The 257,538-nt window shown below is 48.9% G+C and overlaps 3 protein-coding genes, 1 long non-coding RNA gene and 1 other non-coding gene across 24 annotated transcripts; 4 read left to right on the top strand and 1 right to left on the bottom strand.

The window, feature by feature from the left end:
* Positions 1–18,510: 18,510 nt before the first annotated feature.
* On the top strand, positions 18,511–27,131 carry PSMG4 (proteasome assembly chaperone 4). Its single transcript, XM_054721550.1, has 3 exons — positions 18,511–18,819; positions 23,747–23,822; positions 26,944–27,131. Exons 1-3 carry the CDS (start codon positions 18,646–18,648, stop codon positions 27,063–27,065), a joined length of 372 nt encoding a protein of 123 aa, XP_054577525.1. The 5' UTR covers positions 18,511–18,645; the 3' UTR covers positions 27,066–27,131.
* Positions 27,132–32,970: 5,839 nt separating this feature from the next.
* On the bottom strand, positions 32,971–223,683 carry SLC22A23 (solute carrier family 22 member 23). 20 transcript variants are annotated; one of them, XM_028136847.2, is made up of 11 exons: positions 222,471–223,675; positions 182,967–183,070; positions 178,401–178,555; positions 90,925–91,093; positions 60,339–60,466; positions 51,764–51,866; positions 49,403–49,635; positions 47,865–47,897; positions 47,716–47,739; positions 46,542–46,665; positions 32,971–33,578 (listed from the first exon to the last, which is right to left on the bottom strand). In XM_028136847.2, exons 1-11 carry the CDS (start codon positions 223,122–223,124, stop codon positions 33,197–33,199), a joined length of 2,109 nt encoding a protein of 702 aa, XP_027992648.2. In that variant the 5' UTR covers positions 223,125–223,675; the 3' UTR covers positions 32,971–33,196. The 20 variants fall into 20 exon arrangements, with proteins under 20 accessions (XP_027992648.2, XP_054577505.1, XP_054577506.1 ...); XM_054721530.1 differs by lacking the exon at positions 47,716–47,739 and having other exon boundaries at positions 222,471–223,674; XM_054721531.1 differs by lacking the exon at positions 32,971–33,578 and having other exon boundaries at positions 46,623–46,665; positions 47,720–47,739; positions 222,471–223,677.
* LOC114229106 (U6 spliceosomal RNA) lies at positions 146,400–146,503 on the top strand. The gene has a single exon (XR_003615189.2). It is a non-coding gene; the product is annotated as a U6 spliceosomal RNA (small nuclear RNA).
* Positions 157,071–158,409, top strand: LOC103302877 (adiponectin receptor protein 1-like). The gene has a single exon (XM_054721549.1). It carries the CDS (start codon positions 157,210–157,212, stop codon positions 158,338–158,340), a length of 1,131 nt encoding a protein of 376 aa, XP_054577524.1. The 5' UTR covers positions 157,071–157,209; the 3' UTR covers positions 158,341–158,409.
* On the top strand, positions 168,894–169,559 carry LOC129150379 (uncharacterized). Its single transcript, XR_008557126.1, has 3 exons — positions 168,894–168,985; positions 169,301–169,374; positions 169,500–169,559. It is a non-coding gene; the product is annotated as an uncharacterized LOC129150379 (long non-coding RNA).
* Positions 223,684–257,538: the final 33,855 nt, after the last annotated feature.

The raw sequence follows: 257,538 nt of genomic DNA, 5'->3' as shown, positions 1-257,538 counted from the left end.
GATCTCCAACCTCCAGGCCAGAAGCACAGTCCACTGGGCGAGCACTGTGGTAACCACCAGGGTGCAAGGGAGGGGCCTTTTCCATGAAAGCGTGCCTGGGGACGGAGCAGGCTTGGGGTGTGCGGGTGGGGTGCGGGGTGGGGGTGGGTGCTGGTGGATAGGAAGCTCTCTAGCCAGTGTGAGTGAGGGTTCTCATTTTTAGCTGTGAGGACATGGTCACTCTACCATCCAAGCAGGATTGTGGCTAGTTTAGCCTGGATTTTTAAAAAATATGCTTTTATTGATTTCAGAGAGAGGAAGGAAGAGGGAGAAAAAGGTAGAAACATCAATGATGAGAGAAAATAATTGATCGGCTGCCTCCTGCCTCCCTTTACTGGGCATTGGGTCCACAACACAGAGCATGTGCCCTCACCAGGAATGGAACTGTGACCTCATAGTTCATGGGCTGACACTCAACAATGAACCACACTGGCCGGGCTGGCTTGGATTTTTAACCACTATTAGAGTTGGAAGATTCCACCAGGATTTTAGGAAGGCCTGGACAGTGGGTCACCTTCTCTCCCTGAGCCCCGCCGCAGCCACGTGGTTTTAACGGTTAAAGGTATCTGCAAAGGAGCCGCCACTCCTCCCAACTCCAGAGGAGAATTTCCACGGCGCACAGTGGGTGGGGGGTGGCTGAGGGCAGGATCTGGGCAGCGGCTGGCTCATTCCTCAGCCTCCAACGGGCTTTGGTCCAGGAATAGGGCAGCCCCTGGAAAGGGGGGGCGCCCGTTTCCATCAGCGAGTCTGCAGGGTTCTGGGGCACATGTTCTGTGCAGAAGTGTTTCCTCGCTGTTGCTGTTGGACTGGGAACCAGGCCCTGTAGGAGCCCAGAGGGAAGGGGCTCGGAATATGAAGAAGCGGAAGGTTCAAGGAGCTTGTGACAGGCCGGTGTGCTGTCACGTCCTTTTAATCTGAAGGGAAGCCTTAAATATTCCTCCCAGGGGAGTCCAGGTTGCACAAATGAAGCAGAAGGGCGGGGTGGTTTGGAAGCAAATAACTGATTGAATGGCGAAACTAAGGGATATTAGTACCTCCCCATGTATGGTTACCGTGAGTACTGAAAGCCCACACAGCTGTTCCTAGCATGGGGTAGGTGCGCGTTGATAGGTGCCTATTCTCGCCGTTGTTACAATACAGGATGGGGTTGGAAAAAACAAGTCCAGGAGAGCAGGAGTCTGCATTACCTGCCGATGACAGGAAGAAAGTGTAAGGGAGCTTTGCGGTGTGAGCGGGAAGAGCTCAGACCTGCTTCTAATCTCAGCCCCGCCGCGGTGGGCCCGTGGGCAAGTGGCCTCCTCAGCGTGATGCTGAGATAATCACATCCCTCTCGGGGTGCTGGGGGCTAGAGAAGGCAGGTGGTGGGCACCCCTTTGGCAGGGGCTCTGCCTGCACTGGGAAGCGGGCGTGGTGGGCTTTTAGCAGCAGCTTCGAGGAGCTCTTGGAAAGGAAGTTGACTCAGAAGAGACAAGAACTGTAAAGTAGAATTGTTTTAGAGTCAACAAGTATTTGTGACTCATCCTGGGTTCTCAGAGCAGAGCCTGTTATGATTTGGGTAGCAAAATACCTGGAAGCCCTTTAGGAAGATGGGACTTGGTCAAACGCTTGCACTAGATGACGGTCCTTCCAAGCCAAGGTCACTTTCCTTTTTTTATTTTAAAATGTTTCATTGTGGTAAAACACATATAGCACAAAATTTCCCATTTTTCTATTCTTAAGTGTAACTTAGCGGGTACTAAGTATATTCACTTAGCGGGTACTTAGTATATTCACTTAGCGCTGTGCAACCCCATCATGTGTTCCCAGCACCATCTGTTGTCTCGATTTGGGAGAGGGAGCACCTTGACAGGATGATTTTCGTCATCTTGCAAAACTGATGCTCTGTACCCATGAAACACTAACCCTCCATTGCCCTCCCCTCTGTCCCTGGCAACCACCATTCTACTTCCTGTCTCTGTGAATCTGACTATGCTAAGTACAACGTAAGTGGAATCACACAGTATTTCTCCTTTTGTGACTGGCTCAGCTCACTGAGAATAATGTCCTCAATGTTCATCCATGTTGTGGCAGGTGTCCGAATTTCTTTCTTTCTTTCTTTTTTTTTTTTTTTAAGACAAGGTCGCCTTTTGAGCGGGAGCCCAGATATTCGGATGAGGGTTTTTCATGGGATCAGATCGCCAGGGACCATTTTGCTAAACTTAGTTCTGCCCTTCTCCTCCATATTGCCGCCCTTTCTCAGCTCAGTCTCTCCCGATTCGGGTAACGGCTTCTTGACCGGCTCTGTCCTGTGGTGTCCACGTTGTTCTCAGCACTGCCCGCCTTCTGACCCCTTTGCAGTTCCCCCACCTGGCCTCCCTCTGAGTGCCTGTTCCCTACCCAGGTCTCCCTCCTTGTCCATCTGGCTCCTCCCCCTCCTCCCATTCTGCTCTGCTCTTGCCTCTCCTAGGAAGCCCTCCCAGTGGCGCCAGCTGCCCCGGGTGAGCCTCCCAGTCACGCTGCTTATTTTTAGCCCAGCACTCGCATTGCATGTGTGTGTGTTTCCCCCATTTCTTTCACTAAAAGATCTTTGTCTTCTCCTTTTTTTAAATTTGGTATCACTTGTGCCTGACACACAGTAGTTGCTCAATAATTGTTTGTAGATAAACTTATGTATGAATAAGTGAAAAACTACTAGGGTGGCCTTGTGTACAAGCCAGGTGCCATCATGATGATCGATGGCCTTGATTGCTGTGTTTTGTGGACTGAGATCAGATCACCAGGGACCTTTTTGGTGGAGACATTAAAGTTTGGGCTGACTACTTCAGGGGCCAGATTTACTTAGATATGGTCCAGTGCAAAGATAATTCATAGACTAGCTGCCTTTGCAGGCCTCCTGCTCTCTGATTCATATATATGTACAAACATACATAAAATCTTCTTGAACTACTGGGCAGATGCAGAAAAGTGCTGGGACTGTAGGTGTGTGGCTTGAGGAACGTCCTGGTGAACACGCTAGCCTCCCCCAAGCCCCTGGTGCCCCCACGAGTAGCTGCTGTCCTGGCCCCTAGCACCTGGTGTTAGTCCTGCCAGGTTGGGACTCTATAACAAATGGGGTCAGCTGTTTGTACCCGTGTGCATCTTGCTCCTTTTGGAGAGATTCATTCATCTCGCTGCACACCCACCCCCTCCCCACCCCCATCCTCAGAGCCCTCCTCTGCCCCGTGCTGTGATGGGGACCTGCCCTTGGGAGTATGCGCCTGTGTGGAGCCGAGAGTGGGCAGCCCGGGAGGCGGCGCTCACCAGCTTCAAGGGCATCATTGTGTCTCCCCAACACTTAGTGCAGGGCCTGGGGCACAGATGGCTTCAGTAAATGTTTGCTGAGTGAGCCCAATGAATGGCATGTTGTCACTGGACCTTGTCATTTGTCCCTTGGCTTGTTCCCTGGTTCTCCTTGAAACACAGCTGCTTTCACGGCCGAGTCTTTATTAGGCAGTTGTGCTTGTTTTCAGTGCCAGGAAGAAACAGCCAGCGCAGAAACGAACCCTCCGGGCAGCCGTGTTCTCAGCAAAGGACCGCCTTTGTGCCAAGAATAGAACTGTCTACACCCTGGATGGGGGTTTGGGGCCCATCGGACTGGACTCAGAGGGGCCAAGCGACGGGGCTGGCAGAAAGGCCAAGCGTGACTCAGACAGTATCCGGGCACCGATTCAGGGGACAAGGGCTCTGACATTCTGGGAAAAATCCCCACACCTCCCAGCACAGCCAGCCCACCTGCCCCTCCCACCCAGAGACTCTGCGGAAGGATCTCTGCTTCTACATCACGTGGCCCTTCAGCAGGAGGGAGGGAAGGAGGGAGAGAGGGAAGAGAAAGGGAGGGAGGGAGAGAGTGAGAGAGAGAGAGAGAGAGAGAGAGAGAGAGGAAGAGGGTGTGGGAGACACACACACACACACACACACACACACACACACACACACACACACGGAGGGAGAAAGAGAGGCTTTTGTTCTGCCTGCCATCCTCCATGATTGCTTACCTCGGTTGAGGGTTTTAATAAAGGATCAGAAGGTCCACCCAGCAGATAGGATGGTGTTCCACGGCACTGATCTGAAGCCATCGCTATAAATCCATCGATATAAATCCGTGTGAGCGCTGTTCCTGTGTGAGCGCACTGTTTCGTTGCCTCCTGGGTGAGTCTGTGCCACACTGATCCTCTGCGCCTTCCATCCTTACAGGAACCTTCAGCACACTCACACCACCCTTGCCTCACTCACAGCCATGAAAAGATTTCCCACTCACTTATGTGTTTGCTTGTCTAAAAAGCATTGAGTCACAAAATAAAATCCCATGGAGAGGGACACAATTGAAATATTAAAATTGGGACTATGTAAGGAATTCTGTGGTATCAGATAAGAAACCCAGAGCCAAAATCAATAAATGTGATACATCACATAAATTGAGAAACAAAAATCACATAGTCATATCAATCGATGCAGAAAAAGCATTTGAGAAAATCCATCACCCTTTCTTGATAAAAACTCTCAGCAAAGTGGGAATAGAGGGATCATACTTCAACATAATAAAAGCCTTACATGACAAACCTACAGCCAACATCATACTCAATGGGAAAAAACTAAACTCATTTCCCCTAAGAACAGGAATAAGACAGGGATGCCCACTTTCACCACTCCTGTAGCGCTATATTACTGGAAGTGCTAGCTATAGCGATCACACAAGAAGAAGAAATAAAAGGCATCCAAATTAGAAAAGAAGAAGTAAAACTGTCCTTATTCACAGACGACATGACACTATACATAGAAAACCCCAAAGACTCCATTAGAAAACTACTAGACCTAATAAATGAATTCCGCAGTGTAGCAGGATACAAAATTAACACCCAGAAGTCTATGGCCTTTAATGAACTCACAGAAAGAGAAACTAAAAAAAAAAAAAAAAAATACCTAGGAATAAATTCAAGGAGGTAAAAGACCTGTACTCAGAAAACTACAGGACATTGAAAAAAGAGATAGAGAAATACATAAACAAATGGAAGAACATACCATGTTCGTGGATTGGTAGAATCAACATCATTTAAATGTCCATATTACCCAAAGCAATTTATAGATTCAATGCAATCCCCATTAAAATACCAATGGCAAATTTCAAAGATCTAGAACAAACTCCCCCAAAATTCATCTGGAATAAAAAAAGACCCCGAATAGCACAGCAATCCTGAGAAAGAAGAACAAAGTTGCAGGGATCACAATACCAGATATCAAGCTATATTACCAAGCCACTCAAAACTGCCTGGTACTGGCACAAGAACAGACATATAGACCAATGTAACAGAACAGAGAACCCAGAAATACACCCAAGACATTATGCTCAATTAATATTTGACAAAGGAAGCAAAAGCATACAATGGAGTCAAGACAGTCTCTTCAATATATGGTGCTTGGAAATTTGGTCAGCTACATGCAAAAAAAATGAAACTAGATCACCAACTTACACCATACACAAAAACAAACTAAAAATGGCTAAAGGACTTAAATGTAAGACAGGAAACCATAAAAATCCTACAAGACTCCATAGGCAGCAAAATAGCAGACATATGTCGTAGCAATATCTTTACTGACACAGCTCCTAGGGAAATGGAGACTAAGGAGAAAATAAACAAATGGGACTACATCAAAATAAAAAACTTCTGCACAGCAAAAGAAACCATCAACAAAACAACAAGAAAGCCCACTGCATGGGAGAACATATTTGCCAATGCTATTTCAGATAAAGGTTTCATCTCCAATATTTACAGGGAACTCACGCAACTTAACAAAAGGAAGATAAATGATCCAATAAAAAAATGGACAAAGGACCTAAATAGATATGTTTCAAAAGAGGACATACAGAAGGCATGAAAACATGCTCAAAGTCACTAGTCATCTGAGAGATGCAAATCAAAACAACAATGAGATACCATCTCACACCTGTCAGAATGGCTATCATCAAATCAACAAATGACAAGTGCTGGCGAGGATGTGGAGGAAATTCATGCTCTGCTGGTAGGAATGCAGACTGGTGCAGCCACTGTGGAGAACAGTATGGAGTTTCCTCAAAAAAATTAAAAATGGAACTCCCATTTGACCCAGTAATCCCACTTCTGGGACTATATCCTAAGAAACCAGAAACACCACTCAGAAAGGATATATGCACCCCTATGTTCATAGCAGCACAATTTACAATAGCTAAGATTTGGAAACAACCTAAGTGCCCATCAGCAGATGAGTGGATTAAAAAATTGTGGTACATCTACTATGCTGCTATAAAATAGAAGGAACTTTTACCATTTGCAACAGCATGGATGGAACTGGAGAACATTATGCTAAGCAAAATAAGCCAGTTGGAGAAAGATAAATATCACATGATCTCACTCATATGTGGGATATAATGATCAATATATTTTGATGATCAAGAATAGATCCAGAGACAAATGGCAGGGGAGAGGGGGGTTAGAGAGCAACCAAAAGACTTGTATGCATGCATATTAGCAAAACCAATGGACACAGACACTGGGGTGGTGGGGGCTTGCCCAGGATGGGAATGGCTAGGGGTGGGGGTCAATCGGGGGAAAAAGGAGACATATATAAAACTTTAGACAATAAATAATAATAATAATACAAAGAAACCCAGAGCCAGCGGGCAGGACACAAGCACCACTGGCTTTGGTGGCTGCCCGGGGGCCTCTGTCCACCTTCGTTCAGGGCCACTGTGGGGAACAGACCTGGGACGCTGACAAGGGGGTGGGGTGGTGCACGGGCCATCTCGCGCCTGTGGGCATGCCTTCTCCTTGTCTGGGAACCTGAATGTTCCCCTCCATTCAGGCTTCTTGCCTGGCATTGCACGCCCCACCTCCCTCCCTGGTTTCCTAGACCCAGCTGGGGAGGAGGTTCTGGGTGGGTGCAGGATCCAGGTCCAGGCCCACCCACAGTGGCCCAGTGCCTCCTGGCCCTGTGTCTTTTCTCTGGCTGTTCATCTCCTTGTCTGAAGAGTTGAGTCATGATACCCCTGGGCTTTGCTCACATCTGCCACCCCTGGCCCCAGCACACCCTCTTCTCTTCTTTCAGCCAAACTGATTGTTAACCCCTCACCCCCTTCAAGGCCTGGCTCCCTGTCTAGCCTAACTCAGCTTCTCCCAGACTCTGGATCTGTACAGCACTTGGTGCCCCAAACCCTCACTGGCCCCCTCTGTGTGCTGCCCTCCCGGTCCACGCCTGGAAATCAAGGTTAAAGACTCTACTGCTCAGAGCTCAGTGTACTGTAAAAGCTGCTGGAAGAATTATTCATCAGTAAGGTGAGGATAAACTGCCACCTTCTGTGGCTGCCATCTGCTCTCTTGTTGGAACCCCTTTCCTGCTTTGCTCTCTTGAATCCTGGCTCTTTGTCCATGCCCTTCCCTAAAATGAGAGAGTTGCTCCCCGGCCTTCATATTCACCACTCAAGGTTCATCCTGAGCCCGACCTGCACTGAAGGAGGTGGAATTTGAGCTCCTGCAGAGTGCAGGGTGGAGAAGGGGGGTGGCCCTTGGTCTAATGGCAGAGGCTGAGCTGACTGGAGAGCTGTCCCTTAGGTGAGGCAGAGCTGAATGGAAGCTTAGTTGATTAAAAAAAAAACTGCATTGACATTTCTTAAATACAGTAGCTAGGGGAAAGTTCCATGGCTGAGTCTGCCCGTGAGTCATAGTGATGCATGGTTCAACTTGTTTCCACCCACTTTAGCTTTTTTCTTCCTCGGGAGCAATGACATCAGAATTTGGGCGAGGGGTCTTCTTTTGTGTTCTAAGAAAAGTGATGGGACAGCTGCTGCCACAAAAATATTTTGTCTGCACTTGTGAGGAGTAAGTGGGAGAAGCCGGGTGAGGAGGCAGAGGGCAGGGGCAGGGAAGCAGTAGCTAACATTGGGAATACTTGCCTTTGAGGGGACTTGAGGACCAATAGGGGACATTTTAAAAAGTATATGAATAATCTTATAGCACCAAGAAAGCCCAACACTCTAGAAGTCTCCCCTGGAAACAGAGTGCTCGTATTACGCCATTTCTGAAGGGGAACCCAATCCTCCTATTTCAAAAACTAGAGGCCCGGTGAATGAAATTCGTGCATGGGGGTGTGTGTGTCCCTCAGCCCAGCCTGCACCCTCTCCAATCTGGGACATCCCTCTCACAATCCAGGACTGCTGGCTCCCAACCGCTCATCTGCCTGCCAGCCTGATCACCCCCTAACCACTCCCCTGCCAGCCTGATCGATGCCTAACTGCTCCCCTGTTGGCCCAATTTCCCCTAACTGCCCTCCCCTGCCAGCCCGATCACCCCTAACTGCCCTCCCCTGCCAGCCCGATTGCCCCTAACTGCCCTCCCCTGCCGGCCTGGTCACCCCTAACTGTCCTTCCCTGCAGGCCTGGTCACCCCCAACTGCCCTCCCCTGCAGGCCTGATTGCCCCCAACTGCCCTCCCCTGCTGACCATCTTGTGGTGGCCATCTGTGTCCACATGGGGGTGGCCATCTTTGACCACATGGGGGCAGCCATCTTGTGTGTTGGAGTGATGGTCAATTTGCATATTACCTCTTTATTATATAGGATAAGGTAAGAGGAAAAGCTGCTTTAAATGAATCGCCCTGATTGTTATGTTGAGAATAGATGGCAAGGAGATGATTTGCAAGGTTAGCACACAAGTCCAGACAGAAGACCAGGTGGAGGTGATGGAATTGGTCAGAGTTTGGGTTGAACTAGCAGGGTTTGCTGAGGAAGGGGATGTGAGGTGTGAGAGGAAGAGCCGAGGAGGGCACCAAGGGCTTTGAACTGCCCGTCTGGAAGAAGACAGGTGACTCTTCTGAGATGGGAAGACTGTGGGGAGGGCAGGCTTCATGGGAGAACTTGTTAAGTTAGAACAGCAACTTCCAACCGGTGTGCCACAGGAACTTTTAAAACATGCGGTACCTGACTATTTACTTAGTGGAACTGACCTCTTTTCTCTTAGATTGTCAAATAGAAAAATGGCAACAGCCAACACAATAATAGCCGTCCAGTGTGAATGAATCAAAATTATATCTATTTTTTGTCAGATTGGCAAAAAATATATTATTTTAGTAATTAGTTTATGTGCCATGAGATGAAAAAGGTGAAAATCGCGGAGTTAGAGGTTTCCAGCATACATTCAGATGGAGATGCTGGCTGAGCAGCTGCCTCTATGGGGTTGGAGCTCAGGAAAGAAGTTGGCTCCAGAGACACAAGTTTGGGAGTCATGGTTGGCATGTAGAAGGTGCGTGAGCCAAGGGTGCTGGCGATCAGCTCACAGGGAGGGCAGGGACAGCACCATGGACACTGGGCCTCCACAGGGGAGCCTGGGAGGAGAGAGCAGCTTAGTGGAGGGAAGGGCAGCCAGACTGCAGGGGATTCTAGAGAAAGGGAGAAGGGGAGAAGGAGAATGGTACGCAGCCACAGAAAGCTTCCCAGGAGTTTTGCTGTAGAGGGAAGCCAAGATATGGGGTGGTAGCCAGAGTGACTGTGGAGACAAAGAAAATATTTTTTATGATCATATCTGTATGGCGACAGAAATAGTCTAGTAGAGAGGAGAAAATTGATGATGCAGGAGAGAGAGATAAAAGCGCTGTGTGCTGTGCTCACAGGTGAGGAGGGGGTGAGGAGGGGCCTCGGGTGTAGTGGAGGCTTACCTTCAGGTGTCAGAGGGCAGTTCCTCTGCAGAAATGAGCAGGAGTGTTGTGGCAGAATGCATGATCAGCCAGCACTCTGAGGGAGGACATTTTAACCTTTATTTCTCAGATCTGCTAGTCCAGGGGAATTCCGGATCCAAGGCCTGAACTGAACTTGCAGGGAGGCTCTGACCTACATATCTCCTCCTGTGGTGGGCCCCTGAGGGTCCCCGCAGCTCCGCCCAAGTCAGTCAGAGTGGGGAAGTAAGATTACAGTTTTAACTACAGTTGAACTAGGTCGCAAGCCCCCCATTTTCCTTTTCAGGAGTGGACCCAGCAGGTTCCGTTGCAGATCATTTGTTGGGTTTCGTGGGAAGGACAGATTTGGAGCAGGATGTGAATGATCTTCAGATTAGAAAAAGACTGAAAGTAGCTTAACCACTTGGGTTAGTGAGCACAGATTTGGGCATCTTGACCACAGGCCATTGGGGTTTCTCGGGGAAAATCTTGGACCAATGTTGGTTGGCAGATCTAGTAACTGTCAGTAAATCATGATAGTTTTGTCACTGTAGCAGGGACAATGGTGCTCATCAAACCTAACTGCACATCGATGGATGAGTGGGTAAGGACATTAAGATAGATATATATCATTCAGCCACACAAAAGAAGGAACTCTTGTCATTTGAAACAACATGGATGAACCTAGAGGGTATTATGCTAAGTGAAATAAGTCAGACAGAGAAAGACAAATACCATATAATGTCTCTTATATGTAGAATCTAAAACAAACAAACAAACCAACCAAAAAAACTCAACCAAACTCATAGCTACAGAAAATACATTGATGGTTGCCAACTGGGGGGAGGAATGGATAAAGGTCAGAAGGCTGCTGGTGGTCACCAAAAAAATCCCATCTGCTCCTCACATTTTGCACCCAACCCCTGTCCCCTCCACGACCCTTCCCCCCTCATCACCCTCTGTCCCCCGGGCAGGTGGGCAGTGATAGGTGACTTTTGGCTAATGGGCCAGAAATGTGATGTGTCATTTCTAGGTTGGAGCACCGAGCGGCCAGACACAGCATTGCAGCTCCCTCCTCTGCTGCCGCACACAAGGTGTCACTGGGCCCTGAAGAACTCTGTGGAGCAGCGCCGGCTTCGCCTCCTACCCCTTCACCCCCATCCCAGCCAGCTAAAGATGGACTGTATTGCATCAAGTCATTTGCATTTCAGGGTTAAAATGCTACCATAGTGTAACGTAGCTATTACTAACCCAAGCACACATTACCAACCGTGGCGTTTAACAGAGTTCGGGCTGGTTTCAAATGAAAGGCCCAGCGATCTCAAGAGAGATTCCTGTGATGCTGTAGACTCTTGGACGTTCTCATGACTTGTCACTTGCACCATGAAACAGGCCAGGGGCAGCTCAGTCTTCAGACAGTGCGCATTGTACACCCAGGACTTACTTTCTTCACCGGGAAGAGAGGTGACAGCTGTCCTCCACACAGAGCAGTTTTCTTATCCATCACCTACAAAATTCTTAAATTCTTGTTTTTTAATGAAACAAACACAGGCTGACAACCCAAACTGGTGGCAGAAAGAGGAGAGGGATGACTCTAAATACCCAAGACCCCTGGCCCTCTCTCCAAGCAGACAGCTGGCAGGCTGGCCTCTTTTGCAATCTGCCGCTGGTGCTTTTGCATTTTGTGGGCTGTGGGCTTCCTAGGGGACAGGCCCCGCTGTTTCACTGGAGTATTCTAAAATTTCCGGCTAGAGAAAAGACTGCTCCCAGTGGAGTTCTCTGGTTAAGCCTAGAAACCCGGGAACTCCCTCCTGCTTTCTGAAAGCGAAAGCGGCGCTGGCTCTAATCAGCCTCCCTCCCACCTGCCACCTAGTGGCTCCCTGGAGAACACCATCCTCCTGCTTAGCACTGGCCCAAGAAGGCTGGAGTTTTCATTGAGTTCTTATCTGATCTTCATAGGTATTAGCTCTGAAAGGCCCTTAGAGATCATCTAAGCCAATCTTCACAATTTATAGCCAAGGTAACACTAGAACAGAGGCATACATCTAATAGTGGTGGAGCCAGGCCTAGAGCCTAAGGCCTAGGAGTCCTTATTTATTCTTCTAGTATGTACTCTCTGAGCACTCCGCCACTTAGTCAATGTTTGTTCTAGGACTATGACATGCGGGGCCCTGCTGTGCACTGCACCGGACAGAAGACCCCTAGTTGCCCTGAAGTAGCTTGCTGAGAAGGAAGATGGGCACGCACGAAGGCCATTGCTATTAACAAAATCACTGATCTGAGGGAGACAAAATCCAATGGCCAGGAGACATTGCAGCCACCTGCCTAGGCAGGGAAGGCTTTCCTTAGGGATAGTGTAGGGTCTGACTTCAGGACCAGGGAGTTCTCCAGGAGGAGGTCGGGGCAGGCCCAGGCAGGGGGCACTGTGGGCAAGATGTACAGGGCACAGGAGGTGGAAATCCCCGCTGCCTTCTGGAGTGCAGTATGGCCAGAGCACTAAGCCGTGGGTGGGGGAGGACTGGCCCTGAAGCAGCCCTGAAGCTGGGGAGGGCCTTGAGTGCCTGAGAGCTGCCTGAGTGCCAGCAGAGCTGGGTAGGCCAGCCATCACTGAAGGACTTTTTGTTACGGGCAGTAACATGAACAAATTCATTTGTTCAGTAGACCTCTCTGGAGGTAGTGAGACAGACAAGTTGGAAGCCAGTGAAACAATGCCCAGGCAAGAGGAAGGTGAGGTCTGCACCAGTATGGCCGTGCAGGTGTGGACACAGGAGGGGGTGTGCAGTAGACACCAGCAGGCAGCATTGTTTGCACTAATAGAGCAGATCCTTGAGTTACAGTTTGGAAAACTGAGTGGTGATACATTCTCCAATGTAAGGAAAGGAAAGGGCTTAGGAGCAGAAAGGAGGGGGTGAAAGAGATAATGAGATCGGGCACAGACACGCTGAGTGGCCAGGTGCTAGGGGAACAATTAGGAAATGACCGTCAGTTGGGTATGCATATGGCTCTGTGAAGAGCAGGCGGCAGTAGATTCATACTTTAGAGATTAAGTGATGAGCAAACCCCATCCATGGCCATGGGTGAAATTGCCCAGGGAATGCATAAAGTGGGATAAGATCAGACCACAGAAGGAGACTGTCCCAGGCTGGGTTCTCAGAGAGTTGAGTCTGAGTATCTGTTAGAGAGTACCACTGGAATGGACCAGGAGGAGAGGAAGTGGGATTGGGTGGAGGGAGAAGGAAAGCTGTGCTGGCCCTTGGGGAGCTCTGGAGTGAAAGAGCTTTCGGAGTTGACTGTGTTGAGCTGCAGCGGCTGCATCTTCATTTCCTTGCCTCTATCAAGGGCCACCTCAGGAAAGACTTTTGGGCAAAGTAGCGCTTGGTAGCTGAAGTAATCCTAAAGGGGTTAGCATCTGAAGGCCCCATTCTGCCAGTGGCTGGGCAATACTTTTTCCTGGAAAGAGGATCTGTTCTTGGGCCAGAGTTGCAGTTTGGTCTATTTACTGTCACAATTGGGCAAGGAAGTACCAAATGGCACCCAAGCACATCACTGGGGTGTCAGACCTTCACTGCCCTGTCCCCACTGGCGACAACAGCCCTATCTCCTCCTGGTGCTCAGGATGGTGACTCCTTTCAGCTGTGGGGCTCTGGACACCGGAGCCCTATGTGCCCAGCAACAGCCACCCATAGCTTAGTGGGACTCCTGCCGTGTACCCTGGTGGAAGTGTTCTCCAGGAGGGAAACCGGACCTCTAATCCTGGGGTCTGTAAGTACAGGTTCGGGAAGCACAATCCCCTACATGAGTTGTTGGGAGTGATGAGAAGTGGGGTGGCTCCTACTTCCACCCCTTGGATCACTGACTCACGAAGTTATCCTACTAGGGACACAGAACCGTATAAACTTGGGTTCAGACTTTATACAGGGCCCTGCAGGATGGCTTTCCATCCTCAGAAATGATCATCTCTGCGCATCTCCTTCAGTGGGCAGCTGCAGGTGTGTGGCACAGAGTGTGTGATGTGCCCGTGGCTACCATGGGTCTGGGCCCACTCTCCCGCTTCTCTTGTGAAATGCCATGAGAAAGGACCACACCTTCTCTAAGCACTTGGAGAATGGCACCGTCTGCAGCCCTATGGACGGAAAGGGCAAACCTGTACCTGGAACGTGGTTCTATTTCTGTCAGAACAAATTGTTGGCCCCTCTGGGTGGAAGGGGCATGACAACACCAACTTGCTGCCATGTGGCCAGCTGTTCTCCCTGAGGATGGTGCCCTAACAGAGCCTGAGTTCAGGTCTCTGTTGGTAGGTAGGGTGTTGGGTGGCAGCAGCAGTAAGCTCAACTTTGGGAGTGGAATTCCATGCTGTTGGCCCTTGTGTGACCTCCGCCTCTGCTACCCTCGTTATTCTGTTCATGGCACATTGTACCATCCCTGTGGTGGTGGCAGGTGGGGGCTCCTAGCATCAACTGACTGAGTCATTCTGTCTATTTTGTTGCTTAATTCGTCTCCTGGGTGATAACACTGATACCATGATGTTCACAGCCTGGGGACACTCCATCCACATGCCTCTTCCCCACCCTCCTTGTCCTCCATCTTCCAATCTTTCTCCTTGCAGGTCCCTGACCAGGCTAGCCATGTCATTCCCCACTGCCCATTGGTCTGTAAGTACTGTAACCTTGGTCTACTGCCCTGTCTACACAAAATAGACAAGCAACTGCACTGCCAGAGTGAGGCTGCAGTGCAGCTGCCATCCACCTGTAGCTTGCACCTCTATTTAGCTCTTACCCGGTTGGGGCCAAAGACATGATGTAGGGATTGTGCCAAGTTTCAAGTATGTCTATCCCAATGGTATATCCAGAGACCTGGAAAATGACCCCAGATGACCTATCAAAAAAACGAGCTGAGGCTTTTACCTCATTCTTCAACTATTTCTATGGGATCTCCAATCAGCCATAGGTGTGAACTGTAGACAAGGCATTGGTGAAACCAAGGTGACGATGATGTAATGCATCAATGTGACATTCTGTAGGATGTCTAGATAGTCAAGATCTCTCAAGACTACATTCTGACAGAGTGTGAAAAGTTAACACAGTCCTGGGCAAAACTATAAATGAATATTGTTGTTCATCCCACGTACTAGTAAATGCAAACTGTTTCTTCTCCTTTTTTCTGTTTGCAGTAGAAAAGAATTCATTTTCCAAATTCTTGCCCATGTACCTGAGGCCTTATTATATTGCTCTAGCAAAGATACCACATATGCTATGGCACTGCCATCAGGACTGCTTCTTGGTTGAGTTTATGGTAGTCCACTGCAATCTTCCAGGATTCAACTGGTGAAGTAGAGATATGATCACTACCACTGCATCCTTTGGATCCTCAAAGGTGGCACTAATTTTCACCATCCTTCTCTGTATGCAGTATTGCTTGGTTAGGGAAGGGAAAATGTCATAGTCTTCCACTTGGCTTTCTCCACTAGGATAGCTCTTACCCCATGGGCCAAGGACATGATGTAGGGATTGTGCCAAGTTTCAAGTATGTCTATCCCAATGGTATACCCAGAGACCTGGAAAATGACCCCAGATGGGTCTAGATGGGTCTGCTGACCCAGTGGGCCTTTGGCAGGACTTCATTTTTTGTCTGGTTCCTGTACGCTCCCACTGTACCAGGAGGGCCATGTTGACACTTCACGTCTCCAGAGCTCAGCTCCAACTCTGACTCTTGAAATATGTGTCTTCCTCTCTCCCTGGTATACTGCTACCTGAGTAAATGGCCATTGGGCCCTTTAGAGAAAGGCAGGGCGGTCACACCGTGTGTACTTGTCATGGTGTTGCAGAGGACCTGAGTTCCAGGTCTGGAAACTGATCAATGGACCATAAGATTTTAGTGGGATGACTGCACTCAGCCTCCTGATAGTCCATCTTGATTTCTTCTGATGGTGCAAAGTGAATACTACCCTTTAGTAGTCAGCTTCCACTAACCCCACGGGTGCTCTAGGGTGAAAATGGTCTGACAAACTTGTCCAGAATTGGGCCAAAATGGCCTGGCCTGTATTCTGCTGCCTTCATCAGTCATTGGATGTGGGCTGCCTGGGAAGTGTGTGTATACTCTAAAGCCGTGGTCGCTAACCTTTCGGACCTCACAGACCACCAGTGGTCCGTGGATCGCCAGTTGGTGACCGCTGCTCTAAAGGAGGTCAGAGAAGAAGGTTTTCTGGTAACAGCATTTCCAGCAGCTGAGAGAACAAGTCCCTTCTTGAAGGGGATCTAGGTGGCACATCTCAGAGTCCACCACAGTTGATGGAGCGAGGTTCCTGAGGACATGGAGAAGGATAGGGTCAGAGCAGAAGTGGATAGATTAAAATTTGATATCTTGCACGGTAATGAGGAGTAAAAGAAAGTAAGAATGGGCTAAGATGAAGATGAGGGTTTGAGTAGAGGTACAAGGAATTGTGGAAATCGAGCCTGATAATCTCTATTTTCTTTGTAGAATCAGAAGCAGGGTCATCTGCTGAACTTGGGCTTGGGTAGGGCTTGAAGAGAATAGTCCTCAAGGTAAATGAGAGAGGGCACAATCCAGGGACTTCAGGACAGTGTTTAAGGGGCAGGTGATATTGGGCGGCATGACTGGGTCATGTGGTTTTCCCAGCAGTGCTCAGAGCCCAGACCTAGGAGCATAGAGGAGCATGCCTCAACTGTGCTGGGTAAATGCGGGGGAGGAGAGTGAGGCAATAGGGTGTTAGCTATGTAGTTTCCCCAGACAGTTCTTTAAGGTTCTTCAGATATAAACTCTCCATTTTACAAATTGTGTTTGTTTTCTAGGGGAGAAAGCATTAAGGATATTAGAGTTGAGGTGTGGGTGAGATCACCGGCTGCATTAGTTCAATTTATAAATTTATTCTTTTATGGATCATGCTTTTGGTGTTTTATCTATGAAATATTTTTCTAAATAAAGGCCACAAAAGTTTTCTTCTAGAAGTTTTGTAGTCTTAGGTTTTATGTTTAGGTCTATAAGTCATTTGAATTTGCTTTTGTGTATGATGTGAAATGTGAACCGAGGTTCCTTAGAAACAGTTCTTGAAAAGTTACATGTATAACTACCATGTGATAAAACCATTTTACTTCTAGGTACTTTCCTACAAGAAATAAAGCTTATGTCATACAGAGACTTATTTGTATACATACATTTATAGCAGTTTCATTGTAATATCTCCAAATGGGAAACAGCCCAAGTGAACATCAACATGTGAATGGACAAATAAATAGTGGTATAGCCAGCCACACAATAGAATACTGCTAAGCCATAAAGGGGATTAACTATTTATACACCCAACAACCTAGATAAATATCAAAATAATTATGGTGAGTGAAAAAGCAGACAAAAATGGTAAATACTGTATTATTCCACTTATATAAAACTCTAGGCAGTGTAAACAAATTTGTAATGACAAAATACAGATCAGCGGTTGGGGGAGAGGCAGGAAGATTACTAAGGGGCTTAAGGAAACCTTTGGGGGTGGTGGACACATTCACTACTTTGATTATAGCCATGGTTTTATGGGTTATATATGTGTCAAAACTTCGATTTGTATACTTTAAATGTGTAGTTATTGTATGTCAATTATACCTTAACAAAACTGTTTAAAAAGTGACCTGAAAATCCTATATAATAAAAGGCTAATATGTAAATTGTCTCCTTGGGAGTTTGACCATTAGACTGGGAGGCAAGGAGGCCAGGAGGCAGGGAACCTGATCATCCCTGATTGCCAGCCAGGCCTAGGGACCCTACCCATGCATGAATTTCATACACCGGGCCTCTAGTTAATTATATTATTGAATCATTGATAATTAGCAAATAGAACAAACTTATAAAAATACTTACCCTTAAAATTTTTAATTTAATCAACTTAGACTTATTAGAGATTTTAAAAGCAGAACTTTTTAAAGAACTGTGATAGTTCTGGCTTAAAACCCAACACTCAGTTGTAACAGAATCTGACAAAATGGGCCCTGTTTGCTTTTCCCACAAATATTCTTTCTTTGTCTTTTCTCTCTTACTTTCTTTTTTCAAACATTTCTTCTTAACACACTGAAGGCTTCCTTATTTCAACTCTATATTGTCTCAAATTTACTAAAATTAAAGGGTCCCTCAGCTGGGATAATGATGGCCACCATCCACTGTACTTTCCATGTACTTGCTCATAACCCTTCCCACTTCTCTGAGAGGTAGCTCTTCTTACGTCCATGTTGTAGATGAGGAATCTGAGTCTCAGAGAGGTTCAAAGATTAGCCCAAGGCCCACGCTTCTACGCAATTACAGCTTAGGAGGGTCTGAGTCTGAAACTGTCTATCCATCCTCCCAACAACTTTTTATGGGCTTTCTCCCAACATCGGTGCCATTCTAAAGGGTAGATACATTCAAGGCTTCCCTGGAATTACAGGGCTCCTGGCAGGGGGTGGATGTTGGTAATCCAAACCCAGATGATGTGATGGCAGGTGGGTGCTCCCAGAGTGCTTAAGGAACTACCTAAGTAAAATAGGGCTGGCTTTGTTGGGCCTGTCACGACCTGGGACGACGCTGCGCCTGGCTCCAGCACGGGAGTGGCAAGTTCAGGCGGGCGCTCGGGGCCGGCCCTGCCCCTGTGAATGACGAGAGCGCGCTTTCCCCGCGTCCAGCGATGGACGGGAGCGCGGGTGAGGCCCGCTGGGCAGCGCAGCCACCGCTCTGTCCGCCAGGCCTGGGGCGCTGCCGGGCCCGCCCTCCCGGAACCCGCCCCTCCGACCCCGCCCCAGGCCCCGCCCACTTCCCGGCACCGAAAGCGAAGGCGCGCTCGGCCGCTCGGCGCTCGCCTGCTCGGGTCTGGCGGGACCGGCCCCAGCGGCCGGGAAGGGTCTCGGGCCGGCGGGCCGGGGCGGCTGGCGGCATGGAGGGTCCGCGGGCCGCCGCGGGCGGGGACGTCTCCCTGCACAACTTCAGCGCGCGGCTGTGGGAGCAGCTGGTGCACTTCCACGTCATGCGGCTGACGGACTCGCTCTTCCTGTGGGTGGGGGCCACGCCGCACCTGCGCAACCTGGCCGTGGCCATGTGCAGCCGCTACGTGAGTGCGGGAGGGCTGGGGCGACGGGGAAGCGGGAAGGGGGGTGCGCGGGAGACGGCGGGGGCGGGCCCTGGGCGGCGGGAGCGGGGCTGGGCCGGTGGGACGGCGAGGGGGCTGGCGCCCGGGGGGGCCTCGGGGCGCGCGCCCGGTTCCCGCCGAGGAGACCGCGGGTTCGGTTCCTCCGGGCCTGCGGGCGCGACCCTCTGGTCTCCCGAGCTCGTGGGGCCGTGGGCGCTCTCCAGAGCTCTCCCTGTGATGTCGGGGGACGGGGTCGGTCCGCACCAGCACCGCCCGGAGGGGTGCCGTGTGCGGCCAGGCCAGCACGTGGGACCTCCGCCGGGTCCCTCCTCGGCACTCCCGCCACCCTGCGGGCCCCCCCACCCCGCGGGCCCCTCCACCCCGCGGGCCCCCCCCACCCCGCGGGCCCCATCTCTCTTTCGCTTCAGTAGTTGGAGTGTCCGAGGGGCTCCATCGTGAGTCCTCTGCTCCCCGTCACATCGCGCCCTGGGGGGCGGCATCTTAGTTTTCATGCCCTCTTTGTACTGACCGCACCGACATTTATGTGTTCCTAGTACAGACCTCTTGCCTGAACTTCAGACTCCCGTGTCTTTACTTGGAAGTCTAATGCGTAGGCATAAGAGGCATATTCAGGACCAAGCTCTTGTCCTATCCCTGACCCTGCCCCCCTCTCAGCCAGGCACCCCTGTTGTGGTGACTCCACAGGACCCTGGGACTTATCCTTGAAACCTCGCCCGCACTCCACACCTATGGCAGTGAATCTGTGAGCACTGCTGTCAGTCCAAACATACACGAGTCAATGTTAAGTCAGAGAGAGAAAGACAAATACAGTAAGATTTCACTTATGTGGAATCTAAAAACAAACAAACAAATGAACAAACAGAGCAAAACAGAAAGAGACTTGCACATACAGAGAATAAACTGATGGTTCCAGAGGGAATGGAGCGGGGCCTGGGTGAAAAAAGGTGAAGGTGAAAAAGAGGTTATAAAACAAATAAATCATGCCCAGACAGTATGGCCCAGTGGTTGAGCATTGACCTGTGAACCAGGAGATCACAGTTCAATTCCCGGTCAGGGCACATGCCTGGGTTGCCGGCTCAATCCCCAGTGTGGGGCATGCAGGAGGCAGCCAATCAATGATTCCCTCTCATTAATGTTTCTGTCTCTCTCCCTGTCCCTTCCTCTCTGAAATAAAGAAAAATATTTTTAAAAATAAAATAACACAAGTCATGGGTATGTGATGAGGCTTATTGTGGTGATCATATGGTAAGGTATACAAATGTAAAATCACTATGTTGCACATCTGAAACCAAGATAATACTATGTGTCAACTACACCTAAAAAACCCCACAAAAAACATAAGGAATCCAATCACCTCTCATCTCCTTAACGTCTGCCTCTCCCCCGCCCTCTCCCCCCGACCAGGCTTGCAGCATCTGTCCTCTTTGGCTGATTTACCCTCCCCCCCCATTCTTTCTGTATTAGTTTCTTAGAGCTGCTGTAACAAATTAGGTGGCTTATACAACAGAGATTTGTTCTCTCACAGTTCTGGAGGCCAGAAGTCTGCATTCAAGGTGTTGTCAGGGCTGGTTCCTTGTGGAGGTTCCAAGGGAGGAACCATGCCACCTGGTGTGCTGGCAGCCCTTGGTGTTCCTCAGCTGTGGCTTCATCACTTCAGTCCCTGCTTCCAGTGTTTTGTGGCCTTCTCCGAGTGTCTCTGTCTGTGTCTTCTTTTCTTATAAGGGCATCAGTCATAATAAATTAAGGGTCTACCCTACTTCAGTGTGACCTCATCTTAACTTATATTTTAACTAGAGGCCCGGTGCACGAAATTCGTGCATGGGGGGGGAGGAGGGGGGTCCCCCCTCAGCCCAGCCTGCACCCTCTCCAATCTGGGACCCCTCAGACATCCCTCTCACAATCCGGGACCGCTGGCTCCTAACTGCTCACCTGCCTGCCTGATCGCCCCTAACTGGCCCCCCTGCCGGCCTGGTTGCCCCCAACTCCCTCCCCCCCCCACCCCAGCCTGGTCACCCCATGCAGCCTGCTGTTTAGTCGTTTGGTCATCCCTCACTAACCCCCCTGCAGGCCTTGTCGCCCCAAGCACCTGCTGTTTGGTCGTTACTGTGACGGTCGGCGTCCCGGACAATTTGCATATTCCTCTATTAGTACAGATTATTTCTGCAAAGACCTTATTTCCAAATTAAGTCCCATTCACAGGTACAAGGGGTTAGGACATGGACATAACTTTTTGGAGGACACAGTTCAACCCACAACAGTGCCTGCAGTTAGATATTGTCATTCCTTTCCTCTAGACCTTTCTAGAGAGAAACTCAGAGCACAGTCCAGAGACTTTACAGTGACCCGCCAGGCTCTGTTACCTGGGAGAGCTCCCCTGCTCGGCCTCCTCCCTGCCCACTCCCTGGCCCCTTGGCTGCTCTGGCACACTGGCATGCCCCCAGCTTTTGCTCCCTCTGCAGTATTGTGGGTATTGGGGTTTGTCTGTTTTATGACAAGCTGCTCTGTTAAATTCTAGTTGAATGAATGAGTGAGGAACCCGCAGGGAATTCCCCTTTCGCCAGGGGGTACTGACAGTAACCCCAGCCAGCCAGGCAATAAGAATGGGAATCTCTGAGGGGCCCCAGGGATGGTGGGAAATGAGAGGAGTGAGCCATCAGGCAGGAGCTGGGCAGAGCTTTGGGAAGGAGACAGCCTCTGGATGGGCCTCACACAGTATCCCTCTTCCCTCTGGCTGCCCTTCTCATAGGCCTTTTCCCTTCTCACTGTTCTTTTTCTGGGGTGTGTGTGTGTGTGTGTGTGTGTGTGTGTGTGTGTGTGTGTTTTTCATTTCCAGTGGGTACCAGCCAGTGGGCCTTTGGGCAGGTGGCAATTCCAGGTCTTCCTTCATTGGAGGAGAGGAAGAGAGCCTAGAGGGGCAGGGGGTTATCGGCTGTGCTGTGTGTTTGGAGGTCATGGTGCCCTGGAGCCACTTCACCTTCTTTCCTAACCCTAAGGCTGTGGGCCCATGGGTGAGACCAGACATTGATTCCTCGGATCAGTTTCTAGGCTCCTGCTGTGGGTGGCCATGATAGTCTCACCTCTTGCTAGTCATAGCTCTTAGTAGGGTGTATTTTCTCAACTGGAAAGTCACCTTACATCAGGATTGGGGAAAAGGAAAAGGAACCACTCCCACCGACTGGCCACAGTGTGCCTACGCATTGTCCTCCAGGGGCAGAGGACTGGGCCAGCTGGAGAGAAGAGGTGTAGGCCATAGCTCAGGGCAGGGAAACAAAGGTTCCAGTGGACCGGGCTCACACCCCGCAGCCTGCGGGCTGGCTCGCGTCTCCTTTTGTGATAGGGTTTTATTGGAACACAGCTAGGCCCATCCTTAATAGGGTCTGATAGCTTTTGCACTCTGATGGCAGAGCTGTCTATAAAAACTAAACCGTCTACCTACCATCTGGCCCTTCTTAGAAAACATTTACTGGCCTATGAGCAGGGGATGGCTCCAAAGGGTCTGTGAGGTCTCTCCCTCTTCCCTTTCCCCCAAATCCCCACATGTAAGACTAGACTATGTAGAACAAAACCATACAACTTTTGCTCATCCAGCTGGCCTGCCTTGCAGCGAGCAGGTCTGTGTGATGCCAAGAGAAGCTGCAGGGCCCCAGCGGCAGGAGGGAAGCGGCTTGGGACCAGGGAAGATGGGGGTGCGGGGGGGGGGGGGTACCCTTTGTGCTCAGAGAACTAGGATGCGCCTGGGGGAGTGGAAGGTGGTCCTCCGGCCACAGGAAAGCCGTGTAGGCACGTGTCTGCCTGGAAGACCAGCTTCACGCAGTGATTTCAGAAATAATGAAGTAGAGGAAAGGGTAACTGCGTTTTTAGTTTTGTTTTTGATCAGAAAAGGTCACCCTGTTAAGGTAGATTTTCTGTTTTCAGGAGGTTTAACTGCAAATACTATTAATAGTTAAAATGTTGAACTTGAAATCTGTAAACAGCAAATTCATTAAGATCACAGTTTTGTATCTTTCTCAAGGAAAAATCATGAAGTGAATGTTTTTATTCTTTTCATCTTTTGTAGACCTAAACAGATCTGTCTCGTATTGAAGTAACTTGAACCCTTAGGAGATACGGAGCAGTCTCTGGTCTGCGCTGCTCACAGTCAAAGGAATTTTGGCCATATTATAAGTTAGCGGGTTTTTTCGTTTTCAGCAAGGCCTTTTTAACGGGAAGGGGAATTACTTCCATTTTGTAATTGGAAGTAAGATTACCTCTAGATTTCAAAGGAGCCACACTTACTTATCTTTAGTTTTATTGCTTCTTATCTGAAATGAGAATTGACCAAGTATATCCAGAAGTTTTTATTTTCATTATTTGGACACTGATGGCTGGCGCCCTTCTGCAGAGTCACGCGGCCTTTGTGCACTGGAAGAGGCCAGACACCCTCTGGGGAGTGGAGCTGTGGCTCTCCGTCAGGTGAGGAGGTGGGTGTCCTCCCTCCGCTGCTGCGGGCTGCCGGGGTGAGGGGCCCGAGGCGCTTGGCACCCAGACTCCGGCAGCTTCCTGTTAGCTCTGGCCTTAGTGATCTCGTTTGCTTCCATCTTGGTTGTGATGTTGCCCGTCAGCATGCTCTGGAATTTCCAGCACTAAACCCTGCCCTTAGTGTGAAACAGCTCCTAGAACTAGTGACAGCACGTGATGCCGGCGTCCAGTGGCTGCTCCCATCTCTCCCGCCGTGTGAGCTCAGAGCGGAGAGGGCCAGCCCGCCTGGCTGCTGGCACCGATGCCAGGCCTTCTCTTGGCCGATGTGTCTGACCTCCCAGGCCCTCCACCGCTGCCCGTGTGAAGAGTCAGCAGCGGCACAAGTTCAGCTGACAGAGAAGCCGCATTGCACTCTCTGTTTTCCTTTCAGGACTCCATCCCTGTGTCCACCTCCCTCCTCGGAGACTCTTCAGACACGACCTCCACCGGCCTTGCCCAGCGCTTAGGTACGTACCCCTGGCGGCTGCAGGAGTGGCCAGATGGGGCCTCGCTGTGTGATGGAATCGTGAGGCGAGTCCCTTTAGAAGTGAATCTTTATGTCAGGAGATAAATCACCTCATCACGGCAGAGTAGGCCTAGACCTTGGTGTATTGTGTCTTCTCAGGAGGCAGTCCCTATCACGTGGTCCCACCACTGTCTCAAACCAGCCTGTGCCTAGGGGACTCCCCTGTCATGCCCTGGCTACTGCCCAAGCTTACGAGGGACGGTGCCTTGGGTCCTTCTGTGAGCACATTACTCTGGTGGGGCCGTGTGAGGGGCGCCCTGTGCCTGTGGGCAGTGCTGCAGGAGCCTCCCGGGCTCGGGATTCAGTGGAGCAGGAACAGCCTGTGCAGGAGGGACTGTCCTGCACTCCCGGATGCCGTCAGCGTTCAGAGGGAGACCGGCCTGGCCTGTGTGGTGAAGGGCGGGTGTGAAGCAAGAGCATGAGGTTGAAGGTTCCCCCTCTCCCACACCCCAGACACACTTCCTATAAACACCCAGGCAGTCCGGGCCAGGACAGCATGTGGCTGCCTCGGCCAGTGTGCGTGGTCACCTGGTCGTCACCGGTGCCAGGGCCTTGAACAGGAGGGCCGCCTCTATGGCCGCAGTCTTCATGGCCACAGTGTTCCCCGCCGGCTCAGATATAGCGCCCGTGTACTGTGCTGGGCGGGTGCAGCGACAGGGCCCAGCCCTGTGTTTTTGTGGTATTGACAGTTCTATCCACTTAATCCCTGAAAAGTGGAAACAAGTCAGTCTGGAAGGCACCCTCGTAAACAGAACACCCACACAGTTCAGGTGGCACAGGTGCCAGGGGCAGGCTGAGGAGAGGCCATTCTGGACTCGCCAACAGTTCTGGGCATGGACAGGGCAAGGCCACGAGGGCAGCTGCAGCAGCATTTTGGGAACATCACTACCTTTTCTTTAGCCTGAAATTAGAGAAACCTGACTAGTAAGTTGTTTGGTAACTTCGTATTAGGAAGTAATTTTAAATTTATAGAAAAGTTTCAAGAAAAGATACAGAGCATTCCTGCTTAGCTCCAGCATCCTCCTCAGCCCGCACACAGATTCCCACTTGTTACTGTTCCTAAGTTCACGTCATTGTTTTTTCTGAACCATGGGAAAGTAGGCTGAAGACATGATTGTTCCACGTGTTTCACTGTGTATTGCCAGCGTTTAAGAGGTAACATTCAGCCCTGACCGGTTTGGCTCAGTGGATAGAGCGTTGGCCTGCAGACTGAAGGGTCCCGGGTTCGAGTCCAGTCAAGGGCATGTACCTTGGTTGCGGGCACATCCCCAGTAGGAGGTGTGCAGGAGGCAGCTGATCGATGTTTCTCTCCCATCAATGTTTCTAGCTCTCTATCCCTCTCCCTTCCTCTCTGTAAAAAATCAATAAAATATATTAAAAAAAAAAAGAGGTAACATTCATGTCACACACCTCTGTGTGCCTGCCTGAGACAGTGGAGATGAAGGTGTTCATAGTTCTGGGCCAGAAAACCGGTGGGTCACCACCGTGTGAATGACAGACTGGTAGTGCAGGGGGGCGGGCGTGCATTTGGTGCGCCATACGTTTTTTGTGCCAAAAAGGAAGATGTGTCCTTGAGATGGAGGGCTAATAGGAGTTTGTATGCAAAAAACTAGGGTTCTTTTGATTTTTTTGTTTTATTAATCTTCATCTGAGGATTTTTTTTTTTTTTAGAGAGAGTGAAAGGGAGTGGGGAGAGAGGGGAAGATTTTGATGTGAGAGAGACACTTCGATTGGTTGCCTCTCACAGGTGCCCCCAACTGGGGCCGGGGATCGAACTTGCAACCCAGGTTTGTGCCATTGACTGGGAATTGAACCCGTGACCCTTAGGTGTCCTAGCTGACACTCTAATCGCTGAACAACACCGGCCAGGGCGGGTTCTTTTTTTTTTTTCTTTTTTAGTTTGTGCAAGTGTTGGGGGCTTTGTCTAGAAGGGGCAATGAGAAGAGAGCAGGGTCCCAAACAGTGTCTTCTGTGGAAGATGAGAAGAAGTCAGAAAAGAGATGATGGAGAGTTCAGGGCAACCCTGGGAGCATTGGAGGCTGCGGGATGGATGAGAACCCCCCTTACCTGTGTGGCTCTGGAGGCAGCGCTGGCTGGGTCTGCTGGGCAGACGGTGCGGCGTGCACAGTCTTACTCCCTGTAAGACCCTGTCTTAGCAAGTAGGGAGATTGGGATCAGAGCAGCCCTTCTGGTGGACAGGGAATTTCCTGCCCCCTGACTGAGGGCAGGCTGGGCCGGTATCCCAGTCTCACCTCTCCTGACCACCTTTTTGCCTTTGATGCTGGGTTGGCGTGGTCATCTGAAGCCCTTGGGATGGGAGGGTGGGTGCGTGCCTCTGTGGGGAGGAGGAGTTCGCACCTGCCCTGTGTGTGGTGTGAGGCTGAGGGAGGAGGCCCAGCCCTGGTGCAGTCACAGTATTTAGCTGATTTAGACTTGCTGCCCGACTGTCCTCAGGATGTTTGTCTCGTCTTTCATATTGATTTCTGCAGTTGGAGCTGCACACCTTAATTATTATTGGTTCTGCAGAAAGGGGCTAAAACATAGCCAACGTCAAATTGAAAATTAGATATTTGTGTGTATGTGTATTTGCACACACATATAAATATGCATGTGCGTGTGTATCTGCATGGGTACACACAGAAATGGAGAAATGTAGGATTATTGGTGTTTTTTGAAAAGTGAAGCAAACAGTGGTTCTTAAACGTTAGTATTCGGATCCCTAGAGGTCTCGTGGACATCAGTGTTGGCCGCAAGCCCAGCCTTTCTGATCCCGTTGGCCTGGGAGTGGGGCCTGAGCATGTGTGTCTCTGATGAGTTCCCAGGGGATGCTGCTGCTGTGGGGACCACACGTTAAGAACCACTGTTCTAGACACTTAGAACGGCCCCAAAGACTTCAGTCTGCATTTGCAGCTGCTGCCTCTGAGGTCACAAAAATCAGAACTTTCTTCTCTCCCTGAAAGCCCATTGTCTTTTCCCCTTATTTCTCAGCTGTAGGTCTCCCCGAGGCACAGAGTCTCTAGATATTTCAGTCATGGCTGTGTCAATGTGTTTTCTCTTTTTAGCCAGGAAGACCAACAAGCAGGTGTTTGTCAGCTATAACCTACAAAATACAGACAATAACTTCGCATTACTTGTAGAAAACAGGATCAAGGAAGAAATGGAGGCTTTTCCGGAAAAGTTCTAGCTGAGGCGGAAGTGAGGATTTCTAACTTATGTACAATATACATTTAAATAAATGAGTTGAATTCCACTGTTTGTCACCAGGTTAATGAGTTTACATTTTGTCTTTAAAGGGTTAATCTTATTAATTCTCCTTCTTCTCCCTCACCAGACTGTGGGCCAAAGTCTGTCATTGGTCAAGCTTGGGAAGAAGAAAAGCAAAATGGGCAATAGTTGCCTTGTGACTGCTCAGTGATGGAGAAAAGGGGTTCAGGTGGGATTTTGTTGGGACGGGGGCTAAAAAGACTGAAGGGTTAAATTAGTTGTGACTCTGTTGTGTCCGTTCCCAGTTAAAATGGGAGATGATAAGCTTCCCTGGCATGTCTCTCTGCCATGCTCACCCTCGGGCCTGGGTCGGAGCCCCACTCCTCACGGCTCACTAGACTTGTGGTCTTGGTGAAGGCTCTCACTTCTCTGGGCCCCGTTTCTTCACCTACAAAATGGGAATGATCTCCACTCCGCTGGGTTAGTGTCAGCATTAACTGCACAGAAATACTTTGCAAACTATAAGTGCAGTGGCAATGAAGATGTCAGTTGTGGCTTTATCTACATGTGGATCCAAATGCTTGCCCTCCTGTTACCATTGTCTTCTCTCTCTTTTTCCCCCAAGTCCCAAGTACCGGTTTTGGTCATCTTTAGTCCTTAGCTTTTTCTGCCTACCACTTGAAGTAGATTCTAATCTTTTTAGTACTGAAAGGAGTTTTTAGGGGTAAAATAGGCAAGTTTAGGGAGTTTAGGAATTAGGGGGTCCACGTGGGAGAAAGACATAGTTGGTTGTGGGCCTGGAGCTGCCAAAAGGCATACATTCACAGAAAATAAAGGTGCCACAGAAAAGGGGGAAGACATCCATTCACAGAAGACAGGGAAAGCCACAGGGTGTGGGGAGAAGGAGGAGACAAACTCTCACAGAGGACAGGGATGCTGACAAATGGGAGAGAGAACAGATTTTCACAGGAGTTAGAGAATCCTACCACTGAAGGGGGAGGAAGAGGGGGTGACACCACTGGGTTTTGAGCTTTGAAGCTGATACAGTGGCCAGTTGGAAGGCAGCAACGAGAAACGAACCGCAGCCTTTACCGTCCTTAGGAAGAAGGGGCTTAGTGGGCTACCCCTTTGGGACCCCTCCCTACGTGGGAGTCTGTACTTGTTTCCAATAAATTTCCACCTTTTCATCTACCCCCTTCTGTCCTGGCTTCATTCTTTGAATCCACCTGGACAAGAACCTGGGAAAGAAATCATCCTTGCCTCCTCCTGCTCAGGAAAGATCACCCAACTCAGTACCAAATGCTACACATTTTGCTTGTTCTTTCACTCCTTTTCCCAAAGGCCAGTATTTCCTGGGTCAGTGGCTCCTAACCTTGGCTTCACACTCAGATCTGTGGGGGATTTTCACAGGCTGCCTGCGCCTCCCCTGCCCGAGACGCGATGGCCTGGGGCCCGGGCGTCGGGTTGAAAAGCTCCCAGGTGCTTCTCAGCACAGGCAGCCAGAGGCCCACCGGCTCCTAATCTTTGGAGCCCACCTGGACCCGTTTTGTTATTGGAGGCTGATAGTCTAGGGCCATGGTCGGCAAACTGCGGCTCACGAGCCACATGCGGCTCTTTGGCCCCTTGAGTGTGGCTCTTCCACAAAATACCACGGCCTGGGCGAGTCTATTTTGAAGAAGTGGCGTTAGAAGCTAAGTTTAAGTTTAAAAAATTTGGCTCTCAAAAATTTCAATCGTACTGTTGATATTTGGCTCTGTTGACTAATGAGTTTGCCGACCACTGGTCTAGGGCCGTGGTCAGCAAACTGCGGCTCGCGAGCCACATGTGGCTCTTTGGCCCCTTGAGTGTGGCTCTTCCACAAAATACCACGTGCGGGTGCGCACATACAGTGCGATTGAAACTTCATGGCCCATGCGCAGAAGTCGGTTTTCGGCCTGGGCGAGTCTATTTTGAAGAAGTGGCGTTAGAACACTCAAGGGGCCAAAGAGCCGCATGTGGCTCATGAGCCTCGGTTTGCCGACCACTGGCCTAGGGCTCTGTAACACTTCACGCAGTGGTAAAAGCATTGAGCCCGTGGTAAGCAGCCAGGGGTGGTGACATTGTGGCTGGGACATAAAGGCATTTCAGAGCAGTAGGTGTGGGGTTTAAAATGTTCCCTCCTTAGCAGACTTCCTGTGCTGGCCTCCCAGGCTTCAGCCAGTGTCATGGAGCTGAGAGCTCAGAAGGCACCCTCTCTAGGAAGAGTAAGTAACACAAAATCAGGGCTATGGAGAGAAGAGTTTGGTATAAAACTTTATTAAAGAAACATTGTTTTCTTGTGAAAAAATACTACATTAGAGAAGACGGTTTTGGTTATCAGTCTTTCCTCATAGAATCACAGTGTCAGATAATCATTTCTCGACCTTTCTGGGAACTTGCAGGTCACAGGTTAGCAGGACATCAATACACAAGAGAAAAGAACTCTCAAATTTACTGATGGCCCCATTTCTCAGGTGGTTTAGACCGGCCCTGAATAAACAGTCTGTGTTTAGTAATCCTCTCTCTGCCTCTGCCTGCCTTTAAGACCAGGACTCTGCAAGCAGATGAGGGCCACCCACCCTTCCCAGGCTGAGTGAAGACTCGGTTCACAGAGGCGCTAAAACAGGGACTCGGCAAGGTCTGAATAAAGAGTTTTTATTACTTGTAGTCAATGGTCATGAAATGCCCTTCATTGGATACCATCAGATGAGGTAGGGAAGACATTCCAGAGGAAATTTGTTAATGGGGCAACATTTTTATTTCTGTACATTTACATACAAATTTTCCTCAAAGGTACAACAGATGTGACATCATGCAGACATTATCTTTGAACGACACAGTTCAGAACTCGATAGGCTTGTGCTATGAATGAGCACCTCCAGAGTGAGCCCGGTGGATGTGCAGTAACACGGTTCTGACTAGGAACCTCAGATGTCGGGGCGGCAGAAAGGACAGGGAATATCCCCACTGGACAGAACACACTGTGCTGCTTTCCCAAAACGCGCTACAGCCCAGCGAGGCATCCTCTGAAAGTGAAGCGTGGGCTTTCCCCAGCACGAGCGCGCGCGCGCCACCTAGGGGCTGGGAGGTGCGATGGTCACAATTCATTTAATGGCACTTCAGTCATTCCTTGTTTGGCTCTAGGAAGTGGTATTGTTTGAGTGCAGACTTCCTCTACGATGTTCATTTTTCCTTTCTGTTCTGTGGCCAAAACAACTTACCAGCCCCTTTCCTCTAGTCGCAAGTAATTATACTCTTAGAAAACAAAACATTTAGAACTTTTCCTTACTTGTCTTGAGTGCTAGTACTTAGGGTACTTGCTCTGAGTTATGATTGACTTCTAGAAAAGAACAGATGAAGAGCTGTCCAGCCCTGCCTCAGGCGTTCACATTTGTGCATAACTTATTGAAAGGGGTTACAGCTCACCAGTAGGATAGCAGGATGCAAGAGTGGCTGGTGGAGGAGAGTGGCTGCAGCACATACCTGGAGGTGACTCCCCGGGTGGGTAGGAGGTGATGGGAAAGTGGACTTGAAATGGCAGGTGGCTGTGAACTGTTTCCCTACTGACCACAAAGGAAACAGGACTGAGGAGTCCAAGCTTGACCAATAGGTGCTAGGGAGCTGGTGGCTGCAGCCCCTTCCCATGCAGAGCAAGGCGGGACTGGATGTGTATCAGGCTCAGTGGGCCCTGGCCGCCTTGCCCACTTGGCGTGGGATTTCACAGGGCTCAGCCCACAGGGAAGCTTTTCTGCTTTGGCTACATTTGATAAAGGTGTTCCTTAAGAGCTTCAGATATTCTTAAGCTAACCCAGCAACAGAAGAGGAGCTCGGCCTAACCCTGAAGAGGAACAGGGGTTTGTAAGTGCTGTGCCTTCCCTCCACCTTCCTAGAGATTACCGGCAGCACTCTGCAGCTCCATCACATTTTAAAAGGCCTCTGCGATCGGCGAGAGAATGCTACAGCACTTCCGTAGTACAGTAAGGGGACTGCAAGGTGCCCTGTGCTGGGGTGATGCCGACATCCACCTGGCCAGGTGCAGGCCCAGGACCTCACGGGCTCCTACCCACCTTCCTCAACTGCTCAGGTGCTTGGCGGCTGCATATGTCATGTCCTGGATTAATGGGTCTTGCTGCCAGGTGGCTGGTAGCAAGTACTCTAAAAAAGGCAGAAGGTATTCAACAAGTTTGGCACACGGAGGCTGCACATTGTAAGAAAGGCCTTTGTAAAGTAAGGTGAATGTGGACTCACATGGAAACATGGAACAAAAGTGACCTAAGAGATGAGGGAAGGCGAGGATGAGCGGGGCTTGACATAGGGAGACTGGCCAGGTGGCCTTCCTTCCTAGACAGCGGCCCTTGGACGAGGCTGGAGACCCCAGACCCTGTTGATTCGACAGAAAGTACGGTTTAGTCACTGGAATCACACACACTTGCAAGTTTCACCTCCTCACCATGTTTTTTTTTATCAAGTCACCAGTTCCTATTGAAGTCCACCAGATTCAGAGGGGAGTGGTGGGCGGAGACAATAAGAAACAGGCCAGGTAGAAAGCTAGAAGGGGAGAAAGGGAAGTTAAGTCAACCCCTTTTCAGGCCCTTTGAGTTCTAGCAACTGTCAGTTGGAGGTCACCTACGTCACAGGCCCGAGACTATGATTTCCTGGGAAAAACACAGCCCATGACAAAAGACACATGTCACAAAGTGGGGGGTGGGGTGGGTGGACAATTCTAGAAAGGACCCAGGCTGTCTGGAAAATCAGGTGCCTCTGTTGTTCAAGGGGGCGCCTGCCTGCGCCAATGAAGCTTGTTTCTTAGTGCCCCCCCCCCCCCCCCCCCCCGTGTGTCCTTGCGGAGGCCCTCCAAGCTTCCTCTGAAACACCCTCAGGTGGAGAAGCCTGACGTGGAAGGGAAGAGGAAGCCTGCATTGTCTGGGACAAGCAATGAACTCAATGGCAACCCTTGGCTATTGGGGATGGGAGTTGAACTTTGGGGAGTTATTGCTTCCTCTCAATTCGTCTTGATGCTTTAAGAGAGGCAGGAGGTCAGTTGGACTAACCTGTGAGCATCCCACTGCTTGTCCCCAGCCCCACCTCTGTGCTGAGGGAAGTGGGAGGAAGCAGGAAGCAGGCAAAGGCAGGCATGAGGGGGACTGGCTCCCACAGGTTTGCAGTCTCAGCGTGAAATCGGTGGGAGCGGACAGTCATCCAAGCTGGTGATGCTGTGGTGTGCTCCGGATGTGCATGCCACTGTCTTTGGGAGCGCACCCGCCCTCTGGGTTTGCCTTGGTCCTCTATTTCAGCTCTTGTCCCACTGGTTTCCCTTCAGAAAGCAGCCGTGTTTTCAGGTAGTGCTGGCAAAGCTGACGGTGGAGGGGGCTGGATCTCCGCGGAGCTGGATCTGAGGAAGCATTAATGCTAAACGCCCCACACCTCAGCGCATGTAGTCGGGACCTGAACCAGGCAAACTTGGGTCAGAAAACTGGAGACAACGCCGCGAATCATTTACGATTTGTGGTGAAATGTTGAAGCTTTTCCCCAAAGAGTTTCCAGCATCCAGTACAAAAGGGTGATCTTGAAGGAAAGATTAAGCTGGTTTTAATGACATTCGTGAGCTGCTTTCTCCCAAAACACGGGCCAGAAGCTCTGACGCTACAAACAAAAAGAACCTTTCAGACCATCAGCCTCCAGCGGACACCTCATCATTTACATTTCAGCTCAGGCAGTCTGCACTGCTCGCGGTGGTGTCTGCGCCCAGCCGCGGCCCTGGGGGCCTCTGGCCGCTGCCCGCGGGGAGACTGGGTCTCTCTTTCGAAGGGGGTGGTTCTATTTCAAGATCAGTGAGAGGAAAGGGAATAAAGTGCTTCTCGTAAAAATGACCAAAATAAATACAAACATTTAATGGCAGAAAAGAAAGTCATTTCCAAAGAGCCTGCTTCCTCACATGATCCTTAGAGTTTCGGGAAGACTCCCCCCACACCAGCCGAGGTCCTGTGCTCCCGCGGCGTCGGTGCCCTGTGTGCCCGGCAGAGCCGTGTGTGCTCGCAGCCACGTCTGGTCCCTCGGTGACCCCGCGCGCAGCCACCCCCACGGGCCCAGGGCTCAGGGCAGGCCGCGCGCAGCAGAGCCGCAGGACCGCAGGCCGTTGGCCGCGGCGCTGTCGGGCAGCACGTCCCCCGCGGCCGCGGCATCGTGGAGGCCCGAGTAGTCCTTGAGCTCGGCGTGGGTGAGCAGCAGCGGCTGCTCGGCCTTCTTGTGCGGTAGGAGCGGCTGGCGCGTGTAGTGCTCCCCGTTGGAGAGGCTCTCGGGCAGGCTCTGGTTCCGGCTCTCGGGCAGCAGGAGGATGCAGATGATGCAGATGAGCGTGCAGCAGGCGAAGATGATGTGGTGCAGGAAGTAGCCTTTCTGGTTGTGCAGCTCGATGATGGGCGCCGTCAGCTTGCCGAAGCCTGCGCTGGCCAGCACCAGCCCCAGCCCGCCGCACCTGCAGGACGGCCGAGCACCAAGGTTAGTGTCCACGGCCACCCCCGCGCATGGCACAGTGGATCCCAGAGTGCGGACGTGGCAAAGTCACGGCAGATCCCGAGGCCTGGCTGGGGCGTGGGCACCGGGCATGCCCCCCACCTGGGCACCCCCCATGTGGGGTATCCCAAACCACCTTCATCTGGGCCACCTGTCCACCACCTCTAGTTCACGCAATACTTTCCCTCATTTAATTTGAAAGACAACTTTATAATGTCACTGTAAGTGGACAACTATCCCTTGCCATAAATAATGTGCATGCAGTGAAAAAGAGAGTAGTATTAAATTCTGCTATTTCCCCTTGCTCTTCATTTAGAAAAGTAGGAGGGGGGCTGGTTGGATTACCAAGGGTTAAAGGTGTTAGAGACATACCAACACTAGCAGACTTTCTCTTTGCCACAGTCAGAGATTTGAAGACACTTGGTGAAAACAGTATTTTCTCACTGTGAGTTGATGTTATTTACTGTCGAGTCCCATGTATTTCCTAGAATCATTCTGTACCCCACCAATGGGAGTGTCCCGTCTCTGGGAAAGGCTCTTCCAGCAGCCGTGCCCTGACGGAGACATTCCCATCGCACTGAGCTCAAATAGCACCGAACAAGCCTGGAGCCTGAGCCACTTGCCACTCCTCTGCCACAGGAGGGGACCTACCAAACACTCCAAAGGCACTGCAGATACACAGCAGCGGGGAAACCCATCAAACCTCCAATTAATGGCGATTTGGGCATAAAGATGTAACTTTGGGGAGAAGGTGTTATGTGGACACCAAGAAAGCAGTGCAGTGCTAGGCTGCAGGAAAGAGGACCACGGTACTCAGGTGACAGGAGGTAATGGTCCTACTGTCCCACTGGGCCCTTACTTACAGGACAGACAACTGGCTGGTCTCAGAGCTCTGGGGCCACAGGGAAGGGGCCGGGCGAGGAGGTCTCATCTCAGGGGAAATGCAGACGTTTGCCTCACCTCAGAGAGCAGGTGCAGACCAGTAGGCAGAAGGTCCAGGGGTGCAGATTTCAGTTGGTTTAAATAACTTTCAAATGGACCTGGTCAAGAGTTGGGTACTGCCCTTTAGGAAATGACACTTACTCTTGGATGTGCTTATGAGGCAAAGGGGCTCAAGGGTAGGCCCCTGTAGCATGTGGGACACAGGAGCTCCCAAGGAGCCCGTGATTCCCTTGGTGACACTGTAGGTGCCTCTAACTCACAAAAATACTGACCTTCGAGGACACAAGTACAAGATCTACACTAATAAAAGAGAAACATGCAAATTGACCGTACCTCTGCTATACCCACAAGCCACGCCCACCAGCCAATCAGGAACGAGTATGCAAATTAGCCCAACCAAGATGGCTGTGGCCATGGAGTGAGCAGGAGGCTTGGGTTGCCCCCTGCAATGGAGGAAGCCAAGCTTCCTGGCCGGCCCTGGCCTCCACTCAAGGCTACAAAGTTTCAATTAAAAAGATAAATAAATAAATAAATCCCAGATACCAGGGCCTTCGCTTGGGTTGCCGGGGTGTGTGGCCGGCCTGCAAACCATCACAGGCCCCTCGCCCAGGCCGCCCCACGCCCCAAGGGAACCCCCATCCTGATCCGGGACACCCTTCCGGGCAAACCAGCCGGCCCCCACCCGTGCACCAGGCCTCTATCCTATCTAATAAAAGAGTAATATGCAAATTGACCATCACTCCAACACACAAGATGGCTGCCTCCACGTGGTCAAAGATGGCTGCCCCGATGTGGACACAAGATGGTCACCACAAGATGGCCAGCAGGGGAGGGCAGTTGGGAGGAACCAGGCCTGCAAGGGAGGGCAGTTGGGAGCAATCAGGCCAGCAGGAGAGAGCAGTTGGGAGGGACCAGGCCTGCAAGGGAGGGCAGTTGGGGGTGATCAAGCCTGCAGGGGAGGGAAGTTAGGGGTGACCAGGCTGGCAGAGGAGGAGAGTTGGGGGCGACCGGGCCTGTAGGGAAGGGCAGTTGTGGGGGACCCAGGCCTGCAGGGGAGGGCAGTTAGGGGCAATCAGGCTGGCAGGGGAGCAGTTAGGCATCAATCAGGCTGGCAGGGTCAATCAGGCTGGCAGGGGAGTGGTTAGGGGGTGATCAAGCTGGCAGGCAGAAGCAGTTAGGGGCAATCAGGAAGGCAGGCAGGCAAGCAGTTGGGAGCCAAAACAGTCCTGGATTGTGAGAGGGATGTCCGACTTCCCGTTTAGGATCGGGCCTAAACGGGCAGTTGGACATCCCTCGAGGGGTACCAGATTGGAGAAGGTACAGGCTGGGCTGAGGGACACACACCCCCTGCACGAATTTTGCGCACTGGGCCTCTAGTCTACATATAAAAGTCAACTGTGTGTCTACATGCTAGCAACCAACAAGTTGAAGATGGAATTAAGAGAATTCCTGTCACGATAACATCAAAAGAGTAAAATACTTAGAAATAAATAACAAAGGAAATGCAAGACTTGTGTGCTGGAAGCTATAAAGCGAATGCTGCTGAGAAAGTTTAAAAGATTGTAAAAAATGGAGAGACATTCCATGTTCATGGATTGGAAGACCAAATATTGTTAAGATAGCAATTTTTTTTTTCTGAATTGATCCAACACAATCCCTATCAAATTCCAAGATGACTTTTTGAAAAATAACAAAATCAAGGACTGACTTTTTCAATTTCAAAACTTACTATAAAGCTACAGTAACTAAGGCAGTGTGGTGCTGGTGTATTGACAGGTCAAGGGAACAGGATTGACAGTTCAGAAATAAACCCTTACATTCATGGTCAACTGATTCTGACAAAGGCAAATTCAGCAGGGAAGAGACAGTCTTTTCAACAAGTGGCATTGGGACAACCGGATATCCACGTGCAAATGAATAAAGTCGGACCTTTGCTGCCCAGTGTACACAGAAATGAACTATAAATGGGCCACAGCCCTAAATATAAGGGCTCAAACTATAACACTTCTAGAAGAAAAGGGAAAACATCTTTTTCTTTAGGAAAGAAAAAATTACTTACACATGACATCACAAGGAGGATACATAAGAGAAAAAAATGGCCATTTGGACTTTAAGAAACTTTAAAAGTTCTGTCCTCCAAAAGACACTCTTAAGAAAATGAAAAGAAAGACCATACACTGGGAGAAAATGTTTACAAAGCATATGTGATAAAGGACTTGTATCCAAACATATAAAGAGCTCTCAGTAAGAAGATAAGCCAATTTAAAAAACTGGCCAAAGATTTAAATAGACATTTCTCCAGGGAAACTATAAAACATCCAATAAGTACATTTAGAGACATGCAAATCACAACCACAGTGAGATATTATTTCACGCCCCTAGGATGGCTATAATCAGAAAGACAGACAATAACAAGTGTTGGTGAGGATGCAGAGAAACTAGAAGCCTCATATTGCTTTTAGGAAAGAAAAATGGTGTAGCCACTGTGGAAAAGCTTGGCAGTTTCTTAAAAAGTTAAGTATAAATTTTTATGATCCAGCAATTCCACTCCTATGCAACATGAAAACCTGTGTCCACACAAAAACGTACTAGCGAATGTTCATTGTAGCATTATTCATAACATCCAAAAATGGACAGAATTCTATTGTCCAACTGGTGACTAGAGAAACAAAATGTGGTCTGTCATATACAGTGGACTAGCATCCGTAATAAAAAAGGAACATGGATGAATTTCAGAACCATGCTAAGTGACTGTAGGAATCCATTTATAGGAAATGTCCAAAACAAGGCCAGTCTATAGAGACAGGAAGCAGACGAGTGGCTGCCTGGCTCTGGGAGTGGGAGGGAAACTGCAAGGGCCATGAGTAATTTTTGGTGAAAATGTTCTGTAATTGGGCTGTGGTGAGGATTGTACTGTCATTGCACTATATACTAAAAGTGCATAGATGCTATGGTATGTTAATTACCCTATATAATAAAAACCTAATATGCTAAGTGTCCAGTCATCCAGTCAACCAATCAAAGCATAATGTGCTAATGATATGCTAAGGCTGCTCAACCACTCACTATGACGAGCACTGACCACCAAGGGGCAGACACTCAATGTAGGAGCTGCCCCCTGGTGGTCAGTGTGCTCCCACAGGGGGAGAATCACTCAGCCAGAAGCCGGGCTTACGGCTGGTGAGCACAATGGCGGTGGCGGGAGCCTCTCCCGCCTCTGCAGCAATTCTAAGGATGTCCCACTGACAGCTTAGGCCCACGTGGGGAGCAGGCCTAAGCCATCAGTCGGACATCCCCCAAAAGATCCCGGACTGCGAGAGGGCACAGGCTGGGCTGAAGGACACTCTCCCCCACAGTTCACCAAGTTTGTGCACTGGGCCTCTAGTACCTCAATAAAGCTGTTAAGAAAACCCCAAAACTGTTCCACCTGGGGCCTCCTGTTGATACAAATAACCAGACTTCTAGTCTAGAAGAGCGCCCACGCACGCCTCACCTTTCTTCCTGAGAACTCAGAGATTGTCCAGGCTCCCCTCTCCCTTTCACCCTGCTGCCTGGGTGGGAGTTTCTTTTCTGCTTTGCTCTGCAGGTCTTCTCAGGGGCGTTATTGTCCCCAACAAGGGAAAGAGAGACCCTGCCTTTGCTACCTGCCGTCCTACTACAACACCCCCTCTGGCTGGCCAGTCCAGGATCGGGAGGGTGACAGGGTGCATCAATATTTCTGCTTCGTGGCACCAACAGAGAGGTGATGAGAGCTTAGACAAGCAGAGACTATCAGCAGCAAACCTGTAGGAATCAGGTAGAGATGGTGGCATGTTGGGGCTCTCCAGGTGGACAGCTGGACCTAAGGGCCACCTTAAATCAGACATACAGTTTTATGATAAAGATAGGACGGAGCAGAGTCTTGCAAATATTTTTTCTCAAAGAACAGAACTGAAGAATGGCAACTGTGTGTGAAGGGTGGGACAATGGGTGGTCTCCCCATTTTGTCATGTTTCATAACGAAAAAAAATAAATTTCTCTCTCCCCTTCTCTCTCTAAATTAGGAATGGCCTTTTGTGTTTGCAGGTAGCAGCCCACCCCCTGAGGGTGTGGCCTCAGGCACAGCAGGTGCTGGGTGATGCAGAGGTGAGGAGGGTGGCCAACACTTCTCCTGAGGTTGCTGCAGGCTAAGACCCAGGCGCACTGCCCTAGGGACAAAGCCAAGCCTGGGAGTCCCTGGCCCTTCCCTTTCTCAGCCCCCTTCCCGTCCAACCCCCGACCAGCTCAGGCCCAGGGGGGGTTACACTCCCCTCACTGGAGTCTCCCACAGGGACCCTCCCATCTCCTCAGACTTCATTTCCTCACTGCTGACAAAGTGCCCTGTCTAGAATACAGAGCTGATCATGCCAGTCACTTGCTCCAAATCCTCGCATGGCTCCCTCCTGCCTCCAGATAATGCACAGCTCCCAGGGCTCCCCCTCTCTGCTGCCCTCCTGCCCGTTGCCCCCTCCAAGCCCTCCATGGGGCTCTCTCACCCTGCTTCAGCTAAGCTCCGGTGCTTCGCGCCCAGCCCTGCCAGGTTCCTGGGTAGGTAACTGCCTCATGTGCTTAGTGAAGAAGGAGACATGACTTGTCACTAGTGTTCGTTCAAGCAGAGGAGCCTCAAGACGAGCAGTGGGCAGTCAGGGCCACCCCACCTCGGGCAGCCCACACATACAGGCAGGTCAGAGCGAGCTGCCTCACAGACGCTTGCTGCTACACAGGCAGGAGATGCCACAGCTAAGAGAACAGGTGGCCTGGGTCAGAGCTCTGGCTCCACCATCCACAGCGTCCCGTCCCCTCTGTGAGCCGCAGGGAGAATCTGTAAAGGGGTAGGGAGAGCAGCACAGCGAGCGACCCCAGGCGGAGCAGGTTTGCTGCTGATAGTCTCTGCTTGGCTAAGCTCTCATCACCTCTCTGTTGGCGCCACAAAGCAGAAATATTGATGCATTCCTAACTTCTTTCTTGCGGCATTAATATTAAAGTGACAAACAGCGGGAGGTGAAGGGAAGAGCGCTGAGATCAGTGGAGTGGGGTTGGGGTGTTTGGTGAGGGATGAGGAGGAACCTGACAGCAAGGTCTGAGCTGAGCAAGTTCAAGAACTGAGAGGCTAAAGAGAGGAGGAGCCAGGCCTGGCCGGGTGGCTCAGTTGGCTGGAGCGCTGTCCGTACACCAAAAAGTTGAGGGTTTGATTCCCAGTCAGGGTGCGGGTTTGACGTTTCTTTCTAACATCAAAGTGTCTCTCTCTGTCTCTCTCTCTCCCCTCCTCCCTCGATTCCTCTTTCTCTAAAAATCAAAAAAAACATATCCTCGGGTGAGGATGAGAGAGAGAGAGAGAGAGAGAGAGAGAGAGAGAGAGAGAGGAGCATAAAGCCTCCAGGATAAGGTAGAGACACACAGGCTGGCTGAGGTGCGAACAGTTTTGGTCCTTCCTTCTCCTCCCCAGTCCTCTCAACCAAGCCCTGCAGACAATGCCTCCTGAGGCTGCCTCCCTCCCACCACCCTCTCCCTTCCAGAGACTTCTGCTCTGGCTCAATCCCTCCCCCCACACTGCTCCCGTGCACTCACCTCCCTCCTCCCACACCACTGGCTGCTCCCTCTGCGCCCCGGAATCCAGTCCCGGCATCGCCCTGGTACAGACTGTGCAGGCTGCCAAGTGCTCTGCCCGCTGCCTCCCTCCCTCCCAGTGCCCCCACCATACCCTCCGCACACCTGACTTCACAGCCCAGACTTACTCATGTTTGCATGTCTGTGCGGCTCTTATTCTTCAGGTTTTCCAGGGCGGGACCAGGCCTGACTCAGTTTGCTAGCCCTAGCCTCTACCAGCCGCTGGCTGAGAGCTGGCTGGCACCTGGGTATTCACTTGGTATGGCCCCAATCACTCCCCCACCCGGTGATCACACCCTGCACCTTGAGATGAGCTGGATCTGGCAACTCACTTTTTACTAATAAAATGCAGCGAAGGTGATGAGATGTCCCTCCGTGATTAGCTTACAAAAGACTGGACTTCCAGCAAACTCTCTTGTTGGCTTTCATGAAGTAAGCTGCGGTGTTGAGGCCCATGTGGCAGGGATCTAAGGTGGCCCCCGGCCTAAAGCCAGCAAGGAACAAAGTACTTGTTCGGCGACGAACTGAATCCTTCTGTTACGGTTTGAATGTGTGCGTCCCCCCAGATTCATATGTGACTCCTAATCCCCAATGTGATGGTATCAGAAGGGGGGCATTTGGGAGGTGATTGCATCACGAGGGCGGAGCCCCTGATGGGATTGGGGCTCCTAGGAAAGGGCCCCGAGAGCTCTCTGCCGCCCAGCAGGTGAGGGCGCAGCAAGCAGGCCCTCACCACGCACCAAGCCCGCCGACACCGGGGCCTTCCCGGCCCCCGAACTGCGGGGAGCAACCACCTTTCTGTGTGTGTCCACCGCCCGCTCCACGGTGCTCTGTCATGGCAGCCCGGGTGGGTTAGGAAACCTGCTGGTTACTGAATGAGCCTGGAAGTGGGTCCAGCTGATTACGGCCTGGGGGAGACCCTGAAGGTGAGAGCCCAGCTAGGCCATGCAGGCTGCTACCCACACAAACTGGGATGGAAGAAGCACAGGTTGCTGTAAGCCACCACGTTGTGGGGTAATCTGTGACACAGCAATAGATAACGGACACACTAATCCACGAGTGATAGCACTCCCTACCTTGAGCCATGGGAGAAAGCAGCCAGCCTCCCCTCACCCAGGCTGAGACGTGTCATCAGTGCTGTCTGCGCAACAGAACGCCCTCCCCAAGGGAGAGACTGGAAGCACGAGAGGAACGGTCACATCATGTGCCACGGAGCCATCCAGGGGACACAATGAGGAACAGCAGTGCTTTGGGGCGTGTCTCCAATTATTAACCCCTTCCCAGATAGAGTCCCGGAGAACCTCTTAAAGACACGCTGCACCTTTCTGTTAGTGTCTGCTCATGTGCTTACCATCCCTGTTAGCTTATGGGCCCTTCAAGACCAAGGAGTACTTCCTAGAATATCAGTGGCACACACTGTTTATGCCCAGTAAATATTGGCTGTTTATGGATTACACTGGCTTCGTAGGTAGGAAGGTCAAACAAACAGGACAGGTTAAATATAGATGACCACTGGAAAGAGCGACGTGATGGACTCCATCTGTGAGATGAGTAATATGAACTCCTAAAATAACCACTTAGTCTTTTGTTGTTGTTGTTAATACAGAAGATATTTTCCCATTATTTTTAGAGAGAGTGGGAGAGGGAGAGACACAGAGAGAGAAACATTGATGTGAGATAGACACATCGATTGATTGTCCAGATCAGGGCCGGGGATCCAGCCTGCAACTGAAGTACATGCCCCTGACCGGAATAGAACCCAGGACCCTTCAGTCCACAGGCTGATGGTCTACCCACTGAGCCAAACCAGCTAGGGTGCCACTTAGTCTTTTTGATCATTCTAGTCACTTTAGGAAGCCACAGGATGTTGCAGGGGACGTACTGGATGCCAGGGAAAATGGACATGTTTCAGCGGGGCCTTTGATATCGGTAAGACATCCTTTTCTCTGAAACCTGCTTGGCTTCCACCTGACCTTGTCACTAAGAGTGAATGCCACTGACAGGCAGCTCAGTGCATGTCAAGACCACACGTGGGTTAACATGCAGGAAGGTAGAGTGCACAGACCCACGAGGAAGGTCGAACACGGATTCATGGTTGAAGGAGCTGAGCTCAGCACCACACAGAAGTCTCCCTTCATCATGACCAATGAACTTGATCATACTAATACATTATGTTAATAAATCATGTCACATGAAATATATTTGATTTTTGATAGGATTAGAGGGATCATTAAAAAATTACCTATATACACATATACTATATACACATAAACAGGTATGTACACATGCATGCTATATATTTTTCAATGAAAGCAATTTTCTGTTTGGTTTTCTATCAAAGATACCTTAAAATTATTCTGTAAGATTAGAAACAATTTTGGCAGAATTTGGTACATCATTTTTGGCCTTGTATTTTCTTTTTGAAATTTCAGTTTAGAGAATCGGATCATTACATGCTTGGTTATTTGGTTATTTAGGTGATAGTTTCATTTTCCTCCCCACAATTGGTTCCTGCGTTTTTCTGTTGGTTGCCACTAGAGGGCAGCATATGCACAGTAGAGCAGTCAGACCCTCAATTTACAGATAAAAGATAATGGGGGCGGGGCAGCTTTTGTCTTGCTGTGCTTTAGGAGCACACAAATTTTCATTTCCACCAGCTATCTTTATTTTACTAGTTATAATATCTAAATTACTTCAAGGATAGAAAGATCCACATACAGGGAGCCGCCTTATTGGAAATAGCAAATGAATTAAGAATTCCAGACTCTTCATCATTCCATTGAACATGTGAATCCCAGAAACATACCTCCCATTTCTCACATCCTCTTTTATGTTACTTAGCTTGTCTTTACTAGACTTCTGTGAAGTCAAGGATGAACAAATATTTGTGTCAATTTTTACAGAAATAAATATAACTGCCCAAATAACAATTTTCTTTTTTTAAAGAGTATTGACAGTCATACATGTTCAGTAATTATATATAGTTTGTATAGAAAACCCCAAAGAATAAATATAACTATTATTATGAGCAGACATGTAAAAGAGAATAAAAAATGGATTCTGAGCTCAATATCAATCCATAGGCATACAAGCTTTGTCGATATCTTGGGATAGCTGTCAATGTCAGTTTTCATTTACAAGGCCAAACCCTTTACCTATATTCTCTCCTCCCTCATCACCACCACCACACAAAGCGGTCATGAGTCCTCCCACGGGAGGGCACAGAGGTGGAGGCTGGCTGAAGGACGTGCCCGGGGCCATGCAGGGACGAGTGGCTTCTGGGGTCACACTGGCCCGCCTCTGCTCTTTCCTCTGGGCTGAGGACCAAAATCTGGGCTCATCCTCTGCCCTCTGCTCGGCCCTCGGCCTGCTGTTTAACTTCTAATGTGTGTGCCTCGTCTCCTTGGCTTCTGCTCACTCACTGAGCATTTGCTATAAATATTTAAGACACAAATCTTTAAAAAAGCTAAGCAGACTCCACGTTACACATAGGCCATTTTTGTCCCCAGTGCTGGCTCCTGAGGCAACTTTAGAGAGGAAGACCTCAGGGTCTGGGGTCTAGTCCTGAGGTGGGAAGCAGGAAGGGTTAGTTAGGATGAAGGTGTCAGGTCAGGCAAGTGCCAAGAACAGTTTCTAGAAGGAGGTGGGGTGGCCTGAGGGGAGCAGAGCAGGAGACACCAGGAGGGAGTGGATGGGCTCGGACCCAGAGCAGGGGACCCACCCTCGAGGCTCAGGGTGTGGAGGGAGCCCCTGAGAACTTTGGGAAAATGAAGTGGACTTGCTGTTGTCACCAGCACCTGCCTCCTTTCTCACCGGACTGGGAACCAGGGGCTCCCGCCTGCGCTCCCAGGTGGACACCACAGAGAAAAGATGACGGCCACAAAAAGCCACCAAGTGCTTCCGGATCAGCCAGGGTCCCGCCACTTTGTCCGAGCCACAGCGGAGAAGGTGCCGCAGACACAGTCCTTCCCCAGCCACCCCCAGTATCTCCCAAGCGCATCCGAGAAGAACCCGCTGCCTCCGCTCATGGAAGGAGCGGCTGTGCACGCGCCTGCGCGGAGGGTTTGGGTGGGATCAGGGGACACAACGAACTGACTAATTAGCCCTGGTGAGTCGCTGTCATTCTTGGACAATGGAGCTCGACAAGCTGTTGTGCAGAAAGGTTCTTATCCTCCCGTTTGCCCACAGTCAGCGCTGGCAGCTGACCTGCACTACCGTTCTTGTTCAGAAGACGTGTTTTTAACACAGCTTTATAGAAAAAGGCTAGTTTTGTACTAAGAACAGTGAAGCTCACAGACCGCAGGCCACCCATCCTAGCTTACCCTGGATTTATCTGCATGCAGTGGGGGGAGGATAAGAAAGCCACTCCGGTCCTGGGACTGTGTAGGAACTGTCCCTGAGTGTGTGTGTGTGTGTGTGTGTGTGTGTGTGTGTGTGTGTGTGTGTGTGGAAGAGACAGCTTTCGGAAGGAAACGGTGCCAAGAGGGGTCATCAGTAACACCAGACAGTTCCATCCTGGCCAGGAGACAAGACCCCCTTTGCACTGAATTTTCTTTCATTCTCTGCAAGTACAAAAACATCACCAAGGGCCAAGATTTTTCTAATTCGTCATCTTGGCAAGCTCAATCTGACAACATATTTGTTGAATTTCTACCCCCAGATCATCTTTCCGGGTTTGCAGGTTTGCATCACAGAGGAAAACGAAACGGTGTTTCCTTCAGTTCAGCTGCTTATGCAAAATCTCACAGGGAACAGTAGAGTCTCCCCACTACCAGAGGGGAGGGGAGGCCACCCCAGGGGAGCATCTGCAGTCACAGAGGCCGCAGAGCCGCAGAGGCCAGCAGAAAGCCGGTCTAACCTTGACTTCTGCTCCACAGAGAGAATCCTAGTTGCTGGAATCGTTTGTAAAGGGAGGAGGTTTAGGTAAAGAAAAGGGAGAGAGCTGCCGTCTGCCTCAGGCACTTTGCAACGTCCAGCATTACAAATAAGAACAAACTTCAGGCTCAGCGCTTCACTTTGCTCAGGCAGAGGCTGGACAGGATGGATTATGTGGCATTTCACTGCTCTTTTCTTAAGTATACAATTCCTTGGCATTTTATCCCACAGCACCAAGCAGCCTCAGGCTTGGGCTTGGCACATATTGTAAAAATCTGGGAGAATGAATCAAAATGAGGTCATGTGAAAATTCTATTGTCGGTATGCCTGCTGGGAATGTGGGAAGAAGAGTCGGTGAACCTACCTGCCTCCTCCCAGAGTCCTTCCCAGTAGCCGGGGGCTAAAATAATTAGTCCAGCAAATCCCACCTCCGGCCCGTCACGTTGGCCTCCACTCGTTTCCCCGTGTGGGAAAGTCAGGGTGGAAAGGTGTCGTCATGCTGACTTCTGGGCTTTATTTCGCAGCTGAATAATTGCCCATATTCACAGTTTATATTTTAAAACCTGTGTTGGAAATGCTAATGACATTCCCATACAAAGTTCAAAGTAAACCAGGGTGAGCTCTTCCATAGTCCCACACAGTAATTACCGGGAAACCTATGGCTCTGCGGTTAAGTGGTGCCCTTTTAAATAAAGGCAAACCCTTTTATTATGCTATGATCTTAGTAACATCAAATGGTGTGTGCCCCCTCTCCCGCCCCCCACTACCTGGGATAGCACCAGGAAGGACCAAACCTCCCTTCATGAACCAAAAGAAAGGAGCTAAGCACAAGTTGGCACCACTCTCGGGAAATTATAAACTTACCATAACTCTGCCAGGCTGTGTCCTGGTGCTGCTCACCTGGCTACTGCCTGACACATGGTGGGTTTGTGAGAAATACTGGCTCAATAAATCAATGCTATAACTTGCTGGGCTTTCTCTCTATGTGGCCTGTCAACTTCTCAGGCCAGTAAAAAAACAAGGCCCTTTCTACTTCCCTTTTTTATTTAGAAAAAGATTTTTTTCATTGGGGTCTCTCAGAGGAGTTGGCAGCATTTGATTTCACTTGAAGTATGGGTGTAAGTTACCAGATTTCACTCCTTTCCAGTCATTGCCATGTTCCCTTCCTCCTCCTCCTCCTCCCCCTCCCCTTCTCCTCCCTCTCCCCCTCCCCGTCCTCTTCCTCCTCCTCTTCCTCATCTAACTGCACCCTGGCAGAACCCAGAATCAAGTTCTCTCCTGATTCTCAGCTGCCTCGGGTCAGGGTGGAGCGCCCTTCACTGAGCTCACTGCTCAGCACACGCATCACCCTTGCCCGAGGCCAGGGCAGGCCAAAGCTCAGGCTGTGAACTCACTCGGAGCCTCGCCAGGTGGGCAGCCCTCCAGGGTCCCAGCCCTCCAGGGTCCCAGGAACACATCCTGCGGGGCCTCTCCCACCACTCACCTTATCACCGTGGGGGTGATCTCCGCACAGAAGAACACACTGAGGCTTCCCACCGCGTGGGAGGCAAACATGCCCACGATGGAGAACGCGATGGAGAATTTGTCCTTGACACTGTCGCTCATACCTGAAGGGCAATCAGAAAGGGTCGGTGAGGAGGGGCAGAGGGAAGGGGAACGGAAGCTAGTCAGGCTGAGGCGGAGAGAGCAGGGGAGAGGGGAGCAGGGAGGCCTGGGACGCATGAAGGGTCTTCCCTCTTCCCCTCTCTGCTGTTGGGGTGCAGGCCAGGGTGCTCAGTCCCTCTGCAGAGGGAGGAGCAGCCCAGCGGCAGGAGGTCAGACCCTCTGGGCAGTAGACTGCCGGGTTCCCGCAGGTCCCCTGTGGGTCCTGAGGGCTGGGGCACACTGACTGCCAGGTTCCTCAGGCTGAGCCGGCCTGGCCGGAAGGGAGGCTGGCAGTCTCAGGACTATAGCAACGTCCACTCTGTGCCAGCCTTCCGTATGGTTCCAGAGAAAGGTGCCCGCACTCAGAGAGCCCTGGCTGTTCGGGCCTGAGTTTTGCCCAGTCCAATACATGGGACAGGGTATCTTAGGCTTGGGTTAAGGGAACAAAAACTCAAATAATCCAAACAGAAAAATTTATGGGCTAGAAGGAAAGGGCTCAACCAACCCAAGCATCTTGCAAATGGCGCCAGAGTCTGACCTCACGCCAAGGTGGCGTCTAGCGTGAAGCAATAGCAGGCGCTGGAGCAGAGCTCAGTTCCCTGCGAGGCTGCACGGGGACCTCAGGCTCTCCCTGTGGAGGGCCCAGGGCCATGGGCTCGCGTCAGGCCAGGCGCATGTGACCGGCAGCACTGCGGTGCACAGCGGTGGCCCCGGCCCCGCAGCGGAGAGCAACAAGCCTGCGAGACTCATTCACGAGTGGGACGGCAGCTTCCCCCCCCAGCACGGCCAGCCGGGCCTCCGACACCCGTGGGCTTTCTGATCGCGCCCAGCACTGCCCCTAAGACACTGCATCTCTGCGTGGGTGGCAGCTGAGGCCTGTGCTGACTGCCGGTGCCGGTGCCAGGGGAAGAGGCGAGGGCATGCGTGCAAGCCGGGCACAAACGGGAGGATGAGCAGCTCTTTCTAGAAGCAAAGGGGGTAGAGAACACAGATGTATGCTTATAGTGTCCAACCTACGGCCAACTTCAGCTGCAACTCTTGGAGGGTGAAGGAGGAGGAGAAACAGGAGAGGGAAAACACAGGTGTGTGAGTGGTTATGAAATTGCCCGTTTGGATGCAATACAAAGATGATGACCCGCACGCACAAGCATGCGGGGCTCACCTGAGTCTGGGTGCTGGCTGTACTTCCCAATCACTGGGCCACGGAGATGAGGGCACCACAGGGACGAGGACGAAGAAAGCGGGAAAAGGGGGAGAAAGAAAGCACATTAGGCAAGCCCACTGTGTGTTTCCATGTGGCTGGGATCTCAGTGAATTCCCTGCCAGGTCTGGGCCAGAGTGCTAGAGAGATGGAGAAGGCCTCTGGGGACACTCCCAGGCACTGGAATTAGCACTCGACTAAACAAAACTCTTCCTGTTGGGAAGGGCAGGCTAACGCCCCGCTGGCCTCATCCTGGGGAGAAGCCTGCACCCTTCGGAACCGACTCTGGCTCAGTCCCTGACCTGAAGCCAAGCACTCCTTCCGCTGCACACGAGACCTGTCCCTGCCGCCGGTGCTCAGGGAGCCTCCGCGGCGGCCAGACCCCCCGCCAGGGGCATTATGCTCTGAGTCTGATCCTCGGCCGACTTGTCCTTTGCACAAAGTCCCTGTGGCATTCCTCCCTGCTCAGGGAAGAGAGCACGGTGGCGGCCCCGGGCTGCCCCTGCACGTCCCCTGGAACGCCCACTCCCCAAGGCTCCCTGGGAGGGCAGCTCGGGCAGCCCCACCGGGGACAGGATGGTCGAGAGACAGACAACACTTCTCCGGTGCCTCGTCAGTCACAGCTGAAACAAAGACCAGTCCCCGGCAGGATGCAGGATGCATAGGACCTGCCGTTAGAAAAATGCCTCGTGGGGTGGAAACCAGCTATTGTCTAATCCAGCTGGCACACAGGCTGAGGACGTTTCTTTCGCTTCCTTCCGTTCTGGACCCTGACTCATGTCTCGGCCACGTCCCGCACACCTGACATACCAGAGGCTCTGACCCTCGGTGCACGAGGGTCCCGAGCCCAGTCCCCACAGCCTGGTAGCTCTCCCCGTGGCCTCTGTGTCCCCCCAGTGTCCGAGCTGTCCCAGGAGGCCGGGCACGGGTGAGAAGAGGGCTCAGCTGCCGGGCTCACTCACGTCTCACCGTGAGCAGGCCAGAGCGATGCCGGTGGCTCCTTCCACGCCCGGAGGTGGGCCTTGGCTCACGCGGCGCTGTTCTGAGCTTGCCTTCTTATAGCTGCAGGGGCTATGTGGGTTCCCTAGCGTTCCTTCAAATCATTTAAACATCTACTGAGAAATTCTTTGGCCCAAAGACAAGCTGAGGAACTTGGGACTATCTACTGAAAAGCAGTGTCCCAACACGAGAGTGTCAACATTTATTTCCCCCTTCATTTCACAGGGAGGAAACAAGGCCTCTCACAGAGATGGTCTGGCCGCTAGTGAAGCCGCGGCCATGCAGGTGCAGTCAGGGCGGCTCTGAGCGGGAGCCCCGGGCTGGGGGCGAGGGGAGAGAAGGCAGTCACCATGCACAGCTGTTGGAGTGGCTGACTTTCCAATACCAGGTCACTGAAAACTAGTCTCACGTCCCACCAGCCCTTTCGTACACCGGCCCCTCCACCCGGCCCCTCCACCCGGCCCCGCCCCACGGCCCTCCCACTCCCCGGCTCCACTCACGGTTGAGGAGCCCGAGCTGCAGGAGGGAGGCCAGGGCAGTGAGGATCATGAAGAGCAGCAGCCCTCCCCGGCGCCCCAGGAACCTGACCACCACGCACATGGCCAGGCAGGAGGCCAGGGCGATGCTGGCCATGGTGTAGTAGTCGGCGTAGAAGTTCTCCAGCAGCGGCACCTTCACCTCGTGGCCCATCATGCTCCTTGCGAAGCAGTGGTGGATCCCGAACCCCGTGAGCCTGTGGGAGACACACCGAGAGGGCATGTGCGGGCGTGCAGGGACACCAGGGACCGGGCCACGCGCCGGGAGTCACTGTGTCCAACAACGGGGAATCGTGTAAGCGGCTCCCTGTGCAACCAAAAGTGCGCCGTTACCATCAGTGAATGGACAGGAGAGTGACACGCGGACTGAAGACGTCAGAGAAGTGACCCTCGCTGGGGCGCGCGCTCACTCCCTGCCATCACTCCAGGAGGAAGGTGTGAGCACAAAGGCAGTGAGGCCTTCTGTTCAAACAGCAACTTTCACGGGAGCCCCACATGCAAGACAGAGGGCTCCCCTCGTGTCGACTCCTTCAACCCCACGTCGGTGCCGTAGGAGCTACTGCCAGACTCACTTCACAAACGGGCACACAGGCTGAGGGAGGTCTAGCCGCTTGCACAGATTACTCAGCTGGCCAAGGACAACCTTGGAGACACATTGCCCATCCGTGTCTGCCTCTTCCTTCAGCACTCGGGGTGCTGGGGGCCTGGGAATCTGTCCAGAGAACCACCTGTTCAACCCTGTTCTGCCGCTACTTGTCAAAGGCACCCTGAAGAACCAGGAGCAGCCAGGCCAAATGGTCTTGGAGACTTTGTTTCAATTCTTCACTTACCTCTGCCTCCCTCCACTGCCCGGATCAAGCCTCTTGTCTGCCCCACAGGATCACAGAAATCTGCTGGCAACATGTGTCCCAGCTGCTGCAGACAGATGTCTGCTCTGGGAAACACCTGTGCACGCCCAGGGAGGCCGCAGCAGTGGTGACCACACCACGTGGACCGAACCCAGGGCTCTGAAGGGCCCTTTGGGACGGGGTCTGGTGTGAAACGCTTGCATGCTGGGGGAGCCCCTTAGTTATGTCAGCGCTCAGCATTCATCCCAGAGTGAGAACTTCCCTTCTCCTCCAACTCCCTTGGTGCTCTCATCACGCCTCGAAGTTGCATCAGGCCCACTGCAGCAGACCCACCCCTGCAGCAGACCCCACCCCTGCAGCAGACCCACCCCTGCAGCAGACCCCACCCCTGCAGCAGACCCTACCCCTGTAGCAGACCCCACCCCTGCAGCAGACCCCACCCCTGCAGCAGACCCCACCCCTGCAGCAGACCCCACCCCTGCAGCAGATGCCGCCCTTCGCCAAACACACGCCTTTCTGCTTGGGAAGCACTCAGCCGAGGACCCAGCCCCGGGCCGTCCTCTTCTCATCTAGTAACTGAGACCCAGTCCTCCGTCTCCTGGCCCGATGACTGCCCTTCCCTCCTGGCTTCCGGAGGTGCAGGGAAGAATTCACCTTTCTGTTCTGGTGGAGAGGAAGTCCTCTGACCGAAAAGGCAATTTAAGACAACAAAGCCAGAGAAAGAGACACCCTCCAACAAGAATCATTAAAATGTCATCTTGTCTTTGTCACATTTTGTGTTTTTCCCAAAATACAACTTGGAGAAGTCACTCCATTCTCAGTGGTCCTATTGGTCTAGCCAGTGTCTGCCCGAGATGGACAGTGGTGCGGTGGGCGTGCCCGGGGCCAACTCTGGGCCAGGAGGCTGAGGCCTGAGGTCTTGGCCCTGCCCACCCGGTGGCCATGGCTGGTCAGTCCCGTGCCTGGGCCATGGTCTCCTCACCTGGGGGACTGGGTGTAAGTGAGGTCTGAGCTCTCCCATCACTCTGGCAGGAGAACTTTCTGTATCTTCCCCCAAATTTAATCAGGAACCCCAGTACTGAGAACTGATTAAATGGAGCTGCTTTGATAGAAACAGCTGTGGGGAATGGCAGGCCTAGCCTGGCCCATGCTCTGAGGGTCGAAGGATGCACATCTGTGTGGACTAGCCCAGGGCCCTGCCTGAGCTGCTGGGGGTGGCTGGCTGGGGCTCTAGCTGCCCCGAGGCTGGGGGTGGGGCCCATATCCTCCAGCAGTTGTCGCCTTCTGACCACTGGTTAGGAAGCTCTGACAGGCTGATCAGCCTTAGCTGGGCCCCTCAGCAAAGAGCGGAGCGCTGGGCAGGCCAGAGGGCCAGCTCGGCCATAATTCACAGACCAGCTGGGAAGGAGGAGGCCCCAGAGGCCCTTTTCCGGCCCCTCCCTGCCCTTGGCCTCAGATGTGTCCCTCGGCAACTCACGAGTTCACACACAGGACCACGATGTTCTTCCACAGGTTCCGGGTCCCCACCATCTTCACGATGCAGACCTTCTTGGGCCTCCGGGACAGCTCCTTCTCCAGCTCTGCGGAGAAAGAGAGCGTGACCTCTCCGCAAGGCCCGGACCAGCGGCCTCGAAGACAGCCCGGTTCCCAAGTCAGGCGGCGTGAACAGGGAGAATGCTTTGGGTTTTCCCCTCTAAGCCAGGGCACAGAGCCTGGCTGTCAGGACAGCGGAAGTGTTCACAGACTCTAACCTGGCTGTTCAGACGCCCCGCGGGGTGGGGCGTGGAGGGAGCCGTGCTCACGGTCAGCCTCTCCTGGGAACCAGGCAGGGCGCACACACACGTGATTAGCGCAGGCTCATTCCACGCCGCAGGGACAGGGCCGAAGGGTGATGTCTAGGTTGCTGAGCACTCACTGGGCTCTGGGCACAGGAGAACAGTGGCTTCCTTGTAAGTCTGACCTGTCTGCACCGCCCACTGCTCAGATAAGCACATGCTGACATGCCCCTTAACCGTGGGCGGAACACACGATAGCGCTGCTGCTGCTTCTGACACCGCCCCGCAAGGGCATGCATCTTCGAAAGAGAAATAGATGCAGGAACTGTGTGCCATCTGTGCGTACACAAACATGCACAATCCACATGTGGGTATACTTTTATTTTATTTTTTTAAAAATATATTTTATTGATTTTTTAGAGAGGAAGAGAGAGGGATAGAGAGCTAGAAACATCGATGAGAGAGAAACATCAATCAGCTGCCTCTTGCACACCCCCTACTGGGGATGTGCCCGCAACCAAGGTACATGCCCTTGACAGGAATCGAACCTGGGACCCCTTCAGTCCGCAGGCCGACGCTCTATCCACTGAGCCAAACCGGTTTCGGCATATGTGGGTATACTTTTAACGGTTAAAGCCGCTGGCAGCTGGAAAGACATGATGTTTTGGCTGAGAGGGATATGACCAACCACACAGCTAGGAGACAGTTTCTTGTGAGGCTCAAACGAGCTCCGAAAGCCATTCTGAACAGACTGAGGCGTCTCCGGGCCGCATTAACACGGTTCATGAGTTTGCTCAAGTGCTGGTGTTGACTTAGCCGTTAATATGGAAGATCAGAATAGGCAACGTCTGGGCCTCCACGCCTCCCTACCCCTCTGTGCGCACAAAAGCCACCTGTCCCGTCTCCCAGGCCCTTCTTGCTCCTACCCGGGCCTGTCCTTGGGGAATACTTCCCTCCGCGGGAGCTAAGAGAAAAGGACGACTTAACCGATTGGGTGGGTGGGCAGTGCTCTTGAAGACTGTTAAGGCCACGGAAACAAGGAAAGACTGAGAAGCTGCTGTAGTCCAGAGGGGACCGGGGAAAAGGGATGACTCAGTGCCATCCTGGGCCAGGAAGAGGTTACTAATGGGAAGACGGTAACATCCAGATAAAGGCTGGCGTTTGGTTAGCGGTGTGTCCCCGTGGCAGCCTCTCAGCTGTGACAACTGTGCCGTGGTGATATCAGATGTTAACAAGCGGGGAGCCTGAGTCAGGGGTATTCAGGAATTCTGTACCACTTTGTAACTTTTCTGAAAACTTAAAGTGATCCCCAAAAGTCTACTACATTTTTTAAAAAGCAGTGGGGGTGGGAAGTTCCCCGTGTACTAGGAAGCCTTTAGTGCTCAGAGGAAACGGGCCTGCCCCCCAGGGGCCCGGGGCAGCAGCTCCCTCGGGGAGTCTCTGAAGAGTGCCCTCCACACCCACCCCCCTGCCACCTGCCCCCTTACTTCTCTCCTGATCTACCTCCTTCCTGCCATCCAATGGCAGGAGGGCCGCCAACCTCATTAGTTACAGTTTGAAAGAAAATATTTTGCTTAACCATAAGGACGTAGGAGCTTTTTATTTAAATAAAATTTTTTGGATCAGTGTCACCAGCTGGGGCATAGAAAGGAGAAGGAAAAGCCTTTCCTATGTCTGAGGGATACCATGCCACCTGAGTTTCCAGAACTTTCTTCCTTCCCATATTTAGGTGTGAAGACTGAGGTCCGTGCACAAGCCGGACGCTGGCATTTCGGCTGCGTCCGCAGACCCACTCCTGAGGTCTCCCTGACTTTCATGGTCCCCTTTGTACAAATAGACTAATCTGATTTACAAACATACTTTGCCCTGGTTAAAAACCTAAAAAGCTTTTGAAGAGTATAGAAATGTCATGGTTAATAGATCATGTTGGATCCAGTGACCTGAGTAATTTCACTTTTGTAAAACTTACCAGGAATCAACTGTAATTAGCGCCACTTGCTCACCATGAAAATCTTACAAGAAGAAAACTGAAATGCCCATTAAGATGTTTATGTAAGTTTAAAGGTTGTGTTTTTTTAAATGTGGCCCCAACTTAACTACTACCACATTATTAGATATAAAACAGATGTTGCTAAAGAAGCTGTAGCAATTGTAACTATGACCGAGTTTTGTTTTTTATAACATTAAACTCCGGAGCCCCATGTCTGAAGAACTGACTGCTGTCTACAGAGGGACTGCCTTCTAAATGGAATGAAATGAACCTGTCGGGGCCGCTGACATTTTGTCTGTTAGACCTATCACCCACCAGCCTGCCAACAACAACATAAACTTCCTCAGCACTAGGTCTGCTCTTCTGGGACAAAAGTCCACCAGCCGGGTTACAGGAAACATTAGAGGCCGCCTGGGACCTCCGGAGGTAACTGAATAGGTAATGGACCTCCCACCTCTGCTCATCAGACAGAAATCGCAGGGACTCTGTGAAGTCCTTGCACACGGAAATGACGGGTAAAAGGGGACATGAGGGTCGACAGACTCTGCGCATCAAGGAAACAGCTGTTGAAGCAATTCCCCTCCTGCTCCCCTGCCAGGACTCTCCACCCTCTGGTTTTGAGCCATTAGGAACATTTCAAAACAAAAAACAAATAGAGTCAAGTTAGGAATCTCCCACCCAGGCCAGGCACCTCCTGTCACTCTGCACCCTTTTCTGCCCCCATGCTAGTCCCTGTGAGATGCAGCCAGAGGGCCCTGGTCTGGCTGGGCGGGTCTCCCTTCCAGAACAGGGGGCAGCGAGGGGCCCACAGACCCAGCAGAGTCCCAGCTTTCAGCCTTTGTTGTTGAGGCTCCTTGGGAAAGTTACTTAGTTGCTCTGTGCCTCAGTTTCTCATCTGTTAAGTGGAATGCTGTCCCCACCTCAGAGCACTATTACAAGAACCGAATGAAAAGCTGACCTAGTCTGTCCCCACTTCTCAACACTGACTGCAGAAGGGAAGATGTCCCTGCAGACACACTGGAAGGGTCATGACCTCTCCGTGGTTTGGATATCCAGGGGAGAGGCCAAAGAACGCTTCCTGAGAACAGCAGAGGCCAGCCTCAGAGATGCAGGGGAAACACGTGTCAAGGGTCATTTGCACTCACTTGGATGGGGGTGTGAAATAAGCTGGCTTTGTCTTAAGTTTGTGTACACTGCTAACGCATTCCTGGTAAAACTGGAAAAAATCAGTTACAGAAATAAAAGACAAGAAAGGACCAAAAGAGAAGGGAGGTAAGGAAGAGGAAACAAAAAGATGGAAGAAGAGGAGGAGAATGAGAAAAAGAAGAGGAGGATGAGGAGGAGGATCAGAAGGAGGAGCAGGTGGAGGAGGATGAGCGGGAGTAACATGAGAAGGAGGAGCAGGTGGAGGAGGAGGAGGAGCAGGAGAAGCAGGTGGAGGAGGAAGAGCAGGAAGAAGTGCAAAGTAGGAGGAGGATCAGAAGGAAGTGCAGGAGTAGCAGGAGGAGGGTCAGGAGGAGGAGGAGCAGGAGGTGAAAGAGGAGGAAGAAGAACAGGAGGAGATGAAGGAGTAGCAGGCTAAGGAAGAGGAGCAGGAGGAAGAGGAGGAGGAAGGGGAGCAGGAGGAGGAAGAACAGAAGGAGGGGAAGCAGGTGGATCAGGAGGAGTAGCAGGAGGAGGAGGAGGGGGGTCAGGTGGAGGAAGAGGAGCAGCAACAGAAAAAGGAGGAGGAGGAGCAGGTGGAGGAGGAGCAGGAGAAGGGGGAGCAGGTGGTGGAGGAGGAAGAGCAGGAGGAGGGGGAGCAGGTGGAGGAAGAGGGGGAGCAGGTGGAGGAGGAAGGGGGAGCAGGTGGAGGAAGAGGGGGAGCAGGTGGAGGAGGAGGGGGGAGCAGGTGGAGGAGGAGGGGGGAGCAGATGGAGGAGGAGGGGGGAGGCGGAGGAGGAGGGGGAGCAGGTGGAGGAAGAGGGGGAGCAGGTGGAGGAGGAAGGGGGAGCAGATGGAGGAGGAGGGGAGAGCAGGTGGAGGAGGAGGGGGAGCAGGTGGAGGAGGAGGGGGAGCAGGCGGAGGAGGAGGGGGAGTAGGTGGAGGAGGAGGGGGAGCAGGTGGAGGAGGAGGGGGAGATGGAGGAGGAGGGGAGAGCAGGTGGAGGAGGAGGGGGGAGCAGATGGAGGAGGAGGGGGGAGAGGTGGAGGAGGAGGAGGTGGAGGAGGAGGGGGAGCAGGTGGAGGAGGAGGCGGAGGAGGAGGGGGGAGCAGGTGGAGGAGGAGGGGGGAGCAGGTGGAGGAGGAGGGGGGAGCAGGTGGAGGAGGAGGGGGGAGCAGATGGAGGAGGAGGGGGGAGCAGATGGAGGAGGAGGAGCAGCAGCAGCAGAAGGAGGAGGAGGAGAAGCAGGAAGAGAAGGAGCATGAGGGGCAGGATGAGGAGGACTTTGGACAAGTTATCTATTGCTGGGGACCCTGAGTGGCCTTATACATGGCCCCTCTTTTCTCACTTCAGGTTCCAAACAGATGGAGAAGACAAAGAGCAAGGCAGGTGAGGACAATATCTGTGCTCCACCACTGGGAAGGGCCCGAGGTTGGGACGCCTGCATCTTACAGACTCATCTGCCCATCCTGGCAAGGCTGGGCCAGGCTGGCTTCTCCGGGTACTGCCCGAGAGGGCCTGATGTCTGAGGACACAGGGCCTGCACCCTGCACAGGCCCAATCTCCAGGAGAAAAGGAGGGGAGGGAGTCCGCTCTCCCTCCTCGGGTCTGGCTCCTTCCACAAGGAGGGAATGTGGGGTGTGGGGAAGCAGTGCTCCCCAACGCTTAGCCTCTCTGGGCCCCGTTTCCTCACACGTACAGCAGGATGGTCTGGTCATGGTCCTCCTAAGGCTCTGATGAGGATCACGTGCACAGAGTGTTCCAGCCGGGCCTTGCGGGGGCACTGCCCAGTGACTGCCGGCGTTGCTGTGACGAGGAGCAGGGGTGGAGCTCTTATTCCAAGATTTCTCTGTGCAGTGGCTGCAGTCCGTGCGGCCACATAGGAAACCAGCAGGCTCTACTCCTGCAGTACATGTTCAAAATCTTGGGAATTATGATACAAGGAGAGCCGTCAGTACTTGGACATGCCGTGTAACACTAATGACTGCAGGAGTGATACTGTGACAATGACACTCCAGAGCAGATCCAAATATTGATGGCAATTCAGCTGCAAACTCCACTGAGAACACCTGCCATGTTCAACAATAAACTGAAGATTTGTTGAAAAGAGAAAGGGCATGGAACGTTTTGGAACATGAGGTTTTCTTCCAGCCTGAATCCAAGATTAGGATATGCTGACAGGGGCAGGAGCTCCCCTAACTCATACACCTGCAGCCCACCCTGAGACACTCAGTTACCTCCAGGCCACACAACCAGTGTCTATAGCTGACCATGTCTCACTTATTTCTAGCTTTCGTGGAATGCCTGCTAGGAGTCAAGGTCTTCTGCTAGTGCTGGGAAACAGTGGAGCCAGGCTCTGCAGACACAGGGCGATGGGCCCTGAGGAGCTACACAAACCATTCGTCACAGCTGGATGCCGGCAACGGGCCCCAGTGTCTGCAGCTGAGATGGTGCACCACTGGAGAGCTGGCCGGGGTCTGAGGAGTCAGGCTAAGCTGAGGACTGGTTTCCCAGGAGTGGCCAAAGAGGGCGAGGCTGTGGACAGGGAGGCCCTGCAGCCAGGAGGCACCGGGTGCATTCTGAGAGCCCAACGAAGGCCAGAGCATCTGCGAGAGGCAGGCCGACGTGAGACAGGGTCTCGGAGCAGTTGGAGGATTGGGGGTCTAGCCTACCGGCCCTGGGAAGCAGTTCTGAGTAGGAGGTGATGTGAGGGGAAGGGTAGCAGTGAGGATGGAGTCAAGGAACGTAAGAGGCAAAGTAGGACACTAAGGGGTTGGGAGGTGGATCAGGTGACTTGATGGGAAGAAGATTTCCAGCAGAAAAGCGAGTACAGCCTAAGAAAGTTGGAAGTGACCAATTCAGATGAAACAGACACCTGTCTTCTCGCAAGCACTGGGCGTGAACAGGATCAGGAGGCAGATGTGAACACAGTGCCCCCAGGAGTGGATGCTGTGACTATCCTCCTGAGGGGAGGTCACATGTGCCAGCTACCCCCCCCCCCAGCCTCCTGCAGGGGCACCAGCATAAAAAAACACACCAGCAACACTCAGAGGCAAAGAAAGGGGAAAATCCATTTCCTTCCAGAAGTAGGAGGGAAATGAATGAGTGTAATTTGGATTGAGAAAACAAGATTTTCCCAGACAGTATTTCAACCTGAAAGAAGTAGAACATGTGATTTAATTAGAAAAATTCCTGAAACAAATTACACTGAAAGACTTACGAGCATTATCTTCATAATGAATGGGGCCTGGATAAGTTTCGGGAAGATAGCTGGACGCTCCAAAATCAGCAAACATGCCCAAAAGGAGGAAAGTGAATTCAATACGAATTCCTCTCCGAACAGGCGCATTTGTCTCGGAGCTCACCCCCCTCTCTCAAAAAGAGCCAGGGAAGCCACTTCTGCTGGACTTCTTGGGTTCAAGTCCCAACTCAACTACTTAGTAGGTATGTGACCTCTGGCAAGATACTTAAACCCCTCTGTGCCTCAGTTTCCTCTCCTGCTAACGTAGATGATTATAGTAACCCCCTCAGAGGACTCCAGTTGGGAAGAAATATAAGTTAATACACATCAAGCATTTAGGGTTAAATATTAGATGTAAGTTAATATTTGCAAGTCACTTAGAAAAGTGACGGGTCATTGCCGCGGGACAGAAGGGACCGCAGCCGTCCTCTGCAGAGCACCAGCTCTCAGCACTCTTCTCGGAAAGCAGGCCTGGCTCACGTCCTCCTTTCTTCCGGTAAAGCATGGGCTCTGGGCCTCCTGGACTCTTGCCTGAGCTGAAGTGGAGGTGGCCTAGCCTTGCTATCCCCACCTCCCAGGTCATGGGCACAGGCCAAGGCAGGGGGTCACCTGGCCAAGCAGCAGCACCTGGGACACTGAACCCCAGATCCCCGGAGTCAGAAGGCTGTGAGCAGCCCGTCTTGGATGACAGAAGGGGCGCGTACAGAAGCCTTTCCCGGCCAGCGGGCTCTGAGTTTCTCGGCTTGTGCTCCTTTCCCATTGGGACCGGGCACATTCTCCCACTTCATGCAGGTGTCTGCTCACCTGTACTTGGAGCCAGGCTCCCCAACGCTTGGAGTGTGGTCCTCACCTTCGCCCTCTAGCCCTCCACTCTGAGATTTTCCCTACAGCACTCATCCCCAGGACGCATTACACATCTCAGTGTGCACTGTCGGCCTTCACACCTGCCTGCAAGCTCTGCCTCCTGTTTTTTGTGCTCTGGAGCAGTGCCTGGCTCATGGCGGCGCTTAGTAAACGTCTGTGGGATGGAAGTGTAGATCATGGTGGGAAATGTGCATATCACTCTGGGACAAGGGCCTGCAGATTATGTGCCTGGGAAATTTATAACAACAGTGCCATCGATTCCGGTCTTCAGATTGGGGGAGTGGGTCGGGGCTTGGGTTGGGTCTACCAGGGGCTTTCAAAAGGGCGGCTGTGCCCCTTGGGCGCCAGAATCTCTCCTAGTGTTTACTAAAATCGCAGGTTCCTAGGGCTTATTCCAAATTGACTGGATCAGAGCCTCTGGTGCCAGGGAAGGCCCAGGAGCCTGGATTTTAACAGCCTTCTGGTGATATTGTGGAGCCGCAGCTTGAGAGCTGGGTCTGTCCTGGGAGGATGGTGCCAGTGGGCCTGAACCCATCTGCAGAAATGCTTCACTCTCCTACTTCCTCAGCCCCCACAAATAGGTCATGACAAGTACAGATGGTGGCGGCTCCCCGAGGTCATACTTGGGAAAAGAGAGGTCGTGAAGCCAGCCGCTCCCAGCCAGTGCTCTGAGGGCCTTTGGACCTGGCAGGCAGGCAGGGCTGTGCCAGGCTCGGGCATTTTTACCTGCCCCCCACATGTTCCCTTGACAACCAGGTGCACAGTAGGCTCACACTGCACTTTGGGGTTTGGGCAGGCTATGTGGGGCCCCGCAGTGTGTCAGAACTGGCCAGGAAAGACCCAACTCCTAGAGGGTGGAGAGAATTTCAATCTACTTAGTAGGTATGTGACCCAACTAGCCTAGCTGCAGACCAACCGTCACAGGACATTAAGCAGCTAGCTAGGACAGCTGCTTGGAAACCCAGCCATCCCGAGCATCAGGGAACTGCTCTGCCACTCAGTCCAGGGCAGGAGCGCCTCTCCCAGGGCCTGTACTCACCGGGCATCACGCCTTTGATGTCAGTCTCGGTGTTCATGGAGTTCTTTTGGGTGAAGTGCAGGATCAACTTCTTCGCAGACTCAAACTGCTGGGTAGCCATCAGCCACCGGAGGGACTCGGGGAATACCCTTCAAAGACACAGAGGGAATTGGTGAGTACCTTCTGGCTCTGGAGGGCATTGAGTTGGGCTGATGGCCCAGGCAGGTGAACTTTGAGGAGGTGTCCCACTCAGTTTCCGCCCTCATGCTGTGGATTCCCATGAATGCTTAGGACTCCCATTAGCCCAATGAGGGGCAATAAGACTGTGGGTGCTGGAGTGTTGCTAACTTTCTTATAGAAAGTACTAGAGGCCCGGTGCATGAAATTCATCCCTCAACCCAGCCTGCACCCTCTCTAATCTGGGACCCCTCGGGGGATGTCTGACTGCGGGTTTAGGCCCAATCCCACAGGGACTGCTGGCTCCCAACCGCTCACCTGCCTGCCTGTCTGATTGCCCCTAACCGCTTCTGCCTGCCAGCCTAATCACCCCCTAACCATTCCCCTGCCAGCCTGATCGATGCCTAACTGCTCCCCTGCCAGCCCGATTGCCCCCAACTGTCCTCTCCTGCTGGCCCAGTAACCCCCAACTGCCCTCCCCTGCAGGCCTGGTTGCCCCCAACTGCCCTCCCCTGCAGGTCTGGTCCCCCCAACTGCCCTCCCCTGCTGGCCATCTTGTGGTGGCCATCTTTGACCACATGGGGGCAGCAATCTTTTGCAAAGGTGTGAGGGTCAATTTGCATATTACCTCTTTATTATGTACGATAATAATTGTGATTTTTAAAATTTGGCAGAAAGGAACAACATCCTACCAACTTTGTCAGTGTACATAAACTTAAAAAAATAACCATGTATTGCCCAGCCTGTGTGGCTCAGTGGTTGAGTGTTGACCCATGAAGCAGGAGGTCATGGTTTGATTCCTGATCAAGGAACATGCCTAGGCTGTGGGCTAGATCCCCAACAGGAGGTGTGCAGGAGGCAGCCAATCAATGATTCTCTCTCATCACTGGTGTTTCTATCTCTCTCCCCCTCTTTGAAATCAATAAAAACATTAAAAAAATAAACCTAGGTATTTTTAAACCATGTCTATGCAATCATTGAAGGGCTACATTTGTTGTATTTTGTCACAGAAAAACAAATGTTAATAGGATAATTTTAAGTTCAAAAAATGCCTCCAATACTAGCAACCTGACAGTTATTTTCAGTTCTTGAAGATTTGAAGACTGACTTTCCCAGGCCTTACCTATAGAATTAGCTTCATTTTGCAAACTGCAGTAACACCTCCCTGAGATGATGCATAACACAGCAGTTTCCGAGTTCTGGTAGCAACAGATTCCTTTGCTTGCTTTTAGGATAAAATCTTGTGTAAAGCACCAATAGAAGAAAAACTAGTGTTTTATTATCCATGCATTTTGTAAGTTTACATTTATGACAACACTAGAGGCCTGGTGAACGGGTTTGTGAACCAGTGGGGTCCCTCTCGCAATCCAGGACCCCTCGGGGGATGTAGTAGTGCGCTAGGGAGGAGCCCGAACCCAGGCTGGGCACCGTGCCACTCCCGCTCACCCCGGCCCCGCTGTGCCTGCCACCTTTGCCACTCGGTAGTGCTGCCGTGGAGGCGGGAGAGGCTCGCACTGCCACAGCTGCACTCGCCAGCTGTGAGCCTGGCGTCTGGTGCCCATTGTTGGGAAGCTGAGTGGCGCTCCTGATGTGGGAGTGCACTGACCACCAGGGGGCAGCTCTTGTGTTGAGTGTCTTCCCCCTGGTGGTCATTGCACGTCATAGCAACTAGTCAAATGGTCGACTGGTCAACAAGTTGCTTAGGGTTTTATATATATACTAGTGGCCTGGTGCACAAAATTTGTGCATGGGGGGGGGTGTCCCTCAGCCCGGCCTGTACCCTCTCCAGTTTGGGACCCTATGAGATTGGGCCTAAACCGGCAGTGGGACATCCCTCTCGTAATCTGGGACTGCTGGCTCCTAACCTGCTCACCTGCCTGCCTGCCTGATTGCCCCTAACCACTCTGCCTGCTGGCCTGCTCACCCCCAACTAGCCCCCTGACAGCCTGCTCACCCCAACTGACCCCCACTGATGGCCTGCTTGCCCTCAATTGGCCCCCCCTGCTGACCTGCTCACCCCCAACTGTCCCCCCTCGCCAGCCTGATCACCCCCAACAGCCCCTCCACCAGCCTGATCACCCACAACTGCTGTCCCATCCTGGCCTGATCACCCACAACTGCCCTCCCCTCTTGGGCCCTAACCACCTCTACCTCGGCCCTGCCACCATGGCTTTGACCAGAAGAACGTCTTGAAGGTCTCCTGGAAGGTCTCCCAGTCTAATTAGCATATTACCCTTTTATTAGTATAGATATAGATTAACAAGTCAAAGAGAACAATGTTCCTGTTTGGAGCAGGGTCAGCTCACTTTTCCTGTAAAAGTTCAATTAGTCCATATTTAGACTTTTTAGAACCATAAGGTCTGCCTGGCGTGCAAGCAGCCAGACGGCATGCGCAGGGTGGGTGCCGCTGTGCTCCCCGAGAATTGCATTGTAAAACGGCGGTGCCCCTGACTGGGAGAAGCAAATACTGGAAATCAAAGTCGTAGCCTTTGTCAGCCCCCTGCTTCGTTCAGTCACCACTCTTTTTTATTTCAGTGACATGGGAACAGGAGTCCTGATTGGCACTGATAAGTAGTCTTCATTGTAACCACTCAACACCTGCCCTGCAAGCTCAGAGAGGCTCTAGTTAAAGTAATTCAGAAGCTGGCAAAAGTTATCAGAGGAACATTTTTATTTCCAAGTCACATCACTAATGATATCTAATAACTGCTGTCTCTCTCTCACCTAGCTGAACAAAAATCAAGTTTCTACTTGCTTGTGACTGCATTTTGCAGAAACAGCCAGGCAGGTTCCCACTGAATTTGGGGGTACATTTGGGATGGTTTAATCTGAACACCAATCCATGCTGGAGACCTGGGGGAGTGGTTAAAGAGGCCCCTCTTGCATAGCTGCACGGAGGGATGGGAGGGCTGTGTGATGGCCCAGAGGAGGCATCGTCCAAGCTTCAAAACAGGATCAGAAAGTCTCGTGTCTGTTCATCTGAGAGCCCAATGGGAAAGCCACTAAAACATATGTTTCAAATTGTAGGCACTCATTAAAAAAAAAAAAATCAAAATTAATGTTTGCTTTACTGGCCTGTAGTTTTTACAAATCCATTTTGAGAACTATAATGCAAGCAAAGAGAAACATTCAGAATACATAGATGCTAATACAGTTATTAATGTCTGGCTATATTTTTATCAGATTTTTTCTCTATAACGACATAACCTAACCCAAATGCCAGCCTCTATATCGCTCATCTATATTATTTCCATCTTTCTGATCTATTTGGCTTGAGTGTCATTTCTTGACATGGACACATAGATCATTAACTTTATTTTTTTTTTTTTATTTTTTTTTTTTAATTTCTTTATTGATTAAGGTGTCACATATTTGTCCTCATCCCCCCATTCCCATCCCACCCCTCTCCCCACGCATGCCCCAAACCCCTGTTGAACTTAACCGTTGGATAGGCTTATATGCATGCATACAGGTCCTTTGGTTGAACTCTCCCCCTCCCCCCACCCTCCCCCTACCCTCCCGTATCCTCCCTCTGAGGCCCGATAGTCCGATCGATGCCTCCTTGCTTCTGGTTCTGTTCTTGTTCCTCAGTCTATGTTGTTCATCATTTCCTCTAGATGAACGAGATCAAATGTCACTAGATATATACTAATAAGAACTGAATGTGAGACGAGCAATAATATTTATGCTGACAGGCAAATGAATCAATCTGTAGCGAGCTTCCCCCTGGACCAACAGTTCTTTTGAGACCCAATTTCGATGTCCAGTAGTTCCTTATGTGTACATGTCAGCACTGACCCCTCAGCTCTGGATGGTGGACAAATGGTGGTAATGGAGGTCTGACTCCCTCTGGTTTGGTCTCGGCCGATCCCAGGGGCACGGCGTCACCTGGACTAAGGGGCACGTGGCCTCACCCATATCCAAGGGGCGCGTGGTCTCACCCGGGCCTGGGACCCAGCCTCACCCGGATGGATCCAGGGGCGCACGGCCTCACCCGGACCCAGGATCTGGCTTCACCCGTACCCAAGGACACTTGGCCTCTCCCAGACCCAGGGGCACGTGGCCTCACCCGGGCTTAGTTGCACAAGGCCTCACCTGGATCCAGGGACACATGGTCTCTCCCGGACCCAGGGAGGCTTGGCCTCTCCCAGACCCAGGGCCACTTGGGCTCACCCGGGCCTAGGTGCACGAGGCCACATCCGGATCCAGGGACGCATGGTCTCACCTGGACCCAGGGACGCTTGGCCTCTCCCAGACCCAGGGGCACGTGGCCTCACCCGGGCCTAGGTTCACGAGGCCTCACTCGGATCCAGGGACACATGGTCACACCCAGTCCCAGGAACGTTTGGCCACTCCCAGACCCAGGGCCACTTGGGCTCACCCGGGCCTAGGTGCACGAGGCCTCATTCGGATCCAGGGACACATGGTCTCACCCGGACCCAGGGACACTTGGCCTCTCCCAGACCCAGGGCCTCTTGGGCTCACCCGGGCCTAGGTGCACGAGGCCTCACCCGGATCCAGGGACACATGGTCTCACCCGGACCCAGGGACGCTTGGCCTCTCCCAGACCCAGGGCCACTTGGGCTCACCCGGGCCTAGGTGCACGAGGCCTCACCCGGATCCAGGGACACATGGTCTCACCCGGACCCAGGGACGCTTGGCCTCTCCCCGACCCAGGGCCACTTGGGCTCACCCGGGCCTAGGTGCACGAGGCCTCACCCGGATCCAGGGACACATGGTCTCACCCGGACCCAGGGACGCTTGGCCTCTCCCAGACCCAGGGCCACTTGGGCTCACCCGGGCCTAGGTTCACGAGGCCTCACCCGGATCCAGGGACACATGGTCTCACCCGGACCCAGGGACGCTTGGCCTCTCCCAGACCCAGGGCCACTTGGGCTCACCTGGGCCTAGGTGCACGAGGCCTCATCCGGATCCAGGGACACATGGTCTCACCCGGACCCAGGGACGCTTGGCCTCTCCCAGACCCAGGGCCTCTTGGGCTCACCCGGGCCTAGGTGCACGAGGCCTCATCCGGATCCAGGGACGCATGGTCTCACCCGGACCCAGGTACGCTTGGCCTCTCCCAGACCCAGGGGCACGTGGCCTCACCCGGGCCTAGGTGCACGAGGCCTCACCCGGATCCTGGGACACATGGTCTCATCCGGACCCAGGGATGCTTGGCCTCTCCCAGACCCAGGGCCACTTGGGCTCACCCGGGCCTAGGTGCACGAGGCCTCACCCGGATCCAGGGACACATGGTCTCACCCGGACCCAGGGACGCTTGGCCTCTCCCAGACCCAGGGCAACTTGGGCTCACCCGGGCCTAGGTGCACAAGGCCTCACCCGGATCCAGGGACACATGGTCTCACCCGGACCCAGGGACGCTTGGCCTCACCCAGACCCAGGGCCACTTGGGCTCACCCGGGCCTAGGTGCACGAGGGCTCACCCAGATCCTGGGACACATGGTCTCACCCGGACCCAGGGATGCTTGGCCTCTCCCAGACCCAGGGCCACTTGGGCTCACCCGGGCCTAGGTGCACGAGCCTCACCCGGATCCAGGGACACATGGTCTCACCCGGACCCAGGGACGCTTGGCCTCTCCCCGACCCAGGGCCACTTGGGCTCACCCGGGCCTAGGTGCATGAGGCCTCACCCAGATCCTGGGACACATGGTCTCACCCGGACCCAGGGACGCTTGGCCTCTCCCCGACCCAGGGCCACTTGGGCTCACCCGGGCCTAGGTGCACTAGGCCTCATCCGGATCCAGGGACGCATGGTCTCACCCGGACCCAGGGACGCTTGGCCTCTCCCAGACCCAGGGCCACTTGGGCTCACCCGGGCCTAGGTGCACAAGGCCTCACCCGGATCCAGGGACACATGGTCTCACCCGGACCCAGGGACGCTTGGCCTCTCCCAGACCCAGGGCCACTTGGGCTCACCCGGGCCTAGGTACACGAGGCATCACCCGGATCCAGGGACACATGGTCTCACCCGGACCCAAGGACGCTTGGCCTCTCCCAGACCCAGGGCCACTTGGGCTCACCCGGGCCTAGGTGCACGAGGCCGCATCCGGATCCAGGGACGCATGGTCTCGCCCGGACCCAGGGACGCTTGGCCTCTCCCAGACCCAGGGGCACGTGGCCTCACCCGGGCCTAGGTGCACGAGGCCTCACCCGGACCCAGGGATGCTTGGCCTCTCCCAGACCCAGGGCCTCTTGGGCTCACCCGGGCCTAGGTGCACGAGGCCTCATCCGGATCCAGGGACGCATGGTCTCACCCGGACCCAAGGACGCTTGGCCTCTCCCAGACCCAGGGCCACTTGGGCTCACCCGGGCCTAGGTGCACGAGGCCTCACCCGGATCCTGGGACACATGGTCTCATCCGGACCCAGGGATGCTTGGCCTCTCCCAGACCCAGGGCCACTTGGGCTCACCCGGGCCTAGGTGCACGAGGCCTCACCCGGATCCAGGGACACATGGTCTCACCCGGACCCAGGGACGCTTGGCCTCTCCCAGACCCAGGGCCACTTGGGCTCACCCGGGCCTAGGTGCACAAGGCCTCACCCGGATCCAGGGACACATGGTCTCACCCGGACCCAGGGACGCTTGGCCTCTCCCAGACCCAGGGCCACTTGGGCTCACCCGGGCCTAGGTGCACGAGGCCTCACCCAGATCCTGGGACACATGGTCTCACCCGGACCCAGGGATGCTTGGCCTCTCCCAGACCCAGGGTCACTTGGGCTCACCCGGGCCTAGGTGCACGAGCCTCACCCGGATCCAGGGACGCATGGTCTCACCCGGACCCAGGGACGCTTGGCCTCTCCCAGACCCAGGGCCACTTGGGCTCACCCGGGCCTAGGTGCACGAGGCCTCACCCGGATCCAGGGACACATGGTCTCACCCGGACCCAGGGACGCTTGGCCTCTCCCAGACCCAGGGCCACTTGGGCTCACCCGGGCCTAGGTACACGAGGCATCACCCGGATCCAGGGACACATGGTCTCACCCGGACCCAAGGACGCTTGGCCTCTCCCAGACCCAGGGCCACTTGGGCTCACCCGGGCCTAGGTGCACGAGGCCGCATCCGGATCCAGGGACGCATGGTCTCGCCCGGACCCAGGGACGCTTGGCCTCTCCCAGACCCAGGGGCACGTGGCCTCACCCGGGCCTAGGTGCACGAGGCCTCACCCGGATCCAGGGACACATGGTCTCACCCGGACCCAGGGACGCTTGGCCTCTCCCAGACCCAGGGCCACTTGGGCTCACCCGGGCCTAGGTGCACGCAGCCTCACCCGGGTCCAGGGACACATGGTCTCGCCTGGACCCAGGGGTGTGTGGGCTCTCCCAGACCCAGGGGCGCTTGGCCTCGCCCGGGCATGGGGTCCGGCGTCATCCGGGTCCAGGGGCACTTGGCCTCACCCGGACCCGGAGTCCGGCCTCACCTGGACCCAGGGGCATGTGGCCTCACCTAGACCCAGGGACGTGAGGCCTCACTTATACCCAGAGGCGTGTGACCACACCCAAGTCCAGAGGCGCGCAACCCCGCCCGCACCCGGGTCTCAGCGGGGCCCCGTCTTCCCGATCCCAATTCCTGCCGGTCAATCCCCCCTCAGCAATTCCCCTGGCCATCCTTCCAGAGCTCCAGTATGGCTGCTGCAGAACTCGTCGGGCGGCGGCTCGGCGAAGTTCCGGTGCACCCGGTGCATGGCGGTGGGCCGGTCTGGCGTCGCTGCGTCGGCCCTTGGGTCTGCATAGGTGGCCGGTCGCCGAGCATGCGCACCTGGCCGCTTCCGGGGCGTTGAGATTCTTGACGGACTCAGAGGTCAGCAAGCGCGGAGTCTCCCACCCCATGTCTCATAGGGGCTCGTCTGTCCGTGCTTGGCTGCCAGTGGAGCGGTCCCCTCAGCCGGAGACCGCCGGGGGAACTGCGCCGAGCACGTTCCAGGCCGCTGTTGTATCGCCTGAGCCATAGTTCTTTTGTGTCGCCTGAGCTGTAGTTCTTAAAGTGTGGTCTTTGGGTCACCGGCATCAGCATCATCCCACATACCCCTCTTTTATTCTAGTTGTAGAGCATCTACTCAGCCAGCCCTATGGTGGTCTTGGATGGTGTCTGCTCTGCTCTCTTGTCGTAGTCTCAAAGTTGTTGTGGAAGGCAACAATCAGGCTTCCGCCCTATGCCTCCATCTTGGTCCTCCTTTGTATAGTTAAGTCTTGATTGTTGTTGGTGTCACTGGGGGGGCTCTCTTTGTCTATAAAGGAAGAGTTGCTGTGCAGGAGACACGTTTATGGGCCGGGTCTTGGTGCAGCAAAGCTTTGGCGCTCACTGAATATTCCCGTTGAATGTGTCCCTTATGCACGTGGTTGAAATCTGGTGTCATCTCCCACAGACCACTAGATGCCCTCGTTTCTGGGTCTCCAATGGGGTGTAGATCAGCTACTGCCTTAGGTACTCAGCAAGGATTACAGCAAAAACTGTAGTTTCTTCCTCCTGTCTGAGTGGCCCTGGAGCAGTCCGACTAGAACAGCAGATCATCTGGTCCGCTGCCAGAGGGCAGGTCACCCACATGCATAAGCCGTTGCTTGGGGCGCAGGTGTGCCTGCAAGACTTGCGGGGCAGGTCTTCAAAACATGCGGGGCGGGTCCCAGGGCGGGGCGGGGTCTCAGGGCGCCAACAGGCCATGGTGCGGCGAGCCTCGATGGCTGTGAGTCTGGTCCTTCTGCCTTCCATGTATCTAAGTCCCCTCGTTCCGCACTCCAGCGCAGCAAACACTGATTGCTGGGCGCACCTCTGCAAGAGTCCCGCCTCTCCCCGCAGGCATCTGGGTCTCCCGGGGTTCACCAGAAGATGGGTTTCAGGGTGATGGAGAGCTAATCTCCCTTAGGTTTGGAACAAAAGCCCCTTTCCCCCGCCACCAGCCAGACCCACGCACCTCCACACCTCATCCCCTCCGATTTCGCTGGGTGCGAGGCAACAGAACAGCCTTTAACCTCCGCCGCCATCTTTTTCAAACTTCTCAATTTATACTTCTTAATCCCTTCATTTCAGTCAACTCTACTGAAGTCTAGCGCCGCCGGGAGGTGCACGGAGAGGGCGCCCGGGCCTCCGTCCGGTGCGCGGTGCGCGCGTCCCGCGGAACCAGGCGCGCGAGGGCTGCGCGGCTGGGACGGGCGCTGGGCGGCCGCCGAGCTCCAGGCACCGCCATCACCGTGTTCCCCCAATTTATACTTTTTAATCCCTTGAATTCAGTCAACTCTACTGAAGTCTAGCGCCGCCGGGAGGTGCACGGAGAGGGCGCCCGGGCCTCCGTCCGGTGTGCGGGGCGCACGGCCCGCGGGACCAGGCGCGCGGGGGCTGCGCGGCGGGGACGGGTGCTGGGAGGCCGCCGGGCTCCGGGCGCCGCCACTGCGGCGGCGTCCCCAGCGTCCCGGGCCGGGCGGCCTGCGGGGGCGGCGGAGTTGCGAAAGTGAGTGAGTTTCCCAGGGTTTCGCCCGGAGTGGGGTTCAGTGCAATCGGAGCCGGTGCTCAGCGCACTCCGGAGCCTTTATCTCCTTCCTGCCAGTGAACTCCGGCCAGGTCATCAGCCGCCCCCTCCTCTCCGGTTCCATCCTCCCCGCAGGCGCGTGTGCTCGTGTCTCCGCCCGTTTCTCCATACCTCAGGCTTTTACGGCTTCCCCGACTGTCCCCGTGGCCTTCTCCTTCCCCCCAGCTGTGGGCATTTCAGTCCGCCAGCTCTCCTGTGGTTCTGGACGATGTCCGTTCTGACCTCTAGTTGTATTTTTGAAATTGTTGTGCCCGGCTGCAGGTTAGGTGTTTAACCTATGCCGCCATCTTGGTTTCTCTCGATCATTAACTTTAACTCTTCCTTTCTAACATATGAATTCAGGCTTCGAATTTTCATCTAAGCATCACTTTGGTGACATTTCACAAGTTTAGATATGTAGTTCTTACTGAGATTTGATTCTAAATATTTCATCATTTCTATCAAGGTTTTCCAAATATACAGGTTTTGAGCTGGGGGTGGTGGTCAGGTTGCAATCTTGCTTCATTAATGTTGCTAAATCATGACCATAAAACTGTGCACTACTGGCCTCTTTGGCCTCCTCGGGCCTGGCTCCGTGACACAGGATCTGCTTCCTTTGTTCACAAGGGGCTCCGTGTGCAACCTTGAAGCCAGGCTACTCTGTGTTGCACTTTCTCTGCTCTCGCCTGTCTGATCGAGTTGTAGAGCCTGAGAAGCGGGTCACTCTGCCTCTCCGACTGCAGGTGTCGGGTCCTGACCTGGGGAGAGCCCTCTGCGAGTGGGCCTGTCTGAGCAGCTGGCCCCACGATGGGTGATGGCAGGATTCTAGGTGTTGGTCGGAGGCTAAAGAGACTCAGGCCAGCTAAGAAGAGTCCTCGTCTTCAAGATGCCCCAGATGACATCTCAATGGGACAGGCCACCTTCCATCGCACATGACAGTGGCAGTGCAGGGCCTTGCTGGCTCTACGTGGCTGGGCCTGAGTGAGGGACCAGAGAGGAGGCAGAGGGTGATGAAAGAGTCTGTTGTGTTCAAGGAGCAGCAAACTGGTAAAACCGGAATGCTATTTATGAGATGAGGGGATGGGAGAGAGGCAGGACCCAGGGAGTGGAAGATGCTGCACGTTATGGAATCTAATGAGCAGCAGCCATCCGACTGGAAGGAACTGAAGCAGAGAAGCAGGGCGCTCCCAGGAGGTTTGGGCACAAGAAAATGGATGAGCTCCCATTGGCTACCCAGCCCCATCTCCAGAGGCAGACTGCACTGCAAACCACCCTTCCCATGACTGGATCTATACTCGCCAGGCACTCTTCTCATGTTTCCTGAGGGTCTGATTCTCTCAAACTTGTTATATGGCAGTAATATCATCCCCAGTTCATAGATGGGAAAATTCAGGCACAGAACGTTCAAGGTCACAGTCCAGATTCCAGAGCTGTTAGATGGCAGAGCTGGATTCAAACCCAGGCAGCCTGACTCAGGAGCCCCCAGTGGAGAAACTCACCCCAGGTGCTTACATGGTACTCGGACAACTCAAGTTCAGGTGGTACTGTTCTAAGCAATGCCCCTTCAGTGTTCCAGAATGCCACAGGCCCAAAAGCACATGTACAGAATACTGAAGCTCATGTATTTAAATTTGCCTCAAAGTCATAAAGAACTCATTGGACTGTCAGCCTGTGAGAAAGCCCAGAGACAGCTATTCTAGTTTGGATAATGTGCAGTGTGGCCACATTATGAAAATTTAATGAAATATCTCCTGACAAGTACATAATGTAATAACACCATGACAATTACAAATCCAGCCAACAGCGGATGACCTGTGAGGAACAAGGGCTGAGAAACTGTCCATGGTAGGCAGCCGGAGGCCATGTCTGCCTGGTGCACGCTCGCATGTGGATGGTGAGAAAGTGACCTTGAGGATGACTTCTGCACCCACAAAAGGTTAACGAGGCTGAGGAGCCGCAGCGGCTTCTCTGGGGGATAGCTTTGCAGTGGCTGCTAGAAGCAGCTGTGGCGACGGGAAAAGGAATAGTCGGTGGAGTGAATAATGGAATGGGAAGTATTAAAAACTGGAAGCAATTAATTTTTTCAAGCTCGTTATGCAGCATTCCTGTTATTACACCTCTTTACAGATGGGAAAACGGCAAAGAAAGTCCCAGTACACTGCCCAGATAACACAGCTGTTAAAGTGGCTGAGCTAGATTGAAAGCAGACAGCCCCACTCGAGATTCTCAGGCTGTGATCACCAAGCTGGCGATTCAGTGAGTCCCAGGGCTTCTGTGGAAAGGAACTGGGCAAAACTGGTGCTGTTTAGTCTGAAAGCCACTGCAGGAAGCGAGGGGCAGAATAAGAGCAAAAAAAGGTCACTGCTGGGCAGAAGTCTCATCTCGCCGTGGCTGATGGACCTCTCGCCCCAAGGCCAATGACTGGTCACCCAGAGGCCTTCTCCCAAACATGCTCAGGATGGTTAGAGGTCCACAGTCCCTAGTCACAATTCCAGAACCCCAAAGCTTCTGAAATCCACAACCCTTCCCATTCATCTCACTTGGCAATGGAACCTGAACTGACCTGACCTCATGTGGCACAGACATTTCACTGCAGAAATACCAACTATCTGAGCTGAGCAGCCAGAGACCGTGATGAGAGTTTGGCAGGTCCGTATTTCCAACAGGCGATGGGTGGGCTGCCCATGGAGACACAGCATAAGGCGTTTGCCCAGGGACGACACTGGGGGATACCTGTCTGGTTCCCCTGAGGTTATCCCAGCCACAGGCAGAGGTGGGATCACCATTGGCAAAGAGGTATAGCTGAGGGAACTGGAGTCAATGACTTTGGCTACAAAAGTAATTTTTTTTTTTTTAAATATATTTTACTGATTTTTTTTTACAGAGAGGAAGAGAGAGGGATAGAGAGTCAGAAACATCGATCAGCTGCCTCCTGCACACCCCCCACTGGGGATGTGCCCGCAACCAAGGTACATGCCCTCGACCGGAATCGAACCCGGGACCCTTGAGTCCGCAGGTCGACGCTCTATCCACTGAGCCAAACCGGCTTCGGCTACAAAAGTAATTTTTAATTAAGCAAATCACACATTAATCCGTAATTTACTTATTAAAATATGCCAGAGAAGACAAAAGCCCTCCTTGACCTCTTGTCTCAATGTGGTCCCCCTGCACTGCCTCTTCTCCACTAGGGGCTGACCCCTCGATGGTGGTGTGGACCCTTCCAATCGCATTGTGGGCACTCACATACCCATCGGTCTTGTGATTCCTCCGCTATAGCCACTGCCCACTTTCAGTGCAAGATATCAGTTTTGCTCTCACAATTTCCCTTCCTTCCCACCTTTTGCCCACCCACGCGTCCAGAAAGGGTCACCCCTGTGTGTAGTACACACAGGTTTCTATCTGGATACAACCCACACTAACGATCTACTTGTGAGCGGAGGGCACCAATGCAAGGGCAATCCAGCCTCAGAATAACCTGAGCAACACGAATTTCCGTTCTTAAAACTTAAAGCCACCACATGGACCTATGCACAGGTCACTTCCCCTGTGGCCTCAATTATTCTACAAAGTGCTAAGAACTAGAAAGTGAGTGAAAAATGCTTCTGACTGAATAACAGAGAGCTTAAAGAAGCCAACCATTGAAAACAGATTTTCTTCAGAAGAGGACCCTGAGTTCCAGGTTAGAAGTCCCCAGGCCACAAGCAGGGGTGGGGGAGGCGTTTGGAGCAGAGAGGGCACACTGGCTCCCAGAGATAGCGTGGGAAAGCCAGCTGTCCCCACCTCCACCAGGCAGGTACAGGACTTCACACACGGGGAACCCTTTGAAGGCTCACACTGCTGTACCATAGACATGCCTGATGCCATGATGAAAATCCTTGAATCGCTCACCGAGAACAGGTGAAGTTACAACACTGAAAACTTCAGAGTTAGAGAGGATGTCGATTTGCACTTGGCCCAGCCCCACAGTGCACAACAGGTGAGCTGAGCCCAGACAATGCCTTCCCGGGGACATCCAGGCAGGGACAGACACGGAACTTGGTCTTTAGACCCCTAAGCCAGTGTCATTTCTCCACATGACACGATGTTTATAGTGCTGTGTAAAAAGTAGAAAAAGTATCTTTTAGAAAGATATTCACCAAATAGCCACAATAAAATGTTAATTCTTAAAGAGTTAACATTTATTTACATGGAACCATTTTTCCATGGGCATCATGTAAATAATATTACCACATCAAGAGAGAAACGTTTTCTGTTTCCCTGATTGATTCCACTAGATGTTGTTCCTCAAAGCCCAGTATCAGCATGCAATGAAACAAGACCCTACCCGCCCCTCCTCCACAGCACCCCACTAGCCGCTGCCTTCCAAACCACTAGCACCTTATGGTTTCATAGTACCATGCTGCTTCCCAGACACTTTCCCAGTTTTGTCTGCACTCCTGATTTTTATATTGTTTGGCTAAGTCTCAAGCCCATCTGATTCACATTCATGGATCTGTTTTACCTCTTAGTTCCTGTAACCTGTAACTCCATAGAATCAGTCATTAAAACTCAAGGCTTGATCCTTTCTTAATACTATGAAGTTGATATTTTTTCCTTGACATTTAAGAATAAAACCTAACATTTAAATCAAAAAAGGAGGGGATAGTAGAAGAATATCATATAAGGAAAAATATCCTATAAGTAAATTACATCTAGAAAATTAATACTTTAGAAAATTAATTGTAAGGCTAAAAGCAAGACACCCATGAAAAACACACAAGATGTCAAAACAAGCCAGAGGAAAATTATTTGGGCAAAAAATGAAATAGGATCCCAAGTCAAATTTATAGAAAATATTCCTTTATTAACTTTTGGTCGAGAATATGTTTGTATATTTTCAGAAAACAACTCCAAGACCATGTGGATTCCAGCAACAGAGAGGAATCGACAGGACTACTCCAGCCATGAAGACAGAAGAGAAGCAGTCCAGAGATGGAAGACGCTGACGTGGCCTTGCCATACTAGCAGTTAGCAGCTGTGCATCACTGCAGGTTGCCCAGGACCAAACCAGAGAGAGGCGGACCTGCATTACCACCATTTGTCCACCATCCAGAACTGTAATGTCAGTGCTGACATGTACACATAAGGAACTGTTGGACATTGAAATTGGGTCTCAAAAGAACTGTTGGCCCAGAAAGAAACTCACTACAGACGGATTCATTTGCCTGTCACCATAACCATTATTGCTTGTCTCATTTTCGGTTCTTATAAGTGTATTTCTAATAGCACATGATCTCACTCATCTAGGGGAAATAATGAACAACATAGACTGATGAACAAGAACAGACCCAGAAACAAGAAGGCATGGATCAGACTGTCGGGCCTCAGAGGAAGGGTAGGGGAGGGTGGGGGTAGGAGGGAGAGATCAACCAAAGGACTTGTGTGCAAGGATATGAGCCTAACCAGTGGTTAAGGACAACAGGGGGGTAGGGGCATGTGTGGGGAGGGGTGTGGGATGGGAATGGGGAGATGAGGACAAATATGTGATACCTTAATCAATAAAGAAATTAAAAAAAGAAAAAAAGAATAAAACCAAGCATTCCTTCTACCCAACTGGAGGATCTGACAGACAGGTGTACCACCTGGGCTGCCTTCCTGCTAACTCATTTAGCACCTGTCCTGATAAAATGCCAGCTTGGCATTCTCTACATTTTAGCATATCTATCCTCTTAAAATTACATGAGAATATTTACTTAAAAATGTATGGAAAGGAAATAAGATGAACTGCAAACACCCTGGATTTTATCTTCCAGTCACTTGTTTTACTGAAGAGCTTAGTTTTAGAACTTAGTGTAGACAGGTATGCCTTCATGTTGTGATGCAACATTACATCATTCCTGGAATAAACATGTGCTGAGCATGCTCAACCTGCCAGTCGAGAAAAACATGTAGATTAACAAATGCCTTACAGGTAAGAGCTTCTATCAAATAGGTTTCCCAATGCAGAGGGAAGGACACTATGAGACAGGGGATGGGAGGGAGAGGAATCATGAAGGGCTCTGTAGGACTGAAGCTTCCCTGAACACGTATATGAAGAAAGTCATAGACTGTAGGAAGGTGCTTTTGATTCACAGAGGTGATTCTAGCTATTTTTTTGGGTTCTACCAAGTATCACAGTCAATATGAAATTCTGAAAAGATTCTCCAATTTTAAAAAAAGTAATTCAAAGTCTAGCATTGAATTAAATACCAATTGGGAGAATATTTTTAAGTTTCTGGTTCAAAGCTCTTACAAAATATAGTATTGGTTCAAGCAGATAAGTTTTCACTTGGATTTAAAAAACAAAACAAAAACTAGTTCTGTTTGTAGATAAGTAGGTTCAGGTGAAGAGATAGCAAATAGATATGAATTAGCTCTTTAAAAATGTCAAGTTTATGATGTGAGTCAAACTTAGTAATTTAGGGAGAAGAGCTGAGTATCATGTAATCAAGTAAAAGTCGTGCCCTGGCTCTTCTGCCCTGGCTTTACTCAGTGGTCAGAGTGTCAGCCAGTGGACTGAGGGTTTGATTCCTAGTCAACGGCGTGTACCTCAGTTGCAGGCTCGATCCCAGGCCACAGGGTGCATATGGGAGGCAACCAATTGATATGTCTCTCTCACATCGATGTCTCTCTCTCTCTCTCTCTCTCTCTCTCTCTCTCTCTCTCTCTCTCCCTCCCTCTCTCCCTCTCCCTCTCTCCCTCCTTCCCATCTTCCTCCTCTCTCCCCTCCCCTCCACACTCTCTAAAAAAAATCAATGGAAAAAATATACTCGGGTGAGGATTAGAAAAAAAAAATTTAAATAAATTTTAAAAATTGGCTCTTAGGATGGTTAAAGCCCCAAATTTTCCCAATGCAAATGAACTCTTCTTGCAAATCTCTTTGTAAAACAAGGAATTCTTTTATTTAAATGGCCATTCCACTAATTTGTCACATACACTCACACCGTTGGCTCTGTTGCTTTTCCAAATAATGTATACGCAAGCTCCCTGCTCCCTACTTCTTTTACTATAGAAATGTGGAGGGAACATATCAGGAGTCCTGGGCTTATAGACCAGCTTTGTGACTGGGCAGGTCACCTTCAGGCCTCAGTTTCCCCACATCTGTAGAATGGGTGATAATGGGCAGTGGAATGGTGGAATGACACTAAGGCCGTACTTGGCTCCAACATTCTCTTTCGAGATTTGCTTCAAGGGACTAGTGGTAACGGCTGCCTCTTTCTGGAAGGTTCGAAAGATGCTGATCATGGCAACGCACTGAACAAATGTATTGATGCTTTCGGTTTTGGCCATGCGGAATGCAGTCAGCACTAAGATGTGTTTGGAGCTAGCCTTTTAGATTAAGCAACTCTGAATGTGTAATAATTGGGACACATTTAAAATGTTTCTCAGTGAATACTGCAAACAGATGAATACTAGGAATTCAGCAGAAAATATTCTGTAGCTGGGTTAGTTTTCTCCACTTTCTCCCTCCTTGTGCTCTTTCTCCTTCTGTTTTTGTGTTTGTTTTTTTACCACATAAGCAATTATCAGGCTGCAGAAAGTATATAGCCCATGGGGCATTCAAAATGTAATGCTGCAGGTGGAATTAATCTGGAATTTTTACAAATGATAAAAATAAACGTGATGTTGAAAACCAATTTGAGGAGGTAAGCGGGCAGAAGGAACAAAGAAAGGGTTTATGTTGCCGTTCTCTAAATGGAGTTTTACCGGGCCCCTGTATCAGCAGCCTGTTTAAGGCGCCCAGTCACCCCTCGCCCCGGACCGAGCTTCTCCTGCCCTGTCGGCTCCCATCTTACCCGGGCAGGAGGCAACGGAGCCACCGAGGCCACACACTCACTGACGCGTTTACCCTGTGGCCCTGCTGGCTTTGCCCCAACCTCGTACAAGGCCCTGGAAAGCAGCCTCTTGCCTCTGCCGTGCTCGCCTCTCCCAACTCCTACAGAAACAGGCACAGCTGGCCACCGAATCCCAGCGACTGAGGGCGGCCGTGCTGACCTGTCCGACCCCCACTTCCTGCGACACTGATGTGTGCTTCGCCAGGCCCCAAGAATGGGGGCTGGGCCCTGGCCTCCCTTTACCCACCCCCACGGACTTGTGCCAGCTGCTGCAGCGACTGTTTAGCAGCCATCACGGGACACCTGTCCCCAGAGGGCCATCCACCTGACTGCGGCCACCACTCCCACAGAACACACAGGCCCTGAGGCCAGCCTGCTGGCAGGGCCCAGTGACCCCTCTTCCTCGGTGGGGGCCGTGAGAGGCAGTGCTGGGGCTCACCTGGGCATGGGGACAGGGAGGACAAAGAGGTAGCACTGGAGTCGGTCGCACTGGCCTTCGGAGCAGAGGCCAGACCTCCCCCACCCCTGCCCGGCACAGGCCTTTCCCTGCTTCTGCCCGGAAGCAGTCTTGTTGACCACAGGGTTCCTGTTACTTTACGTCATCTCTGTATACTCAGAAGTTGAAAACTGGGTAGCCTCTTGCCTGAGGGCTCCCTGAAATTCCATGCCATCAGCAGCTCCCAAAGCTCCAATGATGAGAACATTTTTATCTCACTTTTAGTTGCTCCTTTAATGGTTTGGAATAAAATGTTGACCACCATTTTTATTTATACTTTGCCTTTGGCCGGCATTACCCACCTAGATAATTTTTAAACAAATAGAATTCAACTAAAAAAAGAAATGTGTCTGCTTTATGTTTCTTATAAGTCTCCCCAAATTAACTATCTGATAACCTATAAAAAGAATTATTGCAGATTTATTCGAGCTCCCAGAGACTATATATGCTTTTTATGATCCACTGCTTCCAGTTTCCTCTGAGGAAAACATTTTCCTGTGTGACTAACTGTTGGTATAACCGAATTTGCATCTCCCCTGGTATGTAGGGAATCTCACAGCCCCATTTTATCTGGAACAGAGTTGACATAATGTGGTACTCTGGTCCTTTTTGAAATGAAACCATTTCTAAAATCCTCACCAAGGATGCTTCTATTGATTTTTTAATTATTATTTTTAATTTAATAAATCTTTATTGTTCAGATTATTACAATTGTTTCTCCTTTTTTCCCCCATAGCTCCCCTCCACCTGGTTCCCACCCCACCCTCTGCCCTTACCTCCCCACCACTGTCCTCAACCATAGGTGTATGATTTTTGTCCAATCTCTTCTTGTACCCCCCACACAGACACCCTTTTCCCCCTGATAATTATCAATCCACTCCCATTCTATGCCCCTGATTCTATTATATTCACCAGTATATTCTGTTCCTCAGATTTTTAATTCACTTGAGTTTTAGATTCACTTGTTGATAGATATGTATTTGTTGTTCATAATTTTTATCTTTACTTTTTTCTTCTTTTTCCTCTTTTTAAAGAATACCTTTCAGCATTTCATATAATACTGGTTTGGTGGTGATGAACTCCTTTAGCTTTTTCTTATCTGTGAAGGTCTTTATCTGACCTTCAATTCTGAATGATAACTTTGCTGGGTAGAGTAATCTTGATTGTAGGTTCTTGCTATTCATCACTTTGAATATTTCTTGCCACTCCCGTCTGGCCTGCATAGTTTCTGTTGAGAAATCAGCTGATAATCGTATGGGTGCTCCCTTGTAGGTAACTAACTATTTTTCTCTTGCTGCTTGTAAGATTCTCTTTGTCTTTTGCTCTTGGCATTTTAATTATGATGTGTCTTGGTGTGGTCCTCTTTGGATTCCTCTTGTTTGGGGTTCTGTGCGCCTCCTGAACTTGTAAGTCTATTTCTTTCACCAGGTGGGGGAAAGTTTTCAGTCATTATTACTTCAAATAGGTTTTCAGTGTCTTGCTTTCTCTCTTCTTCTGGCATCCCCATAATTCTGATGTTGGTACGCTTGAAGTTGTCCCAGAGGCTTCTTACACTATCTTCAACTTTCTGGATTCTCTTCTCTTCTTGCTTCTCTGGAGGAGTGTCCTTTGCCTCTTTGTATTCCAAATCTTTGACTTGATTCTTGCATTCCTCTAGACTGCTGTTGGGTCTCTGTATAATATTTTTTATTTCAGTCAGTGTATGTTTAATTTCTAGTTGGTCCTTTTTCATATCCTCGAGGGTCTCGTTAAATTTATCGGCCTTTTCTAGGAAATGCTTAAAAAACCTTATAACTGTGTTTTTGAACTCTATGTCCAGTCGTTTGTTCTCCTCCATTTCTTTCGTTTGTGATCTGTTTCCTTGTCTCCTCATTTTCGCTGCTTCCCTGAGTTGGTAGGGTAGCTTTGTGAGCTAGGTGTCCTATATGGTTCAATGGGTCAGCCTCCCAGTTACCTGAGGTGGACACTCTTGGTGCACCCCTTTGTGGACTGTGTGTACAGCCTTGTTGTAGTTAAGTCTTGATTGTTGTTGGTGTCACTGGGAGGAATTGACCTCCAGGCCAATTGGCTGTGAGGACCCACTGTGTCTATAACAGAAGAATTTCTGTGCTTGAGACTTGTTTTTGGGGCAGGACTTGTTTCAGTAGGGCTTTGATGCTCACTGCCTCTTGAGTCTGCCTCTTGAATGTGTCCCTTATGAGAGTAGTTGAAATCTGGTGTCATCTCACACAGACCACTAGATACACTAGTTTCTGAATCTCCAATGGGGTGCAGGTCAGCTACTGTCTGAGGCCACCCAGCAGGAGCTACAGCAAGAACTACAGTTTTCTCCTCTTTGCTTGGGATTTGGCAGTTTTGGAGCAGCCTGACTGGAGCTGCAGTTTATTTGGTTAAGTTGCCACAGGGTAGGCCATTTATATGCAAAAGCCGCTGTGTGGAGCCTGGGTGGGGTCTCAGGGCAGGGCGGGGTCTCAGGGCATCACTAGGCTAGGGCGTGGCAAATAGCAATGGCTGCCAGTCAGCCGTCTCTGCCTTTCCGTGATTCCAAGTCCCTGTGTCCCGCGCTCCAGTGCAGTAAACAATGATTGCTGGGCGCACCTCTGCAAGAAAGTCACCCTAACTTTCTGACCCGATGGCTGACAGTCCAGCTTCTCCCCGTAGGCGTCTGGGTCCCCCGCGTGTCCCCAGAAACTGGATTTCAGAGTGATCGTGAGCTTGTCTCCCTTCGGGTTGAAAAAAAGCTGCGTGCCCAGTTGCCCGTCACCAGCCTGATTCGCGTGCCTCCGTACCTCAGCTTTTCAGCGTTTGTGCTCCTTTCTCTTTCCTTTTAGTTGTAAAACATCCACTTATCCAGCTTTCCCGTGGTTCTGGGTGATAGACGTTTTGTCTTTTAGTTGTAGTTTTGAAATTGTTGTGTGAGGCGGCAGTTTAGTTGTTTACCTTTGCCGCCATCTTGGTTTCTCTCTGTTTCTATTGATTTTGAGAGAGAGAGAGACAGGGTGGGGGGGGAGGGTGGCATTTATGTGAGAAACACGGATTGGTACACACCCTGACCAGGAATTAAACCCGCAACCTGGGTACGTGCCCTGACTGGGAATCAAACCCACAACCTTTTGGTGTACAGGATGATGGTCCAACCAAATGAGTCACCTGGCCAGGGCTGAAATAAAACCATTTAATACACACACACACACACACACACACACACACACACACACACGTGTGTGTGTGTGTGTGTGTGTGTATGTGTGTGTGTGATTTCAGAGAGGAAGGGAGAGATAGAAACATCAATGATGAGAGAGAATCACTGATTGGCTGCCGGCCAGGCAAAATACTAATAAAACCATTTTTGATAGAGGAAGTGTGTGTGGGCAGGAAAAAAGGCTCATAACTGCTGGAATGAATTTTAAAGGGTCTTGTAAAATCATTTCAACAATGTAAGAATAAAAATGGATTCATCCACCTAAATTTTCATTAAGCCTCCATTAGGGGAAGGAGTGAGACATGCCCCAAAGATTTTAAAAAATGTTTTTTGTAAATGCTAAGCAATATAAACTAAATAATAAAGAGGACTGGAAGAGAAGATTCCTCCTGGGTGAGCAGCTTAGCTCTGTGCCCACACATACTGCTCTTGGCCGCCCAGGAGTCTCCCCACCAGCAGGTCCCACACCGGGCCCTGCAGCACCACTGCACTGTGACCTGAGCTCACCCACTGGTATCCTCATTCTGGCTCTGGGGGCCCCTGTTGGCAATCAGGCCGTAGAGGCGGTAAGCAATCTGTCTGTGCCCCAGTTTCTCCATCCATACTGGATCGTCTCAGTTCCTATTCCAGAGAGTCGATGGGAGGATTAAAGGGCTAAATTATAGAAAGTTCTTAGCAGCACCTGACAAAGCAAACTCTATAGAAATATTAAAAATTATGGTTATTCTGGCCAAAATATTTCTGATGATATTTAAAAGAGACCATTTACATATTGGAATTGTTAGCAATTTTTTTTCTGGATATTATCTAACTGGAGGCCATTTTAAATGTTTTACACTGGCTTTTTCTTGAAATTGTTAAAAATTAAAATCCTTTTAGCATCTTTTCCCCCTAAGGGTACAACTGTGCTACCCGTTCCTTGCAGAGCATGTTCCAGGTTCCTCCGCTTCAGGGTTTCTCTTCCACTCGGGGGACTGACAGCAGTGCTTCCTCTCCACAGTTCCACAGGCAGCCCGGTCTTTCTCTGATTTCCTCGTTATTTCCTGCACGTTCCTTATCTTATTCCTGCTTTTCCAGATGCTCTCGATGTTTGTGGTGCCTGCCAACAGCACTTTCCTCTTGTCAGAATGAAATTCTAGCCAAACCGAGTGTGTTAATAATTCACTGTCTTCACGCATCTCCACCTGCTGTTCTTTCCCCAGGCAGTTCCCGCGCTGCCTGTGTGAGGCGTCCATGCTGGTTCCTCCCTCCCGGGGGCCCTGTGAACAGCCCCGGGAGGGCGTGAAGGAAAGTGTGGCCAGTGCCCCACATTGCTGTCCGTGTGAGGACAGGTAAGCAAGGTCACGGGCCATCATCTAAGACTCCAGAACATACATGCACATAGGCTTACGTTCTCACAGAGCAGATGAAATGCTTAGATCCAGTGCTGAGATTTTGCCGCCCTCGTCCACCAGTCCCGGGAATTTCTATGACTTCTGTTGTCTGGATGATCAAGACAGCTCTGTGCTCTGTGGTGGAGCTAGGCAAGCACGGTGTCACCTCGCCTTTCAAGGACGCACATTTCATTTCCCTGCGGAATCAGAAATTGCTTCTCACGGAGGTGTGTCCACAGCCGCTGAGCTCCGTCCTTGCCCCTCAACAACACCTTGCTTCCAAGGGTCCCTGTGCAGGATAGCAGTTCTTTTTCTAAAAATTATTTTTATTTTTTATTTTATTTTTTTTTAAAGAGACATCTTTTTAATAAGTCCTCTTAGAATAAAAACTGTAATTGAAAAAAGTAAATTTAAACTGTTTTCAAAAAATGATAACTACTGAAAATGGAAGATCAAATATTTTTTTTTAAAGTTTTTTCAATTATAGTCGACATTCAGTATTACTCTGTGTCAACTGCAGGTGGGGGTGAAGTGGTTAGGACAGCTCTTCTTGAACTGGGGCTGAGTGACATACCCTGGGGGGTCCCTAAACCACAACTCTGGCCCCACCCCCGACACTGATTTTGTGTTTCTTTTTAAATTTTTTTTTATTTTGTGTTTCTAACAAGTTCCAAGGTAGTGAGGACGTTGCTGGCTCAGAGGCTGCACTCTGAGAACCACTGACGTCCGAAAACCAATTTTTAATGACTTTCCCACTTTTCTGAGTGTTCTGGGAAAGACTTAAAAGAATATATTTATTTTTATTGATTTCAGAGAGGAAAAGAGAGGAGAGAAGATAGAAACATCAATGATGAGAGAGAATAATTTATTGGCTGCCTCCTGCACGTCCCCTACTGGGGATCGAGCCCACAACCCGGGCATGGACCTTGACTGGGAATGGAACCATGACCTCCTGGTTCATAGGTGGATGCTCATTCATTGAGCCACACCAGCCAGCCTCTGGGGAGCTTTTTGATGCCCCATTTTCCCCTGCTAAACACCAGAATAATCCCACTGCCCCCCCGCCCCCCTTATCCCAGGAATAGTTTGGTTAATGGAGCCTCACACCTTCCTGGAGATTTGTTGTTGATCTCTGGGAAAGCGTGTCCCTAACAGTTTAAGACATGCGCATTAGCATACGTCACAGAGCATTCAGCCGCCTTGCCAGGCTGTTCCATGGGGAAGGACAGTGTCCTCCACGTTTATGATGATCCCTGACACCCAGCAAACATTGCTGGAAGAAGGGTGCACGCGTGTACAGTGAGAGCCCTCATTGGGAGCTTACTGAATGGCATCACAACTGTCCCCAGCACATGCAGACATGGACATCCTTGTTTTCACATCGCATCACATGTACGCTCCTCCCTTACCTTACATGTTAAGGTACGGTGATGACGTGTACTAACATTTTGGGAAAGTGTCACTAACATCTTTATCATCTCTTCGACTTCCTACTTCCCATTGTTTCCACCAAAATAACCTTTAGGTAGATACCATGTGGGCAGCCTTCTCACTCCTGTGTCACTCCTCAACAGTGAGTTCCACTCAGAAAACTCTGTCACCCGCTCCATGTATTACCTTCCTGATATTCCACCCTGCAGTTTTCCCAGATGTTCTAACACACACCTGGCCCCCCAAAGGCAGGGCCGCAGGCTGTGCGCTGCAGGAGAGCTCCTGCTCAGGGAGGTGGGTCACCACGTGGCCTGGAGCGGGCTGAGCCACCTGGAAGGGACACCTTTTGTACAATCTATAATTAGAAGGCAGCTTCCCAGCAGCCCCGACTTCCATTCTGTCCTCACCTGCCAATTCCTAGCATATCAAATCCAAGTTTCTTTTAGGCTCCCCCTTCCTTTCGCCCCGCCACCCCCCATGCCCAATCTGTTTTCTGGGACCCTGGGAGAATTCCACATTTATCCCCAAAATAGGACTGGTCAGTATGACTTCCTTCTACATTAGCACTGACGTTCTGCCACACTATCTTGAGAGAGAGTCAATTCCCAAGCAAGATGACTAGATGAGCATTGTTATCTGGCCCCAGTGCCATGAGGTTCAAAGGCTGCCTGGGTCTCAGGGACCCGCACCCATCTGTGGCGTTAACCTCCACCTCTGACAGCACTTACACTCAGGTAAAAACATTCCCAAGTACCCCCTCTTCTCCCGTTTGCGCTTCACACTGACATGTGCCTACGTCTGACTCTGCAAAGCATGCGGAAGCCCAACAGCTGAGAAGCACATCCTTCTGTTCTCCTGGGCCGCTCAGCCCTGAAGCTCTTCCTTTGCCTGCAGCCCTTCAAACCACAGCTCACTGGTGCCGGACCCGGAGGCAGGAGCACCCATAGGCAGCACGTGCGATGACGTCATTCCCATCGTAGCTCCACCTGCTAGGGCACCACATCTCCCCCATCCGGGAGAGTCCACCTGTGCTCACCACACCCCCTGCCCAAACTCCCACCCATTCCCGGGCACATCAGTCCGCTGCTGCCACCTCTTTCGGGCTGGCTTCTCCAGCCCCCTGTGCGCATCGTTCCAGAGCATTCTGTAACCCTGTAGCTGCTGCAGGGCTACACGTTAATCATGCCTTTTTATTCCCTGTGTTTTTTATGTTTCTGGGAGGGAAATTCCTACATTTAGCCAACAACTAACCCGTGAGCGCACCTTTCACATACAAACCCCGCGATCCAGAGCCCACACCCCAACCACCTTCTCGATGGGGCTGTCACTCTCTGGCACCATTCCCCTGCCCTCACCACCCAGGGCCAGCTACCAGGCAACTAGCGGACAGTCCTTGTGCCCCAGAGCCCCCTGAAGTTATTCAAACCAGCCGACAGGAAGCCTGCTCACCTGCCTCACTGGCTCCTTCCCTGAGGAAACCATGGTGCAGGCTCCTGCCCGCTCCTCCCTCAGCCTCCTGACCGACCCCGGTGCCTCCTGACCGACCCCGGTGCCTCCTGACCGACCCCGGAGCCTCCTGTGTGGCCCCCAGGATGTGGAGCGCCCCTCCTCCTGGGAACTGAGTAACTGCTCAGGGACTTCGCCTCCTGCTCTGTTGGCCTCACCAGATCTGGATGCTAATAAACCCTGTAATTTAATGCAGGCTGTGGTTTCAATCAAGTCTCTGCTCTCCTTACAGTGGTTCCCTATTGTCCCCAAGATCAAAACCCTCCTTTTCAAACCTCCCCTCAGCCGGCGATCTCCTTTCTGTCACCCTTCCAGCTACTCTCAGGACAGGACTTCACGCTCCATTTCCTACATGGGCCTCCACGTTTCAGGGCGCTCCGGCCCCGTCTCAGCAAACCGTCCAAACCCCAGTTCCTGCCGTTCCTTAACCCACCTGCCAACGCAGACCCACTGGCAAGCCTCCACGAAGCCACTTACAGAGTGTACCTGGGCCAGCCCCCTTCCAGTGACCACCCGCCCACCCCAGGGCAGGCACCACACCGCCTCTCACGGGCCCGCCAGTGTGGCAGCCCTCTGCCCCTCTCACCCGCCCACGACCACTCGCCACACAGCAGACAGTGACCCCAGAGCATGCCCCTGCCCTGCATAAACCTCCAACGTGTCTTCCTGCTTTTAGAAGAAACCCGCTGGGCTTCAGGCCCCGGGTGGTCTGACCCACCTGCCTCTGAGCTTGGCCCCCTCCCTTTTCCCACATGTTCCAGCCACACCGGCCTCACTTCCTCTTCCAGAAAAAGCCGGGTGGGAGCCAGCTGTTGCCCTGGCTGCTCCCATGTGCTGGGAACACATTTCCGCCCAGAACTGTGTGTGACTTCCTCCTTCTGATCATTGAGGTCTCAGAAAGGAATGTCGCCTCTTCAGAGCGGCCCTTCCTGACCACCCCGCTGCCCTTTCTGTCCCACCGCTGCGTCTCACCGTCTTCATGTGCTGCTTAGTGAAACCATGCCCTTCACTTGTTGATGGCTTCATGGTCAGTGGGCTCCCTCCCACCCCACCGTAAGGGAGGTTTCACGTGAGTGGGGACCTGCTCGTACGCATGTGCAGTGTCTAGAATACTTAGTACCTAGAACAGCAATTGGTGTGGGGTTGTGGTAACTACTTAATAAGTTAGCTAATGAACTTATCTCAGATTGCTCTGTTTTCTGGGGTTCCTGGTAGGCAAGCTCCCCAATTTATAGCTTTTGGCCCTTGTGATACATTCTGTGCATTTTGCCTGTGAGCTTATCCTTGGCGAACATTTCTTCGGAGTGAGTCTTGAGTGCCTGGCCGCAGTGGTTCTCCCCCGAAGGTTTCCATTTGGCCTTGAGGGTCTGAGGAACTTGCTGGTTCTTACCTTCACGTCCGAGCCTTAGAGAGGACTGGGAATTCAGAACACACAGCATGTGTGGTGCAGACATCGAGGCTCCAGTGTTCACGGATGAACTCTTCCACCCTCAGCCCCAGGCCGTCAGCCAGCTTCGGAGTTAAGTCTCTTGGTGGGATGAACTCTTCCACCCTCAGCTCTGTTTTCACCAACAGTTCTGACCCCTGGTTTCATTTAAGGGCCCGATTCTAAGTGCTACGGCCTGAGGTCTCAGCTCCAGCCCCCTGTGCAGGTGTTGAAGCCCAAGCTCCTTTTTCTGGTTCAGATGCCCTGCAGCTGCCTGGCCAGTCCTGCTCGAATGCTCTGCTTGGTCCTGGGCTCAGGGAACTCCCGGGTCTTGCACTGGAGCTCAGTGCTGTGTATCACTTTGGCTAACGTGTATCTTAGTCGGCATCTGTGTGTGTTTGGAGGGTCCCTGCTAGCTTAGCTCACAATTAGAACCAGAAGATCCCTCCAGCCCCCCTCCACCTCTTTGTTGTTACCCAGGACCCTGGTTGTGGTGACCTTTTGTCATACAGTTTGGTTTATGACCCTTGTTCATGCACAGTCTTAGGGTCACTGCAAAGCATCAAGTGCACTGCTGGCCCCCTGGGCGCACAAAATAAATATTTGCTGATTAAAGGAAAGCAAGTGACTTTCAATATTTTGTCACCAATAGCTGGTCCTGGGACTGGTGCTGCAGCTCCCCACCTCCCCCAGCAGCCCACTTCATCCTGTCAAACCAGAGCCTCGGGAGCCACAGCTTCCCCTGCAGCGGATGGGAGGCGGGTGGGAATCAGAAGATGACAAAAAAGGAGAGGCACTGCAGTGGCCTTTAAAAGCCAATGACTGTTCCGGAGGCTTTCGATCTGCTGGGTGAAATGGAATACGTCTCTCACCCCGGTGTCTTTTACCTGCCAGCACACCCGGGCTGCCACACATGTTAAGAGGCGATATAATCATCGTAACAACAGTAGCTAATATTAGTGTGCACCTGCTGTAGGCCAGACATGTGCCAAGCACCTTAAATAATAATATAAATAAAAAATAATGCTGATTACGATCACAGCAGTTAACATGTGTGAGTAGAGCAGGTCGATCCAGACTGCGGTGCCAGAGCAGTAACTACACGGTGTCAGTGCATCGGGACATCCGTCCATCTGTCTGTCCACACACACATTTTACTTGCAGGAGTACCCTGAATATGCTTTCCACTGTAAAGTTTTGTTTCAAAGAATTTTCCTTAGGTTTGATAATGTACGTAAGTAAATGAATGCCTTACCTTGCCTGTCATTAACCCTGATGCATTTTAAATTTAAATGAACAAGAATAGAACAAATAACACCCCCAAGCCCTTTCCCACATGAGCCAGGATCCCAGACCCGTTCCAGGAAACCCTTCTCTGCCATTTCTCCCCATCAGGTGCCCTCCTACCTGGGACAGGTAGGAGCAGAACCAGGGCTGAGACTCAGAGCCTGGAGGTAAAGGAGACAGCCCTGCCTGCCCTTACAGGAGTGAGGGTCTCCACAAGGCTGTGCCTACCCCGGCCCACCAACCCCCAGGGGCCAGCAGTCAGCACTTGTGCGCTTGGGTGCTGTGGAGGCCAGGAAGTGAGAGGAGGGAGGTGGGGGATGCCAGACCACACAGAAGATGCTCTAGGACAACGGGGCTCCCCTCCCAGGACAAGTGGATGGCAGCTGCGGGAAGGTGGGAGACAGCACAAGTGCTGGGTTTCAGGGCCAGCTGGGCGCCTCAGTGTTGTCATCGTCTCAGTGGGGTGGTGAATAGAAGACTGAATGGTCTACTCTTTGTGTAGTGCCAGCATCTGCGTCTGGCATAGAGCAGACACTATATAAACATTTATTAAAGAAACAAATGCCCCAAATCCAAAACAAGCCCAGCCCAGCTCCGGGCGCGAGGGAGGAACGGGAAGGGCTTCCTCTGACTGATTAGGGGACGAGCTGCCCGCTGCTTCCTGCTCCGGGGAACCATCTCATGCTTGGCCTCTGATTCTGTAAATATCTCATTGGTTTCTAGAGAGAGAGGAAGGGAGCGGGAGGGAGAAACACCGATCAGCTGCCTCCTGTACACCCTCTGCTGGGCATCCAGCAACCCAGGCATGTGCCCTGACCAGGAATCAAACCGGCAACCCTTCGGTGCACGGGAGGACACCCCAACCCACTGAGCCACACTGGCCAGGGCCATCCTGCTGGAGGGGAGCAGGATCTGAAACCTGTGTGGTCCCTGCAGGAGGACCTCAGGTCAAGAAGCCTGGCAGAGGCGTGGTGAGAGGCGCGCAGTGTGGCAGCTGCGCGATGGGGCCCTCGCCAGCAGATGGCCTTCAGGCTCCTCGCTGCTGCTGAGGCTCTTCGGACAGCGTGAGCAAGGGCAGGGCTCCAGAGGAAAAGGCGCCTCGCTCACCGATTTTTATCTGCTGGGCTGACAGCCTGGGTGGGTGGCCCTGGCAAAGTCAAAAGGCAGGGCCTTTCTTCTCCTCCCTGGCACCTTTAGAAAAAAGGGAAGCCCCAGTAGTGCCCTCTCCACGCTGTGAACAAAGCTGAGACACAACTGACTGACTTCCTGCCAGACATCTGGTTGCCACTGGTGACGAAGGAATAGAAATAGCGCAGTATTATAATCTACACGACAGTACCCTGCAGTATTATATATCTATAGTATATAATTATAATATTACATAATTATTATAATAACTATAATATTATAATACAATATTATAATACTGCTATATATCAGTATTATATAGCAGTATTATAATCTACACGACAGTACCCTGCACTTGTGGGGAAGCAAGAGTGTTGGCATGAGTGGGGGGGTGTGGAGGGGGGACGGAAGGCAAAGAAAGAAAAGGGTTATTTATAAAAAGGCCAGGACACTCCTTTCCCCCCTAACAACCGTCTAAGAGTGGTGGTTTCCAATCTCAGCTACACGGCAATCCCCTGGGAGTTTTAAAACTCTAGTTGCCCAGGTCATAGCTTAAAACCAGTGTGCTTAGCTGTTTCTTTTTTTTCCTAAAGTCAGCAAGCCCCGAACTTAAAGCTTAGAAACTGAAAAGGTACACATGGCCCTAAAATTCCTCCTGAACTTGTCTAGAGCAGGGTGAGCGGACTTTCCCACACAGGACCACACAGCAGGTGTTCTCAGCTCTGTTGGCCACACAAGCCTGGGCTGCAGCTGCTGGGTGGCGACCGACGGCCTGGCATTTGCCCCTCGGCAGTCCAGAGGAGACCAGGTGGCTTTGCGGAATTTCCTTGAACATCTCCCTATTGCTCCTCCCAACACAAGGATCCCCCCTTTGCAAATCCACTCCTGAAAATCACATCGGAATAACCCAGCGAACAGGCGTGACACCAGACTGAGGAGGGCACCTGGTCAGAGCTGGTGAAGGGCACCCAGGGCTCATTCCAATCTTCTGTGTACTTTGTGTAGGTCTGGACATTTCCCAAGATAAGACATTTTAAAAAAGAAAAGAAAAGAAAAAAGAGAGAGCAACATTCCCTCACCGCACACAAGCTGACACCAGGGGAAGTTTGGGGATAGCGGGTCCCTCCCTGTGCCTCCTCTGTGTCTGCTGGGGCGGGCGCGGCCTTCTGCGTGGGGCAGCGGCGCGGGCAGCCCGCGGGGATACTCACGACCAGTACAGCAGCATGAGCAGGAAGGGGCAGATGATGAGTGCCTGCAGCACCTGCCAGTCCTGGCACAGCGCCGCCAGCCCGGGCATGAGGAGCTGCCCCGCCATGGCCACGAAGCTCGCCACCATGGTGATCATGAACCGTTTTCCGGGGGGACACAGCTCTATTCCTGGAACACAGAAGGGACAAGAGAGACATGAGTGTCCTGCCCCTGGCCTGGGGGAGCCACGGGGGCACCGGGGCCAGCGCTCTTCTCAACCAACCAACAACTGTCAGGCCGGGGTTCTTTGCTGCTCATCTGAGAGCCCTCCACAGTACGTCAAGGTTGAGATCCTCATTTTTACAGCTCGATGAGCTGAGGGTCAGACGGGGAAGGGAGCGAGATCATTGCTCAAGGTCACAGAGCAAGTCAGTGGCAAAAGGACATTATAATTCAGAGTTGCCTAGTCCAGAGGCTAGCAACCCCTGCATGGGGGCAGAGTGTTTGCACAGCACATCATTCCCACTTCTGCTCTCTGGAGGCCACTGAGTGTCTTGTAGACTGGACGCCGTCGTGCCCGACTGTCGCCACTCCCTCCCTCTACCAGGCTGGATCAGGGGACCCTCTCATTCTCTGCGCAGGGCACCCAGGAGCACCGTCTGCTCACGCCCACCCACCTGCACATCCCTCCTTTTGAACAAGACAAAACCCAAACAGTATAGCAGACTTGGATCTTGTGATGTTCTCACGGGAAGCTTCTCCTCCCCATACGGGTTCTCTGCCCACTGTGACCTGGGTGTGATGCATCCCCCTCCCTGGTCCTATCAGGTAGATACCGCTGCGGGGGTGTGTGTGTGTGTGTCTGCTTGATCTTCACAGCTCCAAACACCACCAGTGTCTGCCTCCACTAAATGTCTACTGGATGGAAGGACACCACGGTCCCTCCTGTTTGCAGGAATCTAGGCTCTCAGTTTGACTTGGCGTCAAAGATGGTCCCAAACTTAGACTGCAGTGCCCCGCTACGTGAGACCTGCTACGTGAGCTCCTGAAACAGAGGTAAGTCCTCAACGCTGCAGCAGACAGCAGGGTTTACGTACTTTAGAACACACAAGTTCGTTTGCTCTTCTTCTCCCTAAAGCTGGCTTGCCTTTTCTTAAGTGCCGGCAAAATAAATACTTCTTTAAAAAGAAGACTCTCAGGAGAAAATACTTTTCATGCATCTGTGTCTAGACACTGTTTGTAGGTCAGTTGCCACAGCCCATCACCCACCTTCTGACTGTCTAGAGGCCAGCGCAGAGGTGGGGGTTGCAAGGCAGTGAAGGGGAAGAGATTAAAGGGGAGAACAGACAAACTACACTTGCAGGACAGAATCAGCCCTGCCAAGGAGAGGGCACCATGCCAGCCAATGCCTGCACCAGCTCATCTGTAGGAAAGAGATAATAAAGCGATCAGAATTTCCATCCCCGCTCCGCACAAACAGGCATCATGATCCCAGCTATCGGTGAGCGAGAGAAACTTGACCTCCAGAGAACAGCGTCTAAAGAACGTTGTTTCCATTTAATTAAGAAAACAGGATTAAACAGCCGTCTCCTGGCCATCGGCTGTGATGATATTCTTTTCTATGCACAGGCCAGGCTCACGTCAAAGATGACCTCCCAGCGGGGCTTGGGCATTCAGGTGGGGTCTGGCATCTCTGCTCTTAAACATAATAAAGCAACCAGAATCTTTTTAGAAAAGACTACCAGTTGCAGGTTCTAGCTTTCACTTACTCAGCCCGAGCGGTAGATTTGCTATGGAAATCCGAAATGGGCTTTAGGCGGGGTAAGTTCAGCGTCTGCGGTGCGGCACCGGCTCGTATCAAATGAGGAAATTTAGCACCTGCCTACTCAGGTGACCTTTAAGCAAAGTCACAGAGATACTCGATGCCAACGCAGCAGCATGGCTTCACGTGGACGGTGCACGAAGCTGGTGCAACGGGCATGCCTTTCTCCTTAGTTTTGTGAGACCCCAGTAGGAGAATATCTGCAATTCCAATTCCGCCCCACAGACCCCCTTAGGGGATGTCCGATCCCACACACTAACCACACCACGCACCATCACACAAGCATCACGGGCAGCCTTCTAAACCGGCGGCTAGGTTGGTGGATGACGAAGGAAAGTTGGCCCTTGTGGGCCAATGATTCCAGTCTCACTTCTCACTCTCCCTCCCTGCAAATGGGACGCCGTGGCCGGTGCACATGTTAGTGTCACTATAGATATGAGTTCATGGCCAGTGTTTCCTCGGTGGGCTTCCCTTGTTCTTCTCCCATGAGTCGTCTGAGCAATCCTCGAACTCCTGGCTACTTGGACCTGAAGCATCAGCAGCTCCTGGGAGTGTGTTAGAGGTGCGAGCTCAGGCCCCACCCAGACCCGAGAACCAGCACCTGCAGGTTAACAAGGTCCCCAGAGCTCTACTCAGGAGCAATGTTCTTGCCTCCCGACACACATCTCTGACAGCTGGCTTAGTAAAATCACTTCCCAACCTCTGCACTCCTGCGTTTGCAGGAATCCTAGCCGGGAGTTCACTGCGTTTCATCAGGGTAGAAAGACGCAGCCACGTGGCATTTCAGCATTCCTGCAGGGGCGGTGGAAAACACGGCGATCTGATGTGAGGACACAGGCATGACATTTGCAGATAATCACCTTTTTGCCTCGACTCACCAGAAAGTCTTTCCAAACTGCCTGAAATCGACCACATTCTAAAGGGGGCTATAAAGATGTGTGTTTTTAAAGCAATTACCAAGGAACCATAGGTGCGTGAAGCTTGCCATTAATCCCATGTTCCTTCCGGGTGATGAGAATCGGGTTTTCTAAGTGAGAGAGAGGGAGAAATCCCTCAGGATGTTAAAAGCCTACGCCCCGGCCGCGCAGGAGGGAGGACGTGGCAGGTAGATCCCCTCTGCCCACGAAGGGCCTGCCCAGCTCTGCACACGGGAGCGGGTGGTCAATGCTTCACACACTTCGGAGATGCTTCTGGACTCCGGGCCAGGCCACTGGCCTTGGTCTTGAAAGGCAGGGACACCTGCCGCCAGCAGGGGATGTTGTCCCCAACCCAGCCACCCGCGAAGCACCTGGGATGCGTCGAATAACAGGTCGCCCGCAGGCAGGTGTCCATGGCTCTGAACGGCCAGCTGCCAGCAGCACCTGTGGAGGCCCGGGCTGCACATGGTGTCATCACTTCTTAGCGCTACTTTCTTTGCCAATGGGCCGACCTCAAGTCATCTGAGTAGGTTTTCAACTTATGGCAGCAACCTCTCCTTCATTATGTAGAACAACTAAAGGTCACAAAAAGCTGTCATCTGAGGTGATGCATCATAGATTCAAACCCCCAAAATATCTCAAGCATCTAGCGTGCAGCCCCTTACACGCATAGCTAAGGGCCTGGAGGCCAGTGCCTATCTCTAGCGCTTATGGACTTGTGACACTGGTTCGGCCGTCTGGAGTTCTGTGCCTCAGTTTTGTCATCGGTAAAATGGGCTGTTATGAGCACCAAAGAAGCATAGAATGCCTGAATACAGTGGCTCCATCACTCGAATACAGCTCCACTGTCACCTCTCAACCAGGAGCCCTACCTTATGGCTATACGTTAGTTTGTATAAGTAATAATACTATGCATCATCACCATATATAATAACATAATTATTGCCAAAACATTCCTGGGTCTCATTTGACCTCTTCACTCTTCACCGACCTGGTGAATTTCAGAGCAGGGCTGAAGTTTGTTCTAAAAAGACTGAGAAAGAGAAACAGCCTACAATGACAGTCTACACTCTTTCTTCTCATTACACTTATTTCATATTCTCATAAACCAGAAACAAGCCATCAATTGAAAAACAACTAAGCGAATCCAAGGAAACCACCACAAAATCCCCTTGGTTAAAATCACATTTCCCTTAACACCTTAATGAAGAAGGCACAGAAGCCACTCTTACAAGCTTGGTACACTTTGTCGATAAACAGAGAAATTACTGAAGGTTATGAAAATTAAATAGCACATAATTAAGATTTAATTGGGGCATTTGGCCTGTAAAAAAGGGAGCATGACCACAATCGTCTGAGCACACAGGATGCAGGAGTAGCCCCGAGGCCCTCTGTTGGAAATGTGGTGTTTGGGTACAAGATCTTTTAGGGGGCCCCCAGAAGCTTTCAGATTCTTCTACTTCTCCTGGAAGAAAAGAAAGTAGTGCTGCCCAGATCAGTCCCTTGGGGTGAGGAAGGAGGAAGGCCGAGGCCCACAGGGAAGTGAGGCCTCAGAGCCGGGGTCATCAGCTCAGTTTGCTGAGTCAATGTTGCTAGGCTGCAATCCCAGGTGTTCTACCAACAGTAATGCAGGTGCTGTCGTCAGGGTGTGTGGTAGAGGTGATCGAAGTCCACAGTCAGCTGCTTTTAAGTAAAAGGGATTCTCAGATAATCTAGGTGGGCCTGACCCCATCAGTTGCAAGGCCCGAAACACAGAGCCGAGGCTTCCTTGTGGAAGACAAAAACATCTGCCCGTGGACAGCAGCTTTACCCTGACGTGCGGACTCCCCTCCTGCCGGCCTGGATTTCAGGGCTGCCCCACCTGCCCCCACATTTGTGTAAGCCAATTCCTTGCAGGAAATCTCTTCCTATGTATCTCCTTCTGGTTTCATAAATTCTGCAATAATAAGAAAATACCACAACGGCTTGTGTTGTGTGGGCAGCAGAAAGGTTGGGAGCGGGTGCTCTGTCCCACCCGCTACCTCCCCACCAGGAATCCGAGGGCCAATCTGAAAGGAAGCAAACACCTCCCCAAGGCCCCATCCAGCTGGGAAAGTCCCTGATCCTACATAGGAGCGCTGAGAGGCTGTGGACAAAATTCCCAACACTCTCCCACCTAGAGTGATGGCAGCAGAGCAGGACTAGCAGGAATGACCACGAGGTCTGAATGAAGGGTTTGGAGGGTGCAGAGCCCCAACGGTGGTCCAGGTGGCTCCATCACTCGAATCCAGCTCCCCTGTCACCTCTCGACCAGCAGCCCTCCCTACGGCTCCGTGGGCTGGTGACGAGCCCCCCTGGGGGACCCAGCTATGTGGGTAGTGCTGCAAGAGGAGCCCAGGGGTCAGGTGACTATTCTGAGAAAAACTAAGTCTGTGCTGCAAACCCCACCAGGTCCTCAACCTGCAAACACCCTCCTCTGGCCGACACCAAAGGCTCTGTCTTCTCGCTCGCTCACTCACTTTCACCCACGCTCGGCCTGATGGGGTTTAAAAGCCTACAGTTTTGCTGGTATTCGATGACAAATGATGATTTTGGAAACTCCTTGCTTATACAATTTCATTTAAAAAAAATCCCCTGTTCCTGTCACACAGAGCCTAGCTCGGGGCTGGCAGGCACAGTGGCCTTGCAGCTCAGGACCCGTGGGAGGAGGGTGCAGCGCCGGACAAGGGTGAGCTGAGTGCCGAGACACGCACGCCGAAGCTCCAGGCCAGGGCGCTGGGTAAGAGACAAAGCACCGTGCTGGCAGGACTCACCCCGCTTCAGTGTCTAAGCTATCTGCCGCCGGAAACACCAGCCAGAGAACGAGGTTTGCCATTCCCTTCCCACAGTCCCCACCCCCACCAACACACTGACTCACCTAACTGGTCACTGCATTTGGGAATTATGACTATCTAATTAAACAATGTTTTTGGAACCAGTCTTAAAAAGATATGTCCCATCCTTCTATAATATATAAGTAAATAAAACACAAGTCTTATTCTTTCTTTCTTTTTTTAAATCCTTAGCCTAAGATATGTTTTTATTGATTTGAGAGAGAGAGAGAGAGAGAGAGAGGAAGGGAGAGAGCGCAACATCGATGTGAGAGAGAAATATCATTTGGTTGCCTCCCGCACACGCCCCCGACCAAGGATCAAACCCACAACCCAGGTATGTGCCCTGACCAAGAATCAAACCCGCAACCCTTTGGTGTACAGGACGATGCTCCAACTAAACTGAGCCACCTGGCCAGGGCCACAATTCTCGTTCTTTCTTAAATATATTTTTAAAAAACTGTGGGTATGTTTGCTACAATCTATCTTTTCTTGGAATTGCTAGGTGTTCCTTGGGTCTCTAAAATAGCCCACAGGATTTTTCTGGGTCGGAGTTGACTAGTGATGAAGGAATATGTGAAGTTGACTGACAACATTTACGGGAGGAAACGAGGAATGTGCTCCGCGGGAGGAGAGGCTGGGGCCCAGACTGAGGGTGGGAAGCAGGGGTGAAATTCCTTCCCTGCCTCTCCCAGGCTGGGGACGTCGCTCAGCCTGCGTGTGCTCCTGCCTCCTGGTCTGTGAAGTAGACAGTGTCGTGCCCATTCCACACCAGTGCATGTCTAACCTCTACAGAAGGCTTCCCAGGTGCTGCTGCCTTCCACACGGCCGGCCACCTCGGTGAGGCTCTGGGTGGGCTTACGTCACTAAGAGACTCACTCCAGGGAACTAAGTCCTTCCACATGGGACCTAAATTGTTCTGTGTTTTAGGCAAAACTTGGTCAGAACTGACAGAATGATATGGTGTACAAGCTCCATATGACAGGATTCTGATCTTTCAGGAGCCTCTACTCATTGGGGATTGCTGCTGAGGCTCCTCGAAAAGAATGGTCTCTTCGGGGTGAGCAGAGGTTGTGAGGGCACGGGTGGGGCGAGGCACCAGCTGTCCCTCTCCTTCCTCCCCCACCAGGGCTTCTTTCTAACCTGCCCCACCCCCCGCACAAATTCATGCACCAGATTCCACGAAAGAACTGGAGAAGCTGAACTGAGGAGAAACACATCTCTAAGCTGATACAAGCACACACTCCTCCCAATAAGTTCAGCAAGAATTCAACCACTTTTATTTCACACTCGCTCTATGGGAGGAGCCAGCCTGGGCAGTTTCCCAGGCCGCACTGCCCGGCTGCTCTGCTAGACCCAGGCAGTGCCCCACATAGGACAGGCCGGCTCAGCCACTGGAGGAGGGAGACCAGGCAGGCTCAGGGGAGGCAACGTCTCCCCAACCCAAACTGGAGTCAAGCACCACGGTGAGATACTATTCCTGGGACGGCCTGGGGAATGAGAGATCCATCAAAATACAGGGCACTGCTGAGTGGCTTGGCCAGCGCACAAGGGGGCAGCCTATACCAAGGCCGACTGGGCCGCTGCCACCCAGCTGACAGACTCGTGGCAAGCACACACGCCATTCACAGAAGCCACTTTTCCAAACTCGCCTTCCTTCAGACTGAGCCAGTCTCCCTTTCCTCTCCCACCCTCCTCCTCACACAGCGTAGAGGCGCAGGGCAGCCCCGGAGGAAAACCTCCCTGCTGAAGGGAGGGGAGCCTGTTTTCTCAGCCGGGCCGGACAGGAGTGGGCCACGCCGTAACTCCTGCCCTGGCCAAGGACACGGCCCCAGGAGCCCTGCAAAACAGCCCTCTGGCCATCGATTGTGGAATTCCCTATTATAGCAGGAAGGCCTGAAATTGCTGGGTCATATAGACTCAAATAGCACTTTAGGGTCTGACTGCGAAAGGCTGCTATTATCGCGGCAGCTCTGAATCGTTCCTTACCCATAGGGAACTGCTTTCCCTCTTAATGTAGGACCTGCCAACCTAAAGGAATGGTCTTAAGAGTCTGAAGGCTGTTTTCTCCCCTGAGAGAAAGAGGAAATAAAAACTACAAAAATGTAAACATTCCCTAGCAATCCCATTCCAGTGTCTGCCAGACACATGGCCATTTTAATGCTCAAACGCAGAAGTAGCGAATGAGTTGGCTGCTGAGGACCTATTTCGTCTCCAGTGCTGGGCTACGTAACAACTCCCACTTGCTGTGGGCCCAACACCCAGGAGGCATTTTTCATGCATTAAACTCATGTAATCTGCACAACAACTCTATAATGTACGTGGTGTTTTTATTGTCATTTTACACAAGAGGATCTTGAAGCTCAGAGTGATTAAGTGACCAGTCCAAGCTCACACAGCTAAGGAAGGAATGAGGTAGCAATTGAAGCCAGCCCCCGACTCCTCCCACCCCGTGCATCCCAGCCCTCTGCTGTAGGCAGGAGCGGTCTTCAGAGTCCCGGGTGGCTCTGGTCTCTTCCCTGTGCCTGGCTGGAATCTGAGCTCCATGGATGCGACAGCCTCTTCCTCAGGGCCCAGGAGAGCGTCTGGCACACGGCAGGGGCCCTGCCCCGATAGCTGTCCAATGCAGAACTAACTGTGTAATGGGCTCTTCCTGTCTACTTGAGTCACTTTACCTGCCTTCCTCTTCCCTTAGATTTCTACAATGGAACCAGTTAGGGTCATGATGGTGAGGCCAGTCGGTGACTCTGAAGAACCCAGTCTATGCTGATAAAACGTAAGAACCATAAAACTCAGCTACCCATAGAGTTCAGTTTCCTTTCCAGACAAGTTCTTTCTATCACCTCATGTTTTTTTCTTTTAACTAATATTGCAATTACTCAAAATGAGGACTAGGGATTTAAATGCTCACTCGTCTTTTTGCTCAGCAGTCCCACTGTTTGTAAACAGTGACCGATGTTCAGTGGTACACTTAAGGCTTTAATGTCACTCAGTCTTCCACGTTTACTAAGAGAAGAAATACCCAAGGAGAGACATGACTTCAAACAGCAGGATAACTGCAAGTCTGCGGAAATCCCTGCATTTCGAGTCTGCTCAGCATTTTCAAGCTGAGCGAAGGAGCGGAGACAGAGAGTGGGTGGTTTTAGGGTCGAGAATACACTTTAGAAATTGCCATCCAGGTTTACCAGCAGCCAGCTCCAAAGTAACAGTTCTCAATCCTCATTTTCTGCAGTTCTAACCACTTATGAATCAAACTCACACGTACTGACTGCTCGTGCATGCATAATCAGATTATGCAATCGAGCAAAAGGAGGCTCACAGGCCTTCCCATGTAAGCCCTCAGAGAGGGAGACTGAATTGATTGCAACCCTGCCCCACAACAGCATGCACTCAGCTTCCTAGGTGTCAGAGGGCAGGGAAGGTTACCAACTTTTATTTCTCATCATCAGTGCTGTCAATATTGTCATTATTTTATGAGCTTGGCAAACCATCAGGAAATCAGGGGTTGGATATATGATAAATAGACTATATCTCAACAAGAGTTCATAGTTTCATTTCTAAGCGTGGACAAAAGGGGCCAGATGCTAACCTGACAATCTCAGGGAAGGCCTGCATGGCGGTCTTGCAAACTCAGAGACCTAAAGTCACCACAAAGGATGGTCTGAAATTAAACTTTAACTAAAAGCAGTTATGGTGGGTAGTTACATCCTAGGCTGGTATCTTCACCGACAAGGTCAACCTTTACCTTAACTGAGCCCATCTGTCTTTTTGCATCTATGATAACATACCCTTGAAATGTCTGGGTAACTTGTAACTTCCCTTTTTCTGTACCCCTTGGGGCACAACATAATGTGCTGGGCGCCAGGACAGATACCACAAATTTCTTCATTGTTATCATGTTAATTGTTCCTGCACCCACCTAAGTATGTGTCTATCATTTTACTTTTTATCCAATCCCAGGGGTTTCCCCCGCTTTGCTTTCTCCCACCTCTCTAGTCTATCACCAATGGATTTCATGTAACCCACCTATGTCCCTTCCTTCGATTGCAATGTATAAATACAGATGTAACCTGCCATTCTCCGGAGCATTATTTCAATCCGTTGAGGTTCTGCTTCCCAGTAATTGTAGACTCACAAAAATTCTTTACAAGGTTTGAATGTTTTTATGTTAACACTAGAGGCCCGGTGCACGAATTCATGCATGGGTGGGATCCCTAGGCCTGGCTGGTGATCAGGGCCCATCAGGGCCGGCCAGGGGGAGGGACCACAGGAAGTTGGCCAGCCAGGGGACTGGGGGAGGTTGGCCAGCCATAGGGAGGGTCTGTGGAGGTTGGCTGTGGGAGTGCACTGACCACCACGGGACAGCTCCTGCATTGGGCGTCTGACCCCTGGTGGTCAGTGAGCATCATAGTGACTGGTCGACTGGTTGTTCGAGTCATTCTGACATAACGGTCGCTTAGGCTTTTATATATATAGATAAGTAACATCTAACAACAGTACATGCCTTTCACTCTTTGTCATGATTTTCCTACTCCAGGAAGAATTATTAGCAACTTAGTCTTCCTAAACCAGGCTTTCCTTTTTTATCTTCTTACCTTCCCATCTTCTTTTCAATTTGCATTTAAAAACCCTTTTCTTTTGAAAGTTCATATATTCACAAAGAAGACAGAATAGTTTAATAACTCCCTCTATACCATCTGCTAGGGTCAGCAATTATTAATATTTTGCTCCTTTTGGTTCTTCTGCCCCTTTTCTCTCTTTCATTCATTCCTGTAATATTTTAAATCAAATTCTTGAAATCATGTTATTTTACTTCTAAATATAAATATATGTCTCTCTATAAAGAAGGACATTTTCTTACACAAAGACAATGCCATCATCATATCTAACAGAATTAATAAGTCTTTAATATTATTTAATATCCAGTCTGTGTTCAAAATATTCATTTATCTCGTAAAAAGTCCCTTCATGGTTATATTTAAAAAATTGGGTCCTAAAAAGATCCATATGTTGCACATGTCTTAGGAAAAACCCTTCCCTACCTTCCCCCATGGCACTGTCTTGTTGAAGAAGCCAAATGGGACAGGGCAAGGGTGTCTGTCACTCATGCAGCAACACCGTGGAAGGTGCGCCGACTTCAATTGATGCTGAGATGAATCAAGGGATTCCAGTGCTGGCACCTCGGCCTCCCACACTGGAGCTGCCACCAACATTTTCCCACTGGATTAAGCATCCTCTGGTGATCAATGCCACATGTGTTATTTCTTAGGGGGTGAGAATGGTGATTTTATTTTCTCATTCCACCATTCACTGTGCATTGTTTTTGCTCTGCATTATTTTGCAAAGAAGAATGTTTATTCATCAATGAGGGTTATTTCTTTACCCAGAAATATAGCTAGTTCAGAAGAGGCTGCACTATAGAGTCATGATCTCCCTGGATAATGAATAATTTCACGTCCTATCAACTTTTCCAATGGCTCCCACTGCACGCAGAGCAGAAGCAGTGTCTTTCACAGCAACTGAAGACCTCACATGATCACCCCCCACCCTCCGAGCTCATCACTGGCCACTTTCCCCCTTGGTCCCTCCACTTCAGCTCACTGGCCTCCTCGCTGCACTTACTGTCTGTTCCCTGTGCCTGGAGTACCCTCCCCAGAAAGTCCTGTGGCTCCCTCCTGCCTTTCCTCAGGTCTCTGCCTGAGAGTCCCCTTGTTAGCGAAGCTCTACCGGACCACCCCATGCAAACTAGCGATCCCTGCCCCTCACTCCCACAGCCGCAGTGATGAGGTATCACACGGGAGCCAGCGTCTCTGGAACCATGTTCCTGGGGCCCTTCCACAGGCCTGTGAATTGGAAATGGGGCTGGGCCCAGCCACCTGTATCACAAAGCCCTGCAGTGGCTCCGATAGTGCCCAAGTTTAAGAACCACTGCAGGGGGCTTTATAAACATACCACTCAATCCTCCTAATAACCCTGTGAGGTAGGCTCTATTTTATCATCCCATTTTAGAGGGGACGACACACAGATGTCTGGGCCCCGCCACTGGAGATTCTGATTCAGGGGGCTGGACAGGGTTCACAATCCACATGTGTAACAAGTTCTCTGGTGACTCTGCGGGTTCAGGGGGCCACATTGTAAAAACTGGTGCTCTGAATACTGTAGGTAGAGTTTCATACATTTTAACCCTAAGCTCCCATAATTAATTCCCACTTTGCAGCATTAGCATCTATACTAATAAAAGGGTAATATGCTAATTAGACCAGATAGACCAAATGTCTTCCGACGTCCTTCCGGACAAAGCCACGGTGGCGGAGGCCGAGGCAGAGGCGGTTAGGGGCGATCAGGCTGGCAGGGGAGAGCAGTTAGGGGCGATCAGGCGGGCAGGGGAGCAGGTAGGGGCATCAGGCAGGCAGGCAGAGTGGTTAAGGGTGATCAGGCAGGCAGGCAGAGGGGTTAGGGGTGATCAGGCAGGCAGGCAGAGTGGTTAGGGGTGATCAGGCAGGCAGGCAGAGTGGTTAGGGGTGATCAGGCAAGCAGGCAGGTGAGTGGTTAGGAGCCAGCAGTCCCAGATTGGAGAGAGTGCAGGCTGGGCTGAGGGATCCCCCCAATGCACGAATTTCGTGCACTGGGCCCCTAGTATAAAAATAAAATAAAGCTACATTACAGGTTAGAACACCTGTTGGCCTGCTGATCTCAGAGTGATCATGTCATTGCTTTTTCCCATCATCAGACATGTGATTTATTTTTTTCCATTGAAGAAAACAGTTCTTCCAATGTCCAAAGGGCAAGTGAGGCAGAGGCACAAAAGACCTGAAGTTGCAAAGAAATTAGACTCCCAGACAATTTCAGCAGAAAGGAAACCCAGAGAATACCGACCAGAGACAGCAGAGTCCAATGCCAGGCAGGTGAGAAACGTGCCAAACTGACCTGGTGGGAGGGGCGGGGCCCTGGCAAATCCCTGAGTGCTTGCCCAGTTTAAAGGCCTTTAAATTCAATTAGAAAATAAAACACTGTCTAGGTCACACAAAACATGGCAGGGGTCAGGGGATGGCCACACAGGGCAGCCTGCAGACGCAGGCGTCACCCGAGCTGCTCGCTTTATTGAGGGGAAATGAGGTCACAGAGTTGGTTGGTACCAAAGGCTTGACATGAATTCCAAGCCCAGGGCGCTCTGGAGAACACGAGTCGCTGGATTGCTGCTGGTTTATTTTTAAATGGAGATTACAATAAAAACAAGAAGCAAACTCAATGTGACATAAGGCAGTTAAAATTAGCTCTCTCCTCCTCCACCAAATCAGGAAACCCCTGTGTGCTACATTCACCCGACAGCATCAGCCAACTGAACAAAGGGTCAGAGAGCCAGCAACTGTGAAGGGATTTTCAGGGAGCAGGTCCTTGGGGAGAGGCTATCCTGCCAGAGGGAGCATGGCGTATCCTCAGCAGCAGCTGCAGCAGGACCTGAGAAGCTCAGAGACCCAGGGCCACCTTGTCCCAGGGCCACCTTGCTTCTGACAGTTGTTGTTCCATGACATGTTTGCCTTCGAATCTGCTGCACATGGGGGTGGGGTGGCATGAGAATTTTGACACTACAGAGCATTGGGTCTCAGCCAAGTCCTGCCCGGGACTTGGGGACAAAGCCCCTCTGTAGCCAGGCCCCCTGTCCCATGTGGGAACCAAGCCTCTGAGGGCAGGGTCTGCAGTCCCCTCCAGGGAGCCCGAAGGTCACGCGGCAGTCACCACACCCACACACCCACGCCCGCTGTGCGGACAGTGTGGGCTCGTGAATAGATGCTGAGTAACACATTTGTAACCTCCAAGTACCAGAATCCTCCTCTGCTTAAATCCCACTGTGGGCGCAGCTCCTCACAGCTTAACCGGAGCTCACAGCTCAGGACAGTGCCTCCCTGTGACGCCACTTACTCACAGCTGTGTGCCCTTGAGGCAGCCACTTACCCTCTTAAACCCTCAGTCAGGGCCTCCTTCCCTCCTGGAAGTCAGGAGCATGTCTCTTGGGAGGTTGGAGTGGGGGTGGGAAGGGGCTCTATCTCCAAAATGTACAAAATTCTAACCCCAGGACCCTGGGGAGCAAGCACTACATGGGTGCTACTCTGCTGCGCTCCGGGAGGGGCTGTGGGAAGCCCTGTGCACACAGAGATTTGCACCTCACCCCTCTCAGCAGGTAAGCAAATGTTCCCAACAAACTGGGAATCAAAACGTCCTGGGGTCACCTACTCCAGGCAGTGGAGGTAGGAGAGGGCGCCCATGGCCATTCCTCTGCCATTGTCACACCACACCTTTCTCACCGGGGCTGACTGCTCCAGCAGCGTTCAGGCGGCTCCCCCTCTAATTCACCCAATCCTGCTGACAGATGATTGCACCGACAGCCCAGCTCTGTTACATTTCAACACTGCTGCAAACGCCACGTCAGCCGGGCCCCCTCCGCCTGCTGGGCCCAGAGCACTCAGCAGCCACATTCTAGAACCTCGGACTCTCTTTCCTCGGTGCCTGTCAGTGTCTCCCCCACAGCCTTACGCTCCTTGAGAATGAAAACCATGTCTGCTCCTCTCTGCGTCCTTCTTAAGGTGTAGCACCGTGTTCAGCACCTGTCAGATGCTCAGTTAATGCCGAATTAAAATGGCAAAAACAAGAGAGGCACACATTTCCGTGGCAGCCAAAGAACTGGGTCAAGGCGGACAGGACTGCAGCTTGTATTAAGCGCCTTCACACGAGGGCACGAAGGTCTGTCATGAGCGGGACCTCCAAGGGCTCTGCACCGAACACAAACGCACGGAGCTCCTTAAAGATGCCGGCCAGAGAAGCCGGCAGGCTGTTGGGTAGAGCAGCTCTCCACCCCACCCCCACTGTGGGTGCTGCTGCCCAGACAGAGCATCTTGGGACAGTAAGGGGCAAGAGAGAGCACCAGGTGAGAGCCCCGGAAAGAGCTTGGAAGTGACCCCAAAGTGAAACCCGAGAGATGTGGCGGGTGCCGGGGGGTGGGGGGGGGGGGTGGGGGGGTGGCGGGAGAGAACGCCCCGGCAGAGGGAACGGCGGGTCAAGGGGAGAGCGGCCAGGCCTTCCTTGGGTGACACAACAGCTTTGCACATATTATTCCCACGACAACTCACACCCATGTCAGCCTCTTCCCAAATTTTGATAAAAATAACACCAGAATGCTTTTCCCCACCCCCCTCCCCAATCTGATAACCCAGCACCATGTGCACGGGCTTTGATGGAGGCCGAAGATGATCTGTCTTCAAAGACAGAGTCAAGCTTTGCTTTTTGCTACCCGTTCACCCCCCAGGGGCTGCCCATTCCCAAGCCCTGGCCCCTTCCCTCCTGGGGCGAGAGCCTCAGCTTATCAGCTCACAGGGCTTGAGAATCAAAATGACTCTCCCCTCGAGTCCAGTCCACCGTCCCTCCTTTTGTTTCCCACAGGCTCTCCCACAGAAGAAGATGTCCAAGAAGGACAGCCTGGAGAGGGCAGTAGAAGGAGCAGAAGATTGGAAATTGGTTGGAATTTCCATTTCCCAAGTACCAGCTGGGTGGCATTAAACAAGGTACTTGACATGCTCATGATTCTCTTATGAGATGATGACAGATCGTGTCTGGAAGACTTGGCACGAGAGTGAAATAAAATGATATAAGGCAAAACGCCTGGCATGTTTGCTTGGTGCCCTGACATGGCATATTAGTGTAATAATTTAAGGATGCAGGTCAACAACCACACAGAGGCTGTAACAAAATGCCTCTGCAGTTCCAGGTGACCCTGATATAAATACGCTTTTGTAAAAGTTGATTACCCTTGTGAAAGCTGAAGACTTTTTTTGCTTAAGAATGGCAATTTCCAGAGTGACAGGATTTCCAACAGCAGTATAAGGCCCTTTCTTTTTTTTCTTTTTTTAAAATATATTTTACTGACTTTTTACAGAGAGGAAGGAAGAGGGATAGAGAGTTAGAAACATTGATGGGAGAGAAACATCGATCAGCTGCCTCCTGCACACCTCCTACTGGGGATGTGCCCACAACCAAGGTACATGCCCTTGACCGGAATCAAACCTGGGACCTTTCAGTCCGCAGGCCGAAGCTCAATCCACTGAGCCAAACCGGTTAGGGCGTATAAGGCCCTTTCTTAATGATCCATTGTATAAAGGTGAAAACCGATTTTCAAGGTCCCATGTGAAAAAGGATGAGACAATCACCATAGCGAATGCAGAAAGCAATCCTGAAAAATGGATGGGCCTTCTGGGAAAAGACAGGACCCACTGTGCTGGAGATGGGAGACCGGAGAGGTTTCCCCAAGGTGTTTGCGATTTTGATGCAATCATTTTGGAAGGGACATGCTTAGTATTTGGAAAAACAGAAGTGGAGGCAATAGAGTTTTAAAGTAATTCTATTTAAAACAGTGTTCTCACACTACATTCCTTCTTTAAGGACAGAGCTGAGTGATCAGAAGCCCCACACTTACTGTTCCACACGTGCGGGGGCATTTCATCACACAGACACATTCCAATCGTGATACACGATTCAGAACGACCTGCTGTGAGCTTAGGGATTACTTGGCTGCTGAGAGCTCTTGGTTCTGAAGGAAACGTGTTCAGGACACACAGCACTTTAAAGAGAACTGTCGCCCTACATCAAGGCCTTGGAGAGACTGGCCCGGTTCACAGAGGCCCTTGGGAGGGTTGGTGGGCAGAGAATTTCTCAGAAAGCATTCCCTCATATCAAGTTGAGAGAGAACATGTTAAATACAAAGGATTTAAAGTTTTAAAAAACCCTTCCATGGAATTACAATTTTTGTTGTTCAAAAGACTTTATGTGAAAGCCTACCTTTAACATGGTGCAAGGTGAAGTTTTCAATAAAACAAATATCAGACCTCACCAATGTGTTTTATGGTCCAGAACATAAAAGCACAGAAAAAGCCACTCTGTGACTCCCCACTGGATATGATGGGCAGCCACTAGTTAATCTCTTCTATGGTATGAGGTGAATTCAAATGTAAATGCTGCCACACAAAACAACCCCAGATGTCTAGGGTAAGTGTTCAGCCAGCACTTCTGATTCATGCTGGGCAGCCTTTGACAATGTTGACAGAAGAGAAGGAGGCAAGAGAGCAGAAACCAAATGAACAATTCATTTATCATCTTTGGTGACCAGAGCTTTCCTGCCAGCATCGGGGGTGGGGCAGCGGGAGAGAAGAAGCCTGTTTGGCAATAAGATACAAGCGAAGAAAACTATAGGACATTGGATTGGGAAAAAGAAAAGAAAATTCAAGTGATGTGCCTTATGCAAAATAAGTAATGTAAACTCTTGGAAAGTTAACAGATTTTTAAAAAATCATATAACTTAAGTCTCCATGTAATTCTCTCGTTTCATAAACAAATCCCAGGGCCCAAGTGGTTAAATATATTTTGATTCATGGACAGAGGAAGCAATCTGCCCAGTAGGGTTAAGAAGATAATCCAAGTTTAGTAACTCCTCACTACCATTTTGTTCATTTAGGTAAATAATATGGGTTTAAATGTGTCTGTGTGAAAAATTATTTCCAGTCACCATTTTGTTCTAAGATGTAACCCTGAATTTCAAATCAAACTCATTAGGGCTTAATATTTTAAAAATAGGTGTCTCCTTAACATATTTCAACTCCTTCAAAAAGTTATGGTGTGTCTAGCAAATTGAGATAAAGCAAAATTGGAAGTGCTATTGTCATAATTAGCTAGTCTATATATATAAAAGCCTAAGTGACCGTTACGACAGAACAACTGGAATGACCTGAACAACAGGTCACTATGACGCACACTAACCACCAGGGGGTAGACGCTTAATGCAGGAGCTGCTCCCAGCCCACAAGCCCTGATCGTTGATGGGTCTTGCCAGCCAACCTCCTGGTCCCTCCCCCCAGCCAGCAGGCCCCGATCAGGTGATCTGGGCCAGGCCCTCGGGCTGTGACAGGGAATGGGGGGGGGCGTGGCTGTGGATGTGGCCCCTTTCCCAGGGGGGCCAAGGGCTGGCTTTCTCCTCGGGGCTGGCGGCCAACCTCACGGTCCCTCCCTGTGTCGCTCCCCCCAGCTGGCAGGCCCCAATTGGCCCACTGCCTGCTGCTGCAATGGCGGTTGGACCCTCCCACTGGTCAGCAGGCCCTGATCACCTGATCGGGGCTGGGACTCCCCCCCACCCCCGGGATAGGACAGGCAACCAGGGGTGGGTGGCAGCGGAATCAGGCAGTGAGGGAAGGAGAAGGTGGGGAGGCGGGTAGGCGGGGAACCTGAATGGCCCTGATCACTGGCCAGGCCTAGGGACCCACCCGTGCACAAATTTCGTGCACTGGGCCACTAGTTATTAATAATAGGAAGAGAGCAAAGGGGAGGCTAGACGTTGTAAGCACGGTCATCTGGGCAGCTTCACCAGGAAGCTGCAACTTCATGCTCCCCAGGGAACCACGGGCCCATCCTGCAGATCACTGGGGGAAGGGATGGAACAAAGGGGAGATGGCGCATGCACAGTGAAGTCAGGGTGACACAGGGAAGTGCTTGTCTGTTAGTCTAACCTGGGAAATAGATAATTGCAAGTGGGTAAAATCCAATCTTTAAGGATTAATTGTTTATTCTCCTGGTTAAAATCTCTAAAGAGTTCACTCTCTTGCCTGTTCTTGCTTTACTCATGCCTTCTTGCTCCTCTCTTGCTCAGTGACCTGCACGCATCTATCCTCTCGTCATAGCCATGTGGCCTTAAGCAGCTGCATGTCCAAGTCATGCGGACTCCACATGCAGGATACTGGACTGGACTTTAATGTGGAGCGGAGACTCTGGGCAGTGGCCTTAATTCTAGCCCTGCTGAAGACAAAACTGGACTTTTCCCATGGTGGGATGGAGGGAAATGCAACACTGGAAACCCAGGGGTTTAATTTCACGAAAATAAAGATCACTCATCCTCCCGGGCCAGTGTCAGGAAATTCCTTTCCTTGTGACATCACAAGAACTCCACTTCCACCGGTAACAGATGGGGACACAGATGGCACCCCACTGATAACAAAAGGAGCGAACCATTTCATTTAGGCAACTTTGAAACTGAAGTGCAGAATACAGTACAGGACACGGAAAGTGAGGCCGTCCCGGATCACCCCCCTGTTTGGTTTTCCCAGATGCAGGGGTCCTGGAAACAGTGCTCCCCAAAGTGTGGCCTCCTGACCTGCTGAGCCAGGCTCCCTGGGGCCCTGTGCCAGACGGAACCAGACATTCTCAGGGGGAAGCCGCCAGTCAGAGGGGGACAGGGCCCGGGAAGGAGATCTTGCCGCACAAGGAGGCCAAGGACCTTTGCCCTAAGTGTCAGCACAACTCCTGGGATTTCTCATCCCCTCAAACCACCATCACACAAATAACACCTTCCCCCGGGAGTGCTGGGGGGAGAGCTTTTCCTCTGTCCTCTTAAGTCAATCGCTGGGGGCCTGTGAATTCAACTGACAAAGATTAACAAGAGGAAATACAAGGTGTACTGAGGAAGGTTTGTACGGGAGTGGCGGTGGCCCCACAAAGAAAGTGGCTAGAAAAAGCAGTTTGAATTTGGGGCTTATACGTCATCTTAACACAGGGAGAGAGTCAGGATTTCAAGGGACAATTAAATGATGGGAAATGAGTGCAGAACAGATGAGCGGAACCAGCGGGAGGCAAGCTTGTGTCAGCAAAGTCTGTCCGCAGTTCTCCTCTCCGGTGACGCGAGTCGTGCTTTCCCCTGAAGTTAAAGGGCTCTTATAACAGGGGGATTGTTTCGAAAAGATCTGCTCCTTTAGGCAGGCAAGGGGGTGCAGAAAAAGCCTCATCTTTCATCTGTTGCTTCTCAAATGCCTTTAGCTCAAAATAAAGCTTCTGTCACAGTGGTGTACTGGGGAGCCTTCAGAAGCAAACACAGTCACCAGATTGCGACATTTATTCCTACCTGCATTCTTGTCGTGTAAACAACAAGTACTTGTATTTCACAGGCGTGTGTGTGTGTGTGTGTGTGTGTGTGTGTGTGTGAGTGTGTGTGGAGGGGGGCAGAGAGGATGCTAAGAAGCTGGTTACCAAACAGGGCTCAGGTCATATGGTTTCTAGTATTTAGGACTTGAATTTAGATCTTTTAATTTTAAAATCAACTATCCTTTAAGAACAAAGCAAACAACCTCGCCCTCAAATACATACACAAATTCCCTTGATTCAAACAGACAGTTTTCCTTTCAGTCATCTCTTTTCAATAGACTAGCACAATTCATCAACACAACCATTAAGGAGACCGGCCTCTAATAAGCTAAATTTATGAATGATGGCTCACTCCAGTGTTGGGTGAGACATAATTAAATACTCAGCAACCAGCCACCGGTCTGAGGACCACAGGTTGCTCTTGAATTGTCCATCTGCTTCCAAACATAATGACACTCGGTGACTGATGACCTCAGGGGCGAGGGTGCAGTTCAACCCGGTGAAGAGCTCATCATTATCAAACACTAGCGCCTATTACAGAGCAGACTCACACAAGAAAAAAACCACTTCATTAGAAAAGGACAAGCAGAAGGTACAAGATGGCGGAAGAAGAAACTTACATTCCATATTTGGGATAGCATTTCCTTCAGTAAATTTCAGACTTGGTTCAGTAATTCCTAAGATCTTCTAAGAGGATGTCTGCTAAGGAACGGCACATAAAATAGAATACGCAGCCCTGTCTGTGATGGTGCTGGAGAAGTATCCTGGCTTCGGCAGCTTTTTCTTCCAGACTGCAGTGCTCAATGTGGTAGCCACATGTGGCTATTTAAACCTAAGTTTAAATTAATTACTATTACCTAAATTAAACTTCTAGTTGTTCAGTTACACCAGTCCCATTTCAAACATTCTATTGGACAGCACTGGTCTAGAACCTGGTGGCAAAGTGTTGAAATGAAGAAGAAACATTGCCAGCACTCTCCAGGATGTTTAAGTAAGGAGGAGGGAAAACTGAACTTAAATATCTTTATTAAAAATATTTCAAGTATATTGAAAAAATGAAGAAATAATAGGGAACACATGTGTGCCCAACGTAAATGTCAAATATTTACGTTTAGCATCCTCTCCCCCAACTTTTTTTTCAGTGAGAATAAGAAATAAAACACAGATATGTAGAAGCCCCATGGGAGCCCGTTAATCCGCTCAATAAAGAAATACCTTGCTGAAAAGTTCAAAGTGTATTGTACAAAAGCGATGGTGCCGGACATAACCATGTGGAGAGAGACCTGGGCACTGGGACCACGTGGCATGGGGCCTAAGTGTCCTGGAGAACTAATAATAATTCTAGAATACTTGGAGTTCCATTGAAGGTGAAGGCAAAACTAATGTGAATTCACAGAATGATGCATAAAGATTCTTTCTCTAAAGGCAGAAACAGAGAGTGTGTCTTGTAAAACCCAATTTCAGACTTTAAGCACATAAAAATAAGTAATGGTCAAGCAATCACAAACTCCTTCAATGTCAGGTCTGGGAGCCCGGCTGAGACATCTCTCTAGGCTTGTAAATCATTCAGTAAATTTTAAATATCATAAAACCAGGGGAACCTTCACTGAGCAATCACCCTTTACACAGAAAATAGATATTTATTGTCCAATACTTGACAAAAGATCCATGGCTAAGTCTGTAATAAGTATGTCTCTATGTCATTTGCTGGTTTCGTCAGAATTATTTACACTCTTTCATTTAAGGTCACTTCTATTCTCCAACCCAGCAGACCCTAGGCATCAGCATTTGAGGAATTAGCACACAGAGGTGTTTCAATGGCCATGGAGATTCAAATGATTGAGAAACAAACGCAAAGGTGTGTCAGAACTTTGTCCAGTCCCTCTTCATTCATCTGAAGGAAATAGTTTCCTACAGGGGAACAACTCAAGTTACAAAGGAAGTGCATGGAGCCTACATTTCTAGAAACATGGTGCTTGTGCAGGGCAAGATGTGGGACCTGTACTGATACAGACTCAAGAGGGCATGCCCCATTCTATCCCAAATGATCGGATAATAAACCTCCCTACCTGATGCTAAGCAGACGTTGTTTACGTTTCTAACCTGTTATCCATGCGCTGAGCCTTTCCCTTGTTTGGGTGTCTCCTGTTCTCTAAAGCAGGCAGTCTGCTGTGGCCTTCCTGAGCATTGCAGAACGTACCATGCGGCCCCAAAGTGACAAGGTACCACACTTGCTGCTGGCTGTTCTATTGCTACTAAAGAGCTTCCTCTTCCGCATTTACCATGTTCCACTTACAGCTCAGGGCTGTCCAACCTGGTCCCATGGAGGTCTTTCCTACTGCAGCTGCTCAGAGCCAGAGATGGCTCCTCTCTGTCAGAGGGCATGGGCTCCCTCCAGTTCGTGAATGATGTCACTGTGACCTGCCCGAGCTGTCTTACCCTCAAGTTCCAGCTGGGCACCTCTGCTTGTCAACCTGCAAGTTTCTGCCATACCTAAAACACAACACCCCACATCTGCAACTCATCTCACCTCCCCACCCCCCACCCCCATGGCAATCCTTCCAGCCATCTCCTCCTGTCCGCTAAGGACACACTCGGTCCTCAGGTTGAGGGCCTGGGGGCTTCTCCCTCCTCCTATCTGGACTCAGTCTTTGGAACCATCCAGCTTTCTCCCCACAAATCCTCTCAGATCTGACTGTCCTCCCCATTTCCATGGCTACTGCTCCAGCTTCAGCGGGGTCCCTTCCTTCAGTCTCCCCGCTCCTGCCACACAGCTGTGGGCTCATTCCTAAACAGCCCGGCAGCTCTTCAAAGCCTGCCCACAGCATCCCTTCTGATGTTCGCTGGATTTCCAGCACCTCCAGCCACTCTTCTCCTGTGCCTGCCCCTCCACTCCTGGGTAGTCCACACACTCGTTCCCTTCCAGTCTATCTTCTGTCACGCCTTTGCTTACCCCAGTCCTCCTACTACAAATCTGCCTTTCTGACACCCAGGACGAGCGCTAACTTACTTCTAATGGCAAAATTGTCAAGTATGGAATTCACCTACAACAGGAATCAGTCATTCCCTGGGTAACAGGAAGCACGACCCCACCGCCACATGGATTCCCAAACCCCTTGGCCTCCGCTGGATCTCTCAGATCTCGAAGCTGTTTCTCTTCCAAACTCCCTTCTCAGAAGCAGCATCTGTGCTCACTGCTGCTCATGCAGATGAGTCTGCTTGTCACAGTCCTCATCGTCCCAGGCCTGGCCACCCTCTCTCCGCCGCCATCCCCATCCATCTCTTCTCCCTCTTTGCCTGCCCCATTGGTCTGTTGTCAACACCTGCCTGCTGGCTGCAGTGGACTCCTCAGGGCCCTCCCACCTCCCAATTTCCCATCTTCACTTCAGCCCAAGTTATCATTTTGGGACACAAATCTGGTATTATTCCATTATCTCTCGAATCCCTGCCAGAGACTCCCATTTACCTAAGACACTCCCTCCCAGGTCTCACTGAGGTGTGGCTGAGGAGTCCCTCTATGTCTGCGCCGTCTTGCGCGGCCTCTTTCCACCCCTCAAAGGCCCGGCTCTCCCAGCCTCGGGAAGTGGGGCTGATGCCTCTGCCTGGACACTGTCCTCCTGTCCTTCCTCCCGCTGAGCCTCCAGGTCCCTGCTCCCTCATCTAAATCAAGTCTCTGTATGTCCTTTCATATCACCTAAAATTCCTCCTCCACAGCACTAGTCCCAACTGCGGGATACATATACTACCTGTTTCTCTGTATAGTATCTGTCTCCTGCCCGAGACTAAAGGCTCCAGGAGAAAAGAGACCTTATTTTGTCTTCTTTAATACCATATCTCTAAGTCAGTGCCTACATATTACAGGTATTCTGTGATCATGAAACAAGGAAGCAGGGAAGGGAGGGAGGGAGCTGGTTTCTGACCACTGCCTGGTACAATTACTCCAACTTATGGGGTCTTAATTTTATTTATTTATTTTTCAGTTAACATCCAATATTATATCATTTCAGGTGTATAACAGTGATTAGATATTTATAAACTTATGAAGTGATCACCCATGTAAGTCTAGTACCTACCTGGCACCATATACAGTTCTTATAATGTCACTGACTATATTCCCTATGCTGTACTTTACATCCCTGTATTTTTATAACTGGCAAATTGTACTTCTTAATCCCTTCACTTTTTTCATGCCCTGTCCAACTATCAATTTGTTCTCTGTATCTATTACTTAGTTTCTGTTTATTTTGTTTTTTAAATTCCACATATAAGTGAAATCATATGGTATTTGTCTTTCTCTGTCTGACTTACTTCCCTTAGCATAATACCCTCTAGGGTCACCCATGTTGTCACAGATGGCAAGATTTCATTCTTTTTCATGGCTGAGTAATATTCCATTGCATATATACACCACCTCTTCTTTATCCATTCATCTATTAATGGACACTTAGGTTGCTTCTCTTTCTTGGCTATTGTAAATACACTTTAATGAACATAGGAATGCATATAGTCTTTCAAATTAGTGTTTTGGATTTCTCAAGATAAATATCCAGAAGTGGAATCACTGGGTCATATGGTAGCTCTATTTTTAATTTTTTGAGAAACCTCCATACTGTTTTCCATAGTGACTGCACCAATTTGTGTATGAGGATTCCATTTTCTCCACATCCTCGCCAACACCTGTTTGTTGATTTACTGATGATAGCCATTCTGACAGGTGTAAGGTGATATCTCATTGTGATTTTAATTTGCATCTCTGCTGATTAGTGATGTTGAGCATCTTTTCATAGTCTATTGGCCATCTGTATGTCCTCTTTGGAGATGTGTCTATTCAGGTCCTCTGCCCATTTTTAAATTAGATTGTTTGTGGGGGTGTTTTTGGTGTTAAGCTGTATGAGTTCCTTATAAATTTTGGGCATTAACTCCTTATCACATGTATCATGTACTAATTATCTTCTCCCATTCAGTAGGTTCCCTTTTCATTTTGTTGACAGTTTTCTTTGCTGTGCAGAAGCTTTTAAGTTTGATGTACTAGTAGTCCCATTTGTTTATTTTTTCTTTTGTTTACCTTAACTGAGGAAACATAGCCAACAAAGTATGGCTAAAAGTGACATCAAAGAGTTCATAGCCTATGTTTTCTTCTAGGAGTATTAGGGCTTTAGGTCTTACATTTAAGTCTTTAATCCATTTTGAGTTTATCCTTGTATATGGTGTAAGAAAGTGATCCAAGTTCATTCTTTTGCATGTGCCTGTCCAGTTTTCCCAACATCATTTATTGAAGACTGTCTTTACCCCATGATATATTCTTGCCTCCTTTGTCAAATATTAATTGCCCGTGTAAGTGTGGGTTTATTTCTGGGCTCTTTATTCTCTTCCATTAACCTCTGCGTCTGCTTTTATGCCAGTACCATGCTGTCCTGATAGGTATAGCCTTATAGTATAGTTTGATATCAGATAGCATGACTCCTCCAACTTTGTTCTTCTTTTCCAAGATTGCTTTGTCTATACAGGGTCTTCTGTGGTTCCATATAAATTTTAGGATTATTTGTTCTAGTTCTGTGAAAAATGCCATTGGTATTTTGATAAGGATTGTACTGAATCTGTAGATGCTTAGGGTAATATAACATTTTAACTATGTTAATTCTTCCTATTTATTAGCATGGTATATGCTTCCATTTATTTGTATCTTCTTCAATTTCTTTCTTCATTATCTTATAGTTTTCCAAGTACGTGTAGTTCACCTCCTTATTTAAATTTATTCCTAGGTATTCTATTCTTTTTGATGCAATTGTAAATGAGATTGTTTTCTTATTATCAACAAGATATAATTGTTCATTATTGATATGTAAGATGTAATGATTTCTGAATATTAATTTTGTATTCTGCTATTTTACTGAATTCATTTATTAGTTCTAATGTATTATTTATTTATTTTTTGGTGGGATTGTTAGGGTTCTGTATATATGGTATCCTATCATCTGCAAATAACGACAGTTTCACTTCTTCCTTTCCAATTGGGATGCCTTTTAATTCTCTTTCTTGTCTGACTGCTGTGGCTAGGTCTTCCTTTGGGCTTTAACTTTAAATCAAGGTCCAAGCAGCATCTTCCTTGGGGCAGGGGTTATATTTCCTATGACTTTCCATTTTATCTTCTTACCTCTGCAAGGGTATACTCTGGCTGATTTGAGCCATCTGCTTAGAGTGACAAAAGCCATCTGAATTGTCTTCATTTTCCTCTCACAATTCTTTATTTAATCAGGCCACTGCCTGGTTACTGGCTCCCATCTGTGCCTCTGTATGAGTGCACACACAGACACTAGCCCTGCAGACAGCATGACACATAAGTGCATCCTGCACTTACTAATCCAACAATCTCATGAGTGTTCACCATGTTCCAGATACTGAGCTAGGAGGTGCTTTTCTCTGCTCCCGAGACTCATCTGTCCGACACCTGAGGCCAGGCACTGCGCCGCAGTCATGTCTGCTCACTCCAAATGCAACTGGGAACCACTCAGGGAAGGCATGGCTGCAGATCTTCCCCTGCACAGGGCACCCCTGAACCCTGCAGCAGGAGTCCCTGACTGTGAGGAGACACCTCACAAAGCCAGCACAGGCTACAAGATGCCCAGTGCAACTTAGAGTCTTTGTTCCTGAGAGGAAGTAACTGATATGCTTCTCCGTTCACCCTTTACCTCAGCCTTCATCACCACCCTGGAAATAGAAGCTAATCTCTCATTATCCCTCACAAGAGTAAACATTTCTCCCTCTGGGTAAACAAGAAAGCCACAAGTATCATCTGAGCAGGAGAACAAGGAAGTGTGAGGCTCCTGGTTCTGCCAGCATGCCTTCTCTCCCCACAGTTTGTAGATGGAGCCTTTCTCACCCATTGGGTCAGGGACATCCAGCTGGCTCGGGGCTACTCATGCCTGCTCCTCCAGTTCTCTCTTCGGGGCCTTCAGAGCTGGGAGCCAGAGCCCGCCTTCAACCACCAGGAAGTACAAAGCTGAGCTGGGGCTTCAGACTGTTCAGTAAGAACCCCCAAACATCTTTGGATTCCCCACTTTTCCTTCTCCCACTCCACACCATTGTCTAGAGTTCGTTCCAAGGCAGGAACCTAAGAGTCTGTCTCCGCCTCCCTCCCCCTATCACTATCCTACCTACCAGACACTTTTCAGCTCAACTGCCTGACCAGCAAAGCACAAAGCCAGAGCCCAAGGCTGCGCTCTGGTTCCTGGAGTTTCTGGGACCCTCTCCAGGATGTGGGTCAGCACAGGGTGAATTATTAGCATGCCAAAGCCTTCCTTCCTTCCTCCTCCTCCACCTCCTCAAGGCCTGGCTTGCAGTTCGGCTGGCAGTCATGTTTGGCATGAGCTGTTTTTATCAGATTGAAATGCACCATCCCTCGTCCCACACACAATTGTTTCTCACTTAGTGAAGAATACTGAATACCCAACCAAGGGTTTTAAATATCACTGAGTCTGGAAAGACAGAAAAGCAGAGATGAAGACGGATTCTTAGAAATAAGCAAAACCTGAAAGCAGGAAATTCATATTTAGTGGGCATGGCCCCAAACAACCCAATATCTCAAGGATAGATCGTCACTTAGTGCTTCCACCTCTCTCCACCTATAGACCATGGAGAGAGAACCTACGCTAGGAATTAATTTCCTCAATACATGAAGGAAGGTGGTCACACTCACTGCGGTTCCCTCTTGTTGGCTAACAACATTAGCACTCCATCCGTTCTGAGTCTTTGTGTTCCTTGGGGTACACAAAGTCTGGGGGCTGGGGAGGGCCATGGTTGATACAAAATTCCTTCCAAGTATTTGATAGCATAGTGACTCAGTACACTCAGCACACACACACAGACACACACACACACACACACACACACACACACCCAAAGTTTTATGATACAGTACTTAACCTTTATTAAGTGGAATGCACTAAATTCTATCTAAATTCTATTCTTTTTCTTTTAGCATGCTGGAAAGGACTCCCCAAATGGACTTTATAACTAACTAACGCATTCTGAACTGTGGTTTTGAAATGCTGCTCGAGAGCAGGGTTCAGAATTGCTCCTCAGCCTTTTGGCTGAGATCAGGTAGAAAGTAGTTCAGAAAGCCATGGCCTGTGGGCCAAATCCTGCCCCCTGCCCATGTTTACACAACCTGCCACCCATTTTCATTCAGCCTGTGAGCTAAGAATGGTTTTTTAAAAATATTTGTAAATGGTTCAAAACAACCAAAAGAAAAATAACATTTCTTGTGTGAAATTCATGAAGAGTCCACATTTTAGTGTCCACAAGCAGTGCTTTATGGGAACACAGCTACGCTCTTTCGTTTCCAGGCTGTCTGTGGCTGCTTTCACCCTGGAACGGCAGCGCGCAGCCGTGATGCAGACAGTGGCCGCACACGGAGCTGGAGACATGAGCGGGAGCTCCGGCAGGTGCAGACGGACTCTCTGGCCACCTTGTCAAACTGGTTGTCACAGCGAGGGTGTTTTAGTTTTATTTCAGTTTGTAACAGAAAAATGAGTAATATCACTTAGAGAATGCAATAGTGAGCCACACCAGAGACAGGCGGACTTTCTTGCAGTGGGGGAGGTGGCCCTTCTTGGTCACGTGTTCCCAAGGCAACGAGTTAGTATCAAAGGGCATTTCAAATTTTAACGCTGTGCTTTTATTGAGGCATTTCGTTTGTAGTGGAAGAGAAAGTTTGTTTTTTTATCCATCCCTTTTGCATTTCATAACTTATAATCACGAACCTACATTTCTTCTACATGAGGTAACAGCAGGATGGTCAGAACAAACTTCACTTAAAATTCAAGAAACCCAAGTCAGATGAGAAGTACCCTCTGAACAGCTGCAAACAAAGCCCGGGTAAAGGCTGAGGCCGTATGTATAGGATTACAGGAAAGAAAGGAGAGTTGGGAAGGCCCTGCAGTTAAGGCCCCCGCTTGGTGAAGCCCACACTGGACAGAAAAGAAATCTCCCTGGGAGTGCGCCAGTGGGTGTGTCTTGGTCCAGCGTAACTGGAGTATGGTGGAAAAGGCCTGGGGGTTAGCCTTTTGGGGTAGAAGAAAGTAGGAAAAGGTAAGGTGACGTAATCTACGTTCTCACTAGTGCTGGCAGAAAGGCAAATCTCAACGTTTCCTGGGGATCGGAGGCTGAGATGGGCCCTGAAGTACAAATGCTGGGGTTTGATCTGAGAACACCAGGTGGTGTGGAGCATTCAGCCGAGTCTGTACAGCCAGGACCAAGGAGCAGGCATCCTGGCTGAATAACCAGCCCTGGGCTTTCCCATCCCCATTCCTTCCCTGGCCCCATTCCTTCCCCACCCCCATTCCTCCCCCGGCCCCATTCCTTCCCCACCCAGTGGCTCTAGAAGCCTCTCCTCTTTGCCTCTCCTGGCTTTAGGCTAGGACCAGGCCATCGGCCACCCTGAAGATTCAGTAGCACCTCTCCTCTCCACCCCCCACTGCCCAGCAGCAGCAGGCCTACGGAGGCCACATTTCTGCTATTTGGTACCAAATACAAGCCAAGGAGACAAGGCGCACCCTTCTGGGCTGAGCCGGAAAACCCAGGCTCTAACATCTCATCCGATACAGGTGCCTCCACCTGGGCAGGGTGAAGGAAAACCATGCCAAGGCCTTCCCTGTGCCCTGTAGATGGTGGGACCACCCCGAGGCAGCCGCTGTGCTCCTCGTGGCCTCGGCAAATGGGAGAGCAGGAAAGCAGGAGGGATGGATGTTCAGGGGTGAGGACCAACCGTTGGAGGGGCTGCTCCTCCTCCCACACCTGAAATGCACGTCTCCTCTGCTTGCGGGGCTGAGGGAGTGCCGGAGGCGAGCATCCAAGGCAAAGAGCCAGCCTCAGCCTGTTGGGACCACGGAGGAGGGCAGGTTATGAAAGAAAATGTGTAAGTGCTTCTTGTCCTCCTACGCTGATGAGAAAACCACACAGAAAGAAAGGAAGAAAATAAGGAAGGAGGGAGGGAGGGAGGGAGGGAGGGAGGAAGGGGGGGGGGGGGGAAGGGAAGAAGGAAGCCAGGCCTTTAAGCTTCAACTACAACAATGATTTACAACAAAAGGGAGAGAGAGCCTGTTTTAAGGGTTTTATTTCTACAGACTCTTATCTTTGCCTCTGTCTCATTCTCATTTTTCCATCTGTAAATAAGAAACCTCTACTGGGACTCACCTGAATCATGGAAAATGGAATCCCTTAGGTCCTTAAATCACATCCTCATGTCGTGTGGAAACTGCCAACAACTCGGCAGCAAGTTTCCTTGAGTTCTGAGAATGACTCATGTTGCTTTCCAGTATTTAAAAATAATTACAATTCTGTCACTAATGTGAATGAGGGAGTTTGCTGAGAAGGAAAACGTACAGCAGAATTCCTCTGGAACAACAGTGTGGAAACACACGCCAGTCTCACATGTTGAAAGCTTGGGAAACACCTGGGACGATGTGGGACAGCACACACGGCCTGCCTCCAGCTAACAGAACCAGCCCCTGCTGACTAGCTTTGTTTCAACAGAATTCTGTTGCTGAGGAACAGGGTAAAAGGTCATACTTAAAAATGAAAGTGGTAAGTAAATAAATATAATTACTGTACAAATATTGACTGGTCCCACATCACATCCAATGTTAAGACTCACCAATGCTCGGCTTCATCAAAAATTACATACAAGAACGGCCACTGTTAAATAATTTTTAAAAAATAGATTTATTGATTTCAGAGAGGAAAGGAGAGAGAGAGAGAGAGAGAGAGAGAGAGAGAGAGAGAGAGAGAGAGAGAGAGAGAGAGACATCAATGATGAGATTGATCGGCTGCCTCCTGCACACCTCCTACTGGGGATCGAGCCCACAACCCAGGCATGTGTTTTTCGACTGGGATCAAACCTGGGACCCTTCAGTCCACAGGTCGATGCTCTATCCACTGAGACAAACCAGCTAGGGCTCAACAAATAATTTTTTATCTTTTTGAAGAAAAGATGGCTGAGGGCTACAAAGGCATGTATCATTGGGATCTTTACCTAGCTGTCTGAATCAAAGCCTGGATCTCCAGTATTTGAACAAAAAACAGAAGTTCTGTCTTTGAGGTTCCCCATACCACAGCCAGAACTCCCACTAAGAGGCACCTTCACCCCGATTCTTCTAGTGGCCACATGTACTATTCTTCATGGTGGTTCATTTAAAGTCATTAGACCTCGTGGCCTGGATCTCACCCCAGTGAGAACATTGAGACCCTGGGCTCGGACTTAGGTGTTTGTTACTCTTTTCAAATCATGCAGATACAAACATCAGGGAAAAAGTTCAACTGAAAACCGAAAGACTAGAGCTACTGGGATTTTTGTCCCCAAATCACCAACCAATCAAGCACTGCTTTCCCAGGTGGTGGTGGTGGGAGTGTCCTCTTCTTCCTCTGCAGCGTGACTGACAGGGCTCTTTCTGTCCCACCTCTTGCCACCCTAACGTGCTCCTGTGCTTTCTGCTCCCAGGATCACTGTTCCGCAAGGCTGTGAGTCAGGGAGCACCACAGCCTCTTTCGTAGCAGAGGCACTGTCCAAACCCCAGCCATTGCTTTTCCCAGATCCCCCGTGGAGGGGAGCTTAGCTTTCTCTAGGAAAACAGTTGGGGGGAAAATACCTATCTTTGGCAGGTTGGCTGTATTCTCTGATGTTCCCTTAAGTGACAGGTAGTGAAACTATTTTCCCCATTAGGTAAACCTCCCTGGCAGACTTGGATGGCTTGTGGGAATTTCGATGACGATCACAATCATTTTTTCCTTTGGACTCGGCAAGGCCAAGACAAGAGCCACATGAAAGGCTCAGGGAAACTTCCCAATCAGAATACACAGACCACTCAGCTGACAGGACCGAACTGCTGTTTCCCCCTGAGGCAGTCAGGGCACCAGGTGGGCAGAGATAACCCTTTCAGGACACCTCGATGGTAAATTCAACAAAATGCCGAGAAGTTAACACACAAGGGCCCTCCGAGGCTCTCCCTTCTCCTTCCTTCGGTTAAGCAGCATCTTTACATGGAGACGGTTTGGGTAAAGGGAAGAAAATCTCAGAACGATCAAGGTTCTCTTCCTCCCTTGTCCCCGCCGCCTTTAGCACGTGCTCCATCACGGCGAGCACTGTGCTGTGGTCAGATGCCACCTCATACTCTGCACCTCAATGGCAGGACTATGTCTTTTAAGCTTTGGAGCCCCAGCACCCAGCAAGCACTCAAAAACTGACAGATAAACCATCTGTTAGTGGATGAACTACGTGAATGCACTGAAACATGGTCTCGGGATTTCAGGAGATGCCCCTTTAAGAGTGTTGGGGGAAGACAGGGAGTTGGAGGCATTGTCTAGATTTCAATTATTCACACCATCTCTAATTTCCTACTAATCAATCAAATGATTAGTGAGTGTCAACAATGAGAAAGGTACTACGCTGGGCCAAGTTACCATGTAATTGGTTGCTGAATCTCATAATTCAATGTCATCTTCTTCCATTAATACTTGTCCTTCCGAGTCAATTAAGGAGGTAGCTTTGTCAGTCGTGGGTAAGCTAGATGGTATAAGAGAAAAATAATGATCTGTGGGTCTAGGGTCATAGCACTGACTTTGCCCCTAAGAGCATGAAGCGCCTCCTGCCTTGTGCGGCTCCTTTTCCTTTAATTAGGAAACAGGAAAAACACTGAGGTTCCTAATACTGAGTTTATAAAAAGAAAAAAATGGTGTCTCTGTACCTGCAGTTTCCCATCCTCCACCCACTTAGAAATGGTTTCCTCTCAACCAGAAGGTGTGGCTGAGAGGTTCAGCGTCAACCCTTGAAACGGGAGATCACAGTTTGATTCCAGGTCAGGGCACATGCCCGGGTTGTGGGCTCAATCCCCAGTGTGGGGCGTGCAGGAGGCAGCCGATCAATGATTCTCTCTCATCGTTGATGTTTCTATCTCTCTCCCTCTCCCATCCTCTCTGAAATCAATAAAAGCATTAAAAAATAAAAAGAAAGAAAGAAATGGTTCCCTCTCTGTGACACTGCCTCTGCCAATCAAAAAAATAATCTTCCTCCCAGATACTTACTAGTGTCTCTTCCCCTTTACATCCTATAAAATAAAGAGCTAATATGCTAATGGTCGTGATGCCCTCATGCTGTAAGGACGGATCAGCAGGAGGCTGAGTGCACAGTGGGGTGGAGCTGCCACGTTGCTCCGGAAATGGAGCAGAAGCAGGGAGGTGCCCGGAGGAGGCAGGACCATCCTGTGGCAGGGAGAGTGGGGCTGAGAGCCCGTAGCGCCCCCCTCACCAGTCCTTCGCCACCCACTGCTCGCACTCAGAGTGCCCTGCCGCCCACCTGCCAGGGGAAGGAGTGCAGCACAGCAGGCGGGAGGCTTCCATGCTCTCCTCTGGGGCTATGATGGGGCAGAGCTGCCAAGTTGCTCCGGAAACCGTCTGAAGTGGGGAGGTGCCCGGAGGAGGCGGGACCAGCCCGAGGCAACTCGCAGGACCGAGGGTGGGGCTTGAAGTGGCCAGAGAAGGCCGGAGGGGGCGGGGGCGGGGCCAGGCACGCTCGAGCTCTGGGTGGAGAGGTTAGGGTGTCAAGGCAGGGTGCACACGGGTGGGTGGGGCCACGCGATTTCAGGCGCCGGGTCACTAGTGTGAAAATAAAATGATGAACGAAGAGGTCCTAATACTATCCGTTTCCTCATCTTAAGATAGCAGAGTATCAGAGGAAAAAGATGAAGTTATTGTGTATGATAAGAAGCTTTTAACTTAAAATAGGAGAAAGACAAATTTCCTAGGCAACACGGTAGCATCGAGAATTCTAATACTGCTCAGGAATGCTACAGAGGTGGTGGCATGGAAGGGGATTCATGGGGCTAACAGACAACAATGTGGTTGGCTCTGGAGAAGTGGGGAGGGAGAAGTGGGGGCACGAGGGTTGGATTACACTAACACTTTGCTTCTGATCGGTGCTGTGGGTCCATAGATGTCTATATCAGAAATATTTCACCGTTACCAACAACAAAGACCATCAAAACACAAGGCTGCTGCTGCGCACTCGCCCCAGGTGCGCCAGCCGCTGGGATTTGTACTGCCGGCTCCCAGGACTGCTCAACAGGAAGTGGTGAGCTGCTAAACAGCTGACAGAATTGGATCATAAAACAGTGTATTCAATCCAACCTGCACGCCTGTGAGGCTAAAGGGCCATACCCCACCTTGGAGAAGGCAGCAGCCTTCTCAGGAGGGAAACCTCAGAGGGGTGCTCCTGGCCGCCTCTCACCTCCTCGTCTGCTCCTGAACTCGGCCACTCTGTACCACCCTCCCATCAGCTTCCCCATTTCACTGGGCAAATCTTCAGCTTAAGACACAGGAGTGTTTATTTATAGCAAACCCGCTGGCCGGGACCCTGTCTGGATAGGACATTTCTTCCCGAGTCAGGAGCTCCGCTGTAACCATGTCCTCTCCCTCCTCACCTGCTCAGCAGTGGGGACCGGCCGGCCTGGGCCTCTGGGCTTTGCAGTCAGGCCCATCACATCAACAACACCCATAACAAGGGCCCGGTTACACCCGAGCCCTTCGGAGCATTAGACACATTACCTCCTAAACCCTCACCAAATCCTATAGATAGGACATTAGGTGTTATCCCCATTTCTAAGATGGGAAATGGCCCCTTCAATGGTCAATTCATGGACTAGTGATGCCAAGTGGTGCCTCCAAGACACAGGCTTCTGGATTCCCACCACCATGACACACCCAGAGGCCGCGGTAGCCTGGAACACACCTTTAAGCAGATAAACCAGCAAAGCAGCCTGGGAGAGAAAACCAAAACCAAACAGGAAACAAGGCAGGCCCTGTATAGGATGCTCACGTTTCGTGCAGTGCCCACATCACATTCTCAGTCCCAAAAATCCAGCGGCATTTAAATGCCATGGGAATAGTTATCATTGTTTTGGCCAAACAAATCCTCCCGTTCCTTAAGCAAAGGTCAACTGCAAACCACCCGTGTAAGGACCTGTCGTAGCCAATAATTACGCAGGCAGCTTATGTAAACGCAGGTGGTGCAGCAACAATGCACAGACTGCTCCCCTTATCAATCCACAGGAGGAAATGGCTTCAAGCACAGAGTAGGTTTGTTTTTCCTAGCTGCCTACGCACTGCATTAGCCACAGATCCCAACTATTTCAAAAACAGAACTCCATGTACTATGTTGTTTACCTCTTTCTCAATATCAACCATAATCTATAAACATGCCATAAATAAAAATGCAGAAATGACCTCTCTGGCTACCAAACTAAAAGCTTCCTGAGTTTAGGAACTGTGTTCTTATTCAACATCCCAGGCCCATCTCTCAACCCAGAGAAAACCCTGAATAATGATGAAAAGTGGAAAACGGAAGGATAGCTGTGCATAATAATCAGTGCCCCATTCCCTTAGTCACCAAGGACTAGGCAGTGGGGCTTTGCCAGGGGAGATGCCAAGATGAGTAAGCTGCAGTGCTGACCACAGGGGCCACAGTCTGCCAGAGGAGACACATGACTATGAGACAAGGCACACCTGGTGTCAGGTGTCACATCTGTGACGCGCAAGACACCTTGCAGGCAATGCAGAGGAGGGAGTCGATGCTGGGGATGACTTCGTAGAGGAAGCAGTATTTGAACTTCACCTTAAGGGTGTGGACGAAAGGGGCCACATGCTAACCTGACAAGCTCAGGAGAGGCCTGCATGGCGGTCTTGCAAACTCAGAGACCTAAAGTAACCACAAAGGATGGTCGGAAATTAAACTTCAACTAAAAGCAGTTATGGTGGGCAGTTACGTCCCAGGCAGGTATCTTCACTGTCAAGGTCAACCTTTACCTTAACTGAGCCTATCTGTCTTTTTGCATCTATAATAACATACCATTTGGAATGACTGGGTAACTTGTAACTTCCCTTTTTCTGTACCCCTTGGGGCACAACCTAATGTGCTGGGTGCCAGGACAGGTAGCACTAATTCCTGCATTATCATGTTAATTGTTCCTCCACCCACCTAAGTATGTGTCTATCATTTTACTTTTTATCCAATCCCAGGGGTCTCCCCCTCCCCCCCCCCCCCCCCCCCCCCACCACTTTGCTTTCTCCCACCTCTCTAGTCTATCACCAATGAATCACATGTAACCCACCTATGTCCCTCCTCCTTTGATTGCAATGTATAAATACAGATGTAACCCGCCATTCTCTGGAGCATTATCTCAATTCGTTGAGGTTCTGCTTTCCAGTAATTGCAGACATTTTGGCTCAAATAAACTCACAAAAATTCTTTACAGGTTTCAATGGTTTAACAAGGGGAAATAAGTAGTGCTTTCTTTGTGGGTGATGAGAAATGAGGGCCGAAGAGAACAGTTTGGTTGTCAGTATCAGAAAGTCCCCAGGAGGGTTTCTGCTTCATCAACCAGCGAGGACACCGGAGGAGTCAGAGCTCTGCTGAGGAAAGGAGTGCAGGGATCTGCCTTCGGGAGGCTGGTAGGGTGTTGGCAGATGTTTCGGATTCACAGGGAAGCTCCAGCTCCCCTTGGGTAGTGTCCTGGGAGGTCTCTGCTTTCTGCCCCTCCCCACGCTTCATCTGAACCCGGTCTCCACACCTATGTGTCTGCACATCAGGTCTGCTCTCCCCTCCTTCCCGTCCCCCTGCTCCTGTGCATCTGAGTCATTTAGGGTGACAGGAGGACAGGGAGCCATACAACTGCAAAGGAGAAAACTCTTTTTTTTAAGTTAGCGGCACAGAGAGACAGCAAGGAGACATACAGGCCACATCCAGAACCCCAGATAAGTTTCAACTGGGCAAAGGATGGGCACTGAGAAGGGGAAGTGAGGGCACAGCAACCGAACCTCATCTGACTCCAGCGCAATGCGGAACGAGCACCTATTGAGGATTCGCCTCTATGGGGCAGACAGCAGCCGCGCTAGGCTGAGCTGGCTGCCCGGCACACTGTCTTCCATCTTTGACTGAGCAGTTAGTTCTTCTCAGGTCACACACAAGTTTAAAACAAAATGGGAAGCAGAGAGATATACAGATGGCCAATAAGCGCATGAAAAGGGGCTCGACATCACTAGTCATGAGGGAAATGCCAATCCAAACCACAAGAGATTCGCTTTGCACCCATTAGGATGTCAAAAATGTGAAGAAACGGGGATCGTTGTGCACTGCTGGGGGGGATGTAAAATGGTGCGGCCACGGTGGAAAACAGTGTGGCAGTTCCTCGAAAAGTTAGACACAGAATTACTGCAATTACTGCATGATCCACAAGTCCCACTTCTGGGCACTGAAAGCAGAGACTCCAAAGTTATTTCCACACTCATGTTCACAGCTACGTTATTTAGAATAGCCAAAAGGTGGAAATACACCAAATGTCCCCTGACAGATGAATGGATAAATGAAATGTGGTCTATACATACAATGGAAGACTACTCAGCCTTAAAAAGGAAGCTCTGACACACTCAACAGCATGCCAGAACCTTGAGGACATTAAACTCAGTGAAATACGCCAGTCACAAAAGGACAAACACTGTGGGATTCCATTTATAGGCAGAGCCCAGAGTAGTCAAATTCATTGAGACAGAAGGTAGCACAGTGGTTATCTGGGGCGGTGGGGAGGGAGAATGAGGAGATACAGTTTAATGGGAACAGAGTTTCAGTTTTGCAAGATGAAAAGTTCTGGAGATGATGGTAGTACCACACTGTGCTATTAATGCTATTGATTTGTACCCTTAAGAATGGTAAATTTTATGTTATGTGTATTTGACCACAATAAAAAAATCCCCCTGCAAACAAACAAATCCCAAAACGTAAAGCAGTACTATTTGCCTCTGGGGGTCCCCAGTGGTCTGTGCCCACCCCACCCTACCCACATAGGATCCTCACACTGTCCCCTACCCCTTCAGGAGGGGAGTCAGATAAACCCAAACTCCCAGAAGTGGGAGTGATTCGAAGAGCTTGTTGTGTTATCATTCTCAGGGGTCAAGTCTCCTCTGTGGCTTAAAATAGAGAACTACATTCTCGTGGTCAGATTTCAGGCAGCGGCTCAATGGCTGGAAAGGTGGTTCCAGGGCCTTTCACCTCCTGAGGTCACCCCGACAACCTCATTCCCCATCTCCATGTTTCCACTCACTCCTGTGTGCAGCACTGTCCCATTCACTTAGGAAACAGAGGACCATGTGGGCCCTCCGTGATGGAGGCAGAGCAAAGGCCCAGACAAGCCCACGCAGGTGCGTGTCCTCCAACAGAGGCCGTGGGGGATGGGCATCCTTCCTGGCTGAGCGGAGGAGACGTCCCAGGATGGGAGGAAGGGGCTCCTTGAGGTGGAGGACCACAGGGGTCAGTGGGAGGGTCAGTTCTTCATTTTTTTATCTTTTTACAAAGTTGGATGAATTAAATCTGTGCAATGACTATTTTATCCCACGCCCTGTCCTTCTCTCTCATGACCTCAAACACCTTGGGGCCCCTCAGACAGCATCACAGTGACCAGGTGAGGACCAGCACGTCACAGTGATGGAAAGTCTCAAGGTCAGCAGCTGAGAAAGGCCACACAGGTCAACGTCCCACGAGGAGGTGCCTGGCATCGGTTCCATTTCCAAAACTCTAGGGACCGAGTCTCCAGACTTCTGCTTCCATCTCCAGTTTCAAAGAGGGCGAGGGCGGGGCAGCGGTCTGGAGAGGTCTCTCCTGGTTTCCCTTCTACAAAGCACTCCCTGGCCAATAGTGTAGTCCATGAAAACCCTCCCCAGCCTCTTTCTGAACCACAGTTTGGAGGCAATAGGAAACACAAGGCCATCTCGATAGATAACAAAAGTCATTCTTGCAGTAATCATTAGTGAAGTGTGACATGTGAGCCGATTCCCATGCTCACAGCCAAGAGCGCTGACACAGCTATGAGGGAACGACAGCCAGATACAGAAAACAGCGCAGGCCGCGGGCCGCCACGCAGAGACCGGAGAACACGGAGGAAACATTCCGTTTGCACATCTCAGAGGTTTGCATGCAGATCAGCAAACTAAAGGCTCTGTGAACCTCTAACAAAAAACAAGTTGCTGAAAGCATACTTTAAAAAATGAGAATACATTTTCATCAGGAATTGAAACACCTACGGAGGAAACCCTTTCCTGACCCCTTAGCTAAGGCCTTGCTCCTCCTGGGCTCTCTCCTGGGGCCCATCTTCTTAAGAGAGGCAGTCCAGGACCAGACTCTGGGCCAGGAGGAGGTGCCCGCCCATCACCTGGTCTCTCCATCTCTCCACCGCTCAGAAGGGGAGCAGGGTGGAGGGGAAGGAAAGTTCTGCCACAGGCCAGCCTCCTCCTTTCCATGCGTGTGTGAACCAAATATTAAGCAGGCGCAGCCAATTAGCAGCCTTCAGTAGCAGACTGTTTCAGAGGCCGGGGAGCGGAGTTTTGATCTGTATTCTCACTGGACTGGCCCGCGCTCAGCTGGGAACAGTCTCCTGCTCTGTTGTCAGCATTCTGCTCACCCGCTTCTCTACAAGCTGGCAGCCTCGCCGGATCTGCCCCGCGGCTTCCGAAGTCCACGGCTAGCCTCGGCAGCCCGGTCCCTGGGCCTGCAGCAGCAGGTGACATCCCTGCCCTGACAAGGTCTATCCAGGGCCTTTCCCTGCCACCCGGGGACCCATCCTGAGGGCCACTGCCCATAGCTTCCAGTGGGCACCAGAAAGGGGCTTGCACTCCTCGGCTGAGGATGTGAGCACAGGGCAGTTAGGCAATGGCATTTTTTTGTGACTTAAGTTCCTGCCATTTCAAAACAAAACAAAACAAAACAAAACACAATTGCATCTCCCCTCAACCAGCCAGTTTTTCTTCCTGTAGCCCTGCTCACCTGTCCTCACCTAGCACAGCAGCAGGGTATGAGCTCAGACAGCCCAGCCCAGGTAATATCAGGGCGGATGGCAAGTGGGGGAGGGGGAAGGTGTTGGCTGTGGGGATCTGTCCCAGGGCCCAGGCTATCAGCCAAAACAAGACATAAGACACACTCCAACTGGGATATGGCAGCTTCGGCCGCCTTGCCCTTCAGGGAACCGGGGCCCTAGAGCACAGACTGAGGGGGCTGGGAGGGAGGAGGAGCTGTAGGGGCAGCTCACTGCCTGGCTGCTGGGGTCACCTTGATGGCACAGGCTGCGCCTGCCACAAGTCCAGGCCCAGTGTGGGGGCCCAGCAACACGCCCAGACTGGGACTTGGTACCCCAGTGCCGAGGGACCTCCTGCTTTCCTCCTAGAACAATGGCACTCCAAAAAGGACCACATAGCACTAACTCTGGCCTTCCTTGCTCCAGCCGCATGCCCCAGGGAAGAAGGGAGCTTTTCCAGGGGTGGTGGGAGCCACCTGTGCTGGCCTCTGCTCAGCTCCACTTCCGTGATGACTCCCGACCCTGCCCTCCAGTCCTGGCCGCTCAGGGGACCTACCCAGCTTTACACTCTGAGAGGACATAGGGATGTGGGGCAGAGCCAGGGACCGGCTGACCCCACATTGACCTACAAAGGACATTTTCTGACTTTAGGCCACTAGATTCCAGCCTAGTCTAGGTGGTGGCTCAGATTGGGGCTGACTTCACGTGGCCAGCCTGCGGGCCCAGGCGCCCGAGGACCCAGCCAGTCCAACGTTCTTGCATCCCACTGAATCACGCCACTCCTGGGCACTGTCATGAGCCATGGGACAAAGGTAAGTAAGGCACATACAGAGGCGAGAGCTCATTTTCCAATCTACATACAAAGACACAACATTCTTTGTTTGGAAAGGAACAGAGAGTCCTGATGATGCCACCAAACACTCGCTCAGAGCTTGGTCCCTACAGTAACCAATAAGACGGGATAGACAGTTCCCACTTTTCATTTTAAGAAGCTCAGGACCAGCTCTCTGAAGTAAAGGGCCCAGGTGACATGGCTAATAAAAGCCACACTTCAGGCCCTGGCTGGTGCTGCTCAGTGGTTAGAGCATCTGCCCACACACCAAAGGGTAAATTCCCGCTCAAGGGCACGTACCTGGGTTGTGGGTTCACTCCCCATCCCCAGTTGGGGTGTGTGTGGGAGGCAACCAGTCGATCGATATTTATCTCACATTGATGTTTCTCTCCCTCCCTCCCTCCCTCTCTGCCTGCCTTACGCTCTCTCTGAAAAGACAATAGAAAAATATCTTCAGGTGAGGATTTTTTTAGAAAGCTTCAATTCAGGGCCAGAATCCAGGGTTTCAGACTCCTAGGCAAAGGGTTTTTCATAGTCAACCGTGCTCCTGGCCCTGCAGCGAGGGTGCAGCAGCGAGCAAACCGGCATGAACACCTGTCCATGGAGAGCACAGAGGCTCTATTAACTGTTTGATTTTTGAGCAAATAATTAAACATTAAAGAACACAGATTAAACCTGTAACTATGGAAACTATCCCTCATGGTTTTTCAGAATAATTCCATTAAGAACATTCTTTTCTGCTGTTATCATAAGACAGGTGTTGGCCATGTGCTTAGGTTCCCCCCTTCCTAAAAATGCTAAAACATTAAAAAAATAGTCATCAGGTCACCCTGGCCAGTTTTCCTCAGTGGTTAGAGCCTCGGCCTGAGGCCCAAAAGACCTTGGATTTGATTCCCAGTCAAGGGCATATACTGGGTTGCAGATTTCCCAGCCCTGGTAGTGGCATGTTCGGGAGGCAACCAATCAATGTCTCTCTCTCTCTCCCCACCCCCATCCCTTCTTTCCTCCCTTCCATTCTCTCTAGAAATCAATGGAAAAAATATCCCTGGTGAGGATTTAAAAAAAAAAAAAAAGTCATCAGGTGTGGAATGCAAGCATCTTTATCCTGAATTCTTCTGGGAACATCAGAGGCAAAAGGAAAACAGAAACCAGAAAACTTTATCTTTAAAAAAAACTTACTAATTTGTCAACCAAAAACCATGTTGGTTTCTTATTCTTTTATTCACTTAACTTTTCTTTGACTCCTTTAACGTGTCATAGTCATTATGCATGTACTACGGGTTTACAGCATCACGAAACAACACAGGCAATGGCAGGAGGAACCTGGGAGCCAAAGTGAGAAAGATGACAGACATGGGGATGAACTACGGCTCCACCACAATAAGGTGGGTGGCTTTGGTCCAGTTTTTAAGCCACAGTATTCCCGTCTGTTAAGTGGTGTTCAATTTTTCACTCACAGTATTGTGGGGAGAAGGGTTAATATGTGGCAACTGTCCAGTACAGTTACCGACTTAATAAACAACATACTTTATTATTATTATTATTATTATTATTATTACTAGAGGCCCAGTGCACGAAATTCATGCACTGGGGAGGGGGTGGTCCCTCAACCCAGCCTGTGCCCTCTCGCAGTCCGGGAGCCCTCGGGGGATGTCCGACTGACGGAGAGCGGGCCTAAGCCGGCAGTCGGATATCCTTAGTGCTGTCCTGGAAGTGGGAGAAGCTCCCGCCACTGCAGTTGCACTCACCAGCTTCTGGCTGAGTGGCGCTCCCCCTGTGGGAGCGCACTGACCACCAGGGGGCAGCTCCTGCATTGAGCATCTGCCCCCTGGTGGTCAGTGCACATCATAGTGACTGGTTGTTCCTCTGTTCAGTCAATTTGCATATTAGCCTTTTATTATATAGGATTATTATATAGGATTACCATCAGTAATGTATAAAAACTAACTTTTCCTAAGTTACTGGCTACTCAAGGTACTTCACAGGGGAAAATGCTTCTATAGGGTCTATACAATGGCAGAAGCCTACAGAGCTCACTCAGACCTGCCCACAAGCAAAACACCTGCCCCAAATATCATTCTTTGAGAACTTCTAAATTACAGCTCAGCCCCAGCTGGAGCCATGTGGACCTCGGATAGGCAGGGTCCTAGCCATGGTAGGTGAAATTTAGGTTAGGTAATGGCCTCTCTGCCCCACCCATCCTCTACTCACAAACAAAACTTCACTGAGATTTGTCAACGTTGTAGCAATCACCAGAGATATTTCCTCTAGAACAGTGGTTCTGAACCTTCCTAAATGCCGCCACCCTTTAATACAGTTCCGCATGTTGTGATGACCCCCAACCATAAAATTATTTTCGTTGCTACTTCATAACTGTAATTTTGTAATGTAAATATCTGTGCTTTCCAATGGTCTTAGGCTCTACAGCAGCGGTTCTCAACCTGTGGGTTGCGACCCTCAGGTTGAGAACCGCTAGCAGGGTCGCCTAAGACCATCGGAAAACACAGATATTTACATTACGATTCATAACAGTAGCAAAATTACAGTTATGAAGTAGCAACGAAAATAATTTTATGGTTGGGGGTCACCACAACAGGAGGAACTGTATTAAAGGGTCGCGGCATTAGGTAGGTTGAGAACCACTGCTCTAGAGCAAGCATGTCAAACTCAAAGACTAACATGGGCCAAATAAACAAGGTTTAAGTTTATGTGGGCCGCAAAAAAACAAAAGCTTCATTCTTCATAAGAAACATAGGTTTATTTTGATAGAGATAAGCTGAATATAAAGAGCTGAAATAAATGATAACCGTTAACATAAAATAATAGAACATTTTAATAAAAATTAATATTTTTTCTTGAACATTAACTTAATAGACACTGTGTAACTGCACAAATTAATAAGTGCAATGCCAATAAACCTATTTTTCTTGTTCTCCAAAAGCGAAACATTTCCTGTTGCGCACACCAAACAAGTCAGTCCAAGACTAATGATATGGCAATCAGCTGCTAAAATATTTGCTGCTATCATTAGTAGAGAGAAATGTTGTGCCTGCGCATAAGGTGTGTAAAGGAAATGAATGCAGCACGGTTATAGTAATCAGTTATTAGCGAACGTTGTAGTTCGTTATTAATATTATGTATAACAGGATACTGTAAAAATTAAGTTATAAAATTTTTATTAAAACGTTTCTTACATACCGTTATAGTGCCTGGGCCACAAAAATATTCGTTGTGGGCCGCATGCAGCCCACAGTGAGAGTTTGACATGCTTGATCTAGAGAGAGTGCACATGAGCTCAGAGGAAAGACTCTTCTCCATGGAGCTCTCGGCTTGCCTGGGCTTTCGGAGCTCACAGCTGCTTCTGTGGCCCAAGCATCCTCCCACAGTCTTCAGAAACACAGGGTGCATTTCTAAGGCAGTTCAGACACCACACTTCCAAGGCAGGATAAAAAGACATGCTGCAGTTAGCTGGATATTCATCCTTTGACCTGCATTTAAAATGTCTATTTCTAGACACCATCACTCAGGCATTAGTGAGCCAGGCCTGACCGGTACCCACAGGGCCGTTCTCCCGTGGCCTCAGGACCTGGCCTTGACAGGGTCTGCAGATCGCTCTGTGGTCACCTCACTCCCAGTTTCCCCCCCAGAAGGCAGTATGAGCTATGGCCACCCAGCCAGTAGTGAGACTCCTCTGGGCCTTGGGAGAGTGTGGACAAGGAGCTAGGCATTCACTAAACAACTTCCCAACATGGGCTAAGCACACCCCGAGGAGAAAACATTAGCATTCCCATCACACAGATGAGCAGACTGAGGCTTAGGGAGGGGAGTCAGGTTGCCCAGAGTCACAGCTAGTGGCTGCTCTGTGGAAGGGCTCCTGACTATTTGTCAGCACTTAAAGATCAGTCACATGAGATGAAAAGCGAATAGATGCTCCCCACCCAGTGTACCCAATGACCTCGACTGGGACTCAAATAAGCAACTTCTGTTCCCTCTGCTTGGAACAGGGCAGAACCCGGGCACTGGTCCCCATATCTCTCAATGAGCTAGGGCGTTTTCTCGAATGCTAAGTCCTACTATGCTGTCTCAACTTCTTGCAGAAATATCTGGCTCTCTGCATCTTCACCAGCAGCCCAAAGCCCGTCTCGTGGAAAACCCGCCACTGGGGTGACTGAGGGTGAAGAGCAAAAGTGGGAGGCTCTCTGGGGACACAACCACTTCCCACTGTTTTGGACAAGTCTTTACTGGAAATAGATTTTAAGCAAAATTTGAATCCTTGGTTCCTATGACAAAGCACTTGAAAGCACACGCATCTTGGCAATATGCTTCCCGCTCTGGCCTCTCACACCAGGCACCGTCCACGTGACCCCAGTGTCGGTGACGCAGGTCAGGCTCCCCCCCAGGGCACTTCCCCTTGTGCCCAACCACAGCCACGCAGCTTTCAGCCTGGGGCCTAAAGATGTGTCTGGGAAGGCCATGAACTTTCTCTGGTTTTATGCGAAGCTGTATGGGTGTGTGTGTGTGTGTGTGTGTGTGTGTGTGTGTGTGTGTTAGATATGCATTCTTCCCGGGGAAGGACCCATATATTTCATCACACTTTCGGAGGGGGGGGTCTTTGTCCCAAAAGGATTCAGAAGACTCAAAAGCACTGTTTTAAAAGGCGCTTTCATGTCTGTCTAATTGGCCAGATTTCAACAGAAAGTGGGTCAGAGCAATTAAAGCTGGAGAAAATAAAGGATGGACAATTTAAACGGTAAAATTTCAGGGAAATTAAAACAAATCCTCCAATGCAGTAAATTACACAAAAAAGATTCCCATAAACCGGCGCACCTTTAGTTGTGGAAGGGGTGGGGGGCAAGGATAATACAGTCAGGAAAGGGTAAGAACGGGCAGAAACACCAAGCGGAAGAGGAAGTTGCCTGCAGGGCAGGCAGCGGGTCCAGTTCCCAGGCCTGCGCTGTCCAAGGCAGGCTCCACAAGCAGCTTGTTTAGGCTGCACACCAGCTCCTACTTCTAGTAAACCCACTGAGAAAAGTGTGGATACGGCACCCAAGTCCTGGCTGCCCCCCTGGGATCCACCTGCTGATGCGCCAACTGCTCAGGGTGAGGAGCTGGTTACAACTCCAGCTCCTCCCCAAAGATGGCTCTGCTTTTATCCCAATTATGTCTGTCCCTTAAAGTATGGCATTCGTGTTTTTTAAGAAAGTACTTTTTCCTTCTTAATATTTGCATGAAAGTTTAGCGTGGCTGATCATCCCTCCTGTCTCCTACAAGCATGTCTTCTAAAGACAAATGAGGAACTGATAAAACCATGTGAGTCCTTGTGTCCCACCTTGCAGGATCCCCGGTTAAAAATAAAAGGACCAAAAAAAAAAAAAAACGACAAAAAAAGGACTGTAACCCTAGCATTTTAAAAATCACCACTACCTCCCTGTAATTTTCCTCTAACCCCATGCTTAAGGAAATATCCGCCTCACAAATGTTTTCCAAAAGTTCATGTGTAACTTGCTTTTTAGAGATAATGGTATAAATATATGCTTAGGTTCTCAATTAGAAGCCAGATTTTTGAGGGGCCCAGACTAGTCCACACAAGTATGTCAACCCAAAGCTACTGAAATGCTTCATACTTAAATGTGTGTTGAAACAATTTCACTTCGATATTAGAAATGGTTTTTAATATATCTTAAGCATATCTTTTTTCTTGTGAAGATTTCTTTTACATATAGGTGCACTTCCACATTCAAGAGCAAAAAGAAAAACTCAGTACATTGTAATCATCATTAATATTTGTTGAACATCATACTTTTCTTTTGGGTGAAAGAGGCAAATTATAGGAAAACAGACCCAATTGTATCAGGGTGACTGTTAAGAGACTGGACTACAGTGTATGCCACTGCACTTCGCTTTATGGAATATGATATGTGCTTCCATTTTTTGAAGATGCCTTGGTTGGGGATTCCCTCCCCCCCCCCTAAAATTATAAAGAAAATCCATTGATTTTCTTCTTTTTTTTTTAATCCTTACCCAAGGATACTTTTTTCTATTGATTTTTTAGAGAGAGTGGAAGGGAGGAAGAGGATGGAGAGAGAAACATGGATGTGAAAGAGACCTCAGGGCCGGGGATCGAACCTGCATCTGAGGTATGTGTCCTTGACTGGGAATTGAACCTGAGACCCTTCAGTCTGAGGGCTGATACTCTAACCACCGAGCAAAACCAGACAGGCTTGATTTTCCTTATAAAACTAAAGGTAGTTAGCTACATATAGGAATGCAAAAAAAAAACTCTACAAAATTAGGCTTTGGGGGGAAATGACTTAAAAGAAATCCTATATAATAAAACCCTAGTATGCAAATCGACCGAACGGTGGAATGACCGGTCACTATGATGCGCACTGACCATCAGGGGGCAGACGCTCAACGCAGGAGCTGCCCCCTGGTGGTCAGTGCACTCCCACAGGGGGAGCGCCACTCAGCCAGAAGCAGGGCTCATGGCTGGCGAGCACAGCGGTGGTGGTGGGAGCCTCTTCTGCCTCTGCTTCAGGCCGGCGGTAAGGAGCGAGGGGTCCTGGACTGCGAGAGGGATGTCTGACATCCCCTGAGGGGTCTCAGACTGCGAGAGGGCGCAAGCCAGGCTGAGGGACCCCCCCTCCCAGTGCATGAATTTGGTGCACTGGGCCTCTAGTTACTTAATAAAACAATTTAACAAGTTTTGAAGAATCCTGAGCTGGCCCTTGAGTCTGATGGGGGCAGAGAGGGTGCACGCTGACTTCTCAGGGAGGTGGTCTTGGCTCTTGGTTCTGACTTTGCATGAAGCTTTCTCCCCACACGTATGAAGAACAGGGCTCTCTCCCATGGGACCTCTGAGCTTAAGAGGAAGCTGTCTCGCCCAACCCACGTGGCTCAATGGTTGAGCATTGACCTATGAACCAGGAGGTCACAGTTCAATTCCAGGTCAGGGCACATGCCCGGGTTGCAAGCTCAATCCCCAGTGGGGTGTGCAGGAGGCAGCCGATCTATGATTCCCTCTCATCGTTGATGTTTCTATCTCTCTCCTCTCCCTTCCTCTCTGAAATCAATAAATATATACTTTTTTTTTTTTTTTAAAGAGGAAGCTGTCTCCAGGTAGGCGAGAGAGGGCTGTATTTGTCAGGGCTGCTCCTGGGGTGCCCCACGGCACCTCCCTTGTGAGGCCTGAGGGAGTGGAGCTCCAGCTCCTCTCAGCACCTCTCACCTGACAGGAGGCCCACGTGCCCGATGGCTGGCTCACACTCCGCATTGACAAACTTGCCCTGCAACCTTGATGTGCCTGCACCTGCCTATCTTGTAAACATTTAATGCAGAGGAAACATCGATTCTGGCTTAGTTTTAATAACTTGATTGATCTCTTGAAACCAACAGGGCCTTCAAAGCCAGGACATCATGGCCTCATTCCTCTGCACACTGCGGAAGGATCCTGGCAGCTGAAGCCCCTTGGTCCTCCAGGGGCACAGCTGTTCCATTTAAGGGGCCAACAAGCAGGAAACCAAATGTTCAATTTCCCAAAAACATCTCCTACCAGAGACTCATTTGCCCACTCAGCTGCTCCCAGAAAAGCCTGGTTCTTTGGAAATCGCTTTATTTTATTTACTCTAAGAGACAATGCATCACAAAGGTGAACTTATGTGAAAACGAGTCTTGGAGAGTCTGTATAACTGGCTTCCCTGTCCTTGAGCAAATGATCATTTCATTTTGCTGTTTACCTGGTGCGATGGTACCAGGACGACTTGAGATTGACTTTAGACTCAGGAGTGATAACAGAAATTCAATTTAGCAAACACCTATCGAGTGCCTACCAAGTGTGGAAGGTAAAAAGAGGAACAAGACACCCTCTTTCCTCAAAGGACACGTGCCCAAGTGCCCGGAGCAAGACCAGGAGTTGGCAAACTCTCCCCGTGAAAAGCCACATGGCAAATATTGTAGGTGTTGTGGGCCACGTAGTTTCCGCTGCAAGGACTTGGCTCTGCTACTGTAGGCGAAGCCACCGGAGACTCTATGTGACATCTGAGCAGGGCTGTGTTCCAACAAACCTTTACTGATGGGTGCTGAAACTTAAATTTCTTACAATTTTCACGTGTCACAAAATAGAATCTTCTTTTGATGTTCCACAACTCTTAAGAAATGTAAAAACCACGCATAATTCACAGACCACATAAAAAAGGCAGTCAGCTGATTACCGACTCCTGGGCGAGACTCTTAGGTCCAGCCCTCGCTAGCTCTACAGGGGAAGGCCAGTTGCCCCAACTTCCTGAGACTCGCTTTCTCATCCATAAAATGGGGATGAGAACCTCTGCCTTGTATGTTCTAAGAACTCCATATCTAAACAGAGAAAACTCTAAGTGGCTGTTAGCTGATCTCCTTCCTGGAGGGACATCCTATTTGATACTGATAATGACATTGATAATGACAATGACAATAACAATTAACCTACAAGTGTATTTGTTTCCTACAAATACGTTGTGTTCAGTGCTACATGCTTGATACAGCATTTTATCTAATCTCTGATGCTATTGATTTTAAGATGCACCATTGCTGAATGTGCTACCAAGAAAGAAAGAGCTGCCAGCTAACCTGACACAACCTTGATGTAAGATGCATCCTGATTCACAAATGTGAATGTGTGTGGGTGGGTCTCGGGGTGTGTTTCAGAGCCAATGAAATTCACTTTCTCCTTTCAGTCCACAACTGTCCTAGGACAGGTACTACCTAGTACCTAGGGAGGTACTATTGTCCCTATTTTGAGAAACAGTTTTTAGTCCACATTTAACAGCTAGAAGTGTCAGTTTAATCCTTACCCAAAGACATGTTTTGGAAGGAGAAGAAGAGGAAGAGAGAGAGAAACCTTGATCAGCCGCCTCCTGTACGTGCCCCAACCAGGGGGTTGAACCCGCAACCTGGGTAAGTGCCTTTGGTAGAGGACAGCATTCCAACCAACTGAGCCACACCAGCAGGGGCCAATGCTGGGATTTGAAACATGGGCAACTTTGTCCAGAGTCCGAGCTCTGCCTTAAGAACATGGACACCTGGAAGAAGGCAGAAACGGAACTTGAAGTATGAAACATCAAGGTCAAGGAAGTCTGGCACAAATGAACTTCCTCCTCAGTCTGAGAGGAAATACACCAGTCAATCACATCCCTCTGGCGTTTCAAAGTAGGGCATGAATGCAGAAAGAGGCAAGAGGAAACAGGGATTTTAAAGCGCAGAGTAAGAATGGCAAGATGCACTAACATCCAGCATGAAGCTTCCTCTTAGCACTGTCTAGGGAGTCCTCCCAGTTCAGGGAAGGATGGGAGCAGATGCTGAGAGTATGTAATGCGAATGGGACTGGACAGGAGGAGAAGGCCAGGAAGAGGTTTCTTATCCTTGAGAAGCCTTTTTCTTTTGGGCGTGGAGTCCAAAGGCCAGTGGCCACCCTTGGGCTCTGTCTCCTAGGGAACCATGCTCCTTTGAGTCCACCATCCTCACTGCACAGGGTTGCTCAGAACACACTCCAACCTCTCGGCTTGGCCATGCGTATGAGTCAGAGAGCTGCAAGCACAACACAGGTGTTAGATGCAAGCCTTTGAATGCAGAAATTACAGGAGAATTTAGGCCAAAACTCTTTCAAATTCTGATTTGTTTTTCCTCTCAAAATTTTGGCCTCAAATCTCTCTTTTCCCCATTATTTTGTCACCAAATACTTAAGAAGTGCTTAAAATATGCTGAGGAAGGGGATTTCTTTTTCTCCTGTAAAATTCCAATTGGTCAAAAACTTACTGAACATGTAATTTCAGGCTGTGTCCTGTGCAGAAAGGAATCAGCACCACTGGCCTGTGACTGCCAGCACTCCTCAGAAAGGCCTCCTTGCAAGCTGGCCTTTGCCTGGCGTCTGGGAACATGGGTTTCAGGAGTCGTTCCTCCGTTCCCTGACAACATGGGTTAGACAGACAATGTGCTGTATGCTGAGCACCTGCTTTCCCTTGGAGGGTACAGAGTTGGGATGTGCTAGGCAGAGGGTGTATATGAGGCCAGCCTCCAGTAAAAACCCTGGGCACTGGGTCTCTACTGGGCTTCCCTGGCAGACAGCACTTCACACGTGTTGTCATGACTCACTGCTGGGGACTGAAGTGCATCCTGTGAGACTCCACAGGGAGAGGACTCTGAGAAACCCAGCCTGTTTTCCTCCAGATTTTGGCTTGAGCACTTTCTGCCTTTGCTGATTTTGCTCTGTGTCCTCTTGCTGTAATAAATTACAGCCAGACTAGATGCTGAGGTGTGGAGTCCTGTGTCCTTCAGTGAATCATCGATCCTGGGGGTAGTCTTGGGGACTGCCAACAGAGCCAGACCCAGCCAAATCATTTTGGGATACTGTCCTTCTGAATCAGTGCTGTGCCAGCACAGGAAGGCCTGGGGGAGAGATGGAGGTGCTTGCTACATAGATCCTGAAGCAAAAGTGTGGGAGAAGCCAGGCATCAGATTATCTATTGTTTCATTCAAATGTGGGCACCTGCTCAGGAGATAGTAACCTTGTGATTTCTGTTCTTCAGAAATTTGCAGTCAAGTTTAAGAGACAACAATGGAAATGGTGGTGATGATGTTGATGATGTTGATAATGATGGTGGTGATGATGAAGATGATGGTGATGATGATTATGATGGTGATGATGATGGTGGTGATGATGATGATGGTGGTGATGGTGATGATGATAATGGTGGTGATGGTGATGGAGGCAATAATAGCGAATGCGTATCTGGTACTTATTATGTGCCAGGAACTCTCCAAGCACTTCCCGTGTTAACTCATTTAATCCTCATAGCAACCATGGGAGGTAGGCAATTGTATTGTCTCCATCTTTATAGATGAGGAAGTTGAGCACAAAAAGATTAAGTACTGACCCAGGCCATATAGCTAGTTATTAGCAACACATCATCTGGCTTCAGAATCCGAGTTCTTAACTGGTACACCATACTGTCTCTCTCTCTGGACACAGAGATAACTTCTAACTAGTATAAACAGGCCCAACTGAACCTATATATTTAAAAAGTATAGTATTTATTACATTCTACCAAACATCAGAATATTTTGGGCATGTTTTGATGCCTGTGCCAGATTCTGTGTGGCTAGGTTCGTGGCCAGTGTGTCTTTGGGTTGCCTCCATGGCACACTTTACATACAAGTAAGCATTCAGATGCAAATGGATAGAGAATAATGACCAGCAGTAGGAGGTCAGCACAGTCTAGAATTGTGATGGCAGGTCTCAGGGAACACGTGACATTAAGGGGATCTCAAAGGTAAGTTCCAAATGGGTACTCCACATGGCAATAACAATATGAGCAGAGAGGTGAACTCAACAATGACCATGATAAGTTGACAGGACCAAGGGAAGACTGGCTGGAATTAAGGGTTGCCTTGGTAAAATTGGGTGAAATCGAATTAAGATTAAATGAAAAGCAAGAATTACAAGCAATGGGTAGCCAGCAAGCAAGAAAGTGACAGTGACAAAAGTGATGATTTGGTAAGACTTATCTGGGGGCACAACAGAGAGATGACTTGATGGGCCAGAGCCCTGGAGCAGGGCAAGGAATTGAGAAACTGTTCCAAGAGTCTCAACACGACAACAATCAACACAATACTCAGCCAGAGTGCACGAATGGGGGAGTTTCAGTGCTGGATTTGCCTCCATAATGAGGAAGATCTTGGACGTATCTTTTCTGAGTTGAGAGGTGATAGCTGACAATCTCCAACATTTTCCCCACTTTAACCTTTTAGGAGTCTAATAGGTGTGGGTTGGATCTAGGATGGTGGCTGTGGGTTTTAAGAACCATTTCTAAAGAGAGAATGGAATCTGGTAGCTAATTAACATTGGCAGGGGTATTAAAGGTGGCTGAAGAGTTAGTTCAGAAAACTGAGTGAATAATGGTGAGCATGATGGGAGCAAGAAGTCAACCCTTTGCAACAGCCTGGATGAACCTGGAGAGCATTATACTAAGTGAAATAAGCCAGAGAAAGACAAGTACCATACGATTTCACTCATATGTGGAGTCTAATGACCAAAATAAACTAACAAACAAAATAGAAACAGACTCATAGACAGAGAACAGTCTGACAGTTGTCAGAGGGGATTATGGAGCTGGGTGAAAACGGCTAAGGGATTAGAAAACAAACAATTCATAGACACAGCCAAAAGCATGGTGATTTACAGAGGGAAAAGGGAGAGGGGGAGGTAGAAGAAGGTAAAGGGGGATAAATGGTGATGGAAGGAGACTTGACTTAGGGTGGTGAACACACAATACAATATACAGATGATGGCATTGAATTGTACACCAGAAACCTATATAATTTTATTAACCAATGTCACCCCAATGAATTCAACAAAATAAAAGAAATTGGTGGTTGTTTTATGCCAGTAAATCTAGGCATGTTTATCACAGCAATGATAACTGGAACAAAGAGTATGACAAGGAATGGTTAGGTGTTCTACAATCCCATTTCTTCTTGGACATAAAGGAAGAAGACATTAACTAGCTCTTTTGCAGGTTGTTGACATTCCATTTGACTGAGTACTAGCCAATGGGATGTAGAGGGAAGTATGCCACATTGCAGTCTGGTTATTAAAATTCCTGTTCAACCATTTACCATCTCTCCCCTTCCTGCAGTGACAGTGGAGGCCAGATGATAAAGGTGGCAGTATCAAAGACTGGAGATTTCTGAGTCACTGAGTCATCCTTACCTGGTAGCGACCTGTCCAGGAAAACTGGCTAGCATCAGATCAATGCATGAATGATAAATAAACTATCATCGAGCTACTGGGATTGGCGGTTGTGTTACAGCAGTGAGGATCTGTTACTCTGATTAACACACATAACAAGTTCATTGTATTTGTATTACCACATTGTAATTGCTAATACAGGTTCATTGAGCACTTGCAATGTGCTAGAAAGCCATATTACTCTTCAGGCATGCTTGTTTTCCCTGTCTTATAAATGCAAACCCCGAGCTCAAACAGAACTTAATACACTCAGGGTCACAAAGGTATTGCAAAGAAGGGGAATTTCCTTGAAGATGGAGCACTGTGAGGCAAACCTAAAATAAGGCTGTCTTCCAAGAGTTAAATGAGCAAATTCCATTGGAAGAGGATATCCATCTATAAATGCACTGTTGACATAAATTTTTGTTAAACAGGTGCTCTGAATTTATTCCTAAACCACTAATTTTAGTAATAATGGAGTATATGCAAAAAATTCCTGGTTTTATTTGTATATTTTTAGTAAACAGACCACTATGGACTGGTTCAAATGTATTTTACAGCCATTTTTAAAGGGTTAGAAATAATTTTTGTTATGGTATCTTTCTATATTTTATGATTTTAATTAAATTTCTGATTTCTGTTCCAAACACTGCAATATGACAGTATAAAACGTATTTTAATCATTAAAAAAAGAAAAATTCAAATACATTCTTTATTTCACACAGAAATACATTTAATGGCAAAAACAATCTTAATAGCTATAAGAAGTGAGATTTTAAATGACAACAAGCTACAAGAAAAAAAAAGGCAGAGAAAAATTAAAAGCAAGCCCAAGAGAAAATGACTTACTTGGTAGTTGCTTTATCTGCCCTTATTCATCATTTAGCATTTTTAGTACTCCCAGCTTCAAAACAAACCACCCCCTTTCAAAATATTGCTTATACAACTGTGGTTGAGTCTGATTAACTCTCATGATTATATCTGAGCACATTCTGTGTTTTGGAAAAGAATATCAGCTGCTGGCCCTCAGGAAGCTAATTGCTTTTCCTCACATTGAGCACAGTTATTCAGCCAACTAAACCATTCACTTACCGCAGCGGTGGGCACCACTGCGAGCTTTTCTGCCCAGGGATCAGCATGGGCCGGTGGGCTAGTGCCAAGGCCATGACTGTGGGCAGAGATGGGAGTTCCGGGGACAAACTGCTCAGTCCTACTGCACAATCTGTTTCCAGGATATGTAATTTGCCACTCTTCCTACACTGTCTGTCTCCAGGGACGGGACTTAAAGCTCCTAATGTGTATATCTTTATTGAATACACACTGCTGCTCTGAAATATGACATGATAAGCAATTCTGCAACTGGCCCCTTCCAGTTAATTCTCTTCCCTTGTACACATACTCTAGGTCACCACTGGAAAGACCATTTCTGATTTACCGGGGCAGAAAGGAGAGATCCAGTTATAAAATCTACCAACTGTCTTTATTTTTATCAAAATATTCCTCTTAGAGAAGAACACATGACTAGTCTATTTACTTACATTTGTCTTATAGGCAGTTGGTAACTGGGAATTTAATAGACATTCATTTGGTGCTGTGTGTCTTTCAATTCCATTTCTATAGCATTTGGAAGCCTCTTCCATATTTCATCTTTGAATATTTTATAGCCATATATATTTCTTTGGAAAAATAATTGCATTTGGGGTAATAAAGATTTTATTAAGCAACCATGCCAGTAAGAGCAAAGCAGTAAATACCAATGCTGGCTTCAGAACACAACCATTATTGTGTAATCATTCCCGAGTGACATCCACTAGTGTGAAGCCAGACCAAAGACTGGACACCCAGCCACCGCCTCCTCCCTCCTCATTTAACCATTGCTGTGCCTTGATCAAGTGAGGCCAACACCAAATCTCAGTGCAAAATGAACCCTCCCACTGCTCTCCTCTTAAACCAACTTTCTGAGCCAGGTTAGAGCCTCTACCAATGCCACACCTCCCACCACCCCGTCTACCGCCCTCTGCTCATTTCATGTAAGTCCCACTTCGGTTGCCATGCATCTCCTTCTATTGAATCTGCCTTCTCATCTCCTGGTCACTAAATACCTCCCGTTTGCAGCCCTCCTTTTCACAGGAAGACTCCCATCTCTCAAAGCTCATGTCCTTCTTGCCTTCTGCTAAATTTCCAATTACTTTCAGCCACCCCATGCCAATCCCTAATTCATTCACCTACCTTATGGAGTCTATTGAATACTGTTCTGGCACAGCTCACCATACAACACTGTGTTGGGTTATTTGGACAAAAACCAATTTTTGTGTTGGGTTATTTGGACAAACATTAACCTTGTAAGCCAGCTGGAGAGAGACATGACATAGATCATAAGAAAGGCAAAAGAAAAGTCTGGCAGGGATTCCTAGAGTGAGACTGGCCCCCTTGCTTGGGGTTGGGGAGATGGGAAGATCTGTAAAGAAAAAGGGCCTTTGTGCTCGCCTGGGCAGCACATGTGCTAAAGTTGGAGGGATGCAGAGATTAGCATGGCCCTCATGCAAGGATGGCACACAAAAATGTGATGCATTCCACATTTTCAAACAGAAAAGAAACAGGGCCTTCTGAGTTGGTCCAATGAGAAACTGGGAGAATTTAGAAATGCAAATGGTGGACAGAGGACTAAGGCATTGCAGGTGGAAGGAAGAGGACACTGAAGGCATGCAGAAAGGGCTGGGTGTAGAGTCAAGAGGAGGGAACACAGGTAGGAGAACAACAGGGATAACAGGGAAGAGCCCTCAGCTGCTCAGATCTCTCCTCCCCACGCCCCGCGCCCTCCTGGGCCTGCAGTGCGGACACTGAGTGTGGGCACCCTCTCTCTTCAGTCTGTAGGCAGCAGGAGGGCCGGCACCACCTCTCCTGGCTTGGGTGCTGTCCCCTCCAGTGCAGCCACATGGGAACCGAGGGGTGAGACTGTTATGTTTCTGAAAGTGGGCTGCGGCGAATGCCACTCAGCAGCAGTTACAGAGCATCTGTGCCGCATTCAAGGCCCCAAGAATAGTGCTGGCAAAGGGAGGGGCTGGGCAGGGAGCGGGCAGGAGACTGCTGACGCACCCGACAGGATCTGAGGGCAGCAGGGCAGTAGCCCTGGCAGCAGGCACTTCTGCTTCCCCTCAGAGACTCTGCTCCTTCTCGAGCACATCAAGTCCTCTCCACAGCCCGGCGGCCCGCGTAAGAACAGGACACACATAGTTTTGCCCGAATGAAGACACTGCTGTTAGGCAACTGCTGTGAGCGGCTCCACCCCAGACCAGGACACACACAGGATGTCTGAGGTGTGTGAAGGGCTGGGCAGCATCGTTACGGAACCTGTTTACATGGAAACTGGCAACAACAGCACATACCTAACCCACTTGTGACTAATTCCTGCATGTCCTCAAGTCCTCCTGTAACATTCATGTTGCCAACGCCCTGGAGACTTTGTCCTTCTCGCTCAGCTGACCTAGGATCCTTTGCCCCTCTTGCTGGGCCTACATCTGTCAGGCGGGTATGCTGGGAGGCCAGAGGGCAACGTGGCCACAAGTCCATGAAGCACAGGCGACGAGAACCTGGGTGGTCCTCCCGGCGTGTCTGAGCACTTCCTCCTGCAAGACTCGGGACGTTTAAACAAAAGTTTTACACAGTGACCATCTCTGCTATTACCACTCAGACAATTAGCTTTAATTTCCTTTATAAAGCAATCATTTCCTTTTCTTTTTGAATATTCCTGGACAACTTCGAGCTCCTTTCACTACCTGAGGGGCATTAGACTGCTGTTCAGGAGGTCTGAGTTCCGACTCGACTTCAGACACCATCTCTGTCTTAGCTGCGTCTTTTAACCTGTCTCGGCATCAGATTTTAACACGAAGGATGAGCTGGACTGAGTTCTGGGGGCTAAGCTGCAGCTCAGGCAAAGCCCGTCTCACAGGACAGCCTGGTGGGCCCTTCCCCGCCAGCCTGCCCGGCGGCCCGGTGTGCTCCACCACGGAAGTCCGAGGCCCTTAGCGAGCTCCTGCAGGCTCTCCTCTCCCTGGCCTGCCTGCCAGGCCAGTTCCACATTGCTGAGTGCAGGCCGGAGCAGAAATGGAAAACATCCTCCTCCTCCACCAAAGGGGCTTAGGCATCTTCTCCCCCCAAATGTGCTCTTTCTTTTTGGCAGAAGTCTTACAACTTACTAGATTAGAGAAGCTCTAGGGAAGGGCCCACCTTTTAAATGATCATTTATAAACTTTAAATATCACCAAATCCTCCCTGAGAATGTTCAGGGTGCGCTTCTCACTGTCAAGGATGAAATTTTTATCTCATGCTATTGGTTGCTGTCAGAATATGTGCAGCAAATTCAAGGTACTGCACCAGGGCACGGGGTGGGAGAGGGGAGGGGAGACGGCATTCCACTTGGTTTTGAAAATTTTAGCTTATAAAAAAGAGAAAGGTAAACATACCTTGTGGGGATTAGAAAGCTGACTTTTTTTCCCTTCCCCCAATATTAAATTTCTCCCACTAACTCCCTGCTCCTTATCACCTGGAACACAAGCTGAAAACCTAAACCCGTGGAGTTTGTACTTAAGACAGAAACTTCTGCAATTCATACTGAGGTCACACAGCCAGGTGGCCTCGGATTACTGATGACCACTCAGCCAGCCTCCCTCAGGTCCCAGCAGGAGTGTTTCAAGGGGTTCCTGCAATTTTGTTCATTCGGCATGAATAATGTGCAGACATTTCCCCCGGCGTCAGAGGTTTTAGAACAGGATCACTTTAAACCTTTGAAGAGAAAGTGTGTGTGTGTGTGTGTGTGTGTGTGTGTGTATGGGTATGCCTTGGTGCAAGCAAGAGAAAAGAGAACAATATAAAGCACGTGATGAGGGACAAGGGGAGCGAGGGTGACAGAAAGCAGGCTCTGGGACAGCAGTGTGGCATGTGGACAAGAGGCTAACACACAGGGCCAATGAATGGGGTGGATGGTTTGCAGAAACTCAACGAGTTAAGCAGGTTTGGGAAATGTTTAGATGAAAGTTGTAAACACACAGGAGTCGGTTTGGGCAAGCAGAAATGGTTTTTTGAATACAACATCTACACTAACCTATCCCGTAATATAGTTGGGTAAGATGTTAATAAAATATTCCTGCAAAGAACTATTTCAAACCACAATCATAAGGCATTGATAAGAAGACTATTCGAGGGAGTAACGGATTTAGAGTGTCAGTTAGTATTTATATACATTCATGTCCCCTAACAATGGCCTGCCAATGAAACAAACATTTCCTGACATTATCATGAAACCAGACATTCTGGGAGATTTATCAATATGTACAATCAAGTCCCCTGGAACTGGACTCTATTTTTGGAACTTCTTATTTACTCTGCATAAAACGCTATACACCAAAGTCAACACTAACATTCTTTCATGCCAGTCCTAACTCATGTAAAGTTGTTTTTAAAAAGCATACAGCCTGTTTGCCAGCAGAAAACTATGGTGGGTTTGTGCGTTAGTCGTGGGCTATGCCATGCTGCAGTAACAAACAACGCTTAGCAATTTCAGAACTTTAACCATCCAAGTTTATTTCCTGCTCAAATGATGTGCCCCCTGAGCCTGGTAGGGGGGCTCTTCCATCACCGTCACTTGGGATGCAGGCTGAAAGAGCAGCCACCCTCTTGAACATTGTGGTTGGTGCGTCAGAAGCCTAGAGGGTCTCTCACAGGTAAATGAACTACATCATTTCTGCTCTGGTTCATTGGCCAGAACTAGACACATGGAACTGCCCAATCTCAAGGGAAAGCGTGGCAAAAGGCAACGATGACTTCCACACTTTTTTGTTGTTGTTAATCCTCACCTGAAGGTATTTTTTCCATTGATTTTTTTGTTTGTTTGTTTTTGTTGTTTGTTTTAGAGGGAGAGAGTGGAAGAGAGGGAGAGAGAGAGAGAAACATCGATATGAGAGAGACACATCAATTGGTTGCGGGCGCCAGGGATTGAACCTGCAAACTCAGGTACAGCCCTTGATAGGGAATCAAAGCTGCCACCCTTTGGTGTGCAGGCCGATGCACTAACCACTGAGCAACCGGCCAGGGCGACTTCCACACTTAGTTATGTTGAGTTTTCAAAAATGTTTCAAATACACATCATGTGTGACATGATCTCCTGGATACTTTGTGTCCTTAGAGAAATAGCTGATGTGTCTAGACCACCTTCTGTGTCTCCTTCATAAGAGTCTTAATACCATCACTGGGACAAACTAAAGTCCCACTGTGACCCAACATCGTTGGGAGGTAAAAACAGAACCCTAACTTAGCACCTCTGCCTGGCCACTGACCCCGGTGGCAGCATCACAGTGGAGTCTCAGCTCTCTGCAATTATATTCCCTTGTTTTCTTCTCAGAGACCTTTCACTGAGGCAGCTTTTTTTTCTATCCTACCACAGGTTGGGCATGATCAACGGCAGGAGGCAGAACAGAGCTGGCGAGTCACTTCGTGGCGCGGGCTTCAGGTCCACGCCTCAGCACTGATGTGACAGTGGCCAAACGGGAAGCATGGGTAGCAACACCACGCGAAGCCCTGTCGGGTGAAGGGCAGGGACTCGCCAGCCAGACACACTGTCTCAATCTTAGTCCTATCACCAGCCCAGCGAACCTGGACAGGTGGCCTTCTTGTGGGAGGGGGACAGAAATAGCACCTTCCGTCCGGGGTCACTGTGAGGATGGAAGGAGGAGCCCAGAGCTCAGTAAGCACAGGGGCTTGTTTCTTCCTGTTCTTTTTCTTATCCCCATCACCTCGACCTCCCTTAAGCAGCTTCTTTCAAACTAATTTGCTACCACAAGGAGCAAGTCACATTTCTCACAATAATCCTGTGAGGTGGGTATAACTCCCCACTTAATTAACGAAGACACCGAGATGTCTCCGATCCACAGCTGCTGCCTGGGCCGCACTCCGCACAGCGCTCTCCCTGGTCTGTGATGCCGTGGATACAGGGCCCCTTTAATGCAAGGAAATGACCCCGTCAAGGTCATCCCTCCACGTGTACCAGAACTCTCCGAAGAAGCTGTTCTGCTCAATCTGACAAACACGAGACAGTGTTTTCTCTACCAGAATACACTCAGTATGCTGGAAGGAGTGGAGGCACCAACGCCCAGTTCTGTGCACCAGAGCCAGCCAGGCTCAAGCCTCAGGTGTTGGAGGTGAATCGGGGAAGAAAGGGTGGGGATGAAGACAGTGGGAGGGACTATCCCAGCCTGCAACTCAGATGCCGTAGTATTTTATTCCTGGCTTTGCCACATAGCCTGAACATACAACATGCTGACAGGCAAGGTGCATTTTGGTCCTAGTCTGATGCACTTTGCTACCTTTCCACCTTGACTAGTCACATTACTATTATTACGATTGTTATTATTATTATTTTAATCCTCATCTGAGAATAGAAAGAACTGAGGGGTAGGGGTGGGGGTGGGGGAAGGGAGAGAAACATCGATGTGAGAGAGACACACTGATTGGTTGCCTCCTGCATGCACCCTTGGGCAGAGGAACGGATGTGCAACCCAGGTACGTGCCCTTGACTGGGAATCGAGCCCATGACCCTTTGGTGCACAGGCTGATGCTCTAACCATGAGTGCGCACACTGGCCAGGACTAGAGCCATATTGTTTTGCCTGTGGCCTTATAAGGTGCCACAAGCCCACTCTGACCTTGTCTGTACAGGACTGGGAGGGTCCCCTAAGCACAGGCGTGACCCAGGCTTCCTCTCACTGATCCAGTAGCAGCACTGTCTTCCCTCCCAACCAGGGAGGTTCTCTAGAGCAGAGGTTGGCGAACTAAAGCCAAATTCAACCTGATGCCTGTTTTTGTAAATAAAGCTTTACTAGAACACGCATTTGTTTACCTATTATCTATGGCCGCTTTCATGCTACCCTGGCAGAATCAAGTTATGAGAAAAACCAAATGGCCCGCAAAACTCCAAATACTTACCACCTGGCCCTTTGCAGAAAGTCTGCTGAGCCCTGGCCGGGAGGACTGTGGCAAGGGGAGGTGAGGGAAGGAAAGAGTTTTGGCCAAACAAGAACACACTGCTGCTGATTCCCTGCAAAGGCAGACCCTCAGGCCAAAGGGCGCGTCTCATTTAACAAATATCTTCTTACACTTGGACGTAACAAGCAAGATAAACACAATCTCTGCCCTTTGGGAATTGACAATCTGGTGTTGAACTGCCCTGGCCAGGAAGCTCAGTTGGTTAGAGCATCGTGCTGATATGCCCAGTTGCTGGTTCAGTTTCCAGTCAGGGCACATAGAAGAACCAACCAATGAATGCATAAATAAGCGGAACAACAAAGTGATGTTTCTCTTTCTCTTTCTCTTTCTCTTTCTCTTTCTCTTTCTCTTTCTCTTTCTCTTTCTCTTTCTCTTTCTCTTTCTCTTTCTCTCTCTCTTTCTCTCTCTCTTTCTCTCTCTCTCTCTCTTTCTCTCTCTCTCTCTCAGTGAATTACAGCTATAAAGGTCAACACAGATGTGCCTTAGGAATGATGCTAAGTAAAAAAAGCAAATACAGAGGAACATTGTTGTATGGTTCCACTTACTCCAAGTTCAAAAGCATGCAAAATTAAGTGATATATTGTTTATGAATACTAACAGATGAGGCAAAATTATAAAGAAAAGCAAGGGAAGGAATAACACAAGAGCCAGGCTCGTGGTGAATGGGAGGGCAGGAGTGAGAGGGGTGGAGAAGGGGCCCCAGGGCACGTCAAATGTAACGGCCGTGTCCTTCCTCTAAAGCTGGGTGGTGGGCACACACATGGGCATGGTGCCAGATCCTTCACATCCGACATCAGAGTGGGCATTAGTACTTTATGTCTACTCAATATTTAACCAAAGTAAAATGTGCAACGAGAATGGACATGCTGAGTGCTATGCTTCTGTAACAGAACAGGAGAGAGTGCTGTGGGCAGCCAGGGAGGGCCACTCACTCGGAGAGAATCCCGGGGAAGAATGGCACATATGCCCCGTGAGGACTTGATGAGCAAATTCCGCCCTGAGAAAAAGTCACAGAGAGGTGTTCTAGCAAAGAAGAGCCTGTGTAGAGCTGAGAGACGCAGCAGATTACAGGGTTTTCAAGGAACTGAAACTGGCAAGTGAGGTGGCGAGCGGGGAAAGCAGGGCTGAAGGGTCCGCTGGCCACAGTGAACCACCCTCTGCTCCCACAGCACCGTGAGCCTCTGGAAGACGGAGGCCATGGGATCAAGGGGCACCATCAGAGGTCCCTTTGAAGACGATTCTTCTTGCTGCGGCAACATCAGTTTGTTCTGCGATCCTAAAGTCCCCTCAGGTTCTGCTGGGGTGAGAATGATGCCAGTAACTGGATGGATGCACCATCAGCATTTCAACAAACACCATCCAGAAGGAGTCAGGCCAAGGTGACAACCCTCCATTAACACGGCGGCTGCTTCCCGACTCCGGGCTGCCATGAGCAAGAACCCCACGGTGCTGTGTAAATACATTCGCTGTGCGGTGAACTAACTACCTGTGCACTGGTAGAGCTTACAATGGGAGAGACATTCCACAGCAAACCCACAAAGCACACACTCCTCCTCTAAAATAAAGAAGCTCCCACCATTTGTCAACTTTATGGTGATAGACTTTACTCCATCAGACTCATTTTAAACACTCACTGTAAAATGATTCCTGCAAATACAGCCTTAAAAATATAGATAAGTGAAAACTACGAATGTTATGAATACTTTAAAATCAGTTAGTAACACATTTCTCTGGCAGCAAGAACAAGCATGAATATATGTGCTGTAAGGAAAACAAAGCGCAAAAACAGCACTGCCATTTGGTTTCATCATCACACCACCTAGTTCAAGTTTATACCTTCGTTACTCTAAGGATGACCACATTTATTTTGCCTCCTGCTACTTCCATTTGAAAAAATGTCAACATATGCTTTTATTTATTAATGCTTACAATAAGTTCTACCAAATCTTCAAAGACGGTCTCCAAGGAATATAGCAAAAGTCCTCAAAACTATATAATCCAGGAACTCCATTTGGGAGTACAAACCTAAAAGAACTGAAAGCAGGGTCTCAAACAGATACTTGTTACTCTGAACGTGGCTGTGGTAACATTACTCACAGTAGCCAAAAGGCAGACGCCACCTGAGTGTTCATCCCCGGATGAATGAACACACATAATGTGGTGTATGTACGTACTGTGGCAGATGACCTAACCTTAAAAAGGAAAGAAACTCTGACCCATGCTATAGCATGGACAAATCCTAAAGACATTATGCTCAGGGAGTGAGTTAAGCCAATCACTAAAGGGCAAATACTAGATTATCCCACTTATATGAGGTTCACAGAGGAGAAAAATGCAGAGACAGAAAGTGGAAGAGTGGTTGTCAGTGACTGGGGGATAGTGTTTAACAGGGATAGTTTTGCAAGGTGAAAAACTGAGATGGATGGTGGTGACGGTTACACAACAATGTGAAGGTACTTAATGCCACAGTGTCTCAAACTGTACACTTAAAAATGGTTAAATTGGCAAATTTCACATCATGTATATTTGGTCACAATAAAAGAAAAAATTCCAAAGCATGGATGTCTGAACTGAACCACACACCTGCTGCGTTTATCACAGACTAGACTTGTCCCTCACTGTTGGACCTATCAGCTTGGTGTCCTGAAAGGCTGAGGGCTTCTGGTGGAAGTCCTCTGAGGTCGAGGCAAGTGCGTGGCCAGGGGTCAGGACTGCCCACGCACCCATTACAGCACCCAACACATGTGCTGCTACTGGCCCCATGAAAAAACAAAAGCTTCTGTGTTCAAGACAAAACATTCCTCAGAGGACACTTTGCTGCCAGGAGAGGTGCATTACGGCTGGGATGTTGTGAGAGCAAATGTCACCCAATTTTCTTCAGCTCATCTTCTCGGAAGCACATGCACAGAGAAATCCACTAGGCTCCCGGGATACTGCCACAGGTGCCAGCTCCGAGTTCAAGCAGGATGCTGCCAAATTAAATGCATCGCACTGAATGGTGCAGCTCTCAAGTTCCGCATTAAATAGCAGTCCTTGCCAGATACAGAGAAGAGACTTTAACAGGCTTTTAAACACACACCTTTCCGCACTCCTCCTTGGTCTTTAATTACCCGGCCTGGTGGATTTATTAACTGACCCAGCTCCACATTAGCTAAAAACGACATGACCCCACCCGGGCCCTGAAAGCAGCCATTAGGAGTCCAAAGCCCATCTGAGGAAAAGTGAGAGAGAGGCCGAGCAGCACTGCAGGAAGGCAGACAAACCTCAGAGGTGAAGAGAGAAACGAAGAAATTCACTTGTTCCACAAAAACCGCAAACAGAGCTAACATCTATGAAACCTGTAAGTGGCACTGGGACCTCGCTTCTCCCTTCTCCTCCTCAGAAGTGAGCCTGTTTGGAAATAAAGCAGACACGGGAGGCTCATGATTCCAAGACGGCCTTGTTCCCGGGGCCACAGAGGAGACTGGCACCACTGGGTGACAGCCGTGCCATGGGAGGGGGCTCTGCAGGCCCTTGTTCCTCAGCAGCCGTGCCGAGCATGTTGACGGCCCAGCTCAGAGCGGCTTTGAGGGCCAAGCCTTTAGTTCTGCAGATGAAGAAAGTGAGTGTGTCTGTCTGTCCCAGCAATCCCACTTCGGGGTATGTATCCACAAAAATGAAGGCAGGGTCTTAAAGAGAGATCTGTACAAAAGAGAGTTATCCCCCATATTCACAATAGCCAGAAGGTGGAAGCAACCCAAGTGTCCATGGACAGATAAATGGATAAACAAAATGTGGTCTATACATATAATAGAATAGTATTCAGTCTTAAAAAGGCAATTTTGACACATGCTCCACGGATGAGCCTTGAGGACATCATGCTCAGTGAAATAAGCCAGTCACAAAAGGACAAATATTGTGTGATTCCCCTTATACGAGGTCCCTGGAGTAGTGAGATTCAGAGACAGAAAGTAGATGGCAGTTGCGGGCCTGGGGAGGGGATGGGGAGCTCGTGTTTAATGGGCACAGAGTTTCAGCTGTGGATGGAAGGTGGTGGTGTTGCACAACAGTGTCAATGTACTTAACACAACTAACCTATACATGTAGGAATGGTTCAGATGGGAAATTTTGTATTATGTCTTTTACCACAATTAAAAAATTTTAAGTGAATGCAGAAAATGAGTGTGAGAAGAGAAGGTAGCTAGTGAATTCCGAGTGAGCAGCCAGGGAAGGGCTCTCAGGAGGGAAGGAGATGGGCTCAATGTCTGTACGGATTTCTCTGGACTCTTCCTGCTGCTCTCTGACCGCCCACATCCCCACCTTTGCAGGCGGTGCTCCTGCATCACCTCCTCCTCCCACCTCAGGAAGGTCTGGGCTGGGGCCCGGGCAGGAGGAAGTACAGGGAAAGGCTGCCCTTCCTGAGCGAAGGCGTCAGAGCAGACCCGTGCACACCAGACTCTGGGGGTGATGGGATCTGCACTTGCATTTCAAGCTGTGGCCAAGTGCTTGAAACCCTCCCGCTTAAGGCCGTATAAGCAAGTGGAAAACTGCCTTGCTGGAACCAGCTTCAAAGATTTGGCTCCACTGTTTGCCTTTTTCCATCGATTTTTAGAGACTGGAAGGGAAGGAGGAAGAGAGAGAGTGGAAGTGACAGAATTCTGCGTTTCAGAAAAGACCCAGTTTGGAATGAAACGAGCGGACTGCTCCTGCCGTGGCATCACCAGGGCAGCTGCCACCATCTGTCCGTCGGCTCAGCTGGAGCAGCCCCCAGCTGTGCGCCACGGCCAGGCAGAAGGGCAGGGCCTTTCTTTACATCTCGGCCTGAACTAGACCTCATACCAATGTCACTGAGGAAGAAAATGCCTGATGCCGAGAAAACTCACGTTCAGCCATCTCAAAGAATGGCCTCCAGTTACAGAACTCACTAGTACGACTTTTAAAGGTCCCCCTCCATAGGAATACAAAGACAGGACCAGGAGCCACAGCAGCGCTAGGCCCCCTTCCGGCTCGGGAGCGGAGGTGACGTCAGCACTGGGCCCCCTTCCGGCTCGGGAGCGGAGGTGACGTCAGCACTGGGCCCCCTTCCGGCTTGGGGCACGTAAAGATCGGGTCGCTGGGTCGCAGGCCGCCTGCGGCGCTGGGGGATGTAGCACGGGGTTCGCGGCCCCAGCTGAGCCCCACGCCCGCCTGTCACAGGGAGATCTCTGCCCCCTGGGGCGGAGACACCCAGCCCGCCCCCAAGCTGAAGCTGCAGGGTACCGAGGTACCAGCTAGATGTCTTCTCACAAAGGACCGGTGGCGGCACAGGCCAGTGGGGCTCCTGCCAATAGCGGGGAGACGGACACGGTGGAGCTGGCTGAGCTGGGACCCCTGCTCGAAGAGGAGGGCAAACGGGGACTCGCTGACCCGGCCGGAGCTGAAGCAGAGCAAGCATGCCCAGTGCCCCAGGAGGAGGAGGAGGGGGAGGTGAGGGTCCTGACACTTCCCCTGCAAGCATACCGTGCCTTGGAGAAGATGGAGGAGTTCGTGTACAAGGTCTGGGAGGGACGCTGGAGGGTCATCCCGCACGATGTGCTCCCCGACTGGCTGAAGGACAACGATTACCTGCTCCACGGCCACAGGCCGCCCATGCCCTCCTTCCGGGCCTGCTTCAGGAGCATCTTCCGCATCCACACAGAGACGGGCAATATCTGGATCCACCTGCTTGGCTTTGTGCTGTTTCTGTGCCTGGGGGTCTTGACCTTGCTGAGACCAAACATGTACTTCATGGACCCCCTGCAGGAGAAGGTGGTGTTGGGGATGTTCTTCCTGAGCACGCTGCTCTGCCTCGGCTTCTCCTGGCTCTTTCACACCGTCTACTGCCACTCAGAGAAAGTCTCTCAGACCTTTTCCAAACTGGATTATTCGGGGATCGCCATACTGATTATGGGGAGCTTTGTCCCCTGGCTCTATTACTCCTTCTACTGCTCCCCACAGTCACGGCTCATCTACCTCTCCGTCATCTGTGTGCTGGGCATCTCCGCCATCGTTGTGGCCCAGTGGGACCGGTTTGGCACTCCTAAACACCGGCCGACGAGAGCAGGGGTGTTCCTGGGCCTGGGCTTGAGCGGCGTCGTGCCCACCACGCACTTTACCGTCTCCGAGGGCTTTGTCAAGGCCACCACTGTGGGCCAGATAGGCTGCTTCTTCCTCATGGCTGTGATGTACATCACTGGGGCTGGTCTCTTTGCTGCTCGAATCCCTGAGCGCTTCTGTCCCGGGAAGTTTGACATATGGTTCCAGTCACATCAGATTTTTCACGTCCTGGTGGTGGCAGCAGCCTTCGTCCACTTCTACGGGGTCTCCAACCTTCAGGAATTCCGCTACAGCCTGCAAGGCAGCTGTACTGATGACTCTCTTCTCTGAGCCTCCCCCGAAAGGCGGGAGGGGGACGTCCCAAGTGCTTTAAAAAATAACTCCTTTGCTGAAGTGAAAGGAAGCGTCCAAGTTGTCTGTTTCTAGGAAAATCCTCTTAGAGAATTCAGTGCCAGCCAGGCTTCAGCCCACCTCAGGGCGGGGGGATAAGCTTCCCGTGTCCCTCGCCGTGGAAAGGGTGATCCACCTGGCCATGCCCCTCCTTAGCAGCCCTCCTCAGCAAGGCAACTCTGTCCCCTTGGCACAGAGTGCTTTGAAGCTCGTGTTGAGATTTTATCCCTCCTCCAACCATTTTGGGGAAAAATGATGCACTGGGATTCTTCAGAAATTCTATTTCTGAAAGAAAATGTCCCTCCCTTACCCCCGTCCTTACTTTGTAACCTGGCTTAGAGCATTTTGTAGCATCCTTTTCAGGAACGATTGTAACTGTCCCGTCTTTCTGGGGCCTGGATCTGCCGACAGCGGGAAGAAGTCACCAACTTTGAGACAGCCAGCTAATCATGGAAGTGTGTCCAGGCTTCAGATAACTTGAGTTTTAATTTTTTTTCTTGGCAGAGTAATATAAAATTATCATTGCTGTGTATCCTGATGCAAAGGCTATGATGATAATAAAAGGAAGTACAGGAAAAAAGAAAAAAAAAAAAAAGCAGAGAGCGCTAAGCACATCCTGGGCCCCACCCCCTCTTTCCTCCATGCCCAAACCTCGTCAAGTTCTAGCGTGAGGCAGTGTGCAGGCCAAGCATCCTATTCACGTCTGCAATCACCTCAGTCCACAGGCTCTCCCACAAGAAGAAAACCCAGTGCTCCCGGGGCCCAGAGGTCTGGGTATTCTTGGTGTTTACCTGAGGCTTAAATACCTTCTAAGGAGTGACCAGACTGAGATGTGTCACTTGTGGCCACCTCAGTCCGTCTCCTATGCCAAGGGCTAGATGAAAACTGGGAGCTGGCATCTCCCCCATGCTGGATCCTTGGCATTCCTGTCTGTCATGCACAACCGAACCCCAAGTGAGGAATGTAGAGTATTTAGAACTCGTCTCTTTAAATTTTCTAAACATTACTTTCAGGTCTTGTAGGCTTGACAGAATTTGAGCCAAGGACGCTAATCTGATGTGGGAGTCCTGCCCGAAAGCCCTGCACACCAACACGAATTACCCAGCGTGATCACTGTTGATGCCGGTTCCACTCTGCAAATGAACTGCATCGATGGAATGTAGAGAAACGATACCCTGACTCTTCACAATGATGGAAAGTTTCTTAAACTTACCCAATACCTACTGACAAGAGTTTTCCCATTTTTTGTGATGATTACTCATTCCTCAGAAGTTCTTGCTGAGTATCTCCTGGGGGCAAGCACTATGCTCCATTCGGAGGATGGAGGAGCAGCTGCAGCCCCTCTCATGGGATTATGGCGAAGACAAAAGCCAAGACTCAGGGAGAGTCGACTAATAGTGGTAAGGTAGGAAAAGGAAGATAGTGACCCCATGTCATCATTCATTATGGACCATCCCCCATTTTGTGCTCGTTAAAACATTATTTGCACACGTATGTCCTCACCAAGTCACTGAGAACTTATTCTGACTGCTATGAATTTCTCAATCAATAGTTGCAGGATACGGTTGAGGGATCAGTTTAGAATCCAACCAATTTTTTTGGCATCCAGTTTGTGCCAAAAATTTTAGCAAATTATCTCTACTATTCACATATGTGGCAGTATCAATTGTCCTTTTTCCTTGTGTTTAATATGTGGGAATTGAACTAAGAGAACTCTAGTTCATCCAGCTGTAATATTTTACAATTATATCTATTCTGTTATAGTGCTGCATAGATTTTCATCATGTTCCATAAATTCATTCATTCATTCAGCCAACTCATATATAGACACTCATTCTGTCCAGGTAAAATCTACATACTGAAGATTTAGTGGAGAACAAGAATAATAAGTTCCTGCTTTGGTGGAGTTCACTCTAGAGCAACTAGGAGGTATGAATGGAGATGCAAATAAATAAATAAATATATTTTCAGGGAGTGGTAGATGCTTGAAAAAAGGTAGATGACTCTAAAGGAATTATTTGGGTGATGAGTATATGGGTGGTGTGAGAAAGCTCTGCAGATGTCACATGAGAAGAATCATAGGGAAGCTACTGTTGTCTATCACAGAGGATTTGACGTGGGTGAGTGTATAAATATCAGCCTGGTTGTAAGTGAAGAATTAGCTGTAGAAGTCTGAGTGGGAAGCAGGAAGATCCACCAGGAAGCGCTATGGTTTTCCAGGCAAGAAACGAGGTGGCTTTGCCACAGAGGGCTGCAGTGGAGGTGGAGAGAAAGTGAGGAATTCAGGATACAATTTGGAGAAAGAGCTGAGAGGACTTGCTGATCAAGGGGGAGAGTGAAGAATAAAGGTTGACACAAATGTTTCTGGCTTGAGCAATTACATGAGTGGTGGGTCTATTTATTGAGATTGGGAAGACTGGAATGAGGGTTCTGTTTGGCCACACTGCATTTGAAAGATATATTGGACATCCAAATACGATCTCAAAAAGGGAGCTGGATATATGAATCTGGAACTTGGTGGGAATGTCAGAAACGGTGACACAGATCACACAGAGCTGATTTAATTACACATTTCCAGCACAGCTGACTGAGAGTGGCCATGGGCTACTTGTGGTTACTCAAATTTAATTAATTAAAATGAACTAAAGTTAGATTCAGTTCCTCAATCACAGTAGCCACATCTCAAGTGCTCACTACTGCCACATGTGCCTGGCAGCCAGAGCGCTGCCTGGTGCAGACACCATTCCCATCACTGCAGCGAGTTCTTGTGCAGAACTCTGCTCCAAACCTCTTTCCAATGGTTTACCATCATTGATCTGCCTTGTCTCGTAAAGTATGTGTGAGAGAGAATTGGGGAAATAATAAAACCATGCATTTCCCCACTTGGTTTCATTTATTTCATTCATAACTTAGACATGTACCAACCATTGTTCCTGCTCCTTTGCCCAAATTCTTCAGGTTCATGTTTATAAACTGCTCCTAATTATTTTCAACTGAAGAGATCAGAGGTCTGCATAACTTTTTGGAAGGTAATTAATTATCCCAAGGTTTTCCATTGTTCTTTCATTCCAAGTTGCCTTGCCATCCCTTTTAAAAAGGGGATGGGAGCCTGGCCAGCAGGGCTCAGTGGTTGAGCATTGACCTATGAACCAGGAGGTCGAGGTTCAATTCCCGGTCAGGACACATGCCTGGGCTGCAGGCTCGATCCCCAGTAAGGGGCATGCAGGAGGCAGCCAATCAATGATTCTCTCTCATCATTGATGTTTCTATACCTCTCTCCCTCTCCCTTCCTCTCTGAAATCAATAAAAAATATTTAAAAAGGGGGGGAGGTGATGGGAACCAAAGGGCTATCTTCCAGCCTGCTGAAGGCAGCAGCGCCCTCACTCTGCACACTTTCCCCCCTCCTCCCCGCAGACGCCAGGGCAGCAGTGATGGAACGAAAAGCCAACTGTGCAAACATTCGCTTCCACTGTCACAAGGTACACAGCTAACATGCCAAAAAGGAGAGCTTGGAAAAACAGCAAAAGAGCAATTATTCCCTGAAGAGAACATGAAATAAGAACCTACAGTGACCCCACAAAGGAAATGGAAAATCCGATCCAGCCACAGGTCAGAGAACACCCCTGTGTTTTGGGGTAATGATTACAAAGGGAAAACAGGGTTTGGGCACTGTGAGATCCCAGGACTCCAGCGTGGGCCTCCCTGGGTGGCGCATTCTGTAATTCGATTCAATCCTTTGAAAGAACAAGACTCACGTCTCCTGGAGTAACCCGATTCTCTGGACAACCCCAAGCTCACATGAAACTTCTGACAATAACCCTTCTACGTGGTGGGTCTGGGGTGCTGCATCGGACTCAAGAAGCCCACGGGAAACGAGGAAACTGAAAGATGGCTGAGAAGAAGACCATCTTTTCAGTGACAAAACCGCCAAGAAGCGGAGTGATCTGGGTGCATTTCGTTTATGGGAAATACAGACATGGAAGTCTAGTTCTCCACTTAACTTTTTTCAGGGGTGCCTTCTTCATCAAAGAGGAAATTACTGGTTCAAGCTTGTTTAATGGCACAAACTATTACTGCTTCATGGCAGCCCAAATAACAAGAAGGGCGCGACATGCAGAGTTACCTCCCCCAAACTCTCTCTCTCAAAAAGCCAGCGATAGCTCTCCACTCCAAGCACGTCACCTGGCGCACATGTCCCTCGGTGGCCTGAGCCCTGGGGAGCTTCCCAGCCCCTTCTCTGCTGCATCTCTGCACAGCCTCTGTATGGTGACTCCCTGGGCAGAGGTCACACCGGCGGGCTGAGCTCCTTGGGAAGAGGAGCTGTTAGGAAGGTACCTCACCCTCAGGATGTTGGATAACAAGGCCAGAAGCCAAGGGGAAGCTGAATCATGGAAGGGACAGGGGAACAGGGAGCAGGCATGCACCCAGTCACCCACACAGTGGTGCAGTGGGCAGGAATGAGAATAGGGACAGTGGGTCACCAGGGGGCTAGACTCTGGAATGCCGGTTCCTGAAGCAGGCTGGGAAAACTGTGCATCTGTGGATGCATCCTTGGCAGTCTATGAGAATCTTCAAACTTTATGTTCTCAGGTCAATGAAAATCTTAGTCTACATTAATATAAGTGTAACTTGGGTGGTCTGGATAAGCCACTATAACCTAGATTTCTGAGTCCACACCACATCTAGATTTGCACTTGCAAAGACCGAAGGTCACTGTGAAAGGCCACACAAATGAACGTAATGGTGGTTTGAATAAAGAAGCAGGAGGACTGCGGTACCACGTTGTACAGTGATTGAGCCTGGTGTCAGGCTGAGTGCACGAGCCTGGGGCTGTGGTTCCTGTAAGACCAGCTCACTAGCAGAAGAGCACTAGGAAACAAGCAATAATGTAGGTTCCTTGTTTCATTTCCAGCCATCAGTGGACTAAATACCTATTTAATCTTTTAATAATGCCACAAACCAAGCTTTCTCTTCAGGAGAAGCAGGCAGGTTAAGAGAGCTGTCAGGAGGCAGCCATCAACGTGAGTGATGGAAGCGTGCTTGTGAGCAGTGGGAAAATATGGAGGTTGAGTATTCCATGCTGGCAAAGCCTTCAAATTGTTAACTTGGTTTTAGACAAAATCTGTGAAATGAGGCATTGTATGCACTGGAATTTTTCAAGTCTAAATGCCAAAACAGATAAAATATGAAACTGAATGTGAAGCTACACCTTCCTGCTATTTAACCAGCAAGGGTGACTCCGTTCCAGGAGACAACCACCATCCATCACATCCACGGACCACCATTAATTTGCATTGCATTCATTTTGAAATTGGATATTGTTAACATTTGGTCTTAGACTTACTTACTAGCCCAAACTCCTTATGGGATGTTTGCACACATTTAAATGATATTATAACAACACTAGAGGCCCGGTGCATGAAATGTGTGCGGGGGGGGGGGTTCCTTTAGCCCAACCTGCACCCTCTGCAATCTGGGAGCCCTCAGGGGATGTCCTACTGACGGCTTAGACCCGCTCCCCCCGGAGCGGGCCTAAACCGCAGTCTGGCCTCCCTCTGCGGGAGGCAACTGGGCTGATCAGGGGAAGGCGCGTCCCCCATCACCCCACTGCTGGCCGCCGCTGCCGCCAAGATGTTTTCATCAACATGGACTCCAGTCCCTTCACCATGAAAAAATGTTCTTTAGGCATTTTCAAGATGTCTCTTTCATAGGATATGACAGTTCTTTCTTTTTTTTAATCCCCACCTGAGGATATTTTTCCATTGATTTTTAGAGAGTGTGGGAGAGGGAAAGACAGAGAGAAACATCAATGTGAGAGGGACACTTCGATTGGTTGCCTCCTACATGAGCCCTGACCTGGGCCGCAGCCAGGGAGGAGCCTGCAATCTAGGTACATGCCCTTGACCAGAATCAAACCCAGACCCTGCAGTCAGCAGGCTGAGGCTCTATCCACTGAGCAAAACCAGCTAGGGCAGGACAGGACATTTCTTAGCCCCTTCAGCAGCGGACCTTTGTTTTTTCCTCCAGAAGTGAGGTGGAAAAACCCTAGATCACCTTCTTGGATTCTCATTACGCAAGTTACCAAGAACACTGCGAGTGGTGTACTGGGAGCTTAGCCAATGAGCAGTCAGAAAAGGTGTTTGCTCTGCAGCTCATGAGCAGAGGCAGGACTGCCGGTGCACCCCGGGGAGCCGGCAGGCCCGCCCTGCTCCCCATTTTCTGCGGGCAGGCCTGCCTGCTCGCTGTAGCTGCACTCTGGCAGACAGGCCCGCCCTGCTCCCCACTCCCTGCAGGTGGGCCTGCCTGCTCACTGCAGCTGTGCCCCGGCAGGCAGGTCCTCCCTGCTCCCCGCTCTCTGTGGGCAGGCCTGCCTGCTCACCACAGCCGCTGCCACACCCCGGCAGGCAGGCCCACACTGCTCTGGGGGCCCTGCTCCGCTCTGCTGTGTGCGCAGCCTCCTCCTGAGCCAGTGGTGACTGTTATGGCATCCCAGCTAATTTGCATATTACCTCTTATATATATATATATTTAAGTCAAAGGAGAAGAGGGCTGTTTGGACCAACTCAGTTAAGAAGCATGAGCCCTAGAGCCACAGAGACCTGCGCTGTCTCCTCTTGGTATGTGACCTGGGCAAGTTACTTCACCTATACTCAGGTTTCCATTTGTGAAATGGGGACAATAATAGTACCCAGATCATGGGATTCTGGGGTGGATTGAATGAAATACCAATATTGTACTCAGCACAGCATCAAAGTACACTGTAAAAGTCTAATAAATGTTAGCTCTTGCTTAAAGGCCCTGACAGTGAAGTAGATACGGTCCAGAGATTAGGGGTCTCAGTTTCCTTATCTGTAAAATGAGGCTATTAGTAGGATATGTTTTATATAGTCAATATAAAAATTTTTAAATATGTGTGTGTGAGTAACCTAGCCCTGTACTTGAACTTAGAAAATGCTCAATAACTAGCTATTACTGTTATCAAACAACTATCATCATGACCTCTTCAGTCTCTCCATTTTACTCCTTACTATCATGTTGGTGCCGTGCACGTGCTGGAGGGCACAGGGAGGGAGGTCTCAGTGCAAGGCTCACCTCGGCTATTCTCTGCCTAACCCTGCACATCAGACTGATTCTTTCCAACAGGAAAGAATTGAGTCTACCCACCTTTCTTCCTTTCTTTCTTTCTTTCTTTCTTTCTTTCTTTCTTTCTTTCTTTCTTTCTTTTTTTCTTTGCATGCAAGGAAGTGATATATGCAAGCAGACAAAAATCATGCTTCAGGCACTAAGGCCAGCTAAATAGAGAGCAAATGACAAGGGATGAAGGGCCAGGGGCCTCCCAGTAAGCACCTCCCATATAGTAAGTAAGAACAGTCACATACTACCACCCAAACACAAAGAAGCCAAGAATATGTATCAACACGGATAAGTTATATCTGCCCCCATGTTCTCCTCCATCTCAGGAACTCCTTGTAGCATCTGCATTTTGAGCCCAGGAATGCCAGTTTGACAAATTAAATAGATGCCAGGGAAGAAACAGTCATGAATCCCAAGTCACACCGGAACTAGCAAAATTTCTTTCTGTAAGACTGATATGGCTGGGGAGCTAGGCTGGAAGGAACTGGTCCTTAGTTCCTCCCCTGCCCGTGGTCTGGAGGGAGTTCTGAGCCCTTGCCCAGACCTGACCCCCAACAAATATCAAGCAGAGATGCTTCCCAAGGCACCGGTTGAAGGGATGCAGCACCTTTCAGCTTTCACAAGAGTGGGCAGACGAACTCAGGCTGGACACAGGCACTCTTTCCTACAAGAATCATTGAAGGCCCACAGAGTGGGAGACGAAGGGGATGCAGAGCCCTCACTCAGAGACCCATGATTTTCAGGTCTCTGTGTTCCGTGCAGAAGGATCAGAGGGGACCCCACTCCTGGGCCTATGAGCTGTCCTACTTGGTCACCAGGGAATGCCGCGCAGACAGCAGAGCATCCCAACCCAGTATAACCCTTTCCTGGCTCCTCACACTTCCTAGGCTGATTTCTATCAGGGTAGAGGTCACAGTTTTAAAGATGCCCAGAGGGTCTGTGAGTCCGACTTCACAGACTAACACCAGAAAGGCACCCAGGGTCTCGGCCAATGGGAGCAGCAAACATGGCAAAGGGAGAGTCTGCCTGCCAGCCATGGAGTTGACTCCAGAGAGAAGAGATGGGTGGGTCTGCACAACCCAGAAAGAGCCTACCAGGACATCACTGCTCAGCCTCGGGCACATGGACCCTAAAGGCCGATCTGGATTGGGAGGGCTTGTTCACACAGTGAGGGCTTCTCCAGCAGGGTCATCAAAACCAGCCAACAATATTTGTAGGTCTTACATGTTCCTGGACCAGCAATTGGAAGGTGGCGCCTGAACAGCTTTTGCTCTAGGAGACTCATTTGGAAACACAACAGAAAACAAACCCTGTACTATTTCAAAGCAACACTCCTCACACAGGCATCTATCCTGGGAGCACACAGATCATATCACAAACAAACTGCCATCATCCTGACATGAAGGAAGGCAAACGAAGATTCACAGCAGAACACAACCACCCAGAGGACAGAGCAGGTCAGCAGCTGCAGGAGGGGACACCAAGCAGGGTGCATGAATTCACGTTTAAACATACAGAGAAAAGGTATAGAGGCATGTTTTACAAAGCAGAATTGGTAATACAAGGAAAGGAAAGGGAGAGCTTTTGTGAACGTGTGAAAGATAAATCTTGACAATGGCTACCAGTGTTCTATTTCTGCAGTATCTTTTCTCAGAGATTAACGGGTATTCTGGGTGTGATGAATACTTGGGTGTTGGTGTCCATGAGAGCCAAGGTTCCTGTGTATGATTTGTCCAGGAGAGTTTTTCCATTGATTGGTCTATTACCTTTTCCCAGCCCTGACATGGTTCGGACTTTGAAAGTGTAGTCCACGGAGCTCTGAACGGATGTTAAGGGAGAGGTACTTAATCAAGCTGGTCACTAGAGAGTTGATCATGAAGCAAGCTCTTGGCCCGTTCTCCAATGTGACCATAAGCTAGTAGCCAGCCCCAATTCAGAGTTCCCCTTCAGTGATGTTTTCCAAGCTTGCTGTGACCAGAGAGAAGCCCTCACCTGAGAGGGCCGGCTGCCAGAGGAAGGGTTAGCCCAGCCCGGGCTGCACATAGACAGAAGCAGCTTTTCCACAGCACCCAGCCCACCATTTCTCTAGATGTTCATGGTTACTGATGGCAACGACATTCACGCTCTCGACCCTGCGCACAATCTTTCATCAGTGAGAAAAGTGGTTTAGCGTTAAGTACCTTATCCAAGGTCACAGTGCAAGAGTGGTGGGCTTGGCTTATGTCCAGCACTGGGATCTCCCCCGGATCTGGTCAACTGCTGACTGTGATCGTGCACATGAGCTCACGTGGCCGGGCCAGATGCACGGCAAGGCTTGGCTCTGCCTTCAGTGTTGTTCCCCTGGCACCCAATTGCTGTTCCTTGGCATCATGTGGAGAACAAACAGGCATCTAACTCAACTGCAGATCCGAATTCCCAGTTACTGAGCCATAGTAACTTAGTTTCAGGTGACTTGGGGGGAAAAAGTCATTACTGATTTGGCTTCCAATTCTATTTTTTCTACCCAATTATGATGAACATTGACCATTGTTAAAAACATGATTTTCTTGCACAAAAAAGTGAATGTATTTAAGTCATTGAGCCATACACTTAAAAGTTGTAGAAATGGTAAATTTTATTTTATCACAATAAGAAATGTATTTTCTTTCTAAAACATTTGATATAATAACAAGACAGTACTCTTCTGGGTAATACATGAATTAAAACCTTTGCTTGAAATAATTTAGATTACATTAATCACTAAACTGAATTAAAGTTGTGTTTGCTCCAGTTACCTCTGACCTACTGGGCAATGGTTGCTACATCCCATGGACATTTCTCAATCCTTGTCTTGCATCATGTGACTCTCTCATCAGGCAGCCTCCTTAACTCCCCGGTTATCAGCCTATTCGTACTTTCCACTGACCAGGCAGGCTATTCCATCCCCTCTTCCTCAAGTGATTCTCCTATCTCCACTCAATTACTTCTCCAGGTGATTTCAGCTATTCCACCGGCTCCTAACCACCGCAGTACCCAGAATGCACCAGGCTCAGTCAGTCTCTAACCATCCACAGCACCCAAAACACACTGGGCTCCTTTGGCCTCTGAGCACCCACTGCAAATAGCAAACACCTACCCTCCTACAAAACTCATGACTCAGAGGTCACTTTCCAGCACTCTTCCTCTAACCAGGGCCTGTGCCTGCATCTTTACTCACTAACCTGAGTGTCCTGGAGGCAGGAAAGTGGGTCTGTCTGTGTGTGCACAGCATCTGGCAATGCCTGGTAAGCACTCAAGTTAACCAATTGTCGTTCCCCTGGCACCCAGGAAGCCCTCAAATGTTTGCCAAGCAAATGAGTGAGGGGAAATAGGTCTTGTATTTCCACGAGAGTCGCCAATGAACAAAACAAACGATCTGCAGTGGAGTTTACCTGGCATGACACAGAGTGACACAGCAGCTAACTACATCATGTGAGTTATAGTATGGCACTGCATCATCTGAGTTATGCTTCTCTCTGTCCTCTCAGCCAGATCATGTTTTTTGCTAACATCTCACATAAGACTTGGCAAACCAGTAATGATTTTACTTCCCCCCATGTATGTTTTGAAGAAGCCTGATGTCCTTACTTGGTTTCAAGGTGACTGATTTATTTCCTCTCTCTTTTATTTTGTATCAAGAGTGAAAAAATAAAACAAAATCAGTCCAATGTTGCTCTCTTACTTCTCCTCAACCCCCTGTTCTAGGCAGTACAGCTTTTAGCTTTATGTCTCATCCTGTTTTTCTAGGTGAGAACAGAAAATTCTATAGAGTGCAATAGGCTTCCTGGAATAGACCTGTGAGTGTACCCAGCGAAAGTACGGTAAGAAAGGAGACTTGAGCGAGCCAGAGGGGTTGGGAAGGGAGTTGTTGACATGAGGTCTAGAACTATGGGGAAAGGGAGGCTGTTAACTATTAATCCTCCCCTATCACTCCATCTCTTCCCAGATCACCCTGGTAGACACAGCGCAGCAGCCTCACAGAAAGCAAAGAGGGGAGTCTGACAACTCTAAAGTGTGGGTATGAGAAGGACATCATTGGGGAGCAAGCACCCCTGGTTTCGTGCCCCACTTCCAAGAGCTATGAAATCTTCAACCCTGAAGGGGGCTTACTGGTTGAGCTTAGAATTCAAAAGCCACAGAATTCTAAAACTGGAAGGTACAAGGAGACAGTGGTTTCCATTTGGTTTTGTTGTTATTTTTACAGCAGTATTAAATAGGGTCATATAGAATCCATTTGTTGTTGTTTTCTACCCATTTCTCCCCACAAATGGCTCGCGGAATTGAAAACCGGTGCCCCAACTTTACAGAGTGGGAGACAGAGGCTTAGAAATAAAGCAGTTTGTCAGACACAGAGTCGGCCCACTGTGGAGCCTACACTACAGCTCGGATCTCCTGGTTTCCAGATCTTTCCGCTTCCCCTTATAGTGTGAGGAACAGCTTTGTTTCAAATGAAGCACTCACACACCAGTCTGGGGGAAACTTAGTCCTTAGCGACACACACAGCTTTAATAACATCCTCCACCAAATACTCTAATTTTAAAATGCCAGATATCTACATATTTGCTGTTTTTCCTTCTGATTTTGAGATAGAACTGTATTCAATGAATACAAAACACCCCCCAAAAAAATGTGCACTTAGAGGCTTATTTATACACTAGAGGCCCAGTGCACGAAATTCGTGCAGAAGGGGGTTGTCCCTCAGCCCAGCCTGTACCCTGTCCAATATGGGACCTCTCAAGGGATGTCCGACTGCCCGTTTAGGCCCGATCCGGATCAGTCCTAAATGGGCAGTTGGACATCCCTCTCACAATCCAGGGCTGCTGGCTCCCAACTGCTTGCCTGCCTGCCTTCCTGATTGCCCCTAACCACTTCTGCCTGCCAGCCTGATCACCCCCTAACCATTCTGCTGCCAGCCTGTTTGCCCCCAACTTCCCTCCTCTGCCGGCCTGGTCACCCCTAACTGCCCTCTCCTGCAGGGTTGATCACCTCCAACTGCCCTCCCTTGCAGGCCTGGTCCTTCTCAACTGCCCTCCCTTGCAGGCTGGGTGCCTCCCAACTGCCCTCTCCTGCTGGCCATCTTGTGGTGGCCATCTTGTGTCCACATGGGGGCAGGATCTTTGACCACATGGGGGCAGCTATATTGTGTGTTGCAGTGATGACCAATCTGCATATTACTCTTTTATTAGATAGGATAGAGGCCTGGTACAGGGGTGAGGGCCAGCTGGTTTGCCCTGCAGGGTATCCCGGATCAGGTGGGGGTTCCCTTGGGGCGTGGGGCGGCCTGAGCGAGGGGCCTGTGGTGGTTTGCAGGCCGGCCACGCCCCCTGGCAACCCAAGCAGAGGCCCTGGTATCTGGAATTTATTTTCCTTCTACAATTGAAACTTTGTAGCCTGGAGCGGAGCCAAGCCTGGGGTTCCCTCCGAGGCCGGCAGTCATTTCTGTTGGGGTTATAATTGAAACTTTGTTGCCTTAAGCAGGTGGGCCCCGTCAGGGTGTGCGGAAAGCTTTGCTTCCCCTGTTGCCGGCGGCAACACTGGCCTGCTCTCTCAAGCTCCGTTCTGCCGCCATTTGTTTTTGTTTACCTTCTATAATTGAAACTTTGTAGCTTGAGTGGAGGCTTAGGCCTGGCAAGAGCAGGCAGAAAGCTTGGCTTCCTCTGTTACCTAGGAAACCTTGCTCTCTGTGGCTGTAGCCATCTTGGTTTGGGTTAATTTACATGCTCACTCTGATTGGATGGTGGGTATGGCTTGTGGGTGTGTTGGAGGTATGGTCAATTTGCATATTTGTCTATTATTAGGTAGGATTCTCTTGCCCTAACTTCTAGACAAAAGAAAAGTGGGTGTATGCGCCCCAAGGATGCCACACAGCCACTTACTCTTCCCCTGCCCTCGACTCTCCACTGTTAGCATGCAGGTAAGGTGATACATCCTTACAAGCCCTTAAAGACATACAGGCAGTTCATTTTTTTTTCCCCAAAGAAAAGTTCTGCTATAAATCCAAGTTTGGCTAATATTAAGTAGGAACAGAGAGAGGTTCAATAATTTTTATTTGAAGGGCTGGTACAACTTTCAGAAACATTAGTCCTCGGTGGCATGTTTGGTTACCTGCTGGATGACTCAGCCCTCTAGTCTCAGACAGTGACCAGCACTGCCTTGACCAGCTGCCACACGTCCCTGCCTAGGGATTAAACTCCCAACCAGGAGCTGTGGTCACTCAACACCGCGGTTACACCAGGCGCTGTGACTCCTCAGAGGTGTGGCAGAGGACAAATGCTTCGGTACTTTTTGCTGATACATTTATTCCTTTGCTTTTCACAGCTTGTCTGCAGGGTTAGCAGTGTTTTTACAGTTAAGACAAACATGGGTGAAACCTCAATCGCTCTGATTTCCCAGCCTGAACCTGGATACAACTGAAATTCTTCTGAAGCTCTTTAAAAATATAGACAATAATTTGTCAAAGGTGTTTGGAAATCGTGACTCATTTCCTTGGTGGAAAAACCGTCAGTAGGGTTGGTCCCACCAGAAGAATGGGATTATGGTTCCAGGGCTAGCTGCCAGTAGAAGGCCCAGGTATCTGAAGTTGGGGGGCACAGGGGTGGGGCGGAGAGAGAGAGACCTATAGGTGACCATAACCAAGCATGCATTCGTGAAACCGTCGCTCCCCAGAGGAAGTGAAGCACAAGACTATTGAAGTCATGCATATTGGACAGTGGCAATCTCTATTCTACTAATTCTACAGCTCAGCAATCTTCACTTTATTCATCCCACAGTTCAATAACTCGCTACATGGAGCTGTCTGGTTCAGGTGATTTTAAAAAATGGACAGCACAGCTTTGATGCTTAATAACACTGTAGAATAAAATATGTTCCAAGGAATATTAGTTCAGAAAAACACCACATTATAGAAATAGATGCAACAGTGAGGAGGAAAAACTCACCTCACCCCAGCACATTAGAAATTACTCAGCCACTTCAGTGAGAGTCTAAGGCTATGCGTGCAATGTGAGAAAGAGAACACCACCCCGCCCAGGGCAAACTGGAGAGTTTTCTGAGTCTATTTACCAGTTAAGACTTGGCTTCTAATTTTGTAAAGTAATCAGTAACTTAGTCACCTGTGAAATTTATGGTCACTCCTTGATTATATACAAAGCTATCTGGGTATAAGGAGGGTTATTATGAGAATATGAAGCTTTAAGAAAAGTTCTCAAGAAAATTATTTATTGATATTAGGCAATAAATAAATGAAGGAAGGAAGGAAGGAAGGAAGGAAGGAAGGAAGGAAGGAAGGAAGGAAGATGTTCACTTGCCACAGTAACTGGGTATAGTCTCTGGCAACAAAAAGCAGTGCTCATGCTGAAACCGGTTTGGCTCAGTGGATAGAGCGTCGGCCTGCGGACTGAAAGGTCCCAGGTTCGATTCCAGGCAAGGGCATGTACCTAGGTTGCGGGCACATCCCCAGTGGGGAGTGTGCAGGAGGCAGCTGATCGATGTTTCTCTCTCATCGATGTTTCTAACTCTCTATCCTTCTCCCTTCCTCTCTGTAAAAAATCAATAAAATATATTTAAAATAAAAAATAAAAAAGCAGTGCTCATTATTTCAAATGGGGGTGGGGGGTAGTTTAATGATAGAGAAGGGGAAGACATAGATCAAATGAGAAGAAAAGCTATAAGTATTCATGTTTCAGAAAATATTTCTCTCCCAAGGATTTATTACATGCAGCATCAAATCAGATTAAAAAGCAATAATCTCCCACTGGCCTCTGTTGAAAGACACATCTTAAACAATGCTGTGTTACCCTGTCCAAAATGTTATGATCTGAGCTGGAAAAAGAAAAACCATGTCTGCCTTGATTGAAACATGCCTCTTTCTTTAGTCTTTGATAAGACTTTTATTTTCATAAACAAGTGATTAGTTCCTCTTACCTGGGTCTGTAGTTCCCTGACCCTTGCCCAGCTAAGATTTTCTACCCTTTTTTGTTGTTGTTGCTCATAGGCAAAGGGATACAATTAAGCTACTGATGTAGCCCAAGTGCATTTTGTTATTTCAGAGTCTCTGGGTGGCCTCAGAGGCAGGCAGGAAACAGACTGCAGCCCTGCACACACCCTCTCAGTTCCCTTGTTCTCTCTGGCTCTCGACAGTGTGCACTCTGCCTCCATGTAAAGGCTCCTGGGGAAGATGCCAATAATCTCCGCTTTATGTCCTAGCCAGCAACCACGTGCTCCTATGTTGACTTGAAGGAAACAAAAGTTTAAAGGACAGAGTATGTAACTGGAATGTACCTTTGAAAAATTCCAAAGCATGAGAAATCCTTGCATATAAAGCAGAAAACTTTCCCAAGTCAGCAGCATTTCTTAAAACGCAGAGTCCACCCACACCGCAGGCTACGCAAGAAACAGGAATCTGCAAAAATCATTACTTTCCCTGTGTGCATTGCCAAGCACCTGCAAGACTGAAAAAAGGAATGACATCCAGTTCTCTCTGAGGAAGTGCAGGCCTTGCTAGCACACCCAGTGAGATGAAAACCACATGGTGAAGGAGCAGAAAAAGTCCGGACCGTTAAAAATGTATTTTCCAAACAATCAATGCCCAAAAGTTTAAAACTTCTCTTTAGAGTCAAGAAATACTTCAACCCTGTGACAGAGATTATCAATAATTCCCTTTAAGCAAAACAAATTCTTAAACATTAAGCCCATAGACTACTTGTGTATAAAATGCTAGCAAGCACACTGATCTGGAATTCAGTCATCTGCCCTATTGACTGGTGCTTGTCTCTTAACGTCTCGTCACCATCCGTGTCCTGATCTAGGATTGACAGAGACAGGCTGCCCCAGGCCAGCGAGCACCACATCCTTCCCCAATCCTGCCTGCCCATCACAACTTTACGGCCTCGCTTTGATTCTCCCCTGCCAAGCTTAGCTCTTCTGCCGTCCCTCAATCATTGGCCCCTTATTTATATTGCTTAAATATTATCTCAGTGAACTCCAAGTAATCATTTATGTCCTTTTGCTTTATTTTAATTTTGCTATGCCAGATATCGTATTATCTCAGTCAGTGGGCCACTGGTTGATGCTTGGAATTTTGTTCATTGCTATGGTATTTATTATGATGTTTCATTTGTAATTCCAATCTAAGAAAACAATAACTATTAATTCCTTGCTTTATTTCAGAAAAAAATTTAAAACTGCTTATACAAATACATACAATAAAATAACACTTATATTTTAAAGACAGGAAATGGGACAAAGGAGAAATTACAGTAGGAAAGTTTAGATGAAATTAGGAGGCCTGATTTAAAGCTCAGCCTATCAAGCCCACTCACATGCGAGATCAGACTGCGAGCTTTCTAAGCTTCCTAGCAGTCAAAGGAAAGAGAGACTCGCTTACATTGGTAGCTGAAATAGCAGAGCCTGCTGGTCAAATCTGTCCCACCACTTATTTCTGCAAATAAAGTTTTATTGGAATACAGCCACACCTGATCACTTACATGTTATTTATGGCTGCATTCATGGTACAATAGCAGAGCTGAGTAGTTGTAACAGAGACCTGCAAAGCCTAAAATAGTTACTAACTGGCTTTTTACAAAAACAAAGTTTGCAGGTGCCTGCAGATGATTCTGTGCCTATGAGACAAAAGCACAGCAATTTCCAAGGGTAAGCTCATTCTTTGTATGGTTCTGAAAGGAAAGAGAACTTCCTACAATAAAGAGATTACTATATAATCTCCTGAAGAAAAACACACACACACACACACACACACAAAAAACAGCCTTAGCTTCATTTTTACAGTAAATATAATAACAACTTTCACAGAGCCAATGGCATGATATCACAACACAAGTCAGTAAAACGATTCTATGTGAGCTAAAACGATGTAGTTCAGGGGGAATGCTCTTCTCGTCTGGCTTAGTTCAGGGAGAATCTGTGCAGAAGGTGAGTGTCAGGTCCAGGCAGCCCTTCCCACCCTCCTTCCTTCTTCCAGGCAGACGTGGCTCATGGATCAAGGTGTTCTCTCCAGCTCCCTGAGCTCCCTGGGCTCCCTAGCAATCTCAATCTATCATGAGCAGTTGGCATGGAAGATAAAACCGATATGTCCTCTTTGCTTGATATTCTCTCCAAGTCTGATACATACTCGTGTGGTAGGCTGACGTTACACTCTCTGCAAAGTTTCTGAAGCACAGCTATTCTAGTTTGTCAACATGCCCAGCTGTCCCCTTCAATGGCCATCCTCAAGGAAGGCCTGGATTCCTGTGAGAGCCAGGAGCCTCACAAACCTGCACAGATGCAGCTCAAATGAGTGTCTGAGAGCAGGGCCTGGAGTCTCCTCAAGAAAAGGGTGGGGAGCCTGGCCTGTGTGGCTCAGTGGTTGAGTGTCAACCCAGGAACCAAGAGGTCATGGTTATGGTTGGATTCCTGGTCAGGGCACATGCCCGGCTTGCAGGCTGGATCACCAGTAGGGGGCATGCAGGAGACAGCCAATTGATGATGTTTCTCTCGCGTCGACATTTTTATCTCTCCATCCCTCTCCCTTCCCTTGTCTCTAAAAAAAAAAAAATCAATGAAAACATTTTTTTAAAAAAGGTGAGGAAGCTGCTCCTCTGCACAGGCCGATGGGTGGGCAGGGCCAGAGAACAGCACAGGAATTTCCCCGGGAAACGTTCAAGCCCAATGCTCATGCTGTCCAAAGAAACAAAACTTCCAAACAGCCATGACTGTGACCCACTGACCTTGAACACATATATTCCTAAAGAACCCCCTAAGAAGCAAGGGTTCCAAAATAAATGCAATGGACTGGAAACAGTTCAGTGTTGGGAGAAGATGACAAAACTGCTGACTGTGGATTCAGAGAATATACCTGTAGCCTTCTTCTATGCCCATTTCTTCTCTGTGACTCTAACACTATGTTACAAATTGATTATATTTCTATCCTATATAATAAAAGCCTAATATGCTAAGTGTCTGGTTGTCCATTCAACCAATCAAAGTGTAGTATGCTAATGATATGCTAAGGCCACTCAACTGCTCGCTATGACGTGCACTGACCACCAGGGGGCAGATGCTCCAACAGGTAGGTTAGCTTGCTGCTGGGGTCTGGCGGATTGGGACTGAGTGAGATGGGCTGGACATGCCCTGGAGCCCTTCCACAGTCCCTCCCTGGCTGGCCAACCTCCCGTGTCCCTCCCCAGCCCAGATTATGCACCGGTGGGGTCCCTCGACCTGGCCTGCGCCCTCTTGCAATCTGGAACCCCTCAGGGGATGTTGGAGAGCCAGTTTCAGCCTGATCCTGCAGGCCGATTTCAGCCAATCCCATCCTAAATAATAAAAGACTAATATGCAAATCGACTGAGCGGTGGAACCACTGGTTGCTATGACGTGCACTGACCACCTAGGGGCAGACGCTCAACGCAGGAGCTGACGCACACTGACCATCCGCGGCAGCGCTAGGGATGTCTGAATGATCACTTAGGACTGCTGCCCTGCGGGGGTGGGGGAAGCGGCGGTTGTGGGGGGGAGAGACAGGCCTAAGCCATCATTCAGACATTCCCTGAGGGCTCCTGGACTACGAGAGTGTGCAGGCCGGGTTGAGGGACCCAACCCTCTCCCCTCCAAGTGCACAAATTTCATGAACCGGGCCTCTAGTTCTAGATAATAGAGGGACAAAAATTCAAGTAACCTGAAAGTGTTGTCTAGTTTTAATAAGCGCACTTAAGAGAAGCAGGACTATTCTTATTTGACCTCACTGGAAAATGCTACTTAATCTATAACTGACTCCTGCCCATGTTGTTAAAAGGAAAGAAAAAGACAAAACATATTATAAATCATTTTACATTATTCCTAACAGTTCTTTCCACCAGGTGATTAGAAAGCATAAAACTAGAAAATAAGTAAAAACATTTATGCCTAAAACCTTCCTCCTTTGTAGGAGTTTGTGGCTGTGTTCTAGAAAACACCGACTTCAAAGAAGTAAAACATAACCAGATTGGATGAAGGAGTTAATATGTCCAACAAACATGAGGAATTAATGGAGGAAAATTTTTCTTCACCCTAAAAAGAACAAATGCTAACCAATACTGTCATTTACTCTTCTAGTACCAATGCATGGGATTTGAGTCCAGAACACTTAAAGCCATATCCAGGCACATGAGAATGTGGATAATTCGAACTCTGCACAGCCTTACAGGGAAAAAAAAAGTAAGAAAAAAAAAATTTTTTAAAAAAAATTTTTGAGAGAGAGAAAGGGGGAGAGAGAGAGAAAGGGGAGAGAGAGAAACATTAATTTGTTGTTCCACTTATTTATGCATTCATTGGTTGCTTCCTGTATGTACCCTGACAGGGGCTCAAACCCACAACCTTGGTATATTGGGACGATGCTCTAACCCACTGAGCTACCCAGCCAGGGCTGGAAGAAAAACTCTTAAAGAGGCAATGAAAACATTGAGCCCAGAACAAAGGGTAGCAGTCGTGGGTATATTTTTCTGGAACCAAACACAGGGATGCCTAATGATGTTCTGAACTTGAAAGTGCACAGAACATTAACACAGAAAATTCTGGAAGAAAGCAAAACCCCCTCCACACCAGCTGTGGGCTGATTCCTGCTTCTCCAAGCAGTTACACAGCCCTCGTGTCCTTTGATGTGTCCTGCGCCCATGCCGGAGACCAGGATAGGCTGGGTGTTGGATGACATTACCTGGGAAAGCTTCTTCACAGCAGCTGAGGCCATTCAAGTTTGTGCTTCCAAAAGACTACCATCCCAAACCACCAGCACAGAGAGCCCCTTCCCAGAACCACGCAGGCGCCATAAACACTTCCGCCAATTTCTTCAAGACTGGTTGGGAAGGCTCCTACTTACGTAATGCATACAAGGTGAGGATGATTCCAGCCAGGCAGAATCCTTCGAAGAACCTGAGCGTGCTGAACATCGTCACGTTCACGGACAGGGCCACGGTCAGGCCAAAGATCAGAATGAAGATGATGGAACAGAGCAGCACAGGCCGCCGGCCGACCCTGTGCACAGAGAGGAAATGGTAGGAGTCATCATTACACAGGGCCGTGGTGCCAGCCTCGAAAACCCAGCAGACGCTCAATAGATGCTGAATGAGTACTGGACTAAAAGTCTTCCCACTGTCCAGACCCACTGTGGCATACCTACGGATAGAGAGGCCCTTGGGGGAAATGCAGCCCAACCCCCTCATTGTGCAGAAAAAGGGGCATAGATTGAACAGCTACTGCATAATAGAATTGAAACAGGAACCCAAATCCTGTTGGTAAGTCTATTTTTGAGTGTATAGGAGGGTAATTCAAGGCAAGAGTAACAAAATCAATAACAACTCCCCAAATGTAAACCTTGACACACCCAGCATAAAATGTCCTGAGAAATCACTGACCTTTGGAACTGGCACCAAAGTCAACAGACACTGAGTGAAGTGGCTTCATCTCCTTAGTCAGGGCTGGTAACTAGTCAGGTGCCTGACCTCACAGAGCCTCTTAGGGCCATGCCAGCTGCTGGTGTGTTTCAACTATATGATGAGAAGTCATTTTTAAACTAAACTTAGAATAAACTAAGTTAGTTCGGACTTTAAATAATGGGCGTGAACCTGAAAGGGAAGCGCACCAGGCAGCAAGGGGTGGAAGGAGCCCAGGCACTGTGTTTCAGAAACAAACTAGACGGGCAGATTACAGAGCCAGGCAAGATCGGCTACTACTAGGGTGTGATGTGCTCCTAGGTGTGGCTGAGAGGTCCGCAGGGGGATAGGGGGTTTAGGGGAATGGAAGGTAACTATTTCTTCACCCCTCTCTTCCTAGCCTTCCAGGTTTTCCTTCATCTATTTACTAGGGAGGAAAAAAATCATGCAAATTAATATAACCCAACTAGCTTGAACTAGAAGAATAGATCACAGAGAAAGTGGAAAGAAATTCTATTTGCCAAAGGAAGAAAACCAAGCCTGGCAGCCCAAACACCTGGAGAGTAGCTAATGCCTTGAATTAGCCTATACGTGCTTATAAAAAGGTATCTACATAAAAGTAGAATGCCCAGAAAAGGCAAATAGAGAGAAACAGATAATAGATTCGTGATTGCCTAGGGCTGGGGGTGAAAATGAGGAATGAATGTGGATGAGCAGGTGATTCCCGTTTAAGGTGGTGGAAATGTTGTAGAGTGTGGTGATGGTTGTATAATTCTGTAAATATACTAAAACTCACTGGATTGTGCACTTAAAATGGGTGAGCTTTATGATATGTAAATTATCTCTCAATAAAGCTGTTAAAGCAACTGCAATGCTCAGTAACACATGGCTTTGCTCTATGAAGGAGATGAATATAATTTCCAGAAAATTTGGAGGGGAGGGGTGCTACAGGACACAATTTCATTCAGAATCTTTTAGGCTTCTAACATTCCCCGTAGTCACTTCAGTTTAGTGAAATTAGGCTGAGCTATGAGATCAACGACAATGTTCTGACACTTTAGAAGAGATCCTCGATCTTTTCCTTACTTGTATAAACTATTTAAATCTCTCCCTTCGAAATGATTGCTAAGTCAGTGAATAAAATTACTATTAGGAACCGTGGGGCACATATGGTCTTCACAGTCAGAGCCCTTGGTCTTTTATCCAGGCCCCCCACTTATAAACTACACACATGGTCACGAGAAAGACCACACTTGTCCGAACTAGCCTCCTGTTTCCTTAGGGACAGCCGGTCAGTGCCAACCTAATGGGCTTGTTGTCAGGGATAAATAAGTGCAAGTGATCGAGCAAATGGTCAACAAGCGTCAGTCAGAACCCCTGGAGTTTTAGTGTGGACTGGCTTCCTGGCAGAACCCCGTGCGGGATGAGGGATAAAACCACACCCCTAGGCTGGTAACGCAGAGACACGGAGGGCTTTATCAGCGAGGCCCCGTGCTGAGCAGAATAATGGCCCCCAAGGATGTCCACACCCTAAACACTGGAGCCTGGGAATATGTTACCTTTCCCGGCAAAGGGGCTCTGCCAGGGCTGAGCCAGGAGCTAGCGGGCAAGGGGTAAGGGCTCCTGGGGTGAGAAATGCAAATGTCTAGCAAAAGAACTAGCCACGGGGGGAGGGGTGTCATCTGGCCGCATCACTGCCAGGGCAGTCCCCTCCAACATCTGAACTAGCACATCCTGAAACAAGTGATGTGTGTCCCCAAGTAAAACGTGTGCGGAGAACAGTAACTTCTTAAAGGACAAAGTGTACCGCTTAACATTTTATGTGCTGACTGCAGTCTTAGAGAGCTCACCCCAGCTCGGACAACTTCCTCACAGGCCGTGACTCGGGCCAGCTGTGAATCTGTAGTTCCCTCTAACCATGTCCGTTTCCTTTTCAGCGAGGCTCTCGCAGGGAGCCCGGTGCCAAAAATAAATAACTAGGGGTGGAAAACACCAAACTTTCCAAGTGCAACTGAGGCCCACTCAAATGCTCAAAGAGCCACAGCACAGAGCACGCCCTGTCTCTCCATCACCCACGGCCCCCCACCCACCCCCGTGAGTCTGCAACATCGACTGGTTACTCCCGAAGGAGGACCCAAACGCTTCTGCTTTTTGTCCCCAGGCCTAGTGTGTGATCGGGGAGGCCAAACAGCCTCTGCCTGTAAGAATGAGAATTCACAAAACCACCCCTAAGTAATTTAAACCCCGTTATAGACTGATATTAACACAGGCCCATAGCTGCTTTGCCTATAAATTCACTGAGCAAGGAAACTAGAACCCAAGTCCAGTCTGTGTTTCTTTAGAAAGAAGTGGTGTGAATTACATTAGTGTATCTTCCTAACCCGTTTTAATGCCCATTTGGGAAATAAAAGTCCTTGTGGTTAAAACACTGGAGTATCTTTTAGACCCATCCAGCTCACTCTGAAAACCTTTAAGCGCAAGTATTTGGTTAGGAGAAAGGCCCTGTGCTTGCCCCGCCCCGCCCCGCCGGCCCCCCGGGGCCTTGCACAGCTTTCCAGAGGCCTCTTCACTCGCAGCTTCTCTGTTACTGTCCCCGGGGAGTGTGTCCTTAAGAAACATTTACAAATCACGATTAAGCAAATTCTGAACACGCAGGAAATCACACATGTTAATGCCAGGAACTCTCAAATAGATGGTAGCGTTTAGAAAGAAATGTCCAGAACTTGAAAGCGGTATCAAGACGCCTGGGGGCTCCCGCTGGCCAGCCTTCCCAGCTAAACCGGCCCGAGGGGCTCCACGGGGAGGCACAGGCGTAAGGAGTTTGCTCTACGTCATTCTTATGTTACTGGGTCCAAGACGACCTTATCCCCCCCACACACAACAGTTCCTTGACAGATAAAGGAACGTTGAGGGGAACAGCTAGCCCGTGCCTCTCTCCCTGAGCAGTCACGTCACTTGAACCCCTGTCAACACGGGGCAGCTGCCTCCCCACTCAGACATGTCACTGCTGTGTCGCCCTGGTGACCGCAGGCGGCCTGAGATACAGGGGCAGCACACTTGAGAAGAGGCAGGCTCTGAGCCACGGGACTTAGCCCCAAATCCTGCCTCTCCAAACGTGAAAGCTGAGTGCACTGGGGGATTTTCCTGAAACGTCCGGGCTTCTGTTTTCCCACTCTGAGACAGAGGTGACAACAGGACCTTCCCAACGGGGTGCTGTGAAGATGGAATATTTTCACGTGTGGAAATACTTAGCACAGAGCCCGGCAACAGTCATCGGTCAGTAACTCACAGTTGCTAACACTGTTGCTATTATTATTAATCATTCCCGTCTCTGCTACACCGGCCCCGCCCTCCTCACCAACCTCAGCACTTCATTCTGAACCATGCACTCTGCTCCACCCCTTAGGCCTCCTCACCCATCCAGGTGAAGCATGTTCATTCTCACCTGGTCACTGCCCCGCCTCTGCCTGCGATGCCCATCTGTTACCCAGATGCCGCCGCTTCTCCAGGCCCAGCTCCCCATGGACCCCACAGAGGCATCTCCTGGCCAAGCCAACTGCAGCAGCTGCCCCTCTCTAAAACCTGTGGGACGTTGTGAGTTGCGACCTGTTAAGTTCACTAGGTCCTCCTCTCCCCATTTTTTGATGCGTCTTATACATCCAAGCCATCGGGGCGCAACCCAGAAAGCCCTGAGCCTACATCCTCCATCTCTTCCTATCTAAACACTGACTGACAGTAGGAGAGAGGGCTGCAGGCTGCTGGCTGGTTTTGCCAGATTCTTGCAGCTAAAGAATTGCAGTGAATTTAAATTCTCACTTCACAAGGGTCTGCTATGGGCATTGGCAATTCTTTTCATTCTGAATTCTCCAGGCGATGGCTTCAGTTCCTGTTCCGGCACTAACATCAGGGCAGAGAAAAGACAGTACCAGCCTCTAACACTGACCACTCCTCTTTAGCCAGCAAAGTCTTGCAGTGGCTTCCCAAGGTTTGTGCGTGGGCACGTTGGTACTCACCAGTCAGCAATGCATCCAGTTATTAGGTAGCCAAAGATTAATCCAACCAGTAAGGAGAACTTAGCGATATGGACCTTCCAGGCATTATCACACACAAGATCCCACTAGAGAGGGGCAAATAAAAAACAGATCAGAGAGAAGCACACACAGATGCCAGTCCTAGTCAATCACAAGGGCAAACATAACCGTGGTGAGGGCCGTGCCGCCCCGGACCGCGCCACGTCACGTGTACCATTAGGAGGCTGCTCAGTGTTTATGAAAATCCAACAATGAGAAGTACCCTTTGCCCACAGCCGGCCGTGTGATGCTTTAGGCTGAGGCAGGTTGTGAAGGCCTGCAGGAAGTACCCCCGTGAAACCTGGGGATGGTGCTCCTTCTGTCCCAGGTACCTGGGGCAGGTCACCCGAAGGCAGGGAGCAGCTGAGGAGGCCGCGTTCCTGGCCACCAGCACCTGTGAGTGTACAGGGCCCGGCAGGCGGGAAGGCCCGGCCAACTTTTTACCCCAGGTATCATAACGACATGAGGGAATTAAAAGCAATCTTTGTGTTTTCATCCCCCAAACTTCGTAAGTCGTCAAAAATGAAGAGGGCTAATAGCAGGTGTTGAAATAACAACTTTAAGCATTCCTATTATTTTGCTTGTAAACATCCCGTGTTTTCCCATATTCCACTCGAAAGCTATCTGCTTCACCTGGAGAGAAAGCTGGTCAATCAGTAAGTGCAACATCTAGACTATTTTTGAAACTATGTGTTATTATTTAGTAAACAAACAAAATAACCCTCCGATTGTCTTTTCTCCTTTCGCAGACACAGGAGAGAAGCCCATGTTTATTCCCTGGAGGTGGCGTGTGTCCCAGGGGAGCACCCGTGAGAACACAGCACTGGATCCACAGCCATCTGCGTGGGGCTCAAGGGGCAAATGGAGACCCGTGTCACCTGCAGCGGCACTGACGCCCTCCGTCTTGTGGAAAGAAGTGGCTAAAGCTTCCAGCCCTGGGAAGCATTAGTCACTCAGGTCAGGGGAGAGGGGGAGTGAAGCAGGAAGCTGGGGAGGTGCAGGATGGGTAAGGCCGTGGGGACTGTCAGACAGAGGGAGTTCTGGAAGCAAAAACAGGATTCGTGTTCTGGAAGCAAAAACAGGATTCGTGGGGGTGGCATGGGCCGTGTGGAAGGCTGGGCTGAGATCTGATCTTAGCTCTGCCTTCTTCAATATCTCCCCCTGTCTATCCGTCTTGAGACCCAGAGTATAATGTAGGGGATCCTTAAAGGGCATGGTAAGCTCAGGTCAATTTCTGGAAAACCTGATGGAGCCCCCCGGAGTCCTCAGCTGTGGGTCTCAGCTTCACTGGGCTTCGGGAAAAGCTGAACTTGGCATCAGACTCTGCGGAGAAAGGCACCTGGCCCGGACAGAGCAGGACGGCAGGCGCCTGTCACGGGTACCTGAACCCTTTGGAACACACACTTGCTCACTGATGTCCCCAAGGTATGGCCGACTTTCCAGAGACCTTAGGAAAGTGACTGACTCCTCTACCATCGGCTTCCAGAGCAAGGGCCAACACCAGGCTCAGGAAGAAAGGGAATTCAGGCACAGACTGACAGACGGACCCAGAGCCTCGTTGATAGTGGATAACTGGGGAGTGGGGCATCGCTGGGCGCACAGAATCTTGTGGTTTGGAATCCAAATACAGGACTTCTTTAGGTGGGTAACTTCCTCCCACATCTCTCCCAGTGGTCCTCAAAGGTGGTGAGACCAGCAGCATCAGCACCACCTGGGAATGCGACAGAGATGCGAATTCTTGAGCCCCACCCCAGACCCCTGAGTGAGAACTTCCAGAGTGAAGTAAGCGGTAGCCCTCCAGGTGATGCTGACGCCTGCTCAGGTCTGATCACGGCGGCCCTGCCCTGCCATTCCCTGCCACTCTGAAGCCGAAGACTGAGCTTTGCAGGCCTGGCTGGTTCAGCAGCAGCATGCAGCCGGACCCTGGGTGAATCTGCACAGTACACTGGTTATTCTTTTGTGCTGCAAATGCAGAATTGTGAAAATAGACTTTGAGTTAAGTGGTGGCTTTTGATGGCACATCTGGAGAACCAACATTCATGTGTATATGACTTCTAGGAGAAAACAGATTTTTAATAATCAACACCTTCAGGAACGCCGGCTCTGCCTGCACTGTGAGTTGTAGCACCCTAACTACCAGTGTGTGGGGGGTCTGCTTCCCAGTTGGGTTTACACACTGAGGCCATCTGAGTTGGTTTCTCTCCTCGCTGCCCAGCCCAGGAACCTGCCCACAAAGTGTTGCAGAGTAAGAGCTATCCCTGTCAGCACAGCTGGCTAACCTGGGAGCGGAGGTGCTACAACACCTGTAACCACAATATCCCAACCACACCACACCTGCCTGTGCCTCAGCCTGGCACATTCTTGGCAGAAGAGGGGCACACCTGGTCCCAGGTGGCTCCTGAGGAGCGAGGGCACCAGCTGCTGGCTCTGTGGCCGGGAGTCACGGGCTCAGGTGTCCACCCAGCAGATGAGTTTACTTGAGGTTAAGGGATAGATACAAAGAAGCACATCATGCTTATATTAGATGCCAGGAAGCCAGAGGTTTTATAATAGCATCAGGGAGGTGGGGGAAATGGCCAACACTGCAGTGAACGCGGCCACCTGAGTAACAACTCTACCTGACTGGCCGTGGGCAGCCAAGACCCAGTTTAGGTGCGACCAAATCAGAGGTTCGCCGGCCTCCTCAATGCACCGTAACCAATGGACAGCACTGAAGTGGGAAACGAAAACGCTGGGAGAGACAGGCACTCACACAGCTGCCAGGGAAAGCCTTGCCAGAGGAGTTCTCAGGCACCTGCTCTAGGCCTGGGGGCGGGGCCGGGAATCCAGACTGGCACGTGATAGGTGCATTAACCCCTCAGTCAGGCACAGAAGTAGGCGGCATATCTGAGTCAACAAGCGAACTCACTGCAGGCCCAACAGGTTCCTCACGCCTGGGGCTCTGCCCATCACAACACCCTTAAAGCCTGCAGGGCCACCCCAGGCACATTCCACGGCCTGAGAGGGGGGCTGGTGGCACCATTGAGACAACATCTCCTGTTTGACTTCTACGTCTGTACTTACAAAAATGTACTGAGAAAAGAAAATATACTTAGACATACTATCTTCAAAGGAATCTCAGAAGTATGAGGAAGCTTCGAGATGAACTTGCTCTCAACATTTGTTTGCTCCACTATGGCAATTGACCATTTCACAAGCAAAGACTAAGGGATGTTAAAACATCTAAAACGTGCAAAAAAACAGGACTCAGTGCAACTAGTTTGGTCTCTGACATTACCCGTCTCCTCCCTCTTCTCATCCCCTCCCCTCCCCCGCAACACCCAGTCACCACTTGCAGGGATTCTCTCTTTCACACACTCCTGCACCAGGACAGTCTGCTTCATGGGAAAGGTAAGGGTTCACTCACCTTTCTCAGGGTGTGGGGCTGGGAGGCTAAAAGAAAACCCCAAAACACCACTTCCAGACTCCCTTACAGCTAAGGTTTTCAATGTGATGCAGGTTCTGCCTATCAGCCGCACAACCCAAAATAACTCTCAGTGCACAACCTAGTTCTGATTTTGGGGATGACTTGAATTAGGAAGCGTGTGAGCAGGGAATAAGTGGGACATGCATTCTGCTGTTCAGATCTGGCAGGAGGACTTGGTCTGGAGGTGGCTGAGGTATGACCTTGGAGCCAGAGGTTAAACAGTGGTCCCCGGGTCCCCAGCCTCCTGACTGTGACTCAGTTTCCCAGGCAGGCCAGTCTAGGGAGCTGTCCTAAGAGTCCTCCCAGAGCCTTCAGCTGCGCCTGCAGTTTACTGAGCAGATCCCCTGTGTTTGATCCCTATCTCCTTCAATGCCTAGTGTGGTGTCTGTTATCTGCAAACTGAACCCTACTCCCTAATTAAATTTCCTTGGGATGGGGTTTGCAGAACTGGATGTCACCATCCCCCCTTCCTGAACTAATACCAGAGTCTCCATGCATTAACTCTGGCCTTCCTCTAATCCGTTCCCTGCAGAACAATGAAAATAGTCCTCTAATTAGGCACGTTAACACTTCATCAACAGTTCTAACAAGATCATAAAGTCGTTAAAGTCTCAGCCCCATTTCATAATCATAAGCTTGCTTTCTTTGCCATTGTTTGAAGACCAGGGATGTCTATGGTGATGCCACATGAGGCTTGTGAGCCAAGACTGCATAGTGAGAAAATTAACCCTAAAGACGTTCTCATATTTAGTTGCACATGTTCCATTAAAAAAAATTAAAATGGCAGAGGTTACAGATAATCTGGTAGATTTTCTTTACCCATATATTTTTAAGGATGCACTAAAGTAAATAAAATTTATCACTTTTCAAAGCAATAACCTAATGGCTTGACTTGCCAGAGTAGAGAAATATTCATCAAGAAAACTAATGAAAATTCTAATGAAGATGGAAAATAAATGGGAGATAAGAAAAACAACCTTATTTTCAGCAATAATGAATACTATGATAAACTAAATTGTAAAAACAAGAACATAAAAACAGAGAACAAAAGAAAAAGAATATAGCCCAGCCAGTGTGGCTCAGTAGTTGAGCGTCAACCTATGAACCAGGCGGTCATGGTTTGATTCCTGGTCAGGGCACATGCCCAGGTTGTGGGCTCAATCCCCAGAGGGGGGCAAGCAGAAGGCAGCTGATCAATGATTCTCTCTCATCATTGATGTTTCTATCTTTCTCTCCTTCTCCTTTCTTCTCTGAAATCAATAAAAATATATATATATTTTTAAATAAAAACCATTGAAAAGAAACATTACTTATTCAATTTTGAAGTGGAGCTGGAATTCCTAAAGATAAACACTAAGATGAAAAAACTACCTAAGGAAATACTGATAGATTTTATAATAGTTTAACTGTGACTACTTAATTATTATTCATGTTAATTATTTTTAAAATCCATGCATCAAAAATACCATAAACAAAATTATGAAGTCCAAAATTTACCGAAACAAAGAGGTAAAATATATTGTACGGGATCAGAATGTACCAGCCCAAAAGATGCCACTGTGGCATAAGCATGATTTGAATTGGAGGCAAATGAGAGTCAACAGGTGCAGAAAGAAGCCTTCTCAAAGCTTTGCTTATCTGACTAAGAGCAGACACTTCTGAGAAGTGAGGGCTGCCATGCATCCGGGCTCCTGGGGAAATTTTATGGCCAAGATGATGGGGTCAGTCCTGAGATGGGTCTGCAAACAATCTTACTAAAACGACCCTTATTTTCCATTAGTTTCCCTCATATATTTACCTTCCCAAGTTTGCTGCCCCTGAAAGCCTAAACCCCTTTTCCTTTGTCTTTTTACTTCTCTACAGATTTATTTTCTTTTGTTAAGATACTACATAAGCCCAAGTTTGTACATGCTAAATGCACCTATGAATAAGCTCTGGCTTTCTCTTGTTCACTTGTTTGTCGTCAGTCTAATTTTCAGGATCCCAGCCACAGAACCTAGGAGGGAAAAGGTAAAAAGGGATTTTTCCTCCCTTACAATATCCAAAGGGTTAATATTCTTCATATTTAATAAGTATTTACACAACAATATAGACTAATATTCCAACTAGAAATAAGTAAAGCACCCAGACATTCAAAATATAAATGGCTAAAAAATACTTGGGAAATCCTCGATTCTACTAATGAAAACCAGAACTCAACATTCCTTTTTTTTTTTTTTTAATTTCCCAAAGATGCAGGCGAAACAAAGAGGTGCAAATCTGTGCTTGGAATATAAACTCAGCACTGTGTTTCTGGAAGGCAATTGGCAATATGCTTGACATTGTTTTAAAGAGTGAGCGCTCCTTACTCAGCAATTCCCTTTCATGGAACTTTCTCCAAGGAAATTATCAGATGCCCACAGGGGTCCCAGTGTAATAATGTCCAAGTTGTAACTTGTAAGAGAAAAAAGGGGAACTTAACTAAATGTCCAACATTATTATAAAGCCATTAAAATTTTGTTTTTGAAAACTAATGATTGAGGCAAATGTTCATGATAAAATGTAATGAGAAAGCTTCCGAAGAAGAAAGCAGTGAATGGTTGTTTATGGGTGCAGGGGAAATCCAAACACAACATTCCAAAAAATTTCAAGTGATTGTCTCTGGAGGGTTGAATTAAGACTGAGTTTTGAGGTTCATGGAAGATGGCGGCTTAGGTAGATGCCTGTACTCACCGCCTCCCACAACCACATAAAAATTACAACAAAAATACAGAACAACCATCATCCAGAACTGCTGGGAAGCAAACTGAATGGAAGTCCTACAACCAGAGAAGTAAAGAAGAAAGCGCACTGAGACTGGTAGGAGGTGTGGAGGTGCAGAACGGGCTGGTCCAGCATCCGCTTGTGCCTCTTTTTTAATTGGGAGGGAGATCATCTCTGTGGAGGCTACCCATGAGGAGCAAGGGGTCCAGCCCAGGGCCCCAGAGCTGGGGAAAGAAGTACATATGGGCAGTAAGGATTATGGGCTGTAAAAACCAGGCAGATTGGGGCTAAGTGACACAGAGGCTACTGGAGACCTAGCTGTTTCTCTTAAAAGGCCGGCACCATGAACTGAACTTACAAGGTCCTGCTTCCTCTGAGCTCCAGCACCAGGGAGAGGCTTTGGAGGACACAGACATACATGAGGAGGAACTGGATTGTCTGGCATCAGGGCAGGAACTCGGGGGCAGCTTTCTCCCAGATGGATGTGCTTGCAGGGATCATTGTTCCTATGCTGGGACCACCCTGGTCCCAGGGCTGACTGGCAGCCAATTCTGTTTGCTCTGCCCTGGTGATTCCCTTAGACCCCGCCTCATCCAATTTACAACCCCACCAAAGCTGTGTGTGGAGGTTTTTGCATATGAATAGTCTGTCCTTTCTCATGCTAAAACCTCTCAAACAAGCTGCAGCTGGGTCAGGGATCCCCAAACTTATCAATAAAATGCCTAAGATCCAGCACCAGCACCAACCTGCCTTGCTTCATAGCTGGGCCTCATCTGGGCACTTCCAATCCCAATATAAAGAGAAGGAATCTGAAGATCTCTCTATAGCTCCTGCTGGGTGGCCCCAGGCAGTGTGACTTTGTACCACCCTGGAGACCCAAGAGCCAGTACACTCAGTGGTCAGTGTGAGACCATACCAGATTACAACTCTACAAATCCATAAGTGACACACTCAAGGGGCAGACTCAGTGAGCACCAAAGCCCCACTGAAGCAAGTCCTGCTCCATAGGGGTATCTCCTGCACAGCAGCTGTTCCATTGTAGTCGCAGCTGGTCCTCAGAGCAAATTGGCCTAGAGGTCAATTCCTCCCCATGTACCACAATCAAGTCTCAACTACAACAAGACTGTGCTCACAGCCCACAAAGGGTGCACCTAAAGTTCCCAGCTCAGGTGATTGGGGAGGCTGAGCCACTGGGCCCTATAGGACACCTACTACACAAGGCCACTCTACCAACCCAAGGAGACATAGCAGCTCTACCCAATACATAGAAACAAACACAAGGAAGCAGCCAAAATTCAGAGACAAAGAAACAAGTCACAAATGAAAGAAATGGAAGAAAGCAAATTATTGGATGTAGAGTTCAAAACCACGGTTACAAGGTTACTCAAGAATCTTCTAGAAAACTCCAAAAAAAATTGGAAAAGAACCAGTCAGAAATTAAGCATACACTGACTGAAATAAAGAATAATATACAGGTATTCAACAGTAGAGTAGAGGATTCTGAGAATTAAATCAACGATTTTTGAAATATGAGGAAGCAAAAATCACCCAACCAGAAGAGCAAAAAGAAGTAAGAATCCAAAAATATGAAGAAAGTGCAAGGAGCCTCTGGGACAACTTCAAGCATACCAACATTCACATTATAGGGGTGTCAGAAGAAGAGATAGAGCAAAAAATTGAAAACCTATTTGAAGAAATAATGACAGAAAACTTCCCCTACCTGGTTAAAAGAAATAGTCTTACAAGTCCAACAAGCACAGAGAGTCCCAAACAAGAGGGACACAAAGAGGACCACACCAAGATACATCTTAATTAAAATGCCAAAAGCTAAAGGCAAAGAGAGAATCTGAAAAGCAGTTAGTTACCTACAAGGGAATGCCCATTCAAATGTCAGCTGATTTCTCAACAGAAACTATGCAGGCCAGAAGGGAGTGGTAAGAAATATTCAAAGTGATGAATAGCAAGGACCTACAATCAAGATTACCCAGCAAAGCTATCATTTAGAATTGAAGGTCAGATAAAGAGTTTCACAGACAAGAAAAAGCTAAAGGAGTTCATCACCACCAAACCAGTATTACATGAAATGTTGAAGGGTATTATTTAAGAAGAGGAAGAAGAAGAAAAAGATAAAAAATATGAACAACAAAATGGCAACAAATATATACCTGTCAACAATTGAATCTAAAAATAAAAATAAATGAATAAGAAATCTAATGAACAGAATAAACTGGTGAATAAAATAGAATCAGAGGCATAGAAATGGAACAGACTGATGATTCTCAGAGAGAAGGGGAGTGGGGGGGGGCGGGAAGAGATTAAATAAAGATCCTATATGCATATATGCATTACCTATGGACATTGACAAGAGGGTGGAGAAGGCCTGGGGGGTAGGAACTGGGGGGGGGGGGGAAATCTGTAATAATCTCAACAATAAAGATTTTTTTTAAAAAAAAAAAGACTGAGTTTTATAGTTTTAACTTCTTCAAATTTTCTATAATTCATTTATAAACCTTATAATGAGAGAAAAATATATAGATAAATATACTAGTAACATAAACACCCACGGTGGTAGGAGGCAGTGATGTTTGCGAGTGTTAAGACAAAATCATCTATATAAAAGCCTAATATGCAAAGTGTCCCCTTGGGAGTTCGAATGACAGGGAGTTCAGTCGCTCACTATGATGTGTGCTGACCACCAGGGGACAGCGCGGAACGAAGGAAGGGCCAGGCGGGCAGCTGGCAGCTGGGGAAGGGAGGCCCTGGCCGGCAGCCGCAGCCTACAGCCGCTAGGGACCCTACCCATGCACAAATTTTGTGCACTGGGCTTCTAGTAAAAAGATAAAAAACAACAGCCTTTTCAGGAATATGCATTTTACCACAATCTAAGAACTCAGGCCTAGGGGAAGCTTGTTTGGGAAGCAACTTGGAGCAAATCAAGTCTTCGTAGCCTGAATTTTCTTTTATGTTAATGCACATTGACTTAAAGCAAACACATTTTTTTTTTAGGAAACTAAATGAAAAATCTCCCCCAAGTTTCACCTTTTGTGGTGGAGATCCCCACTTGAGCTTGTTCCATTAGAAACCAAAAAGGGTTTACCCATCCCTGTGCAAGTCATCTGTTAACAACCTAAGCACAGTCAGCTGAGATAAAAGGACGATACACTTCTGCTCAGCACTACAAAGGGGATAATAACCCTTAGAATGCCAAGCTTAAATAAAACAAAATTCCTGAATGAGTCGTAGAAATTTAGAGAAATACAGGGTCAACATTCTTCTGCAACACTTTTCCCCCCTAAAGTAGCATTTCAGCAGCCTCTCGTGAACCACTGTTCTATATACCACAGCTTCGCCCCGCCCTGCATTTCTCAACTGGAGGCGATAGAAATGCAGACAAACACGCACGCACGCACCCACGCACTCGCATGCACAAGTCCACCCTAAAAGATTAGTCACAGACAGACAAAAGGAACACCCTACAAACAGGACTGATGCAGCATATTAGCTACAATGAGCTTCTCAACGTTTAGGCAGCCTATGCTCCGTGGGTTTTTCAGTATTTTTTATCTAGCAGTATATGATTTTTTTTCTTCCTATAAGACTATCAAAATGTAAGCCATGCTATGTGTTTTGAAAATCATTCCCTGCTTTTTGCCCCTAAGCTCATCCTCCAGTTTTAGGAGATCCACTTTCAACAGTAGCCGACACAGCTGCCCGTTAGGTTGGCATCCTTGCAAGCTTCCTAAAATGACATAATGAATATCCTTGCCAGATACTATGGGATAATTTTTTTGTTTTGTTTTTTTTTTTTGGTTTGTTTTGTATCTCTGTTTTTTATTCATTGCTGCTCAACTTTTTTCCCCCCTAACTTAGTGACAAACAAACAAAACAACAAAAAAACATGGCACAATGAGGAAAATAGTTGTACCAAAAATCTACTGCGAGCCTCTTCACGCTGGGTGGAAGGCACACCTGACCAGCACCTGCATTCCCACGCATTTGCAGAAAGCCCACTCCAGAACCACAGCATTCAAGCTGGTTAAATTTCTTGAAGTTCACATGGTCCCTTTTTCGACTTATATAGTAATTTTGGGTTCCTTCTGACCCCTCCCACAGTGGTCTCTGTCATGTTTCTTTTTTCTTCCATGATATGCTTACGCCTGCTGGGCTTTGCTGAAATGGAAATCACAGCTTCAGTTACTGACATGGGGGCTTCCCATCTTACTGACTCTGAGCATTTTTTAAAGGAATAGAGACTCTTTCAAAGACAATTTCAAAGGGAAACAGAAACAGGCCAAGGGAGTTGATGTAGGGTTATTTCTCATTTTTTTCTTTCGTCTTTCTTAAAGGAAACAGGGTCGGTACACAGAATTCTAAGCAGAAGTTTATATCACTGAATGTGAGTCATTTGGTACAGTGCCCTTGATGGCATTTGGGGAAGCTGAAAATATATCCCACAGGCAGCAGAGATTATAATAAGCAATGGAGGCCCTTCTAGCAACAAAAACCTTGGAGAGTCATTCCAACTTCTGCAATTCATATTTTACTAATGGCCCTCACCAACTACCCCTAAAAAGGGGAATTTAAAGTAAGCCCTATAAAGGAGCCTATTGCAAAATCAGAAAGAAAAAAAAAGAAAATGAAAAAAGAAACCCCACAGCTATAAGCATTAAACAGGAGGAACCACTAAAGCTCTTAAGTGAAATCAACACACAGGCTTTGAGCACTAATTTATAGTAAGTAACTGGAAGACTCTAACTTGAGAAATTAAAAAGTTGTTTCACATGTTAATAGAGGATATCCTTTGGTATAATAGAGTACATGAGCAAAACTGGACTATAACATTAACATTTAAAATGATCCCACTCATTCTGGAAAGGAGCCAAGTATGGGGAACTTTGACAGTAGGATCAGGAAACCCTTGGAATGAGAAAGATTAGTAATCACACAGGTGTGATCAATCGTGGAAGAACTCAGGCGGGAGGAAAATCGTCTTTCACTTGCTAGTAGCAAATGCCTCAATCCCTTCCCACTACTGGCAGGCTAAGACTCGGACTCAACGCTGCCCTGTTAAGTTCCCTTTATGATCTGAGTCATCCCTTCATCTGTCAACCCCCATCCACATGCCTGCCCCTCTGCTTGCCAACCCTGCACGAGCCAGCCATGCCAAAGTGCTCATGAGCTCCCAAAGAGCCTCAGTGCCCTTTGCTGCATTGCTCTTCAACATCTGCTCCACAATGTCCACATCTCACCCGCCCCCCCCCCCCGCCCCGCCTCTCACCAGTTTTCCTGGATCAATGCCTATCCAAAGGATAAAGTTCATTTCAGCCAAAATTACTTAACATTGTTTATCACCTAGGGATGAGAGTAGGGCAGACTTTCTTGCATTTTTATCTTACAATGAGCATATATTACCTTTGTAAGCATGCAATTAAATGAAAAGGGAAAGAGGTACAAAATTACAAAGATTCAAACGAATACATTTTCATATTTCTATCAAGTTTAATAAACTCAGGTGAGGGATTCTCTTCCTCCTAGGCTGGATCAGGTGAGCCTTCTCTACTTCTATGGCATCCTGTACTCATGATAAACACCCAGACTATCACAATATATTATAATTGTTGGCTATGTACAAGTCTCTCTTTCACTGGCTCGGGAGGTTAGTAAACTACAGTCTGCAGGCCAAACAGGACCCTGCCCCTGTTTTGTAAATAAAGTTTTATTGGAACACAGCCACACTCATTCATTTCGTATTGTCCCTGACTGCTTATGCACCACGACTGCTTATGTAGAGTTACACAGATCACATGGCCTACGAAGCCGAAAACATTTACCCTTCGACCCTTCATAGGAAGTTTTTCAACCCAGCAGTCGCATTCCTCAAGGAAAGGGGCCTTGCCTGATTTCTATATCCCTAGTCCCTAAGCTGGTATCTGGAATGAGGAGGTGCAAAGGAAGGGACAGTGTCCTGTAGAAACTGTCACTCCCAGAAATCAAATGCTCTTTGTGTCTGCTTGTGTTCACTGTGCCAAGTACCTTCTTAATCCTTTGTTCTCTGTGATTATAATTTAATTTAAATAATTCATACATAATTATTATATAGAATTTATATAGGCAATATAGTTTTTAAATGTTTCCGCCAAACTTTTCACTACTAGTAATTTTCCCCCAGGGAAAAATAACTCTAGTTTTATTATAAAAGCCAACAGAATATTGGGTATAGAGAAATTTATTTAAAACAATGAATAATTCTCTCTTAATAAAAGAAATCTATTATATAAATTAGGCATTGTTCTAAGAAGAAAGGAAACTAAGATTTGTTAAGTAACTACATGGTCTGCTAGCCATTTTGACTAAGCTCTCTCATTCTGCTATCACAACAGGCCTGTGACACAGGCATTATTACCCGTGTGTCCATTTTATAGGTGAAGAAACTGAGGCTGAGAGAGGTGAAGCAACTAGTCCAAGGTCAAATGGCTTAAGTAGAAGATTGTAAATCCAGGTCTGATTAAAACTCATGTTCTTTACTACCACCACCCCCAGTAAACTCACAGAAACAGCCCTGGCTCATGCAAATAGAAACAATGCTCTGATTTATGTTAAATTGTTCAGCTCACAGCATTTGTCTCCAGGTATTCGATACACTCCGTGCATAGGGAGGCACAGTGTTATAGAACTGGGACAGGCTCTGCTGTTATTTCATGGTTATGTGACCAAACAAAAATGACTTGTAAAGTACCTGTCTCTTATTTTTTATAGAATTTTAGTATTGAAAAGCTGGAAAAAGTAAGGGTCAACCTCCTAACTTTAAAAATGAGGAACCTGAAGACCAGAGAGGTGAAGTGACACTCAAACTAACAGAGCATGCCGCTGAGCCAAGCGTGGGCAGAGCCCAGTCTCCCCGGACTCAGGGGCTCTAGCCCAGCTTCCGTGGAAAATCTCATCTCCGGACGGGGCACCCTGACGCACAGGAACACGAGGCTCTCCCCGCAAGCCTCACTAGTCAATTACTGCTGAGCAAGATGGTAAGGTGAACACCCAATTCCTAACCTCACGGTCATTCTGTCTACCTTCATTCTAGTCCAAAACGCTTACAACATAAAGGGTTTTTTAGAAATCAACTCAACATTTTAATTGAGACTAACTCAGGCTTCCTGTCAAATAGTCATCCCTTTTATAATTTATGAATCAGAATAACGGAGAAGCCAAACCAGTTTTCCTCCTGTTCCAACCGGTCTAACCATCTGGAAAGGACAAGAATGATGTGAAGTAAAATGGCCTCTTCAAACAAATGTTGTCTGCCTTGTCCAACCAAACCTGGAGCTGTAAAACTTCCCGTTTTCCCTGAAGACAGCCAGTGCCTGCCTGCTGCAAGGCACACAGAACCGGGGCCGCGCCTGGCCCACTGACCTCAACGGATGGGCTAGCACGAGGGCAGCACGATTTCTTGAACTTTTACCCATCTGGTCTTTGTCTTCATTGCACTTGGGCTGGACTCAGTTCACCACCACCTCTGAGGAAGGGCGTCATCGATAAACAAGAGCCTGGAGGAGGCCTGGAATCTAGGTCTGACCAGGGGCGGAGCCCAGGGCCCAGATGCAACTGTGGGGGCAGCTGGGCATCGTGGTGAGAGCGCAGATTCCGACCCAGATGGGCTGAGTGTCGGAGCTTGGGCATTTTCCCTTGGCAGTCCTACGACCAGGGTAAGTTATTTCGCCTCTCGGGACCTCCGTTGCAATAGCTGTAATAGAGGAGTCACAAAACCTTTAATATAGCTTTGCTATGAGTCCAAAGTAATGTAAAGAACATGCCTCATGTGGTAACTGGCACAGGTTATTATGATTCATTAATTTTGTCAGTCATTTAAGCAGCTCCTTGGGGGCTTAAGTCTGTTGGAAAGTAACATTTACCTGTTAGAATAATAAAACTGTTTTCAAAAGGGTTTTGACTTTGAGAGTCTGCATTATTCATTGAGCCTTATCCTTAACTGCTCCAAGCTAAGGGGTATTCAACTAGTTGTACATCCTGTGTGCATAGCCAGCACCAGAACAGAAACGGGGAGGCAGGACAGAAGGTGCCGGAGCGGGGAGGAGGGGGGGGGGGTACTGCTGCAATCACAGCCAGGGGGCCCCGGGGTGGTTCTCCATTCCTTCTATGCCCTTCACCTGCGCAGGATGCAATGCCCTTCGCTTTGACCTCCAGCAGCCCACGGAGGATAGCAGCACAGCGCCATCTCCCAGACGGCCCACCAACATTCATTCAACATACTATTTCTCTGATCAAAAGGAAAAGAAGTAAGTTTGTTCTCAAAAGCTAACAACACCCTATACCCAAAAGGGTGTTTATGGGTGTTTTTTTTTTCTTGAACTATCAGTCTTCTAAAAACACTGTGCCCGCCTGGCAATGTGACTGCAGAGTGTGACTGTGCCGTTTGCTCCCGCGGAACGCACTAGCGTGCAGCACAGTCCACCGGGCGGGAGAAGAAGGGGCAGCCGAGCCCCAGGGCAGTGAGCAAGGAAAGGGCCTCCCCTTCCACTCAGGGTGCCTCTGACATCCTGGCGACATGCTAACTGACAGGCAGCTCACCAAGGTACTTCCTCAAATACAGCTCCAAGGTATTCTTCAGCCAATGCCAGACCATCTCCCTGAAAAGTACTGCTCGCTACTGTGAACTGGTTCTCCTGGGACAGACCCCAGGAGCCCACACAGGGCGTGGCCAGACGGGTGGGAAACAGACATGGAGAACATAGTAGTCAATGTGAACCTCAGCAAGAAGAGAGAGAAAGGGGGGCAGAGACCCTCTCAAGCCAGCATAGCTGCAAAGCCGCCAAGTCGGAGTCCTTGGGAGTCTCCCCAGCAGTCCTCAGCTGTGCCGCACTCCCCGCCCACCCTCTGGTGGCAGGAAGACACAGGACTGCACAGGTGGCCGGCCTCGGACGACCAGCTCAGGGAGGACATCCCTCTGGGATCACAGCACTTAGGAACCAGGTGGGGAAGCCCTTCTGAGGAACAGGAGAGGCGATTGTTCTGCTTCCGTGGTCCTTCTGCTACGTGTTAATTTTCAGTCAGTGTTTGTGGTTCCAAGGGCCTCGCCTTGTTCAGCTAAGCCAGGGCACCTGAGTTCCATCCCAGCCCTAAGGCACGCCCTGAAGAGGTATAATTCACAGACAATCCAAAACACTACTTCCCATTAACCACTGATTCAACAGAGCAGACTTCACAAAGCTTTTCAGGGACGACCAAGTCCTGCATTCAGCATTCCCACTCTTTCTCCTCTCTAAGCAAATGAGCAAAAGACAAGATGAAATGAATGGTCCATATGCAAAACCATTCCTCCGGACTGTGCCCCTGTGTGGCTGCATCTTGAAGACACACTCACTTCCACATGAGCAGCCGAAGCACGTTCTCCAGGCAGCAGACCGAAAGGGCAGCCATAGGTGTTCATCTCAAAAAGTCACCAACTGCCCAGTCACCGTGGAAACATCACTGACAACAGGGTACCTCGCAGCCCTTACCATGTCAGACAATGGGTGCCGTGAATCCTGCAGAGGGGACTCTACACGCATCCTTCCCAAACCTGTTTGACCTTGGAAACCATCTTCCCCACAAACACACCTTACAAGGCCTATTTTTGCAGAATATGAGAGATCACAATGCAAATTATAACACCTGACAATCTTGGGATTTGAGTCGTGTCACCTCTGGCAATCTACATAAGGGAGAAAGGCTGCTATTCATGAATATCAAAGAGTAATCCAAGTAAGGAAAGGAATCTTTTCCTACCTTTGATCAGAGAAAATAAAAATGATAACTGTATTTCCGTCTTCACAGACGTTATAAGGGCTAATGAGTAACAGATGGACAAATATCAAATACTCTTAGGAAATGATATGCAAAAGGTCAACCACAACAAAAAGCAATCCCTGTGTCACATTCCGTCTCCTGGGAAAGAAATGCACTGCAGGTCCTCGCCTCTCCACAGGAGGTCACTCAGTCAGCCCGAGAGTCCAGGGCACTTACGTACTCTAGGAAATTGCTTACAAAGTGGTCTACATACCCCCCAAAAGGGAGAGCAGAGATAAGAGCAGATATTGGTACACCCCTGTTCACAGCATCACTGTTCACGACAGCCAAAAATGTAGGAGCAACCCAAGAGTCCACTGACAGACAGATAAACAAAATGTGATATGTCACACAGTGGAATATTATTCAGCCTTCAAAAGGAAGAAAGTTCTGACACCTGCTACAACATGGATGAGCCTTGACATTGTGCTAAATGACATAATCCAGGTACAAAAGGCCAAATCCTGCATGGTCCCACTGAGATGAGGTGCCCAGAGAAGTCACAGAGACAGAATGATGGTTGCCAGGGCCTGAGGGGGAAATGAGGAGTGAGTTTCATGGGGACAGGCGTTCAGTATTGGAAGATGAAAACGTTCTGGACATGGATGGTGGTGATGGGTACACAACATTGTCAATGTACTTAATGCAACAGAACTGTACACTTAAAATGGTTAAAGTGGTCAATTTTATTTTATCTATATTTTATCACAATTTTAAAAAGTGTATCTTTATGTCTTAGCTTGAACTGTTCAATTCTACTCCAGTTCTACCAATGACAAACCCAAGAAGTGGATGGGGGAAATGGGCGAGGTGCAGTTCCGTTTCACTTAAACACCAGCGGCATCGCTCTGAAGAGAACCTGCTTTAAGATCTTGGCAGAAAGTAATGGCGCCATCACTTCCTTCCTGCACATGCTCAGCTTTATGTAGTATCCTCTCAGGAAGATCTCCACGGTCCAGACCTCTGCACAGCATCTGCTCTCCACCGAAGAGACTAGTCCTTGAAGTGAGACATCCCTTCTCCTCAAAGCTACCTGTGAGTGGAAGGTACCAGGGACACCACTCACAAAGAAAGGAGTGGCCAAACCTTCCTGCCTCACAGAGTCAACTGCTCCCTCACCTGTGCCTTCAACTTCACACAACGGTCAAGGCAGGTAACCCACGTTCTGTCCTCATGCAAAAAGGTTCGCCCCCGCCCGGCTGGTGTGACTCAGCAGTTGTGTGTCCACCCAGGAACCAAGGGGTCGCTGCTCTATTCTGAGTCAAAGCACATGCCCAGGTTGTGGGCTCGATCACCAGTTGGGGGTGTGCAGGAGGCAGCTGAGAGATGATGTTCCTCTCTCATTGATGTTTCTATCTCTCTATCTCTCTCCCTTCCTCTCGCTCTAAAAATCAATAAAACGTTTGTTTGTTTGTTTTTTTTAAAAAAAAAAAGGTTCGCTCCCCTTGTGTCACTACCCAACAGCCAGCATCCTCGTCCAAGCCCACTGGGACCTCACCTGCATGTTGGAGCGAATGGCACAGCTTCGGTATTTAAAGACTATCCGGTCACCCTGAGTCCCAGGCCCCAGCGAAGTAACAGGGCAGGTGCCATCTCTGCTCTCAGTAGTTCAGAGTGTAAGAACTGACAAGAGCAGGTATACAGCTGAGCCCTGAGAACACAGAGAGGCCTGAGCTCCCTTTGGTTGTGACTCTCTCTTCTAATTGGTCAAGTGTGGGGGTTGGGCAATGGGAAGAGACCAGATGTGGGGCAGGCAGGAGACCTGCAGTGGGGCTAGACACTGAGTTAGAGATGAGGGTGGAGATAAGCAGGAGCCTTGGGTATCATGTTACAGAATTGAAAATGTATCAACAACAACTTTTAAATGGAATTAAAATGTTTACAGAAATTACACCTTATTTTATAGGCTTTTGCTTTTTGCTGCTGATGTCAGAAATATCAAAATATACCACCCATAGTTGCAATCATTGAGAAAGAGGTTTAAAGATATGGATGAGCCCCAAAGGAGCAGGATTATCCTTGTCAGTCACAAATAACTTGAGGTGAACTGCTGTAATCTCCTAGCTAAGATCAGTTTCCCAGATATTTTTTAAAAAGTAGGAATAGAAAGAGAGGAAATGTTGAGAAAGAGGGCATTTTAGGGCACCTGGAAAAGCCACCTAAGCTGCTGAATAGCTGGGTGTGGTGTGGGCTGATGGAAGCGGGTTCTGAAAGTGCGAAAGCAGAGGCGCTGGGTGTGTGTCCATGGCTGGTTGGCTGGCTGCAGGCCACGAAGACGGTCATTGCCAGGGCTGATTTTAATTACGTCCTGTGATCTCCCATACTTCTTGTTTTAAAGGTCTAACGTTAATGGTTGGAAAATTGCACTTGGTTGTATAAGGCATAATAGTTGTCTACGTGACTGCAGAAAGGACCCAGGTGAAATGTGTGTCTCAAAGCGCACACTGCTGAGAGGAAGCCTGCGGGCCGACCGCTTCATTCAGTCCCCACAAAGGCTTGTGCGGTGAGTATCATCTCCACTTTGGAAGTGAGGTTCTGAGAGGTAAGGAAGCCCCTGAGCTTCACCGAGGTGATGTGGCAGCACCGGGATTCAGCCAGCGCGGGGACTGCGCCTGGGCCCTCTGCGCGGGGCTGCACGCTGGGCTCCCACCTCTGCCGGCGCCCTCAGTTGAGCAGTGCCTGCGTGCAGGGGCCTGGCCTCTGCTGAAGGACACTGGCTTCTCCACACGTGGTGAAGTTGACTGAGACGGTGAAAAACCTGCACTGAAAATCGTTTTAAAAATGTCTTTTTTCAACCTGGCCAGGGTGGCTCAGTTGGTTGCGTGTCATTCAGTACACCAAAAGGTTGCCGGTTCGACTCCTGGCCAGGGCACGTACCTCGGTTGCAGGTTCGTACAGAAGGCAACTGGTCAATGTTTCTCTCTCATCGATGTTTCTCTCTCTCCCTTCCTCTCCCTGTTCCTTCCTCTCCCCAAGCAGGTCCTCAGATGAGGATTAAATAAATGAATAAAAACATTGTTTTTCAAATCCTGTGACTACTTTAACAAAACCTAAAGGAACCCAGCTTCTCTACTGCTATGCACAGCTACTATTCCCAACACTCAATATCTAACTGTGGGGAGAACTTGGGTAAAGTCACTCCTGCAGTTCTTCTCTGGCTCAGTAATTTCCACAGCCATCACGGGAAATGTATCATTTATGCTGAACAGTTTGGGGCCTCCAATCTCTACATAGTTAACTCAATAAAAGTCAATCACCAGTTACTTAACCTGCTTTAAAGGATGCAGTTCAACTTGGGACAACGCGTGTGCGGAAGCACAAACACACTTCTAACGAAACGCCGAGTGACCACAGCACAGAGAAATCCTGTGAACAAGCAACGTTTTTTTTATGTTTAAAAATGGTGGGACATGCCTGCCTACTTTTCATTGCTTCCTTTATGTTTTTATATTTATTTTATTGATTGATTTTGGGGGGGCGGGGGAGAAACATCGATTGTTTTTCCACTTGTTTATGCATTCATTGGTTGCTTCTTGTATGTGCCCTTACAAGCAATCGAACCAGCAACCTTAGTATGTGGAAATGATGCTCTAACCAACTGAGCTACCTGGCCGGGGCCCCTTTATGGTTTTTAGACAGGAGATGAGAAATTGGGAGGGCTGACTCTCCTTCTCTCAGTCCCTCCTTCCTGCTGGGAAATAGTCCTCTAATTCCCTCCAGATCCCAGTGCAGGGAACAAACAGGATCCTGCAGGGCGGGTCCCGTAAGAAAAGACTTCCCCTTGCCACCCCTGCAAACTGGGGCTGCACTACTCTTTGCATTCAGCTGGGGGCTGGGTGATGCGGTTTTTATTCCAGAAGTTCTCTAACCCGGAGGCTGCCTGCCTCCAGGGCTGGCCCAGGTCTTCATATAGAAAGAAAGGGTGAGGAGGATCCCACATGGCAGGAGTATTAGCTGCTCAAGGACACTCCCCTGTTTATAGGGGGCAGGAGGAAACATCGAAACAACTGGTGAACTCCCCCTTGGGTGACAGGACAGCAGCTGACTGGCAATGCCATTTCCAGGTGTGGCTTCTCCCCACCCACACACCCCCTGTCAACACCGCCATTCCTAGGGCCTTTTCCTCAACCCTGGGAGTGGGTCACTGGAGCTGTGGCCACACTCTCTCAGGCTAGGGACACAGATGCTGGATTCCTGCCCCTTAGAGAGGCCAGTCTCCTCCCCACATGCACCTGTCACTCCCCTGCTTCCTACCCTCTGAAAGAAAAGAGAAAGAAGGAAACTTATGTAGATTTTTAAAAAGTCAACATTTCTCACTAGCTGCTCTGATTCTGTCAATCAACTTTTAAATGTTAGAACTTGAAAGTAATAAGTGGTAGAAAGGATTTACAAAATTCGGGGTACAATGTTCACGGCCATCTAAGCATCATAGTCACAAACAGGAAACAACCCTCATGTCCGGCAGCAGGTGAAGAGGTAAACAAAGTGTGGCCTGCACACACAGTGGAATACTACTGAGCAGCGAAAAGGAACAGTCACTGAATTACAGTAACGTGGACACATTTCGAAGTTGGTGCTGGCCAACAGTAATCAGACACACAAGTCTACACACTGCATCATTCCACTTACAGAACATTCTGAACCGGGCCTAACGAAGCTATGGCCAAGGAGATAAAAGCAGCAGCTGCCTGTGGCTGGGCAGACTGGAGATGAGCTTGAGGGAATTTGAGAAAAATTCTGTATCTTAATTTAGTAGGTGATTAACAGGTGTAATATGAGCCAAAACCCACTAAAATACCCGTATGTGTAGTTTACTCTATGTTAATTATACCTCCATTTTTAAGAATCTGGGAAATTGTTTTAAATGGGTCCCTAAAGATGAGGCCAAAAAATGGGTCCCTAAAGATGAGGTCCCGGCAGGAGGCAAAGGGGAAGAGATGCCAGGGTGGACAATTCCCTGAGAGAGGAATCCAAATAGCAGATAAACCTCACGGATGAAGCGTTTGCACACTCTCTGCAGTTTCAAAGTCGATCTCCAGGCCGAGCTCAGAACAGAGAGTGAACAATTCACACAGTTGCTATTTCAAGGCCTTCGGTTCTTCAAAAACATGGTTATGGGTCATATATCAGTCCAAAACAAGAGCTGTTGCAACTGTACCAAAAGCAAACAAAACAGTCTACGCTCCTTGGTCTACACTCCTGCATAAAAAGGAAGAGAGACTCAGCACTGCAATCCTGCCTCCCAGGTGCAAGGGTGCACCAGCCAGAACTGGAGCCCAGGCCTGCCTCCCCACCTGGCCCGCAGTGGTCAGCCACGCCACGTGTCAGCCACATCACTTCATCTCTCACTCCAGCTGCACAGTGAGTGAGCGAGAGGCGGGCCCCTCCTGAGGAGGGCTGTTGCCTGGACTCAGCTCTGACATACCCAAGACACTCAGCCCGTAAACCTGCCACAGCCTCCTTCCACCTCCCTCCCTCTCTCCAGCCCCCTCCCTCATGAAGGGTGCCCAGAGGCACCCCCACCCCTGTTTACAGCCACCTTTTCTCTTTACCTGCCCCCTTCTATCACCACCTGGATTCCGACCACTTCGGCCACCTTCACCTGCGGACAAGATGGGTGGGAAGCCCTCTTCCGGCGAAGGACAGAACGCCTATGTTCTAACCATACGAACCTCCTCCCTTCTCCCTAACAGGACCCTGTGGTGGGCTGAGTTATGTCCCCAGAAAAAATCTGGTGAAGTCCTAGCCCTGGTGCCACAGAATTTGACTATATTTGGAGATAATTAAGGTAAAGTGAGGTCATAAAGGGGGAAATTTGCACACAGAGACACATGGAGAGCGAAGATGAAGTGAAGACACGCAGGAGAAGGCCGTGGGAAGCTTCGTGGCTGGGGTGATGCATCCCGAAGCCAAGGAACACCGAGGAGTGCACAACCCCCAGCAGCAGGAGAGGCCTGGAGCCCGACCTCCCTCAGAGCCTAGGGAAGGGCCACGCCTGTGCACACCTGTCGTCTGAGAGGGTCTATTTTGGGTCCCTACCACCACATGTCCGGGACTTCAATATCAACAGCACAGACCCCTGCAGAGCCCTCTCTGCTCTCTCCTCGCACTGAGCACCATCCTCTTATCTCCTCCATCACGGCCAGTTTCGTCTTCTGAAAATGTGGAAGCGGGTGTCGGAAAAAGCATAGATTTTGGAGCAGGGGCGATGCATTTTAGAATGCGGATTTCACCAGCTGTTAACAGTGTGTCCCTGGCCAAGTTTCTCAGCATCCTGGTCTGTTTCCTCACCTGCCGGACGCTGGTGACAGGACTGCCTGGCTGGGCCACTGCAGGGTGAGACAAGCGGCCTGCTGACAGCAGCCAGCACGCAGCTGGGATGGAAAGGGCGCCCGGGACAGGCTGCGACAACCCCGCTCAGACGCCTTCAATGGTCTCCATCGCCTGCCAAGGGGAAGTTGGGACTTCTCTGCGGGGAACAGTGGGCTGTGTTGGTGACTTACAGCACCTCCTCTCCCCTGTTCTGCTCTACTTGGAACCCAGTTTTGTGCAGGCCCCCGGCAGCCCACGTGACGTGGAGAAAGGAGCCCCATCTGCAATGCACACGTGGCATCCCCTGGTGAGTGGTATCGGTCAGGGGCGCAGGTCAGAGAGGACTCACCTCCAAGGAAAGGGAGAAGACTGGTGTCCCCTTTGCCAATTCCTCTCCTCCAAGTCTGGGGGCAAGGGTAGCAAATAACCCCCATTAGGGGAAGCCACCTTGAGACTACAAAGAATTCAGCATTTATTATGGGCTGAACTGTGTCCCCTCAAAATCCCCAGCAGCCGAAACCGGTTTGGCTCAGTGGATAGAGCGATGGCCTGCGGACTGAAAGGTCCCAGGTTTGATTCCGGTCAAGGGCATGTACCTTGGTTGCGGGCACATCCCCAGTGGGGGGTGTGCAGAAGGCAGCTGATCGATGTTTCTAACTATCTCTCTCTCTCTTCCTCTCTGTAAAAAAAATCAATAAAATATATTAAAAAAAAAAAAAAAAAAGAATTGTCCCAGTCCAGGACCAGAATCCAAAGCCCACACTCCTGAATACCGCCTTCCCGATTAATGGGGGGTGAACTACAAAATCCCCAGCACCTGAGAATTCGACTGTATTTGGTGACAGGGCCTTTAGAGAGGTAATTAAGTTGAAATGGGATCATTAGGGTGGACCCCAGCACAATATGACTTGTGTCCTTGTAAGAAGATTGGGACACACTTGCAATGGAGGAAAGACCATGTAGGACACAGGGCAGAGGTAGCTAATCACAAGCCAAGGAGCGAGGCCTCAGAAGAAACCAGCCCTGCTGACACCTTGATCTTGGACTTCCAGCCTCCAGAACTGTGAGGAAATAAATTTCTGTTGCTTAAGACACCCGGTCGATGGCTTTGTTATGGCAGCCCAAGCTGAGGAAGGCCGAGGACAGTGACAGAAAGAACTGTGGATTACAGCCAACCAGCATCCTGTCTCTGGACTTCTAGAAACGTCATACGTATTTCTGTATATTTGAATTAAGGTTTTTGGCTATTTGTAGCAGACAACATCTTAACAGACCTCCCCCAGCTTTCAAACCCTTCACACTATTGTGCATTCTCTCTTCCTAATTAGAACAAATGCTTCCTCTTACTCCTTCCCATCAGAAGACCTACATCCTAGTTATTCCCAACTCAGACTCCACCCTTCCCATCTCCATTCTTTTGCTCAATGCTTCCCTCTTCCCAGTATGCTCCCTTTCAGCCCACTCTGTCCACCAGGACCACCCATTCTTCAGGCATAACTCGTAGGCTCCTTCTCCCCTGCAGCTCCTGACACAATGTTTTACACATAGTAGCTGCTCAATAAACATTTGAATATTACACACTGCTCTGGGCTTTTCTTCTGTGATATTTTCCCTGCATACATTTTTAACTATTATTTGAGATTACGCCATTATATTTGCTACACAGGTTCAAACAGGTCAGCTAAGAAAGACTGCTGCATGTCATTGCCTCCTCATCCTAAAAAAAGAAAAATGCCTTTTGCAGACTTAAAAACCTGCTTTCAGTATGATAATCTACGACTCTTTAAATGCCTTGGTAACCTTCCATTTATTCAAGGTCATTTAAGTTTCCCAAAAGTTGCTATTGGAAATGAGATTCATAACCAAGGTGGCAGTTTTGCTTTCCCTTTAGTTGTTTACCTAAGAATCTGTCAAAAGAGAACTAGGGTTATAAATGGGGAAAACCATATGGCAGGTGAAAAGTTAATTAACTAGAGAAACCACAGCTTATACTTAAACCACAATTAAATTCAAACATGTTATCAACAGAGACACTAAAACAAACAAAAAAAACCATACCCTCATAACCTTGATGATATCCATTTTTGAAAAATTGCTTCCTATGAGACTTACCAGACAGAGATTAAAAATAAACCTTCTATTAAAATGAAATAATCAAAAACTCTATTCTGGAATGTAGATTTGCTGACTCATCGTGCAATACATCTACAAAACCGCATCACCTTCTTGAACTTCACTCCCTCTCCCTGGATGATGGATAGTCGAAGCATCTTTATCTCCCACTCGGAAGTTATTTCTGAGTCCCCACCAGACACTCTACCCAGGCCAGAACACTCAGCTAGTCTCTCCATCTATCCCAGGCGTCCTCAAACTACGGCCCGCGGGCCACAGGCAGGTGTTTTTGCCATTTTGTTTTTTTACTTCAAAATAAGGTATGTGCAGTGTGCATAGGAATTTGTTCATAGTTTTTTTTTAAACTCTAGTCCGGCCCTCCAACGGTCTGAGGGACAGTGAACTGGCCCCCTGTTTAAAAAGTTTGAGGACCCCTGATCTATCCCCTTGATAGCTCTGTACGAGGAACACCCGAATATCAGCACAAACCCTCAAAAAGAAACACAAGTGAGTGGGACAGACAGCAGGGGCTGTGAGCATTTAAGCGGGGAGAGTGCACCTCGCCGGCAGCCCTGGCTAACACCTGGCACACTTACCTTCAGAGGTGCATGTGTCGTCATTGGAGACATCACACTCAGACCACTTTAGGTCCGCCTGTGCCCCAAGGGGAGGCCAACCCTGATCTGTTCCTCAGCAAACATACACCAGCCTCCTGTTTGGCTCTGGCCACTAGCTCCTGGTGGCTGGGTCTCTTGGGGACTTCTCGTTTCCAGCTGCTGAAAACACTACCTGAACAGGAATTAATTAGTCTGAATAAGAGACATTTTTGACGTCCAAATAGAAGTTTCCTTTTCAAGTAATCCAGCATTATTCTAAGCAGAGGTTCAAAGGACCTACTTTAATGAGTGATGTGGTCATTAACAACATTCATTTAGACATAAATATCCTAAGGCAGCTTTTCATAACATGCTTCCTTAGGGAGACTACATGTGCCGCGGACACCGGGTTTACACCATTAGTGTCCTTAGCAGTCCATTTCTTCACAGCGGGCAAGGGGACCGGGACTGTGTCCGGGTGATTCCCAGCACGATGAGCCACCCTGTGCAGCCTGAGCTGCCCACCTCACTCCCCCTGTGGGGTACAGAGCACCGAAGCTCCCGGGCTGACCCCTGGCCATCTACCAGGTGAGGTTAGAAAATACAATGAACTTTTTCCATTAGCCTAGACCAGGATTTCTCAAACTTGGCATTCCACATTTTGAGCTGGGTCACTCTTTGCTGTGGGGGCTGTCCTATGCATTATAGGATGTGTAGCAGCACCCCAGTCTCTACCCTCTAAATGCCAGTAGCTCCCTCCTCCTCTGTTATGACAAACAAAAAACGTTTCCAGACACCAAAAGTCCCCTGGTTTGGGGTGGGGTGGGGAGGGGGGAATCGTACTGCATGGAAATCCTCCAGAGAACTTTTTAAAACAACTGCCTCAGGTATTTCCCAAAGTTCCCCAGCTGACCCCATCCCTTCTGTCCCCAGTCCTAGTTCAGACACACCAGTTCAATATGGAGCTCTCAGGGGAAGAAGTAGCTTTGTGACTCGAAGTTCTGAAAACCAGTGGCTTAAAGTAAAGACACTCCTTTGCCCAGTAGGATTTCCCGTTTGATCCATTTCTATTTCAGATAAATTACATGCCTCTTCTTAGTCTTCAATAACTCACTGGAATTTGACTTTAGGTTTGAGTTGACTTAGATGTCTGTCCTCTTCTTCCTATTCTTGTCATCCCAGAATTAAACCAGCAAATCTTACCTAGAAGAGAGCGGCAGCCCCTTCACCACCTCTCAGCCTACACCCCTCACGAAACGTTAACTGAGCACCTACTAGGTCCAAGTCCTGAAGATATGCATGTGGGCCAAGAAAGCAGAGGTGGGGACTGAGGTGGAAAACAGGGTGTCAGGAAAGGCCCGAGGGAAGTGATACACTGGCAGGAAGGAGAGGTGGATTCTGGGCTGAAGGAACGCCACTGGCAAAGGTCAAGTGTTGAGACCCAATCAGGGCTGGAGCACAGGCGTGATGGGACCACTGCAGGGGAGGTAGATAGGGTGCTGATCACAAGGGACCTAGAAAATCACCACGCAGGCCCCAGTTCATCCAAAAGGCTACAAGGAGCCACGAAGTTATCTGAAGCAGGGACATTAATAGAGCAAAACACTGAACTTGAGGTGGGGGTGGGATGGGGTGGGGTAGATAAGGTCAAAGGCCAGATAGGAGGCCCAACCCAGCAGGTACCCAAACACTTAGGCCTTGGGCTTCAAGGAAATATCAGGGTCACAGAACAGAGATCGGGGGCCGCTGCACTTAGGGTGTGAGCTGGAACTCTGGTTTCTCTCACCCAAAACCCTCATGTTGAAGTGCTGACCCCAGTACCTCAGGGTGTGGCCTTATTCGGAGATATGATCTTTACAGAGGTAATTAAGGTAAAATGAGATCCCTGGGGTGGGCCCTAACCAAACAGGACTGGTGTCCTTGTAAGAAAAGAAGAGGATACAGACACACGCAGAGGGAAGACCCTAGGAGGACATAGAGAGACGACGCCCATGAACAAGCCATGGGGAGAGGCTTCCGAGGAACCAACCTGCTGACACCTTGGTCTCAGACTGCAGCCTCCAGAGTGTGAGAAATAAGTTTCTGTGGTACTTGTTTCAGCAGCCCAAGCTGACTGATACACTGGGAACTACCGCAAGGGGTGAGTGAATGAGTATTCAGGCAAGAGATAGGGGAGAGTGGCCAAGAGGCAGAAGGGAAATCAAGAGCAAGCACACTCCGCTGTCATCAGGAGACAGTCGAGGCCTAACCAGTCACTGCCAAGGCCACACAGAGGCCAACTGAAACCACTGACGCAGTCCTGAGGGACCCAGCATCAGGCGAGCTCCACATGGTCTGGGGTACAAAGACCATGCGGGGCGGAGACAGGAGTGGAAAGGACTGAGAAAGGGCCTCATCTGCCAAGGAGCTGACAAATGCTACGGAGGGATGGTGCAGAGGGGCAGGGACCTGGAGGAGGACCTAGCACCCAACCCCCGAGGTCCATGATCAGTTCCTGGGGGTCGGTTTGATGTTTCCCCAATGGGCTATGGAGCATCTGAGGTTCCTAAAGCAAGAAACAACAGAAGAGACCAGGGGGACGTGCTCCAGCCCAGGCCCCTGTCCACGGGGCTCGGTGCCCATCCACCCTCAGCTACCCCTCAGCCTCTGCATGCGCCCACAGCACACAGGTGAGTGGGGGCCTTTCCTGAAAACCACCTGGACAAGCTCCCTCACCACTGTGCGGGGGAAGCAGCTGCTGCCCTCTCCTCCTCTGGTCTGTGCTCCAGGCAAGCACCCGCTGTGCCCAGGCTTCCTGCTTTGCTGGCCACATGGTCTCTGTGCCCCAGACAGGTCAGGCTCCCCTGATGCTCAGTTCCTCAGGACAGCCTCAGCGGTTTCAAGTGGCCTTGGCAGTGACCAGGCAGTCCTCCATACCCCTCAGTCTCTCATGACAGGGGAGTGTGCTTGCTCTTGATTTCCCTTCTGCCTCTTGGCCACTCCTCTTCTCCCAGTCTCCTGCCTGAATCCTCAGTCACTCATCCCCCCTTTGTGATAGCTCCCAGGTGTATCAGTCAGCTTGGGCTGCTGAAACAAGTACCACAGAAACTTATCCCTCACAGTTCTGGAGGCTGGAAGTCTGAGATCAAGGTGTCAGCAGTGTTGGTTCCTCCGAGTCCTCTCTCCTTGTCTTGTTAGGTTGTCCGAACCCCAGCCCTCCTTTGGGCCGGCTCACATGCCATAGCATCCTGCCCCCATGCCTGCCCCACACCCTCAGTTCCCAGCCTCTCATACGCTTGCCTCAGCTCATCCCATACTGCCCTGGAATCCTCCGCTTACTAAAGGTCTCAGCTGTACCACTGGCTCCTGCTCAGGGCAGAGGCGATATATCCATCTGTCACCTACCCAGGGCACAGCAGAAGGTCTGCCACAGAGCAGATGTTCTGAGAGAAAAACCAGGGTCAAGTACTACACAGGTGGCTGCAGAAATCACCTGACAGGGGAGAGGAGGGATGGAGGGGTTGTATGTAGCTGTCTTCAAAAAGTCAGACAACACTATGTCAATAGCAGCATTATTCACAAGAGCTGAAAGGTGGAATATGGAGAGCAGCTGCAGTGTTTGGACAGGTTCAAGCCTCGGACTAACGAGAGGGCACAGTCCTCTCATTGCCACGTGCAAGTCCCAGCTTGGAGGGCAAAGCCCTCCCAGCACAATTATAGCCAGAGGCTATAGTTGTAAGCTTGAATCTATGGTCCGAACACGTGGCCCCACGTGCCTGAGTGATGTGGGTTTGATAGAGTTCAGGTGCATGTAATTGAGGAGATTCGAAACCCACGAGGACGTTGTAACCATGCCCTTACTTTGCCTCGTGGAATATGGCTATAAAAAAAAGACTCTGCTTACAGGCTGTGGTGCTGTTGCTAGCTCTCCATCAGAGAGGGCAGCGTCCCACCCAGACCCAGCTTTCTTCTCTTGTCTGTCTTTTCTCAATCCTTCACCGCCCCCTCTCAGGCTCACCGAACCTGGCTGAGTGGAAGCAACCCAAGCATCTGCTGATGGGTAAATGGATGAACTAAGTGTGGTCTAGCCATATAATGAGATATGTTCAACCTTAAAAAGGAAGGAAATTCTGGCACATACTACTACATGGGTGAACCTTGAGGACATTATGCTAAGTGAAATAAGCCAGTCACAACAGAACAAATACTGTATGGTTCTACTTATATCAGGTTCCTATCGTAGGCAAATCCACAGGGATAGAAAATGGAATGGCAGCTTCCAGGGGCTGTGGGGAATGGAGAATGGGGAGAGCCGAGTTTCAGTTTGGGAAGATGAAAAAGTTCTGTGGATAGATGGTGGTGTTGGTTACATAACCATGTGAATATGCTTAATGCCACTGAACTGTACACTTAACAATGGCTAAGATGGTAAGTTTTATATTACGTGTATTTTACCACAATTTAAAATGTTTAAGTAGGACACAAACCTCTGTGCTAACTGCAAGCACTCAGGTGTCTCCACTGGAGAGCAGTGGAGTTCCGCAGCATGTAGCAAGCAGGGGTGCCCAATTGTAAGGCATATTTTAAACAAACAGAGAGAAAACAGCTTTTAATCTAATCTGGGAGGAAACACGCTGTAGTGCAAACTATGATGCTGAGCGCATAACCGTCCATAATTTAATATGAGCACTGGGATGCTTGTGGTTGTTTTATGCCGGCATCATCGCCTTGTGTTTATTCTTTAAATGACACTAAGAAATAAAGTGTGGTTGTTACCTAGTAGAATTAAATTATATGAAGGACTGACCCTCCTTCCCACTTAAAAAAAGGCTGGTAAACACTTAACTAGCATTCCTAATGACTTAACATTCTTTACCACATGCTCCCATGACTCAGCTCTTTGGTTCACTCCTCAGATAAGGAAACCGCTGGCTCGCTTCAGGAGCAGCCTTTTCAAATGTGAGAAGGCGCCTGGCTCCTTCAGGTACTGTATGCCTCGAGCTAACTCGATGTGCAAAACAACACTGGTTAGGCCTCTGTGGAACGGTCGCTGAGAAAAATGGGCCCATAAGTATGGGTCACTTTTACTACCAGAAACCTAGAGAAAGATGCAAAGCACAGCAAAGCTTTGTAGTGGTGACAACCTGTTTTGTGACCGATGACAGGCTGGGGTCACAGAAGCAGGGCCCGTTCAGAAGGGCCTTGGCTTCCTGCCAGGCTGTCACTGTCTTGACCTTGATAATGTTTGAACAAGGGTCAAGACAGTGACAGCCTGTTTCATTTCTCACTGGGCCCCTCAGCTCTGCAGCTGGTCCTGATTAGAAGAAAGGTTTGGAAACCGGCAGGGGTGGAGGGGAATTTGCCAAACTGCTTCAGTGACTGCCCAAGGGCTTGTTCCAAGCTCCTGCAGTGATCGGGAGCCGATAACTAAGGCCATCTATAATTTTTTTTTCCAGAAAATAAGCACCAGAAGGGGTATTCTTGCCAACTCCATACTTAACGTAAGCAGTTCAAACAGCCAGGTAAGTTACACTCTGAGTCCTTGTGAAGAAAACAAATACTTTGTGTAAAGCATTTAAATGTCAAATCATCAATATTCAATTATTCTTGATTAATTGCCCAAAAAAAATCCTAATCCCCTTTCACCCTAATGAAGACCATGTCCCATGGTTTGAAGGGGACACACACACACACACACACACACACACAGCCCTGGGTAGCCCAGCACACTGCTCTGAAGCCTGCCTTTCCCCAGCCGGGCCCAAGCTGAACATCAGATTCAGTCCAGGAGCCTGGAGCTTGACAGAGGAACACTGGTCTCCATGCTGGCCATTGCTGACCAGGGACCAGGGAGGAACAGCAGAGACAAAGGCAGTATGGAGGGGAAGGAGGCCAGCTCTGGAGAAGGGGGCAAGAGGAGAGCAGACGTGGCTTCTGAAAGAACGAGGGTTGGCAGCAGGGCTCTTGAAGATGCCTCCCACACACACACATTTTCTGATCTCAGATCCAACCCTAGGGTTCCCTATGCAGTCATCCCTGCATCTTCCCAATATGTTCCTTTTCCGTTTTATTTACGTAATGTGAAATTTGTTTTCTCTACTTGCAACCTAAGAAGGGAGGTTGGATAGGGTATATACTTCGCAAATGGATGGCCTGGCGGGCCGTAGCATTGTTCTATTACAGCAACGATTTACTTCAGAGGAACTCCACTTAAACCGATCAATAACCACTGCCCCTTCCCAGAAGGTAGGCCTCGTCAATCTGTAAGGCACTGCTGGGAGGAGGTCTGCCTGTGGGTAATGACCAGCGTTGCACAAACATTGAGCAAATGAAAGAACAAAACTACTAAATCCCAACTCAGTAAAGATCAAAGTCTGCAGACTGGTGAGATCAAAGGCAATGCTCTCCCACAAAAACCCAGCAAGAATAGCATTCCAGGTGGGACAGGGCAGCTCTGAAGGGGGCCCCTCGCTCTGAAGTTAGGTCTCTGATCCCTCCTGCTATTACAGCTCAAGGTTACCATCAACTCTAAAATTCCACTTTCTCTGATAGTTTTCCCAACTTCTAAACAGTGGAGTTCTCAGGTCCTCAGGGCCTTGGCCCCCCCAGGAAGGTCCCTTTCCAGACCCTCTCTGCGCCCTGTCGCTGGGGACCTGTTTTGTTTTCAGATGAGAGCTCTGAAAACAAACCTTTTAAGGGTCTTTTAGACAAACCCCTGCAGGTCGGTGGTTCCGGATTCAGATGTCTTGTCTTAATGGCACACCTGGCTCCCGCATCATCAGTTTCTAAAGGAAGGTGACAGACACCGAGGAGCTCCCAAGGAATAATCACCCTTCCAGGTGTGGCCTGTCAGCTCCTCCCCATTGAGGCATTTCTCAGATGACTTAGCCAGTCCTCACCCCAGGATGCAGGGAGAAGGATCTGAGATTCCCCAGGTGCCTCCTGTTTGCCAAGCTCCAGAAGGGAGGGCTCTCTCCAGCTGCTCTCCTTCCACCCTCAGGACAGCCTTCCAGGTAAGGTGAGTAATGACCTGGTTTGCTGATGAGGTTCCTGCAGCTCTCCAAGGTGAACTGGTCAGGAGCAGCTCAGTCAAGACTTGAACCCACACCTGCCGAACTGAAAACTCCCACTCTTTGCATAACATCAAGTTTTCAGGTGTGTCCAGGCATTTATGACGACACTGTGGGCAAAAGACCAGTAAGACACACCTCCAGTGGAGGATGGACAGACACCATTCTGATCACACACAGTGAGTGCTCTGACGAAGGGACAGCTGGTGCCGGGGGCACCAGATGAGGACTGAGCTCATCTGAAGGGTGAACAGGAACTATCTAACTGAAGGAAGGAGGACAGGTAGTTCCAGGCAAGTGGGAAATGAAGGCAGAAGGAGCAGAGATAAGAGAAATCTGCCCAGAGAGGTGGTTTGCACAAGCCCACCCTCACAGAGCCACAGTATAACCAACTGCACCTCACCTTGAAGTAACCAACCCACAGAGTTATGTCACCTTGGGCAGGAGACCGCCTCTGCTAGGCTGGTTAAGAGGAACAACCCTCTCCCCTGGTGGGGGCCCCTGGGGACAGAGGCAAGAATGCCCTGCAGGGTGAGGAAAGCTGGATTCTAACCCTAATCCTGGTGGCTTTGGACAAGTCAAAGGCCCTCCCCTCTCCAATCCTCAGACTTCTCATCTATAAACTGAGGACTTTGGATTAGAAGATAATGTACGTCAGGACGACCTTTTTACCTATACCAGGCATTTGGCAAAGGTGAAGCTGGTTAAATGGAAGTAAATTCTAGACCAATGGTTTCCCATATCAGTGCCTTTCAGCCTTGTGGAAATTTAATTAGCATCCTCCCCTTGTGAGCAGGAGGGCAATGGAAAACACTAGAACACTCCACAGCCAGTGCTGTTTCCTATCAACAGACCTGGGATCAGGTTCCAGGCCCATTTGCCCAAAGTCTGGTCTGGACCTGCCGCTCCAGCGTGCTTTCCACAGCTCTTCCTCAGGACCCCTCCTCGGGCCAGGTGGTCTCCGTTCAGCAGCATAAACAGGCCCTTTGGTCCAGCTGCCTCTACCCCTCTCAAATGCCCTCTCCCTCCCCTCTGCCTACCTGCATCACCCCAAGTCTCCAGGCAGGCACAGGCAGGGTCCTAGGCCCTCCGCTCACCCCACAGGTTCTCCCCTGCAGCCCTCCATTCCCAGTCATCCTCTAGCTGGCTGAGTTCACCTCATGGTTAATATTCTTATAAGCCACCCCTCCCCATGTTCCCAGCTACAGAGCCTTCTATGAGTCCCAGGCTCCTGCACACCACAGGGCCCTTGCAGATGCTGTTTCCTCGCTCTGGAAAACACACACACACACACACACACCCACACACACACACACCCACACCCCTCTTGTGCCTTCCTCTCCTACTCAAACCTCATCTCCTATTGGGTTCACTCAGAGACCAGTCAGTCTAGGCAGGCTCTTCTAGTCTCTCATTTCCCTTTCTTTCCACACATTTAACTGTTTGTAATTAAAAGGTTACTATTTAATTTGTTAAGGTTGATCTCCCTCATTAGTCTATAGGCTCTATAGGAGTTGAATGATCTATTTCCGCCTATTCCCAACACACAACACAATGCTTGGCTCAGAATAGGCCCTCATATCTATGAAAGAAGAGGGGAAAAGGAAAGTTTGGGGTTTTTTTTTAAAGGAAAGTTGTGGCCCAGGGTCAAGCTCAGTGGGCTGATAATTCCTTAATAACTAGCTTTCTGAAGAAAAAAATAAACCCTGTTGTGCCAATTCCCATGCCTGTCAATGCTCCCACCACAGCCGATTCCAAGCCACCAACACGATGTTACTGAGTGTGCAGCTGGATACAGATGTGCACACCGGCACAGGGTTTGGAGAAGCCAGGCTGGCTCCCACATACCACTGGTTTGTGGAGACCCCAGGACTGACATTCAGAGAGTCCAACATGCTTTTAACTGACATCAACTTTTGGTTCGATTCTACTTTGGACCAATGGCCAAAATGAATTGAGACTTGAAAAAAATGCTAAAGACAAAAAAAAAAAAAAAGATGCTTTGCAGCTAGTTCAGAACAAGAAGATGAAAGGGGGTGAGACCCACTGCACACAAGGAGCTGTCTCCTAAAGGGAGATGGAAAGAGCTGCTCGGCGACTGTTTAGCTTCCAATCTTCCCATCAGTGAGGGCCTTTGACCCATTCAAGGTTTAAGACATTGTTATGAGCAAGTGAAAGCCTGCGTGAAATGCAGTTATATCCTCTGGCCTAGTATTTATGTTCCTTCCTAGCAATTTAACCTAACAGCTCAGTAAAAGCAACACCGATCCCTGCAACACCAAATTAAAGAGGTACTGAGATCATAAAACTATTAGAAGAAAACATGAGTTTTTTTCCTAACATTCCAGGATTAGGGAAGCCTAAATCAAACACAAAATCCAGAAACTACTGAAAAGAAAAGATTAATTCATTTGACGCTATCCAAACCCAAAGTTTCTGCCTAACAAAAACACCATGAACCCAATCAAAAGTCAAACAACAAACCAGGGAAAAGCATTTATTTACAAGACATCCAAAAGGGTTAACTGACTTTGTGCATAAAGTATGTCTAAAAATCAGTAAGAAAATAACTCCCCCAACATGCATACACATGAAGCCAAAACATGGAGAGACAGTTCAAAGACAAGGAAACACAATGGCTCAACCAACTTCAGGAAGATGTTTAACCCCCTCACAGCAAGGCAAATGTGAATCCATAACCATGACCAAAGACAGCTTCTCGCATATCCAGCCAGGAGACATTTAGCCATGCGGTTAACTCCCTGGCCCAGGAAGGATGCGGGGAAGGAAGAGTGCCTCACACATCACTGATGCAAGTGTAACTGGGTAGTAAGATCTCTGTAGAGAGCACTTTGTCAACATCTAGCAAAATAAGAATGCAGCCCACTTTGACCCTCCACTGCTAAGAATTTCATTTGTGCCAGGATTTCATTCTATATTGTGTATTAGCCAAGACTGGAGACAACCCCCTTTTAGGTGACTAATTAGATAAATTATGACCCAATCATACAATGGAATACTGTGCAGACACAGAATAGAATTAGGAGCTCTCTATGCATCCATCCCCAATATAGGCAAAAAAAGGGGCATAGAACAGTGTATATAATATTATTGTTTGTGGGAGAAATATATATAAATGAAAACATAGTTTGAATATTTCTGGAAGGCTACATAAGAAACTGGTAACCATGGTTGCTTCTGAAGAGTGAAACTGGAGGCAGAGATGGCAAGAAATGTTACCCTACCATCTGCTTTCCATACCACATGCATGCATTTTTTATTAGTCAATTTCTAAAAATAGGTATGCATAAAGATGTTCACTGTTGTATTGTATATACTAGACGAAATAATTAAAACACCATTAGCATGACCTAACAGTGGGCTCTTTTTTAAATATTACTATTGCAATTAAATTGTAATTATTTATCCTAATTAAATTGCACTGAGTCACTTTTTTGTCTTGAGTACCAGAAAGAGAATACAAATTACTTCTCGGGATATTTAAACAACTCTCAGGTGTCCTTACAGAATAAAAGCTAGCCATCTTTGAGAATTCTTGGAGAACAGAAGAAACAGCAGATGACTGGAGATAGACAAGCATCCCAAACTTCCTTTACAGAAAAAGAATGGAGCTTAGAAAGTTTAGCTGACATTGACTTTTTGCAAAATTCTAGTAATTATTCAAAGTAAGTGGTGAGCATTAGAAACCAATAAGAATTCACTCAGAACGATGCGGAATAAACTATGCAAGCTATTAAGAAAAATATTTTAGAATCAGCAGGGTTGATTTTTTTTACCTTGCTGAGTAAAAGCTCGGAAGTACCTGGCCTCTGGGCTGCACAGGGACTGCTGGTGTGGGTCAGGGAGGCCAAGCAACCCCTCCCCTCCTCCCTCCGCCCCCAGTCCTCCCAGAACTGTCCTATAAGTGACTGCAGGAATTTATTAGGCTCTTCTTTTCAGAAAGGCACTGACAATATCTTCCCACATGACTGGGAGATAAATACAGAGCTATAAGTGACATCAGGAAGTTGAACACTGGGCCCTGGCCCACTCAAGTGTGCTCGCATCCACTGATTTAAACTCCAAGGAAATGCTCAGTGTTAACACTGGCCTCAGATTACTCAACATTCTTAATGAAAGGAAATATATGTCAAAGGTTTTGAAAACTTCATAGGACTACACAAAATAAAGTTGGTATTATTATTGTTGCTGCTGTTGTTATTATTTTGAAGGCACAACAAATTCTGGAACAGATAACAAATACCAAGGACCAAGGCAAAAACAGAAATAAAAAAGATCCTAATAGGAGAGATCTAATAACCCAAAAACTATTCCGATGAAACCTATCTTGTGCAACATGTCCCGCAGGCGTAGGCTGAGAAAGCCCTGACAGAGTGTAATCCCATAAAGGTTTGGCGACTGCGGTCTCAAAGAGAAGCATGTACTCGAAGCCGTATGCATCAACTGCAGGCTTCGTTCATGGAAGCAGTGTCCATTCTTCCTTTCCCTGATTAGAAGACGCAGGGCCTGCAGGCTGTGTGCTGGGTGCCATGCTGAAGAGACATGTCCAGTGGAGCAGTCAGTACAGCAAAGTGTGTCATGTACGGAAACAGCTGAAGCAGCTGGATACTTCCTAGCCAGGAAGTAAACTACGAACCTGGGCATCCTCAACCACCTGAATATGTATTATATGAAGGAAGAAGAATCCTTCAGAGGGACCAGTTGCACACATGGGCATGAGATGACCCCCGTTCTAATCACCAAAAAACAGGCCTCTCTGCAAGGAAGAGTAATATGCAGTGGACTGCCTGGCCACCGGCCTCCCTTCCCACCCTGGAAGAGAGACCCCCATAACGGATCTGATTCAGGAAGGGAGAGGGGAGAGGGGAGAGAGGCCTGAAGGCCTGAAGATCCCTTTTAACTCTAATAACCTGGGATTCTAACTGGCTTGGCAGTTTCATGTCTAAAGGTAAAGACATTCCGTGAGGCTTATTTGCAGCTATGATGGGAGTCAGAAAAGAGGACACAAAAGGCAACTTCTCAGTCCCTGATCTTTCCTCCACTGACAGAAGACAAACCTTCCACTTTTGCTTCTACTTACAAAGCACACAAGCGCCTGACCCCTAAAACTCAGCCCCCATCACAGGATACCTTCCACTTTGGTCTATCCGACAGTGCACAGCCACCGGAGGAGAACGCCTGCCTGGGTGCATGTGCCAAAATGTGCTCCAAAAGCTCTTTAGAGCGTTGGTTATGGAACAGAACGCCGTGGAAGGACAGCCCTTTGTTTAGATCTTGTTTGTGTGTGAGAATCGATATGAGCCTTCTAGTCTTTATCTTACAAGAAAATGTGTGTCTCACTGTTGTCCCGGAGTCTTCTCCTCCCAGTCCTGCTTGTCAGCTCTGTGTCACTGTGACTTACCCAGCACTCCCAAACACACTGCACAGATTAGTGCCATTTTTCACCCTTTTGAATGCTAATTTAGAAAACATTTCCAGCTCTCCAACATGCCTGCATAGCCTGTATTCAAGAACTATTTTAGTTCTCTCCTCCCACCATCCATGGGCAAAGTGTGAATAGCTGTTACTGGATCCCCACCACTAAGTTAATGACAGTCTATCCCACCTCCTAACTTTTGAGTCTGCCTTCCATCTGACCCAGGAGAGAACACCCTCCTCCCACATTTGCTTTGATCTATTTTATTCTTCCTCTCTTTAAAAGGGGGCTGAAAGTACATGAAAATGTTGCCAAATCCTTACTTTCACAGAAATACGGACTATTAAAATAGTCATTGTTAATTTTCCCATGCTGGTCAAAACAAAAACCAAATATTGCCCTCCATCAACGGGAAACAGAATCACAGAAACACCTTTGGGAAGGCCATCTCACTGGGGGGACCGGGGTGTCAGGGTGAACTAAATTGGAAAGATCTTCCCTATTTAACAGCTAATCCAGACAGTTCCCACAGGACAGATCATTTCTTACCAAGATTAAAACAAGGGTTATGATGATGTAAGAGTTTCATCTTACACATCTGTGAGCTACAAAGTTTACTAACACACATTTGTGGGGAAAATCCACGCACATTGGTTATCATTAACTGTTAAATTTCAGGCTCACATTTAAACAAATCATTTAAAACTCTGCCCAGAACTGCCCAGAAGAGGAAAAGGTCTACATTTACTTGGAAATGCAAATGAGTTATTTAAAACACAAAAGGGGCAAAAAAACACAAACTGCTGGACAAACTGGCATAAGCTATCTCTTCTATGTTAAGAAATCCAGAAAATTATAGATGTCCTGGGCACTGATTTGCTAACATTGCTCATTCTCCATTTTTATGCCGGCCACACACCTCTCCCCAAACATTGTTCCATTGCAATGTCATATCTCTGCTAGAGGAGCTCCAATGGACTGGACGCAAGTTGCAAGTTCAGCTAAAGCTGATCAGGGTCCCAATGCCTCAGATCAAGGCAGCTGCTGTGTAGGAGCATGGGGCTCCCTGGGTACCCAAACCTTCTTGGTGTCCTTCCTATACTCCATGATGCTTACTACAGTCCTGAGAAATCACTAGAAGGAGCAGTGGGGTGGCAAAGTCTAAGGCCAAGTATGCCCATCTTAGGAGGAGACTGAGCCTGGGAAGGGGGCAAGGAAATTCTCAAAAGCTCTTTGCTTCTCTGGCTACAACTTCAGTTCCTTAGCTGGCTTCAGCCTGTTTCCAAAGCAAGCAGGAGATGGCTCAGGTATCTGGGAACAGGGCACTATGCTCATGGACAGATAGCTCTTCATGGCAGACACAGCGATAGCTAGCCAGGCGGAAGAGCGGAGCCCTGGGCCTGGAACCGCCAGCAGACCTTGAATGAGGCAGGGCCTCCAAGGCAGGCTTGGTGACAGGTCCGAGGCCTTACCCTCCACCGGCCACTCCCGCCCTAATGAGGGGACAGCCAGCAGGATGGGAGAAGGAAGCTCTAGTCTTTTGGGGGGAGGGGGAGACTCTTTCCCTATGTGCACTGGGGCAGGACTTGGGGTGCAAACTAGAAGAGGCTATGATGCCCCCTTAGAGCTGGGAGGCAGTGTCACTGCGGAGGGCGGCAAAAAGCCCTCGCTTCTAGAAAAGGCATTTGTTTGGGGGACAGGAGGCTATTACGTCAATGCGGGATGCCTGCACACACAGGTTAGCATCACTTTAGGGACTCCATCCCTCGTCCCAGGCTGCCTTGGCTTAGACCTCGGTATACAGGGAGAGGGGCGGAGGTAGGGGTGGAGGTGACCTAGGAGTGAAAGGGACTTAGGAGAAGGACGTGGGGCCGGGGCAGTCGCGGCCCTTACCTTGCTGACCACGTTTTGGACGAGGCCTGTGCGGATGCCATAGTTCCACGCGTGACAGTCGCAGTTAGAGGCGTTGTCCCCCTTGTCCGGAGGGGACCCCAGGGGCGGCCTGTCGCCCCTGTCCGCTCCGCTGCTGTTGCTGAGGTTGCCCGCGGGCCCCCAGGCGGCAGTGGAGAAGGAGGTGGTCGGGGGGCTGTTCCAGGTGGCCCCGTCGTAGGCTCCCCACCGGCCCGTGGAGGTGACGCCCGCCAGCTCGGCGCCTTTGCCGGCCTCGCGGCACCAGAAGTTGGGCTGGTCCAAAAGGAAGGAGTCCGAGAACTGGCTGAAGCCGATGAACAGCGCCGGGATCCAGGTGAGCAGCACGAGGGTCTTCTGGTAGCCCCCGCCCAGACCCCCGAGGAAGGGCAGCACCGACCCGTCGTAGTCCAGCAACAGGAGGCTGGGGGCCGCCGCGGAGCCGCTCGAGGGAGGGCCGCCGCCGGGGTGCGGGGAGGGCAGCGACTGGATCTCCCCGCCGCTACTGGGGCCCGCGCCGCTCCCGAGGGGCACCGAGGCCGCCGCGTCCCCGGGCGGCAGGGAGCCGTTCTCCTCGCCCAGGGGTGGCTGCCTCCCGGGCCTGCCGCCCGCCGCCTCGCGCCGCCGGTCTATCGCCATGGCCCGGGCCCGCGGCGCCCGCAGAGGCGCATAGAGCGCAGCGGAGGCTCCCGCGGGCGCCCCGGGCAGAGCGCGCCGCGCCAGGCGCCCGCCGCCGCCTCCGAGCAGGGCCCGCGGCTCGAGAGCGAGTGCTGGCCGCCCCGGCGCGTCAGTCCGCCCCCATGGCACCGGCGCGGACCCCGCGCCCCGGGCGCTGCGGCCCCGATCGGGCGCCGGGCAGACGGCGGGCAAAGGCCAGCCCTGGCCCTCAGCCGCCGCCGCTCATCGGCTCTGCGGCCCGGCGCCGGCGGCCGAGCCCGCCGCTCTCCGCTGCACCGCGCCGGCCGCGGGAGGAGGAGGAGCGGGCGCCGCGCTCAGCCGGCCGGCTTGGCGCCCTGCGGACGGCGGTGCGGGCGGTGCGGGCAGCGTCCCCTGCTCCCCGGCGCCCGGGATGTATTTATCCGACCTCGGCGCCTTCCGGAAGCCGCGAGCTCGGGTCCCAACCTGCCGAGGCGGCCGCGCTCTCCAGCTCCGCGAGCCGACCTCCCTCCTCCTCCTCCCGCTCTCCTCCTCCTCCCCTGCCCCGGCCCGCCCCTTCTCCCCCCGCCGAGGTGGAGGTAACCGCGGCACCTGCTGCGCCCGGTTCCTGGGCGCGAGCGCCCCCTCCAGCCGGGATGCGCCGCGCCACGGGATCCGCGGGAGGCGGGCGGGGGAAACGGGACACTCCGGGCCCGCCTCTCCCGAGGGTCCCCTGCCCGTCCCCCTCCCGCGCCGGGTGGGGCGGGGGAGGAGAAGGCGCGGAGCAGCTGGCGCGGGTGGACTGGGGATCCCAGAGGAGTCGGTGCGCGCCCAGAGCTTATGAATGGGGTTGTGTTCGCCGCTCGGCTCTCGCCTCCGCGCGATGCCCCCACCCACCCGGCCTGCGCCTGGTCTCGGTGACCTCTGCTCGCCTCAGAGATGCCAGCCGCCCACCTGCCTGCATCCCACTCCCGGCCGCGAGCCCAAGGTTCGCCAGCATTCGGGAGCAACCCTCTCTCGATTTTCCAAAGTACAGATGTAGTTGATTTTTGTGTCCTTGGTGGAGGATCAAGGGGGCGCATTTGCCAGTTTCAGATCCTCAGGAACCAGCAGCGTCAGGTCACCCACCGCCGACCGCAGCCCCCACTCCCAAATCGCCATTCCTTCCCTACTCCCAAATGAACGCTATACAAGTACGATGCTAGAAGGCTGTGTTGCCATCATAATGACATACACAGAAACGTGAATGGTGATGGTATTCCCCACACCCTCCTCAAGAATTCACATTTCAAACGCCGAACGCTGAGTGCACAGGCGCACACGGCTGTATCCGCGCACATGAAGACAAGCCTCTCCCTCCTCTCCGCGCTCCCGTGCCAACCTGGCCCAGCCCGAGGCGTTATATAAATAACACCAGCCCTGCGGCACACGGCTACATTAGCAGTATTTCCTTCTGCACCCATGCGCAGCTGAGAATGGGGCGGCACCTTTCACCCCAGCGTCCCCACTTGTTGGACGCATTTCATATTCTGAAGTTTATGGAAGTCTTGATAGAAGAATCCATTTCCAGTCTTATGGGGGCGTGGGGGGGGGCTTTGAAAGAAATGCTTTTGCTTTACAAAGGATACACTCTAAGCTACATCTACTGAACGTATTCTTTTGCATTTCCATTCTTGGTTTACATATTTAACCTGGAGTTCTTTTTTGTTATGGGCAACATGTGCTACTAAGTAAAACACTGGCACATCCAAGACCATTCTTTCTGAATGCTGCCAGTGGGCGGGGCCTTGGGGCAGGAGGTGGTGGGCCTTCCTGCTGGGAAGGGGAAGACTGAACACACCAAATCTCTACGAAATGGGTTCTCCAAACCTGCTTGTATTTACAGAGCTTCTGGGGGTGATAGTGCACACTGTGCTGGCAGTAATGTTTTATTTTCAACTTCGCATTATTGACTGACTTTCTCTCCCCTCTCCTCACCCCATTAGAAGGTACTGTAAATGCGATGTGTTTACATCCATGCCTGGAACAGAGACAGTGATCAGTAGATGTCGGCCATTTATTATTACTACCACTACTACAATTACCATTATATACCATCTGCACTTCCATTCCAGATATAACTTTAAAGATGTTATTTATTTGCTCTTCAGTGGCCTACTGTTACATCAGAGGTCTACCTGTGTTTGGCTCTGCCGCCTTGCCCATTTGTTGGATTATAACATTGGTAACAAGCATGACCTTGATGGCCATTCCAATCATAATAATATACAATATGAGGCTCTGCAGGGCTGGCTTTCAAATACACACTGTCATTCAGTCCTCCCAGGACCTCCAAGAAGTAGGTCTTCAAGATGAGGCTGTGAGAGTTAGGTGACTATCAAATCAAAGAGGTGGCCCACAGAAGAGCCAAATAGCTGGCTTTGAATCCAGATCTTCTGACTTGACATTCCAGGTTTTCTCCATGTCAACGTGAAGGGCCATATTACAATACCATTGGGAAGAGTTTGAGAGGTATCTGTTAATGTGCATTTTTAGGTGGGAGAAGCCCTGGCTCTGGCAGGGAGTTTCGTTGCCAGGCTGTTATTAGTCCTTGTCCCCAAAAGGTGGTAGAAATCCTCAAATGATACATTCCCAGAATTTGGGGACATTCAGGAAAATGGTCCTCTCTAAAGCGCAAGCTAAAGGAATCAACACAAAATGTTTGTAGTCAGCCATCTGCAGCGCCCACCCAGGCATTGTAACTAAGTTGCTAGTTAGATGAGAGGTTTCCCTAAATCCCTGTGGGATCAACATGACCCCCAAATCTAGCCAACAAGATTAAAAGGTAACCAATTTAAAATAAACTAGTCTTCAATTCGTTAAGACATACCTCAAGCGACTTCATTGAGGGACCTAGAGCAAAAGGAGTCTTCAGGAAGAATTCGACACTGTGATAGCCTTGAGGATTTAGGTTCACTGGCTCCTTTGGGGAAACCGGTCAGCATCTGCTATCGCATTACCCTAGGCCAGTGGTCGGCAAACTCATTAGTCAACAGAGCCAAATATCAATAGCACAACGATTGAAATTTCTTTTGAGAGCCCAATTTTTTAGGCTGGGTCCCGGGTCTGGGTGAGGCCACGCGCCCCCTGGGTCCGGGTGAGGCCACGTGCCCCTGAGTCCGGGTGAAGCCGTGCCCCTGGGTCCGGCCGAGACCAAACCAGAGGGAGTCGGACCTCCGTTACCACCATTTGTCCACCATCCAGAGCTGAGGGGTCAGTGCCGACATGTACACATAAGGAACTGGTGGACATTGAAATTGGGTCTCAAAGAACTGTTGGTCCAGAAAGAAACTCACTACAGACTGATTCATTTGCCTGTCAGCATAACTATTATTGCTCGTCTCACATTCAGTTCTTATAAGTATATCTCTAGTGACACATGATCTCGCTCATCTAGGGGAAATGATGAACAACATAGACTGATGAACAAGAACAGAACCAGAAACAAGGAGGCATCGATCGGACTATCGATGGGGGGTAGGGGGAGGGGGGAGAGATCAACCAAAGGACTTGTGTGCATGCATATGGGCCTAACCAATGGTTAAGTTCAACAGGGGGTTGGGGCATCCGTGGGGAGGGGTGTGGGATGGGAATGGGGGGATGAGGACAAATATGTGACACCTTAATCAATAAAGAAATTAAAAAAAACACAATTTTTTAAACTTAAACTTCTTCTAATGCCACTTCTTCAAAATAGACTCGCCCAGGCCGTGGTATTTTGTGGAAGAGCCACACTCAAGGGAACAAAGAGCCGCATGTGGCTCACGAGCCGCAGTTTGCGGACCACGGCCCTAGGCTACTTTTCTGAGTGGTAGCTACCACTAAGTGCTAGCTTTCTTGTTTACTTATTTATTGACTACCGCCCACCTCTAGATAGGTACCTTGTACTCAGTTGTATTTCTGATGCCTAAAACAGTGCCTGGTACATGTAAGACACTCAACATGTATTTGATCAAGTTATCTATCAGAATCCTATAACTCCGTTTACATTGATTCTTAAGTCACCAAGCAACCTTTTCATATTTGTTTACGCTCTCAAATATAGCGCTCAGCTCAGCCAAAAATGAGAATTTAAATGAACTTGACAATTATATTCCTTATTATAAATAATTGTGCTTAATGGGTTGGCTCCCAATATGAAATTATTGTGGGCAGCTATTGGCTTGTAGGCAGTAGGCTAAGTGCAGCTCACAGAGTACACACAATCTTTGAAGAAAAATGATTGCCAGCACTTGAAAACCAGGAGAATGGCCACCGAAGGCATCTGAGTCTGTGACTCCCAATTTGTGAAAGTTTCCTGAACTCACTGATCTCCATAAAGAAGCTGAGCCATTCTCTCTTCCTTTGAAAGCTTATTAAATAACCTACCTGTTAGGTCACCGGAGGAGGAATGCACGAGGCCAGAGTGGTGAGGGATTACGAATTTATTCCATCATCCGCACACCAGGTGGCTGAGCCTGGATGGCTGAGCCTACCCAGTGACAGTAGTCAGCGGCTTTTAAAGGACTTTTGGCGGGCTGTTTCCTGGGCGGAGACTTCTTTATGCAGACCCGGAGGGGAGATACTGGAATGTGGTCACCGCAAGTGATATGTGGTCTTCAGCAACAGGAATGTCCATTGTGAAATGATCTGAGAAGCCAGTTCCCCGTTCCCGGGGGATGGGTATCAACTCAATTGCTCCATCAAACCTAACACTACCAACTTGTCATTTCCTAAAAAATGAAAGGATAGAGAAAAGAAAGATGCAACCTAATCCCCAATATACTTGAACAAGTTTATTTCCTTGGAGATAACAGGAGTCAAAAACATTAGCTAAAGTTGATAGAAACCTAATTTCAAATCCTCCATAATTTTATAAAAGTTCCAAGGAATTGGTGTCAGGGTTAATTAACCTAAAATTACAAACTTAATCATAGCAAATTGATTTTACATTGGTCTTACCTGTATGTTCATGTTTTTTTGTTTGTTTGTTTATACTTGAAATCTAGATAGATATCACATTTTAGAATATTCTGTATCTTTTTTTTTATTCTGACTGCAGCTTGATTTCTTTCTTTCAAATATTTATTTGAAAAGTAGGTTATCTTGATTTTTGGAAGGAAACGTGATATGAAATTACTTCAAACTGAGTACCCATGAATATTATTTACATCAGCCTGTGACTTTTGGAACAATAACTCTGACTTTCTAACAAGGAATTTGACATTTACAAAACCTATCATAAACATAAATGGAAAAACTGCTTTAGTTCAGTGGCAAAAGTAATAAAAATGTCACATAATTTATCCCAAGGAAACATACAGGTGATGTCTTAAGAAAAGCTACACTTCTGTACTAATCAAATTCACCCTTCTGATCAAAAGGCCAACTGGAAACAGATAACAAAATGGAGATAAGATGTCTACATAAAAGTTATTCAGGTGTAAATGTGATTGATAGGGCTCATTCACTTTTAAAAGCATGCTCAAGTTTTAATTTTCAATTCTTTTGTTGAGTTAAAAAAAAACACTAGCACAACAAATTGATCTAGAATTGGATGCTGGCTTTTGTTTGCTAAAAAATCACAGATGTCACATTTGCTTTATTGTGCTTAACAATGTTCTTTGTCTCCGTCCCACACACTGGGAAAGGGATAGAATGCCAGGACTTACAGGTGAACATTGTATTCTTCATTCCAGCAAGGAAACAGCCTCTTTTTTTATTTATTTTTATGTTTTTAATCATCCCCAAAGTTGCAAATGAATCTCAGGTTTTAAGTATGGACACCTGTGCTTTCCCTAAGGGGTGAGCAATCTGAAGACAACCATCATCAGGAGGGTTTGTGGGAACAACATCAAGTATCAAAGGTTTAAGGGAAGAAACTTTAACTTCCTAACAGAGGCAAAATAAGCTCTTTAAAGAACTCTTTCCCTACTAATTCTAATGGAGATGAACAAAACCCCGCAACTTCATGGGTGGTATAGCCAAATCTAAAGTGTTTAAGCTAATTTCCTTCAATGACCAGAAGCTAAAAGGGTAAGAGAAGGAATACTCTTAAATGGAGTAGATCACAGAGCCAGAATATACTTTCTGAAGCAGGGTGTTCTTGACGCCCTCCCCGCCCCCCAAAAAATGTGATAAACTTTTTGTCTCTAATTCATGACTATTTTGTCTCTAGTTTATGACTACCAGATAGTCATAAAGAATTTTTATATTTAAAAAATTAGCTGCATCTGTATGCATAATATCTCTAGCAGAAATTATGGGCTACGTCTCAGGGTTTTGATTTAAAATTTTGTGTCTCTATAACAAAAAGCATAAAAATGTGTACATAAAGTCACTGAAATTTTTTTAAGTTGACAGTACTTTAAAAAATGAAACTGAATGTTTGAACTTGGATTGAGTGAAACACTTTTGCTATTTCAGAGGTTATTTAACACCCTAATGTAAGTGAGTACACCTGGCACCATTTCTAATACCTTTCTCTAAAAAAAGGAACCAAAGCTCTTTTGGGAAATAATTGATTATAAAATTGAGGCAGGAGATACACAAGATGAGCCTGGGGCATTTTGCAGTGTCAGAAAGTGAGGAAGTGCTGAACACACACACACACACACACACACACACACACACACACACACTGAGAGGATTATGTCAAAGGGACACGGGAGCCAACTGAAAGAGCTTCCAGTCAGGGAGCAGCTTCAACAGAAAGAATACTTCTTCTTTAAATGCTCCAAAAATATCACAGCCCACCTCATTGGCTCTGATTGCTGCTGGCTGGGTCATGTGCTATTTTTCAGCCTATCCCTGTGGCTCCAGGACTGTGATGCTCTGATCGGCCAGGCTTGATCCACATGGCACGGAAGGAGAAACAACAACGTCCATTTCAATTGTTCCTGTTAAAAATGACATGCAAATTCTATATTTTTTAAAAATATGTATATCTGTCTTTTGGGACCCTTAATCTGAAAGAGAAAATAGATAAAGTGCTGGTTGCAAACTATGTCAAGAAAGAATCCTCCACTTTTCAAGAAAATTCAGCGAATAAATTAAAGGTAACTACTACCTGCAAGACCACCATGGACTCCAAGGTACCTAAACTGCACTGAAGTATAAAATTCTGTCTTCCCTGCCTTCACTGTGTGAGATGCTCAGAAAGTCTGCCTGCTCCAAGCAGCACTGAGCAGTAGCTCAGGCCAACCATTCAGTCCTCACCTTTCATGGGAGCCTTGTGAGGACACCCCCCAGGCTGGAGCTGGACCTGGTTTGAGTCAACACAGCAGCAGGTATAGTTCCCTAGACCCTGCTGGAAACTTTCTGCCAAAAAGATCCAAAAAAGGGGAACCTCAACTCATTTGCCGTGAGTTCTAGTTTATGTTTTTGCCCTTTTAATTCATCTAGTGCAGTGATGGCGAACCTATGACACGCGTGTCAGCACTGACACGCGTAGCCATTTCTGATGACACGCGGCCGCATGCCGAGGATGAAACATTTGCTGCTCCTGAGGATGAAACATTTGCGACTAGAGTCTTGGAGTTAGTTTTTTCCTCAAAGTGACACACTACCCGAGTTATGCTCAGTTTTTTGGCGAAGTTTGACACACCAAGCTCAAAAGGTTGCCCATCACTGAATTCTAGTTCATTGAAAATGACCAGAAGGCCGTACATCAGATGAGGCTTTTGCAACAGAAATGGATGTTTGTAACGAGCAGGCCCGAATGTGTCCACAACAAGTCTCTGCTCTTCCAGTGGGGTCAGAGGCTCCTGAGAGGGGTGCTGTTGTTCACACCTTCCAGCCCTCTTTTCCTGAAATTATCTTTGGAGTTTGCAGCACATTCTTTCGAATACTCTCAATCGTGAAAATGTTTACACTCTTGACTTTAAGAAATATGGCTGATTAGTGATGAAACTGAGAAATATCATTGGGGGTTTAAAATGACCTGTGACTATAAAATAAGGAGGTAGAATTTCTTTTGTTGCCCTTAAAGTGGCCCTGGAGGTAAGGGTTTCCTTGGAGCGCAGAAAGCTGTGAGGGGAAGAAGCCGGCCTGGTGGCCATGTGAGATGAGGCTCTGACTAGCTGTTAATTAAAGAGCTTGCTTTCTTCTCCACGCTCTCTTTAAACACCACTCCACTTTTAATCTCTGCTGAGCGTTTACCCTCCCCATTTCCATTTAATGCAAGTGTCCAAATCCCAAGAGGAATTGGAGAAGAATTTAAATCATTCCAGGCCCACATGTCCTCCCCAGAAAGGGACGTTTTATATTTGCTTTTAGCCAAAGAGGCATCGCTTTCTAACTGTGGTAAGAAAAAGGGATGGAAAACAAAGTCAAAACAGTGTCCTGTTCCTCTGGGCTCCATCTTCCACATGTTTTATTTCTCCTCCCTTCAGAGGTGTGACCCACCTAACTAAAGCTCAGGGTGTGAAGCCCTGCTGGTCCTGACTTGGCAATTTTCAACACAAGTGCCCCTTTATGGATAGTTTGTTAGGGATCTTCCGTTACCTCAGATGAACATACTAATCAGCTCCTGAGGCTACTTAGGAAAATAATTCCAATGGCTCCTCGCCCTCTTCTAATTACCAAGTCCCAAGCTTCTGGAGTCCGTCCCAAAGTCTCTCATTTTCCCCTTCCCCTTTGTTTTTCGCTTGCTTCCATTAGTGTCTGCACTGGAATCCGGCCACACTGTTTGAAGTTCTCTGTTGCTATGAGATGCTATTTTGCATCAAACCCAAGTGTGAACTAACACTAATTAAGGCCTTTGTGTACCTTTGCAAATAGCCACTGTGCTTTTGCCCAGGCCAAGGAGGAATAGGGTTCTTTTCGTTTGTTTTAACAGCGACCTGAAGGTCCAGAGGTGATCGGTCAAAATATAAGCAGGGAAGAAGCAACGTGGGGGTGGAGAGTAGGAGAAGCTTGTTAGTGTATTTGCCAGAGCACCACGACCATTTTCTCCCAGGACAACATGAAATTAATAATTTCTCCCTTGCCTGGGCAGGAAAATACCATTTTGGAATGAAAACAAATAATGAAGCTAAATGGAACCTCTAGTCATCAACCTTAAACCTCTATTTTCTGGGAGAGAAAACTGAGGCCTCAGAAAAATTGAAATTTTTGACCTAAATCAAAGAGTTTCTCAGAGGTCAGCCTGGGATGAGGGCATAGTTAGTTCTTCTGATTCCCAGTCACTAAATTCTGGGTGCTGCCTCCCTGGAAATGGAATGTGTGTAGAATACCGTATAATCAATATCAGAACTATTGGCACACAATCAACAGGGCATTTCCCCTGCCATTCTCCAGCTTCATCTCTCATAAACAAATAGCTTAAATGTATGAAAATAGGTTCTCTTTGAGTTCCTCCCTGAAACTTTTAGCTCTCTGAAGACCCAACTGGGTATCCTTCGTAGTTTGTACCTAGGAGGGGCTCAATAAATGGTGAATAGAGAGATGAATAACACAAGGCAAATCCAGCTTTTCCACTAAGAACCTTATCAACTCTCCTGTCAGTGCCAGTTAACTTAGTTAACCAGCCACAGGTGAAAGCAAGTTCCACTATCTTTCACCTCTATTCTTTTGATAAATTTGACTAATTTTTTTTAATCAATGAAATATTTAAAATGACCTGAAATCCAAAATAAAAACATTATCCATTCAAAGTTTCACTTTATCTCCAGAACTGAAAGACAATTTGAGTCCTCAAACGAGAGGCAATTCTTGTGGAAAGGCTAGCCTCTCATGAACTCTACACTGCATGAAATTTCTGGGCCTTTTTCAAAATGACTAAGACTTTTATTCCCTCAGCCTCTGACCTCAGTACTCAGAGTCTAGGAAGAGCTCATTTCCGTTTTCCGGGACTCATCTCACAAACAGGGGAGAGCTCCGCACAAACAAGGCTTACATGACCAGGCCTGGGGTCTGTGGGAGGCCCTCACGCTGTGTGAACTTGTCAGGGGGTTGTGGGCTGAGTGGAGGAAGGAGTTATTCTTTCCTTCTGACAACATAATTAAAATACTAGACCAACACATGAAAAAGTGTTATAAAGTTAAAAATGGTGCAAATATCTATAATAATAAAAGCGTAATATGCTAATTAGACAGGGCATTCTTCCGGATGAAGCCAGGGCTGGGAGGGAAGCCTGGGTCCCGGGTGCCAGGAGGAGGCTGGTGCCGGCAGCCAGGGGAAAGAAGGCCTACTCTTGCATGAATTTCATGCATCGGGCCTCTAGTGAATAATGAATTCAGAAAGGAAAACTAATAAAACAATCCTATTCACAATTGCATAAAAACAATAAAAATAAAATACCTGGGAATAAATTTAAACAAAGAGGTAAAAGACCTATACTCAGAAAATTATAAGACACTGAAGAAAGAAATTGAAAAAGATACAAACAAGTGGAAGCATATACCATGCTCATGGATAGAAAGAATTAACATAATTAAAATGTCTACACTTCCCAAAGCAGTCTATTAAGATACAAATGCCATATTTCACAGAACTAGAACAAATATTCCAAAATTTTATATGGACCACAAAAGATCCTGAATAGCAATAGCAATCTTGAAAAAGAAGAACAAAGTTGGAGAAATCACACTACCTGATATCAAACTATTCTATAAGACCATAGTAATCAACATAGCATGGTACTGGTATAAAACAAACATATAGGTCAATGGATCAGAAATAAACCTGATAAATATGGTAAACTAATATATGACAAAAGAGGCAAGAACATACAATGGAGTAAAGACAGTCTATTTAATAAATGCTTTTGGGAAAACTTGACAGATATGTGCAAAAAAAAAAAAAATGAAACTAGATCACCTTCTTACACCATACATAAGAATAAACTGAAAATGTATTAAAGAATTAAATATAAGACTTGAAACCATAAAACTCCTAGAAGAAAACATAAAATGTCAGACATTTCTCCTAGCAATGTTTTTTTCTGGGCAAGGGAAACAAAATAAGTAAATGGGACTACATTGCAGCAAAGTGATTTTGCACAGCAGAGGAAACCATAAACAAAATGAAAAAACAAATCCCTGAATGGGTAGACATATTCACCAATAATACATCTGATCAGGATTAATATCCAAAATTTACAAAGTACTTAATATAACTCAACACCAAAAAAAAAAAAAAAATCCAATTTAAAAAATGGGCAAAGAACCTAAATAGACGCTTCTCCAAAGAGGACATACTGATAGCCAATAGACACATGAAGAGATGCACATGTCACTAATCAGAGAAATAAAAATTAAAACCACAATGAGATATCACCTCACACCTGTCAGAATGGCTATATATATATAAAAGCCTAAGTGACCGTTTGACTGTTGGACCATTGGACCTTTCGACTGGTAGCTATGATGCACACTGACCACCAGGGGGCAGACGCTCAATCCACAGGCATGGAAACATGGAACAGACTGATGAATCTCAGAGTGAAGGGGGAAGGGGGGAGGGCAGGAAGAGATTAACCAAAGATCTTATATGTAGACTAGAGGCCCAGTGCACGGATTCTTGCACCAGTGGGGTCCCTTGGACTGGCCTGCAGGGATCGGGCCAAAACTGGCAGTCTGACATCCCCCGGATTGTGAGAAGGCACAGGCCAGGCCGAGGGACCCCACTGGTGCACAAATCCATGCATCTGGCCTCTAGTCTATAATAATAAAATCATAATATGCTAATTAGACCCGACAGCCGAACGACCTTCCGGATGTCATTCTTGACGTCCTTCCAGACAACCTTCCTGATGAAGCTGCAACAGCAGGGGTCAAGACAGAGGCTGTTGGGTCGATCAGGCAGGCAGAGGCAATTAGGAGTGATCAGGCAGGCAGGCGAGTGGTTAGGGGTGAACAGGCAGGCAGGAAGGCAGGCAAGTGGTTAGGAGCCAGCAGTCTTGAATTGTAAGAGCGGGATCAGACCTAAACCGGCAGTTAGACATTCCCCGAGGGGTTCCAAATTGTGAGAGGTTGCAGGCCGGGCTGAGGGCCCCCCCCCATGCACGAATTTTGTGTGCTGGGCCTCCAGTCCTATATAATAAAGAGGTAATATGCAAATTGACCATCAATCCCTCTCACAAGATGGCCGCCCCCATGTGGTCACAATATGGCCACCCCCATGTGGTCACAAGATGGCTGCCACAAGATGGCCGCCACAAGATGGCTGGCAGGGGAGGGCAGTTGGGGGCAACCAGGCCTGCAGGAGAGGGAGAGCAGTTGGAGGGGACCAGGCCTGCAGGGGAGGGCAGTTGGGGGCAATCGGGCCAGCAGGGGAGCAGTTAGGTGTCCATCAGGCTGGCAGGGGAGTGGTTAGGAGGTGATCAGGCTGGCAGGTTAGGGGCAATCAGGCAGGTGAGTGGTTGGGAGCCAGCAGTCCTAGATTGTGAGGACCAGGCCTAAACCGGCAGTCAGACATCCCCTGAAGGGTCCCAGATTGGAGAGGGTGCAGGCTGGGCTGAGGAACAACCCCCCACCACACCTCCGTGCACGAATTTTGTGAACTAGGCTAAGGCTAATATGCAAAGTGTCCCCTCGGGATTTTGACTGGGAGACTGGAGCTCGATTGCTTGCTATGACATGTGCTGACCACCAAGGGTGTGGCATGGAATGAAGGAAGGCCCCAGCTGACAGCCAGCAGCCAGGAAAGGGAGGCCCCGTCTGGCAGCCGGCAGGCCCCAATTGGCCCTGATCGCTGGCCAGGCCTAAGGACGCAACCTGTGCATGAATTTCATGCACCAGGCCTCTAGTTATTATATAAGTACACAGAGGTCCAACCACTGAATGTCAGTGAGATGACTACTGTAGAGAAGGTAATGTTTCTCCCAAAGGGATTGGGGGCCACTTGTGAGAGGGGTGGATGTTAGATTTTTCTTTGAGGCCAATGGGCACCAACTTGGGTTGAGTCTGAGCTCATGTTCTGGGCTTCTTACATCACCCTGGTCTTTGCAGGGCTCCTCCCATCTCTTGATCCCTTTGGCGGTTATTTGTTTATTATGTTTGAAACGTGGTAGTTAGATGGTGCTTGTAAGTGGAATGAAATATTTCCACTGCTTTTCTAACTGCTACTTATTTTAAGAAAAAAAACAGCCACTGCATAAAATCCTTTGGTCTAGGTCACTGAGGATAGGACTCGCTGCTCACTCAGCCCCATCCCTCCTCTCATGACTGCCTCTGACCAGGAAATGCCGATTCTCACGGTGACTTCCTGTCTTCTACACCTACAGGTGGAAATTATGGGATTAATCCAAACTGAGAACACTTCAAAACGTCACTTTATCAGCCAGTAATGGTCAGAGAGTTCAAAGTGGTCATGATTTTCCATGGGTTACTGGGATTGTTTTCTCAGCAAAAGCAACAATGTTACTGTCATGGACACATTTTTGTTCTGTGACACAGTGGGAAACTCCCAACAATGCAAGGGAAGGGGATACTACACAGCCTGCCCACTTTAGGGCAGAAGCTTTTTGCTTGGAGTTTGTGGATACTGAAATTATATAATCATGTGCATTTATCTGAGGAGAAGGTCTACATCTTTCATTAAGCTTTTTAAAAACATATTTTTTATTGATTTCAGAGAGGAAGGGAGAGGGAGAAAGAGCTAGAAACATTAATGATGAGAGAGAATCATTGATTGGCTGCCTCCTTCATGCCCCACTCTGAGGATTGAACCAACAACCTGGGCTTGTGCCCTGACTGTAACCTCCTGGTTCATAGGTCGACGCTCAACCACTGAGCCATGCCAGCTGGGCTGTAAATAATTAATTCTATGTATTAAGTGCTCCAGAAGCAGATACTCCCACTCCCTGGATAGTTTAGTAAGGATGGTGGCCTTACTGGTACCTAAAAGGTAAGATTCTGACTCATCCATAGCACAGTCTTTGAACCTGTGCCAGTGACATATACTGTGATAGGACAAGTGCCCAAAGCTATAGGAACTGATAAGGAATTCACAGTCCAGTTAGCAGAGGACAATAATGTTGTCTGTTTTGAGGAAAATTGGTGTACATAGAAGGCTCCAGAGCTAGGTAAGGGTTCAAAGAAATCACAGAACAGACCATGCTTGACGTACATCCAGGCGGAGCTTTAGGAGTTAGCTAGGTAATAGGGACCTATTAGAGGCAGTGGGAGCAATGTCAGGAGCCTGCCCAGACTTCACCGTACACAGGTGTTACCTGGAACTTGATACATTGCAGATTCTGAATCTGCGGATCTGGTAGGACCTGAGGATCAACATTTCCAAGAAGCCACAGGTGATCCACTGTTGGCTGGCCCCAATTGGATTTATCTTTATTGTTGAAAGTTTTACAGATGTCCCCTTTTTCCCCATATCCCCATGTCCCCTTTGACCCCCTCCTCCCCACTCCCACCCCTCCCCAGGCCGTCACCACACTATTGTCTATGTCCGCAATGCTGACCCCAATTTGAGGAGGAGAAGAGGTTTACCAGATGATCGGGGGCCAACGAATAGCTCAGGGTGGCCGGGGCTCAAGAAGGAGCTCAGGGTGCCAGGAGAGCCCCTCTCTCTCTGAAGTATTTGAAACATACAGAAAAGTGCAAAAAATAATATAAGCATGTACTACCCAGATTTTACACATGTTGACATATCTGCTTCATGTTTTTTAAAGACGTGGTAGAAAATGTTCCTCCTGTTGTCCACTCCTACCCTCCCCTCAACAGGACCTCTCACCTGGGGTCTGTTCATTCCAACACATTTTTATATTTTCACATGTGTATGTGTAAATAATTAATATGTTGCAGTTTTTTGTATTTTATATAAATAACACTTCACACAGTGTTCTGCAGCTAACATATTTTCTCAATCCTATGTTTTCAAAATTTGTACTGGTTGATATTTGGAGACATAGTGATAATCTGGTTATTATTTAATAGGAAAGGAGTAAGGGGGAGACCAATAATATAGGCATGCCACTTATACAGCTGTGTCAGACAGCTGCAGTAAACACTCTCCAAGTCTGTTCTCTGCTGACTAGTGGAGGAAATAACTGGGCAAAGGCAGTTTAGATGTGTGCCCAGTAAGGTTTAAGTGACATAGGAAGGTGCTTATCTGTCAGTCACACCTGGAAACAAGTCAGCGGCCACTGCAGGGGTTTGAAACCTAAATGTTTAAACTCCTGGACAAAGGAGCCTCTCTCTCTTGCCTCTCCTACTTGCCTACACTCCCGGGACTCCTGTTACAGGGGGCATACTCCCCTACATTGGCCCACGTGATGCATGGCCATGTGGGACCCACACAATGGACCGAGGGACTTTAATTAGCCGGATGCTGCATCGGATCCAGCTGCTACATGGAACCGATGCTCTGGATTCTGGCTTTGCTTTTGGCTCTGTGGAAGCCCCGGCTCCATCTTTTCCGGGAGTGGGTTAGGGGCCTGGGACTATACAACCCTCGGAATGTAATTCCATGCAAATAAAGTCTTTTACCACATCTTATTTTCCCAGGAACCCCACTCCCACGAGGGACAGGGAAATTTGGCCCACTCATTTCTCCGGTAACAATACATCTATTTTGAGCTGCTATTTTAGTAGTATTCCTATGAATTTACTATAGTTTATTTTTATTCATCCATATCCCTATCAATGAAGTTTTAGGTTGTTTCCTTTTGTTCATTCTTAAAAACAGTGATTTAGATTGGAAAATGGCAGCAGAGTAGGTGGATCTTTTTCCCACCTCCTCCCAGAATGTCACTGGAATTAGAACTAAATTGGGGAACATTTACTCTGAAATACCAGCTGAAGTCTGGCTGACGAGGAGACTTTTAACAAAGAAGGGCAGACACCACCTTGAGATTGGTAGGAAGGGCGGGGTGGTGAGAGGGGCTGACCTAGCTCCGAGGAGCAGCAGGCCAAGGGTGAGAAGGGTTCCCCCAGACTGGAGAGCGGCCTGCACCCCAGGCAGGGTTCCCCAGCCTGACAGCCATAGCTTGGAGCAGCTGCCCATGAAGCAAGCAGTGGAGGGGCTTCTAGCAGCCAGGGAGCTGAGCCACTGGAGACAAAGTCACTTTTTTTAAAGGGCTGGCACATGGGATTTTCGTTCTCAGACACTCACCCTAGGTTCTTTCTGAGTCTTGTTTCTTAATAAACAGCTTAAAAATTCATATCCCCAAAAGGCACTTAAGGGTGGCAAAACTTTGGTTCCCTTCAGTTTCCTCATGAAAAAGGACTGAAGGCAATTCCTAACACAAGTGAGGGCCAGTCCCAAGAAAGAACCTTCAGCCCTGGCCGGTGTGGCTCAGGTTGGTTGGGCATCGTCCTGTGCACCAAGAGGTCATCGGTTTGGTTCCCGGTCAGGGCACATGCCCAGGTTGCCAACTTGATCCCCAGTCGAGGTGCGTGCAGGAGGCACATGATCGATATTTCTTTCTCACATCAATGTTTCTCTCTCTCCCCCCCCCCCTTCTCTCCTCTTTCTCTAAAAATCCAATAAAAACTTTTTTTTTATTGATTAAGGTATTACAAATGTGTGGTTATCCCCCCATCGCCTCCCTCACCCCCCCCCCAATCCTGCCCTCACCCTCACCCTCTGTTGTCTGTGTCCATTGGTTATGCTTATATGCATGCATACAAGTCTCTTGGTTGATCTCTCCTCCTTACCCCCATACCCCCACAAAACTTTTTTTTTTAAAGGAATCTTTAACCTTCCCTCCTTTCATGGCCAAGAGATTCAGACAGAGAAACCTGCTTCGGGAAGGAGAGCTCAGGATGTCTCCCTAGCCTAATTTGAATTAAGTATGGTAACTAGGGGGGCTTCAAGCCAGGCGTGTTAGCTAGACACCCCCTGTGTCGCATTGTTTCTGAGTTGCCTGGCAAGAATTTTCCTGCCATGTGTGTTCCACTCTTTCTCAACTACCTATAAACTGCCCATTCTCACTTCTGGAATCTAAGACCCCTTCTCCTTTGTTCAAAATTGTCTTATATACCAAATGTTGCCTCACTATCTTCGGAATTTTCATGCTTATTAAAAAACCCACATGTACATACAGTAAAATTTTGATGTTTCTCCTGTTAATCTCTGTTAATTTGATAATTAGCCCAGCTAAAAGACTTAGAAGGTGGGAGGAAAGATATAGTTTTTCTTAGCCCCACAAAACTTTACAAGGGGACTTGGAGCCTGAAGCATTTGTGTACCGAACTAAATATTTGGATGGCAGAGTAAATATAGTGAGATTTCTTTTAGGTCACCTGTCTGTTGAGTACGTGGTTTACCTTCTTATTCTCACTATACCCCATTCTTGGGTCCTGGAGCCTGCTCTTCTTCCCCTTCATCAGAGGCCATTGCTGTCCCCAATCGGATCAGCCAACCCCATCACTGGCCTGAGCTCTGGGACCGGGTTCCTGACTTCTGCAGGCTCAGATACTTCCATCCGCACACAGAGACCAACACTTTGATAATTCTTACTACCTACCAGACACTCACAGCTCACACGCCTCTTACCCTTTCTTATTACCCAACATGGAAGCCCTTTTTTATCATCTATAACTTTTTATCCTTAGGGTCCATAAGATTAGAGTGTGGTTCATGAATATGTTGCTTTGATGATTGAACATAGTAGATATGAATTTTCCTTATAAATTGATTATGGGTTGTGCTTTGTAATCTATGTATTTGTAACATTATGCCCTTCTATTGATTCAACCATAGCACAAAACTGTTGACTGATATGAAAATATATCTCAAGAGAGCTGGAAACTTCCTCCCTGACCCAGCCTTCCAGCCCTTCCTCTATTGTTATTCCAGGCCCATCAAATAAGGAACCTGTATACTCACAACTCCCCACTGCACATGCCCTACACTTCCTTGCTGTAACCGAAGTCGACCTCTCCTGAGGATAGCGGGCTATTCCTTTCCCAGTAACCCTCACCAGTGGCTGCTCTTTGTTATCCTCAGACCTCAGGATCAGGACTAGAAGTTGTCCCTTCTCAGTCACTTCTACTGCTTTGAGACTCCCCTGTCTGGCTAGTCTGTATTCTCTCCCTCTGATGTGCTGCATCTTGCTCCTCCTGGTCGGTCCCCTATGTGAGTTAACGACTTAAGCAACTGCTCATTGCCTTCATCACTCTATGTCCTACCACAATTCAGGCGACTTTAATGTTTATATGGCTGACTCAACTCTGCAATTCTGACTTCTCAGTTCTGTGACTTCCTCAACTCCAGTGACCTTTTTCTCGACTCCACATAACTCTCTCTCCCATGGCCACAACTGTATTAGTCAGCTCAGGCTGCCAGAACTATGTATACACATAGGGACTGTTTCCCTGTAACTTCATGTAACCTTAATTAACTCTTAGCAACCCTAACTCTAGATATAGTCATATTTGGGGGTTAGGGCTTCAACATATGATTTGGGGGGCCCACAATTCAGTCCATAGCAATGTCCTGACCTCATTGTTACCATAAATGGCATCAACTCTGAGAATGATTATCCCAGCTTGAATACAGCTTTGCTGCTTCCAGATCCCTCACTTAGGCACTCCTGTGGTAGTCTGTTAGCAGACATGAGCAGAGCAAGGACGATGGGCCAGGGACAGAAGGTCACCAGGTAGAAAGCCACAGGTGCCTACCAAGGGGCAAAACTGGGAAAACAAGGACCTAGCTCCCAGAGTAACCTTTCCTCATCTAGCATATCCCTGCTCATGTGGTTTGGACCCCCTGACCTTTCATATTGCTGGTCATACGGTTTACACCCTCTGACCTTTCATATTGCTGGTCATGCAGTTCAGACCCTCCCCTGACCTTTCTTGCACTGGCATATCGCTAGTCATGTGGCAGACTATCTTTGAGGAAGAACAAGGGGCTGAACAGTCGCCTCGTTCGACTCCCATGCAGGCCCTTGCTGGACCTTGCCCTTAAGCATTAACCCTTAGGGATAACATCTAGGCCTCAGTTGTGTTTCAGCTTCAGGCCCAGAAAAGCAGCAAAACAGACAAGTGATGCCATAGCTGACATCAGAACCAGCTGCATTGACTAATGACCCTCTGCCCTGGTGCCCACCAATCAGCAGAGACCATGACCCTGAAAGGACACACCTGGAAAGTTGATGAATATTCTATCGGGATCCACTCCTGAGACCTACAAATAAATGCCCTCAAGATGAAGGACCCTGTGAGGCTCTCTCTACGGAGCACACCTGCACCTTTCCCCACCCCATTCTCCCAAGCATGTTTTCCTTGCCTTTCTCTTTCTCCTAAGCTCCAAGGACCCTTCTTTGGCCTCTGTAACTTGTTTCCTGAGCCCATTTCTTCTATGACTCACTTCTTCTACCTTTGTGACTTTCTAAATAAAACTTTCTCTTATAGTGTGAGTCTTGGCTCTGAATTCTTTCGTAGCCAGAACTCAAGTACTGAGGTTGCTGAACCAAGATCTGGTCTGACTCCACCAATCTGACATCTGGTGCTGTTTCACTGCCACTACACCTGTTTTCACTTGCACTGGGATTTTTAGTAGTTTAACTTTTCTATGCATCTGCTTTTCTTTTCTTTTTTTCTTTGAATAAATCTTCATTGTTCAGATTATTACAGTTGTTCCTCCTTTTCCCCCCATAGCTCCCATCCACCTGGTTCCCATCCCACCCCATGCCCTTACTGCACGCCCCCCCCCCACTGTCCTCGTCCATAGGTGTAAGATTTTTGTCCAATCTCTTCCCACACCTCCCACACCTCCTTCCCCCCGAGAATTGTCAGTCCACTCCCTTTCTATGCCCCTGATTCTATTATATTCACCAGTTTATTCTGATCATCAGATTTTTTTATTCACTTGATATTTAGATTCACTTGTTGATAGATATGTAGTTGTTGTTCATAATTTTTATTTTTACCTTTTTCTTCCTCTTCTTAGAGAATACCCTTCAGCATTTCATATAATACTGGTTTGGTGGCGATGAACTCCTTTATTTTTTTCTTGTCTGTGAAGCTCTTTATCTGACCTTCAATTCTGAATGATAGCTTTGCTGGGTAGAGAAATCTTGGTTGTAGGTTCTTGCTATTCATCACTTTGTATATTTCTTGCCACTCCCGTCTGGCCTGCAAAGTTTCTGTTGAAAAATCAGCTGACAGTCATATGGGTACTCCTTTGTAGGTAACTAACTGTTTTTCTCTTGATGCTTTCAAGATTCTCTCTTTGTCTTTTGCTCTTGACATTTTAATTATGATGTGTCTTAGTGTGGTCCTCTTTGGATTCCTCTTGTTTGGGGTTCTCTGCGCTTCCTGGACTTGTCAGTCTATTTCTTTCACCAGGTAGGAGAAGCTTTCTGTTGTTATTTCTTCAAATAGGTTTTCAGTATCTTGCTCTCTCTCTTCTTCTGGCACTCCCATAATTCGGATGTTGGTATGCTTGAAGTTGTCCCAGAGGCTCCTTACACTATCTTCATATTTTTAGATTATTTTTGCTTTTTGCTTTTCTGGTTGGGTGTTTTTTGCTTCTTCATATTTCAAATCTTTGACTTGATTCTTGGGATCCTCTAGTCTGCTGCTGGATTTCTGTATATTATTCTTTATTTCAGTCAGTGTATGCTTAATTTCTGATTGGTCCTTTTTCATATCCTTGAGGGTCTCACTAAATTTCTCAGAGATTTCTAGAAGATTCTTGAGTAACCTTATAAGTGTGGTTTTGAACTCTATATCTAGTATTTTGCTTTCATCCATTTCTTTCATTTGTAACTTGTTTCTTTGTCTCCACATTTTGGCTGCTTCCCTGTGTTTGTTTCTATGTACTGGGTAGCTGCTAAGTATCCTTGAGATGATAGAGTGGCCTTGTGTGGTTGGTGTTCTATAGGGCCTAGTGGCTCAGCCTCCCCAGTCACCTGAGGTGGACACTCTTGGTGCACCCCTCTGTAGGCTATTTGCACAGTCTTGTTGTAGTTAAACCTTGATTGCTGTTTTGTATCACTGGGAGGAATTGACCTCTAGGCCAATTGGCTGTGAGGACCGCTGTGTCTACAATGGTAGAAGTGCTGTGCTGGAGACACCCTTATGGGGCAGGACTTGCTTCAGTGGGGCTTTGGTGCTCACTGAGTCTGCCCCTTGAGTGTGTCTCTTTTGGATGTGAAGAGTTGTAATCTGGTATGGTCTCACTCTGACTACTGGGTACACTGGCTCTTGGATCTCCAAGGAGGTGCAAGGTCAGCCACTGCCTGGGGCCGCCCAGCAGGAGCTACAGAGACATCAGTAGATTCCTCCTCTTTGTATGGGGTTTGGAGGTGCCCAGACGAGGCCCAGCTGGGAAGCAAGGCCGCTGCTGCTGCCAGGCCGTGGGATTCTTTTGGAATCTCTGGGGCTCTCTGACTCAGCTGCAGTTTGTTTTAGGTGAAAGGACAGGCCATTCATATGCAAAAGCTGATGTGCACAGCTTGGGTGGGGCGGGGTCTCTGGGAATCACCAGGGTGGAGCAAACAGCAATGTCTGCCAGTCAGCCCTGAACCAGAGAAGTCCCTGGTTCTCCCTGTCCTGTGCCCCTGTGCAGGAACAATGATCGCAGCGAGTACCTCTAAGAGTAAGCCGCCCTTATGTTCCTGTCCCAATGGCAGACAGTCCAGTTTCTCCCCGTATGTGCCTGGGTCCCTCAGAGTCTCGCCCAGAACTGTAGTTCAGAGCAAGTGGGAGCTTGTATCTCCCTCCTGGTTTAAAGAGCAGCACATCCAGGTGCCAGCACTTTCCGCGCCTCCGCACCTCTTACCAGTCTCACTACGCTTTCTTCACCTCTCTAGTTGTGGAACTTCCACTCAGCCAGCTTTCCTGTGGTTCTGGATGGTAGTTGTTCTGCCGTTTAGTTGTGGTTTTGATGTGGTTGTAAGAGGCAGCAAGTATAGGTGATTACCTATGCCGCCATTTTGGTTTCTCCCTGCATCTGCTTTTCTTTACCACCCTGCTTTCTTCTGTCTTCATTTCTCCCTTCTCTTACCTAGACTCTTAGCCCACTATTTTCACTATATCTGGCTAACATCACAAACTCCATTGTTGTTCTAATGTAACCCCCCCTCCAAAAAAAACCCCTCTATTCCTAGATTACCCTTACTCTCCCCTTTTGCTCCTAAACCTAGGCTGCAAGCCTTGCTGGACTAAAGCATTTCATAGTGCAAATGGTGTGAGCACAAGTTTATGGTCAGTTCACTTGAACTAGCACACTATGCAGCAGCCTTTGATATTTCCAAAGTCAGTGCCTACTTCCATCATTTACAGCTTCTAATTTAGGCCAATTATTCTCATCTATGTCCCCTCAACCCCAGCTCTCAGTACTTTGAGCACCGCTGAAGCTCCACAGACAATGCCAAAGGGGGCCCTCCACACCCCTCCTACTATTCTGGTTTCCACGGTTGTTCCCCCTTGTCCTTCCAGCTGTGAGGGTGGGAAAAACTACTCTCTGTTGCCAGACTCTGGGTGTATTAACACCCCTCTACCTTTCAACAACAATTCTACAGTTTTCTGACACCAACTAGATGTCTCACAATTTAATTCAATACTGACGCTATCTACCCAGAGTTAGTGCAGACCCTCCCAGGTTAAGGGACCCAGTCCCACAAGATTGCCCCCACTTCAGATGCCAGCCACAAGTTCCAGACCCCCAGGTGAGCCATACTTCTATCCCACTTGGTGACAAACTCAGGGGTCCCACTATGCCTCCTTAGGTTCAGTAATTTGCTAGAATGACTCACAGAACTCAGGAAAGCACAGTACTTAAAATAAAGTTTTATCATAAAGGATACAGCTCAGGAACAGTCAAATGGAAGAGATAAATAGGATAAGGTCTGTAGAAGTCTCAAATGCAGGCACTTCATCCCTGTTGAGTCAGGGTGTACAACCCTCCTGGTGCATCAATACATTCACCAACCAGGAAGCTCTCCTGAGACTCATTGTCCAGAGTTTTCATGGAAGTTTCATTACTTAGACACGATTGATGAAATCATTGGTCATTGGTGATTGAACTGGATCTCCAGGCCCTGTCTTCTCTCAGGAGGCCAGGGAGTGGGGCTGAAAATTCCAGCCCTCTAATAACATGGTGGTTCCTCTGTGAATTAGCCCCATCCTAAAACTGCAGGAGCCCACCAGGAGTCACCTAATTAGCATACACTCAGGTGTGGTCAAAAAGGTCTCATCATGAATAATAAAAGACACTCCTATACACAGGAGGTACCAAAGGTTTTAGGAACTCTGTGCCAGGAACCAAGGACAAAGACTACATTCTTTTTATTTTATTACTAGGGGCCCAGTGCATGAATGCGTGCACCTTGAAAGGAACTGTGGACCGTGAGGCTGTGATGGGTACAGGGGTGGGTCTCGGCTCCTCCCGCCGTGGCCCCCCGGTCCCCTGTCTGCTGGAAGCCCCGCTTCCACTGCCACCACTCCCATGCACTGACAGCACTGGCCCCGCTCACATCCACTGATGGCGCGGAGCAATTGGGGCCAGCACCAACAGCAGGTGCAAGTGGGGCCGGCGCCATCGGCAGGCGTGAGCGGCAGCTGCTGCCCCAATCACCCCTCGGAGCAGGGGGAGGTGGAGAAGCCCTGAGGGACGATCAGGGCCAGCAGCTGCCGCTCGCACCCCCTGGCAGCACTAAGCGATTGGGGCTGGCGCCGGGCGCTGGAAGCAGGTGCCAGCAGTGGCTCTGGCTCAGGCATCGGGTGTGAATGGCAGCAGGTTCAAGTGCTGGGTGGGACCATGGTGCGTGGGAGCAAAGAATTTTCAGTAACTACCAGAGGCTCCCCCGATGACAGCAACCAGTGCCCTGCCATGGTCTGGCACCCCTGCTCACGGGCTCCACAATCCCGCCACAGTTGATGCCCGCCATGTGCTGTGTGTGCCCCTTGGTGGTCAGTGCATATCATAGTGACTGGTTGTTCGGTTGTTCTGCTGTTCAGTCTATTTGCACATTAGCCTTTTACTATATAGGACTAGAGGCCCAGTGCACAAAATTCATGCCTGGGGGGGGGTGTCCCTCAGCCCGGCCTGCACCCTCTCCAATCCGGGATCACTGGCTCCTAACCGCTCACCTGCCTGCCTGATCACCCCTAAACACTCTGCCTGCCTGCCTGATCGCCCCTAACCACCTCTGCCTACCTGCCTGATCATTCCTAACTGCCTCTGCCTCGGCCTCTGCCACCATGACTTTGTCCAGATGGACGTCTGGAAGACATCTGGTCTATCTGGTCTAATTAGCATATTACCCTTTTATTAGTATAGATATCACACCCGTTTCCCTTGTTCTCCCTAACCCTATTCACACCTGTTCACAGGAATCATCTGGGTGAAATATGTTTCCACCTATATACCTGCAACTTCTCGGCAGACACAGTGGCCATGCTGGGTACCCTATGTGCATGTACATCACAACATTCATAGCACTGCACTGTATCTCATGTGCCTGCTTGGGTTCTTCTCTACACTGTGACTCCTTGAAGAAGAAATGTGTCCTGTTCACCCCTGTATCCCCACCAGTTTAGCCCAATGGTAGGTTCATAGTGCCTGTCAACCATTTTTTAATGGACCAGCTAATGGTTCCCTCTCTCATTCTGGCATCCATTTATTCAGCATCTCATGTGGGAGAGACTGCACCAGATATCAGGCACACAAAGTCACTGCCAGTTAGGACCTCATACTCCAGTAGGCTTGGATTTCACTCTGGAGGAGACAGTAGGACCACCCAGGCTTATCTGCATTTTTGCCACACCCAAGACATGCCTCCAAAGTTACACAGGTTTTCTCACAGACACTGAGACAGCCTGTGGCACTGAGGACTCCCCTGTGGCTCTCAGGCTGGGAACACTCTGCTGCTCTGTCTTTATGTTCCAGGGACCTCCTTGGTCTCTCTTTTAGGATGTAGAGAGCAATTGATTCTGAATAGTTTATTGCTTGGCGGTAACAGAAACTCTCTCTGCAGATTTTTCTCTCTGCCTGAGAGCCAAGCAAGTGGAGGTTAGGTGCTCCAAACCTGCCTGGTTGAAGTTACTTAGCTCAGTTTGTACTTGCCTCAGTTTTTGCATCTATAAAACAGGTATTACAGTAATACCTCTTAGAACATGTTCTAAGTACATAATAAATGTAATCTGGCCAGGCCAGAGTGGCTCAGTGGTTGGAGGATCATCCCGTGCCCCGAGGGGTTGTTGTGGTTCAATTCCAGGTCAGGGCATGTACCTGGGTTGTGGGTTAGATCCTCTATTGGGGTGCATTTGGAGAGCAGCCAATCAATGTTTCTCTCTCACATTGATGTCTCTCTCTCTCTCTCTCTCTCTCTCTCTCTCTCTCTCACTCCCCCTTCCTCTTTCTAAGCATGTACTTGAATGAGAATTTTAAAAATGTAATCTGCAATAAGCATTCTTTCTTCATAATCATCCATTTATGGGGGAAATAAAATAAATCCCCATATACATAAAGGAAAGCTGGAGAGTCACACCAGAAACTACTAAATAAGTGATGGGAGAATGACTTTTTAATGTACATATTTTAAAATTATTTTTTACTTGTCTTGAGTTTTAACCATGGATATTTATTTAAAAAACACTTCACTGTACCTGATAGATTTCAAAATCTCTCCTCTGTGTGTAACAACATTCTCTGAACCTGGGCACACATCTTTATGTTCCTCCATCTCGGCTCCACTCACTACATGTGGCTCAAATAAAGATTTCTAGTGCTTGTCTTGGAACTTCTCTGCTGATCTTGGTTGAGCTAGAAAATGAACCTTCGTATGAATGGCCGGGGAGGACACATCCCAGCAGCAATGCCCTGTTTATGTGAATTTGGACTGTGACCAGTGATGGCAATAAAAGACAAATATCAAAGTACAGCTTGGATTTAAAATAATTGGAATATATTATAGCACATTAATTCCATAGAGGTTTTCAAACCAGACTGACCAGGCATTTGAAAATCGTTTATCTTAAATGGGTCTCTGAAATGTACCAGGACATTAAAAATGACAGTGAATTGTGTTTACTACATGTTTTACATTAAAAAAATAGAAAGCATCACAATTCCTATGCTGGGTAAGGGCATTTTCTTAATCCCATAATTAGTTCTGCTAGCATCCAACATCACATCCAATTTCTGTTCTTTGAATAGCCACCTCTTTTAAAAACCAGTTAACGTATGCCTGTACAGACACAAAGGCCAAAATAAATCCAGTGGTGCCTGCTTCGGCCCACAGGTGATGAGATATGGGAGAAAGGGGCAGGGAAAGGAAGACATGACTGGCATCTCCAGCTCTGGAACTTGACAGCGCCTCTCTTTGTTCACCTGCTCCGTCATCCCACACACAACTTTAACAATGAAGAGACTGTGTGCCAGGCCTTGGCAACAGAGAGATTAATAGGAGGTGCTCCTGGCCCTCAAGGAGTTCGTTGTCTAGTGCGAGAGATGAAGTAGAATCATGTAATTATAATACCTCCTGGGAACGGTTAATGACAGAATGAAAAACTGCTATTAGAGCATACAGAAGTGAGAGGCATGTAAACATAGGGAAATATGCTTGTAACTATTTATAGGCTTGTTAAACTAGGGGCCCAGTGCATGAATTCATGCCCCTTTGAAAGAAACTGTGGGCTGCAAGGCTACGGTGGGCACAGGGGCGGGTCTTGGCCCATCCTCTGCACCCCTGCCCGGCCTCTCCCACCACAGCCCCCAGTCCTCTGTGTGCTGGCCCCGCTCACACCCGTTGCTAGCGCTGTCAGCAGGTGCAAGTGTGGCTGCCAGTCCCGATTGCCCCTCAGGAGCAGGGGGAAGTGGAGAAGCCCTGAGGGGCGATCAGGGCCGGCAGCCGCTCACACCTGCTGATGGCACCGAGCGACTGGGGCTAGCACTGGGCGCTGTCAGTGGGTGTGAGCGGTGGCTCTGGTGCTGGCAGTGGGTGCAAGCAGGGCCAGCGCCGATAGCAGGTGTGGGTGTTGGCAGCAGGTGTGAGTGCCCAGCAGGACCGCGGTGTGCGGGAGCAAAGAATTTTCAGTAACCACCAGAGGCTCACCCTGATGACAGCGACCGGTGCCCCGCCTTGGTCTGACACCCCCACTCACCTGCTCCACCATCCCATCATGGCCAATGCTGCCATGTTCCATGCACACCTCCTGGTGGTCAGCGCACGTCATAACGACCAATTGTTTGGTTGTTCCGCCATTCGGTCTATTTGCATATTAGGGTTTTACTAGTATAATATATATAGATATCTTGTCTGAGATGACCTGTGATGGTCTCCTGTCCATTTGCTTTACCATTCAAGGTATGATGCTCAAGGCATGAAGTCTACCCATGCTTCCTTAGCAATGCTTGGTGCTTATGCACAGGAATCCACTGGTGGAATGTTCACTTAGTGTAAGGCACAATGCTCATTTCTGTGAATACTGAGGATTGACAGGATAGCAGTTTTTGGTTTAATCATTAAACAGTGCTTACTGTCTTCTGACAGTGTGATTTCATATCCTTGAACAATATATCCCCACACTGGAGAGTGCTAGTAGGGTTACTAAGAGCCTAGAAAACTGAAAAACAAGAGCCCAGTGATTGGGCCCCAGCGCCAGGGAGTCTAAGCTAAGCCTGCCCCTCCCCCTGTGCCCAAGGTAAACCCACCACCCAATCAGAACATGCTGAGATGGAACACAGCTGAGAATCCTTTACAACACAACATCGGCTATCCTTGGTCTTCATTCTAAACAGCAACCAACACAAAAAATGCCACTCCTTCTGCACTTCCTAGCAGGCAAGAGGTCAGTATGAAGGGTGCATGCTCAGGGATGAGGATGGAGCTGGACTTTGGTTGTTTGATTGTTAGACCACTAAAGGGACCTGGAGGGCTGTGACTAAGAATTCCTTAAATGTTCAGGGCACAAAACATGGCTCCCCCACAAAAAATGCCTCCCCCTTCATGAATAGATTTAACCTTTTGTACAACTATAAGAAAAGGTTATGTTTCTCCCCAGCCCCACTCCCCATGACAACACTGAGACCCATAGTGATTAAATGGCTTCCCAAGGAGGAAGGGCCGGGATGAGAGCAAAAGTTGACCTCACTGACGCCTAGTGCTCACTCCATGATATCATAGCCACCTGCACAGAGGGCCATGGGAGAGATGCTATTGTGGACTGAATTGTGGAACAAATTTCGTATGTTGAAGCCCTAACCCTCAATGTGACTGCATTTGGAGATAGGGCCTTTGGGGAGGTAATTAAGGTTAAATGAGGTCATAAGAGTGGGACCTTCATATGTCAGAACTGGTGCTCTTATAAGAATAGGAAGAACAGGAATAGATCCAGAGACAAATGGTAGGGGAGTGGGGGTTAGAGAGCAACCAAAGGACTTGTATGCATGCACATTAGCATAACCAATGGACACAGACACTGGGGCAGTGGGGGCTTGCCCGGGGTGGGAATGGCTGGCGGGGGTGTCAATTGGGGTAAAAGAAGACAAATGTAAAACTTTAGACAATAAAAAAAATAAAAATAAAAAAGAATAGGGAGAGACACTAGAAATCTCTCTCTCTTTCTCCCTCTACATGTGCCCAGAGAAGAGGACATGTGAGGATGTAGCCAGAAGGGGGCTGTCTACAAACCAGGAAGAGCTCTTGCCAGGAACTGAATTTTCTGTTTCTGGCACCTTGATCTTGGACTTCTAGCTCCAGAGCTGTGAAATAATACATTTCTATGGCTTGAGCCACATAGTCTGTGGTAATTTATTATGGTAGTCTAAGTTCACTAATATGCAGGAGTGGGCAAAAGTAGGTGCACAGTTGTGAAATGTAGAGTTTATTCTTGTATTATTATTATTGTAATAATAATAATTATTATTATTATTAACCTATTTTTGCCCACCCTTGCAGATTTTGGTACTGAGAAGTGAGGTGCTGCTGTAACAAACACATAAAAATGTGGACGTGGCTTTGGAACTGGGTGATGGGTAGAGGGTGGAATTGTTTTAAGGTGGCTGCTAGAAAAAGCCTAGATGGGCTGCAGGGACTACTGGCAGATATATGGATGTTAAAGGTGGTTCTGGTGAGTCCTCAGGAAGGAAAGAGAAGAGCTGGAGAGAAAGCCTCTCAGAGAACACATATATCATTGTGAGCAGAATATGGGTGTTAAAGGCCATTCTTCTGAAGTCAGACAGAAATGAGGAACATGCTACTGGCAACTGGAGGAAAGGAGATTCTTATAAAGTGGCAAAGAACTTGGCTGAGCTGTGCTAGTGTTTTGTGGAAGGTAAAATTTGCAAGCAATAAAATTGCATATTTAGCTGAGGAGATTTCTAAGAACAATATTTAAGTGACTTTGTTTGCTTATGTTATGGTAAATGCAAGAGGAGAGAGATAAATTAAAAGCAGGAACTTGAACAGATATCTGTACCCCCATAGCAGCATAATTCACAATAGCCAGAAGGTGGAAGCAACCCAAGTGTCCATCCACAGATGAGCGGATAAACATAATGTGATCTATACACACAATAGAATACTATTCAGTTTTAACCAGGAAGGAAATTCTGACACATGGTTCAAGCACATGGATGAACCTTGAGGTTTTGCTCAGTGAACTAAGCCAGTCACAAAAGGACAAATACAGTGTGATTCCACTTACATGAGTTTCCTAGAGTAGCCAGGTTCAGAGATGGAAAGTAGAATGGTGGGTGCCAGGGGCTGGAGGGGGAGAGGGAATGGGGAGTACTTGTTTAATGGGTACAGAGTTTCAGTTTTGCAACATGAAAAGAATTCTGGAGATGGAAGGTGGTGATAGCTGCAGAACAATGTGAATGTACTCAATGCAACTAAACTCTACACTTAAAAATTGTTTAAATGGTAGATTTTGTTATGTATATTCTATCACAATTAAAATTACTAATAAGCCTGGCCTCGGGTGTGGCTCAGTTGGTTGAGCATCATCCCATGCACCAGGAGGTCACTGGTTTGATTCTGGGTCAGGGTACCTGCCCTGGTTTCGGGCTCGATCCCCAGTAGGGGGCATGCCGGAGGCAGCAATCAATGTTTATCTCTTTCTCCATCTTCCTTCCTCTCTCTGAAATTAATAAAAACATATATTTTTAAAATACTAATAAGATATATTTTGAAAAGAAAGAGAAAAGCTCTCCAGCTAATTCTAATGCCACTAAAACTTGCCCCAAAGTTTTTATTTGTCTTACCTCCCAGGGCCTGAGGGTCTCTCATTTCTTCATTCTTTTCATCCAATCTGTTAACAGCATCCTGTCATTCTTACCTGGAGTTGTTCTTTCTTTCTCACCCTACCCTGCTTCTCTAGTCCAGGCCCACAGCACCTGGTGCCTGCTGTGTGCCTCCAGGGCGGGTGTCCTGGCAGCCTCTGGTCTGTTTCCTATTGGGCCTGCTGAGAAAGTGGATCTCTCTGAATTACCCGCCTAATGCTTCATTCATCAAGGCTTTTCATGTCCCCTGGCAGCTGGTCCCACCCCAGCCAGTTAACCCTGTTGATCAGTAGTCCCAGCACACACCCTCGGTCTAGGCAGGGCAGCATCCTTGAGGTGCTCTGAGGCATCATACCCTTCCCCACCTCTACTCCTTTGCTCTTACAATCACCCTCACAGCCATACTTCCTCCTTTTTGTGCCCCATCTGCTCAAGTCCCAACCCCATGTCCTCTGCCTACTCCTGTCCCTAGTCATCTTTCCACCCTTCAGCTGCTGTTGCCCTCAGCAACCACATCACACAGTGAAGCTTCTAGCTGCTGTCCTCAGCATCCCTGTGCCTCCCTGGGGAAGGAGGAAACTGCCTCCTGGTATGGCCCACTTTGTATTTCTTTTGACCTAGCAGAGTCCTAAACTCCTGGTAGGTATTTAACAGCTACAAACTGATTGATATGAATAGAATTCAACTTAGGCAGCTGAGCTGAGCAAACGTCAGGTTACTAATCAGCTTTCAAATATCAGCTGTGCTATTTAAAATCTATTTAGGATGTGCAGTCCTGACCTGAGGTGCCTGCCAGTGGCAAACATGTGCTGGGTCTCTTCATTTGGAAAAGACAGCTTCCAGGGTCACTTGAGGGCAAGACTGGGAGCATCAGGGCAGGGCTGCACGGTAGGCACGTGTGAGACAGAGGAGCTGTGGAACAGGGCACCTCAGTCTTCTTGTGAAGAAACACCTCTCTCTAGAAAGACCACTTGGATTCCTGACGCTCAGAGCTCAGTGGTGGGTTGGAAGGTAGGTGGCTGGGTTGCTGGAGCCCAGTCTGTCTCAGGGCAAGAGTGAAGGTCAAGATCAAAAATGCCTCACTCTCCCTGCCTCTTATGGCCACCACCTCTCACCTGTCACATCCTCCCTTCCTCTAAAGCTGCATCAATCTGGGCAAATGAAACAAACTGAAAATCATGGGCACACCTGTGGGTAATAAGAGCTTGACCTTCGAGTACTTCACGACCTGGTCCTCATTGACCAAATATTTGCTGAGCCTCTTGCTGTGCCAGGCAGTGAGCAAATTCTACGCACACCCTGCCCTCTTGGTACTTGTATCCAATCTGTCATGCCTGTGATGTTGTGTGTCAGGCACCCTGCTAGACACTGCGGAGTCTTTGATCAAGATAACACAGGCTTTACCAGAAGAGACTTCTGGTCAGGGAGAAAACAGTCATCAGGAGGCAGTTACATACTGTGTGTGACGAGCATTCAAAATAGTACAGTATTTAGGACTTAAGTGCTCATATGTCATACACTTGGACAAGGAGGCAAGTACAACTATTTAATAGGGGCCCATTTCATTATTGGTTTGCTTTCAAATTCTATATGATTTTTAAAAACCACTCTTCTTTATAGCATCACTGAAATGCCACTCTACTTTTACCAGCTCTCATTACTAACACTATAGATCTACATAGGCTATCTCTCTCATAGACATATTTGATGATTTTCAAGCATCTGGTCTTGGGAGTGTCCTACTGGGTCATGGTGGTAGACCCATCCAGACATCCTTGTTCTGCTAAAGCACCACCAACAATGGAAAGACTACTTCCTGTCTCGTGAGGACTCCAGGGGTTGTATAGGGTAGAAGCTGGTGCCTGCCTGGAGCACACTCAGTGCATTCTTGGAGAATGAATACATTTCTCTGTTCCAAATAAAAGAGCTGACACTATAGCCCACGTGTCAACCCCCTATACTTTCTGGCAAGGATGATCCTACAAAGCACTAAAATGACCTCATTCTGTTGCTATTTGAAGAACAAAAGACTTATTTGTCCACAAATATTTTCCCACTATTGAAATTAGTGTTGACATTCTTATAGTTAGGGTCACTTTTAAACAATTGTATCTGTTAAATGTAAGTATATGACCTGAAAGGATACCTTAAAGTAGTGGTAGAAATATCTGGCAGCTTGTTTTGTTGTTGTTGTTTTCCCTTTATTGATTAAGGTATTACATGTGTCCTTATCCCCCAATGGCCCCCCCACCCCCTCGCTCGTGCCCTCACCCCCCTAGTGTCTGTGTACAATGGTTATGCTTATATGCATGCATACAAGTCCTTTGGTTGATCTCTCCCCCTTCCCCCCACCCTCCCCTGCTGATGCTTCTCTGTCTCTGGATCTGTTTTTATTCTTTAGTTTATGTTGTTCATTATATTCCACAAATGAGTGAGATCATGTGATATTTATCTTTCTCTAACTGACTTATTTCGCTTAGCATAATGCTCTCCAGGTCCATCCATACTGTTGCAAATGGTAGGAGTTCCTTCCTTTTTATAGCAGCATAGTATTCCATTGTGTTGATATACCACAGTTTTCTAATCCACTCATCTGCTGATGGGCACTTAGGCTGTTTCCAAATCTTAGCTATTGTAAATTGTGCTGCTATGAACATAGGGGTGCATATATCTTTTCTGATTGGTGTTTCTAGTTTCTTGGGATATATTCCTAGAAGTGGGATCACTGGGTCAAATGGGAGTTCTATTTTTAGTTTTTTGAGGAAACTCCATACTGTCCACAGTGGCTACACCAGTCTGCATTCCCACCAGCATTGCACAAGGGTTCCTTTTTTCTCCGCATCCTGGCTAGCACTTGTTGTTTGTTGATTTATTGATGGTCGCCATTCTGGCAGGTGTGAGGTGATACTTCATTGTAGTTTTTATTTGCATCTCTTTGATGATTAGTGACATTGAGCATTTTTTCATATGTCTATTGGCCCTCTGTATATCCTCTTTGGAGAAGTGTCTATTCATGTCCTTTGCCCATTTTTATATTGGATTGTTTGTCTTCAAGCTGTTGAATTGTATAAGTTCTTTATATATTTTGAAAATTAACCCCTTATTGGATGTATCATTGGTGAATATGTTCTCCCATACAGAGGGTTCTCTTTTCATTTTGTTGTCTGTTTCTTTTGCTGTGCATAGCTCTTTAGCTCGATGCAGTCTCATTTGTTTATCCCAAGTTTTCCTTGCCTTCGGAGACATATTGGCAAAATATTGCTGTAAGAGATGTCTGAGATTTTACTAGCCATGTTTTCTTCTAGAATTTTTATGGTTTCTTGACTTATACTAAGTCTTTTATGCATTTTGAGTTCAGTCTTGGGTACAATGTAAGTTGGTGGCATATTTTTATTTTTTTGCAATTGTCTGTCCAATTTTTCCAACACCATTTATTGAAGAGACTATCTTTACTCCATTGTATGCTCTTAACTCCTTTGTCAAATATTAATTGACCATAGAGATGTGGGTTGATTTCTGGGCTCTCTTTTGTGTTCTGTTGGTCTGTGTACCTGTTCTTATGCCAGTACCTGGCTGTTTTGGTTACAGTGGTCTTGTAACCTCAAACTTTATTCTTCTTCCTCAAGATTGCTGTGGTTATTTGGGGTCTTTTTTTGCTTCCATGTAAGTTTTTGGAATATTTTTTTTTCTAGTTTTGTGAAATATGCTATTGGTACTTTAATAGGAATTGCATTGAAGCTATAGATTGCTTTAGGTAGTAACACCATTTTAATTATGTTAATTCTTCCAATCCATGACATGGTATATGCTTCCATTTATTTGTATATTCCTTAATTTCTTTCTTCAATGTCATATAGTTCTCTAAGTACAGGTCTTTTATCTCTTTGGTTAAATTTATTCCTAGGTAATTATTATTATTACTAGAGGCCCAGTGCATGAATTCATGCTCCAGTGGGGTCCCTCAGCTTGGCCTGCGGGATCAGGCCAAAACCAGCTCTACGACATCCCCCAAGGGGTCCTAGATTGTAAGAGGATGCAGGCCAGGCCAAGGGACCCCACTGGTGAACGATCTGGGCCGGGAGGGACATGGGAGGTTGGCCAGCTGGGGAGGGACCATTGGAGGGCTCCAGGGCATGTCTGGCCTGTCTCACTCAGTCCCTACCAGTGGGACCCCAGCAGCAAGTTAACCTACCAGTCGTAGCATCTGCCCCCTGGTGGTCAGTGTATGTCATAGCGAGCGGTTGAGCGGCCTTAGCAT

Source organism: Eptesicus fuscus, chromosome 9 (genome assembly GCF_027574615.1).
Source record: "Eptesicus fuscus isolate TK198812 chromosome 9, DD_ASM_mEF_20220401, whole genome shotgun sequence".
In the NCBI taxonomy this organism is placed as follows: Eukaryota; Metazoa; Chordata; class Mammalia; order Chiroptera; family Vespertilionidae; genus Eptesicus; species Eptesicus fuscus.
Note: the sequence above shows the minus strand (reverse complement) of the source record. Positions and strands in the feature narration are given on the sequence as shown.

What these genes read in the sequence shown, in the direction of transcription:
- PSMG4 (XM_054721550.1), top strand. Translation starts at nt 18,646, where the DNA reads ATGGAGGGTCCGCGGGCCGCCGCGGGCGGGGACGTCTCCCTGCACAAC. An exon ending in TGGCCATGTGCAGCCGCTAC is followed by an intron (nt 18,820 to 23,746) that starts GTGAGTGCGGGA and finishes TTTTCCTTTCAG; the next exon opens with GACTCCATCCCTGTGTCCAC. An exon ending in CGGCCTTGCCCAGCGCTTAG is followed by an intron (nt 23,823 to 26,943) that starts GTACGTACCCCT and finishes TTCTCTTTTTAG; the next exon opens with CCAGGAAGACCAACAAGCAG.
- LOC103302877 (XM_054721549.1), top strand. Translation starts at nt 157,210, where the DNA reads ATGTCTTCTCACAAAGGACCGGTGGCGGCACAGGCCAGTGGGGCTCCT.
- SLC22A23 (XM_028136847.2), bottom strand. Translation starts at nt 223,124, where the DNA reads ATGGCGATAGACCGGCGGCGCGAGGCGGCGGGCGGCAGGCCCGGGAGG. An exon ending in GCAGCTCGGGCTCCTCAACC is followed by an intron (nt 47,898 to 49,402) that starts GTGAGTGGAGCC and finishes TCCGTGGCCCAG; the next exon opens with TGATTGGGAAGTACAGCCAG. An exon ending in GCAGCTGAAGTTGGCCGTAG is followed by an intron (nt 46,666 to 47,715) that starts GTTGGACACTAT and finishes ATTGCCCTTCAG; the next exon opens with GTATGAGCGACAGTGTCAAG.